The sequence below is a fragment of the Venturia canescens genome, chromosome 4 (assembly GCF_019457755.1).
Source record: "Venturia canescens isolate UGA chromosome 4, ASM1945775v1, whole genome shotgun sequence".
NCBI classification, from domain to species: Eukaryota; Metazoa; Arthropoda; class Insecta; order Hymenoptera; family Ichneumonidae; genus Venturia; species Venturia canescens.
This window is the reverse complement of record NC_057424.1, coordinates 4,479,346-4,767,703: the sequence shown is the minus strand read 5'-3', so window position 1 is coordinate 4,767,703 and position 288,358 is coordinate 4,479,346. Positions and strand designations below refer to the sequence as shown.

The 288,358-nt window shown below is 39.8% G+C and overlaps 14 protein-coding genes and 1 long non-coding RNA gene across 41 annotated transcripts in view; 7 read left to right on the top strand and 8 right to left on the bottom strand.

Moving 5' to 3' along the window:
- Rbfox1 (RNA-binding Fox protein 1) overlaps positions 1–60,850 on the bottom strand; it is a 130,017-nt gene extending 69,167 nt beyond the window's left edge. For 4 of the 7 annotated variants that reach the window (XM_043415521.1, XM_043415515.1, XM_043415516.1 and 1 more), the window contains exon 1: positions 12,568–13,655. In XM_043415521.1, the coding sequence (XP_043271456.1) occupies positions 12,568–12,579 (12 nt within the window). In that variant the 5' untranslated portion in view covers positions 12,580–13,655. Of the gene's footprint in view, positions 1–12,567; positions 13,657–40,267; positions 40,326–60,182 lie in introns of those variants that run through there. The other 3 variants (XM_043415517.1, XM_043415519.1, XM_043415518.1) reach the window with 2 other exon arrangements.
- A 5,711-nt stretch (positions 60,851–66,561) lies between these two features.
- Positions 66,562–67,768, top strand: LOC122408886 (uncharacterized). 2 transcript variants are annotated; one of them, XM_043415974.1, is made up of 4 exons: positions 66,562–66,713; positions 66,979–67,134; positions 67,220–67,229; positions 67,328–67,768. In XM_043415974.1, exons 1-4 carry the CDS (start codon positions 66,585–66,587, stop codon positions 67,570–67,572), a joined length of 540 nt encoding a protein of 179 aa, XP_043271909.1. In that variant the 5' UTR covers positions 66,562–66,584; the 3' UTR covers positions 67,573–67,768. The 2 variants fall into 2 exon arrangements, with proteins under 2 accessions (XP_043271909.1, XP_043271912.1); XM_043415977.1 differs by having other exon boundaries at positions 66,592–66,713; positions 66,993–67,134.
- Positions 67,769–89,486: 21,718 nt separating this feature from the next.
- On the bottom strand, positions 89,487–92,838 carry LOC122409613 (uncharacterized). Of its 9 annotated transcripts, none has more exons than XM_043417314.1 (7): positions 92,171–92,838; positions 91,748–91,978; positions 90,581–90,713; positions 90,338–90,505; positions 90,077–90,145; positions 89,867–90,007; positions 89,487–89,766 (listed from the first exon to the last, which is right to left on the bottom strand). In XM_043417314.1, the coding sequence occupies exons 4-7, from the start codon at positions 90,410–90,412 to the stop codon at positions 89,638–89,640; spliced, it is 414 nt and encodes a 137-aa protein (XP_043273249.1). In that variant the 5' UTR covers positions 90,413–90,505; positions 90,581–90,713; positions 91,748–91,978; positions 92,171–92,838; the 3' UTR covers positions 89,487–89,637. The 9 variants fall into 9 exon arrangements, with proteins under 9 accessions (XP_043273249.1, XP_043273254.1, XP_043273252.1 ...); XM_043417319.1 differs by having other exon boundaries at positions 90,338–90,498; XM_043417317.1 differs by having other exon boundaries at positions 91,758–91,978.
- Positions 92,839–96,702: 3,864 nt separating this feature from the next.
- On the bottom strand, positions 96,703–202,832 carry osp (outspread). Of its 5 annotated transcripts, none has more exons than XM_043418283.1 (16): positions 200,908–202,832; positions 166,672–166,752; positions 134,178–134,243; positions 111,347–111,535; positions 108,759–108,831; positions 107,439–108,062; positions 105,684–105,856; positions 105,199–105,501; positions 104,927–105,105; positions 103,501–104,438; positions 103,259–103,415; positions 100,248–103,166; positions 99,817–100,132; positions 98,804–99,194; positions 97,818–97,973; positions 96,703–97,726 (listed from the first exon to the last, which is right to left on the bottom strand). In XM_043418283.1, exons 1-16 carry the CDS (start codon positions 201,040–201,042, stop codon positions 97,578–97,580), a joined length of 6,849 nt encoding a protein of 2,282 aa, XP_043274218.1. In that variant the 5' UTR covers positions 201,043–202,832; the 3' UTR covers positions 96,703–97,577. The 5 variants fall into 5 exon arrangements, with proteins under 5 accessions (XP_043274218.1, XP_043274219.1, XP_043274221.1 ...); XM_043418284.1 differs by having other exon boundaries at positions 99,817–100,108; XM_043418288.1 differs by lacking the exon at positions 98,804–99,194 and having other exon boundaries at positions 97,586–97,726.
- On the top strand, positions 111,532–112,901 carry LOC122410192 (uncharacterized). Its single transcript, XR_006260873.1, has 2 exons — positions 111,532–112,436; positions 112,570–112,901. It is a non-coding gene; the product is annotated as an uncharacterized lncRNA (long non-coding RNA).
- On the bottom strand, positions 146,704–149,453 carry LOC122410189 (acetylcholine receptor subunit beta-like). Its single transcript, XM_043418289.1, has 7 exons — positions 148,997–149,453; positions 148,846–148,890; positions 148,585–148,694; positions 148,224–148,434; positions 147,710–147,887; positions 147,458–147,610; positions 146,704–147,352 (listed from the first exon to the last, which is right to left on the bottom strand). The coding sequence occupies exons 1-7, from the start codon at positions 149,201–149,203 to the stop codon at positions 146,964–146,966; spliced, it is 1,293 nt and encodes a 430-aa protein (XP_043274224.1). The 5' UTR covers positions 149,204–149,453; the 3' UTR covers positions 146,704–146,963.
- Positions 202,833–203,289: 457 nt separating the features above from the next.
- On the top strand, positions 203,290–205,952 carry Pmi (Transmembrane protein Pmi). Its single transcript, XM_043418291.1, has 3 exons — positions 203,290–203,400; positions 204,127–204,344; positions 204,588–205,952. Exons 1-3 carry the CDS (start codon positions 203,375–203,377, stop codon positions 204,872–204,874), a joined length of 531 nt encoding a protein of 176 aa, XP_043274226.1. The 5' UTR covers positions 203,290–203,374; the 3' UTR covers positions 204,875–205,952.
- On the bottom strand, positions 205,949–208,355 carry LOC122410190 (dehydrogenase/reductase SDR family protein 7-like). The gene is made up of 6 exons (XM_043418290.1): positions 207,917–208,355; positions 207,620–207,763; positions 207,272–207,491; positions 207,106–207,190; positions 206,566–206,726; positions 205,949–206,455 (listed from the first exon to the last, which is right to left on the bottom strand). Exons 1-6 carry the CDS (start codon positions 208,061–208,063, stop codon positions 206,262–206,264), a joined length of 951 nt encoding a protein of 316 aa, XP_043274225.1. The 5' UTR covers positions 208,064–208,355; the 3' UTR covers positions 205,949–206,261.
- Positions 208,356–218,424: 10,069 nt separating this feature from the next.
- LOC122408677 (zinc finger protein 595-like) lies at positions 218,425–223,029 on the top strand. 6 transcript variants are annotated; one of them, XM_043415623.1, is made up of 3 exons: positions 218,434–218,699; positions 219,372–219,599; positions 219,702–223,029. In XM_043415623.1, the coding sequence occupies exons 2-3, from the start codon at positions 219,459–219,461 to the stop codon at positions 222,117–222,119; spliced, it is 2,559 nt and encodes an 852-aa protein (XP_043271558.1). In that variant the 5' UTR covers positions 218,434–218,699; positions 219,372–219,458; the 3' UTR covers positions 222,120–223,029. The 6 variants fall into 6 exon arrangements, with proteins under 6 accessions (XP_043271555.1, XP_043271558.1, XP_043271559.1 ...); XM_043415624.1 differs by having other exon boundaries at positions 219,372–221,615; positions 221,864–222,024; XM_043415620.1 differs by having other exon boundaries at positions 218,425–218,475; positions 219,372–223,029.
- A 92-nt stretch (positions 223,030–223,121) lies between these two features.
- Rpp25 (ribonuclease P protein subunit Rpp25) lies at positions 223,122–242,039 on the top strand. Its single transcript, XM_043415630.1, has 5 exons — positions 223,122–223,315; positions 237,833–237,949; positions 238,081–238,259; positions 240,227–240,337; positions 241,778–242,039. Exons 2-5 carry the CDS (start codon positions 237,833–237,835, stop codon positions 241,998–242,000), a joined length of 630 nt encoding a protein of 209 aa, XP_043271565.1. The 5' UTR covers positions 223,122–223,315; the 3' UTR covers positions 242,001–242,039.
- Positions 223,581–224,490, top strand: LOC122408683 (peptidyl-prolyl cis-trans isomerase H). The gene has a single exon (XM_043415631.1). The coding sequence runs from the start codon at positions 223,816–223,818 to the stop codon at positions 224,368–224,370; it is 555 nt and encodes a 184-aa protein (XP_043271566.1). The 5' UTR covers positions 223,581–223,815; the 3' UTR covers positions 224,371–224,490.
- LOC122408679 (tyrosine decarboxylase-like) lies at positions 225,324–228,361 on the bottom strand. Its single transcript, XM_043415628.1, has 2 exons — positions 227,631–228,361; positions 225,324–227,545 (listed from the first exon to the last, which is right to left on the bottom strand). The coding sequence occupies exons 1-2, from the start codon at positions 227,829–227,831 to the stop codon at positions 226,091–226,093; spliced, it is 1,656 nt and encodes a 551-aa protein (XP_043271563.1). The 5' UTR covers positions 227,832–228,361; the 3' UTR covers positions 225,324–226,090.
- Tdc2 (Tyrosine decarboxylase 2) lies at positions 229,622–234,801 on the bottom strand. Of its 3 annotated transcripts, none has more exons than XM_043415625.1 (12): positions 234,694–234,800; positions 234,176–234,404; positions 233,895–234,008; positions 233,509–233,560; positions 233,345–233,415; positions 232,997–233,239; positions 232,747–232,872; positions 232,168–232,581; positions 231,880–232,045; positions 230,611–230,860; positions 230,397–230,474; positions 229,622–230,234 (listed from the first exon to the last, which is right to left on the bottom strand). In XM_043415625.1, the coding sequence occupies exons 1-12, from the start codon at positions 234,699–234,701 to the stop codon at positions 230,096–230,098; spliced, it is 1,890 nt and encodes a 629-aa protein (XP_043271560.1). In that variant the 5' UTR covers positions 234,702–234,800; the 3' UTR covers positions 229,622–230,095. The 3 variants fall into 3 exon arrangements, with proteins under 3 accessions (XP_043271560.1, XP_043271561.1, XP_043271562.1); XM_043415626.1 differs by having other exon boundaries at positions 230,397–230,471; XM_043415627.1 differs by having other exon boundaries at positions 230,102–230,234; positions 230,616–230,860; positions 234,694–234,801.
- Positions 242,040–242,864: 825 nt separating the features above from the next.
- Mob4 (MOB kinase activator 4) lies at positions 242,865–245,487 on the bottom strand. Its single transcript, XM_043415629.1, has 4 exons — positions 245,337–245,487; positions 244,479–244,852; positions 244,207–244,341; positions 242,865–243,934 (listed from the first exon to the last, which is right to left on the bottom strand). Exons 1-4 carry the CDS (start codon positions 245,394–245,396, stop codon positions 243,838–243,840), a joined length of 666 nt encoding a protein of 221 aa, XP_043271564.1. The 5' UTR covers positions 245,397–245,487; the 3' UTR covers positions 242,865–243,837.
- A 22,958-nt stretch (positions 245,488–268,445) lies between these two features.
- Positions 268,446–274,547, top strand: LOC122409713 (uncharacterized). The gene is made up of 7 exons (XM_043417465.1): positions 268,446–268,689; positions 268,893–268,987; positions 269,089–270,134; positions 270,862–271,061; positions 271,260–271,388; positions 271,524–271,706; positions 271,789–274,547. Exons 1-7 carry the CDS (start codon positions 268,536–268,538, stop codon positions 273,174–273,176), a joined length of 3,195 nt encoding a protein of 1,064 aa, XP_043273400.1. The 5' UTR covers positions 268,446–268,535; the 3' UTR covers positions 273,177–274,547.
- Positions 274,548–288,358: the final 13,811 nt, after the last annotated feature.

Genomic DNA, 288,358 nt, shown 5'->3' with positions numbered 1-288,358 from the left:
AACGGCCGATAAGCGCATGCTTCGCTTATCGATTCTCGCCAACTTGAAAGTATGTGCTCGGCGTACTATTTATACAAATATATGTATCCTCGGGTGATAATAGATGGTCGTAGTATACAGTAGCGTAAAAGGATGCGTAAGCTTCGAGAGCTATGGGAACTTCCGAGTTGAATGAGCTGAATGCGAATACCAACGAATTCGCATTCAACTGTTTTTTTCTTTTCTTCCTTCCACCAACATTTTCGTGACCTTGAAGTTCGCAACGTTCGAGTCCAACGAAATGGTCTAAAAAAGTCTCCAACAATTTCAGTAATTTGTCGAATTTTGTTTCTTACCGAATTTGCAATTATAGTGGTTTTTCAACATTCACCGATGATTCATGAAATAAAAAATTGGTGAATTGCAAATGTTTTTTTTTGTTCATTTCTCGTTGGACTTCCAACGTTGAAAAACTTCGACAATTCGCAAAAAATCTGATGAAACGGAAGGGAAATGGTCGAACGCGTTTTCTGATATTCGATCGTTGTTCCGGTATACGCGAGGAGCCCGCTTCGAGACGGAAGGCCTCTCGTACGCGTCCCCCCACCCATGAGTGGACTCGCGAGTCGTAAATTTCATTCGCGTTTTAATATCGGAAACGACGTAAATCCCATGCGCGCAACTCGAGCGGTGCTTCGACGACTCGGAACAAGGGATGAAGACAGCCAGCACTCGGGCATGAATGAACGACGAAAAAGAGTCTCTACACTTCAATGAAAAAGTGCTGAACGTAACAAAATATGCTCGATTTCTATTGCTATTGTCGTTGCCATAACTGCACTTGAAAGTCTTTCGAATACATTTTCACGCCACCGCGAGAATATTATGTAAAGACAAGCGGTGGGGAGCTTCGGAAGGGTTCTCAGTTTTTTTTCGCGAGCAAATCGCCAACTACTCGTAACAGTTATTCGTTGAAAACAGGCAAAGGCCATTGCGTTTAATGGATTGATAAAAAAAATCGCTTTTTTCGTTGCTCAATAATTTAAAAAAAAGGTAGGTTAACGACTTATTGTTTCGCTTTTCCTCACTAAATTTGCAAATGTATTTTCAATTTGTTGGCTGTCACTTTTCCACCCAACAATTTCTCAGCGTAAAACACGTTTGATAAGAGGTTATTATTTTAAACGGTTTTCTCAAAAAGGTCTTGAAATTTAAACAGAATTTATGAGCAGTCGACTGACACGCGTATCAATTTTTAATGGATTCGTCTTATTGGTTATTTAGATAAACGTATTTAAATATGAAGAAAAATACAAAGGGTTATAACAGGGACTATGCGCGAAAATCGTTTATCTTTCCATATTACGAATGAACGCTTCTTAGCAAGTTTATGAAAAACTTACACGCAATAACAATGAAGTATGTAATGAAAGTTTGGGAAAAAATTCAGGACGATTGTCTTACTAGTTAAAGATTGAACGAAATTGGTAATGAGCACTCGTATAACCTCACATTTGCTTATTTCGGCATTTTGTTGTTTCTTCTTGGCTCGGGACGTTCCTGTCACGAGCCTTCCGTCTTTTTATTAAAATACTTTTCTCGTGATCAATTTCCCTTTGTGTTTTCCCTTTGGGCCCTCCAATACGATTTTTACATAAAAAACTATAGTATTTTCGTCAGAGACGAACCAAATTTCGGGGTCAATCAGTGATGGATCCCCGATTATTTAAGGAAGTTGAAGCGATATATATAGGACATCATACGAAAAATACATTAGATTTTATTATTCCAAATTAATAAATTGAAAATTTACGTGAATCTTCTTGAATAGTGCTTAATTATGTTTGAAAAATTTGGAGAGGTTTCACCGCCTGGTAATCGAGATATTCATTGTTGAAAATGACAAGGTTAAACATTATGGCAGCTCTTATGGCAGCTTTCAAAAAATTGCAAACTTCAACAATAAATATCTCAACTTCACGACGGTGAATCATCGGCATATCCCCCGTCAGAAGTTTAATACTGTCTTATAAGCTTTCTGTTTAAAACACTTTAATGTGCAAAGTTGGAAAATAGTTTTAACATAAGATACGCTTCAATCTCCTTAATGGCTTGTAATTTCATTCGCCAAAAAATAAGTTGAAAAAATGTATTTACAATTTCGATCTAATAACTCTGAAATGAATTTAAAGTGATTATGTATTTAATCAGGAAGTTAAAATCAATCCAACTTAGACGCCCATAAAATACAATCCTTCTGGCATGATCTACCTTAAAATCGAAAGTCGAGCGCGGACAGAGGTTTCGTTGTATAGAATCGAGACAGAAAAATAAAAGCGCAGGATGCAACTAAAAAGACGAGGAAATAAGCGGGGGTCCGTCGAAAGGATAAAGAAATGAAAAAAATTGTGTCTTCGTTGGATAAAAGTAATGTGATTGGGAGGATAATATTAGTGGCAAATAACTCGTGAGTGAACAGACGAGCTCATTGTGCGGATGAGGCAATTTCATACGGAACGATGCGGAGAGCGATAGAGGGAGAGAGCCAAAGAAGTGGGTTCGGATTGTCCCATCTCAAGTTTATTGTGCGTTTACCGCTGTTCAACTGCTCTTCGCGTATGTGATTCGAGGAAAAAGTTGCGCGAGAACTCTCACCCTGGCGAATATTTAATTCAAAGATCTTGCAAAAAAAAAAAAACGACTCCAGTTAAACCGTCGTAAGTTTCATGTCGAATTTAAAGGAAACGCTTGAAATGCTGTTACGTGTTCATTTTTGCAATAAAATGTTGAAAATTCTGTTCCCGAGAACTAAATAGTTTGAAGAAAAAATGGCTTTGAAACGCTATCGGATCGATAGGATGCTCCTGTTCGGAGAATTTTCAATGGGACTGTACACAACATTTCTTCATAGTCCGATAGCCCTTGATGACCCCACTCACGTTATCGTTACACGCTCATTCCGCTCAATGGCCGACCCTCTTCTCTGTTCTCCTTCGGCCCCTCTCCCTCGGCTCTCGGTAACTAAACTTTTCATCTCGCGTAACGTTTTCATCCGCGAAAGAAACGGAGCGACGCGAGCAATCCCGGAGATCGAGGCTAGGAGGACGCGGGTGTTTTTTTTTCTCCCGGCATCGCTCAGCGATTCGTCAATTTGGGATCTTTTCGAGAAAGAAAAAAAGTTGGACTTGCCGAATGAACATTAGTCGGATGTACGTGGAAAACTATAAAGTACGAAATGAAATAACGCTTAGACGAACATCGAGCCGGAGCTGGATGGAGCGAGCGTGAGATCGTCGAGCAGGGGAAGGATGAAAGAAAAACGACAAATTCGACGACGCGAATAACGGAGGTCTGAGGTCGCTTGTCGATTGAATGAAAGCGAAGGGGTTTAAGAAGAGTGTAAAATAGAAAGGGGGCGCGAGAGGACGAGGACGGACGAATGACAGGATCAGGTTGGGCAGAGCGTTAGACGGAATGCGGGAAAACTCTCTCACCGTATAGCAGTCGTGAAAGAAAGAGAGTGAAAAGGATGAGAGCGAATAGACACGGAAACGGGCGTATGTCGGGGGGGCTGGGAGGTTGGACGCGGTGCCAGGAGTGCCTTCAGCAGGCAGTCCGAGGGAGACGCTGCAGCGAAACTGAAAGTTACTTTTTCAAGTCTTTTTATCTATTGGCTGTCGATAGTCTTAATTATCATGTTCCATGAGATTGCCCATTGCTCTTCAAATTTTCATGCCAAATTTGGACAAATACTTTTCATCCCCTGATATTCTTGAAAATGTTGAAATAAAAATCTACGATTAAAAGCCGCAGCGAAGACCGAAAATGGCCGCTGTAGCCAGCAGCCGAGTCGTATTCCCGGATGACTTAAAGAGAAGCTGCGACTCCGACTGCTCGATCGATAAACTCCGCAGACTCTCTCTCTCTCTCTCGCCATTTTGTATGGCAAGGCCCCGGAAAAGCTTCATATTTATTGACATTCGAGAATAATCGTCCGAATAATCGTCCCTTATTCAACCGAGATTCCCAACTCAAAAGCGTACCAACAACGAGGCTTCTCGACGATTTGTTCGACCCCGAAATCATTTTCCAGGAACAATCGAACGACGCTGAAGTTTGCAACGTTGGAGTGCAGCAAAATGAACGGAAAAAAAAAAAAACATTTTTGATTCGTCAATTTTTGAGTTCACGAAGCATCGGTGCAGGTTGAAAAACTACGAAATGCAAATTCGGCAGGAAAAGAAATTGGAGAATTACTGATATTATTGGAGAGTTTTTTTAGATCACTCGGTTCGACTCCAACGTTGCAAACTTCAGCGTCATAACAACCGAAGGGAAACGCAGAATTTTAAGGGCAACTGTGAAAAATAGGCGGCTGGAAAGTCTGGTGAAATAATGAGACAAGAATTTTTGCAAAAGTGTTGGAAAAAATAGAGCATTGGATTATTTCTCGGTTGGGAAGCGTTTTTATTTTGATTTTTTTAGTCCATTACATGCTCACGGTGAAAATGCACGAGGTGGAAAAACGAAATGAAAGGTTTGAGGAGGGCTGGGCTCTTAAAAGTCTTTTCGCGACTGGAAGGATGTCCAATAATGGGGCTACATAAGCCTGTATATATAGGTATAGAGGGAGGTGGGAAGTAAAAATGGATTCCTTGCAGCGGTGAGGCGAGAGTGGATTGAGAAAAATCGTTCAAGTCGTTTCGGGCATGTGCAGCGCTCTTCGCTCTCAGCGGAAGCTCTAAAAAAGATTTTTCGCGTGCGATAGGATGCTACGGGCTCTAACGAGTAAGCTCGTCAACGTTTTTCTCCCTGCTTTTGCGGCGGCGCACGCTCGATAAATTGAAAAACGTAAGCATATTAGAGGAGAGAAATATCGGCGACAACGAGCCCTCATTATTACTATATAAATTTATAATAAAACGTTGAAAAGTTCTGAGCTCCGCAGGCAGCAGGGACCCAATCCATCTCAGTGCTGGACGCGAGGCTCCGTCATCTCAACACAGACATGAAGCCGGGGGCACACGAAAGGAGATGAGATTACGGCGTACGATTTGAATACGCGAACCGGAAGTAATTTCACGCCCGACGTGACATTCGTATCTGGCAACCTCGTACATCGAGATCGATAAATTTAGCCTATCATTTTCGTATGCGTATAAATAAAAAATGTATTTCACACGATCCACTCAGAGTATATTGGAACGAATTCAGTCCAAATTCATTTTAGTCACGACGCTCAAGTTTGCAACGTTGGAGTCCAACGACGAAATGATGTAAAAAAAAACTCGAACAATTCCAGTAAATCTCCAATTTTGTTACTTGCCGAATTTGCAATTCGTTATTTTTCAACCCGCATCAATGATTTGTCAAATAAAAAAATTACGAATTACAAAACCTTTTTTCGTTCATTTTGTTGGACTCCAACGTTGCAAACTTCAACGTCGTTAATTATGACACTGAAATTTGCAACGTTGGTCCAACGAAATGATGTAAAAAAACCCTCCGATAATTCCAGTTTTTTTTTCCTTCATTTCTTTGGACCTCAACGTTGCAAACTTCAGCGTCGTCAATAATTCCAGTAATTCTTCAATTTCGTTCCTCGTCGAGTTTGCAATTCGTAGTTTTTCAACCTGCACCAATACTTCGTGAAATAAAAAATTGTTGAATTACAAATGTTTTTTTCGTTCATTTCGTCCGACTCCGATGTTGCAAACTTCAGCGTCGTTTTTAGTCAACCTTGTTCGAGGATCGATCATTCGGCGAAGCTCAAAAATGTTTCCAATATTGACAATGCGAAGTGGAAATTTCAATAAAAACCAAAATAAAGTTTGTTGAGCCATATAGATTGCAATTTCCTTTACACAAAGATTCACGCGATCTAGGCTATCAAAATTTATATGAGTAGAGTTCAATATGTCGAATAACTGAATTATAGAACAGTCGATATTTCGAAATTTAAAAAGTTGTGATATCAGTTTGGAGAAAAATTCGAAATCCTTATTCCCGATCGACTATTCAGCGAATTGCGTGTTTAATCAAAAATTCCTTCTTTCAATTCGTATTTACCCGAAAATATATATTTCAATAGTTTTCATTTTGAATGCAATTTTAACAGACCATCGGAATGTCAAAAGTTCATATTTTCGAATTCAAAACGGAGAGTAATTGTTTTACAGACAGACCAGAATAGAGAGTAGCAAAAAATGGAAAGTGAATTTTTCGAACTATAAAACATAGATATGCGGAATAGCGATAGCTCGAAAAGGCGAAAGTCAAAATGGCGATGTTTAAAATTGGAGATCACCGGTCTGAGTAAGTGAGTGAGTGAGACGCATATATTTGGAGATCCACTGCATTTCTTTATTTTGATCGATCGACTTTCTAACGTTTCGCTATTTTGACTGTTCGACTTTTCGGTGTTTCAGTATTTCAACCTCAGTAATATTTGGTCTTTCGTTATTATATTTTGAAAATTGTAAATTTTCACAGTATCGCTGACCGTAGTAATTTATGAATCGAAAGAGCGATAGTCGAATTTTCGAAAAATCGATATTTTAGTCATCGTCCTATGGGCGATTCTTACATTCTATTTTCGATGTAAACGTCCTTCGAACCTTGCAGTTTTTTCTTTATTTATTTTCGGCATTCCAAGCTCTAGTCGAATTTATCTGTCTCCATATTATCATTCGAAGTTTATAAACTCGAGATTTTAGCTGTTCGAAATTTTAGTCATTCCAACATTTGATCCCCACCCATTTATATCATTCGAGGTCGTCGCCGTTTCTTTTGTCGTAACTTTGGCACTTTCAACTTCTCGCCGGCCGCGCGAGTCTGGAATGGCAGCTCGAATTTTCAAAGCCCAAACTTTTCGATCCGGTTCGATCTAGATAACGGAGAAGAGCTGTAGCGAGCCGCGCGCACAGGGCACCGGTGAAAATGAGCCGAAACATGTTTTTTTTTTCGTCGCAATCGGTCAAAGCGCGTAGAAGCGATTTAGATTTGAGAATTGAGAAGAAAAAAAGATGGTTAGTTCTCAATGAAAATTGCGGAGAGACCGTCGAGGGGGCGGCAGCGTGCATGTGAGTTTGGAAAAATTCGAGGCACTTTGAGTGTCAAAGAAAATGGTCGGTTCTCGACCCCCTGGGCGAGAGAGGGGAGGTTAAAAAGTCGGAAAGTTTCACGTCGGTATTTGGCGGTGGGAGATGGATAAACGTTGTAGGTTACGATAATAATAAAAAGGAGGGCTCGTCCTTGAACGGAGGCAGCAAGAAAGGATCGTAAATTTGCGAACGGTTTCGTTTGGCGAAGCTCCGGCACCGGGTGCGCGCTTTATAACGAACACGTGAGAGTGTGCGCCTTGTGAGAGTGTCCAGTGAGCTGCGTGTACGAGAAGTTTGTGGTTCTCTCGTGTACGGCGCGGCTCGAGCCCCGGGGGCTAAACAGACCAACGTTTCAGGTCTAAAGAAGAGAAGAGGTCAAAAAAAAAAGAGGAAAAAGAGAAACGAGACTGCGGAGGGAAGAGAGAAAAAGTTTGGCGTTTCTTCTCCACCATCTTAGTTTTACGGCGCGAGAGGATCGCGTGAGAAGACAACGAGAGCGATTTCGTTCATTCCTTTCGTACACACTCGCTTCATTCCCTTTATCTCGAAGCGAGTCGTGCTCGTTTTACTCCGTGCATGGAAAAGCAAAGAATAAAAAAAGAAACGGTGAAAGGCTAAAAAAGAAGCAAATAAATCTATCGGGTGGTTGAACGAGTGACGAAAGCTTCGAGGAATCGAGGCCAAAGTTTCTTTTTTTAACACCATTCGAAGAAATTCTCTCACGCGATTATCCCTTTTGCTATCAATCCATCGATGTCTTCACAATTATTTTTTTTTTTCCCGAGCTCCGAGCAAGAAAGGTCGATCAGTTTCCTCCCCAGACCGATTTGGGACCGAAGAGACAAAACCGAATTTGGGACTGAAGTGACCGAGTCGAGATTAATTAACCCGAAACAGGAATTTGAGAGCAGAAAAAACGCGCGCGTTTACTTCTCTTCCCGAGACGGAGCGCAGCTGTTTACGGATATATGCGGAAGGCGCGCAACGTTGCTCGGTGACGCGCGAGTGTGTGCGCGCCCCGTGCGTACACCTAGGTCGAGAGCGTTGTGGCGTTTTATGCAGATATATTCGCCGGAAAAGAAAGGGAACGATCGAGGCGTGACCCAGCAGTAAAACTCTGTACGTACGTCGAGCCAAATCCAGCGTGATTCACGTGCTTCCATTTTTTTCACCTCGTTTTTTCGTAAATCAAAAGATATTTATCGAAAGCGAAGCAAACCGAAAAAACAATGTTCTGCGCTTGAAATCAATCGCGAAAGAATCGCTGTAACACTGTCTCATTTCTCACTAAAATTCCGTCGCTCGAACAAAGATTGAGAAGACGAAAAAATGCAGGAAAAAAGCGAAACATTCGTCGGAATACGCACACGGAGAAAACGAATTCGTTTTGTATAGTGAGGAACGCATGGTTTTTTAAGAATTTTAAAAATATTTAGACACCGATTACAAAGAGCATAGTATTTTTTGAATTTTCCAATTTTTCATCCCTTCAATTCTAAACAGCTTTATGTGGATAGCAAAAAGTGATGTACGTGCGATAACTATATTTAGTTTTGTTTTCAAGTGTTATTCATCGTGTCAGACTAGTACTTACTGATAAATCGAAATGTATTGTAAATACGGCGCTGAAGTTTGCAACGTTGGAGTTCAACGAAATGAACGAAAAAAACATTTGTAATTCACCAATTTTTTACGTAACGAAGTATCAGTGCAGATTGAGAAAAACTACGAATTGCGAATTCGACAAGAAATGAAATTGGACTGGAATTACTCGAATTATTGGAGGTTCTTTTTTTAAATCATTATACACCGAATACGTGTGACATTTTACTATACATATAGTTTTATTTTTCCGAGTTGCCCGAGCATACTTAAGGAAGTTGAGGCATTAGAATGAAAATGATGTCATCGCTTTTAAACCGATTGTATCTTATAAAGTGAAGTGTAAAAAAAATCAGTTAAATTTTCAGACAGTTTAGGAGCGTCGTTGCTGAGAAAAATCAATAACAATTTGGGCCAAATAACATGTAATCTTATGGAAGTCAAGACACATTCAGTGATATCTCCGTTAAAAATGATGCTAAAAATATGAAATTTTTTGGGCAACATGAGCAAGGCTTGCCGAATAATGTCAATTTTTTCAGATTTATTAGATTTGCTGAGATTATATTAATAATAATCTGTTTCCCGTGCAGTTTTTTGAGGCTAAGATCGTCACCGTTCGTGTTTTCGACTGAGCTTTCACCAGTTTTTCGTCTTTTTTTCCCCAACTTTTCTTTAAATTGTATGCAACATTGCCAAACTGTAAACTGACCTAACTTTTGAAAAGTACAGGTCATAACTTTTGGGTAAAAAAAATGACTGTACAGCCTCAACTTCCTTAACAAACATTTCAAGTGGCTGAAAACATTTTTTACTATACTTATAGAGAAAAACTCTCTCAAGTCTTTTGAATAAAAGGTATGAGTATTGGGCTTTTCACTATGATGGATAGAACAGTTCTTATTACTGCTCTTTGAATTAATGCTGCAATCCAGTTATATACTGTCCCCGAGATACTCCATTCTTAGTACTTTCCTCTAGAATTTTCGGCCTCGTTTTCTCCGTGCAGAAGAGAACTGAAGACGAAAAAAGCGGAGGGTTTCCCGCCTTTTTGTGTGCGTCGAAAACATCAGCTACGAAAGAGCGAGCGCGCCAGATAGCGCGTTCACCGCTACCGTTTACACATTCGTTTCCAATTCTTCTTTGTTCCTATCTGCGTAATATCTGCCTCGCTCAAGATTTCGTGGTGGCTCGCGAGACTCGCGTATACACATCGAGGACGCGGAGAGAATGGGGAGTGACGGTTGGACGGGGTGGGGCAGCGGCAGCGTCACCGGTCGAGAGTAGGGAGATGAAGAGCGCGAGGTGTATCGGGAAAGCACGTGGTCGCTGAGAATTCTTTTCCGATAATATAGCGTAAATAAATAAAAATAGAAAATTATAGGAATTTTCAGAGATAATAACGGCTCGATAGAAAACGTCAGACGAAAAGGAAAAACGACGACGCGCGGACGAGCACCACGCGGAGGAGAAAAACTGTGGGGATAAATAAGTAAAACGTATGTCGGTACGCGACGAATCGAAGCTCGGAGTGTCAGACTAACGAAAGGTCGAGCGGATGTTGCGGAGGCGATAGAATTCGCGTTTGCCTAATCGTATGAATACACGCATCGCCGCATCGGGAATGAAAAAAAAACGCTCAATTTACTCGTGTAACGTCGATGCTTGCGAACAAAAACATGCGAATTATCGGACTCGAACGGAGGAGCGAACGCAATGGAACGAGACGAGAAAATAATCGAGTCTGAAGTAACGGAGAAGAAGCGAGGGATTCGCTGCCACGAAACTGCGCATCGGAAGAGGCGTCGCAGTAAAATTAAACGAAAATCAGATCTCCGAATTTCCAGAAAAATTCGTCATCGAAGTAACGAAAAGGTGAAATTGAGCACCACGGGACTGGGGATAAAGGAAAAACGTTGGGTGAGCCCGCGTCGAACGCAGAGAACACTGCTGAAACGTTACCGCCGTGTGTCCCCTTCGTATGAAAGGAAAGGTCAGTCTTATATTGTGTGCGAAATTCAATCCAACCGAGAGACTCTCTTCTCTATACCTGGCCCGGGCCGGAGGGACTTTCCTTCCTTTTGATTTAATAGCAAGTATTATGTCCCACATGCGGAGCCTTCCAAACAATAAATAATAATAATAATAGCCCACTGAGCTTAGAACACTCGTCGTCTTCCTCTCTTTCTCTTGATCCAGAACTCAAACTTTATTTTCCGTACGGTCCGTCCAAATTCCTCGGACGATTATTTCGTACCTGCGCGCGCGGGGTCTCACGTGATCCGACCGATTCCCCGGTTGCCCCGAGAACTGTTTTCGGTTCCACGTTTTCGAATTTTTCGACAATTTCTTTATCCGTCGTCCCAACTTATTTGAGGCATTCGAACCCACCGGAAGGGACGAGGCCGAAGTTTGCAACGTTCGAGTCCAACGAAATGAAGGAAAAAAAGTTCATCATTTTTTTATTTCACGAATCGGTGATGTGGGTTGAAAAATGCTAAATTGCAAATTCGGCGGGGAACAAAATTGGAGGTTTACTCAAATTATTCGAGAGTTTTTTTACATCATTTCGTTGGACTCCAACGTTGCGAACTTCAGCGCCATCCGGAAGAGTACGGAGTGCTTGTTTTTGACGAAAATTTCTAATTTCACAATATCGTCAATAAAATATTCATCTCCGCCCTTTTTTCGTTGAAACACACACGTGCTAATGAGTGATTTGAATAACGTGCAATCGAAAACGAAAAACATTAGGAAATCTCGTTATTATGGCAGCAGCAGCAGCAGCAGCTCGTCTCAAAAAGTGTGTTGGCTAAAACAGTGGAAATGACGAATGAAAAGATAATTGAAATCGGTCGAACGCACACGTTGTCATTCCGACATTCACGACGGATCGTATACGGTACGTACGCGTATACGCTTCAAAGTGGGAAACGTTATAGACTGCGAGTATGCGAGGAACCGTGTACGAGAGCTGGCGAGGAAGGGGGTGGGGGGGGGGGGGAGCAGGCGGTCGCAATGACAATGGCGAATCAGTGTTTGAAAATATCGACGTCGACGTCGTCGTAGTCAGTGCGGGCAACCGACGTGCGCCTCGTTGCGGGTGTCGCGACGCCGCATCGAATACCACTTCGGCAAACATAACCTCCTCGTTTAATAACAAAAATTGGCGTATATGCTTTTCGCGCAATGGCTGTCAAACGGTTGATTTACGAAGAGTGTAAAATACTGATGCAGCTAATATTCGAACTAAAATATAAATATTTAACTAGAGTGTGAAAACATTTTACGGTTATGATAGTTTCGATGGAGAAAATCACTCACGAAAAGTTGTAATCCGTGATAGTAAGCAAAGAGATTTAAACTGAGATTTATTCGGATCTATGACGATCATTTTCTGTCTCATTCTTCTGCGATTTCTCGCTCTCACAATTCTTCGACAGACGTTCACGCGCGTTTTGATATTTAAATTGAAACACTGAGTACCCGCTGCGTTCGAATAAGAAGCGCGTTGTTTGTCATTTGAATTTTCAGAGTGAAAAAAAAAGAGGATCGTTACGTACGTCGAATATGAAGACGATCGATTTTTCCAAAGACATGTATGGAAATATTAATTGTCCTACTGAAATCGTCACGCAAATTCCGCGTACTGAGATCACAAGACAGAGAGAGAGAGAGAGAGAGAGAGGAAAGGCGAGTGTTCGACCGGGCTAAAATAGCCTCGTGTGGTCTTCGACCCGACGCCCGACGTCGAGAAAGCCGAGGACGCCACGAGTCTCTCTCCCTTTTCTCTTTTTCTCTCGGTTTGCAGATTTTACCGCCCATATTTTGGCGAAGAAAAGATGATTCGATTGGAATCGAATTGAAATGGTGGGGAACTTACAGGGTAGTACATCCCTTGCGGTGGAAGGAAGAACGCCCCAGAGCCCCACAGTTTGAGGCCGTTTTGCTCCACCGTTGTGCGAGATAAATTACGAATCCAAAGATCCGTGGTATTTTTTTGCCTCCCCCAACACACACGCGCACACAACAAAAAGCCTCTTTGTTTTTGATCCCTTCGTTGATAATTTTGAGGTTTCTCCGTTGAAAAATCTAAACCTCCAGATGAAAATTCACGATGCTAATAATAACAGTAAATATATTCTATATTCGCAGGCACGAGAGTCTCGTGAGAGAGTGATGCTGTCCGTGTATGTGTGCGGTACGAAAAATTGAGAGACACGGTCTCGAACTGTAGTGTTGTTTCTTTTTCTTCTTGATTTCCGAGTTTCGGCTTTCGGCGCGTTGATGGGATCGAGGACAAACGTTTTTGTCCGAGGGAACGAGACAGTGATTTTTATTTTTCCACCCGTTTAATATTATAAAAAATGTGCTTTTTTTTCTTTTCAGTCTGCAATCGCGAGATTGATCTCCCTCTGTTCGAGCCTCGAGGTCAAAATAACAACAGGGGCAAATGAAGAAACGAAAAACCCGTTTCAACACTTTTTTTCCAAATATTTTAAAGCACACGCGCGCACACACACGAGGAAACAAACGAACAAAAAGACGCAACGTTTACTCTTGCAGAATTAATTATTCTTTCACATTTGCGATCGATTAGAGACAATTCGTTCTCCGTTCTGTCTCGTGGTAGTTTATTTTACCGCGTTTCAATAAGTTTTTCATACGGTAAACACAAAGACTGAAAACCACGTTTTCGCGATTCTACCGATTATCCCCCCGGCACTACACGGTACACACTTTAGTCTTAATTCTCTTTTATTGCGTGATTTTACTTCCGTCACGTCACAATGTATCTTTGACATTCGAATAATCGTTCTTATTTTAAAGCGAGTTATCGGAGGACAGAAGAAAAAAAAACGCCGAGACGGAATAGTGCCAAAAAAAGCACTTTGTTGAGAATTATAAATATAAAGACATATAGACGAGAGAGACCGCCACAGTGCGTGGTCTCCTTGCGACTGAGGGACTAGGAACACGGAACGACTGGGAACGGACGACGCCACCGGTTTTCTTTCTCTCTTCGACACACAACACGCGCCCTCTCTTTCTTCTGCTTCTCGCTCGCTCTCTCGCGCTGGTAGTCTCCGCGCTGGCGCGCTTTGCTCTGCGCTTTCCAATGCGCACCTACGGTGCGCAGGCACAGCGCCGCTTCCCGAATAGCGGCCATCTTTGATATCAATGCGCGCCGGGAAGAGTAACACTCGCGACGGAAAACGACCGCTTTCTCTCTCCCACTCACGCTTCAAAGGTTACTACCGCCTCTACCTCTTGAGCGCTTGAGCCTCTCGTGTCAGAGCGCGCTTGTCAATTCTCATTGTTTGAATTTATCATTCGAACAATTCGTCTCCAATCTCGTACGAATACATTATGTTTTCATTCCCGTCCACTTTTTCTCTTCGTCATTCAATTCTAAATAATTTTACTTGAAAAGTCTTTAAACTTTAAAATTCGAACGCGATTCGAACGTAATCGTTGCACGGGAATCATTCGGCTCGTAAAACTTTTATACTTTAATGCCCTAAAATTTGGCGTTATTTTCAATTATCGTTCCTTTCGCCTACAGTCGGTAATTCAGAATCCAATGATGATTCGTAGTTTTATTTTTTTGCGCTGCGGTCGTGAACATTTTTCGTGATGAAGGTTCGAGAAGAAAAGTATTTTTTGATATTTTTATCATCACAAATTCTTCAACGGTTTTATTTCGAGAGGAAGTTTCATTGATGGAACAAAGTTAGTGCGTGTACGACGAAATTGACGTCGAGTGGATACACGAGTATGGGAGTGTGGGGGAGAAACGCATCACGGAACGAAACGACAAAATCTTTGGTTTCGTCCGGCCCAAGGAGTACGATTTCGGTAGAAAGCTCGCTCCGGGCTCCGGTCGAGGCGGAATAAGAGGGAGAAATAAAAAATGAATGAGACGACGAGACGAAACGGAAGATGAGCAGCGTCACATGGCTCTAATGGATAAACCAGCTGACACGAAGATCCTTTCATTTTTATTATTAAAAACGATCTAACCCTCATATGTTTGGGCCCTCATCCAATATCACTCTCAGCAGCTACGTTATTATGCATGTTACCATCAACACACGAATACGTGCGCATGGGAACGAAAAAACAAATGTCAAAAAAACGTATGAATTCTACGGAATAAAATTTTACTGATGAATGAAAAAACTTTGAAAATGACTATTCGCCGAGAAAATAATGATCCTCGCCAATTACCATGGCAGCTGCATAGTAAATTGGACTCTTTTCGTTCGAAGGTCCTCCCCGGCGATGAAAATTCTTTTCGTTACTCCTAAAACGGCTCAACTTGACCTTGTTTCGTGCTCAAGTCTTATAGCAGCAATCGAATTAGAATCGACGAAGAATCTTGATGGGAAAAAACATTTATTTGCCCTCTGACCTTTGTCCCTTTTGACTCGACTTATTATATATCACCAGCTTATTTATTATTCAAATGATCGATTCGACAATACAATAATACTTGAGGAAACATCGGAAGAGCGAGGGAAAAAATAGCATTTTCTTTCCTTTACCCGGATCAACCAGTTTTCTTTTTCGTTCGTCTATTTCACGAAGAATATCTCAATAAAAAACGGGGCACGTACGATCAGAGAAGGATGTCCGTTACGCGATACGTCGTTTAAAGTATAGAGAAATACGAGCGATGAGGAATTCAAGACACGCGCGTGCGTTTTGCTTTGCACAAAAAAGTAGACAATATTTATTATCATATATACGGAGGAGCGTAGAAAGTTTGGCACGTTGGGACGCGAGTTTTTAGAAATTTGTCAAAATTCTAGCAATTCCGTCGGATGTTCTGCCTCTCCGGGTGGATTTTTTTCTCCATATTCTTTGAGTGCGATTGACGATTTTTTTCTCTTCACGTGTCAGCCGATGCACCGGAGCTTGGAAGGGGCGAAAAAAGGGGATGATCTTATTTTTAGAAGCCCTCGAGAGCGAGAGGGGGAGAGACTGGCTCGCGCGGGGCGAAGAGTGCGAGCGAGAGAAGTCTCTCGAGGGGGCGATACAGCGTCACAGCTGCGTCGCACATGCGCTCAAAATTTTCGAGAGACGCCATTCAGCAGCATCCGCCGAGAACACACAACCGCGAGAGTCGAACCTTCGCAGGATCTATGACAACAACGAAAATGCAACTTTTGCCCACGGAGTGACGCCCTCGTCGATTTTCTCTTGTCTCCTTTTCTCACTATTGCACTTGGGGAAGGTGATTCTTGCCCTCCCGCAGCAGCACGACGCGGCATAAATGTTTGATTCACGACCTTACGTAAGGGACGAATATAGGAGAAAAGAGACCGCGGTAAATCGCGAGCGAGGAAACAGTCCTGGAATAAAGACAAATCCATAAAAGTAATACTGTTTGCCATTTCTCCTGAGGAATGATTCGTGTCGCACGGGAAAATGAATAACGGACGCTGCAAATTTCTGACTGAAACAGCAGAAGGAATAAACGTTTGCTCGTCCATGGAAATTATTCAATCAACGATCTTTGAACGTCAAAAAAGTGGACGATATTCTCGAAGCGAATGGTTTATTTACGCCCGAGTACACGCGGACGTTTCACGGTGAAGCTCGCAAGATCGAAGCAGCAGCAGGATGGAGGAAGGCGGGCGCGAGGGTAACACGGGACTCGGGATATTCTCGTAATCTTGTGAAATCGCGTGCTGTACAGGTTATACGGAGAATGGAACGAGAGCGAATAGGGGCTGTGCACACGGGCAAGACACGTACACACGAGTATGGGATATTTCGTGTTAAATAATCTCGACGCTCGCGCACTTCCCAAATGAAATATCCTTGAGAACGAGGTTCAACACTTTGCCGATAAGATTTTGAAAAATATTCCCCGACGAGAATCTCCATCGACGAGCATCGTCGACGATAATAATCCACTTTTTATTCTTCAAAATATTATTCGTTCGCACGATATTGCCCATATACGTCAAAGAAGGATGAAAATCCGAGGGAGGGGGCTGCTGCTGCACAGTCAGATAGGGTGAGATCACGTCAAGGCGTTACCATGGCGACGCATTGAGTAGTACACGAGTTGTACTTTGCTTCGGTCTTATGTCCAAGTGAGCCATTTCGCAATGAAACAAAAAAAACACTCTGGAACAAAGAAGCGTCCTCGGGTTCTTGGAAAAACGGTGTTTACGTTGTTTTTCGAAGAAAGCTTATCTCGTCGACGAAACAGCCGAGATTCGTTGACTTTTATCCGGAAAGGTCGAATGATCCAGGGCGAAATATAAAAATGATGAAAAATTATGCTGCGAGGAGAATCGAAGGGTGCAACGAGCGAAAGCTCCGCTCGTGGAAACGCCGGGGACGCGCGACGAACGTTGCCACTGACTCTCGACTCTCCAAAGTTTAATGCGCCGGAAGGGTTACACGCTTGTTCGCGCGCTACATCTCGTTACGTCATTAACGAGAGTGACGTTCCTCTCTCAGTATAATGACGAGAGAACGATAATTGGTGTGGGAGCAATTCGCATCTCCAAATTCACTCGCCGCATTTATCTCTTCGTTGAGAAGCTTGCACGCACCTTGCAACCTTCGATATTTCCTGTCATTTGTTGCTTCTAATTATCGCAATACCCGTTATTTAGCAACGGATTTATTGAAACGAAAAATCACGGATGTTTTCACAACAATTTTATTTTTCCATTATTTATGCATGTCCAAAAATATGAACCGAAATAATATTTGTATACGATTGAATCGCGATTACGTCAGAAACGTCGGTAAATTAATCAGGATTTAAAGAATTTTTTTACGAGAAATGAAATCTCGACGGGATTTCTTTATAACCCGTCACCGATGAGTTTTTCGTTCGATCCGTGTGTCTAAATTTGAAACATTGTTTACGTAATTCATTGTAAATATTTACGAGTTCGGAACTACCGGAGGTAGAAAAACGTATGTTTTACGCGGGGTGAAAACTCAGAGGAATGTAAATACACAAATAAATAGATGGTCAAAAAAATGAGAATATCTAGGCAGAGCTTGTTTGTGTATTTTGTTCACATAACGTGGCGAGATTCGCAGTCGAGAGCTTTTCTGGCAAACTCGAGAGAAGAGCATCGAGCGAAGAAATTGGAGAGACGAAGAGAGCGCGCACGTTCTCGTATCTGTATATTTTTTTTCTTATGAGAATTCTGGTTGCTACCGGCTGGCCGAGACTACGCAACGAACCACCGTACAATTCAGCCACCAGCCGAGCGTAAGAATATTTACGAGGATCGCCTCCTCGTCCAAAGCGTAACAGCAGCCCACGGAGTAGCCTCTTGTCCTTGTATACATTATCCATATGCTCTTACGTATATATGAAAGAAAATTTAGGAGACACGAAAAAAGCAGCGATGTAAATGCTGACCGAAGTGGAAAACTCGGAAGCGAATAATTCGGGGAAAAAAAATCAGAGCGAAAAGAGCTTCACGGAGAAGTAGCTGTTTGAATATTTTCGGCGAGAGCACACCGCGTCGAACGACGAAACGTCAACGAATTTCCAACTCGTATGGACATCGAATTTGCATTCTGGTTATATAGTACTATGAAAAAGTAAAATAATAAATACAGAGGAGGTAGAAGAAAAACGTGTCGGCAGGGCAGTCGTAACACTTTGTTTTATGGCGGAGCTCATCGACATATTTTTTTGAAAATATCGAAAAGGTTTGATGTGTTCCAAGTCCTTCGATTTCGGTTACTTACAAGACTGACAATGGGAAGCGAATGTGTGCTGAACGATGCCGCACCATCGTTGGTTGACAACGTTGAAAATGAGCTCAAGAGAAACACGAAGCACTGTTCAGATGGAAATTTGATAACAATTGGTAAAGGTTTGTTACTCTTGTATGAAATTATCGACGTTATGGAGCTCGGTAACGTTGAGTGCTCTCGACATTCTACCGAATGTTGCAAAACTCGAGCTTCCTCGACTGATTACAGGTGGCGCCCTGGTGCGGAGAATCGTCGAACAAAGTGTAACGCGCGGTTCGATCGTCGGACTCGGTCGGACTGTTCTCTAACGGTGCGCTGCTTGCGGGAAGAATTGGGCGAACTTATCGGGTGGCGCTCTCGGACGGCCAACTCGAGAACTACACCGTGGAAATAACCGTTGATGAAATTCGAATATTTTAACGATAAAAAGAAAACGATGAAATATTTTTCGCTGAAATCGCTTATGTTTTCACTCGTTCGAATAGCGCTCGTTATCTTTGTTGAATAGTCAAAAACCAACGCCAATCGCGAGAAGAATTCTCAACGATTTGCAATAATTATGAGACGATGCGTTCTAAATTGTTTTCGCAATAACTGCTCATGCAGTCTTGAAAACATGGTTGAACAAGATAGTTACGCAAATAATATTACTTGATTCGAAATATATCGAAGATATCGATTCTTCGATGATTCTGAAATTAGTGGGAACAAAATGCAGCGGAAAAGTTTGGAGAGGTGTTGCGATACGAAAGGAATATCGGTCATTCACTTTTGGATTTTTTTTCTTTATTTTAAGGAAATCATCGACACGTACCCAAATTTCACGGTTCAAATCCTCCCATTCGTCATCCAGTTCTTGATTTATCAAAGTATTACGCATTGGTGTGCTCCTCAACATCGTCATATTCGACAGTTTTTTATCCAAGCTCCGTTCGAAACGACGCGAGCCTCTTACCGTTCCAAAATCGGGGAGACTACTGCCCCTCCCCCCTCCCCCTCGCGTCCCGCGTTCTTTTCATGATTATTATTGGGTGCGTTCCACTTAGCGCCCGAACATCGGCCACTCTGGATAAAGGGTTTCGGGCGCTGCGAGCATTACGGCCGGCGATAAAAGTGGAACGCACCCATTGTTGCCGCGACCATAATTCCGAGACGTCTTTGCGCAAAGCTGTGCGCAGTACAGAAGAGTGAATCAAACAATAATACACATTTTGACTGTTCGTTGAAATGTTTACTTTACTCTGCGGCTTGTCGAAAGTAGTTTATTCGTTCTAATTAGTCAAACCAGTGACTGAATAATATATTTTCGAACGTACGCGAATAAAAGGCATTAACGAATAGCGGTTTGTGGTGAATATAATGGGAAAAAATTACGTTGTTGTGAAAAAAACGTGTTGAAAAATTTCCGAATATCGAAAGTTGCATGGCGAAAAACGTGCATTTCAAGTTCAGAATAACAAGGAGCGAATACCCAGCGTCTTTGAATCATCTCAAATGCGTTGTGTAACCTCGATTCTGTGATTTTTTTGCTCGGTGGTGTCTCATCGGTTCTTTTTATTCCAACGGTTCAATCCTTCCTCTCCGGGTTCCTCGTTACTTTTCGAAAAGTCGTATGGACATAATTGTTTCGTTCATGAGCATTTCCGTATCGGACCGTCGTTTCGTTGATTGGTTCAGTATTTTTTTTTTTTTTGACGTTTGTTGTCGTTAGGGAATTTGTTTTTTCGAGTTGATTGCAGTGACGTCCGATTTTTTTTTGTTATTTTTCTTTTTATGCTTCCTCAATTCAATTAAAACTGGAAAAAACACCGTGCAATTTTCATTCGCAGTGACTCGCCACACGTTTGTGCCTCTCGACCGAGGCAGGAATAAACAGAGAAAAAACACGAGAGATCGACAAACCTCAGGAGGAAACGAATGAGCGCGCGGAGACGGTTTCTCGACAAATATTGTCTCGAGAAAATCGAAACTGCTCCACTCTTTTTTCTTCGTTTCCTGCTGGTCCAGTATTTTTTTTCTTTTCCCTCTGCTCTTCGGACGAACCCGAACGAGGGGGAAAATGTCCTCTGACACCTTTCACCGTCGTGTACATTTTCGCACTTCTCAATATCAAGCTTTCCACCTTCGGCCGCACCACTTTCATTTCGAGCTTTACTTTTATGACAGCCTTAAACCTCAACACCTCTCGCCCCTCGGGTGCGCCGATCCTCGTTCCTGCCAATCCTGAGAGCCTTTCCGGCCTCTTCCAATCTCGATAAATCCCAAAGAATCGTGTTTCGGGCTCGAGTCTCGTACATCCAAAGCGTACAAACCACTAGAGTTCGGAAGGGGGAATCGTGGCGAGAAAACCGTCGAGAATCAAGCTCGTCGATCGTGGGTTGTGCAAAGCGAGGAAAAGGAAGCACAATTCGTCCAGGGGAATTGTCGCGTATTCTCAGCGGCTTTTTCAACCGGCTGTACACGTCCGGGAGAGTTTATTCAGGAAGTGAAAGCGAGGAGAGTGAAGAGGCGTCTGTACGGACCGGGAGGATTTCTCGCAGGATTTTCGCTCTCCTCCTTTTCGGCGCGTCATGAAATAAGAGACGGCAAAAATTTTAAGAGCTCGGGAGCGAACCTCGGGAGTGGGGCAGCGCGTTCGAGAGCGAAAGGAAATAAAAAGAGATAAAAAATGATGCACCACAGTCTTGAAATCTTAATCCCACTTCTATATATTTTTCTCCTCCTTTTTCTTCACTCTTATTCCCTTCCATCTCTTGCGTCGCTCCCGAGCATCACAAGCCTTCAAAGGGAGGCCACGAGGCCTCGAGTCCTTCATTCTCCTAATTTACCGTCCGCGTTTCCTCTTCCATTTCAATCTTCAATCCCGGAGCTGCTGCGATCTTTGTTACTGCACGTTCGCCACAACAATGACACATTTTTGGCGTCCCCCCACGCCGAATATTCCGCAACAACGATCCTCGTTTCTCGTTGCCAAAGAAACACGTTTCTGTTTTTTCCTCGAGGATATCGCCGAGACCTGACAAACTTACCGCGAGCGGAGGAGCGACGCGACTCCTCGCTTCTCTTCTCTTATTCTCTCGTCGTTAAAACTTTCGAAGGTTCCTCCTCCTTTCCAACTCGCCCTACGTTCGTGCAACGACGCAGCATCGATTATTGAGGTTCACGCGGCAGACCGTCGACGGGAAATTCGACGGAAGCTCCCTATTTTCTTTCCCATTTTTCGTCGTAAAAACCCGACCCTCTGGCCACACGAGTCTCCGCAATTCGCAAACAAACGCGCGATACGAAGCGCGATTGAGGCTTGAAACGAGCCGAAAGGATTTCGGATTCGACCTTCTTCACTCTCTTCCTCGGCTCTCGACGAGACATTGAACGATTTCCCTCGCGCGTTCCACTTTCTTTATTTGGGCTTTAAGGACTTTCGCGGCGTAAACGAGGCTCGCGCGAGCAAGTCGCGTTTCTCATTTTGTCTCGAGTATTGCGCGTATCTGCGCGTTCTCGATCGAGCTCGCGATTAGTCAATATTTACCAAATTTGTCGACGCGACAAAGGAGGAGGAATGATCTTGAAACTCACGCGGCCTCTTCGTTATTTTTAGATTTCAAGGTAACTCCTGTACCGCATGCTAGTCAAATGAGTGCTAAATTTTCAAAACGCTTTTAGACCAAGTTCAACGTACCGATTAAACTTTTCGTTAGTAGATACGTATTCAAGCATATTTTATTAACGTGATAAAATATTGAAAATGATAGTTTTGCAAAACTATCGACTGATGCGGATGCAAATTTCCACGATGACACATTTTCACAGCTATTTTTCAAATAATCATCTGTATTTTTTAACCGATTTTATTCCACCAAGTCTCATTTTGTTCCTCAACTGATTCTCTACGAATTCACCACGTAGATTTTCCTTTAAACTCATTTCTGAGAGAAATTATGAATGAAAAAGTTCTTTCACTTAATGAACATATAGCTGCAACGGTGAAACGATCGAGTTAAAAAAACAACTACGTGGTGGATTCACAGAGGACCGGTTGACGAACAAAATGAGACTCGTTGCAATAAAATCGATGAAAAAACGTAGATAATCCTTTGAAAAATACCAGTGAAAATGTGTCAGCGTGGAAATTTGCATTTATCAGTTGATGCTTTTGCAAAACTAGCATTTTTAACCCTACACCTCGTGTGCCCTTTTTCATACCCTCAACCTCATGACCGGGGTTTGAACGCACCCCACTCCTTTTCTGCTTATAAATCCGGTCCTACGATGCTAAACTGACTTAATCCTACACCATTTTCTTCGTTTTTTTATAACGAAAAGAATGATGTACGATAAAACTAATTTCAATTGAATTTATATATAAAAAAATCGGTCGATAATCAGTCGATAATGTCGCTTGTTAGGACGGGAGCGTAGTTTGAAGTTCGCGTGGGGTGTGCTCACACCCCAGTCATGCGTTCTAGGGTTAATATTTTTACATCTCAATAAGATATGCTGTAATACAAATCCACTAACAATAGATTTAATCGGTACGTTAAACTTGGTTTAAAAGCGTTTTGAAAATTTAGCACTAATTTGACTAGCATGCAGTACGCAGGAGTTAGCTTTTATAATGTCCCCTGCGTGCTTCCCGTCTTTGCGGGAGAAGAATCAACACCGAGCTCCGACCTCGACGATCCATTTTTTCGACGTTGCGCACGTGTTTCGTGAGAAACAAAGCGTAAATCAACCGCGTCAATTGGATTTAATCGAGTCTCAGTTTTTCGATTGTCAAGTCCGGTTTAGTCAAGGACCGCGAGAACGTTCCATAAATCGAGGACCATCCGTTATTCCTATTGATACACACACATATATAAATATATATGCGGATCTTCGTATTATGCTCCGAGGCTCGAGTCCGGGCCGGACGCTATTCGAGAATTTCATTTCCGAGTCGATGCCGGCTCCGGCAAGCTCAACTGCTTGCTCACCCCAGGACAGAGCTTGATTTCTCTCGCGTATTCTCCGGCTCTCGAGTCTCCGGGGAAGGAGTACGATTCTCAAACTTCTTAAATTAAATTTGTGAATTACAGCCAATCAGTGGGATAGCAGACCAATTCGTGGGAGCCGCTTAGCCGATCTTTACACATTTTCTTGTCTCCGCTTCTCTCCTCGACTCTTCCTTAAATAATGTCGGAAATGGAATATTTTATCGGGATATTTTTCCTCAAACTCGCGACGAATGTTGGTCCACCTTTTTCGCTGGACGATCACACCGAACTGGGAAAAGTCATCTTTCGGCCCGAGAGTCGATTCGTGCGAGAAAACTTTTGAAACGAAAATGATAAATAAGCTCAACGATTTGAGGAAAACAACTCGATTTCCAATAAGTGTCTTCCGTTATTTACGCTTGTTATCCTTCTCGCTCGATACACTCGAACGTTCATGCACTATTATCATATACTTGCAGGAGGCAGGAGCGGCTCTTCTCGAGGTTCGAAGATTGAGAGGATTCCTGGCTCTGAGAGAGACGTGACTGGACGATAAATCTCCGAGAGGGATCGAGGCTCGAACGAGGCCCGAGGAAAATAGATAAGATTAATCGCCGGAGGATGAAAACAGCAGGCCACGAGCCATGGACATTCGTTGGATCTTGGAGCTCGTCATCAACAAAATGGATCTCCTAACACAGCGGCAAATATGAGTCGGCGAGGAGGATAAAATTGTCCGAAACTGCGCACGGAGAGATTTTTATAGCAAAAATTACTATGTTTTTATAGTAACGTCGGACCACATCGATGTTATAATAATAATCGCTACAGAGCGTGTCAAATAATGCAAAAGTTTGGGGAACCATTGCCACAGTTCATAGTAAATAACGCGCTGTACTATATCAAAAATGAACACCGAGCGAATTTTTATTAAAAGCAATCGTTTCTCTGTGCTATACGAGAAATTGCATTGTTTCGTATTTTCCCTTTTAACGCAGTGAATTTTGCTCAATAACATAGCAAAATTCATGCGCCCACCAACTATATGAGGCGTTGTAAGTATAAACATGAAAATGAACCAGCGTAACCATAGTAAAATTTCAAGCAATTTGTCCAGTCCGATTCACCAATTTTTAACATTTCCCCAAAGACACGAGTGACATTCGGATATCGATACATCGTTCGATGTAAGAATGTCGCAGACCTGAATTTTGCCTGTTGTACATAGTAAAATTTGAGAGAACTGCTTGCGGCATCAAAATTACTACATATGCACTTTGGTGAAATGTAATAGAATGGTGATATAGAACAGCGTTGCTATAAAACATAGTAAATTTTTCTAGCAAATTCATCCGAAATATTCGTATAAAAGTCTCTCCGTGTGCGAAACGACGAGTATATTCGATCGAAAAGTCTCGATGGCAGTCAGAAATATTACGAGACTGTTTCGGTGCGTAAAAACGATTTCATCGAATGGGGGAATGGAATGATAATAAAAAACGATGAGTCGGCCCAATTGAGCTCGGGTAAATTGAGCAAATGGACAAGTTTATGATAAAATTCAAACGAGTTTAATGGAAGGGGAAGAGAGCGCGAGGAAGTTCTCGTCCGGGAGGAAGTTCGTGAAATATTTGGTATTATACAGGTTCGATAAATCGAAATGTGCAGCGGAGTGAATTTCGGCGATGCAGCGGAGACTCGGAGGGGCGTCGAACGCGAAATAAGCAGGAAATTCCGGTATAACGGTTCGACGGCTCGACGATGTGTATTAATTGAAATTTTCGTAATGGATTATCTCGTTCGGGCTTCTCTGCTTTCACTTCGACGAATGATTATGTCTATATACGTGTACGTATGTATGAAGAACGATCACGGTTAATCCACCAATTATTTCTCATTCAACGAGCCTCAACAAAGTTCCGGCATTCAATTCTCCGGGGGCAAACTTTTTCCGGAGATGCTCGTTAATCCTCCGGCGACGCGAGCGGTCGATTCGAAACCGCGCGGATTTCTTCGATTTTTATTGCGAGAGAAATGTGTAATTTATTAATCCGTATACGATCGAGAGAACTCAAGTACACTTTTTTTTTTCCAGGCGGCCACCGAGGAAAAGTCGAGTACGAAGAAACTCGAATGGTTGGAAGGAAAAATGCTGCGGAAAAAGTTGACGCAACGAACTCGTGCCTTCGATCCCAGTTACCATAATCGCCTTTCTTATCCTCCGCGGGGATAAAGATATCCCTTCGCCTCTCGGATCAAAGTGCTCGTGCGACGTTACACTCCAGTGCTGTATTGCAAGAGGGAAGAGAATGAGAGAGAAACGGAAAATTGGAGGGATCGGAGAAAGGAGAAAATTTATAAGGAATCGAACGTGGAGGGGAAAATCGAATTAGGCTTTTTCAGTTTTCCGGAAATTCTCCAGTCGCTGCCCTTCCTCCTTTCGTTTCGTTCTTACAGCCACCTTCGGACCTCTCTGATTCTCGAGTCGAGCCAAATGCAGGAAAGAGAAAAAACTGGGAATGTAATCCAGACTCCGGTGTCGATCTGGCCCTTGGTGCTTCCATTTTTCTTGAATTCTTCTTAAGGAAGAAGAGAACAAACGAGCAGACGCGGCAAAGAAGGTGAAAAAAAGTCGACGCGATTGCCATCCTCCGGTGCTCGAACAATCAATGCTTTTTTTTTTTTTTTTCTTATCGCTATGCTCAATCAGCTCAAGTTCGGATCCGTCGAGGGATTCGACGCATTTTTTTCTGACGCTTCTCTCAAGCAAATCGTCACAAGCTGCACTCTAATTTCGAGCTCCTCACAGCGCAAATACTCGAGTTGAAAAATGAACGACGAATTCAACGCTGCGCGCATCGTTTTGATATATTACCTCGTGCAGGTCACTTTTTGAAGATACTTCCGTTCGAATAATTTCATTCACTCACATCGCATGAATCTTCCGAGGAAAGTAAGTTCCGAAAGGATGAGTCGAAACGTACATTCGAAAGTAATTATTTCGAGAAAAAAACGATTCCGACTCGCCTCTTTCTCTTTTACCCTCGACGATAAAAAATGGATGAGGCCAGCCCGCGGAAAAACCGCGAAGCTGTGTAATTAGAACGAATAAATGCATGAATAATGAGGCCTTCCGGGGGACTCGAAGCTTATGGAAGCTCCCTGGCTCAACTCAAACTGAAACTAAATTCTAGCTTTTTTTCTCTTCCTCTCTGTGAAGGGCTTTCTCGGTACTCAATAATACGGAAGGCTGAAAGTATAACATTATCGGATCAAGAAAATGTTCTGTTTCGAAATTTCGATGTTCCAGATGACGACGAACAAATTCATGTTCCTCTTTGAAAAATATTATTAATACACTTTGAAACGTAGATAAATATTAATAACTTGACGAATTTGAAGTGCAAACGCACGTACATTCTCGTAATTACTGGTGCCTGCCTCATGTTTGAGGTTCCGTGTATGTTTTATATGAATTTGTTATTGAACAATTCGTGTATTAACTCGATTAATTGCATTAATTCATCGTAATTAGTAGAATTGATTGGCTCTTGATAATTTGAACTCGAGTGATAAACGATCGTCAGTAATTTCGTGAATATTATTCGCGAGAGCATTTTGCTGAACCCGTGTCAAGAGAGAGAGAGAGAGAGAGAGAGAGAAAACCGAACGCAACTACGGAAATGGCTACAATTTTTATAAAAACCATCCGAATGAAATGAAGGAATATTTTTAACGAGTTCCTCTGGATTACGCTCTATCAGAAACTATCCAAGCGGAGTAATAAAAAAGGATTTATTCTGCGACGTGTCAAACTTGCGAGCTTCACGTTTCTCCACTCTCTTTATTCCATTTTATTTTTTGATTTTTTTTTTTATCGTGACACCCCGGATATACCGATATAGCGAGGATAAAACGAATGGAAAGGAGTACGTGATTTGCACGTAGAAATCCGCGCGAATATTTTTACGTCGAATCGAGATTGTTGAGGAACGCGAACATTCGTTTCTCGCTTCTGTTCCATGGGGAATTTCAAATGAAATGAAAATGAGCCTAATTACAGAAAAACCAAAAAAAAAAAAAGTAAATTTATTTTAAAAAACTGCGAGCTAACGAGCCATGAGAGAGATTTTCTACGCTGAAAATTTGAATGAAAATGTAAGAAATTGTGTCTCGTGCATTGAATAAATGCGGCAATAAATTTGGGTACTGCTTCGCGATGTTCAAAATATTTGTCATAAATTACAAAATAATCCCACTCGAGGCTCCTAATTATTTATAATTGCGAACTCATCCATCCGTCCAATCTTCCATGCGAATATGATTTTCCATGGATGGGAAATTTAGTTTGCCTTGAAAATTGGAGGATTTTCAACGAAAAAGCGAACCTGGTAGATTACGCTACCCACAATTGGTCATTCGCCCTCTCTCTCTCTCCTTCTCTCGTTCCTGCCACGCTATGATTTCGATTCAATCATGCACCTCCACCGTTTATAATCCGATTTCCGATTTACATTCCTCCGTGCTCCGCCCCGTTTCACCCTCGATTCTCTCTCCAGGCATCCCAATCCTCAAACCCTTTTTCATACATACGCCGCACGTACACACGCACACGCACACCCTCATGCTGAATAGGACTCGCGTTAAATCTCCAGCACGTTCTTCCGCTCGATCAATGACGTCAATTAGCGAGCACTCGCGAATTTTCTGTCCTCGCGGTGGGGAGCGGTAAAATTTCTGGCATTATTCATTTTCAAGCGATTTCATACGCGCCCTCGTGCATTTTCAAAGGTACGATTTATCGGGAATTCGATTGAATGGAATGTAGCTCTATGGATCAATGTTTGGAATGAATTTTGGAAACTCGGCAATCTCCAAACGTTTTGTCACGAGCGAAGAGTTTTTCAGGAACAGGAAAAATAATCCATCGGCATTAATAGGAAAATATGCACGCAGGAAGGCCGAACGATCTCCGCTCGGATTCGTCATCCACACCGCGTTACTCCCGTCGTAAATATTTTCTCGTGTTTCTCGTTTCGCAACATAACTCCTCTATTGAAGAAAACGAGGATAAAGAGAAAGTGAACATATTTGTGTACATTATGCACTTGTGTGAAAGGCTTTCTGTCACACAGCATCCGCTCGGCGGACCACTCATCTCTTGCATTTGCGCGGAGATAACGACCGAATAAAAAGGAAGGAGTGCAAAAGAGTATGGGGAGAAACGTGAAAGAGATGCGTGAAGGGTGTGTAACATGAAAATGCTCGCTCTTCCGCAATCGTTGAATAGTGCCACTGTATCACGTTCACTGTCTCGCTGTTTCTCTCTCTCTCTCTCTCCCTGCTCCGCTCTTTTTCTCCCATTTTCACTGTTCTTTTTCCGTCCCTCGTCTTTATCCCTCTAAATCCTTTCTCCCCATTTTTTCCCTCCCTCGATCTTTACTGCTCGTACACACGTTTTTTTCTGATAAACAGACTGTGCGGAAAAAAAATGGAGTTTGGTTTTAGCGCGAACAGCGGTGGAGAGTAAAGGGACGCAAGGCTCGGAGGAACGGAGATGCGGCTCTAAAGGGCTTTTTCCCTTTTTTCACTCTTACAAACATTTCAGAACGAATCGACCGGAGCATTCTGCCCGTCTGAAGTTTCGTGTTTGTTCTCTTCTCGGTAGGGAGCCAACGAAAAACAGTGGAAACGAGTTTTTATTGAAGATTTATTTTTTCATTTGTCATGTGTCAGAAATCATTAGTTCGACTGACGTTTTCATCACACGGTCACGCGTTACTTGTCATTCAAAGATGTAACTTATATTTGATAATCAAAGAAACGAATAAAACTTATTTTCGCAATCATTAAAATTATGTATAACTTATTTGGTGAGATTGATTAATTTTTAATACAATGATAGCGGTTGAAATACTTTCGTAGTAAAATCGTCAAGTAAAATGTGACAACAGCTACTTTCGTGCGTATTCCACTTTTTATATCGTTATCTACGATAATATCTTTTTTTTTTTTACTTTATTTGTATTGGTCAAAATTCACAAAAGAGAAACAAATCAACCGTTACAAAAATATGAGATGATATCGTATAGAGAACGTTTTCACAATATGAGCCTCGAAACGGACGGTCGGAAGAATACTTATCTTGATTTTATTTGCCAGGCTTAGTTGACGAGTCTATTCTCCTCCCTATCTCGCTCCGAGGCGCATGCACGGTCGAAGAATAGAAAAACTTCTGTCGATACGATCGATGAGCTAGCCGGGCTTGATCGACGCTCAATCCTCTCAAAATCCCTTCTCCAAAATCCCCTCCACAACTAATATCATTTTGAATATTACACTACAAACATTCTATTTTCTTATTATTCTCGTTTCGGCTCTCTAAAGTCGGGAGAATTATATATATTTCATTAAATCCAAATCGTCGCACAGAAAGTGTGCCTGCCACAAGTTTCCAGGATATTTCTAAATTTCAACTCTTAAAGTTGGAATTTTCGATTTCCATTATATTCGCGTGAATTTCCTTAACAGAAGCGAGCTGGATTGCGAAAAAATTTCAAATGACGTCGCTGCGTAGATTGCGAGCCACTAAAATTCATTAATTTGAATTTAAGAGTCCTCAACAGTGCCACTCTGTCGGAGAAAATCCCTCAAAATCTCTTCCACTCGTATATATAGGTACGTCGCGGATGTGCGCATTGCACAGGGCCTCGCATATATTTCTGGGTATAATTCTGTGTCAAAGCGTCGGTCGACGAACGAGCTCGAATTCCCTTTAATCCGTTCTGTCAGAATGAAATGAACACGTGCGCGAGTTTTTTCTCTCTCTCTGCTGTCCGAGCTCTCTGAACAAAGGTTTTGCCTCCCTCGTCTTTCCTGTATCCATTGAAACGAAAGACAGGCCTTTGGACAGAACAATTACGGGCAGAAGAGAAATCAGCCCGGCTGACAGGCATTGACTTGTACTACTTGCTTACAAATTGAACGGCAAATTTACTAGAATGTCGTTCCAATTTCGATCGCTTTTTCTCCCCCCTCCATGCGGCCCCAATTGTTTTTGTCTCCGCGATCGATAAATAGTTTGACAAATTATTGAAGATTCGAAATAAAAGCGAGTAAAGATTCGATGAGCGTTTGAAATTCGTGCTGTGGTTCGAGGCCAAACACGATTCCGGTCTCTTGGTATATATATTCGCGTGGCCTGAGGGCAGAGCGAGCCGGGCTATACCAGAGGGTACTGAATTCCCTCAACGGAGGTTGAGATTCGTTTGCTCAATCATGTTCGACAGGACCAAAGGTTGTAAGGGTCACGAGAGCAGGGGCTGAAGGGAGTTGGCTCGGGGCTCGAAGGGCCATTAATCGAAGCAAGAGGAGGTTAATTCGATGAGCATCGATGCAAGGCATGCATCAGGCTCTTGTAGCCACACCTGTTTCATCCTCGTTATACACCAACTCAAACTATATAATTATCATGTTAAATATTTCAGTTACTCGGAGCTCGTACGGTCGAGCGATAAAGTATGGATGCCTCCTTCCTGCTCCGCATGTACCGACTGAAATCTGTCCAACGATTAATCTCGAGGTTCGCTATTTTAAATGAACCCCTCACTCGGAGTGCAAACTCCTCTCTTGTTTATTGTAAACAAATATTCAATATCCAGGTCTTCCGATACAGTGAACAAGTTTTTCGCCTTCGTCTTGAATTATTCAGGAATGCACGATGCAAACTTTGGGAATTCCTTAAGATGAGAGACTCCAGAAAATTTCCTACGGGAGCCATAAAGATGATCCGGCTGCTGGCTGCCATACAGTCCTGAACCGTTCCAACGCTTCTCTTCTCTCTCTTCTCCCACGCTTCGGCCAGCTTCCGTTGATGTGTTTTAGTCGCCGGGCAGGAAAGAGGGTAACATCGACTCGCGGAAAAGAGTTGACTGCGAGGAGGATTTATGAGCGTCGGAGCCACTAAATCAAACGTCGGAATCGTTATTGTCGCCACGTTGCGTGCTATCGGGCGCGATGACTGTCCTGTCTCCTCCGCGATCGTCCGTTTCGAAATTGTAGAAAGTGTTCGAGTAAGCATTCATTTTCTTTATTATAAAGATTTTTTCGTTTTTATCCCCGCTGATGATTACTCTCGGCGATGCAAACGCACGGTTGCAATCAATTCTTAATTACTCCGGAGTTTTTTTCCTTTAATTACTTTGATTCAGTGATAAGCCTCTCTCAGTTGTGTTAGAGCGCGCACGGAGGAGAGTACATTGTTACCGGCACCGGGTTTTCCTCCCTCTTATCGCTCCCGTCTCGCATGCGACAAAATAAATCGCGTATGCACGCTTTCCCGATCGATGATATTCCATACCACGCGACACAACGACACGAGACTCGAATCGCAACAACAAATTACGAGATTAATTAAGCGAATCAGTGAATCGCGCTGCTCCGTATCATATCGAATCCCGTTCTCGCCCTTTCCCCCTTCGCGCCTGCACGCTGATGCGACCTGACATCGCGCCTCGTTGATTCAATTACAGTCTGCTATATGAAGAAGCAGACTGTGCGCGCCTTCTTTTTATTTATATACCTGCTTACACGAAACAGCGGAATACGCGAAGAGCGAAGGAAAAATGAAGACGAGCTGACAATGAGATTGGCGGATAAAAGGGTGAAACCTTCCTCCTCGTGAATCGTAACAGAATCTCTGATACAAGAATTTAAGAAAGGAATAATTGTGTGGAACGCGGGCGATGAAATACCCTCGGAAATACCCGTATATTTTCATCGGGTAAGCTGCATTATCCTCATTTTGCTTTTAGGAGTTGCGCGAATAGTAAGTTGCGCCGAGATTCTAACGACGTTCTCAACTCCATCAAGACACTTCGGCGAAGAAACTACGCTCGGTGAGAGCTCCGGGGAACCGAGGCCAAGAAGACGGCTGGCTCCCTGTACACGGGGATGAAAACTCGTTGCACGGTTACTCCCCTGGATCCTGAATCCTCTTATACTCATACATATATCTGTATGACACTAATAATGGAATACGGATATCGGCTTTGTCTTCATCGACTAATTGGACGGCTCCCATCCACACCTGCATCCCCGCGCGTGCTACTTGCAGCAGTCGATATGCCTCTGGAACCCTCTAACTCGACTTGGTGTTGAAAACAACATTTCTCCAATTAGTCGACGGAGTGGTTGCAATTTTTCAGTTTTTTTTTCTCTCTGTTCTCCCAACTGTTACCGTTTTTTTTGCTTGAATTAAAAAACCCGGAAACCCGGTTGGATTTTTTTCACAACTTTAATGCCGCGATTGTGAGTCTGACACGTCTGACGTAAAAGCCTTCGATCGAAATTGAACGAAATCATGCGTTTTATAATAACTTCTTGAATGACAGTTCGTGTGCTTTCAAAGAACTGTGGCCAAATGATGAACAGAGCATTTGAAATCTTCTCACCGCCGAAAGAAAAATACAAATAAAGTTAACCAATTCCGTTTTTTAGTTACCAATCGAATCAATCCACGGCCAACCACAGAAAATTCGAAATTTTAGTCAAAGCTAAACAAATTCCCGACCTTCGCTATCTAATAAAGTGTCAATTAAATAAAATATTCATCGTATGAATATCAGATTTAACAAATAGAGAAAAAATCACAATAAACGAAGTGAAAGAAATAAATTACCTGATCTGTATTGGTTAATGTTAATTTTGGTTAAAAAAAAAAACTTGATATTTTCGGTATCCGAAGATAGTACAAAATTTTTGGCAATTTCGCTTTCTTTTTTTTCCAAATCCGTTCTCAAACGACTCGATGTGATGACTGACTGTTTTTTCTTCTTCTTTCTGTATTCGTGACAATGGAACCGGGTGAAAGAAAAAGCACGCGAGCTCGTTATGATTCAGTTTTGTTTAAAAGAAATAAAAAATTTTGAATTTATATATATATTTTATTGAATACAATGAAAGGCAACACAAAGGTGAGAACGATAAAGGTCTTTCATGAAAAACATAATTTATTTTTTAAACATGCGTCGATTAAAATATAAAAACATCGAAGAGGTTTTCTTGTATGCGGAAAGCATCGTTTAATAAATCTTTGCAGATATAAGCGACGAAGTGTTGAACTGTAAAAAGCTGTTGTCAATTCGTTTTTTTTTTTTTCCGTCGAAGATGCATGAGGCACATTTGCACGCCCATAAAACTCGTACGGCAGAAGGATGATCGATGTCGACGAAATTTGAAGCCTACCAACGAATATATATTGTCCTATTTCCGAGTTTGACGTTCGACGAATATTTACAGGCCGGCGAGCTCAAGGCCTGGGGCTTTGTCAATTTTTTACAATATTGATGGAAGGCAAACATTCGATCTTCTCTTTCGCGCGTTCATTTCATATTGAAATTCCAATAATTTTCTGCTGCGTGTATTTTATTTATAAGAGCATGCGGAATTGAATGTTCGCTCGAAAATATATTCAGGAATAAATATGTGGTGGGAGCGGGCAGGGAGAAAAAACGAGGGGAAAAATGTGGGAAACATTTGTTATTTTTGTCTTATTAGTGAGAAAAGAGGTTCGCCATGCCGAGTTAAGGCGTTCGCTTCGTTCGAAAGTGTGCGAAGGAAGGGTTGGTTGGAGGTACCGAGCGTCGGAGCAGTATACACGCTGTACCGAATCGGAGGGAGGTTTCCAAACTGAAGGCAGAGAGTTTGCATATCTCCGGTGGATTTAGTATCATCTATAGATATGAGATTGCCTTGGAGATATATGGGGGGGAAGAAAAAGAGAGAGAGGGGGGGGGGGTGAAGGGAGTAAGATAAAGCGAGAATAATGCGTGCGCAATGGAAAGAGGCGTCTACCGGAAGTTGAGCCCGAGAGCGGAAGTGAAGGAATCCGGATGAGCTAAACTTACCGAGAATTGGTGGTGTCTTCTTTCCATTACTGGAAAGATGCGGCGCGGATATATTGCCACGAAGAAAGCAGAGAAAAACAGCTGTGCCATTGCGATTGAAATAATAAAAGAGTCATGTTGGGAATGAGATATAAAACTGCAAGGACGAATGCGAAGGTTCATTGAAATACACTTTTGAGGCAATATAACGTGACGAAGTGGAATGATTCATTTAAGAAATACATAAAAGCTTTGTTAATTTGATCTTTTTCCTCCAAGGCGAAGAGTGATGGGCAGAAAGACTGCGGCGGCGAGCATGTTTTTTGTACGAAGGGTGGTCAAGGCGGCACGAGCGTCTATTTCTCTCGATATCTCAACCATATTTCTTAGACTGCCTGGTTTCTCTCACTCGCGTGGGCAATTCAAGCTTACGTTCGTCTGGCTGGACACCAAAGAGAAAAAGCTTTATCGGAGTCGCTCGTTTCTTTCCTTGGCCGACGATAGAAAGGTCAGGGCTTTTTTATTTTTCTACATCAGGTTTGCTGGGAAGTTGGTTTTCCTGAGAGTTTCGCTCTTGCTGAGGCAACACGTCTTCTCTTCTTTGGACCGTACCGTAGAACGGCAATGGGAATAAGTATAAGGCAAAGCAAACCTCTTAGCTTTCCATTACTCGATGCTTTCCTCCGGGAGGCTTATCATCTACTTCCCTCTCTCTCCCTCTCTTCCTCCTCTTTTCCTCTTTCCACCTTCTTTCTCTCCAATTCCATTCCTTTTTCACTCTTTTCATAGTTTTACTTCCTTCCTTCTTTCTTCCTTTGGTTCTCGCTTATTCTTACTCTCCTTAATTAACTCCATCTTTTAAGCCGCTGCCCAACGCGCGCATTCTCTCCGTTCTCCCAATTTCTCATTCTCATTCTTACGCTCCACCCTTTTCTTCGCCTCAGATTCACTCTCTTTTCCATTTCTTCCTCTCGTTCGCTTTATCCACCGCTTCCAGGACTTCGCTCACGACTCTCTTTTTATCCACTACCTTAATTCTATCTTTACGAAATGCTCACCCCACCCGTGTTCAAATACTTGCTTCGCCTCGCTATTACGTTTTACACCCCCTCGGCCGTCCCTGCGTCGCCGCCGTGTATAAAGCCACAGTGGCCGCGCTTGGTTACCGCGGCTTTCTACCGACCCACTTGTTATTCCGTTGACGTTGACGACCAGAAAGAGAGAGAGAGAGAGCTAAGAAATTTCCAACCAGTGAAATCAGCCTTCTCTCCCCCGTCCCCGTGCTTTAGACTTTTAAGGATGCCTGCTCAGTACAGTCAGACGAGAACGCAACCGATAAAAGACCCGAGCCAAAATGTCTTCATAATTCTCAGCTTTAGCTGAGATTCGGGGCTGCATGAGCGTTGCAATTTTAGGTTTCCAGTTAGTTCCAATTCCTTTGTGATTTATTCCATGAGAGTGGGCACAACCGGACCGCGTTTCATCGTTAAATTGGTCATGAAATTGTACCGCGACGCACAATTAACTATAACTACCGATGGTGATGAGAATAAGGGAAAAGTTTTCGTCGCGACTGTACGGAAACCATGACGTCACCCTCCTCCTATCCCCATTCTTCGACGATCCGGAATCTCTGGAATCTCCTCTCCTTTCGTTTGCCAACCATTCTTTGTAGACGAAATTTAATATTGACTCTTTTCCCCTCCTCGATAAATATTCGCGTGAAAAGATCTCGGATAAACGTCGATTGTTCCAATTAACGCTGATTTGATAAACTTTTCATCAGCTTTTCATGTTTTCGCCCGCGAATCCGATCATCCTCGATGAATTATTAACGGTGTAAATCAATCCTCGAGCTTATACACACGAAAGTATTTTATTCCGGATTACCTCGAGAAAAAAACTTGGGCCGCGCTCCTTCAGGTAGCTTTTTTACAATTTTTAAATTCTCCTTCCTTTCGTCGTACCAAAGGAAACACCTTGAAAACGACATTTTTAGTTTGGAAACGGTCCTCAAGACCGTTTCGGATCGGATGACTCATTTTGTCTGGTTACGCCCAAGCCCGAGATTTTCCATTACGTTCCAATGCCTCCCATAATACAAAAATGCCAAAATAACGCAAGATAAAGTTTTCTACGTGCTCTCTGATTCGCGAATAATCAGCTCGAATAATGTACAATCATTGATTCACGCGGATTTTCCATTGGTTCGAAAATTGTGATTACTTTGATCCTAATCCCTTTGCGTTCATTTGTATGTTCATTTATATGAGGGGAGCCTCGTTCGAATGCCACGAGCGAAGCCCTCGCGGCTATTAAACACTCGAGGTCGATAACTGATTCGCAATTAATTGCCACTTGGTCGCCTTCGCCAGGCGTTCATTCTCTATTGATTATTTGATCATTAGGCACGAGACGTACGCGTGCATTCGGTAATTCAATATTTTTTTATTCACATATATTACTAGCATACTTGTATATCGCCAAGATAACAGTGGAATGTTTTGAAAATGGAGTTAATCGTGTGAGGAAACTCATTAGTTTCGTTGAACCTCGACGACGACGCGACGCACGTTCGAATAAATCACAGCTCCTTTGATTAAATATATTAAACTTACGTTTCAAAGATTTCACTCGCTTTGCCAGCTAAATACACACATGCAGACATACGCGCGTATCCGGCGGTGTAATCGAGATGGATCAAAGTGAAACTCTCGAGTGGCAGCGCAGCTCGAGTTGGGCGAAATTAGCGATTTTCATAAAGACTCGCTCAAAGTCTAAGCGCGCATACGGAAAGCCCTTGCTTGAGGCATCGTAAATAAAGAGAAAGAAGAGCAGAGGAAGAGAAATAGCGGGAGAAAAAGAGAGCAGTGGGAGTAAGAAGTGAGGCGAGGTGACGGGAGAGGAAGAGCGAGAGTTATTCCCAAGTTGGAAAAACTTGATTAAATGTTTTCGCGCTCGCTTTGCCGCTGTGCTCGCTCGTGTCTCTCTATCTACAGATATAATGATCGTCCTTTGAAAATAAATTTATTCAGACGATCTTGCAACGCCCGGCCGTTGTTTTCATTTCTGGTTTATAATATATATGGTATATAGCGGAAGAATTCAAATTTTGCCAAAAATAGATTGATAAGAAAGAAAATAAAAGAAACGATACGATTGAAGCAATTGCTCAATTGGTTTCGCTTATTCTCCCCTCTGTTTAATATCCTGTTCGTTTTCGTCGACTCGTGAATCTGCAAAATAATTCATGAAAATAGTTGGCAGACTGCGAATCTCGCGTTCCCGCCGCATATTCCTGCATCTTTTTTGTCCCCGTCTTCGGTGCAAGCCTTCCGTCTCGTCTCTGCCTCGCCCGCACAAAGTTCAACTATGAAGAGCCTCTCGGGCTATTATTTTATAGCCGCGCACGACTCCGAGGAACTCGTAGGCGAAGGAATTCCCGTGGATCTTGTGAGTGTATTGCCGCGTATACACCGCGTATACGTGCAAGTCGCGCGCATGTGGGAGTGAGATGAATGGGGATGCGAGAACTCGAGTGAGAAAATTGCGAAAAAGAGGCAGACGTTGAAGATGATCCTTGGGGAGAACGGAAGAGAGGCGCCGAGAACGCGAACGAAGAGATCCAAAGTCAGGAGAAATTCAAGATCCTCGACATTCGGATAGCTGGGGTGACGGGGCTCAGCGTGTTTCTCGAGTCATCGAAAAACGCACCTTCGAGCGTTTGCTCAATTCCAAAAATCCGGCTACTTCCTCGTCAAGAACACGCCACTTGGCTCCTCTCGTCCGGAAGCTCCGTCTCCAACGAAAATATCATGATTCGAACTGAATCGACCCGCCCCCCGTCGGCCCAACAGACACGTCACGAAGTAAATGGATCTTGGGAAGAAGGTCGCGCGCAGAAACTTGGAGTATCTTCCCGTCGACGTTGCACACATATTCATTTGCACGCGTGTGCATGTGCATGGACAAATTACTATATACGTACACCGGCACCTAGACGCCCACAGATATATATATATATAATAATCAAGTCACGTACTGCAAGTCCTGAGGGATTCTGCGAGGCATACGTACAATTCTTGGCGTAGTAGACGACGCGAGTGTAAGGGCTATTTCGTACGGGGAGCAAGTGACGAGAGCAACTCCAGAAGGAAAACGTCCTCAAGAATTCAGGGGCCTTTGGGCGTGTGAGTATGTGTGTGCAAGCTCTGTATGAGGGTGTCATGAGCGCGGCGGTGGCTGTGGATTTTGGATGCGAAAACGAAAGATTATCAAAAACACCCCGCGGTGTCTCGTAATGTACTGTGACGTTGCGAATAAGCCAGGGTGAGTCAGCATTTTTTATTGTCGCACGTTGCTCTCGCAGCGGAGACTTTAGAAAGGGCTTCCGCGCACTCGCCCACTCGTCCGGATCTGAGAACATTCGGAATGTTTTTGTTTTTATCTAAACTCTCGGCGCGGTGTAAAGGCCGGGCGCTCGAGGGGCGAAAAGCTGCCGTAACAAGTTTCGACTGCAGCAGGACGGAGAACGATTATAGAGACTTCCTGGTTTGGGCACGTTCTCGATCCATGAAATTACCAAGTCCGCATCGCGTGGCTCGATCATGACGTCAGGAGATGTATATTACACCGGGAGCTAGCAATGAGCCTCGGGACTCCTGATTTTCTACCCTCAATAATGTGCCCTCCTCCACACCGACACACACCGACCAAATTTATTATATCTTGAAAGACCTTGTGCCAAAGCTTTTATGCACGCGTACATATATCCATCAGTCGAAGCAGGTATAGAAAAGAGAATATGTGGCGGGCAAATGTACGGGGATTTTAACGCTGAACAATAACAAACGTAATAAGTCGATTACCGAATGGCATGCAATCGCGTTTCGGTGTTGCATTCGAAGCTCATACAATCGCGGTTGATCAACCACAGCACCGTGAAATATAATGGTGTATCGGGGTGTATTGGAGAGCTGACTTTTCATTTTTATTCATCGAAAACAACATCTGAGAACAACGGCGCGAATCATTATATCATTTGAATCAATGCTTTCGTTTTTGTTCTTCATCCTGCAGCGAACCAACAAGTACACTAACGAACACAATTAAAGGGTCAAAAAATTTGTCCTAATTTTTAGTGATTTTTCAAAATGCCGTATCGCAGCGAAGATTGGTCGTATCGAGGTTCGAAAAAAAAGGCAAAAAATTACGTGGAGCTACTCGTTCTGCGCTATTTCGAGAAGCAGTGTGAGAAAGAAATTTGAAAATTTTTATGCTTTTTTTTCCAAATCCACGGGGTTGGAATTTTTTTTTTTTTTTTTTTTTCACACCCTATGAACTTCGATATCTACTCCGGACTTGGCTTGTTACTCATACGATCGTTTTTTCTCCTACATACTGAATTAGTAACGCACACTATTCGGTAAAGTGAGTATGCCAGCTGTGTATAGAAAGTAGAAACCCGTGAGAGAAACACGCGATAAGTTCGCGTGCTCGTCGATGTAAAAAGCTCTTAGTCAAATGTGTGTTGGTTATACTTATTCTTTGTATTTGCATATGCGCCAGGCGTGTATTTGCTTGTGCACAAATATACATGTGCTCACTATCTCTTGAACGAAAATTCAAAGAGGAAAGCTCGTTCGCATTTTCGTTTATTATTACAAAGAGAGACGGAGACTGAAAATAATTTGAGCAGACAAATCTGAGACGCGCGCGTTGCTTCTGCTATATGCGTTCCTCGCGTCCGGATAATTCGTTTTCTCTTTTCTTCAAATTTGGCAGCGAAATATTCCGTTACTTTTAATCGTAATAATTATTTTTCAGTTTTATCGCGCAACTCTTGCGGTTGGATCGAGCCGAATTGTGGAATAACGTTAAAAAACATTGGGGAAAGAGGAGTTTGTTGGAACGTTCGTTTCGTACTATAAAAAAGTGATTTTCCTATTGCGTTGGTAAAAACGTTGACACTCACCCTTTGTGCTGCGAATGGAATTCCGTACGATCGTTGAAACTCCACGCTTCGCAAAAATCTGAAAAGATAAGGAATTATGAGAGCGCAACCGAGGAATATCGTGTTGAAGCATTAAAAAGTACGAACTAGTTTATAATTGTGCTCCGAAATCCGAAACGATGAGAATTATACGCGCGTAACGAAGTAATCCAACTCCGCAGCAAAGTTCGGAGGGCAGCACAAGGCACCGCGATTAGTGGTGGATCTGTGCCAAAGCTCGGTCTAGAATATAGATAAATTTACCCGGGTGCGGATGTATAGAAGTTAATTGGAGAAAAAGCGGCTCCGGAATCGCAACTCCGAGGATACATCAATAACGATAAAAACGAGATGACGCGGAAACTTTGCAGGATTTCATTCTTCGTAGGATTCAATGAGATTGAAAAAAAACGTTGTCACATTCTTGACATTCACAACCCGGGCCCTTTACCGCATACACGAGTTTTGCATCGCGTCGAGAGAGATAAAAGGGTTGATAAAAAGCTTAAGGGTCATTTCGTAATCGAATAAAAAATTGGGCATAAAGAGTGGAAAAAACGCTATCAGCCCCGTCGCTATTATCATTTTCATTGCGCACCGGGCGACCAGAAAAATTCGTTCGCTGTCGCTGTCTTCGTTACTGCTTCGAGTTCAAGATAAATGTGAGCCAAAAAAATGAGTATGAATGGAAAAATGGAGGAATAAAAGGGAGGCAGCTCGACTTATTGGTCTTGCACGTTCGGCGGCTTCCCTCTGGTATTTTTTTATTAGAAGATCCGCGGAACGAAGGGTGACGAAGCGTTCCTGCATGGCTGACGGCGAGCCTGGAAAGCAGAAGATCCCCCGGTACGTGGTGCTGGCATCATTGATTTTTCTTATCCAGCACTGTGTCAATTCAGAAGTCATTAAAATATGGGGATAGCCACAGTAGTATATTGTGAAGAAGAGCAGTCCGAAAATGCGTTTTATTGGTAAGGATGAGGCTTTTAAATTTGACAAGTTTTCGCGACCGAAAAAACGCCGTTGGCACCAACTATCCGAATTGAAGTGCGAATTAAGTGAAATCTGGTTGGGTTTAATTGAATTTTTTCAGACTCGCTTGCCTCGGGCGCGGGGCGGTGTTAAAGGCGGATCAAGTCGAAATAAGTCAGCCATTGGCTTCTTGCATTTCCTCGCAATCCACCGTTTTAAATCGCTTCTATTTTCCACCCGTTGGAAGAAAAAATAAAATAGCTCGTTTTTTCCGGTGAAAAAGTCGTGGTACTGAGTGAATTTTCACTCAATTTCCCCGGGAGAGGAACAAACGAGATCGTGGATTTTCCAACGATCTTGCCCGACATCTGTACGACGGACAATTTTTTCCCCCTTTCAATTATCGGCTTTTGTCTTTTTTAATCAAGCCCGCAGGTTCTTCGCTCTGTTCCTTGCCCTCTCCATCGCTCCGGTAACGCGAATAATGGTGTCCGGATCGAGATCTCTCAGGTTAATTAGACGATCCGTATTTTGTGTACGAATTACGCTTGTTTTTCACGAGCGTCAGAAAAACGTACAAAGCGGATGCTGTGTTTTCATCCGCATGCGATTACACCAACCATTTTCACAAACTCGCGCATCATAATATTTTTCATTTCAATTCTTCGACCCTCGACGAGTTGAGCTCTCGCACGTTGAATGTTCGACTCCAAACGAGCGACAAGATATATTTCTCTCTTAGCAGCTTATTTCTCGGATCGGATCATTTTTTCTCGTTCCAGACTTCGAACACTCGAGCTATCTTCACTTCCTCGTTTCTCCTTGTTCCCTCCTTCCTCTTCTTTTCCCTCAAAACTGGGTACGCCGAGAGCCTCTTCACTAGTTCACTTGTGATCGAGGTGAAAAAGGGTGAAAAGTGGAAAACGAGTCTTCATCCGGTCTCTTCTACGTCTCGGATCACCGACGCCAAAGCACCTTGCCCAAAACAAGTCTGGCGTGATCAAGAGCTGTTTTCTTCAAAGGCTCTATTATGCGACATTCGGTTTTCACCCACTCTTCTTTTCTCTGTATACACATGTACGCGTGTACTTGTTTGAAACGTTTCATTCGTAGCGCATGGACGGTGGCTATGAAACATTCGGTGACTTTCCGATTAAATAAAAACGAATCGAAAAATAAGCATCCGCTAAATCAGCAACGATAAAATAATGTGGTGGTTGCTGAAGTTTTTGTCAATCGACTATAACAACGCGAGGGTAATTCTTAGGGATTGAAAAATATCTGTCTTGGGTTATCCACTACTTTGTCCATAGATTCCCTGGACGGGTCTGGGAAGATTTTTGTCTGATTCCAAGTGACACGGCCACTTCCGCAACGTGCTCGTACCGGAGCTCTCCGAGGGTTCGTTTCCCGTTCCAGGAAAAAGCGCTCGAGTCTTTATCGAAATGCAAAGCAGCCTGGAAGACCTTTGTCAACAGTATGTGTGCTCATCTGTACAAACGCAAATTTCTTTATCGAATTTTTTCCATCTTCATTCGTACTTCGTCATCGCCCCGGAGCTTGCTTTTTATGAGCTTGTACACCAAGGGACACATTGCTTTTTCTCCGCTTCTATTGCAACTTCGGATTTTGTACGCTTGAAACTTTGAGTTTGTTATTTTCCATGCCCTAAAGCAAGGGCATCGATGCGGGCTCTCGGTACTTCTGGCTTCAGCGATTTCCAAAGTTAAGCAGCCTCCGGCGGGGTCAATACTTGATTGGGTGACCGATTACACGTTCATGAGTTTTGAAGCATCATCGATCGTTGGAAACGGGAGTTTTCTTCAAGTTTCGATGCTGTTGGAAGTCTATATAAAAAGGGATTTTTTCATGATTTTCTTTGGAGTTTGTGCATGTACATTACGGGTGATGTAAAACCAATCGATATATTTTTTTTTTTTTCTCGGAACTCCAACGGAAGCCGTTAGTACATAAAAAAAAGTAATTTTCCCAAAATTTCAGATAAAAAAAATATATTTAGATATATAGCTCGAACCACTTTTCCATATTTTCCTGTTTTTTTTTTTCAAACATCGGAATGCAATCATTTTTTTTACCCTAATAGCAGAAAGTGCTGTATCTAGTGTTCTATGGAATCATGATGTTATAAAATTTTGTCACTCTCGAAAAAATTTAAAGGCTGCCTCGCATAATTTATTTCGTTTTTTTCTGTATATTTAGCTATAAATCATGAGATTAAAAAACGTGTGGCTGCAAATGGCAATTTTTGTCATCCTGCGAAAAGAAGGGGCGAATTTGCAAAAACATAGTTTTTCAAAATTATATGTTGTAACAAATATTTTTGCGTTTTCTCAAGCGATTCATTCCACGTTTTCCTTTATTTTTCATACAGATAGTATTTTCATGCATGAAAATTTGCTAGGGCATCGTACAAAAATGCCATCATGCCAAATAAAGCTGTCTTTCGTCAAATTCGAATTTTTTATTTCAACGTTTGATATTTCACCGCAGAAGACATAAAAATTCGGGAATTTTCTAGTTTCCTCATGCGTTATAAGAATTAGTCAAATATTTTGACCGAATTCTGTCGGAAAAAAATGGAGACTAATGAATGCAAAATCACAAATATTTTTCATCAAACTTCCAGAAATTGATCTTGTAATATCTGTGGGTACGAAAAAAAAATTAAATTAACAAGATCAAAATAGGCCTACATTTATTTTCCATTACAACTCGGTAAAAATATTTTACTCATTTTTATAACAAACGGTAAAACTAGAAAACTTCCAAATTATAACGTCTTCTGCGCTGAAATATCAGACTTTGAAATAAAAAATTTGAATTCGACAAAATTTTGAAAAACGGTTTTTGCAAAATACTTTTACCCCTCCTTTTGGAAGGACGACAAGAATAGTTATTTGTACCCACACGTTTTTTAATCTAATAATTTATAGCTGAATATACAGAAAAAAAGAAATAAATTGTGTGAAGTAGTCTTAAAATTGTTTTGTGAGTGACAAAATTTTATTAGATTTATGATTTATGATAAATCTTTTTTTTTTTTATTTGAAATTTTGGGAAAATTACTTTTTTTTTATGTACTTCCGTCGGAAGTGCGAGAAAAAAAAATATCCATTTTTTTTGCATCATCCTAGTGCACATGTGTGAGGTAGCGAGAAAAAAGTGGGCAACGGTCCTTGGAGGATCTTTTCGAAACACGGAAAACTAGGAAATTGGTGAAGTTTGAAAGAGCGGTATCGGAGCAATGGGCTGGGCTCGTAAAAACCTATCAAGTTATACGCAGGAAGAGCAGAGTTGATAACTCTTTATAATCATTATTTATTCCGATTATCATCATGAGAAGAATAAGCGGAAGAAAAAGGCGTGGGCGCAGTTCCTGTCGTCACCCGCGGCTCGGAGAAAAGGGTGGATGTATATTCAAGAGAAGAAAGCCTCCAGCTATAGCGCTCGGTGATCATGACAGGCGTATAATAAAGCGTCCCTCGGTTCCTCTTCCTCAAGGCGAACAGCGGGGCTCGAGCTGATGCAAATTTCACTCGATATTCCTAGCATTCGAGGAGCCTCGGAAAATATGCTCTGTTTTCCGATCGTCCAATCGTCCCTGTTCACGATTGAGAAAGAGGATGTTATATTCCGTGTTTTCGATAAGACGATTACGTCTTACTATACTCGGTTCGCATATTTGCCGAATCTTCGTCAGTCGTTCGAAAATTGAGATTCTTCCGGATTTGACATCTGACAAGCAAATTCACAGTCGAATGAGCAGACTGTTTTTCCTTGCTGGGTAAGAGGAGGTCGAATTTGCTAAAAAGTTATAATTAGCGTGATCCATTTGGTCGGAGGGTACACGAACAAAACAATGCTCATAACGCATATATGTATACGGAATAGTCTCATTCACGTTTCCGGGACATTCGGATTTACCTACGTTAACGTGCGTTTACTTGCTTTTCGCGAAAGCGAACAGGATCTCCGATGGGGATTGGTTGACCGATGTGTGCCATTTTCTCCACGGCACAGGAGAGTTGCACGTTGGCCGTGCGAAGGCAGAAGTGAGGACGTAGATGGGGTTGGTAAAGGGGGTTAGTTTTGGCGCCCCGAGTACGCAGGGAGGATCGGGCCGGGGCGGAGTAAGAGCGCGGTGACTGAAGAGAGAAGAGAGGGATGATGGCGTGTCGGGCTATCGATCCTAGCCACTCTGGGACGTTACCCCATCGTGGCCCAGCTCTTCCGCTACCCCATATATCGGAGAAGCAGCTTTTCTTTGCCTAAAACCCTCTTTCCACTCTCCGCTCATCTCTTTTTCAAACCCACCAGCCGTCGTCAGCGAGTTCTCCTATTTATTTCCTCGACATTCTTCATTATATAGAGTTTGTACCAATTTGTGTTTCGTTATGATTTCCTTAAGAGGATGGATCAGTTGGTATATCGCAACCGTTAGTGCGAGAGAGATAGCTGCAAATTTCGAAATCGAAATTCTTTGACAAAGTTTGACCGATTAAAAAAAGGCTCTGTCAGTCGATTTTTGCCATCGTTCTGCGTAGGCTGACAGAGCCTTTTTTTAATCGGTCAAACCGTGTCAGAGAATTTCAATTTCAAAAATTTCAAGCGAGGTTAGTCGACTGATCCATACTCTTAAGGACGTTGGCTATACATGTTTAGGATTGGAAGCGTCGTTACGAAGAGGCTCCAGAAATGACTGCTCTCAGGACTAGAGGAGCGGCGAGTTATTCATGGACGTAACATCATTATGTCCTCGGATTGGTCCATAAGATAAGTTTTCGACGTCTCATGTAACCCTAATGACACCCTAATTCGATTAGATTCCAATCAGGTTTTAGGGCGCCCGCTGATGGCTTCGACCGTGGCCCATTGTCCTCCTTCCCTCAGTTCTGGTAGCTACCTTCTTCCGGAGCTCTTGTTTTTTCTTATGTGGGTTACCAGGACTGCGAGTGACAAAGTTGTCGTAGTCCAGGGTTCACCGGAGTTGGCCTAGGGTTTGAGGGTGCTACTTCGCTCGCATGGCTTGTGAGTTAAACGTGCTCGGAATGGGGCTTTTTCTTTGTTCTACAGCAGGGGAAAGCTTCCATTTGAATGTTGATTAACGAGCACGAATTTTTTGTTGCGGACACCGTCTTTTAACAAACGGAAAATAATTCTCTTTGTGGTATCATTTCGCTTGGAGGAATCATCTCGGTCTAATAAATATCTTCTTCGGAACAGCTAGACCGGAAATTATTATTTAAACTACCATTTCCTTTTGGTAGTACGGGATAGCTCCCCATTTGGTATGATGCCAAATACTTGTCCAGCTGTTTAAAACGTGGCTGTTGTCACGATCAGTTGGCCGACAAGCTCGCCTGTCAATTTCAATTTAGCATTGCACCGGCAATTTATCCGGTTGACCTCGATCGAGAGATTCTCATCAACCGGTGCACGGAACAAGTGGCTCTCTTGACAGCAGCCACTGATTCGGGGGAGTTTCGGTTGAGCCACATATCGAGGAATGTGGTTTAACTTGGTTCTAACATGAATTTACGTGCTTTTCATCCCTTGAGAATGATCACGAGCCGAAATATTATAGTTCCAGGATATTGAGCATTCTGAAAACAACAGAAAGAATGTTGCCCGTATTGATACATGCCTTGTCACTGAAATATCAAACGGCGGAGAGGCTCAAGATCTTCCTGATAGGATCGTCAGTGTTATCATGGCCTTTAGCTACCACACAAACCCGCCCCTCTCTCGTCCACATGAGAATAATGTGCTATAGCAGTTACAAGAGAGCTTGGGATTGTTCGTGGTAACGAGCAATATCGCATTAACGAGAGAACTACTATACGACGAAAGGGGTTGAGGATTCATGTCGCGATATTATGATCCAAGAGTGATCTCCGCGGACTCTCCAGCATCTAGAGGATAGCCAGCCAGTGCATGTATCACTATATCCGCGGTAATGGTACCGAGACCCCTGGTACCCTCTTGCATCCCAAGCGAATTAATCAATATGCAATAATAGCGCTCCACAAATCCGCTCATCTGAGTTTGCAAAATAAGAAGATTCGCAATCTCGAAGGGAGTTCGAGGAATGTTTTTTTTTCGTACCAGGCCGAAGTTGAAGTTGTCTTTCGCGGCCTAACAAAGGATTCAAAGGTTCTTCATCAAATGTCGAGAATATCGTGCAAAAAACACGCTTTTCCGATAACCCTGACCTCGATTATCACAAAAATTAGACGTCCCGAATAGGTTCGGTGTCCCGACTCGTGTTGAGAAAAACGCGCCGTTTGTTCAAACATTTTCCAATATTCCAGTCGTCTTTAAAGAGCACTGACATCAAATGATCTCTCTCGTGCTATCGATATAAATTTTTGCATCAACGCATTTGTCTTCAAAACGTGTAATATTCAATGAAAATGAAGTCAGCTACTCAAGTTTCACAAGGCACTCTTAGTACGGTTTATTTAGATAGAGAATGAAGCAGCACTCGCTGTCTTCATTGTTTCAAAGTGGCAAGGTGCATTATTGATATCCTACTAGTATTGAATAGGATCGTAACGGCGTCTGGTTTTGGTAAAAATGAGGCGGGCGAAGCCGAGGCACAGTCATAACGTATCTCGCTGTATATGTAACCAGAGTGTTCTCGTTAAGAGCTTTTTGCAGGGGGGTGGGGGCAGTTTGCAGATAGTGGCAAAGAAGAGAAGAGGAGAAGACGAAGCGTGAAGGAGAGGGAGAAAGATAAAAGAGAAATATACAGGCAAGACGGGGAGCGAGGAAGTAAAGCTTAATCTCGTTTCACGTCTCTTCAGTTATCCTTATCCTTGATCTCTGCCTGCTTCCTTGACGCGATGGCGAGGCTTAAAGGAGATAAAATAGATACAAGATGGAAGAACAAAAGTAGAGCGAGGTGAACTCCAGGAGTAGAGTAGTACCGACGATTTTAGGGACCTTGGATCGTTGCTCTTGAATGGCGCTTCTAATCTTTCATGGCTGAATGACACGCATAGTTATTGTCAAATTTTTCTTTGGGCGTATAAATTTAAAAAACGTCGCGCCGCACGTTTTACTGTGAAATTGAATTATATTTTTCGTCGTCTCTCTCTCTAATTGGTCGACAAATAAATATTTTTTCAAGATAAATTGAAAAAAAGACAGAATCGCAATAGACTCGACAATTATACGGATTATTCAAATAAAGGATGGGAGGAGAAACGAGAGAGCGAGAACGGCGGAGGAGGGTGAAATGGACAGTGCAAACAAATATATTCCTGCGATAGTATATTCCATAAAGCATAATGTTTCCGCGCGGATCAACATTAGGTGGGGGTCGCATAATAAATAGGAATTGATGCCACGGGGACGATATAGAGGCGTGAAAACACGTGGGAAATGGACGAGAGGAGTGCGCGTGTACGACAACGCCATCTCGCCTCATTCAAATCGTTATCCGGCTTCACCAATCGCGCAGGATAATGGACGCGAGCTTGTAATGCTGCAGAAGCATTTATGCGTCTCCGAATACGGATGAAGAAATATCACGTTTCAAACTTATCATTTCGAAAATGATTGACGCGACGCCGAGAATATGGTTATTCCAAGGGAGCATCGATTTTTTTCCCTTTTCCCTTAGCAAGCGTGCGTATTACTTTTCGGTAATTTATGAGTTCGGTGACGTGATTTGCGAGTTGCAGAGAAAAGCGAAGAAATTTCCGAGACTCCCGTTACACCGACAATAAAGTTTTGGTTACGCTCGCGCCTGAGACGCCAGCGTCAACGTTCGCCTTCGCCGAGGCGCCTGACTTCTCTTAACGAGGCCAATCGAGGAGTTCGTTCAAGGGTCAAACTCGCCCGTTTGCAAACCGGGACCGGCGACAAACAGCGAGAGCTGCTCCTCTTCACCGAGATTCAATAATAATTTCCATTTTTTTTTGTTTTTTATTCATACACGCCGCGCGAAGATATCTTTCCGTTGCGCATGTTCAACCTCAGCTACACATTTTTACGCTCTACAGCAGTTAACAAAAAAAAAAAATCAATTCGATTCAACGAACTATTCACGAATTTTGCTGAATTCAAATTACATCTCGATATTCGAGAAAGTTCGTTGTTTGAATTCATCCAAGTTTCCCTTCGAAATTCCACAGGACCACATTTTTTCGTGCCTCCGCTTTCCCTCGATCTCTGCGATCCCGTTTTTTTTTTTTACTCTCAAAAGTATAGCGTGGGTCGTGCTGAAAAAGCTCAAACTTGGGTTTGCAGGGTCTGTTATATGCACTGCAAATGCATTCACGAAGGCATTTCTATCTCGGCGATGACTCCATCACGCACGAGAAGCTTTTATCACACACTCTTGACAGAGCAGCCAAGGTGAAAACGGAATTCAGAATTATTCTGCAGCGTCTCTCTCAAACATTATTGGATGATTGCAGTTTCATGAAGTCTGCGCATCGATAGAAATATTTTTTCTCTCTATTTATCGGATTTTCTGCGACGCACATGTGAGTTTCGGAGGGAAAAACGTTCGGCGCAAAAAAGTAATTTATCCTGCGACAGCAGCACATATTCGTTATCTCTCTTTTATATCACGAATTGAATAGGAGATCGTTAGTTGGACCCAACGAACCAACGTATCGGCTGAACGATCGATGCGAGTGTCTCCGCCAATTTTTTTCTGTTTACAAAAAAAATTGCATTACGAATTTGAGTTGAAAAATTGAAATATCGAGATCATTGTGGAACGTTTTTTATTTTCAATCGTCCAATCAACCGGAGCGTCGGTTGCGTGCTTTCTCTCAAGAAAAGGGTGTTATTTTTCGGAGTGTGTAACGCAGAGCAGGGCAGGCAATTCGATGATATTGATCCGTTGATATATCTCGTCGAGGGTCAGGGGATTGCGGAACACCCATTGTTGTACTATGGGGTGTGCAACTGGCGCACTGTCTCGCTCTCGCTGTTCGTTTGGCTGCTTTTTATGGGAATTCTCAAACCACCTTATTTCTCAGTTTGTGTATCGGCCATTTATTCGTTCGGCGATTCATGAGCTTCGTTTAATCGGTCTTTTTCGTTTGTTCTGTAAAAAAACTCGAAAGCTTAACAAATTTGGAAATATTTTGTTTCCCACATCGAATACTCCCGCGTGTGGTGTTCGCCATCAATTATTCAGTTGCATCGGAAACGAAGCCCGATTATTCGATACGAAGATTATTCGATTTTCAGAGAAAAATATTTTTTCGATTTTCACGACGCGAATCAATCGGAAGAGAATGGAGATTAAATGATTTTATGGTTTTTCATGATTTTAAAAATTCTGGATAAATTAATAAAATCTGCGCCTCCGCAGAGGACAGAAGGGTCCTATTTGATCCGAAATATTTGACGCCGGTGTGCAGAATATCGATGTATTGTATACTCTGGAGTTTCAGTACCTCCGTTTCGGCGTTGCAATCTAGTGCAACTGTTCGTTCTCTGGAATCGAACGTTCGAGCTCGTAAATCATCAAATTCATACAAAAGCTCACGGACCTTCGTATACTCTCGGTTCTTTTCGTCGTGACCAAATGACGCTTTTTTTTTTTATTTCAGCCATTAAATAAATAAAAACGGAACGACCAGCATTTTTCTATATGTCCTGGGCTGTGGGCCGGGCGGATATTTTCAGGGTGGAAAACTTTCGTCACGAGCTTGAAATTGACATTCGATTTTCGCCAAATTCAATAAATATTGTTTCAGGATTCAAATCTGTAAAGAGGAAAGACCCGTGATTCTTTTTCGTACGGCTGCCCATTTTTTCGATTATTCCGAATCGGTAGAATAACAACCGTCCTCTTTACGGCTCCACTCAAAAATCACACTGCTCCTAACAGCTCTACTCTCAAATTTAAAATCAATACATCGCAATATGTTTCCTCTCTTGTCATTAATAAATCTGTGTTATCCGCCTAGACATGTCCAAGAGTAGTGACGTTTTTCATGCATAAAATAAAAATCTTTAGAGTGGAAATGTTACCGAGTAGATTTTTAAGATTCGAGTTGTGTTGCAGCAAATCAACTATTCTACTCTCAGTAATGTATTCAACAACGGTTCTCCTCTAAATACATGCTTAAGGAGCGGAGTTGTTATCGTGTAGAGCTGTGACGAGTATAGTTATACGTAGCTGCTATAGTTAACAACTCTATCCGTAACCATTCTCGATGACAACTCCGCTGCTTAACAACTGCGGATCTACGTAGAGAACGTCCACCCTCGTTAACATATTTACTCCGGTGTGATAATTAATCTCCAATATCTCTACTCATGATGATTTTCGGAACGTATCTCCTCATGAGTAGAGTTGTTTTTGAACAAAGTCGTAAAGAGGACGGTTGTTATGCTGCCTTTCGAATGAAATCCCTGGACGAATGAGCGCTTGGCTTCCGGTTAGTTTCCGCCATGAAATCTGAGAAAAAGTGCTTGTAACGGGCGGCGATCGATGCGCAAGCTGCTGCGTGCATGGCTAAGCGGTTACCCATCCAAGTATTGTCCCGAGTCGAACTGCTCGGAGAACCACCAAAACCACATACATCGACCCGCTTATTGCGTCTATAGCTGGCGATTCAGGCTTCTTTTCTGTTCGTTTTTCAAAATATCGCATGGTGTCGTACATTTGGGACTGAGGCATGAATTTCGCGGTGATTCGTGGCCATATTCTCGTATTTTAAGTAGAAATGTGATGAATTTAAATGGACATTTTTCGTGACGGATTTTAAAAGATTTTAATAACGAATATAGTTCGAAATAATAGAATGCGACTAAAAAAAGTTGCTTTGGATCACTCACGATATATCGGTGCACTCGAAACGCATTATTTGAATTTCGCTTTCCTCGTGGAAGCTCTGTATGAGCTCCAGTTTGTTCGGTTCGCGCTCAGCCTCTAGCGATTTCCGGGCTCTTGTTTTGTAGGCAATTTTCCGTCGTTTGATTTGTTTATTTTGTTCCGATCGCATAGAGGCGAGCGACAGTTTTTTTCGTCGAATCAGGTAAAGTACACATTGGAGGATGAGAAAACGATTGGAACGTTAGAAGGAAATGAAGAAATCGAACGTGCAAATTGAAATTCGAGCATTTTTTCACCTTTCGATATTTCGCGTTGAAGGGTGCTGATTTTTCTTCCATAAAAATCAAAGTTTCAATCCATTTTTTAGTGAAATCTGAAAAGCTGGGAAAGAGATAGGACATCGTTTGGAGGAACGAGGGAATACGAATGAGTGAATACGTCGAGAACAAAGCGGATGGACATCGCTCTATTTGATCGGTTTTGTTCGATGCACTCAATGCTCATATTGGCCTCGAAGGATCGATACGAGCGAGACCTCTCTCGTTTCGTCCCTCGGATCCTTTTTTTGTTGCATTTATTTTTTTCTCTCTCTCTCTTCCTCCCTCCCCCTCTCTTTCTATGCGAGACAAAAATTCACGAAAGAGAGTATATTGGCGAAGGGAAATCGAGTACGTAGAGAAAAAAAAAACAAATAGGAAAAATGAACGGCTCGTTTACGGCGGCTATATATGGTATATCATTGGAACATCAATGGGAAGGAAAAAAATACGGAAACGACCAAATGTTTTCCAATTTTTTGCCAACAATGGCAGATTGCTTCTCAAGGCTTGCTGCGGGAAACATAATATTCCCTTTTTGTAACGAGCAGGCCCGTACACATAGTTTCGTTCGTTCGTTATGCGGAGGCTTTGGTAGGACAAAAAATCGCTCGTGATATTGAAATTTTTCCAAAAATTCATTCGCAATATCTCTTTTTTATAAAATTCTGGAAACAGACTTGAATAATCCGATAGGTTTCATCGAAAAATACGCTTTGTCCATTTTAAAATGATCGTTATTACTGTGCGAGCACAAAACCAATCGCGGTCCAAAATGAATATCGCATATCCAAAAAATTGTTTGAAAAATCATAAAGAATAAAAGCTCTATATGTCCCCATAGTGTTTCAGAGCTGACACGATTATTAAGGAGGTAATGACGAGCGCGTAGTAGAATAGCGACTTCATTTAAGCAGCAAAATTACAGTGGTCTTTAAATTTTTTTGACACGAAAAAACGTGAAAAACGTTCTGACCGTTCGAACAAAAAACTATAATTAATTTAATGATGCCATAAACCTCGGCTATTATTAGTGAACGAAAAACTTTCCAACTAAGGGAACAGTTTACTTGCAATTATTATGGATGAACTGTAGTTCTTCAAAAATGCTTTGCCAACTGGAAAAAATATTTTTTTCACATTCGACTTCCTGCTGCGACCTGGCCGAGGGGAAAGTATCCGTTCAAACGATCGATCTTTCGCATTTGCTTCTGCAGTCTCATTTCCATTATTTTTATTGCTCCACCGTCGTCGTTACCTTTTTTTCCCCTCATTTTTAATCGTTTTATTGGATTTTTTATGCTGTCTCCTCATTTCATCGTCCCGACAATATACGACTACTACTATTCTTCATGAGACGAGCGTTCTCATACTTTTTCTTTCAGACCCGATATCTTTCTACGAATATCATACGTTCGTTATAATTCGCTCTGTTTTCTATCTGACGAATTAGAACAACACTTGCTCGATATTCTCGTTTCTTTTCTACTTTTTTACGCTCCGTTAGATGTCGTTCCTATGAAAGATAATTGAAAATTTGTATCAAGCCATCCGGGCGAATCATTATTTTCTCTCCGTCCAGCCAAACTTTGGCTACGAATCTTTCGACTCGAACTTTTTCACCATTTCCGTTTGACGAGCGTTGCGAAATTTTGAAGTAAAAAGTAATCGAGGGAATAATAGGAATTATCTAGATGAGACGCGGGGTAGCTTCTTCTTAACGCCAAGTATTAAAAAGAAAAATATTGTAGGCAGAGCGAATCAAGACGGGCCGTGTATCTTTACTCGAGATTGGTCGATTTCTCTTTACTCGTGGAGTTGAAACGGCCGCTATTTGTTGCTGCGAATTTGTCGGATGAAAAAAATGACAGTGTCACATGATAATGTGATTCATGCGCTTCCTGTGATGAAAAATTTTGTTTGCTATGACATTGGGAAAAGGGTTAAAATGCAGTTGTAAACATTAGGGGGTGGGATTTCACGATCGAAAATTTTCTTCAACAATATATAACTTTCCGTTCCCCTTGCGAAAAACTCTCGGAATTGGAGCTCGAATCGCCTCGCGAAAAATTTAGTAATTACTCGAAATAGGAAGTGTGATGTTGGTCAGTTGAGAATAAGGTGTTTGACGCAGGTGCTTCCTCATTTCGATGTTCGCTGTGGGAAGTATAATGTACTAATGGGTCTGTAAGTGTCAGCTGACTTGCTCGATATTCTCCTGCTTACGGAGTGTGCGTCTGCTCACGCCCTCGAGTACACTACTGTTTCCAGCGAGTGCGACGAGCTCGATCAGTTATTAAACTCGGCTGGGTGGCGTAGTACTTGGACAAGTTTTGTCTATTAAGGTCTCGACGATCGAGTGCACTCATCGTGATTGATCGTTATTCTTCTTCCACATCGATTATTCATCTTTTTTCTTCTCCGTCGTGTATCTTGGCGAGGAAACTTTATCGACATTTTCCAAGTACCGTATATTTCGTGTTGAAAAAGATTATACTCGCGATTCTTCGCAGCAGTGTCTGAGGAACGATCCGCCTCAACTTTTCAATCCGGCATGTGAGCGAAGTGAGCTTCCTGGCTCCGGAAAATGAATTCAAGTTTAATCGAATGAACGAGCAACTCATCGGCGACTGAATACTTGATGCCCGATTGTTTCCATCTCCCCTGCTGCTCACTGTGTTTACTCCGCACGAATAATTCGGTTGACTCAACCTCGAATGACCCGTGTACCAGGCTGCACACTTTGGCTTTATGCATTTCCTCGAGTTGGCTGTGTTACATATTTACACGCGTTTAACACACTCGTACACGAGGGCACGAAGCCGGCTCTGTACAGAACGTGCGGTTCATACTTCCCCTCGGGGTTTTGAGAGAGTTCGAAGCTGCAGCTGAAACTGCTACCAAACGATATGAGAAACCGCAACAGTCCCGACATTCGCGTGCAGATCCACTTCGCACTCTCTTTCCCATGTGTATACATTAGGGTGGCGCAAAAAATCGACTATTTTTTTTTTTCAGGGTCTCCTATGAAAATATGTTAATTTATCGTGTTTCAAGAGGCCTCTTCCAAAATTAGCTCAAAAAAATTTTTCTCAAAGGTCGCTCAAGATTTTTAAAAATTCCAAAAATAGTCAAAATTTGACTTTTTTTATTTAAAAAATTTTTTTTGCTCAATACAGCGAAATTTTGTACCGAAAAAACCAATAAGTTTCTGAAATTTTCAACTCAAAATATTAATTTTTAAAAGGTCGCTCAAAATTCATTTTAATTTTTATATACTTAAATTTTATTGTTTCGAGCGATCTTTAAATATTAATATTGATTATCAATTTGAATTTTGAGTTCCAATTAGTAAGATAATCGATGAAAATGCACTACGAAACGGAGGAAAAATCGTATATAACAATATAGGTAATAGACCAGAAACACGGAAATTTTTTTACCGGCGTAGCAAACCGTGTTTGAGCCTGCGCTATTTTTGCTTTCATTCAATTATAAAGTACTTGTTCGCAAACAACAGTTCGAAGTATTTTTGTTGGTAAAATCTGGTTGATAATTATTAAAACAAATTGTTCAAAACATCACTCGGTATTGTACCAAATTCACTCATTATGAGAGTCAATAAATGTTTTGATTAAACAGGCATGCTCTATTCATAATTACGTTTTCTCTGCTAACTAGTTCTCGTAATTGTTTGAATTGTTTAAATAAAAATATCGACCTATTGTAAAATCATACCTTGTTACGTCAGATTTTTCCTTCATCTCATTGTGTATTTCTAACCATTATCTTACTTTTTGAAAGTGAAAATTTAAATGAATAATCAATATAAATATTTAAAGGTCTCTCGAAGCATCGAAAGCAAAGCATATAAAAAATGAAATTAATTATGAGCGACCTTTTAAAATGAATATTTTGAGTTAAAAATTTCAGAAATTCATTATTGGTTTTTTCTGGACAATATTTCGGTGTATCGAGGAAAAAAATTTTTTTAATAAAAAAATTCAAATTTCGACAATTTTTGGAATTTTTAAAAATCTTGAGCGACCTTCAAACATTTTTTTGTTGACTTGATTTTTGAAGGGGGCTCTTGAAACATGATCAATTACCATATTTTCATAGGAGACGCTGAAAAAAAAAATAGTCGATTTTTTGCGCCACCCATACATGCATACGCGATTTGTACACACATACACACACGAACACACACACACACACGGACACAATACCATTATTTGGGCACTGATATTTTTATAACTTCGAAGCACATCCGGAGACCGATGTGCTTCCAAGTTTATGCGACAAAAGGAAAGCACAATTTTTACCTTCATACTTTCCTCGCTTCTTCTCTCGATGGCCTATATACGTGTGTGTAATTTATGCGAAGAATGTGTGGGTGCGTATTAGTGGTAAGAGTTTCTGTTGCTATCGATTGGACAAATTGCCAGCACTCTCCGTTCTCCCTGGTTTGGTCTAGTACTTTTATTTCACTTCAATATTTCTCTCCGGAGAAAATCGAATGGAGCTTCGGAGCGATTAATTGTTGGCGTAAAACGACCAACATCGCGTGCTGCTGCGATGCACTTTTGAAAATACTTGCTTGGATCCGGGGATCGATAGTGTGTGCGGAACGTAATTAATTGTATTGACCAAAGTAAATGTTTAATATTATTTCATGTGTAGAGCAAAGAGAACAAAAAAATCACCAGCGCGAGATCAGTGCATGTTCTTATAGAGAAACGCGTGTGAGTTGTAATTTTTGTGAAAGCTGCTTAAAGATTTGCCTCCGAGGCTTTGGTCAGACACGTTATTTCGGTTTTTCCTGATCGAATCAATTTCACCTTGTTCAATATTTCCAACAGTCCTCATACGTGTGTATGCACGCAATGAGTCATGTGCGCTCTGTGAAGGCCTGCCTACTCCATTACTGTTTCTTTTCGAACGAAAAATATAGGGCCGAGCTACAAACTACAGAGTATAAAAAACCAAACGAAACAAAAGAAAAGAACAAGTTTATTCTTTCCTCCATTTATTCCAATGGTTGTCGCGCTTGCTGTTGGATCGAAATAATTGTACCGGGGACTTCACCGAGGCGAGGATCTAGCAGCAGCCCTTTTATTTTCATTCGTCGTGGTTCGCTGAGCGAGGCTTTTTCTGTAAGGCAACAAAAAAACAGATCTCTTTTACATTTTTCTCACTTGCGCTCGATTTTTCGCCTCGGGGAGTGTTTTGCCTCTTTTATTCCCCCATTTCTCCTTTCGTCGCGAGTATACACACTCTTTTATTTTGACCATTTTATTTCTTGCATCGCTGCTCTTTAATTCGATTTTTTCGCTTCGCTCTGCCCTTGGATCGTTGTTGCCCTAATTCCGATCAAATTTATCGTTGAATTTTTGTCCCTTCCGAGAAATCCATTCTCCACTGTGCATTGTACGAGGAAAAACGTAAATGTTTTATATTGAGTCGACCGGAAAGACATGAAAAACAAAAATTTTCCGTCGCTCGCACATTTATTCAGGATTTTTCAGCGTTACATTTAACAGAGACGACAAATTTGATGTTTCTTTATTTCACTCAATTCGATGGATGAAGGCGTTCAATAGAGAAATATTTTGTTGCAGGTTCACTTACGATGCTTGTATGCCATGAAGAATGAGTGAGCGTGAGTGAGTGAGTGTGTAAAAGAGAGAGAGAGAGAGAGAGAGAGAGAGAGAGAGAGAGAGAGAGGAAGAAGGAAATAGAAAAAAAAAGTCAGAAAGTTCATGAAAAATGCATGAATCAGGCGAACGTTACAAAGGCAAATGTTTCGTTTGATAGTGCGAATATAAAGAAGTCTCATTATAGGAACATTTTTTGCTTTTTTTCTGGAGCAAACGACTTCTCGGACCATGTCTCTGATCTCTCGTGGGGTTTCGCGTCTTTTGCCGAGACTGTTGAGATCAGGCTTCTAGCATCATTCGGAGCAATTTTTGTTGCCCTGTACGAAGTTCGCTGAAAGGAAAATTCTCAAGAAAATATTCCTCTTTGTCGCTATTCATGAGGATCGTAAGAAAATCAAAAGAGCTCAAGCAAATGATCGAGCGAAGAGGAAGATGTTGGTGATAACTCAAAGGGATTCGGTGTCGATATTTTTATCTGCCTGGTAACGCAACATCAATCTTTTTAAGGAGGTTGAAGAGTATCTTATGTTAAAACTATTTTCCAACTTTGCACATTAAAATTTTTTAAACAGAAAGCTTAAGACAGTATTAAATTTCTGGCGCGATATGCCGATGATTCACCGTCGTGAAATTGAGATATTTATTGTTGAAGTTTGCAATTTTTTGAAAGCTTCCACAAGAGCCCATGTTTAACCTTGTCATTTTCGACAATGAATATCTCGATTACCAGGCGGTGAAACCTCTTCAAATTTTTCACACATAATTAAGCGCTGTTCAAGAAGATTCACGTAAATTTTCAATTCATTATTTTGGAATAATAAAATCTAGTGTATTTTTCGTATGATGTATCGCTTCAACTTCCTTAATCAGAGGGATTTTGTAGATTCTTTTGTAGCCCTTTTCCAGGAATTTTTTTGTAACCCTTTGATTCTATACAATATTAAACCAAAAGATTTGTATGAAATTTTTGACTCGATTGAGTTACGTACAAAATAAGCAGCAGCGTCCATTCGTGGTCGGGGAAAAAATGTCGCGTTGTCTCATCTCGTTCGCGTTCAAGTCTCTCAGACGACGAGAGACTGGCAAGAGTTTTTCCACGTGCTGTACGGGGCTCGGGCCTCGCGAAATCCGGTCTAACGTGATCTGAAACGAGTATGGGTCTCGAGGGAATGCTTCGCTGAAGCAATATTGACGGACGACCGCGAAAAGCATGCAAAGTTCTTTTCTTCTGACGAGTTTTTGTCTCCGTTTCATCTATAACGCGGACAGTAGCGACAACCACCGAAGAGAGTTGTGTTTCAAAAAATGCCGAAGAGTTCGATAAGTTTTTATCTAAAAATGAATAAGACGATTCCTCGATGGATAGGCAATAGTTTCTATACACACACGCGGTTAATACGTAAATAAGTCTTGAATTACATACTCTGTTGACGTTGCACGCCTCTCGCTATTATCATGATTATTAGTAAGAATCGAGTTACTCGCGATGAGAGTTTAAAATATATAAATACTCGTTCAGTGATTAAAGTCACATGCATCTGAAGATATTCTTGCGAGAAGAAGAATTGATAAACGAATGACGTCTTCCGACAGTTTCGTTACGAGAATAATTATACATTTGCGGGTATAAAGGATTGAAAGCAACGCGTGACTTCGGAGTGTGGCTAGGAGCACGTAGAATGCAGCAATTTTTCAAAAGTTTTATGAAAAAATTGCGACTCCTGGGCTTATGTAAACACGAGTATCGCATTCTTGAGGAATAAATGTCGGTTCGATCCGATGAACGGTGAAAGTAGCTTGGCAAAACTGCGAATATTGCAACTCGATGATGTGCGAGGAATAGAAAAAATTTGCATATTAAATTAGCACGTTTGACTCGGCACCATATTTCTTTCCTGACAAAGATTTCCTTGTGTGTGCAAACACTCATTCGTGTCCTTCGAAATATTGCGTCTTCGATGGAGGAAGCTTTATAATAAAAACGGAGAAAAAAATGGAGGGCACTTTCAAACGAAGGGAGCACTCGCGTGAGACCTCAAATTTTAACTGCATGAATTTTTCAGGCATCCAAGAAATCGGTATTGCGACGATAATGAGGCAACAAAATTTTATCTTACCCACGAAAAATCCTGTTAGGGAGAATCGCGACTGCTGTATATTGAGAAGTGCGATGGAAAAATCTCTCCTCGTAGAGATAGCAAAAAAAAAAAAGAATTCACTTTTCGTAACCAACACTCACGTTTCGTATTTTTTTTTTTTTTTTTTTTTTTTTCAGATTTATTTGTACAAATAATCACTCACAGCTAACTCATGCACGAATGAGACAAGGGAATAAGAAGGGAGCGAAACAGAGACTAGCGCTGATAAAATGTATATTTGAGAAGGTAACACAATCTCAAGAGGAAAATAATCACAGTTGTGTCGTAGCATTCCTCGAAAGCTGAATACACGTGTGAAATGGCACTCTAGTCGATCGCGTATATGAACAGATGACGAGCCGATTTTCAGCACGCTTTCGCGCCTTTTTTCTCTGCTTTATCAAGCTACGATTGACATAATAATAAACGGTTAAATAATCGTAAAATCACAATATAAACACTTGTCACTGAATTTCAAATCGTCAACCGATTCGATCGAATTTCTTGTTATTGATGTGTACGCGTATGTGTGCGCGCGCGTGTGTAAGTGTGTGCGTGTGCGTGTTTCATAGCGCGAACGAAAAAATGAAGGATCAATGCCAATATTTGATATTGAATCTCCGAGTACAAGCAACGCGTTTGGTTGACAAACGTGAACTGAATAGCCCAAGCGCGGAGCTGTGTGGCGAGAAACCGAAGTAACCGAAGTAGTAACGGCCAGAGAGCTCGGCAGTGGTGGCAAGTTGCGCGCGACTCCCTTCAACTCGCTATTTACTCTCTCCTTTCCGCATCGCACCGTTTATCATCTTGCAAGGCGCGATGCACGGGTATTCTTTCTATTCCTTCCTCGCGTGCCCTTCGTCTCTATCGCGTCTCTTCGTTTTTCGGCCCATTTCGTTTTTATCTCTATTTAATTTTTTTTTCCGTTCGCTTCGTTCTTCGATTCGGTGATCACGCCTCGTCTCCTTCTCTCAAATGGTCTTGTTTGCTCTTTCATCTTGCAAAGAAAAACTTGAAGGAGGAGCGGAGTAACCGGGATAATTGACAGACGGACGTCTCTCAATAATGTTAATTTTGATAATAAAAAATGATAGAAAATGGTGGAAATGTTTTCGCACTTTCACCCCGCCTCTTAATGCAGCTCCCTTCGTTACATCACGCATGCATTTGCTACGCACTCGTCTCATGTTTTGTATCCGGATGCTGCACGAAGTCTATTATTTCGTCAGAGCTTTCATCGCGAAAGACAATCTTCTCTCCCGTCTGCTCGCGCAAGCTCCTCCACATCTCTCTTACTTTCCATCTTTTCTCTTCCTCCAGTCGCCGCCGCTCGTGCTCCTCTTGCCATCACAAAGATTCTCGATACGCACGTCACGGAGCGAAAAGGGGGTGGTTGGGGCTAAAAGAGAGAGGGAACTTTCGGGCAGGGGATGATAAAACTCCGGTGGCTAACTGCTGCACGAACGTGCACTTTGCCCAACTCCTTTTCGACAGACGACGCGATGCTTCATTTTTTCTTCTCGTTCTTACTTTTTTTCTATCCTTTCTATCGTTCTTCGTCGGCACACCGCAGTCTTGCGGGCGGGAAGTTGAAAAATGTTGATGGTGCTGGCCCAACGCCGGTCTAGTAGATCTCATCGAGCCTACGTGTAAAAAGGAGGATCGATTTTTTAGCTCGGTTCACATTTTCACATTTTCATATATTCAAATGGATAAACCGCATATCGCTGCGCTTCCGTTCGTTAAACTCTTAACAATTTGACTGTATTTTCGAGTCGATTTTATCTCGGTTAACTGTTACAAATCTCGTTATATACGTGCTCTCGGCTAGCTTTTTATTACTCCGCGCCATTCCAAGTATTGCGGGTACCTTGTGGCTTCCTCCACTAAATACGAGTGCGAGTGGAGCACAGAACTCTCGAGGTTTTGTTCACATGGCGCGAACTTTGAGGATTCTACATGATTTCACCTCCAGCCGGCTAACAGTCAAACTCAGACTCAGACAGTGCAAACGTCAAGTATTACAGAATCCCAAGCTCCCTCCGGCCCCGGCCGAACATCATCGCCCGCGTGTTTAACTTCGCAACCGTGCAACTTCACGGTTTCTGTTATACATTCACGTGACGTATTTGACCGTTAATTCTGGGAGAAAAAGTGCGAGGTAATCCGGAGGATTATTCGTTTCGATGCGCGCAAGAGAACGCGACGTACAAGCGTTTATGTGCCTGCGGGTACTAAAAATCCACAAGAACGATGCAAATGTAATTTCGTTCGAAACGAATCAAAGTGTGTTTCGAGGGGATGCATTTTTTTTTGTTTACTGTTCAAACTAAATTTACTCCGGCGAGATAACTGCGTGCTCCACGGACAGAACACGTTTCATTATTGAATCATTTTGTATCGCTTCGGAATGTTAATTTCCCATAAGGGTTTAGCGCGAGCCTTCGTTATAACTGAAAACCCTTCGTCTAAACCAGTCCGCCAAACCGTATACACACGACGACGGCATACATCTCTCTGATATTTGAGGAGACCTGGTGGATGCTCTTCGTGCAACGGTGGTTTGACCGAGCGACCTAATTACGAGATGCACTCACGTAATTACGCGAGTGAGAGAACGGGATACCGAGTCTCCTTTAGACCCCGTCCATATCTTCCCTCTCGACCATCCTCCCTTTTACTCTCGCATCCCTTTCTCCTTCGGTTCTATTGGAGCAATGGTTACCACGCAGTTATGCGATCGCTATAGCAGCCCTGAATCCTTCATTCAATCACTCTCAAACGTCCGTTTTTTCATACTCTCTCTCTCTCTCTCTCTCTCTCTTGCTCTCTTACGAATGAACTATTGTGCAAAAAATTCATTGGCAAATACGCGTCATACTTGATGGCATGCTTGTGTCTTCGAGCACTCGTAGCCGCAAGTGCGAGGAAACAATACCGAATATCTGAGCTCTCGCCATGTCGTTTTTTAATTATTTATTTTCCTCAAGTTGAAAATTCAATTTACAGAATATGAAAAATGTGTAATTGTTCCTATTTTTACCGTCGCTCCTCTCCCTCCGTTGTTTTTTCTTATATCAGTTGCTATTTCTCTTCCCATTAGTCAGGCCATAAAAACGCATCAATTTTTCTTGCATTCTACGTGTTTATGCGTATTCGAGAATTCAACAATGCGGACGAGTTTAATGGGCGAGAATGGAATTGTGAGCGAGGATTCGGTCTCTCGCGCTGTAAACGTGATATCGTGACCCGCGAATTCCCGGATCGTCGCTTCGGGAGGCGGGGGGGGGGGGGGGGGGGATCTGGAAGAGAAAATTACGTGCACGAAACGCGACATGAAACACGGAATTTATTCCAATCGTAATGTTCCGGGGTGCTTGTCCAATGGATAGCGTGCACTTCTGGCACACAAATATATTTATCCTTTTTTTTAAATACGCTTCCTCGTCTGCAGACTTTTTATTGGCTGTGCTCTGCCAAATACTAGCCGGATTTTCTTGTCCTTTCCATTTGATAGGGAATGCATTTGAATTGCGAACGCTTGAAATTTTGTTGATTCAATCGTCATTATCTCGGTCCTCGTAATCCCTGCAGGTCCGCATTCTCCGTTCGCTCTTTCCGCCTCCCGAGGCTGCTGGTCAATTTCGTTCCAAACTTCGGGCTTGAAGTTCTCGTCGCCTTTTCCCTTCATTTAACTTGTTGCGCGTTTCCTTTCGACCCCTTTCGTCGAGGGTTTCGTGTGGCTGTAATGCAAACAAATTACCGTGGCCAACTTCCTTGACTTTCTCCCGATTCTACCGGCCTCGTATCTGGCTCGATGCCAGCAGCTACGCGTGCGGCGAGATATGGTCAAGTTGGCATTTTAATACCAAAACTGCGGGGGGATTCGTCGTGCTGGTACGATGATTAAGAAGTGCTGGCGCGGCGACCAAAGGAATTTGGTGATTCGCGGTATTTCTTATAGAAAAACCGCCAACTGTTATCGGTGAAAAAATAGAAATATGAGCGAGGGAACACGGCCTTTTCAATGGGCCGCTTTTCCTCTTTGAACCGAATCTCGTGTCGGCACAGTTTTTTTTTCTTTTTTTTTTTTTTCAATCCTCCGAACGCGCATCCAGGGGCGTTGGTATGAAAAATCGTAGTCAAGAAAAATCTGAAGTGTGTTTCACCCCGGATCGATGCAAATTTCAATTCCTCCGGGACGCATAATACACAGAAAATGTAAACACATGAAGGAACGTAGATTGAACTATTGACGGAAGAGAAATTGAACAGGACTTGTAGCTGCGCGTACTCGGTGGAGACGTGTGTTTAAGGGTGCGGTGTGTCAATGATCCTCATTACGAGGCGACCTTATTTACGCATCGAACCCCTCAACCATTCGGGTACCCTTGCAACATGTAAACATGAGCTCCAAGAAGGTTATGAAATTACCTATATATGTTCGTTCGGAATACGCGTAATCCGCGGATACTTCATTTTTTTAGCCGATTCCATTATTTCCATTATTTTTTCTGTAATTTACAAACAATTGTTATTTTTATAATTGTCATTTTTTTTGTATCCTGGATTTTTCCGAAGCGCGATGAAATTGATCGGTTTTCGTATGTGCTGACAAAGAGTCAAGTGATTTTTTTAGGCCCATTTTTTGGGGTGACAATTACAGATATTTTTACAGACTCGGTAGAAAGCTGAAAACCTTGATTTTCATTAGCAGTTAACGATTAAGGTATTACTGGATGGATAGCCCAGCTGATAAATTTTACCTGATCGGAATTTCCGTACTTCGTGATGCAATAAAAATCTGTAAAAATTCAGCAACATTTCGAAAGTTATGCACTACAATTATCAATAATAATATTGCCCAAAAGTTATTAATAAATTGCTCAAATAAATAATTTTTTAACAATTTTACAGTAAACCTTTGTTTTTTTTTTACAAATCGAATGTGCGCATTTTTCTGAATACTCATGATTTTTTTCATAATTTTTGTGGATTTTTGAAATTCCCTTTTTTAAATTTTTTAAGTGGCTCCATTTTTACATTTTTGATCCAATAACCTTGAGACTTTTCAAAACTGATGGTAAATATGTCTTCTAAAACATATCCAAAATTCAAATTTTTTAAAATTTTTTTCAAAATTTTTTCAAGAATTTTCAAAAATCCACGAAATTGCTGAAAAAATTCATGAGTATTCGGAAAAATACACACATTTGATTCGTAAAAAAAAACAATAGGTCACCGCAAAATTATTGAAAAATTAATTGTTTAAACAATTTGTTATTAACTTCTGGGCAATATTATTATTGATAAATTGTTGTTCATAGCTTTCCAAATGTTGATGAAGTTTTTCAGATTTTTATTGCATCACAGAGTACGGAAATTCCAATCAGATATATTTTTGGTCGAGCTATCCATCCAGTTATGCCTTAATGTTATTTAGTAGTGAAATGGTAATTGAAAATGTCGATTTACCATAGCATCGCACAGCAATAAATTACTATCATTACAGCTTTCTTAACACAGAATTAATTCAATAAGAGCGCCTTAAAACGGAGCAAAAAATCTTGCCGCGATGAAAGAGAGCTGAGGATGTGAGCTCAACAATTTTTTTGTGTATCAACTTTCCGCGGTTTCACCGGGGGACAAAATAAACGAGAACACGTTGGAATCCTTTGTGACGAGATCACCAGTCTCATCGACGTCGTAGTCGTCCTCGCTACCGGAGTAGCCGTATCTTTTTTCTGCGACGCAGGAGCTTTTCCTCATCTCGTTCCGGTACGTCGAAAGATGGGAAGAGATGCTGCTTTGTGGCTTTTCACCGCAGGAGCACGCGGAAACGGAGCAGGGAAAAGGGAGACAGAAAGAATTTGAATGAGGTTCAAAAACCTCGTTAAGTCTCAAAAGTGCATGACTTTTCTGTCGGCGATCTTTTAGATTGCTTGCTCTTCTATCTGCTCCTTCATTATTTTTCTGTTTCATCATCTTTTCTGTGCATCATTTCACTAGAGCATTTTGTTCAAACACTTTCGGAGAGCATCGTTTTAAGCTTTTTTAAAATTTATTTAATCAATTTTTTAGTGTTTTATTGCATCAAGCGGTTTTGTGGTTTTACGATTTACGTTTTACTTTGTGTATTATGAAAACGTCCAAAGAGAGCTCATAAAGATCTATGGCTGACCGAAAAGTATTTTTTAAGATGGATTTTTAATTGATAAAAATCGAATGTTTCAACCAAGTGCAGCCGAATTGGAAAACTAATCGAAATTGGAGGTAAAGAAGCTCGTTGGATAAGAGCGCCAACAGTCCATGAGCGTAGGGAACTATATTTATTGATCGTTCGAAGCTTTCCTCGGTGGTCACGACTCGGGGTAGTCCAAGATGGCGACGTGGCTGGTGAACGCGTATACCCTTTGCCTTCTCGTCTCTCAAATCTGTTATATCCAGGGCTCCTCGGTTTCTAAAACCTTTACTTTTCCGGAATATCCGTACAAGGAGACAAGCAAAAATGTGAGTAGTAAAAAAGGAATTTGCAGTTGAAACTTCTGCTGCTGAATTGAGTTGTTTGGGTTTGTTTTTTCTTGTTCGTTCCCATGCTGCTTCTGTGATAGGATAGGAATTTCTAGGGCGCATGACACGACGCTCCCGAACGAAAGAGTTGTTTTTGTTTGAAAAAATCCTTCGAAATGATAGTTTTTTTATGCACGATCGATCCCGACCACGAATAATGTGAATCAGGATTCATTTTATCGAGGCAAATTCACTTACTCGGCAGGAACTGTTGTTCAGGGAGTACGAGCTAGCCTGCGAAACGAGCGGGGCGTGCAATATGCTGTCACAAAATCAGAGGGCCAGTTCGGTTGCGAAGACACGCTGTATAAGGGAGTGCGTGTCGCCTTCGTGTTATAAACAAATTTATTTATTCGATCAGGTGAGAATTCTTTTGGCCGAACGATACGCGAAATTTTCAAAAATTTTATCCTGGCGAATAAGCGCGATTAAACGTTTATTTTCAGTTGGAAGAAGGTGAGATAGACGTGAGACTAAATTCTTTCAAGGGTTGTTTCATGCAACGAAATGGTAGACCAAGAAAGTAGCGAGAAATCGATGACTCTCAATTACAGGAGCTATTATAGCTGGAACAATGAATCTTTATCTCCGTGGAATAAAAAAAAAGCCACACCTGTTCGACGGGAAAAACAGCCAAAACAGAAAACTATTGTTATTGCATCAAAGATGTTTCAGTCATTCGACAATGAATGATGAAAATGAAACGAAAATCAATTCTTCGAGGCCAAGCTACGAATTATATTGTGATATTTATATCAACACGCACAATTGCACGACACATCCGATATTACAATTATAAAAATGTATATTATATCGATCAAATGATTATGAAACTTTAGCACTCTCAATCTGCCGTAAAACGGTAAATTTTCTCTATTGCTGTAGACTATCATTGCCAATATCTCTATATATAATGTTAAGATTTTTCTTCAACTTCTTCTTCTTCTTCTTCTTCTTCTAGTACAAATATCAATAAATGAAGGAATTATTCTCGATATTTTATAACTAGAGTGTCGCTTTCTTTCCCTTTATGCATTGTTCATCGACGTCGAACTATTCGTTGCTCGTAGAGGTAAGTATCTCGACGACCAGTGTAAGACACGATTTTCATACGAAAACTTTTCTTTTTGATGCGGATGAACGAATTTTTCCATTGACGAGCATATGTGAGCATAGTAAAAAAAATGTATTATTTATACAGAGAGGAAATAAATACTTGCCGCATTAAATCGTACCATTCGAGAATCATAAGAAGCTCAATAAATTCTGGATGAAGACGCCACAGAAAAACTCCGACGATTGCGTTTTGGATCAATGGGGAACGATCGAGAATTCGTTTGTTGATAATTCAAATAAAAAAACGACATCGATCCCGAAGATGGTACCATTGAAATTATTGATTCATCCCCGCGGTTTATTCATATTGGATCTATAAAAACTGGACGAAAGTCCGATTACAAGAGGCGTGTATAACTCAATCTGGAACAAATGGCTATTTGATCTCGATACGTCGTCGTGCGACCGGTGACGACAATGACCTTGTTTTACAGCGATCTGTTACGTGTGGTAGCAGCTCGATGCCAAGTATCACGGAAAATGAATCTTTGCATAACTTTGTCAATAGGGAGTTTTATTCATGGACATGCGTACGAACTTAATTGCTCTGCCGTTGCTCATAAATTTTTTCAAACCGTGTGAAAATTCGATCATGGAAAAGCGGCCCTTTTTCCCTTTACCGTTTTCGTTTTTTCGTTGCGTTCTGAATGAATGAACAGAAACTCCATAATCATAATGTTAATTTATTTAAAAACTTTGATGACACTAAATCCTGTCACGCTGCTGAGCCTCCAAGGCGTTAGAAGAAGCAGCATTGGCATGAATTCCACATTTTTTTATCTTGAGAATCGAAAATCGTTCGTTGTTCGACAACTTACGAAGCGGATTCTGAAATTGAAAAGTTGTAGAATATTATAATTGCCATGTCGTTTGATCACGTTTTTAACGTCACATTCGCAAAATGCTAAAATATACTGACTTACGCATCTTCTTTCTGATCACAGTAGAACGTAGAGCAATAGTTTAGGATTTCGCGACTGAGAGCAATTGAAAAATAAAAATTACATCTGTTTATTGACATCGTAAAACACTTGGATATTACACCGTTTATAAACTGACACTACCTTTTTCGATATTATTATCTCGCTGACGATTCGAGGTACCCCCAAGCTAAAAATTCATAATAATGAACGTTATGTTATCGCGATCAGGTTTGTCAAAAATTTCGGAATGACGCGGGAGCATACGTACATAGTGATGGAATCCTTTTCCGTCAGGACACGAAACAACGAATCCATTAGGACGGCTCTGAACATTGCCCTGAAAACGACAAAACTTCTTAATAACAATTCAATTGGATTAAACTATTAAACTAGTTCTGGCTACTCACGTTTTTTCCTCTGTTAGGATCCATGTCAGAGCTCGAGAAAGGTCGCCAGCGATCGAGTTTCTGAAAATTATTGCACGATTTCGAGTGCATATTCATCCATTTCGATAGATTCACGGTGTTTCAATAATGATTTCGTAGTACTCACGTCACTGATTCTCAAGAAACCGTCGCTCATGGGGATACACTTGACTGTTTCGGATCGCGGCTAAAACGACGCTCGATTACAATTTAGCCGAATTTCCTCGGTTACTGGTTATTGTTATTTATTCATCTTACCCTCCAATTTCCATGAATGCTGTGCATGAGCAATGGCACCGAACACAAGACGACGAAGAGTGCCCTGGACACCATTTTTTCAAACGAGCGGATTCTCGTGTAGTAGTAACGAGCGAAACTCGCGATTATTTATTCAAACGGAATTGTGTGTGGCTCGAATTCATATGAGGTCTGACACTTTTCCTCTCGACCGATCGTACTGAGGAGTGCTCTTGAAATAGCGTGTTCCACAGATCATCGGCGTTCCGCTATCTTCGATTTTATAATTGAAAACTATTTCTACATACCTGTGCAGTATCTTTATTGCTTGGTCACCGAGTCACGATTCTCAAATCGATTAGAATACGGTTATAACGAAATTAAGATATGACTGAATAAACGAGAGTGAATTTCGAAAATATTTATTACTTTACAGACGTTGATACAATTCTGTGAACCATCGGTTGCAAAGTTCTCATATGTAGCATTTATTCATTCGCTCCACTAACTCCGTCTATTTATTTATCATTTTTTTCATATTTCGTTCTCCAATGTTGAACTTTTGGAAGGAACCGTTTGAATGATTACTATTTATTTTATTCTTTTGGCTCGACGTCATGCCCTGCTGCGGTGTGCAGGCATGGGTGGTTCGGATACCAGTTTGAGTTGGGATTTTGTGAGGAGCGATGTCGATGCACTTTCCTCTTCTACAGGCCTGCCATTTTTTTGGTTGATAATAATTGGCATTTATGAATATTAGGGTGGGTCAAATAAAAAGACTATGTTTATTTCACTCGATATAATAAAAAATAGAGTATCTTAAAAAAACTCTCTCCAAGTATTAGCCCTAAATATTCGAATTAAGGAGGGTGGCTACCGACGATACAATGTTGCCATGCTAAACCATGTTAAATACATTTAAAATTTCAAAATGATAAGAATTTAATAAAATTTGGTGAACATATTCTTTAGGGCCAAATTTGACAATACAATTTTTTTAAGATTTTTCTTCTGTACAGTTATCGAGTAATTGATCACTAAAGTTCAAGTGTATAAGCATAGCGTTTCCATATATATAGGTATACATTCCGGGCATAAGAAATCTGCTTTAATCCGTAATTACTCGATAACTAAGCAGAAGAAAATTTTGAAAAAAATTGTGTCTTCGCACTTGATGTTGAAGAACATTATCACCAAATTTGATAAATTTCTTATCAATTTGACGAACGTAGCCACCCTCCTTAGAAGGTCACTTATCCCTAATTCGTATTTCCCCTTTAAATAACATGGAACATTTTTTCTTCTAACTTCGGAATTTTATTAGGCCTTAACATTTGAGGTTGAGAGAATCTTTTTAGCACATTTTTATAGAATATTCGATGCTCTACAAAAAAGCCCTCTTGTTTCTAATCGATAAAAGTAACCGTACAGAAAATAATCAGTGATAATTAGTTCTGGATTCTATACTTACCTCGTTTTTTAGTACATAAATTTAACATTTTAAGAAACTTTAGTTATCAATAATAATAAATATATTGTAACGGTACGCTTTTGAGACGACACTCGCTACGCGTGAGTTCGAGCTACTAAAATTTTAGGAGCAGGCATGAAATGAACGAGAGAGTGAGAATTTGTGTTCGAAAATATAACATATTATTTACTGCAAGTGGTAAAACATCATCGATCAATGTTCCCAAATTGTAATAAAAAATACTGTAAGCTAAAGAAAAAACAACTTGGTACTCGTTTTTTAATACCAGTTTGACAATAAAATTCTTTTGTTGATAACAAAGATAATAAAGATAAATGACAATAAACATAGAAAAAAGATGTCTCAACTTTATTTAAAAACATATATTCATGAATTATATTATGAATAAACAACATATATTTATTCTTATTGATGACTAAAATTTCTTAAAATTTCAAATTTATGTACTAAAAAACGAAGTAAGTAGAATAGAACTAATTATCACCGATTATTTTCTATACAGTTACTTTTATCGATTAGAAACAAGAGGACTTTTTGTAGAGCATCGAATGTTCTATAAAAATGTGTTAAAGAAATTCTCTGAACCTCAAAGGTTAAGGCCTAATGAAATTCTGAAGTTGGAAGAAGAAATTTCCCATGACATTTGAAGGGGAAATACAAATTTGCGATGAGGGACCTCTTAATTCGAATATTAAGGGCTAATACTTGGAGGGAGTTTTTTAAAGATGCCGAAAACTTTATTTTTCATTATATCGAGTGAAAAAAAGAGTCATTTTATTTGACCCACCCTAATGAATATATTTCTATTCGTCGATGAATTATACTTATTACTAGTATTATCGCTGCTGAAAAACTCACTTTCAAAATGCCACAAAGTGTGCCATCCTCAGGTCTTCCCATCCTGAAAAGTGAATGGCCACCATCTGATCTGGGGCTAGCACATTTTAAACTGCTACATGGAGAGGTATTCCTATAGAATGCACTTCTCACTTCCGGCGCTATCTAAAAAATGGGAAAAATCTCATAATAATTTGACGATTTGTACCGACTTACTTACGGAGACACACTTACCGTACATTCTCCGTCGTAGCCTAAGTTCAAATCGATGCACTGCTGCGCTGGCCACGGTATCGTATCCGGCTATAAAAAATTCAAAAATCACACCACTTGTAATCCGAAAAACCTCAATACTGTAGTTTTTAATATTCAAAAACAAATGGAAACGCGAGAGCTCCTATTATGGGTCTCTGGGAGCGACTCCCTTGAACATGGATGTACTCGAGTCGCTACTGCAACTCTGGGTACCGAATTCGTCGTTCTCGTTTTTCTTACCAACCAATTGGATTCATCTCCCATCACGCTCAATGGCCCTAAGCACAAAAGTCCGAAGAAAACGGTGGCAATCATATCCGAAGGTGGATTATTCTGATGAAATTAATCTGCGATCAGTTGTCGATTTTGTTTTCGATTGACACAACGCGGGTTGTATTCTCCCGTAATCTGCAAACGTTTTTCACATGAACTCTACAATTAGATTGAAAATCGCTATAGTTTTTCGTTCTGCAAAATATATATGTCTACTTTATTTATATCAGACTCTGCTCGTTTTCTTCTGATGAACAAAAGAATCTTGTACGATGAAATTGGGTATCACGAGCTATAGGGTGATTCAAATTTTGAGAAAATAATGTTTTCGTGATATGCTAACACATCAACTTGCGAAATAAAGCGAATTATTTTTTAATCTCGTGACGTTTACGAAAAATCGAAAAAAAAAACTTTAGAATAACTATTGGCACGACCTCTAGATGTTTTTCCTCCAAGCTCAAATTTTGAGAGAATCAAGTTTAAAATCATATCTAAACATTTTTTTTGATGGCCTAAATTTTGAGAGCATTACTTTTGCATTATGGATTGATATAATCACATGCGACTTTGAAGGGGAAAAAAAATTTTTTTTAATCACTCTAATATACTAATTAAATTAAATTCGGACTGAACTTCGGTTTAATGACAATGTTGTACGTGCATTTACAAAAGAAAAAGATGTAAGTGTTGTAATTTCAAATTAATCAAGCATCGGATTGCCGATAAATCGAAGCATGCGAGCGCATCCACATTATGTAAACAAGTGCTTCGACTTACGATGATTTCAACTTTTCGTCGGTGAGAAAGACTCAGTCACTACAACGGTTCAGAGTACTTTGATATGTAGTTTCGAAATCGTCATATTTATATCCGCCGTTTACGCATAAAAATGGTCTATTTATCTAATATATGTGAGGAAAAAATGTGGCCGACAGATGAGCAAACACCTTCAATTCTGATAGCTTGATAAGAATCAATTGCTATAGAGATCTCCAAATGAACATACTTTCCGTATATTCAAGTTAGATTTGGTACAGAATTATTCTTTTTCTCTATATAGAAACAAAAAATTGATGAAGCATAACGAATAAATTCAGAGTGAATTGCTTCGTTACAAAAATTATTTTAGATCGAAGAATTTGAACAGCCTAAGTAAAATATCAAGCAATCATTAAACGTTTCGAAATACAAGAGATATTGTGTTCAATCATTTATTAAAAGGAGGGGGGGGGGGGGGGATAGACGTTTTGTTACAGGTAACAATCTTTTAAACATACCAAACGTGTCATATACATTTTCATACGAATACAATGATCGTGATAATGAAGATCATACCTTGTTTTGAATGTTAAATAATCTCTGGTAATTATTTTACAAGATAGAAAATATATTTTTCTTTACACGTCGGTCGAAAGTACGCAGTTTTTGCACCAATTTTAGTACCGAAAGTACAACATCTCTGCACTGTCAAAACTGCACGCGCGTCATTTGTCTTAGCGGGAGCAAACAATTTTGTCTGCATTCCGAAAGGTTTGACATAGTTTTATTGACGTGATTTTTTTGACGTTTGACGTTTAAATCGATATTGCCTACACAGTTTTTTAGAAAGACCGTGTCTAGTCGTCTGGAAACCGTATGAATAAGGTTATGTTACCAAAACAGCACTAAACTGCTACATATCCGGGCGAATAATATGCATTTATTCTTCCAGATGACATCGATGCGACGACAAAAAATAATGTAATCGAATCAAATATAGTAGCGGTTAATATTCATAGAGAAATTGTTAACTGCATGTAGCGAAAAATGAAAATGCGTGGAATAAATTTAACAAAAGCAGTGACACATTATGAAAGTACACACTTTTCTTTAAACGCATTGTTTGATCGTCCGGTTACCGTATATTTAGCATTAGCCTATTCGTCCGGATTATATATTGCTGCTGAGAACTTTTGTCGTGTGTACTTTCGTAATCCGTAGTCCGGACCATCCGGACTTGTAGCAGTTTAGCCTGAGTTCTTTGGTTTAGCGCTGTTTTCATAACATAACCTTATTCATACGATTTCCAGACGACTAGACATAGTACGTCTTCTTTAAACTATAATAATTGTATCGTTCGATTATTTATACTTGTTCCGTTATTTATAACCTAAAATATAAAAATGGCATAAGTTTGAACTTTTTATTTAATTATATTTGCTGTTTTTTGTATTGATGCCTGCCCCCGACCAGCTGGCACTCGCTTCGCTCGTGCCGCAAATGTCGGGGCAGGCATCAAAACATCTATCGATAGATGAACATTTCGGAAGAAACGTACTTTCGACCGGCTGTAAAGAAAAATAGTATACACCACCCGGGCAGACGTTTGAAAGCCCTGAACTGCGCCTCAAATGCCCTCGGCTTCGCCTCGGGCATTATGACGCGCAGTGCAGGAATTTCAAACTTTCTGCCCTTGTAGTGTAATATACTATTTTACCACCAGATAAAGTTCATTATTTCTTTAAGGAGAAAGGAAAATCGAACAGTCAGGGATAATGGAATTTTGTCACCTCTTTCTCTTTTTCTGAGGCTCATACTTCATGAAGATTTCACTAGTTCCCTAACTGATGAAAAACACGTAACATGAAAGTTAGTCAGCTTCAGGTAACGTAATTTCTTTATTAATTCACATGTACGATGAATTGCTGAATTTTATTTTGTTTTTTATTTGTGAAATTTTTGCCTGTCAAATATGAAAACAGCGTTTAAAAAATCTCGCCAGAAGTTATCAATGAAACCTTCCAAGTTGTTCACCGGGTTCGCGCCCGTCCGGCTATACAAAAGGTTAAGTTAATGACCTCTTGTTTTCTAGAATTCACAAAAGAAAACTTACGTCATTTGGTTTTTAACGATCCTTCGTCCACTTCGACACATACGTCATTGGATCGGATCGCGACTAATACGGCGCTGAATTACAATCTGGGCGAATTCCATGAGTTGTTATTAGAGGGAGTGCAGCATATATGAAATACCAGTTTGCTTTTAAAAAAGATCTGAAGCACTACAAGAGAAAACATGAGGAAAACTGCATGAAAACGTTAAAAAAACTGAAAAGTTTTGATCACCTTGAGTAAAAAATTTAAAACAGAACTTCAGAACTTCGTCGAATTTTGAAATGAACAGAAAATGTCTAAAAATGTCATTCGACTTAAGGTGCTGGTAATTTTCGCGGTATTCCTTCAAGTCCTGTAAGCATGCACTGATATTAAAAAAAAATCAAAACACCAAGTATTTGAAAAATAATTTATTGTTAGAAAGATACTTACACTCATGGATTCACTTGGTTTGCCGTTTTGAGAATCATTGTTTCCTCTTGCGTTCTTTGCGACACATTCCACTCCAAAATTTGTATCACCTAAACATGAAAGAATTGGATTTTCATCACGTTAAAAATATTTTTTATCGCTTTTGACGTAATGGAGCTCAAAATCTGAACAAAAATGTATCAATACTTACACAAATATGGTGAAATCGTCGAGAATTCAAGCCCATTGTTCATCGATAATAATACATCTTTCTCCACTCCAAGATCATTTTCGAATACAAAGTTCTGTAAAAGTATAAGCACACTAGCTCTCCAAATTAATGGTTGATCTCACGATTTTGCTCACCGTAACTCAAAATTCACAAACAAAGTCCAAAAATGTTGTTGCCTCGTTCATTGTTGCAATCCGTGAGACACTTTGTTCACATTAGAAGGTATTCGTCTGTCGACCGCACAGAACACAGCGTACTGAAGCACTGTCTTTTGTTTCTTCTCGTACTTTGTCGAAAAACTGCGTATACTCCCTTCTTCTCTCAGTTATACAGAACGGCAGCGCAACATTGGAAATATTCGTTATGAGAATCACTGCTTATACTTTCCATCGAGCAATTACGAATATCAGAAATCGAAAAATTGCTATGCCAAATAGTAATAACATATATCCGACAACAAAGTGATGTGATTACAAATATATGTTCGAATCTATGCTTAGAGTAACCAGAAAAAATGTTGTACCTTAAGTAAAATTAACGAGTCAGTTTACAAAAATTCTTCTATATGTTGCCGTATTTTACTATGCTCGCATACAAATTTCGTCGGTGCTTCGTAGCCGCCTCAGCGATGCTTACAACGATGCTTACAAAAAAAAATTGCTATAGGCATAGCAAATTTCATATCGCCTAATGTATGTTGAGTTTCATAGAAGTGCAATGCCACATCGTGACTTATATTTGAATACTGGCGTTGTTTACGTTCCATATAGTCTGGCCTTCAGACTACAATAAGGCGTAGAGCAATGTAAACAAATCGGAAACGAAAAATTCTTATGCAGCTGAAGTACAAAACAAAAGCCATGAAAATAAAACAATATGCGTGGTTAACTCTCGCATACTTTTGGTATACATTCATATATTGGTTGTTAAATTTTACTATGCTATTCTTCAGTATTCGAGATTTCCGAGACTTTGTTAATTATTAATAAGTTCTTGCCTAGCATGGTAATTTTTACAGGTAAGAGGAATGAAAAATCCTTTTCATGCGCATTACTATTTCTCATCCACATACAACTGTTTAAATACACGGGAAAAGAAAAATTATAAATTTCACAAATTGCTATGCTTTTTTGCAATTGGTGCTACGATTTTTTTGCTTTATATATTTCGTATAGGGCATTCTTCAAGAAGATTCGATTTCTTACTAAACAAAACGAATCTGTTTTCTCCGTGCAGAGGATAACAGTTATCAGCGTTCCTCTTTCGGTTGATGTCATAGCTCCAATTTATTTCTCTCCTTTACGGCCAACGCTTTTGAGAATCTTTCTTTGAACGATGAAGAGCCTACTTTATCTACATCAGGAGACGCGGTAACTGTTCGACGCCAAGTATTAAAAGAAAAAACTACCGCGTGAAAGAAAAGCCAGCGCAAGCCTTGTCGTACTGGCTTTACCGGTGCGAATATACCAGTTTTATGACTACAGAATTTTCAAACAGCTCTCACGTACAAATCATTTAATTAAAGAATCTGATAATTGGTGACGAATTTTTTTTCAATTTTTCTCTTTCCATTGGTCGTTGTTGCAAATAAATCCGTCCAGCCAATTGAATATACGCGCAGCCGAAAAGTGACTTTCGGATAAAATATTCTCAAGATTATCATAAATTTCTTTATTTTCTTTTTGGTAAAACTTCTGGCTCTTGCTTGTGAGCTTTCTATCGGTTGTCTTATAAACAAGATTTGTTTGATAGGTTTCGAAAATCCTTTCAACCAACCTGCCAGTGAATCAATTTAGCACGGAATTGTCAAAGGAAAATCAATTGGCAAGGAAAAGGTGAAAATATTTATTGTCCTACGTGCATTGTAAATACAGCTCTCTTAACTATCGATTGCAAAGATTCCATACGTGTTCATCTATATATCTATTACTCATAATAGGTTTCAAAGAAACAATTGTAGATCGTGTCTTCAGTTGCCGAGCATCTGTGCTCTTATCGCCTCTATCCCCTTCCATTGAATCCAATCGTAAAAGTTTTATCACTGAAATTTATTCAATTGGGAATCGATTTTACGCTTTTCTTCTTTCTGATTTCGCAGTTCGCATTTATTCAGATCCACCGATTATACAGTTTTTAACATGTTGCAATGTCAATCAACTACTCAATCAATAACAACCATTGAAAATCTTCAAATTTAGCCAATAATCACACCATCTGGGAAGAACCATTCGAATTCATTTGTTCGAATTACTTTTTCGTTCTGGCATCATGCTTCGAGGTCTGCAGTCATGGGTGGTTTGGATACCAGTTTGAGTTGGAATTTTGTGAGGAGCAATGTCGACGCACTTTCCTCCTCTACAGGCCTGCCATTTTTTGATTCATAATAATCAGCACTTATGAAGATATTGCTAATCGTCAATAAATTCTACTTATTACTGGTGTTATCACTGCTGAAAAACTCACTTTTAAAATACCACAAAGTGTACCATCCTTAGGTCTTCCTCTCCTCATCAGAATGTGTCCACCCCGTATGGGGAGAGCACATTTCAAACTGCTACATGGAGATGTATTAGTATAGAATGGAGCGTTAATAGTCACTTCCTGTGCGATCTGAAAAATGAATAAAAACTTGTAACATTTGTACCATACGTTTCGATATGTTCACGGAGTCACTAACCGTACACTCTCCGTCGAAACCAGCTTTCATATCAACGCACTGCTGCGCTGGCCACGGTATCGTGTCCGGCTATAAAAAATTTAATAATCAAATGGCTTATTTTTATCTGGAAAACCTCAAGACTGTACTTCTTATTCGGAATTTGTTGTGTTTGAATAAATAATACCTGGTTCCAGGAAATAGGTTCAGTTTATTCAGATGGAAAATCACATAGTTTGAGAGTTGGTTAAAGTTAATAAAATATCGTATATTTGTTAACATAAATAATAATCATAAAGACAAACGTTACCTTTTTTCTTGGTTTTCAAAAAAGGTTAGAACATATAGCGGTATAACTTCGATTGTAAAGCGGTATAACTCTGTTTGCGTAATCGTACAAGCGTACCACACTCATGCTCAGAAGAAAGATTGAGGAGAGGAACCTGAAGACACAGATTAAACGGACTGCGGTGGCGTCTGGTTCCGGTTAATCAGCGGGTGAACTTTGTGTCTTCAGACATTTGAATTCTTTTGATAATCTCAAATTAAAACTATCACTAGTAAGCACCATGCAAACCAAACCTAACGAGTAGTCAAACTAAACAATTAATTGAGATAAGTGCACTTCATGTCAAATGATGAATTGGAAAAGAAATTACAATGAACTAAAGTTTGATTCAATGGTATTTTTTCGACTGGTTTAGAAAAAACACACAACATCGAAGTCAGAAAAAAACACACGCCTTAGATTAAGTTGATTTCTTAGTTTCCTTGGAAACCAGAAAAGAAAAATTGATCGGAGTGTTACCAACAGTGAATATAAGATTATTTTACTGTGAAAAACGGCCACATATATTTCCATCACATAACTATTTTTAAACATGTTGATTTTCGTTTTTTATCTTACCAACCAATCAGATTCATCTCCCATTACGTTCAATGGTGCCGAGCACAAGAGTCCGAAAAATACGATGCGAATCATATTTGCAGGTGAATTTATCTGACGAATAAAATTGGAAGAGTATGCTATTTCTTGTCGATTCTTGATTACCATAAAGACAGTTGGAATCCGCTGAAACCTTTCAATCTTTTTTTCATATGAAATCCACAACCCGGCCTGAGTTGATCACAATTCTCTTTTTAGTATGAAATTATCCTCATTGAAAAACATGAAAGAAACTATAATTTTTAATTATTCATTAGAGTACATGCTTACGTTGAGTTCTTCACGTTGGTGCCGTCGAACTCTCTTTAGTGAATAAGAGATTTTGTAATTGCTGTGCACGGTTCGAAGTACTTTGATTCGTCTGGCTTCAGAATCGACGTATTTATATTCGGAGATTCTTGGGAATGTCATCGATATAAGGCGTGTCGATGGACTATTCTGAAGCGGTCTGAGATACGTGCGAAAAATCTGCCAGACATATGAGCAAACTTCATAAATTTTGACTATTCAATCTGAATTGATTAACGTGTACGAATTGAATGATTAACGTACGTTTCAAACGTATTCGAGCCTTACTAATGAAAAACCATTTTTTTCACATATAACATCGAAGAATTGAAATTGAAGTATAATAACTATTGAAAGCAATCGGAAGAATTGCCTGATTAGAAAATTCATTCGAAATTGGATAATACGAACTAAACGAGTATATTATCAAGTAACGTTCAAATATTGCCACTTTGAAAAACATTTATTCGAAAGTTAGTTGGTTGAAAGGGAACCTAATTCCGGCAATGACGTACCTACATTTGCGGGAAGCTGATGATCTTTTGGTTCCGAATCTCGATGTTGCTGTTTTCGGAAAAGGAAAAAACGCCATACAAAAGCTCCTATCCGGGAGGATCATGCGAAACTATCCATTTATCGAACTTATTTGCCATCAGTCAGGCTGTACAAAAGTTCGAGTCAATGACCTCCTAAAATGAAAAGTCCCATGGTTAATGGTGCATGCATAATTTCCAGAATGGCTGCTGTCACGCTCACGTTACGTTTTCGAAAAACCATTGCGCATGTCAATACACTTCGTTGCTCCGGGTTACGGCTAACAATACCCTCGATTATGATTTATTTGAATTTTATCAGTTAACGATTAATTGATCGTCGATCGTCTCATTCTTCAACTTCCATTTACGCTGTGCATGCTTTCACAGCGTTAGGTGCATCAATATGCATATAGGGTGATACAATAGAGTAAATTTTGTGAATGCATCAATTATTACAAATACATATTCTTTTGTACTATTTTTTCCACTTAATTACCAGTGACATCAATATGAATAGTATGTCCTGGTATACTGATTTTTGGGATAGGATGTAGTTCTATTTGTTGTTTTCCTGAAATTGGTTTTGATATTTTGCAAGTATAGCAATTATCGACAAATTTTCTTATATATTTGGACATGTGAGGAAACCAATAATATTGATATGCTTTTTCTAATGTTTTTTTCCATCCCTGGTGTAAGATTGCTTCATGTATATGATTTATTACTGACCAGCGAAATGCTGTAGGTACTATAGGAAGCCATATTTCTTTATTATTTCTTTGAATTTTTCGGTGAAGGATTTTTGATTTTAATTGATAAGTAGAATCGATTTCTAACGATGAATCATTATTTTTTAGTTTTTCTATAATATTTTTTAATTCTGCATCACCATTTTGTTCTACTTCAAGCCAATTCGGGGATATTTGCGTTAAATTAACATGTTTTTCTTTTTGTTCGTGTTTTCTAGGAGTTTTCACAACAGAAAGAGTTTCATCTTTTTCTGGTGGTAAAGAATTTCTTGAAAAAAAATCGGCATGAGCCATATTTTACCTTCTTTGTAAAGAATATCAAAATCAAAAGCTTGTAAGAAGGCCCACCATCTGTGTACTCGAGGTGTTAAATCAAGTTTTGTTTTAGAAGATTTCAATGAGTTACAGTTAGTAACAACAATGAATTTTCGTCCGTAAAGGTAATGCCGAAAATGTTTTATTGCATTGACAACAGCTAGTGTCTCTAACTCATATGAGTGATACTTTGATTCTACTTTCGTTGTTCGTTTACTGTAGTATTCTACTGGATGAAGTCTTTTGTGAACTTTTTGTATTAGAATAACCATAACCTTCTGAACTTGCGTCTGTATGTACTTTTATTGGGTAATTTGGATCAAAGATCATGAGGATCGGTGTATTTGTGAGTTGTGTAATAATATCTTGTCTTATATTTTCATGTTCTGGTTTCCAGTTTATTTTGCTTTTTTTTGAGAGTTGAGAAATGAGCTTATATAATGGTGCCAGCTTTTCGGAAAACTTGTGAATAAATTGTCGAAAATATGAAGCCAATCCAATGAATTGTCGTAATTGAGTTATTGTTTTGGGGGGAGATAAATTTTTTAATGCAATTATTTTACGAGGGTTTGGTTTTAATTCACCATTGGATATCTCGTATCCCAAAAACTCTACTTTATTTTTAACAAAGGAGCATTTTTTTACATTGAAAGAAAAACCTGCTTCACTCACAGTTTTCAAGATTATTTCGAGTCTGGATAGTCCTTCTTCTATGGTAGCTGAAGGTATAATTATATCATCCATGTATGCAATACCAAAAGAGAAGGCTAATTCTGCTAAAGCTGTATTCATGCAGCGTTGAAATACTGCAGGAGCATTTCGTAAACCGAAAGGTACAGCAAGGTATTCAAAATGCCCATCTGGTGTAATGAAAGCTGTTCGTTCTATAGACTCTGAGTGAATTGGTATTTGGTGAAATCCACAGGCCATGTCAAGACATGAAAAATATTTTGCACCTGTTAATCGTTGAATTTGATCACATATTAATGGTAAAGGATAATGATCCGGAACGGTATTTAAATTCAATTCGCGATAGTCTACACACATACGATCAGATCCATCTTGTTTTTTTACCAATAGAATGGGACTTGTGAATGGTGAAGTACTTGGTCGAATTATACCAGCTGATAATTCATTGCATTTTTTATGAACAATTTGTCTTTCTTCAAGGCTTAAGTGATATGGTCGTCGTTGAACGGTTTTATTTGGATATTTTAATTTTATTTCTAACGAATCATTTTTGACTCTGCTAGTTGGTGTTCCTTCAATAAAGAATGGATTAAATTTTTTTAATAATTCCATTAGATTTGTTTTCGTATTGCCTGTTATACCTGTATTAATATTCTCAAACGAACTTACAGTATGTCCTATTTCGCATAAATTTATGGGGTACATTTTTTTGATTATAAGGCCATCAGGAGTTAATTCGATTGAAAATCCTTGGGATATTAAATCACGGCCAATCAAAATATTATTACTCAATAATTTATCGGGTAAAACATAAAACAAAAGTTCGACTGAATGATTTGATAGAGATACTAGTGCTAGAATTTGCAATGTGCAAATTACTCTTGAATTACCAATACCCAACAGAGCAACCAAATCATCTTTTCGTTTTCCTTGAAATTTATTTGCTAAACTTTCTGCAATTAGAGAACATTCAGCCCCAGAATCAAAACAAAATGAATATTGCTCACCGGATTGTATTAGAGTTCCAGTGATAGGTCTCATACTACAAAAGTTGATTCGTTTTTTAGTCTGTTTTGGTGGCTCTTTTCCTGAACACTTCGAAAGCTATATGACCAATCATTCCACACTTGAAACAGGTGATTGATGATTTTGAGGTTATTGTGTTGGATACTTGATTCGTGTCTTCTTTGCTTGACGTGTTTTTATTAAAGTTGCTTGTGTTGTTCCAGCATTCAGCAGTGATATGGCCCATTTTTCCACAATTATAACATTTTTTTGACGTTTTTAAGCGCTTCCATGTTTTATTCGAATCATCATTTTCGATAAGTGGTCGTTTTCGATAAGAAAATGCCATCAATTCTTGTTGCATTTTATTTCTGGTAGAGATTTTTTCTGTGAAAACTACGCGCTGTAGTTTTGATTTGAATTTTGCAATGTGGGTAAGAACAGTAGCAACAGCTATATTTTCTACACTCAAATTTTGCCAATTTGTTAATAATGAGGATATAAGGTTGCTTGCATATGCCGCGAGGCATTCTCCTTCAGTTGGTTTTAGTATTTAAAATTCGCATTAAAGCCGCAGTATTTGTCTCTACAGTGGCATAGCGGGAAAGAAAAATTTCTTGAAATTGTGGCCAATCCATATTTGGAAAAGATATTTGTGATAGCCATATTGTAGCTGATCCTTTCAAAGCTTTACTTAACGCAATGAGTAATTTACTTCCACTTAAAGAACGTTCCACAAGACAAATGTTCACTGTCGATGACCAAGCTTTCGTGTCAGAGTCTTCAACGTCAGAGTTAAATTTCGGGAGAGAAATTATGTCTGGTTTTGAACTGACAGGAGTTCGCAATGTATTTATGAGTTAGGTTATATTTTGCGTATGTGAATCGAATATTTCTCGCCAAATTAAATCATTATTTACACTATCTGTATTATTTTCTATATCCTGGGCTTGAGCAGATCGCACTTCTGATGTCGAAGCTTGATTAATTGTTCTTATTAATTCCACATTTGTTACTTTACGACGAGACATTATTTAATGATTGTTTATAGTAATATTTAAATAAAAGAATAATATTATTTATTTAGAGTAAACAATTATTTAATTGATGATATCAAAGTTGTATTCCGTTCCGTTTTGTATTTTCTCTCCAATCTGATCTGTTATGTTTCCATGGTTACTCCACGATATTCATTTCCTCTACATATATATATATATTAGGGTGGTCCTTATTTGGGGTTGACATTTTTTTTCTCAAATTCCCCCCCTGGTTCGATTCTAAATTACTAAAAAAGACACCACAACAAAGCTGTGGTCAATGGGATAATGGGAAAGGGTGCCGGCAAGCCCGGTCGTTGTTTCTACTTCAGTCAAATTTGTGTTTGCTTTATTTTTAGCTGCTATTCTTTTTCTATGTATAAATCACGTCGAGCCATCCAAGTGTACTCGAAACTCCTGTCAATCGTCATTAAGAACAACCATTCAAGTATTTATTTAACATATAGTCGTTGAAAATTCGAACTACAATATTTTCCCATATGGCCAGGAATAAATCATCAGATGAATTTTTATTCTTTGCTCCTGAATTTCGATAATAGACAACTTTCCTATCGTTTTTCTATTCGTGAAGAGAATTATATTTTCTAAAATTTCTAGATCATTACTTCCTCTGATATTTTCTTCATGACCTGGTAAACGGTTCTATTTGCATGCTATTACTGAATCAAGAGACTCGGTAGAGTCTCGGGACAAGTACATTGACAGCCCTGTTGTCTGCTGGCCCGAGACTCTCGCCGAGACTATATTATCTCTGAATAAAACGTTTCGTCGTAGTGGGAGTAAAATCGACATGTTATTTTGTAGAATATTTATATATCTGTCGTTTTCGGGATCCATTGTTCAAGAACAACCAAGAACAGCCTTTTTTGAGGGCCGATGAATCGAAGTAATCTTGTTTCGTAGGCTTATGTCAGTTGGTCGGTGTTTTGATGTGAATTCTTACATCTGAGGAATTTTTTTATAACGTGATAGTCAGGCGCTATGTTAAGAGACACAGAATAAAAGAACTGTTTTGAGAATTTGTTTGTCAAAAGAAAGTCGAACGCAACGCCGAAAGAGTTTTTATGAATAATTCGCAATAAGATGCAATTCCTGAATCATCGGATGATCTATATCAGCATTTTATATGAAAGTTATTAAAGAATAATGATTATTTAAGAAGATTAATATTTGAGGATAGAATTTGTAGTTAAGGTGGCTTGGGCTATGCCGAGAAAACTTAAAAGATATCAGGAAGAATATCGTGTTAGCTGGACACTGTGCCACGAGACATAATATTCGGAACGGCGTCGGCTTTCCCAGGGAAGTTGTGATGGTTGGACTCTATGCCGCAGAGACTATAATAGGAAAACACGCAGAGATTACAAAAGGAAGAAAGATTCGAATAAAATGATAAATAACCGGCCCCAGCAGAAAAACATCACTTTTATATAAAATGCCTTTTTTTCAATCGATTCGGACTTGCCGGCACCATTCCCCATCATCCCACTGACTCCAGCTTTTTCGTGGTGACTTTTTTAATGATTTGGAATTGAACCAGGGGGGGAATTTGAAAAAAAATGTCAACCTTAAATAAGGACCACCCTAATATATATATATTGATTCTCACCTGACAGTTGACAGATACCTAGCCTCCAAACTCACCGGCTATCAAGAGACTCGGTAGAGTCTCGGGACAAGTACATTGACAGCCCTGTCGTCTGCTGGCCTGAGGCTCTCGCCGAGACTATATTTTCTCTGAATAAAACGATTTCAGTATACATTCGTGGACATTCGTGGTCGATCTACGCTCTCATGTGCGTATATATGCTTACACGTGAAGTTGCCAAGTATATCGAGCCACTTCATGGCGATAGATCTCCTGCCATTTTCTGAGTTTTCATCGAGATTATTTTAAAAATTCTCTTCGAATGAGTCGATGGCCCTATATTTTTATGTTCACATTGGAATCTTTATAATATAATCTATGAGGAGAAATTTTAACATATTTATATCTAATCGATAAGGAAATGAATTCTGCAATCATAGTATTGGCGGGATGGGTTTCTCATAAGATGCCGTGTTATATTTCTATTTTTGATCGTAAATTTCTTAAGGATGTTAAAGCGGGTCGTACTAGTCAATGGACAGTCTTTGACCATATTTTTTAAAAGAAATTACTACAGGCAATTATATGTAGCATAATATTATTAAGAAATGTTATAATGATTTTTGAACGGTAAATAATATTCAAGTTCATTTTATCATGGAAAAGATTTTGTGCAGAGTTGTTGATATGACTCGGTAGTGCATTGTGAAAAGTTTACGTCTAACAACGTCGGGCGTTGAGGTACCCATAACCTCAAGTTATTATGTCAACAAAATGATCCGGCATAACATTCACGCCACTCACGGTAGAGATAAAGGGAAATTTATTTCCAAACGATCGATCCCATACCTTTTGAGGCCTCTCAATAAAAAATCTTACACATATTACCAAGCATTTGATGAAATGAAATTTATTTTACAAAAATATACCATCCCAAATTTTTTTCCGTGCATCTTTTCATTTTCCGTTTATTAATGAAAAAAAGAGTCTATCTCAAAAGAATTTTTGTATACACAATGTGCAAACCGCCTTTCTGAGCCAATTGAAATATTTTCTAAACGCAAATTATATACATTTTTTTGCATTAACGTTTAGTTATTTTATGAGTGCAATCATTTCTTCATAATTTTTATATCGCTTGAAATGCTGTGTATTAAAATATCGTCAATTTTTTCATTTGGAGTGAGCCTCTGACAGTAAAGTTAGGTTATGTACAGATGTATACATATATAGGTTTTGCGACGTTGCCACAACTTCTCAGGGTTATAAAATCCTCAGAAGTTTATCATAAAATACGTTATTTTCTTTTTGGTAAAACATATTCTACAAGCTTACTCGCTCTTTTTTTGTTTGATAAAAACTTTCGACTAATCGCTTTATTCGTAAGCTTTGCAATAGATGCACCTTATTCCTCATTCGCTAATCGAAACAACGTCGACCTTGATACGCTAAATATCTTAGCCGCGTTTTTAAATAACCCATTTTTTTGCGGATAGCATCAATAGCAGCAGACCTATTTGTAGTAGTTAATTTTACAACGAAATCGAAAAAAATGCATATATTTCGGAATACTCCAAATTGTATTTATCATCGGTATTCCAAAAAAGTATGAAATCGCATCCTAACCTCAATTATAAAAAAGTCTTTTATTTTTTAACTGACTCTCAATGTACATAACAACAAATCGGCTCTTTTTAACCTTTATAAGACGGATCTGGTCGAAATATCGACCATTAGTTTGATCGGGCACTCCTGTCCTTAAGGAGTTTCGGTACAGAAGTCTAAATATTAAGAAATTGATCAAATTTGGTGATAATATTCTTCAACATCAAGTGCGAAAACACAAATTTTTTCCAAAATTTTCTTCTACTTAGTTATCGAGTAATTACGCATTAAGGAAGTTGAGGCATTAGAATGAAAATGATGTCATCGCTTTTAAACCGAGTGCATCTTATAAAGTGAAGTATAAAAAAAAATCAGTTAAATTTTCAGACAGCTTAGGAGCGTCGTTGCTGAGAAAAATCAATAACAATTTGAGCCAAATGACATGTAATCTTATGGAAGTCAAGACACATTCAGTGATATCTCCGTTAAAAATGATGCTAAAAATATGAAATTTTTTGGGCAACATGAACGAGGCTTGCTGAATAATGCCAATTTTTTTTCAGATTTATTAGGAGATTTGCTGAGATTATATTAATAATAATCTGTTTCCCATGCAGTTTTTTGAGGCTAGGATCGTCACCGTTCGTGTTTTCGACTGAGCTTTCACCAGTTTTTCGTCTTTTTTCCCCCAACTTTTCTTTAAAGTGTATGCAACATTGCCAAACTGTAAACTGGCCTAACTTTTGAAAGGTCCAGTCATAACTTTTGGATAAAAAAAATGACTGTACAGCCTCAACTTCCTCAAAGCAGATTTCTCATGCCCGGAATATATACCTATATATATATATATATATGGAAACGCTATGCTTATACGCGTGAACTTTAGTGATCAATTACTCGATAACTGTGTAGAAGAAAAATCTTTAAAAAATTGTATTGTCAGATTTGCTAAAGAATACGTTCACCAAATTTTATAAAATTCTGAATTTTTTGAAATTTTTTATGTTTTTAGCATGGTTTAGCATGACAACATTGTATCTCCTGTACCGAAACTCCTTAAAAGGTTAACATCTTTCACTGCTCAGTAGTCATACTAAGTTTAAGTTTGAGCCATTGAAACGGAGATGGCGTCAGTAGTCATTGAGAAGTTTCGGTATTCTATATTACCTGCAGTACTCCACATATGCTGCACTTCTTCTATTTGCGTCTTACCTTAAATTTATGCTTATTGGATTATGGAAGCAGGTTTTGAAATAAATGGCACAAAGTTTAAGCAGAGCAATTATATATTTTATTCAATGAACTTTACTCTAAGAGATCTATCGATTAACTGAGCGTTGCAGTGGTCGAAAAAGTGACTCTGACTCTAACGACAAAGGGCCTCGTGTCGACCTCTTTCTTGATCTGTATATTCGTTATATAAACAAACTTATAGGACTGCGAGCACGCTCTCATGTGTATTGTTTAATATCAAGTTTTAATACTATGCTGATGGATTATTTTTGCTCATATTCCAATAATGCTATCTATGAAAAATAAAACTGGACACAAAACAACAAAATGTGCCCTAAGCTACATTTTGATGAACAGATGCTGGATTCTCATGGATAAAGTGTCATGGATATATTTTGAGATGATTCATTTAAAAAGATCTTGCGTACAGCAGCGCGAGATCATATAAATTTTGTCACTTTTATTCTTGACGGATCGAATTGAGGCCTATTGAAATAGCGTGAAATGCAGATCATCGGCGTTTCGCTATCTTCGGTTTTATGAGAATAAAAACTAATCCTACATAATCTAGTATTTAACGGGTATCTGGAATTCTTGGTCTCCGAGTGATGATTCTCAAATAGATCAAAGTAGGATTCAAATGGAATTGAGATGATTAAATAATGACGAGAGTCCGAGGTGAAAATATCACAACCACACAAAAACAAAGTTGATTGTGTGGCTGTGTATTTATTGCCCTACGTGCATTGTAAACACAACTCTCTTAACTATTAATTGCAAAGATTCCATGCGTGTTCATCTATATATCTATTACTCATAATAAGTTTCAAAGAAACGATTGTAGATCGTGTCTTCAGTTGCCGAGCATCTGTGCTCTTATCGCCTCTATCCCCTTCCATTGAATCCAATCGTAAAAGTTTTATCACTGAAATTTATTCAATTGGGAATCGATTTTACGCTTTTCTCCTTTCTGATTTCGCAGTTCGCATTTATTCAGATCCACCGATTATGCAGTTTTTAACATGTTGCAATGTCAATCAACTACTCAATCAATAACAACCATTGAAAATCTTCAAATTTAGCCAATAATCACACCATCTGGGAAGAACCATTCGAATTCATTTGTTCGAATTACTTTTTCGTTCTGGCATCATGCTTCGAGGTCTGCAGTCATGGGTGGTTTGGATACCAGTTTGAGTTGGGATTTTGTGAGGAGCAATGTCGACGCACTTTCCTCCTCTACAGGCCTGCCATTTTTTGATTCATAATAATCAGCACTTATGAAGATATTTCTAATCGTCAATAAATTCTACTTATTACTGGTGTTATCACTGCTGAAAAACTCACTTTTAAAATACCACAAAGTGTACCATCCTTAGGTCTTCCGTTCCTTATCATAACGTGCCCACCCCGTACGGGTAAAGCGCATTTTAAACTGTTGCATGGAGAGGTATTCTTATAGAATGCACTTCTCACATCCGGCGCTATCTAAAAAATGGGAAAAATCTCATAATACTTTGATGATTTGTGCCGACTTACTTACGGAGACGCACTTACCGTACATTCTCCGTCGTAGCCTAAGTTCAAATCGATGCACTGCTGCGCTGGCCACGGTATCGTATCCGGCTATAAAAAGTTCAAAAATCAAACCGCTTGTTATCCGAAAAACCTCAATACTGTAGTTTTTAATATTCAAAAACAAATGGAAACGCGAGAGCTCCTATTATGGGTCTCTGGGAGCGACTCCCTTGAACATGGATGTACTCGAGTCGCTACTCCAACTTTGGGTATCGAATTCGTCGTTCTCGTTTTTCTTACCAACCAATCGGATTCACCTCCCATCACGTTCAATGGCCCCAAGCACAAAAGTCCGAAGAAAACGGTGGCAATCATATCCGAAGGTGGATTATTCTGACGAAATTAATGTGCGATCAGTTGTCGATTTTGTTTTCAATTGACACAACGCGGATTGTATTCTCCTGTAATCGGTAAACGTTTTTCACATGAACTTTACAATCAGCTTGAAAATCGCCATAGTTTTTCGTTCTGCAAAATATCTACTTTATTTATGTCAGACTGCTCATTTTCTTCCGATGAACAAAAGAATGTTGTACGATGAAATTGGGTATCACGAGCTATAGGGTGATTCAAATTTTGAGAAAATAATGTTTTCGTGATATGCTAACACATCAACCTGCGAAACAAAGCGAATTATTTTTTAATCTCGTGACGTTTACGAAAAATCGAAAAAAAAACTTTAGAATAACCATTGGCACGATCTTTAGGTGTGTTTCCTACAAGCTCAAATTTGGAGTGAATCAACTCTTGATTGAGTGCTAACTTTTGTCGTTGCAACACCGAACAATCAATCTTTTTTTATCGTAGTTTTTTACTGATTGTATGAAAGAAAAAAAATTGTAACGTCCTTGGCACCAACTTTAAAGATTTTTTTAGATGACCGAAGTTTTGAGAGAATGACTTTTGCATTATGGATTAATATAATCACTTGTGACTTTGACGGAAAAAATTTTTTAATTTTTTTTTAATCCCCCTAATATACTAATAATTCAATTCCATTCCGACTGAATTACGGTTTAATGACAATGTTGTACGTGCAATTACAGAGGATGGATCACTCGGTATATCTTAACCGGGAGTACAAGAGAGGTAGCTGCAAATTTCGAAATCGTAATTCTTTGATACAGTTTAACCGATTAAAAAAAGGCTGTGCCAGTCGATTTTTGCCATCGTTCTGCGTAGGCTGACAGAGCCTTTTTTTAATCGGTCAAACTATGTAAAAGAATTTCGATTTCGAAAATTCCAAGTGAGGTTAGTCGACTGATCCATGCTCTTAAAAAAAGGCTGTCATTCGATTTTTGCTATCGTCCTGCGTAAGCTGACAGAGCTTTTTTTTAATCGATTAAACTATGTCAAAGAATTGCGATTTCGAAAATTCCAAGTGAGGTTAGTCGACTGATCCATACTGTTAATGACCGTTTTCTCCAACGTTAATCTGAGTTTAAACTCGGTTTATCCTATCTCGAAACTATATGAAAAAAATTGAACTGAGTTTGAACCGCGTCAGAGAAAACGGCCATAAGCGTTGTAATTTCAAATTAATCAAGCATCAGAAAGTGGGTTAGAAACTGTGGATTATCACAAAATATCGTGTAAGAAATCGAAACATGCGTGCGCATCCACATTACGTAAACAATTGCTTGGACTTACGGCAACTTACGGTAATTTCAACTTTTCGTCGGTGAGAAACACTCAGTCATTCAACGGTTCAGAGTACTTTGATGTGTAATTTCGAAATCGTCATATTTATATTCGCCGTTTACGCATAAAAATGGTCTACTTATCTGATATGCGTGAGGAAAAAATGTGGCCGACAGATTAGCAAACAATGTCTAAGATATGGCTGCATGATCATTGACCTGTTATTTCATCGAAATACATCTATAATGATAAGTATAATGAGAGGTAATAAATAGGTGCAGGTGTGCCTAGCAAAATTTTTCCGCAAGTACTTTGAATTAGAGTCGTTTTAATTGATTCTTTTCAAACATCTTAAATCATTTGTTTGTGGAATAAATGGAGCGCTATTCGTTAGAAAATGATCCAAAAAAATTGAAAAAATAAGGTTGCCACCTTTTAGTCTGCCGCAACCTCCTGGCAACCAGATGTCCGAAGAAACCTCCCTTTGTTGATTATTAGCGCTCATCGTGTATTGATAAAAATTTTACATGAAATTGAAGCAAAATTTGTCCGCTACATGATGGAATGTGGTTGTTTGCGTGAAGGCTGCCGCAACTTGTGGTTGCCAGCATTTGAATGATCAGATTTCGCCTGTACGAGCGCAAACGTTACAGAACGATCCTCCTTGCAATTAAAAATGTACTCTTATTTAGAAGAGACAAATATTTCAAATGACTATATTTCCTATAACGACGTATAATATTTAGAATATTATAAATTTAATATTTTAATATTATAAATAGATATTGTAACGTCACGCCCTCCTGAATGACCCGAATCGACTTGAACCCGAACCTAACTTCGAAAAACATCGCGACGCGGCGCGATGTTTTGACCGAGCGCGTACAATGACCGGTGAGACGTGTCGCTGCTGGCCGGCGGCGGCCGTACTGGTGGGCAATACAAAGGCCCGATACAAGCGGCGGAGCGCGACACTAGCGGCGCCGCGTATTAAGAACTCGAACTATTATATTTTTTTGTTTTGTTAATTAAAATTCAACGCGATTTCGTAAAATATTGTAACTAGGCTCAAATGAAGCGGAAAATTATAATGAATCGAAGAAAAATGATCACAAGTCAAATCAATATAACAAAAAAAAATTAATAATGAAGAATGTAAAAAGCGACTACGACGCATGCGCGGAGAGAGCGTTAATGGGCTATAGGACGCGTACGTGACTTTTAGCGATTGAAATTATTCGAATCATGTTAAACAAACTAACAATGCCATATCAAAAAAGAAATTAAAAGTTAATTGATCAAATTGAAGTTTTTATTGTTAATAATCACACAAAGCTGAAAAACGTGAAAAGTGGTAGTCCGCGCATCGTATGTTAGCCCGCGCAACCAACGGGCGAGCGTGAATCATGGCAACGGGCCAATAGGAGAAGGCGTTAGAAATAGATGCGCAGAACCGATCCGGAAACCGAAAGTTCGGCATTTGATAATTTTATGGTGGGGACACGGGTATAAGAAGCGCTGCGCGACTCATTCGGGAGGCAGTCCTTCCTCAAAATTCTGACTCGGAACAAAAAGGCTGACCTCAAACATTCTTCCTGATTTTAGCAAGCAATCTAACCTATCCTAATTTTCCTGGATGCCTGTATTCTCGGAGCGATTCGGCGACGTTTCGATCCCATAATCCAGGGCCCACACCTAACTTCTAAATTTTCCAAGCTTTCCGTTGCACGGAGTTCTCGGAGCGATTCGGCGACGTCTCGATCCCATAACACGTGGACGGCAAGTTACCTTAACCTTCCAAATGCTCAGACTCTCGGAGGGATTCGGCGACGTTTCTATCCCATAGCCTGGGGTTTGTTCCTTAACTGAACTTATTTTTTTTTATTATTCTTTTGCTTGCTATAATCAGGGATGATTTTTCTTAATTCGTAAATTTGTAAATTCTGTAAATTCTCTTTTTAAATTCAAAGTTGAAATTAATCGAGTCCGAGTCAAACAAAACCGAGATTTCTGTAAATTTTGTAAATCTTGTAAATTTTAAATAATTCAAAAGGCCGCGGTACGAATTTGAGGTTATATTGCGTCAAATTAATAAATTTCTTTTATTGTATAAAATCGAAACACTTTTGAATTATCGAAACTACTATTTTTAAAAGTGAGCGAAAAACGCGTAAATTAAAAATTGTTCAAATCCGAAAGCGGCGAGCGCAATCGAATTTCCCCTAATTGGCGAATACAATCACAATAATAAATCAAAAAAACGAATTTATCCTGTAAAATCGATCAAAATTGAATAAATCGGAATTGTTAAATTCTTCAAATTCAAATTCCGCGTTCTCACGTTTCTTTCATACCTGCTCCTTTTAAAATTAAGGTAGCTCGAACCGACGCGTGGCGGCGTTCAGGCCAGGTCGGCAAGAGCGTTACGTTACAATATATAGATTAGGGTGTGCGGAAAAAATCGATATTTTTTTTCCTTTGCATCCAGCCGAAAAAAGTAATTCAAGGTGAAAAAAAAGAATTCCAAAAGGAGAGCTCACCAAAAATTTTTTTCGAATAGCGCTTTGCGTTTGAAGATTTTCTATAAGAGTAACCCAGGAAATGATTGAGACCTCTGATCATTGTATCATAACTCTTCAGGAAAAAATCGCACAAAAACGACAATGATATGTTTTTATAGAAAATTGATTCCTCTACAAAAAAAGTCCTTATGAGTATTCAGCTTTTGGAGCAACCATTCTGGTGCTATCACCCTTTGAAGTTGGATCGACAGAAAAAAAATTTTCATAATACTGTCGAAATCAAATTTTTCGTTTCACAAACAAACTTCTTGGAACTTTTTCGTAGAAAATTACTTGCTCTATCAGAAAATCGTTATTAATTCGAATTTTATAATTTGAATAATATTACACTTATTTTTATGATTTTCATTAAATTATTGTAAACATGGTTCGTGCTTGGTTTCCATAGAATAACAATAATTTCCACAAAAAAAAACTCTTAAATATAAACTTTCCATCTCGTTTTCATTACAATTGAGTATGAAAAGGAATAACAAAAGAAACGACATTTATTAATAATCGGGTTTGAAAAGTCTTTACTTTTTGCCATGAATTTTTTTTCACCCGGTATCATACAGAAAATTACAAACGAGGGTTATTAACCCTTTTGCTTACACGGAGTAAGATTTAATAATAGCCATTGCTATTTTTAAGTGTGCCTTTATTGCAATTGGGGTATTTTTGACGATAAGGTTGCATTATTTTCAATAAATCTTATAACTGCTCTTCGTTTTTGGTCAATGAGCCATTGTAGGCTTCTGTCAAAGTGATGCCACGTTCAGTCACGTCATTGACAACGTTCAAATTTTTGAAAAAATCTGAGCAGTTTAAATAACTGGCATTTTCAGGCCATAAGTCCATATTTACCCTCAGAAAGTTATGCGGTAAATTAAATTCATTGAAAAGGAATAAGGATTCTGGTATGACGAAATTGCTTATATCCTTTGAAAGCAACGGTTTGTAATCACTTTTTTCAATGATTACTCGCTCCGAAGGAATTTTAGATTTTGCTCGAGATTGCAACATTTTAGCCTTCACGCTCACCGGCACAGCATTGTCGAAGAGAGCATTGTTTGAATAATAATAACAATTTTCTGATAGAGTAAGTAATTTTCTACGAAAAAGTTTCGAGAAGTTTGTTTGTGAAACGAAAAATTTGATTTCGACAGTTTTATGAAAAATTTTTTTCTGTCGATCCAGCTTCGAAGAGTGACAGCACCAGAATGGTTGCTCCAAGCTGAATGTTCATAGAGACTTTTTTTTGTAGGGAAATCGATTTTCTATGAAAACATATCATTTTCGTTTTTGTGCGATTTTTTCCTGAAGAGTTATGATGCAATGATCAGAGGTCTCAATCATTTCCTGGGTTGTTCTTATGGAAAATCTTCAAACGCAAAGCGCCATTCGAAAAAATTTTTTGGTGAGCTCTCCTTCTGGGATTTTTTTTTTTCACTTTGAATTACCTTTTTCGGCTGGATGTAAAGTAAAAAAAAATATCGTTTTTTTTCCGCACACCCTAATATAGATAAATAGATAAATAGATTATTATAAATAGAAAATATAATATAATATTTTAATATTATAAATAGAAATTTTTGAAGATATATGTATGGTTGTTTATTATAACATATTTTAACATTGTGACGTAACCTAAAAAGTACCTTCTTAGAATCAAAGTTCATTTTTATATCCAATAAATCGACACTGTAATTCAACTTCCGATTTCGGAAAGTTGAACTTTCGGCACATGTGTGGTGAAATTGTTGTATTTTATGGTGTGTGTGTGTGCGCGCGCGCGCTCGTGCGTCGTTTTCCACATCATTTTCTTATTTTTTTACGTTGTTGATGGTAAAAGCGACCCTAAAAACCCTTGAAGATGACTTGTAATGCAAATCCCATCGAACAAGACAGTTGTATCCGGGTAAGTGAAAAATCCGAAAAAATTTCAGCTTCCAGCCGCCATATTGGACTCCGTCTTCTTGAATTTCATAATTATTAGTGATTGATTTTGAAGATTAGGATCCATGGACGCGAAATCTTGACCCCCCCAGAAAGATCCCCATCGAATTCCGATAAGAAAATGTCGATAGAAAAAATATTAGGACAGAAAAATGCGTTTTTTTTTTTTTAATAAACAAGTATAACTTTGTTAAATTACATTTTTTGTTTTGTTTTGAACGCGGATTTCGAAAGCTGAGGAAATTTCGCGTCAGATAGGATTAGCGATGAATTTTTTCCGAACGGATTTCATAGGAAGAATAGCCGCTGAAAGATGGGACAGAGATGTTCGTTTGGGAGGTAATGGGTAAGAGTATTTTTCGAGTTTCAAATTCACAATTCAAACAGGAAAGTGAAGAAAAAAAAATTCAATTTTACAGACGTCAAGAGGAGCTAACAAGGTCCTTGAAGATTACAATATTTTTTTTTATTTCAAACGTGTTATATAAATTATCATACAAATACAATAATTGTAATAATAATATATTATAAATGTTAAACAATCCTGAGCAATTACTCTACATAATAGATAATGAATGATCAATCACTAGAACGAATTCGTGATTACATATATTTATATATGTAGAATATATCGTTAATTATATGAATGTATAACTATATAAACAATCCATTTTCTATAGGAGGGTCGGAGGGGGGATTAAACAACCAGGGCAAACGAAAATTTGTCATCTTTCTCTTCCTCTTTCTTTTTTTCTTAGACTCAAACTTCATAAACTATACATTATTAACATTTAAATAATTTCGTAACTTTCTACATACATTAAAAAAAAAAAACAATTTTTTTTACACTGTTTCGAACGGAAAATTCGAAAGGAAACATTTGATCGAATATTGCATAAGCGGGCTCTTTTTTTCCTTGAACGTACCAGTAGATTTGAGTAAACTTTGAGCGCTTCTTTGAAAATGCAAGTTTTATGATGTACGTCATGAAAAATACGTATTTTACTGTTTGTCAGTTCAAAGAAATATATTTGTTTTAACGACGCATACTTACGAGATATTCACGAATCTTGTTTCTGAATTGAACTTTTCCGTGTCAGGAAATTTTCACGAGAATTTATTAGTCCCCAAAAAGGGGGATTTCAGAGCGATCCTTAATACACGACTTACTTTTTTTCGTTAAATTGTTACGAAAAAAGAATATTTCTGACGAAAAAAGAGGATTTTATCAGCAATTCTTGGCGCATTGTAGTTCTGGACGATTCACAGAACAATGCGTGCGTTTGATTTCGTCAACACCGGTCAAAACGAAATGTTGGTCACAGCTCGAATCTCTTTTTTCTCTCAGCGACCATGCCCACTGCGGGGAGTGGGGGGTAGAGAGAATTGTGGTATCCCGGTGTTGGAGTCGAGGGCAGGCTTCTGCAACCTCTGCCCGACCACCTCACAGATGGAGACCTCATCAGCTCTAAATCAACAACAGAAAGGAGAAACCAATCAATTCGAGTTCTTAGCGCGTAACGATGAAATTCGAATTTAATGATAACACGAATACGAACCTGCAACGGAGAGAGCTGAGGGTTCCGGGGTGAGACCGGATGTGTTACGAGGGTTGGTATCGATGGTGTGTGCCTTCTGCCGCTGCTGCTTTTCACTTTGCTCGTCCTCCTGCCACTGGATCCCAGGTTTCCTGACTCGCATCGATGTTGAGCAACCTTTTTGACGCACACGTTTTATTTCGCTTTTTTTTCATAAATACAATCTTCCAAATGAATACTCAATTTTTTTACTTTTTCTTATTTGCAAGAAAGGAAAGAGATTCATGTACATAAGAAGAATACGAGGATAAAAAGAGGATACAGAATTGCCCATAGACTATAGAGAATGACAAATAAGCGAAAACATTAAGTGCACCATTCCATATTCCATCAACACACATACAGACAGCAAACATCTTGCGTATAAGTTCGCTCATTTATGGGTTTTGATTTTAATTGTAGAAATTTTATGTCGATTACTTTTTTTTATAAAATTATCAAAACACCTTACAGTTTTTAACAAACTTATGTGTACGTGGAGAATGTTTCGGAGATTTTTCCAGGTCTTCATTTTTCATTGCCGACGAGTAAAGCAGTTATAGGCATGTGAAAATTATCTGGCTCTCTCTTTCTCTCTCCCTCTGACTGGTAACGGATACATATGCACACGTATTCATTCACCTAGGTGGTTAATGCGTGTTAGAATTTAGTTTGGAAACGTAGCAAGAAAAATTAAATTTGTTCCGATCATGAATTTGTTTTGCAATTTAGGAACAAATTGTTTTTTTCTTTTTTTTTTAGTCCGTCGAAGTTTAACTATACCGGTACAGAAGACGAGAAAATCAGTCGAAGGGATCGTTCGGAGGAACGATCGAGACGAAAAAAAGATGAGGAAAAGCCCAAAGAGAAAGTTTTTTTGTTTTTTTTTTTAGAAAGACTTTGACGTCGTCTCTATGTAAACAATGATGATTTTTTTTTGTTTTTAGTCTCTTATTTGTCCTCTGTACCTTGATACTGATGAGGAAGGCCTGTCCTCGGTCTCAGACTGTCCCACAATGGCGATCTCATGCCATTTTTATTGTCATTATCCTCATTCTTAACATTTAATTGTCTTGAATTGGTATAAGGTAATGAGATTGATCTCAGACGTTCGAGTTTGTAGGAAAAGTTGTTTTTTCGTGAGGTTTTTTCCTCGGATATGGTTTTTCGTAGATTGGAAGACGTGGGAGATGTTTTCGAAGAATCGACAGAAACATTTGTATCTTGCAATGTCGCCTTGGCTGTTTCGTTGTTGGATTTCGATGGATTTCGGTCCAACAATGATGTAGATAAGTGGCTCAGCGAGGACTGATTTTTCGTCAAATCGCACCAAGCTTTTTCACGAACTTTGTCCCCATGCTGGTTAGTCAAATAATATACGTAATATTACTACGATTTATGTAATATTATTATGTATATTGCAACGTTTAATGTTTGTGGTTTTTTTTTTTCATTTTTCATCATTGCATTGTTTTAAAAAATTGCCAATCAGTAATCTTTGCACGACCATTATTTTTCCATCAATTCACAAAGTTTCACACTTTATTTCGAGGAATTTCAGCCAAATGAAAAGATGGGCAATTTTGATTGTACGCAATCGCATGTTATGGCCAAGATTTCGTCGGACTGTTCCAAAATTGAAGAAAAAAAAATGCTACAAAAAACAAACTTCCAAAATATGCCAAAATGTACAATTGAAAATGTGGTGAAAAGCGCATAAAAGAGCAACAAAACAAATCACCTAGCGCACTCGAAACTACATGTTCGAGTAGAAAACGTGCAAAAACCCACGCACCATAATATGCGAATGCAACCCGGCCGAGAGTTTGACCAAAAAAATAGAAAACGCGCACTCCTGAGTCTATTTGGTCCAACTCGGTGCCAGAACAACGCTGAATAGGGTTAGATTTTGTTATACACAAGTAGCCAAGATAATGAAACTCGTGTCTAAACAATTGACTATGAGAGATTGAAAAGATACCTTAAGCTGTTGCTGAAGGCGATGTATTTCTTCCCGTTGTTCGGCAATCTCGTTGTCTCGTCCTCTCAAAAGTTGTATGGTATCATTGATGCCTGTATCGTTGGTCTCGAGGACAAGATGAGCTCGAAGCTGTTTATTGCGAGCATCTAATTGCATTATGTGCTGTTGAGCTTGTGTCATTTGTTTCGTCAACGAGCCAACTTTTTCCTCGAGGGCTGCCGACTCCACACACTTGGACGAATACTTGGACGATAGTGAGAGTATCTCCTGTTTTATCTCTTCCATCTCTTCCCTGCGGAACAACAGACAACTGCGCCTTAAAACAAAAAGAAACAGAGACCACGCACAGAAGCGTGATAGAATCGAGCCTTTTTACGTTCAAGAATGTGAAAAAAAATTTATTGGAAAAAAGGACAAAAACGTCAACGTACTCGTGTTCCTTGTGCAATGCCCCAATATCTTCGCGAGCTTGCATTTGTTTGATGAATTCGGCCTTGAATTTAGCTATTTCTTTTTGAACCTCGTGTTCGTGAGCTTTTCTCATGGCATCGAGAGCGGCCAGAGTGGCTTGTGTTTCTTCCGAAAGTGCTTGTTCCTTTTCGATGCGTAAATTTTCCAATTCTTGTCGATGTTTTTCTTCCATTTCGGCGATAATACGTCGATGAGAATTTTCCATAGCGAGAAGGCCTTTCTCGCACAAGCCTCGCAGTTGTTTGATCTCTTCTTTGTAACGCTTACGAGTTTCGGCGTCGGTGTCAAGCTCGGCGCTGATTGAGCGTTGGTAAGCAGCCCGAAGTTCGTTCACGTGTGCCGAATGCTCGGAATCCATGGCGTTCAAACGATGCTCCAATTTTCTAGCTCGGTCTCTCAAACTCGCAGCTTCTTTCTCGTACTGGCTGCTCAACGATTCGCGTTCGTTTTTCATTTCCGCTTTAATCTCTAGAATCTCTTTCTCCTGATTTTTTCGAGTTTTTTCAATTTCCTCCGCGTGTTGAATGCTCATTCGTTTGATGCTTTCTTGCATAACGGAGCACTGTTTGCATTGCATATTTTTCGCTGACTCAACGAGAAGTTTCAGGCGCTCGCGAATGTCAGAACATTTTTGTGAAACGTCTGACCAATCGGAGAGAGGGGACGAATTCGAGGGAAAGGATGAAGCGATGTCTTGAAGGTTATCGTCTCTTTGAAGCAAGCATTTTACCAAAATGGCAACGTCTTCATCGAGGCTGTGCAAGGACTGTACCACAGTTCGGAGCTCATCCTTGTTACGTTGCTTTCCTGTAATTATCTCATCGCAATCGTTCGCGAAACGTCGATAGAGATATGCGAATTCAGCATCCAACAGCGGATCGCTGGCCACGCTATCATTATCATTGCTAAAATCTGCTAAAACATCTTCGTATTTTATTAGACTAGACACGAAGCTTTTTTCCCCGTCACAATTGGTTTTTGCTGTTTTTCCTTCATCGTCCTCGGTGCTCGTGGAGCCTTCGCCATCGAGCAATGTTATTCTCGCGTCGATCAAAGCTTTTTGAGCTACGACGTCCGCGTAATCATTCAACAGCTGTCTCGAGTCATACTGCCTCGTCGTGGTCCTATTTTTCATCGATTTCATGCTGTTCAAAGAATCTTCGTAGGCCAAAGTTAACTCGCGTATTGTGGATTCCATCTGGTGACGTAATCGCGCGTGTGTCTCGTCGATGCGCGTTTCGAGGCTTGTACTTTCATGACAGTTGAGACACGTGTCCGTTATCGTGGTGATGTTTTGCTCGTACATTTGACCGCATTGAGTCAAAACGTGGGACACTTCGGCCTGGACGAGCTCCTTGTTAACCGTTTCTTGGGCCATCGCCCAAGCTTCTCGAATTCTTCGATCTTCGAGCAACTTGTTCGATGGTAATTGTTTCCCGAAATCCTCTTGCTCGGAAAGACTGAGAGTCTCGGTTGCCAAAACATCGGCCAACTCACGGAGTTTCGTTTCTTTGTAATGTTTCATTATTTCATTGACTTGACGCTGTTTCGAGGTAAGGTAATCACGATAATCATTTCTTCTTGCTGAAGCATCCTTTTTGTCGGCCGTTTCGACGTCCCTCGAGCTGCTGGCGTCATCGTTACTATCGCGCAAAACTCCACCTACCAAGACTAACTTATTGGCTAATATTTTCGTTAGATATTGTACGTAACTCGTGTTTTGGTACTTTTTCGGCTTAGTTCCGTAAACCTTAGACTTTAAGTTTGAAATAAGATGACTAGTTTCGAGCAATTCGCCGAGTAATATATTTTTCTCATATCCGCGCGACAAGGAGGCTTTCATACGTCGCAAAACAACGGTTTCGTAAGCGAGCCTCTCAGCGACAAGTTCGAGCTTAGTTCTCTCGTCGAGCTGGTTGTTAGCAGCTAGCCTCTGGCGTTTTTTCGTAAGCTCAGTTATTTTTTCGGTCAACAGAGCCTCTAATTTGGCGACTACGACACGTACCGATTCGATCGTCTGACTCGAGGGCTGCTGATTCCTTCTACAATCGACGCACGTCTCGAGGATATCGTTCACATCGCGCAAACATTTTTCTGCTTTTTCCTCTGCCTGCGTTGAACCGAGACACTTTTCCAAACGTCTTTTCGATTTGGCGAGTGCGCGTTCCAATTTTCTAAGCCTCGTTAGTATCTCCGTTGAAATTTGACAGTCAGAAGGACTCGATGGTTCGCTACACTCGCTCGAATCTTTTTCAACGTCGCTACCCAACGTTTCCGCGACTTGAGCGACCTTTGTTTCGAGGCTGCTTAGTCTTATCAACACTTTCATCGGCTCTGAACTCGTCGCGCTGTCCAACGATTTTCGTCGCAATCGGCTGCCACGATCGAGACTACGATTCTCACGTTTACGTTCGCGTCTCGGTGACGTACTCGTCTCGTTGCTCGTCTGCGACAAAGATATGTGCCCCGGCGTCACCGCGCATTTTCCACCACTTTCAATCATCGTGCATATTTTCGTTTCAAGCTCAGCCAACTTGTCCTCCAACTCTTGTGATATTTGAAACGATTCACGACCCTTTAACGACAACGATCTTCTCTTGTCTCTCGTTTCCACTTTCATCAACTTTTGCTTCAGCGTCCTCACTTGCTTCTCGCTCGTTCCCAATTTGCTGGTGAGATCTTGTATACGCGCCGCCATCAACTCAACCTGCGCACGATTTGACTTGTTCACGCGTGACTCGTCCTGCTTGTGAGCGAATATTTCCAACTCAAGAGCGTCTTGCGTAGCGTGAGCCTCCCGAAGCTCTTTCCTCATCGCTCGGATCTCTAGCACCGCCTTCTCGAATCGACCTCTTAACTCTTCGAATTCTTCCATCATACTGCAAACATTTTCGGAAATTCATATCGGTACAAGTAAATATTATCATTTGAAGATGGAAATGAAAAAAAAAAACTCGATCGTTAGACTCACCGCTCTTTGTCAAAGCCGCTGATGTCGAGTTCGAGATCGATGTTCGTGAGATCACTCAGCGAATCGAAGCTTCGACCTCGTTCCCTCGACGCGGATAAGCTACTTTTACCTTCGAGTTCTCTAACTCTATTGTACAAACGTTCGTTTTCTTCAATACCTAATACGTCAAATTATTTTAAAAAAAGTGTCAAAATGATTATTGTTACGTGGCAGAAAAAGCAGAGGAGAAAGTGCGAATGTACCTTGAGCCAATTTCTGACCGAGGGCTTCGATCTCAGCCCGCATAATATCGGTGTTGCGTTGACTAGAAGAGATCTCGTTGTTGAAGAATTCGCATCGTTCCCTGGTCTCCCGTAAAATATTTTCGTTATCGCGTAGTTTCGCTTCGAGACCGTCCCTTTCGAGGGTCAAGATTTTCTTCATCCTTTCATAATCGTCCTGATCGTTTTTACGATCTCTCGCGTTGCTCTCGTTCCGATGTTCCCTCAATCGTAATATTTCATTTTCCGTTTCCCTTGCTTCGTCGCGAGTGATTTGCAGCTGCGATTTGAGGGCCTCAATCTCGTTTTCTTGGCGCTCGATAATGACTAGTAGAGCGCTCGGATGATGGGAATGATCGAGTTTATCGCGCAGCATATTGCTCACTTGACTTTCGAGAAGCCCGACAATAATAGGATGCTCGTTTTCGTTCGTCGGACAATCGTTGCTCTCGTTGCTCGACACGACGCCGTCGTTTACCGATCCTTCGTGCGGCTCCGCAAGCTCGCAACATGCCATCATCAGATCCTCAGACCGTACGCTGTCGAGGGTGCTTCTCCGTGAGTTTGGAGGAGAACTTCGACTTCTTTTGTAAACTCGTGATCTTGAACTCGATCTTGAGCGCGCCTTCACCCTCGATAGCGCAGTGCGCGTCAACGGTGGAGATGGTGGCAGTTCCGACCACTCGTGATTCGTTACGTTCTCGGTCCATTCTGTCGGACTCTTCAATGACAGCGACCAATCACCGTTACGATTCGAAAGCGATGGCGGCGGTGGCGGTGATACCGGAATCTCCGACCAATCACCCGATTCCCGACGACCACCTTCCGATGCGGTACGATATTCCTCGTCGGATGAAAACAACACGGAACGCGGCGTCAGTGGCGTCGTTGGCGCTCCCGGATCTCGTTCTCGCTCGCATCTGTAATTATTATTATTTTTAATTATTTTACTTTTTTCCATGCATATACATATTTTCCATACAAAATCAAGACGACTACAAACTCAAATCTTTTTGCCTGATTTGTGATCATCTGGAAAGATTTCCAAATACTTGACGAGAGTTTGGAAAAAAAATTTTAAAAGTCGCAGAATAATTATTGTTTCGAAAGTAATATAACAAGAGCGTCCTTATTTGAAAAATATCGAAGCAACAAAATATCATTTCAAAATAATAACGATAGCATTCGATCGTAACTATGAAAAATATTAACGGATATATCATAAAAATGATAACGTTATAGAAAAATTGATTGCAAGCAAACAAATGCTTACTGAAAAGATTTGCCATTTGGCAAAAAGAATGGTTGGAACTACTATTTTTCATCTACCAAAATCGCATTCCGCTTATTGAACACTTCATATTTTCTTGGTCCACATGGTTCCCCATACCAAAAGATCGAAACTTACACAGTGGGTGACTGACGCTTCGGATCAGCCTGATTATTTTGACACGCAACGTGTCCACCATCAACAGGATTTTCGATAGGATCAGGAAGGTTGGCGGCTCTCCGTATCGCTGACATCCAACTCGATCTTATACCAGCCGTTACCGCTGACAATAACGTCGTTCCTCGATCGTCCCAGGTCTTGGAAAAATTCAAAATATTGTAAATTAATACACAAGGTTTTATTTATTCTTCGTTGCTTGCGTCGAAGTAAATGAGTCGAAATGTAATTACCACTGTTTGGAATCCGTAATTACGGGCAACTTGAACAGGAGTTACGGCTGTGACAGTATTCAAATCGATCACACCGTCCATTATTCCCTTGTCCTCGGTGCTCGGATCTCGGTAATACATGAGACCACATCCGCGTAACACGAACCAATGCTTGTTCCATTCTTTGTTCAGGCCTTGCTTCATTAACCATCCTTTTTTTATGTTCAAAAGATCCTCCGCCGGGAGGTCGACCCTTAATTCGGAGGTAGGGGAGTATCTCGTGCCGGATATGTCGAGACCACAACCGTCCGGATCGCCTCGAACCTGTATTTTCACAAAATCCATTTATTAATATCGTGAGAATCTTATACTGCGCTACAAAATTTTATTACGAGAATTAATGTTCTCGTTATTCGAGTGTGTGTGTGTTTTTTTTTTTTTTTTTTACATTCCATCAAAAATATTGGAACGATTGTAAAACTGATATTTTCTGGAAAAGGGCTCACGAGTTTATCTTGATGAGCAGCATTCGCAGCGTCAACGACATCTCTCGTAGGTTCGGAAGTCCTCGATTTGTTTCTGCGTATTCTCGGTTGTGTCAGAGATGCCGCGATATCACGTAACTTGCCTTCCCTCTCGCGTTCGTGCTCCAGAAGAATTCTTCGACAGGCATCGTCGTCTGAGAACGTACGTTCGAAATTTCTCGTTAAATAACAAAAGATTCAAGAGAGCACCGTTACAGTTGTGGCTCGATTATCATTTTCTCGATTGTTTTTCGCACGATGTTTTTCATTGGAAGTGACGCCCGGATAGCAATTTGTCGATAACGGGGATACTCGCTTGGCCCGATTTTTCGCGCCCACGTGACTTTTTTTTTTTTACGAGCATCAATTACGAACTCGTCAATTGGACGCCTTGAGAGAAATCAGCGTAGCGAATCACCTACTGATTACGAAAGAATTCAATATAAAAAATGTAAAAAATGACACACGCGAAATTGTTCATTTTCATCAATATTTTTTTACCCCTCCGGTCAGAATCTCGTTTAACGTGTATTTATCGATTGCAACGGAGTCGCGATACATCTAGCGGGAAGCATAATTATATCCAGATAAATTATAAGGTAAAAGAGATATTACTAGAAAAGCAAAGCTTCCTCCTTTACACCCTGATTATTCGACATTCCAAGGTGTGTTTGTACCTTGAGATATCTATCTCCACTGCATGCGGTTCTATGATATTATAACAGTACATTGAGGAAATTGCCGTTGGCTCTCCCGAGGCTTGCTTTTTTGCAATTGAAATATTAATAAAGGAGATACGAATATTAACGAGGGTTCCGCATCGTTCGCGCATTCGTGTGATGACACGTTAATTTCCGGTTCGTCGATATCTGTCCATCTTCATTGATCTAACTCTGCAGATTGAGCTGCTTAAGGGGGCTGAAAAGTGGATTCGAACGAGGTCAGAACTCGAGCAATAAGCAAGGAGGTGGACGATTATTGTTCAAAAAAAAAAAAAAAAAATAACCATTGACATTCGAAATTTTATGTCGAAGATTTTAGACGTAACTCGCAGATTTTCGCGACGAAGAGTTCAGATATTCCGGAATAAAAGAAAACGAACGATTCGGAACCTCTCGATCCCATACCAATAGAGCACGAAGTCGAAGAGCAGATTTTCCGAGGCGATTGCGTACACGCAATTACGCAACTTGGCACGAGAGGTAAGGCAGGAATCTTGGAGTATTGGTAAGACGACGTGTGGGAAAGGAACTCTCCTCGGGATGAAAACTTTCCACGAGAGACGAGCGTATACAGTAAATTCGTACGAGAGTGAAGAAGAAAGGAAGAAAAAGGCGTCGCATATCACGATCTTGCGCTTTTTTTTTCTCATTCTTTCTTAGTTTCTTATAACCAAATGGAATCGAACACGTTGAATTATCGTCGATTCTCTTGAACGTTACAGCGCGCGTCCAAGACAACGATCGAGGTTCCCAAGAGCGCGTCTGACCAATGGGGACCTTTACTACTAGCAATACCGTGCTTGCGAAATTCTTTGTGCGACATTTCATCGGATAGGATTCCTGAAGAGAATATTCTTACTCGTAGGCCCTTTGGATAAAATGTCAAAAATGAAAATACGTTCGAAACGACGTGCTGGAGCGTTGGAGAAGAAAAATGAGCAAGTTCAGAGTAGATTGTGCCATTTCCGACTTGACGCTTGAGAAGGAGAGAAAAATAACGATGACAAGCACAAACCTAATTTTTCGTTGCTCTCAACGATACCGATGGAGGAAGTTCTGTCGTCTCGTTGAGGATTTTGAGTAGTTTGATTCAATCTTCGTCGAGCTTTGTCCTCGGCTCTCAATTTGTCACGAGTGGGTGGCGAAGCGCTGCTGGCAGGTTGATCGCGATAGGGGCGTCCGTCGTTGGGCACCATCGGGGGTTTTTCGGAGCCGACGAGCAACGGTGACGATGAATTCCCAGAGACATTGTGGATCGTCGAGTTATTGGAGTTTTCAAGGTTCGTCGAATTCTGCGCGGTGCCGTTCAACGACAAGTGTCCATTGCCGTTTTCCAGGAGGACATTTCTCAGCGGTGATATTTGCAAATCTCTCGTCGTTCTCGCGTTCGCGTTGCCGTTCTCATTGACGCAATTAACACTCGATCCGTTTTCGTTGGTGATTTCACTCGTGAGGGGCCCATCGTTGTTCACCATTTTCGACGCGCTCGTATTATTTTGCGTCGTTACACTCGTGTTCGTTGTCACTCCGACGAAACTGGAGTTACACAATTCCTGACTATTTGCTTCCGGTTTCCAGCTTCCCCTCGGCTCCGACCGACAACTATTGAAACGTGGCCTCGGAGGATTCGGAGTCTTGCCTGTTGAAACATTATTTTTCGTTATTTCAGTTATTTTTAAAAGATATTTAAGTTGATTGATTTGTGGAGAAGAAAATGTTCAATCAAAGGAGCGTCACTTTAGCGTTTGTTTTTGTTATTTATTTTAGTGAAAGTTCTCCTCATTCTCCGTGCCTTTTTATTGCGATATCTGTAAGGCTGTGAAGTTCGTGTTGATTTTATTTTCGCTTTCATTCTTTTCATTACATTATTATCCGTGGAGTCTGTCAGCGAGTGGCGTAACGAGGCTAATCGTCCAATTAGAGTTCGAGTCGGAGGTCTTGACTCGGAGAGGGAGATTAGGATAACGAGGCGCGATTATTATCTCGCCATTTCGCTTATACTAAAAGCTATACTGTTCCAATGATAAATTTTGCCACACACAGGCGATAAGGAGAGCGAGAGAGAAGCAGAGCAAATCGTATTAGCCGCGTTGAAACTCCGAGCAAATTCAAATATCAACGAGCATTCAGTTCAGTAGTTACGCGAAGAATTTATGACTCCGCAGCGATAGATCCGATTTTTCGCCTATTTTTATTTTCTTCTCATAAAGACAGAAACGCGTGTATTATTCATGATTTTTTTTCCCCCCAATCGATTACAAATAATTGGTGATCAATACGGATCGCGTTTGTGGCGTTCGAAAGTAAAAGTTTCTACGAAAACGGCATTACTCACTTCTAATCGTTGGCGTAACTTGAAGTATCGTCGTCTGGCCACCAGGAAACGTGGCGTTTCGTTTGTGACGACCCTAAAACAAGTAAACCAGAACAGTTTCGTACATGAAAATATAATGTTAAAAGATACAAACAAAATGTTTGAAACGCGACAACGTTCGAAGAGATGACGGCTCTGCGCGAAGCTCCAAGTAGTAACGGAAAAGGGGACATATAATGTATTCGACACGGAGCGCAGGAGGGGTCTAAACAAAGTGAAATGATTTTTACAGTCTTCTTAGCATGCAGCTGCATCATCGATTCCATATGCCAATCCTGGCTCGTCTCTGGTGCCAATAGACCGTGAGCGCGAGCGTAGTAACACGCAAGAATATTAAATATCTATATTTGTATATACGTGTAGATGGGAGTAAAAAGAGAGCTGATAATTTAGCCCGAAGGGCCGGGCCGAGCTTCCTCGTGATTCGTGATGTGTTCGATGGGATCGAGAGATCCATGAGTACCAACTCGTGCAAGGAGTTGCATAATTCATGGGCTCTCGGAGCACGCATCGATGAACAAGACTCCAGCGCGAACAACAATACGAGTTTGCTCTTATTGTATGTTACATCTCTGCTAACACTATTTTACTGTCCTCCGTTGCTTAATATATTCCGCAACGTTGGCAATCGCAAATTATTGTTATATGCGATAATTCGGAAGTGAGTGAGCCGGAGCGATGAATGAAAAATTGAAGCTCATTTGTCGGTGCTCAAATTTCAGAATGCAAACGAATCGTTTCTGCAGCACATTTTGCCATCCTTTTGGATGCCTTTTTAATTCGGATATCAATTCGGTTGTTCGAATATCCGTAAATGTTTTCTTTTCTCGTTTGTGAAACTCAACTCGTCGACGGGCTGTAGGTGTCGCGGGATTAATCGCCGTGGTTAGTGCGCGAAAGAAAACATTCGTGACAAGTCACCGTTTCAATCTAGAAATACTTTACGGTTCATATTTTTTGTTCTCTTGTTCTCGATGAAAGAAGCGCCCGGTTGAGTGTGAGTATGTTTGTGTATTGATCTATCGTTTATCGGGACCATGACCCAGAATCGTTGGAATTGATCGAGGTTCGCTCGTTCTATTCAATATATTTTTATTGCCTGTGTACACAAATATATACGTGTATCGTTATTTCGAGCAAATATATTTCTCCTCATCGTGGGTTGACAACGTGCCAGCAGCACCAAGGTTTTCACCAGCACATAAAACGACCACTATATGCGAAAATCTTTTCAACAATATAATAATAATGATGAAATGTAAGAACAGAGAAGGAACGAGAGACGTGCTAAAAAAGGCAAAAGTAAGAGATCTAACGTTTCCTGCACGTTCACCCCGTTTATCTCGACTTTGTATGTGTGCGAGCGTGCAAAAAAACGAAGAAGAAGAAGAAGAAGAAGAAGTCTTGTGCATCGCCTTGGCCTCCTAACGCCTCGCGAATAAGTCACAGAGAAGCGAGAATCGTTTGCATATATATATCTATAGTTGCACATAGTTATCGTTATTTTTGCACAAGTTTCTCAATACGAAGAACCAAATGATGCAACACAAATAAATTTAATGATTCTGAAGAAATTCAGTACGGGAGGATTCGTTAAGAAGTAAGGTAATCTGCAGCGATTTATTATGTTATTTACAACTCTCAAATCCCTTCGCTAATTTCCCAAGATTTCACATTTTGGGTAAAGTCCACCATCTCGGGAAAGTCTCCGTTTAAAGGCACGAGTGATATATAAGATCGAGTTAACTTTCGACTTTCAGTATCTCCTATTTAAACATCAAACACGAGACGAGCTGCTCTCTTGACTCGGACAAGGAGACAAGAATTTATGGCTCTTTACGAAGAAACCAAACCGAATGGATACCAAACTCGACACATGTATTTCTCCTTTTTTCCTAACTGCACAAAGATTTAAAACTGAAAAAAGGAAAACAAAATGTTACGTAATAATTCGCATAGAAATAGAGTGCGCTTGCCAGAGATTTTTTAGTCTCGTTGACTTCAATTTAAAATTTCTCGATCGGTGGCTTCGTCCATGACGTGTACACTGGAAGGAGGAAAGAGAATGAGGATGATGAACCGATTGAATTTTCATTGGAAAACGACTGATTATTTCAATTTCAATCGGAATATTTTCGCTTCTAGTTTGTGGCAAGAAATGGAATATGGGGGGGGGGGGGGGGGGGGGGGGGGGGGGGAAACGATTGCGAAGAAGAAGTAAAGTAAGCCGAAGCCTCGAACGTAACTCTCACGCATTATTGAGATAACTCAGCGTCCCAGGAACGCGATAAATGCGTGACCAAAGAAAAAATGCACCGTCGCAAACTCGCGAAGGTGAGAAAAAATGAGAAAAAATAACTATACGAATGAGAATACTTACGCTGCATAAACAGAGAAGGATTATGCGTTATTAATGTGTCCGATCGCCAGCAGGTATGTTTATGCTTTGGAAATGATTTTTTTTTCTACAATTTTCGAGGTCGTTGGGCTCATTTTTGTCTCAGCTATTTTTATGTTCTCTTTTGTTCCATTTTTGTACGTCTATTTACCTTGTTTCTTGAGTAAACTTGAAGAACGTCGGCCCACCATCGAGTCTCCTCTCGGCACGTTCCTTTGACAAAGGTTACTCCTTCGGGCGACGTAATCGCCAGACTGTATGGATGACCCGTCACATCCTCGGCGGCTGCGACCTCCAAAACCCGGGTCATGTCGATCCTTGACTGCGGTACCGTTTCTGGCTGAAACATAAATATGAAAATCAAATTATAATTCAATTTTGTGAGCTTTTTCATTGCAATTTAATCGATCGAGATTTTTCACGATTTTGTTCCTTTAAAGCGAAGAAAGTTGAGCAGTTTTGGCGTCACGAATTTTGGTCTGGGTCCGCGATGCAAAAACAACAAAAATCGTTTTTATTTCTTCAATACTTTTGAAAAAAACGTGGATTGCTTTCGAATATTTATCACATCTTTTTCCTACGATATAAAATGTCGACGAATAACAGGCTGTTCGAGTTTTTCAATAGACGAAGACCCAGAGTTCGTACGGCAGAGCGAATAAAATACTCTTAAGTTTGAAAGAAAAAGTCGAAAAGGAAAAGCTGAGGAAAAGGAATGAGTAAAAATGATCTGTGACACTTGTCGAGCTGGGTGAAAGTGTAGCTATCTCTTGGAGATTGAAAAAATAAATAAATTGTCGAGAAAATGGTCGGTTGGGATAGTGAAGGCGATAAAACGAAGTGTATACGACGACGACGACGACAGAGACATTTTTCTCTTTGACATTGTCGACTTCATATGCATGCATTTATTTATATGAATATATTTCTTCAACGATTCCATAAAGCAGTAGGAAATAGAGTGCGGAAAAAGGTAAAGAAAGAGGATAAGGATGGCGGAGTGGTGGTTGATGGCGAAAAGTGAAAATATCGTCGGGCGCATACTCCGAGAGAGTTTTCTGTTCTCATCTCGTTTCCTCGGTCCGCTGATCTCGCTCGCGCGACTAATCGACCGGAATTATTCCCTTTTGTGTTCTTTCTCTCACAGACACACGCATGTACGGGAAGGCTCGAGAGTTTTTGCAGAAACTGGAAGTTCAAGAGGGAAAAAATGCTGCGAGATCGTGCGCGGAGGATATAAGGTAACGGAATGAAAAGAAATCAAATAGAATGAAAATGAATGCGCTTCAAAAACACTCGTCTTATTTTCACCGCGTGAGCTCGTGTGTATAGTATGTGAATTCTTGACTGTCGCAGCGATTTCTGTGGTTATAGGACATTGCGGTACGTGCCCGAGCCGAGGGGACATTTCTCGCTTTCCTTATTAGAACTTGTAGAAAGTTGAGAACGGCAACGAGTACCCGTTGCTGCGAGAAGTGACATTGGAAAGAAAGAGAATAAATAATATATAATCGAATGAAAATCAACGAAAAAGCATCGTCGTATATACGAGCGAATAATGAGATCTTCCGTTTGTATCGATTGAATTTATGTAAACATGCAGAGGAACGCGATCATTTCTTGTCGAAATTCTTTGAGGAACGAGGGAAAACAGAACCGTTAGATTTTCTCTGTACATGTTCCAATAAAGAGTAAGCCCCAGGAAATATTTGAGCGTTTTTTTTTCTTTTTTTGTCTCTCTTTTTTCGTAACGTTTTAAAAGAATTGAGTCAAGGATTTCGTCATGGTTGGACAAAGACGAGCGAGACGAAACGCAGTCGAGTGTCGTGTCTCCTAACCGTAATGCTAAGAAATATGTAACGTTTATATAAATATATAATATACGTAGACAACAGTAGTACTCTAATAACTCGAGAAAGAACCGCGGGACGACCTGCTTTCACAGTCTTTTCTCCACAAATATCTTTGTCTCCCTCTCTCTCTCTCTCTCTGGATCTCTTTCGAGATTTTATGAATGCGAGAAATTGCCTTTCCTAGTTTCAGCCAGAGCTAATTTCAACACCGAAACGCATTGTAGGACAAATTTACGATTTCTCGTCTCCCTTTATGATACTCCATCTCCGTAAATCGACGCGTTTTTTCATGGACCGAAAAATATTTGTTTCCTCTCGATATACCTACGCTGAGAAATGATTCACACTGCTCTGGAGCGAAGGAGCATTTGTGAAAACGCAAAGAAAATTAGTTCACCGGTACTAATCGATCATTAGTAAGGAACCTCAGCCATAATAGGAAATCGCCTGCGTATAAGTGAAATGCTGAAGAAAACAATTATTTAAACATAAAACCATACTGAAAGTCTAATGACCGTGTTAGAATTTTGTCAGTTTGACAGAGCAGTGATTTCTCACGATAAAATTTGCCTCGGAGGGTGAAACGACAGGTGTTTCGAGAGGCCACATGTAGCTTGATTCATAAAAATATGTGTGAATAAACATACTACGGGGAGGCGAGTAAAAGAGAGCTCGAGAGATAGACCCGGTTCCCCGTGACCCGGCTGCGGTCGGTGCACAGCTCGGAAGAACATGTACGAGATAGAAAAGAGAGAGAGAGAGGGCGAGAAGGAGAGGGGAAGGAAAAAGCAAACAGATAAAGAGTCGCTGCAAGAGAGAACTGGACGAGATAACATCCGCTTATGTTACATAAAACACGAGTTGTCGCACCTTTTTAAGCCCACAAGTCTATATACACAATGATTTATCTATTATTATTTTTGCTTAATAAATAAAATGATATGAAAGGTAGTAATGGCTTATCTGCGTGCCATTGAAATAAATGGAATAAACGAATTACTATTTCTGATGTTTATTTGGGATAGAAAATTCTCCAAATGCATAAATTTCGATTCCCATATATATGAACTTCCATATTCATAAATATACGATGCAGGCTAGACGCAAGCCGACAAGAATATTCAACTGTTCTCATGCTGGATGCACTGCTGTCCAGTCGGGATGGATTTACGAACTGCCCATAGGTTTTATAGTACAGCCACACATGTTGTACAAAATGAGGAAGGGAATAAGCGTTTAAGCACAATACACATATACATATACTTGCGAGCGATGATTTGCACGGTGCACGATAACTTATTTCCTCGGAGTATGCGGAAAAAGCATCATATTACATCCACGATGCGCGCGTGTGTATACGTGTGGAGGCTGCGGCTGTGTGAAACTGCAATACATGTGTGTACAAATAATGCATTTTTCAATGAGCTTTGCGGAAGTACGAGAAGCGCAAAAAATCCTGTTTTCTTTCGTTGCAGCAGCGATCGATATCGTAAAGACTATACATACAACAGGAGGAGAAAAGAGAGAAAAAGAGAGTGTGTTTCACTACATTTTGAATGATTTCACAAATGAAGAAAAAAATATTTCAGGCATCGCCGGCGTTCATTTCATAAGTCAACGTTCCCTCGCGCAGAGGTGAGACTTCACGAGACGTCTCAAGTCAATCTTTACGTGACTTCATCAACGCTGAGTACTTGAAGAATAAGAATAAACTGTTAAATATTGCACATACACGAATTCATTGGTGTATATAGGGATAAAGGAGTTTGAAGGACTCGTCGGAACGTCCATCATAGTCAATAATCGCCACGCGCGTGTTTTCAATGGTTTTTTTTTTTTTTTTTTTTTTCATTTATATTTTTTGACACTTTGTCACAACCTACGTCTAAAAACATGTACTAAATTCACTCCGAGTCGATCATACTGTCAGGCAACGTTGTATATGCGTTTGGAATATTCAGAAGAAACTGTGAAAGAATTATTGCGAAAAGGTATGAAAGAGAATGGACGGGTAAAAACGAAGGAGGAAGTGGAGAAGGAGGAGGGCTTGCCCGTCGATCAAGAGATCCACGATCGATCGATCTCTCGGCCACACACGTGTCCTTCTTCAATGATGTATCTTACACGGCCCCCTGCTTTGCTTTTTATATACGTACACAAATACACTTGCTGCTTCGTAATATTGCGGATTTTCTATTACTCTGACGTGTAAGACTATATTATATTTGCAGACGTATAAAAGTGGTAAACTTTCAAAATATAAAATGGACCGCTCGCGTGTCTCTTATCTTTCGGTTCGCAGTTTTGCTTAGTTTCATCGGAAATCGAATTTTGCTTTCTCAAACGATTTTGATTTTTTCATTCTTTCGATTATTTTCATAGCTGAATCATTATGGAGTTTGGTGACGAAATTTTTCACATTTCTCTCGGACGGACACGGAGAATCTGGAAACGAAAAATACCGCGGTCAGCCTCGCACTGTGGGTACGCCGCCGTTGTGGATATAAATTGGCACTCGAATAAAAGCGGTGGCGAAGATTGAATATTCGTTAATCTTGGACACAACATGCCATCACAGTGAATTACACAATTCTAACTGGTATTCCCATTTCATCTCCCGCGCGCGTACTTAAGCTTAAGCGCCTCGGTGTTAGCTCCTAAGAAACAGGCAAATCACCTGTCCCTTCTTAGTCGCGGTTTCGAGGTTTCTTTCGCTCGCATACCGCGCGACACACTCGCGCCGTGGCCGATGTTCCACGGGTGGTAAGGATCTTCGTATCTCCCGCGAGACACACCGAGAAAACAGCTTTAACGCGGCGCATGCCGTACACCATCTCCGTTGGTGTACGAGCAGGACTCCCGCTCTCGAGATCCCTCGAGATCATGGAATTCGATTGCGCAATCAACGAGGGAGAGAGCGAGAAACGAATCTGAATTTGTAGCTCGCTCGCAAGAAAAAAAATAAAGAAAATTCCCATGTTTTTCTACCAATTACATCGATAATATAATTTTTTTATTTCATCAACTCCAATCAGCGTGATTATTCAATTCATTTTATGATTAAGCACTTTTCTTACAGCACAGATCCTGATGCGAGTTCTTACAGCGTTTTGAAACGATGCCTCGTTATTGCGTGTTTCATTCGATTTTGTAAGACTCACTTCGTTCGTTCTGTCACATACTTGCTTTATCACTTTAATGTATTCTGTTATTATACCTTCGATATAATATCTCGAGCGCGTTTAATGAACAGCAGCATTAGTTGGATTACCGATCTCGCGCTCTTTGCCGAGCATCAGAGTCTATTCCGCACGGTTATTAAATATATACAAGAGGCCAGAAACATCATACACGTGTATGGATGCGAAGACTCGGGATCGCAAATACGAAGCGAGTCGTGAAACATCGTTAACCTTTCGAGATCATCCTCGCGAGATCGTCCCTTGACTCGGTACACCAAACAACAAAACTTACAATCTCCGAGAGATTTTCCACGCTAAGTTTTCTAATATCACGTCGTGTCTATATGCAGCATAAACGCCGCACCGAACGACGATAACATCGTTTGTATGAGCTTTTTTTTCCACCAGGAGCGATGACGACTTTCCTTTCCAGTTACGATAACGACAAAATCGACGTCTTCTTTGAAAAAAAAAAAATAAATAAATAAATAAATAAATGGAAGATTATATTACTCGAAGAGACTACCGATTCCGTTTGTGCAGCAGATTAATACACAATCAACGAGCTCGGAACATATACAGCGACCGCAATCGCTTTCACGAAATTTTTCACTTTTTCAACAATTCGTTTCATTTTTCTCATCGTATCAACTTTATCATTCTCTCATTTTTCAACGATCTTTCGCTCACGCAGCTGAAAAACGATTACAGGATCCATAGGATTCAATATTATTCCGTATGAAAAAATTATGTACTTGAAAATTATATTTTTATTACATTATTTGAGTATATCCTTCAATATACGAAAAAATCCGAATTTTTTTTGCGTTTTTGACCGGAAAATCATCGTGGGAAGTGCATTATCTAATGTACTTTTAATCGCAATTCGAAATACATCGTATCTTAGGTATACATCGGAAAATCTAAATTTTCTTATATATCGTTCAATATATAAATTTTCATCCATTAACATAATATATCGTTGTCTTATATTTAAAAAGTATACTGAAACATATACAACATTTCGACGCTATATGTAATCCCATATCTTTCGTATTCATCGATATATTTTTTCCAGCATATACTTTTTCCATACGGGATTATATTTTCGCGGTCAAGGATCAGACGGACCGAAGCAGGAGTGAAGAAAAAATAGCAGAGAATCGATTTGAGCGCATATCGCTGAGCCATTGATAATGAGATATTCGACGAAGAATAATAATTAACATCTCCGGTGGATTTTCTGTAATACACACAGGTGTAGGGTACACACAAGGTGGAGGCGACACACGCAATCCTTGAACGATCGTCTATACAAGTTTGGGTAAATACATGGCTGCGTATGTGTATAAACATACATTTATGAACTTCTACGTATGCTCCGCAAAAATATAAATGCATAAATATATAGTTATGCAGGAGGACTTGAAACGAGAATATATATAGACATAGAGGCTATATGTTCAAGCCATTGGGACACACACAGCAGTAATTTCGCAAGCGTTCCACTTTTCTTAATGCGTTCGTATGCAAATCGTGCGAAATGATACCTTCGCGCCTTCGTGAACAGTAGGTAGGCATCCCGTGTATTATATATGGACGATTCAACGTCGAATGATCCGTGTCCATCGAAATTTTCAATCATATCTTCTAACGGATTAATCCAGTTTTGTATAGCCTTTGATTTTAATGTGAAAATGAGGAGTGAAGGGGAGGAATAAAACGAAAGAGATTGGAGATAGCGAGAGCAGAGAACGAAGGTTCGGTATTGAAAGTGAGAGAAAGGTAGGAAAAAAAGCAAAACTTATTGATTAGAAGAATATAGGCGGAGCGTGATGGTAAATATGTCAGAAAAGGGAGTCGCAAAAATCGGTGAAAATTCGGAAAAATGTATGGCTGTTGAAATCCGCGTTGAACGGAGCCGGTAAGAATAACTGGCCACGTATGAGATATTATATAGAGTAAAGTACCAACGTCGTTCAGTTGTAAAAAAAATTATCGGAGAGAGGAAGAGAAAAAAGAAGAAGCAGAAGTTTTCTTTGCGCTATACTATATACTTATCGCCTCTGCGTGAGCACCATTTGTATACAATAAATATATACGTATACGTTCTCGCGTATCGCGAGTGTCCAAAGAGGGTTTACCGTGACGTAGGTTTTTTTCCCTCCCTCTCGCGCCGAGTTCTCGTCACAGGTGCGCTCATTACGTTACGAAACTCTTCGAGAGAGTTAATAACCCGTGTTGGTCCACCATTCGCGGATTCACTCTTTTTCTCTCCTTTTTCTCAATGGTGACAGGACTCTTTCGATCAATAAATCCTCAACGAAACAATGATTGCATTGCGGAGAAAATCAAAAGCGTGTTAAGGAATTTGAAAAATGTTGATTTTCCTCTCGCACTCAACTGTCATATTCTCGCGTAAATTGATCCGACATTGAATAAAAAATAGCACGAGATCGTATTTCGTATTAGAAGAACCCTCGCAAAGGTGACGAACGATAAGATCATCGATTGATAAGTCGTCCGTGTTTGTGTTTTAGTATCGCAGATATTCCAAGCGATATTATCGACGTATATGCAGTTATAAGTGCCAACGTATAAATACGAGTGCTCGAAGAGAGGGAGAGACGTATTACGTGCACAGACACACATCCATAAAAATGCGAGAATATAGTAGAGCGAAAATCTCGAAGGCCGACTACCGTCAAAGCCCGTGAACTCTTCGTGTCCGCGTATATATACACACTGAAAACCCCATAAATATGAGTGACAGACACGTACATACGTACATATACATCGTTCGATATATATGTTGATTCAATTGCGTAAGAAATGATCTAGGCAATCTCGCGTGGCTCCCTCGTCACCCCATCGATCACGATCTCCCTCCAAGATAAATAAATAATAAAGCAAAACTGGATGCATATACATGTACGTATAAAAGGTGGTATATGTGCACATCGATGAAGCTTCGTGCTTTCTTATTTCATATCAACTGCATTTCATTTACATAAAACTTAGATCGACTCGTCAATGAAAAACACTAAACCTATTATTATTATTCTCTTTATCATTAATCTTCCTCGTAATAAAAAAACTAATGAACCTCTAGTAACTTTATATTTTATATAAACGATAAGAATTTAATAAAATTTGGTGAAGATATTCTTTAGTGCCAAATTTGACAATACAAATTTTTTAAGATTTTTCTTCTGTACAGTTATCGAGTAATTGATCACTAAAGTTCACGTGTACAAGCATAGCGTTTCCATATATATAAGTATATACATTCCGGGCATAAGAAATCTGTTTTAATGCGTAATTACTCGATAACTAAGCAGAAGAAAATTTTGAAAAAAATTGTGTCTTCGCACTTGATGTTGAAGAACATTATCACCAAATTTGATCAATTTCTTATCATGCATTTTGACGAATGCAGCCACCTTCCTCCTTAAGTATGATCTTCGGATGGAAGTACAATCAGACTGAAGAATCAACAACAGTTTTGACTAATTTCCATTTACTGGACCGAAACATTGTTTCCCTCTATCTCCGTTTTTCTATTTCGAGCCCCTCATTCACTTCCTGCTATGGGAAATCCACTTATGTTAGAAGAGCGATCGTCGTCTGAACGTCTGTCTCTGTAAGCTAATTAGAGAAATCGCATTAGTACCAAGGGGGATGCAAAAGTTTTTACCTCTGCTTAACCAATGGGGTGCTGACACATCGGCGAGGTCGATGACATCGAACGGTACAATGATAGCGTTGACGTCGCCGTCTCTTGCAACTACTGGTAATGACATCGATGCGAGTATATTCGTCCAAAAATCTACATGAATTTCATAATATTGCGAAGATTCTCCGAATATTGATGAGCGAAATATCGAAAAATTTTGTTGCCCAAAGTGGTTGAGAATAAAAGACTCGATCAAAGTCCACTGATTTTTTTTTTTCATTTTCTCCACTTTTTTTTTATCGCTAACGTTTTCTTCCCGATAACAAAGACGGGGAGGCTCGGTTAGAAAAAAGTAAAAGAAAGGGGGAATGGGGAAGATAGACAAAATTGCCTCCTGCGTAGCTATATATTGAAGAAAAGTGAGGCTTGAATGTTGTTGGCAAGGGCAAACGTAATAAACGTGCCAAGCTTGGCTCGTTTCACGAAGCTGTGAGCTCTCTTAACTTTTCTTCCTTGCTTCATCTGCTTCTGCGGCAACAGCAGCAGCAACAGCAGCAGCAACAACAACAACAGCACCACTTTCGCTATTCCACGAGGCTTTATTCTTTGCACGGTCGCGCACAACGCTCCTTCGACTTTTCTCTTTTCTGTGGTGAGAAATATATTTTCTTTCTACCTCTATATAGATACACATACATATCCATGTATATGTCTGTATATATCGTTCCCTGTAGTTGGTCGACGAACCGACAGCGGGATAAGTAAGGGTAACTACGTCTCAATAGGGCCTCAGAAGCATCATCGCGGTTTCAAACTTCTTTCTTTCTTTCTTTCTTTCTTACGTGTAGTAATAATGATAATAATAATAATATATGTATATATGCGACTTTCTTTATGATCCGTATACGAACGATGAAACTAAAGACTGCAAGTTCTGCTCGTTGGAAGTATTTTTTCAGGTTGCCTCGAAGAATTTCATTTCTTTCGAATACGAACGAAAAATATTGGGTAGGTGTAGCCGTATATAGAGAAGAAAATGCGGAGAGCAATGCTTCCAAGATTTCTCAACAATGGAGGCGCGGAAGAAAAAAATGATAAAATTAGCATACCGCGGGGCTGGAAATTGCGAAAAGTGCGACAGAGATCGTTCAGGCAAGACTTTTAGGCGGATGGGAGCGTGGTCCTAAACGCATGTAATCTTTCCGACAAAGAGGGGAAAGAACGCGTTCACGCGAAGCTGTTTCCATTTTTTAAATGATTTCTTATCTCCCAACTCGATCGGACGGTGCATCTCGTCCTTTCTGGATTAGAAGCTCGGACCCTTGTTTTTTGTTTGTTTCGTTTATCCTCTTTCTCTCCCTCTGTTTCAAGTTTGTCTCGAGTCTGGGAGAGAAAAGGCCCGAGGCAGCTTCCAAACTCGCCGCTGTTGAGTCTCTCAGCGTAATTACAGGTCCGAACTCAGCATGCCTATCGTATCGTATATATACACCTTCGTGAGGGTGTCCCGAATGTTTTAGCTTTGTAGTAATTGAAATTTCGTTGCCTGGACGAAATCATATTGTTGAAAGCGTCCAACGGAATGGTTCAATGATCCAACAAACTTTCGTTTTCGGTCAGGCGAAATGCGCGGGGACGGGAAGAATTATCGATACAAAATGAAAAACATACAAAGACTTTGATTTTTGGAAATTGACGATTCGTTAGCCGTGTTAATTGTGGATTGTCATGATGCTGAAGTTTGAACGCGTCGGGGTCCAATGCGAAATGATCTAAAAAAACTCTCAAAAAATTCCAGTGAATCTCGAATTTTGTTCCCTGCCGAATTTGCAATTCTTAATTTTTCAACCCACATCAGTGATGCGTGAAATAAAAAAAAAAAAATGATGAATTACAAATCTTTTTTTCGTTGATTTCGTTGGACTCGAACGTTGCTTCAGCGTCGTGGTTTGTCTTCGGACACCCGATATAGGTAACGGGGTGCGTAAAATGTATGGTGCACGTGCATCGCTTAAATCGAAGAGTAGCTGCTGGTCCTGGTGCTCCGAGAGTGGTTGGCCCGGCCATTTTGGTCATCAATCAATAACACACGCGGGGGATTGCGCGATCGAGAAGAGAACGGTTTGCCTCTTTTTCTTATTCTCCATTTTTTCGTTCCCCACTTATTTCGGTCTTTCTCAGCTCATATTTTCTTCAAGTGCTGCTGGGAGCTTCGCTTTTTGGAGGTGTTGAGAAACGCTTCGTGGCTCATTTCACCTTCAGTTTATCCTGCTTTCATTCATTTGGGGTTGCCGAAGCGAAATATGAGTTTGACAGAAATAAGTTTCTGGTAAAACGTTACTGGACCACCGCATAAAGGTGTATAGTCATTAAAGCGAAATGTTAAAAACCCGAAGCGATTCTGTTTTCACGTTGATGTTTATTGCGATGGAAAAATATTCTTTGATCCATTCGGTGTGTTAAGTGGATGTGACGTTGATTCATATCGCCTGAGGATTTTCTTGGTTCCAATTAGCGTTTAGCGCGAGTGTGCGATTCTGCATGTGTGCGGTAACTGTGCAGCAGCAGCAGGGAAGGAAAATGAGGAAAGAACGAGCGCAAAGGGGGAGCGACGTTGGGGCATCAGAGGGCAAAGCAGAGGGGAGGAGCGGGGATGACGGATGAAAAATTCTATCGTTGGTCCCCGTGGCGTTTCCCGGGAATCTTGCGTGCGTTTCGCATTCTTGAGTCTCGTACATAGCGCATGATATACATGTACCAGCAACGTTGCCTCGAACCCCGAGCAGCGGGCTTCCAAGCGCAACGTTTTTTTGACAAGATGTAAATTTGTTTCCATTATGATTGATTTTGCGTTGACGTCGCTGATGTCGATTCTTCGGAACTCGTTCGGTAAAGGTCGCGAATCCGCGTGTTGGCTCGTGCGTCTGATCGAGTGGATTCATCGAGAAACGACCGCATATACGGTCGAAAGAAAAACGAAAAACCAACAAAATTACGGAAAAGCGAAGAAAAAAAGCCTCCCCCTGACGATAGAACTGCCGATTTGGACTCAACTCACGTACGTATATATTCAAATAAATATAAATGCAGGTGTAGATAATGTCGACACGTGGAATTGCATACCGGATGATTTGAGTATGTGTGGATGGCGTGTGTACCTAAGGGGCATCCGAAGCTATATGGCGGACGCATGTACACCGCGTTAAAGTATCGTTAAAGCGTCGTTAAACGTAGTGGCAGGCGATTAATGCCTTCAGGTGCCGCGAATCGAAACTCTCGCCTGGTCTCGAACTATTCGACGATTATATACGGGGCGTCCGTGCACCAGACTCTGGTTATGCTATTATATTCCTAAAAATACGGATGAGCGCAACGGATGCGATTTTTGATTATTGGAGCTTATGTTTCGTTCGGCAAGCGCGAGATTATTCGTTCGAGCGTGTTGAAAACTCGAATTTTTCGTCCATACCCACCGCTGGATCGATCACCGATGGATCAATGATGAACCGTTTGATTCGTCGAGTCAAACTAGGACACCCTATAAGTAGCTGCATCGAATAGCACTGATACGAGTTCTACAATCGTATATCTCGGGGGGTAAAAACGAATAAATAAATAAAAAAAATTTAAAAAAAAAAAACAGATAAATAAACGTATACATGCATGTTACCGAAAAATATGGTATACGCGTATAAGCATATATATATATATATAAATGCTTTTTGAAACATCCGCAGCGAGTTTAATGAGGCACTTATTTCTGGGACAATGTACATCGGGCTTGGGTCTGTTCTGCATTAAATTTTCACCGCGACTCATACATCGAGTATTCACTATTTATTTCATATTAGATTATCCCCATAATATGAACATAAAGTATATATTGGTTGGTTATCGTAAAGCAGCAGCGTAGGAATACTTTTGTCCTGCGTAAATATAAAGTCACGTCTATCCCTGTATCTCTCTCTCCCTCTCCTCTCGCTTTCCCGGTTCGGTTGTCCAAGATCTTGAGAAAGGGGCTGGCAAGGGGTGGTGGAGGGGGGGGGGGGAGAGGAAGAGAGACGGAGAGAGAAATCTCGTACAGACTCCGTTCCGCTCTATCGATTTCTAGGATCCCCGCGCGATCTCGCACACACAGCGTGGAGTATTTGCGTGGTCGGCTTTGCGGTTCCGTTCCGTTTGCCACGGCCCGAGAAGGCCGTGTAAGGACTATACTCGCACACGAAGAAAACACGAGGAGGCGCATGCACACACGAACGCACGTGTACGAAGTTTCACGCACCGCGGTACTGTACTGCGTGCACGAAGGAGTGTACCAGCACGGACTCGTTTTGTATTTCGGACGAAAGATCGATCATCAGTTTTCTCTCATTACTTGGCCTAAGATTTATTTCGCCTGCTGCACATTTATTTATCGTTCTCTCTCCCTCCCGTTTTTGCCGTTGCTCTCTTTCGGCGCGTTGCACTCTCGCCGTATTTGAATCGACACAAATTATTTTGAATTGGAATATATACGGATGAAAAGTTGGCTGGGCTCACGCGCGCGCATGACCAAGAAACGAAGTACGAGACACATGTATGATTATGCAAAGTGCTCGCGGGATACTTGAAATAATGAGAATATCGCTGCGTTCTCGGGGCGCTCGAAAGGGGGCGAAAGTCTTTGGGCGACGGGAAATTTCGCTTTTTCTTCATCGTCTCTCGTAGCACGTTCAGCAAACGAACGCGTATATATACGTATTCATAGTATACATTCGAATACGTGGACTCACGCATTTCAGTGAAAGTAGTCGATGAGAGTTGCGCGAACTGCATGAGAGGGAATGCGTGTCCGATTGAAGTATGCTGTATGAGAGAGTATAGGAGGTTATCCTGCCTATCTGTGGGCCCGCGCGCGCGCGAGCGAGCGAGCGAGCGAGCGCAGTGCTAGCACCGTTAAAAGAGCGAAGAACCTTCTGCAAGTTTGCTCTTCGTTTCTATATATCACATTCTTTCTTCATTTTTCACATTTGTTAAAGTAGTGTGTGGATGCGTGTGCGAGTGTGTCCGAGCGTTCGTGCATGTTGATACATTCTTTGATTCTTTCTCCGCACGCGATATACATAGAGTGTCCGGGAAGTTGCGCCGAAATATTACAGGTTTTATGGATCCCTCCGCGCGCCCCGAGGCCGGAGAGAAAAGGTCTAAGAAACGTTTTCCTTTTCGACGCGTTTGATCTGGGATACGAAACCGCTATCGAGTTCGATCGATTTTAGATACACCCCGTACACGGAGAGACATAACACGCACTTTACTCTCGTGAGGAGCAGTATAAAATGGAGAAAGAGGAGTCTCTATAAACATTAAGCTCTCCTTAACTTCACGAGTTCTGGAGTCGCAGGAGCCGTACGGACGAATGCAAGTGCATTGTCTCCGAGCGACCGTAAATAAACTTACCGAGAGTTTCGTTCTGGTAATAAGAGAAAAGACTGGCTTTCCGCGCTCACCCCTCCTTTCGATAAGAACAAAGAGCAGCAAAAAGCCCAGCATCGCGGACTTTCGTTCGCGTTTCACATGTTCGATGTCAGCGTCGAGTTTAATCGGAGTGCGCCGAAGGAAATTCATAAGAATTTGCGAAAAGATACCACCTCCCGCCGCCCCCCACTTTTGTTAATCCTTGCTGCTCATTCGGTGGCAGGAGAATACCGGGTCTCTGGAATTTTCTGCCTCTCGATGCGCGCAGTCGATCAAGGAAAAGGCACACCAATGTTCCGAACGGGGGTCTAGAATCGCGGTAGAATCTTGTTATTCCACTCCTGAAGGCTCCCTTGGAAAATGCATCGTACAAATGTTCTCTTGATGTCATCGATTATTGCGAAGGAATCGTAAGGCAGCTACAAGAATTGCAGCATCGATTAGAAACGCGTGGAACAATCTTCCATTCCGTCGCGTTCAGTTAGGAAGACAAGAAATTTCCAGCCTTCGGTATGAACCTGCCAAGCAGAGAGCTCTCCGTTCTCCGGAACCCCGTAATTATCTACACAGAGGAATAATAACAGCAACGTTGAATGATTCTAGAGGGCTACTCGAGGAGGCCATAGCTGCCCGCATAACCGTTGGAGTATCCCATAGTTTGAGCAAGCTAAATTTTTCTGAAAGTTCCTCGATCATCGATTTTGACTGATTCTTTGCTTTTGTTGGAGAAGACAAGGGCTGGAAGGGGGGAGAAGCGAAGAAGGAGGCATCTTCCAGAGCGAGGTTCTCCTCGATACGGCTCTTTATTTTTTTACCAACCGAGGCAAAAAACTTATTCTCCTTCCTCTTCTTTGTACGCCGGATGCGGGGGCTTCAGGAGGCTGTCTGAAAAGATTGCCAAGTGTTGGCTACCCCAAGGGGAAAGAGGATTGGGAGTGCACAACACCGCGATGCCCTCTTTCCGCGCAGGCTTCTTTGCCGAGGGGGGGCAGGGGGAGACGTTTCTTATTCCTGCTCCCATCATCAAGCCTACACTCCCGAATCATCCGTACAGTCGAGATCAGAAGTCATCCGCTCGTTCTAGGACCTCGAGGAGCCACTTAGCTCTCGCCGTTCCAATCCCTACCGATAGCCCGCGTCCAATAATTACCGGCAGGATCTCTTTGTTCGTTAGATTCCTTTTCAGCCAATATTCCCTAAGGATGAGTTGCAAGCGGAATCGACGAATTCTCGAATTAGCTCCGAAGTGGGCTCTTCACATCGAAACATCCGGAGCGATTAAGAAAACCTTTGTACCTCCATTAAATTCAACTTCTTCTGTCCACTTCGTGTTCTCGCGTTGAAGAAAAGGAGACAAAGTGGAAGAAGAAGAGAAGAAGAAGTCTTCTTGGAGAATGAGCAGATGGTTCAAGCCACGAAAAGTTACTGAAGGCACGCCCTACGAGACGACTGTCGAGAGTTAACCAAGAGCCGTCGGTTCGGTACCCGACGAAACGAGTTTTAAATTGGTCTTCCTTCGCGAAATAAGAAGGGCTAAGCTTTGGGGGAACGGGGAGGGGTGAGGAGGGGGGAAGGGGGGGGGGGGGGGAGGCTGGCGCGTTGTTCATTTGAATACATCGACGGACACGCGAGAGGGAGAGCAAGAGGATTCCATCAGGTTTGTGTATATGCTCCAGGTGCGGAAGATACTGAGCAGAGAATCCCCACCGCGTTTCAATCCCATTCTTGTGTTTTGTTGGGAATATTCATCCGAGTGGAGGAGTTTACGAGAATAGCCCCCAATTTGTGGCATTTTGTGGCTGGCACAGGCAAAGTGCTCAGAACAGAAATATTCTAGGACTTCATCAAGAGGCGAATTCATGGAATCTAAAATAACCTCTGAATCAATGGACGATTTTACTACCCTTTTCACGGATGAGTTGGATGATCATCCAGATCCTGAGAATCATTAACGGTCCGGAGGCTGCACTTTTGGAAGCGTAAAAATACGATTGTTACCGTAGTATTTTTCTTACAAATACCTTCAGGTTAGGAAACAGTTGATTGGGATTGAATCATTTTCGTGACTCCTTTGACAAAGACCGAGGATATGCATCTTTTCAGTTTTGCTCTGCGGGAGTATCAAACTCGAACGGTGGAGTATTCTGGATCACGCTAATACAGTGGGTCAGAAGTTATGTGAGGCAGGTGTTTGAAGAATTAGAAGAGAGTGCGTAACGCGAAGCCGGAAGATAAAGGTATAGAATAAAGAAGGTTGTAAAGTAAGGAAGGAGATCTCGATTAATTTCCCTTCTTGTTTGATCGCTTCACAAATTGGGATTCTGGATTCATTGGGAAAGTATTTCTGAATTACAACATCTTTGTGGAATGGGGATGAAGTAAAGCAGCCTGGAATTCATCTCGTACCAGCATATATAAACATTGGAGGCTGTCTTACGTATTATGTGTGGATGTAATGGACACCGTAACAGAGGATGAAGCCTGTTTCGGCCCATGTGAACCCAACGTCATGGATAACAGTACACGTACGGTTAACCGATGAGAGTGTGTATGAACGGATTTTATGAAACATCGTGAGTATAGGGAAGCCTTTAAATTATATGTGTATAACGATATAGGAATGCATCAAACGTTTGACTGTATATATGCCATTTATTTGTATGCACGTATACTATATGCTCGGTTAACTCGTCGTGCTTCACTCGCCACGTGCTCCCGTTAATTATTCAACGAACGGATACGGGATTAGCAGGTTCCAGCTCGCGCTCTAAGCTCGTTTCATATCGAGTCCGAGAGAGCGCCTTCTCCAATAACATTTCCTGATACACTGGATGGAGGACATCGCGAATTTCCTACTGGTCGCTCTCTCTCTCTCTCTCTCTTTCCTCCTCTTATCTCATCGCTTGTTTCGTGGTGCTGCATGATTTCACATGCCCAGGTTTGAGTGACTAATCCTATTAAAAAATGTAATGACAATCTCGAAAATAAAAAAAGATCCACTCAATCGAAAGCCAACGAAAACTGAAATTGATGGTACATTAGAAATATTTGAATGGCACTAAACTTGGATCAGGTGGGGAATCCATTTTTCTTCGGGGTAACATTGTCTCGATCATTATACGAGATAACACGTGAATCAGGTTTCTTAGGAACAGCCTCAATGTGCGTCCAGGAAAGATTGATCAAGACACCCACCTCTTTGAGAGGTTTTCTCGATTAGCATACGTCAATTGGTTCTACGTTAATGGCGTTATGCACGAGGGATTCTCGAGGTGAGTCTTGATAGGGAAAAATGCATGTATATGTTTAATAGCAGTGAGCGGTGGATCGAATCACATCGACGACAGAAATAAAATGATGGGAAATGGAGAGCGAAAAGTAGGAGAGAGGAAGAGTAAAGGGAGAGAAAAGGCAGTAGCAGTTTCGTTGCTCGACTCGTCCTTGATGATATCCGTGATGATCATGCTGCTCTGGAATGGAAGAATTGCCACTGCAACTAATGAGACCGTAAGCTTTCAATGTACGAGAATAAAAATTCAATGAAAAAGCTGGCGCACCCATCCGAATGAGGAACAAATACGTGCTGATTGTACGATTGGAAGAAGAGGCTCCTCGTATGAAATGGCACAAAAATCTCGTCCTGAATCAGATTGAAAAGAAGAAAAAGATGAAGACCCTTGAGAAGTTTCTAAAATATTCCGTAGGATAAATGGTCGAGGTGATAAAGGACCCTTCAAGAGAGCGCAGGAATAATAATGACGAATTGGTCGGGATTGGTGTTTGAAAGATTAGAATTTGCACCAAAGGGAGTCGCTTTCCTCTTAGATCGCTGGACGATGGACTTATTCAGTATCCTACTGACGCAGTGAACACTGTGTCTCTCTTGGACATTTGCAAAACCTCTGGCAAAGCATACGGCGGGTCTATTCGGATAGTGATTGGTGGGTTTTCAGGTCGATTCATCTTTCCCGCATCGTCGAATACTCAAGCATACTTTTTGGAGATGCGGATAGAGCCCGAAGACCGTTCCACGAAAAGACATCAAATCGCAGACAAACGAAAGAGTTGAGAAAAGAGAAAAGAAAACAATCGTGATGGGCCCGGCTCTATCATCCGGTTGTTCTCCTCACCTTGTGGAATGATAAAGGAAAAAAAAACCATACGAGACAGAAACAAAAGAAGGAGAAAAGAAGAAGAAGAGCCAGAAAAAAATAAACGAGTAAAGTTATACGTGCTTGGAAAAAATAAAATAAAAGCTTAGAGGCGCGAAGAGATGCGATAAAAGAAACAGTGAAAACATCGCCAAGGATTCGAGTCACGTCTCCGCGTGATATCCTGCATCCTGAGAAATCAGGCGTACTGCAATCCTAGAATAGATAGGGCCAAGCGCGAACATAAATAAAGGTATAAAAAAAAGAACTAAAGTGCAGACGTAAAAACTGTTGATAATTCGCACTCGTTTGTTTCACGAACCAGGTTTAGGTCGTTTTAGTCGAAGTTGTTCCGTCGTTCTTCCGATCCACCGTCCGAACTGGGCTCAAAAGACGTCCCAATAAGATGAAACTACATATGCATTAGGACGAAGGACGATCGAATAAAAAATTTACAATTATCAATCGTTCCTCTCGTATCAACCGCAAAGTCAATAACAAAAACAATCCAATGATTTTTTTGGTCCTGAAAAAAATATTTCTTCGACTTGCATCCAGCCCTTTCCTATCGCCTTTAGGACACCCTATGTACGCGTACATTTCACGAGTCCTCGTACCGTTCGTCGGAGCACGTCCGTCTTCCGAGGCACGAGGACGGCCCCGTGTGACATGTATCCGCAACAGCCAGCCTGAGCAAAGGGCCCCTGCCCACTGGACACCAGGAAGCGAAGGAATGAATGGTCGTAACCGTGGCTGCATACATATGTACACGTGGGTTTGAGCGTATGCGATAGAGCGAGCAAGAGCCGGTGCTGGCAACATTGCGCGACATCGAGAGAGGAAAAGAGCTAGAGAAGGAGAGAACGAGCCGAAGCTGAAGAAATCGAAGAAGCTTGAGAAGAAGAACGAGAGAAGAGGAAGAGACGAAGGGCTCCAAGGGAAGAGGATAAGGAAAAGGATAATGTGGTATTCGAACCTCGTGGAAACCACTCTTCCGGGTGTCATGTGTGGAGGTAATCGATCCTTCTGAATCTGGATACGTTTTTTCGATTTGCCCCTCTCTGTAGCTCCTCCAGGAACCAGCTAATCGATACCCCAGATTCCTACTTTTTGTCTTCCTTTCGAATTGAGTTATTATGATTCCTTATCCAAATTTTCATTACTTAGTGATGAATAAATGAAAACAGTTTATCGAACAGGATTCCTCGCAGATGCTTTTTTCTATGTAAAGACTCATTCAAAGGCTCATGAACATTTGCATTCGATCCGCCAACGCTCATGGAGGCAATCCTCTCGCATGTGCTGCATATTCGCTCTCCTCTAATTGTATCTAATTAGATCAGGGTCATTTGCATTCGCGTGTACGTTCCGACGGAGTATTGCTCCACATGGGATCTGCCACATTATACAAATGTGCACCACACGCTTTGGCAGTTACAAAGTGAGCCATATACGAATCTGCGATCCTCGTTAGTTATTCACTTCCTGTCCACCGTAAAACGACCTCGAAAGGCCGCTGAATAAACGGGCCGAAATACACCGCGGCTTTGACACGCTGTTCGTTCTACACACGGGCCGAGGCGGTATTGGCATTTACAAAGTTTTTCGTTTGTCAACATCAATTGCGGCCTACTTCGTGATGCAGTAACCGATTCTGTGATTCTCGACGAATAATACAAGCGTCTTTCCTCGTTGGTCGAACCACGCCTACAAACTCCACTCCGAACCTTTTTCCGACTTGCACACAATCTGAATGGTACCAATTTGGCTGTGTCCAGATAGCGGATACGAGGCATTTACCGCTAGGACATCATCGCGAAGATACGCCTGCGTGGTATAGAGAAATTGGAAAATACATGGCAAAGTAAAGTAGTCAGCCAGTGTCCGTTAAACGAAGTGAGCCCGTGGCTCAGCAGCTCTGAACCTGTTCAACTCTGCAATCAGAATCACGCGAGCCAGGTATACTTGCGGGCTACCTCTTACCGATGGCATTCTTTGACTACCTGTTTCGAGCTAGACTCGGTTCAAAACTAGTTCACCCTCTCTCGCTAGCCATATCGAGTTCAATGGTCCTTGTACTTTTGATCTGGTAGTCCGTTTAAAGGCTTTTCTTTAGTCCTTTGCCTTCTCATCTTTACTCTGATTAGTAACCGAGCTTTACGACATTCACGACAAAAGCAAATAGCCCCGCGGAGAACTCATTGACCCAGCTGGAGTAGGCGACAGTTAGCCAACCCGAAACACGGAAAGTCAGCGCGTGCAGCACGCTCCAGTGAATCGTCCATGAGACTCGAGTGCACGGCCTTCCAATTTTATCGCTTAACGGAGTCAGCAACGAGGTGAGCCTTGAAGAAATAGCGTCCAACGATCGAGAACGAAGAATTATGATTGGTCGCGGCTCAACTGGTCTCTTGCTCCTGAAGCTTTAGAATTCAAGAGGCAAACAAATATTTATAATGCTCGTTCTAAAAATAAAAGACTCGATTAATCCAGCCTCATTGTCAAAAATGAACGTTTGACGATCAACATTCCGGTGCACGGCTCGGCGTTGATGCTTGGAGCGCTTAACAGAGTTTAAAATATATAATATCCTCATAGGCAATATCCAACATGGGGGTTTCTCAGTCTACTATTTACGAGTTATCCAGGAGCCGGTAGGGAGAGCAAAGTAGCCGGGCCGATGAAGATAGCTCGGGATGGCAAGAGGGAAGGTCTTACCTCGAAGATCTTTCCCTCTGCAGTTTACCTCGCTCCTTCTTCAGGGCTCCAGCTCTGGCTACTGATGGCGAGTACATTCACGAGCACGGGCCCAGCGAATGATTCAAACAGCTGAGTTCCCTATAAGGCAACAGGAAATGCGATCCGGGAATTAGATGAGGCAGCATTTAACTTGGATTGCCAACCGATAAGTTTAGCAACCTTGATCCTTTTCTCGCTCGTGTACTTACGGATATTTGCCTGCATTGCTAGCGACTCGTATAATCTCTCGGTGCGAGAGAAGAGCTCATAAAATATTGAGAGTTTACCGGCTTAAGAGGTCCAAGACACCTGCCACGTGCGAGATCTCTCCAGGTGCGATCGCTCCTCGGAGAGGGAGGTAGGAATTAAAAAAAAACCTGTATCAAGTGGGAACACGTGGCTCGTGCAATACTACAGTTCCCTTGATACCACCTCCTGATATTCTTGCATAACCAGAGTATATACTTGAGTAATTTATCGCGCTAAAGGGAGAGAGAGATAGAGAGAGAACGGGAAGCATAAGAGACCTAGGATCACGTCTGAACGCAACTGATTACACAAGATCGTGTAAACGAGAAAACGGCACTTTGCATTTGCGAATTCGACTTCCGGTCAGATCCTTGATAACTGGCCGAGATTTGTCTGTACCAGCATAGCGGATCAACAAAATTTGGTTATCCTCGTATGTAGATTAATTTCGGGCTTGAAGAGTTTCAGCCGACGAGGATCACTCGGAAGGGCCACGATGAAATACAAACGCGGACAAAAAGGTTCGGATGATTTTTTTTTCCTGTCGCGCCACAGCTTCTCCGACCACAATATACATCCCCCTCGTACAGTCGAATTTTACGACACCGAAGATCTGCCCAAGGCTCACAGTCCGATATATCACAAGTTATTGTTTGCTTTTTATTTATATTTTGCTATTTCGAGATCGGCGAAGTTACGAAGTAGCTCCGGGGCAATTTTATGATATGGCACGTTATTGGTATTAGTCTTCGACTATTAGCGAAAGAGACTCGTCCGAGCAGAGGGTTAATATCGCGATCGTTTCTCAACGGTCTCGTCGATCCTTGCGCCATACGAATGCTCCCCCCCCTCGTTTCAACTCCTCCGTCTTCTAACCACTCTCCGCCGTTATTTTGCATCCTTATTTCATTCGCATTTTAATCTCTTTCTATCCTCGCTGCTGAGGATTTATGAGGTACGCAACTCCGTGCGGTTGCCCCGGAGAGAACTATCCCGAGGACAAGAGCCGCGAATGAGAGAAGTCAACGCAAGGCAAATCGTGTTAAATCGTTTATGCTAATTCATCTATCTACTCACATGTATATATATATATATCATCAGACATCGTTTCTTAAAATATCGTATTAATAATGAATAACTTTAATTCATACAATATGTAGCTACAAAATTGTATTCGTTTGAATCAATTTTGTGTTAATCATTGAAACCTATGTAATTGGAAAAATAAAATGATAATTAAAACATGTTACGTGTTCATGTTAACATAAAATTATTGCAAAACGTCGTTTAAGGTCGTTTTACTCTTTAGATCAAGCCAGACCCGCATATTCGTTGGTTCACTATTGGTAATTCTGTGCACAGAGGGCTGAACGTCGACTTAGTGGACTATCAACGTCGGCCGAGCCTATCTTTCTCTTATCGCGTAACACGACACGAAATCAATGAAGAAACCTCACGAGAGTGTCTATAAATGGATTTGTCGACTGTTCAACCGAGATTTCCGTGCCCAGTCCCTCTCGCTCTTCTTCGGCCTCCTACGGGATTTTCTCCGAAGAGAAAATCCAATTAATCGTTGTTTCTCATTCCAAGAACTTTTCAGAATCGTTACTTCTTATTTATATCTAACAGAATTAACAAATATTTATAATTCGTCAGTGAAATTGATTGGGAGAAAACTTACGTGCTCGTCGACCGAATATGTCAGCTCTCCATCGTCGTAAAGGACGAACCATCTTCGTTGCCATCTCTGTAAAATAAAAAAATAAAAAAATATAGTTATAGCTTGAGTATTCGCTTTTATAAACTCTTCACTTTGGTAGCTTTTTCGAGAATGAACGAAATTTTTTCGTGGTTCTCTCATTTATCAGGTTATGAATAATGATAATCAGGGCGAAATTTTTCATTTACGAATATTTCACGAGGAAAAAGATTTTTTTTGGATTAATTATTAAGGTGGATGGGTGACGGATATGCGATCATTGCACCAACAATATTTTTCGAAAATCTCAAAAGACGAAACTTACTTTAAAATAATAATATTATTATTTTCGAAATATAATCAGTACAGAATCAACATTTCCATACAATTTTATTATAACAAAATGTTTGAAGAGTTCATTTTGACTAGCGTGGTGCAACAGCTGCTGCTGTTGTTGATGTCACGCTGTCAGTTTGGTTTACAAATTTTATAGGTTATGAAGTGAGTTTACTGTCCAAAGTAATATTGCAGTGGAGGAAAATGAAAAAATGAGCGATAAACAAGTTTACCGGGATAAAAATGGTCGTTTTATAAAAACTGACAAAAAAAACGTGGCAAGCAAACGAACGACAATATATGACCAAAAAATCGAACCGACGTCACATGTGAACATAGTATATCGAATGCAGCTTTGCCAAACGTTATACCCATCCATTTGTCGTGTAATCTCAATGATTTCTCATCAGATAGTTTTCAATATTTCAGACGATTTTCAAACGTAAGGTTCAAAAACTAAAATACGTATGTATTCTTGAATATTCATGAAATACAACGATCGATTTTTTTTTTGCGAAATCTTGGGTATAACTAATGAAAAAATTCAATACCTTTTCATTTGTGAACGAATAAACGACATGGTAACTAGTGTCCAAATTTTGCAAATCTATCCCGTACATATTCATTTTTGCTTACAAAAATTATCATCGCGAAATCTCGGATAGCGAATATTCGCACATTAAAATCGCTCCTTTCGCTGAAAGTTCAAATGATTTTTCAAACAGAGTTATCGATAAAAAAATAATGGTTTTTAAAGCGCAACATGAAGGAAAGAAAATCTGCTTTCAAGGAGGCGCAGAGCACCCAAAATAATGTGAATCGATTAAATCGCAGTTTTAAAAGCGCAAAAATTGTCATTTATTAATGACACTAAAGTTGAAAGATAACTGAAATTTCGAGACGAATTTCGTGCGCGGTAATCAGGCGATGATACAAAAGAGGTGAGAAGACGCGCTATGGATGTCAAATCGGAAAACATAAACGAAGTGATCGGTCATATTAAGTCATGCGATTATAAATCGGCGATGATCAATATGCGCATAGCATCGATCCTCGGTGTACGCATCGGGGCGAAGAAATCTCTTTTCTCGTGCGCGGAACGAGATAGCGTGGACGACGAAAGGGGATGGGGGCGTGTGGGGGCGAGAACCGAGCGGGACTCTCGATCTGTTCATCCCACACGGTTATACTATTGAATATTTATTTCCAATAGCTCGTACATACATTGGTAATGCGTGTTGAAATAATGATAAATGACAGTTCTAAGTACTTCGTTCCATTTGCTTATTTTTCCTCGAGCGTATCGCCCTAACTGTCTTATTTTCACATAAATATTTCCTTCATATTTTCTCGAATCCACCAGATAATTGATATTTATTAATGATTTTGAAAATCCTCAGCAGCGTTTGAACGCACCGCGGAATAGTTTGAAACGGTTACTGGCAGACTTGGCTCTCCTTTCATTTTTATCTCGCTCTATACACATGTAAAGAGGATCTCGAGGGTTCCCTGCACTGGAAGCGGCGGGCACGCCCGATCGGAAATCCCGATAACCCCGAGGCGGCAGCGTGATTCCATCACGCTTCGGGCTCTTTCCTCATATTAAGCTCCCCCTTTTTCTCTTATCAACATTTTATACGATCCTTCAACCCTCTTTGCTTCACCGGGACCGGAATCTTGCTCGCTTCGATTGCAAAATACTCGGCGAGTTCTTCCGGAGTCACAAATCGTTTCGTTACTAAAACAATCTTTTAAAATTGTTTCCACTCTTTTCACGGCTCAGCGATACTCGAGTAGAGAAAAAGAGGGCTAAATAAATAATGAGACGAAAAAGTCGAGAGAGCTAGAAGAAACTTTTTGAAATCGAACCGAGAAATATGACCGAATTTTTATGTGTCTCGAAGAGGTTTTTTTATATATCGCTTAATATTTGGACAGCGCGCGTTAAAGTGACGCCATTGAAAGGAGACTCGGATCTTTGAGGACACTCTTGGAGGTGCGCAGCTGTGAGCCTTCTGCGTTTCACGGTTCATTGTATGCTAATCCTATTGATTCTCCGTGTGGGTACTCTCAAGAGTATTATGCCCGATGCGTGAATGCCGTGCGTGTGAGACTCGCTGTACATACGGGCGCAAGTTCATGGCTCCTCGCTATGAGCGAAGTGCGTCTCGTTGTCTTGCGAAAAAGTCTGTGCGTATTCGCGGCTGAGGCGAGCAACGAAAGGTCGTTACGTGTTTCAATACGGAGGTGAAATTTTCTTCTTCGTCCAGAATCATCGGAGTGTGTCGTTTGGGACTCTAGCGGTATTAAAACCTCTCTGCGAAAGGTGTTCGAGAATCGTACTAAAAAATCAATGAAATTCACGATCAATCAAAAAGAAAACATCGAAATTTATGCTCTCCAACGAATTTTCCTCCTCCTCGGAAGCAACGCCGCGAGTATCAACGAACCTTACTCAGCAGCAGCAAATAAAAGTCCACGCGGGACTGGATGTAATGTAATCATTGTTACTGCGCTATTCAATACACATATTGGCACTCACGGTAGAGATAGTCAACAGTAAGAAGTTGCTACTGCGTGAAAATGTGGCTTATCAGTGATAAGGCGACATTCGACTCTCGGTCGAGTTGCTTTCGCAAGCTCTATCTTTCGCTTGCCGGCCTCAGGAGTGTATCGACAGACTCTGTTGAGCGTAGTGCACCGGTTTTTCTTCGTTCTTATCGGCTAACCAGACTCCTTCGGATGGATAGAATAGGACGGAGCCGGCGGGGAGAGATTCACGTCGATGCTAAGTAGCAAAGTGTGTAAAGAGAGCTATCGCAGATACGCCTGGTTATTTTCACCTTGTACGCCCCATTTTCCAATACTTTTTACCCGTTTGAGTAACGCGATGCCCACTTCGAGGAAACGTTTTTTTTTTTGTTAAATACGCTTGTTCCGCACGTTGCTTGACCGCGGCACTTCGATAGAACGGAAATAAATCGATGAAAACCAATTTGAAAAAGCGCAACTATATTATTGTTTTTTCTGTTTTACAATGATGCGAGAAGCGATGCGAGGGGGACGAGGGAAGAAAAATGATCGTTGCCAACAACCTGTGCGAACGAATCTCATGAAATGTTTGTCAATGATGAACGAGCCATGAAATCGGCATGGCAGTACGTTTAAGTTATACGTGAATAGTTCGGATAAATACACGCGCATCTATTCATGACGAACCAATATGTGGATGATCACAATATAGGTATATGTTTACACGATATCTGTTGGTATAATGTAGTTTTGTACGAAGGAGGAGCAGAGCTAGTATGAGAAATTAGCATGAGGCGCGTACGGTCTTGTAGCATCCCGTCAACCTCGTATTTTCTACTCGTTTCTTTCGTGCTCTCTTCTTATTTTCAACTTTGTTCTTTACTCTTGTCTCATAACAGCCAAAGCACAGTCGCTTGTATAGGTGCTGTATTTTTTTCATTTTACTTTCGACAAACAAACGTTCGAAATGGTAGAAAAACGTAATCGTAGATGAACGGAGAAAAGCTGTTGATTAAGCGGAAACTCTGATGTATTTTGGTGGAAATTTTCTCCCTGAATATCCGTCTTCCGTTCATTGGCCTCTTCTGCTTCTATCGAATCGAACAATCTGCTAGTAAGTTAAGAGGCTCGCCATTAAAAGCTTGCAGGCCCAACGGTAGGGAGTGAGAGAGAAAGAGAGAGATCCCGGGAAACAAGTTGAACCGAAAAAAAACGATGGAATAAAACTGGGAATGAAAAAAAATTGGAAGAAAAAAGACGCGAAAAACGTACGCATGAGAGTGCAGCAGCACCAGCAGCAGCAGCAGCAGGTTGTCCTGCGCGATTCGGTGTGCTCAGTTTCTCGCGTGTTCAATAAATTAAACGAGGCCATAGCAGATAACGCACGCCCACGGTTCGTTCTATATTTTGTATAAATAAATGCGTACGCTACCACCTATACACGTATCCATTGAATTCTTTATATAGGTGTCGATTGACACATTAAAAAATCGACGTACCAATGTACATCGAGAGGGACACCTGTGATACTGGACCACGTCCAAGAGACCTATATATTATTCTTCACCTGCATCGCCGAGTTACGAAGGACGAAAAATGATAAAAAAAAAGGAGCCTCGAACACCACGATAAAAAACGGATCTCCGACGCTCTCACGAACACAGACAAATGCGTAGAGACACATAAAAATGTAATGCATATGCAGCAGACACTTGGAGATCGGATGAGAGATTCTCGCTCGTGGGAATATAACTCTTTCCGAGCAATTTGCATTGAAAAAAAAAACGATAATTAAAATATTTCGAATGTTCAAATTCGTTTTACGTGTATGATACGGATAGAGATGGATTACAAAGAGATAAGCCACTGCTGACACACTCTCGAAGCGAACGGCCTCCTCGGTCGTGCTGAGACAATTTGCTTTCATCTATACGTATATACATACCGTACTAAACGTTTTCGAGTATACATCGTTTGATACGTGTACATTAGTACACAGGTATTCAATATTTTCCGTCGTAAATTCGAGGCAAATTAAAGCTTTATAGACAAGATCAGCTTCCCCCTCTTTCACTTTCTTTCTCTCCCTTCTGTAAGGCTTACGTAAAATCGTTTTATGAAAATACCATTGAGAGAGCAGAGATTCGCTCCGCGGCGAGTTATTGCCGAAGAAGAGGTCAAAGGACCCTCGCTGTTCGCATTCTCCTTAAAGACTCTCCGATCTCTCGTCATCGTGTGTGCGCGCCTTTTTTCTCCTTCTCTTTTATATTTTATATTCCTACATCCTACAAGAGCGTAATCGTCGATTATGTAAAACGTTATTACAATATTAGAAATGCGAGAGAGAGAGAGAGAGAGAGAGAGAGAGAGAGAGAGAGAGAGAGGGAGAGAGAGAGAGAGAGAGAGAGAGAGAGAGAGAGAGAGAGAGAGAGAGAGAGAGAGAGCGAGAAAACACAACAGCAAGATTCGTTTCGTCACTGTTGGCGCTAGACGAAAAATTCGTGCGAAGAACTCATTTAGAAAAAGAATAAAAATATCGTTGTCGAATCATTTATCTCCCTGATATTGGCCAATCGTTAATACGAGGGGTCAGTAATGGGAATGCTCACCTTTGCACAATATCGTGTGAGCCTTTTTTCTTCCTATCATTCAACGATATCGGAAGATTGGACACGATCCCGCACACCACACGAATATGTCTGTAGCAGATTTGCTTTTTCTTTAATTTTTTATTCCCGCATGCGCATATATCACACGCTCCCCAACACAACACATCGCGCAGAAAAGTCCATTGCAAATTCACGATCCTGGGGCCAGTTACTCCTCCTCCATGATATATACGTGCAACGTGTACGAGAGGAATTAGAAAGTGAACTCATGCCGTTCTACCACAATATACTGTCCATCGCTTCATCCCTCTCTCTCTCTCTTTCTTATTCCCAACGTTGTTTCGACTCGCTGTCCAGGCATCGAACGTGACAAATTTCAGCCGCCACTCGATGCTTTTTATTCCGGAATCGTTCGATCAGTTTTTCACGCATAAATCAGTGTAAATCAACGAATTAGTTTAATACAACATAAAAATGGACGGTGCGATTTGAATGATCAGTCAAAAGTCGTAAGCCTGACAAGAAATGATGTAATTTTCATGAATTCCTCTATCCGTAAACAGAATTACATAACGTTCCAGTAAATCGTGTCAATCGTCATCAATCACAAAAAAAACGAATTGTGTAACGCTCGAATATGGGAGAAAATCAAATATATGTTGTATATGAAACCTCCCAATAGTTTCGAGAGAAGGGAAACATTAAAAACGAGTTGTCGAGAGACCAAACGGAGTTACGAAAATATACTTATCTGCCTACATAACACTAGCAATCTAATGTACAAAATATTCTACTCAACAGTGTCATATATATGCACTTATAGTTCTAATACATCGCACGAAAATTTTTTATAAATGTATACGCGAGTGTGATCGTGTTAAAGATTCACGAGACGTGGCTAAATCGCGCCGTGAGAAAGTACAAGGAGCCTTTGGGGGTCCATTAAACACCAAGATCAACTCGGTTTTGTTTATTCTTCTCAGTTGCTGCTGCTGCTGCTGCTGGTCGACTAGAAAAACTGTTTGCACACGTATATAACGCTTTAAAGTTTAGACGTCGTGGCTGCACTATTCGTTGCATTATAACCCGAGGGTAGGCACGACTAACGTAACATCACAACTATATATAAGTGAGAGAAACGTATATAAGTCCAATAAAAAAATCGAGCAATTTCGATAGACGAAATTCTCTCCGGAAACACTGACGTAGCCTATTTGTATTTAAAAAAAGTTGTGGAAATGGAAAAACGAAGCAATCTGAGATTCGAACGTAAAGATTCCTATATGAAACGTTGACATTTTTCAAGCTGCGTAGATTCGAATAAATTCACCATTTTTTCTTGCTCCCTATAGATCAAACGATACCTCCGTATATTTGTATATTTATATTCGTACTCGTACGTACGGGCGTGTATGTATGTCGTGTGGTTGGTTCTACTGGTGGTGGGTCGGTGGTTCGTCTCGGTTCGTCGACCGAGGATGGAATGCAAGGCATAACCTACCGTAACACACCGCGCGCCACGCCAACACCGAGAGTCCTACCAGCGCGGCAGCCCTGCCACCACCAGCATACACAACCATTGCAACCATCATGACGACAGGAGACCCGGACGGTCGCCTGCGCTCAGCTTTCGCGAGTCTCGCGATGAACCTGTGGAGAAAGAGAGGGAGAGAAAAGTGCGAAATTTTGGAAATACGGAAAGAGAAATTGTGGTGCGTTTCGGCCGCCGCGGGGGTGCGGTTCAAAATGAGGGGGTATTCGAACCCACGGAAAATTAAATGTTCCCTTGAATTTTGTACCTTACAGCAAAATTAATCGATTTTTTGCTCACACGGAATCTCTGATAGAATGCATCGACTTCGTGATTATCGAAGAAAAAGAGGACGAAGAGGAATGAGAAAGAAAATGAGCGAAATGCATAGAGATGCGAAAGGAAATGACGCGCTCCACATGCGCAAACCTCACACTTTCTCTCTCCCTCTCTCTCTCTCTTCCATCTTCTTTTGCCTTGCAATCGCAGTATTTGCCAACAGAAATGATCATTATGACGGAATTCATGCCTTTTTCCATCAATGAAGTCCTTTTTAGGTGCACGAACATAACGGTGCGTCAATTCAACAGCGAAACGCCTGTAGAGTAAGCATGTTATTTCGATATGCAGTTGCACGGCGAGTGCACATCGAGCACTACGTCACGTCAAGTGTCACGTCATCGTTGGCGATCGACACTGGTCTCTTCTCTCTTTTCCTACCACCATATGCACGAACGATTAATCAAACGCGCCTGGGCCTGGTTCGTTTCCTCATCGAGAGAAGAGCAGAGAGAGAGAGAGAGGACGCGATTCTCCGATGGCGAGCACACTCGACGTGATACTCGCGAATACCAAACCGGCGTTTGAGTTATATATATTCCAGGAAAATTAATGATCTCTCCTGTCTCTCACGAGAGATTAATACAGCCCCGCAGTGTTGTTATTATATTTATTTATTTCATTTTCTCTCAATCTATTTTGATTTATTCTATTTCGGATGAACGAATACTTTCGTACAGGATTTTTTGCAGAACTTTTGTTTCTCCGGACACTTATCGAGTCGCAGTAGAATAATGGATATTGCGAAGGAAAGTGATTCGTTTCTTTGGAATCGATTAAAAGTTCTAGCGAGCCCGGAGGACACTCGCGTCATTTCGCGAAAACGTTAGATGCCGTCGTAATTCACTTTGACACGATTGTTTTTTTTTGTCCTGACTCCCTACAGTTCCGATCAAGTCGACCTGAATTCGTTTTGTGAAGTTTCATACCGAGGGAAAACTCCTCCTCCTCCTTGCGACTTTCTATCGCTTTTTATCAATCGAAGCGTCAATTTCCGCGATTTTTTTCTGCAACAATGTTTTGCCCCGACAATTGTTTCCGCAACGATCGAGCTCGCCGGTTTTACCATTTGTCTCTCTGCCAAACGGAGAATCTCGAAGAGTAAAAGCAATTATAAAAACCACACGTAAGTATGAAAAACTGAAATGCGAGCACTCTATCTGTATAATTAAAAGATTCAGAAACACAATCGCATTATACAGCATCCGCAGAGATAGCTTCGTCTTTGTTGAGAAATAAAGAATGCGGAGACTGAGAAAAAGCGTGACACACATAGTACACGGGCATTACGAGAAAACTGCAATTTTTTTCAGGCTCCTTATTCCTTATTAATAATTTTTTCAGTACGGAATGCCAACATCGATTGACGGCAACGATCGATACCGAAAGACCATTTTCGATGGAGAAAATAAGCGAGCAATGAACCCAGAAAAATCAACGGACATCAAAGACGAGAAGTTTTGTAAAACGGGTGAAGAACCTCTTCCGAAATTACGCTTGACCGAGTGAGCACCTAATGTCCCATACGTGCGTGAGCAAAGAGGAAAGAACATTAAAAAAGAAGCTTATAACTAATGGAATAGAAAATTACTATGGAACTTGAAATGCAGTCTGAAAGTGTGCATCTTTCGAATGCACATATAACAGAGATATAAGAACGCGAACTAATACCAGCCTATAAGGTGCACTCTTGTTTCTCTTTGGCTTCGGGGGGACCCCGGAGTTTCCAGGAAATACCGCAACGTCGTTTCCGGGTCGATCGAGACTCACCGATGGTTAAGAAAATATTTCCTCGCGGGCACCTAAGCTCTCCTTCCTTCTTCGTTTATAGTTAACTCTCATATATATACGCATATCTATCTGCATATGGGGCCTACCATTGAGAAAATATCACGATGTTATTTTTTATTTTCTCAATCGGTTGACACAAAAAAGCATGTCAAACGTCGACATCCTTCCGTGATACAACTAAAAAGGCATCAAATTTAGGGATTTTTTCATCAACTTTCATTTTGGAACAAATAGCTGGACGGTAGATTATCGTTTCAAAAATCTCTCCGCGATCTTAAGGCTGAAATTTAAGGTATAAAAATAGCCTTCATGGATCGACAGTCAAAATTTCAAATCGATTAACTTTTTAGTTTTCCAGATATTTGCTATTAAAAATGGGTCATTTTGTACGGGATGCCTATTTCACGTTTTTTATTACATACGCTAAACGGATTTTACAAATTTAATAGAAAAACCAGTCACGTGCATGCAGTACTATTGTGGGGTTAATATTTAAAGAAATGAGAATTTTTGACCGTTCAGTTTCGGAGATATCGTCTGTTGAACTATCTTAATTTTACTTGACACAAAATAAGTTTTCGTGACAAAAAATAAGATTTTGGGAAACAGTGACACTTTGATGCTCTACGCTATAGTAATAATGTACTGAAGAATGGCGTTGTTGCCATGATTACAGCGCCACTCTCTTTACGTATAGAGGACCTCTATATTCATGCACGAGACGTGATTGTGGAGAACAGGCATAGAGTGTACGAGCTTTGACAAAATCGTGTATAGCCGCGGCAGCACCGTATAAGCATTGAATTTCATTGTACGCTGCGAACTTTTAGATCGTACGTGTAAATGCAGTGTTAATTTAACAAAATTGGGGGACGAGGATTGTGCGAAAAAAGAATAAAATCAATTATTTTATGACGCTGAAGTTTGCAACGTTCGAGTCGAACCGAGTGATCTAAAAAAACTCTCCAATAATTTCAGTAATTCTCCAATTTCGTTCCCTATCGAATTTGCATTTCATAGTTTTTCAACTTGCACCGATGCTTCGTGAACTAAAAAATTGATGAATTAAAAATGTTTTTTTTTTCGTTCATTTCGTTGCACTCCAACGTTGCAAAGTTCAGCGTCGTATTATTTTTGGTGCTAATGGATTTGCTTCTGTGCTTAAAGCGATCAATAATGAATTAACAAATTGTTATGATTGCGATGGCGAACGTGCGACGTGTCACCTAAAGAGGAGAAAACAATTAAATAAACTAAAAAATCTTCGAAACGTAGTTATTGCATGGAGATAAATTTCGAGTCAGGAACAGGTAAACCCTACATGAAAGGTTCCATAGCAGGTCGCTTCTTCGTTCCATTTCCTTTCCTTTGCGCGGCTTCCTCGTCTCTCGCCTCGCGATCCTTCGTTCCTGTAATCTTACCGCAGTAATCTTTGTCCGCGAGCGAGAGAGAGAGAGAGAGAGAGCGAGAGATGTAGAGATGGAAGGAGAGGGAGGGAGAAGATAAATAAAAAAAAGAGATGGAAAATATTCATCGTTCTACTGAAAATTTCACCTCTCTCTTGTTCCAAACGACACGCGCGCACACACACTTATAGAAGTAAATGTATATTAGGGAGTGCGTGCACCACGGATTATTACGAGAACGTTAGCTAATTCGGTCCTTCTCCAACTTTATAATGAGCGCCAAAGGGTGTGCATTTTCTAAACTCATGCCTCGTGATGTGGCATTATATTATACCAGCCACTTTTACGAGGCCTGCGAGAACAATGAAGAAACAACGGCGAAGAAAAGAAACATAAATAAAATTGAAAAAAACGTTTCTCGAAAAATAATTCTGCTCACGAATCGCGTCCGCGTTATTGCGCGACGACGACGTTGTAAAAATCGATTGGCGATTAATTGAGAAGAAGAAAAAGTCAATTAAAAAAAAAATAAACACATTATTTTTATTCACATTTGGAGTGATCGTTCGTTATGCTCATCGCCGATGCTTTTCTTCTTATGTACTTTTTCGAATTGCCACGTAAATATCATTATACCTGTACATTTTCCTTCACTTCTCTCTTTGCTCTGCGAACAACACGGAATGAGATGGCGAGCGAGAGATCGAGAGAGAGAAAAGGAAGGTAAAAAATAGAAAACGCGTTTCTTTTACTTCTCACTCCGTGCTCCGGTGTGTTCCTTCACGTATATTTATCGTAACGGTAGAATTGCTAATAGTACGGTATGCGCCGCTGGAGGACTGCTGAGCGCGCGCGGAGCACCGACGACGACGACGACGACGACGGCGACGGAGACGACGACGTCTTCGAGCTACGACGACGAATCTCTTCTTGCGAGAGAATGAGAAAGAAAACGATAAGCGGGTATGTGTCTGGTGTAGAACAGGACGAAGAAGAAAATGAAAGATAGAAAGAGAGAAAGAAGCGTGATTGTGGTTGTGGCTTCACGAGAAGAGAACGCGCGCAGGCTCGCGGACAGGTAGGTACAGTTATATACCGCCTCGCCGATAAGACCGCCGTGGTGCGGATCACGATTACGTTATTTTCACCGTCTATATACCCTCTGTGTGCGTCGACAAACTGCTATGCATTAATAAATCCATATAACCTCGTATTTACGTTCATAAGCTTCATTTTACGTTTTTTCTTAATTTATTCCTTATTTTTTTCCTCCATACAATGACAGCCGGACGATAAATATGAGAAAGATGATGATAGACATGAGAAACCAAAGTTGAAGATGACTTTGAGCTGAAACTCTCTTTCCCAGAGGAATTCATCGAGTGCGATGTATTTTGCAGACGCACGAGTAGAGCACTCGTAGCATATGCGAAATTTCGAGCGGTTCTTTTAGTAAATATGTATATTGTAATAATCCGCTATATTGCACCTCGCGCGACCACCAGGAATAAAAATTCATTTTTCATCATAATTAACCGCAGTTTGCAGAAAGCATTCTGCTTCTGACATTTTTCCAACTTGATCATCAATTTTTCTTTTTAACACGCGCGGACTGTTTTCCTCGTCAATGGAAAAATAGTCGAATATAAATGTGCTGGTGATCGAAGAATCTCTGTGAGCGGCTTTCATTAAAAAATTAACGAAATTAACGCTTTTTGAGGTTGAAATTCTCTGATCGATATTCAGTAACATGGCTTCGAGTTTCTTCCTCGTGCATTCTCACTCGATAGTGGGAAGAAAAATGAATAATTGGTCAAATGTTCGTATAAAGAGGGTTCTCGTGAAAGGAAAACCTCAAAATTTCCTGCGAGCGAATTTTATGTCTGTGGTTCCATGCACGAGAAGGCTCTGCAGGAATTGGGCTGTTCGTCAGTTCAACATGCAAATGAAATAATGAGCATCACTCCGGAAAGAACGAAATTTTATTGCGCACTCGATCGATTCAGATCCAACGAAACGAACGAAAAAAACATTTGTAATTCACCAATTTTTTATTTCACGAAGCAGGTTGAGAAACTACGAATTGCAAACTCGGCAAGGAACGAAATAGAAGAACAACTGAAAATATTGGAGGGTTTTTTAGATCATTTCGTTGAACTTCAACGTTGCAAACTTCAGCGTCATAATAATGGACCGATCGAGAGGAAAACTTGGGACAAGCGGACTAGAAGTAGAACATAAATTTGTGGGCCTCGGGAGGCGGTTCCATCGGTGCGTTAGGCATGAGAATAGCGTGCATAACAACGTAGACGAAGAAGAAAATGATGAATGTGAGCCAACCGATCAAAATGCTCAAATAACCCCAGGCCGGTTCCTTCCGTTCGGAGTTGACGAGATCGCTGGTATCATCGGCGTCGAATTCAATGCCAGCGGACGCCTTCGGATCGAGTATGGAAAGCAACAACAACTGGCCGATTTTACTGCGTAAAACGAGGGTCGCCGTCGACGAAATCCATCTCGGTGGTGATCGCTTGAGCTCTTGAATCGTCCGTAATACGAAGGTAGAGACAAGCGCGAAGAAGGCCAATAAGAAAGAGTTTATGTAATAAACCACTGGAACAAAACGAGGGCCGATTTCATTGTCGCATCTGCTTCGGATCGTTGACCTCCGTAATTTTTTAGTCAATCAACGATAAAAATGACTTGTTCGCTACTCACTGATGTTGGGAAGAGCTTCACCATTGTGAGGCAACCCCCAGTGGAGATTCGAGACGCACAAAGTGTGGAGGATCACATTCAAACAAGCCAACGTTATACGTTCGACGGATCTTGGATCAAGCCACAAAGTGACTAACGTCAGTAGCATCAATACTGCAAACAATTACAATAAGGCGGTATCATCGTTCCGGCTGCATGTGCGATGTCGTTCAAGTCAGATAATTTATAAATAAATAGCAACAATGGATATACTTGTTCCAGGTGTTATGTAAATGGCACTCGTGTGATCGTTGACACGATCCAATATGAAATCGATCGCCAGAACCGATGTCGTTTTGTTCTTCCAATAATGGCCTGGTTTCCTCTCGTAAGCAGCTCTCGACACGACGGTTCTCCACTCGTTCTTCATTAAAAAATAATCCATGTGCACCTGTGCAAAATTTCCAACGTAATTTTCCCGTTGTTCTTAAGCAAAACAATGAGTTGTTTAATCGAAGCTTGTTCCATTTGGTGGTGCGCAAGGAAAAAAGAAAATAGCTGATTCAACAACAATTTTAGTCGGATCGTTAATCGTGAAGTTGATCCAACCAAAGATTCCGTTCATCCAAATGCTCAGTTCGTTGGCTCAGATATTTCTAACCGCGGAGAAAACAACGTTGAATCGACAAAACTTTGTCGAAACAACAATTCCAATTTGTTCGCCACGATTCGTACATCGACCAAAAAGTGTCGTTGGATCAGTTCATTTGTTATCGTCAGTGTGTACCGGCGGTTCCATGCTTTCGTGAAAAACGATATCGTCGCCGGTGTAGCTCCATGATCCGATGACGAAAGTACAATTCTGACGGTCGTAAGGCCAAAGTGAGAAATCGGTGTTACATCTGGTCGTGTACGTCTCCATCGGGAGACAAGACACATCTCCGTCAGACTGTATGACGCATTGTGTTGTACTTGAACCGCCACCGTCGCCGCCCCCGCTGCGCGTTTAAAAGTCAATGCAATTTTTATATTTTTTGTTTTTTTTTTTTTTTTTTTGAAACATATTCCACCCGATCTGTTCGACTTGAAGCATTTTTTTGCGAGTTTGAGGAGTGCAAAGGGCTCTTACGGAATTCGGTCAAACTCACCGCCCCTGAACCTCGTAGTACGGGCTCCAGACCTTCCAGATCGGGACATAAAGCATCGTGGTGTTTTCGAACACCGCGGAATCCCAACTTAGACGTTCGTCCGACCACGCCTTGCCGTAGCCAACGATCGTTCATGGGCGGAGTTTATTGAAAAATTCATTAAAAATATGATAATAATCATCGAGCAACGATCAAACCGGTTTTTCGACGAATACGAAAGGATTTTAAAAATATATGAAAATTTGCAAATATCGTATTTACCATGTAAACGACTGCGTGAATTTCGAGATTATCGGTTTCTACGTCCTGTCGAATCATTGAAATAAATGATGGATTACGTGAAAAAAGATCTTGGCTCTTTTTTTGTGTTCTATCTCTTTGTTTGTTGATTATTTTTTACACGAATACGTACGAAATTGGCTATTCTCGGTATCATTCCGAATGTAACTCTGGTGGCATTACCGCCTTCTTTGGCGGGAGGATGGGACGCGTCGTAAGCACAGAAAAGATGTTTCTCGAGCCGCATCAGCACGGATCGCGACAGAATGTCCTTGCATTTCTCATCGGCGAGAACACAGCTTGAGAAAAGCACCAAAACTAAGGTCTTTAAGATTCTCATCGTGGCAACGAGAAGTCACGACTCGGTCGCGTTCGATAGCGCAACTGACTAGAGCTACTTTTACGCGGGTACATCGATTCACTAAACGCCCCGTGAAATTTGAAGCCACAAATTATCGCGAGACGCCCCTCTACGTGTTTCTCGTACTAGTTTTATCTTCTTAGCCGCAGCTTCACTATCAATTAACGAATTTTCATATTCGCTCACGCGTGACAAAATTTCGTTGGCAAAATATTGACTCCTAATAAATGCAACGTTTTGTCGCATCGATACGAGAATTTTTAACACGTAGCGAAAAGATCGAGCCAGAACGCAGAACCTCAAAAATTATGGGAATTTTGTTTTTTTTTTATCCTTCCAATTTTATTATAATTTTCCAAAAATCATAGGAAAAATAGAATTTTTTTCCTTTTCTTTTCTCAAAAGAAGTTTTTCTCAAAGTCCATTCGATTGAAATTTCAATGAAAAAAAGGAAATTTTCACAAATTTTTCAACCGAATCTTCTGCTTCAAAATATGTTTTGGTCGGATCTCCAATTTCTATTAAGGAGTTTCGGTACAGAAGTCAAAATATTAAGAAATTGATCAAATTTGGTGATAATGTTCTACAACATCAAGTGCGAAAACACAAATTTTTTCAAAATTTTCTTCTACTTAGTTATCGAGTAATTACGCATTAAAGCAGATTTCTCATGCCCGGAATGTATGCCTATATATATGGAAACGCTATGCTTATACACGTAAACTTTAGTGATCGATTACTCGATAACTGTGTAGAAGAAAAATCTTAAAAAATTTGTGTCGTCAAATTTGGCACTAAAGAATATGTTCACCAAATTTTATAAAATTCTGAACTTTTTGAATTTTTTAATTTTTTTAGCATGGATTAGCATGGCAACATTGTATCGCCTGTACCGAAACTCCTTAAGTTTACTAATTGAATGATAATTACAGTTTGGAACGTTCGCAGCTCGTCGCAACGTTTTGATGATAACAATTATGAACAATAATGAACGGTAGAAAATAGATCGACGGAAAATGAGGGCAATGGGGAGTAGAAGAAAAAAGAGTAGAGAATTGCGATAACGAAACGTGCGCACATAAAGCGGTTACGACACGCGCTCGTCATCGTCGGACCTCGTTCCATTGCCCCCTAACATTCAGCTCCATTATTTTCATAATTCTGCGGTCACCCTCTCCTCGCTCGTATGTATGAAAATGTGTAATTTGATATTACACATCAATTAAAATGGCTAGCGTTTCTCGTGTCCCTCTGTTCTCAGGATGCGGGAGAAAAAAAAGTAACAATGTTTTTCCTCGTCACCGTAATAACTCTCGTGCATCCGCGTACGCTTAGGTTATTACGAATAACAAAAGACTTGCGTAATATTCTCGAGGTTGACGAAGTAACAAAAAACTCGAGGAAACTGGCGTTTTTTTTCATGAATTTTCCACCTTTCGAACTTGGTTGCAACACCGTCGATCGCTTACTTGTGTTTAATATTGTACCGATTTTTCAGCGAGCGTATTTCATGCTTTGAAAATAATACCGAACGAGGTTGAAATAAAAACGAACGAGCCTGAAAGGGAACCGTTTGCATTTTTCTTATATCAATTCCTTTCTTCGTTGCTTTTTTCCTAGCTCTTATTGAGTTTTTTCTTTCCACTTTCCGATTACGTTCGAGAGTTTGAGTGTCACATTGACGAGATACGACCATGATGACGATAATGCGATGATCGAACCGCGCAAAGCTTCAAGGAACATTTTATCGATCTCATTGCATACGCAAGAACGATGTAAACAAAACACAAGATTTTTCATTTGCCGAGAGGGGATTCTTCATCCCATGCATTATGTACGATTCATTCGACAATGAAAATTTCTATTAATGATTCGAAGTCAAAATCAATTTTCATGTTTTTTCATCCGAAATACCGGAAAGCAAAGCTGCCCGTGAAAAACGGCACCATTGGCCCAAGCTTGGTGCAGTACCGCGCCAACTATACGCGATGGTTGGACGACCGTTGGCGATATAACTCGGCCAACCGTAGCACCACGGTTGGAGTGATAGCTACGGTCCTACGGTAGGCTAGCGCTTGGGACCAGTATCGGCCCAGCGTTAGTTTGGACAACGGCCCAACGCTGGGCCGGTGTTTGCCCAATGCTAGCCCCACATTCACCCAGCGTCATTCCCCAGCGAATGCCTGTTATCGATTATTTAATTAAATAATATTTATTTTCAATCATGCTTATTTTATCACCCTATACAATTATCCGTCATTGTGGAAATTTTAATTAGTTAAAAAAAAAACAGTTCTTTATATTTTCTTTAGAGTTGAAATTTTTCAGAGGGGATTTGAACTGCCTACCTACAACTTTCCTACCTAATGCCTACCTAGTTTGTCCGAGACGCTAACCACTACACTATCGACTACTTCCTATTTTTGTATCAACATTCTCAAAATAAAATATTGGGCCCATTCTGGTATTGTATCATATGTGTACATATTGAAATCACTTTTTTAATTCTCAACCAATTTAGACCAAATTTGGTACACAACTGTAAAATACCCGGAAACAAATTTTCATGTAATTCGATAACTTATTAGCTCGTACGAGTTTTGATAAGAAAATTGAAAAAAGTTTATGCTTCAGCCGATTAATAATATTAATAATATTGGAATATGAGCAAAAATAATCCATCAGCATAGTAATAAAACTTGATATTAAACAATACACATGAGAGCGTGCTCGCAGTCCTAGAAGTTTGTTTATATAACGAATATACAGATAAAGAAAGAGGTCGACACGAGGCCCTTTGTCGTTAGAGTCAGAGTCACTTTTTCGACCACTGCAACGCTCAGTTAATCGATAGATCTCTTAGAGTAAAGTTCATTGAATAAAATATATAATTGCTCTGCTTAAACTTTGTGCCATTTATTTCAAAACCTGCTTCCATAATCCAATAGGTTATGGGCCCAGGCACATAATAAGATACATTTAAAAGTTTTACTTGAAAATAATGAATATTGATTTACGATAAAATAATCTACATTTATTGATGGTGAAATATTGGTCGTGGTAATTGAAACTATAGTGAAGTTCAAAAGGTGATCATGAGTGACGATATTGATAAAAAGACAAAACGAAACATTACGCCGTTTAACGGTGAAAAATACAGTATATGGAAAATGCGAATGTTTGCTTTGATCGCGGAAGGAAATGCGTCATGTGTACTTAAAAGTGATCCACCAGAAAAAATGACAGAAGATTGGGAAAGTAAGGAAAGATTTGCGAAAGGTGCCATAATTGAACATTTGAGTGATTCCGCACTTGGACTCGCGAAAGACGATGATACCGCGCGTGAAATATTCAGAAAATTAGATTCTCTATATGCAAGACAGAGTTTGGCATCTCAGCTGACTATGGAGAAGAAATTGATTACTCTCAAATTTAAAGAAGATACTTCCTTGACAAAACATTTTATTCTATTTGATGAAACGATTGTCGAACTTGAAGCCGCCGGAGTAAAACTACAAGAAACAAGTAAAATTGCTAGACTCCTTCTAACTATGCCGACAAGCTACGATCCAGTGACAACAGCAATTCAAACGATGGCCGATGATAAAGTGAATCTTACGTTTGTAAAAACAAGACTCCTAGACTACGAGATAAAAATACAAAATGAGAGAAACGACACAAGTGGTAAAGTGTTGCAAACAGAAGTTCAACATCAAGATAAATCACAGAAACAAAACAGAAATGGAAAAAAATTCAACAACCGTCGACAGAATTTTAAACAAAAATCAATCAATAAATTTGCCCGGGGATCCAACTTTCAACAATATCAGCAAAACACGAGATACAAGAAAAATAATCACAACTTAAAAAATGATAATAATAAAAGGTGTGATTTCTGCGGACGAAGAAACCACGAGGAAAAAGATTGCTATTATAAGCAAAGAAAGCAAAACTCGGAGGACCGTCAACGAACAATCCAGACAGTGCAATTTCAAGATACTGAAGGTTTCGGTTTCATGACTGGAGTTCGAGTGTCATCTAATAAGCCGATTGACACAGAAGATAAGTTGACTTTTATTCTTGATTCTGGAGCAACTCATCATTTGACTAATCGAGATGATGCCTTTTCGAAGGTATGGGATTTGCCAGTACCAGTGGAGATAACAGTGGCGAAGAAGAACGAAGTTATCATGGCGACGAAGAAAGGAACCATAGAAGTGACGACAGATCAGGGAGTATCAGGAATCCTTGAGAACGTGCTATACGCTCCGGAAATTCCGTATAACTTATTATCAGTACGACAAATTCAAAACTCTGGTATGACAGTTATTTTTCATAAAAATGGCAAAACATCCATTGAAAGAGGTGACAAAATCATCGCAAATGGTAAGTCAGTTTACAATTTGATATGTGTTGACTTAATCATTCACAAGAAAATGTGTAATAATGCAAATGCAAATTCAATCACATATAAACTTTGGCATGAGCGTTTAGGTCATATGGGCAAGTCAAAATTCCTAGAAATGAAAAGGAATAATTTGCTTTTCGATCGCAAAGAATTAGAAGCTATAAATCCCACGAATGACATTTGTGAAGCTTGTGTTTACGGAAAACAAGCACGTCTCAGCTTTTCAAAAGAAAAGGACAGATCACATGTAACAAGACCATTATTTGTCATTCATTCAGATGTGTGTGGACCAATCACACCTCCTACAATTGACGAGAGAAGATACTTTGTAACTTTCATAGATGAATTTACTCATTACACTGTTGTTTATTTATTGAGTCATAAATCCGATGTTTTAAAACGGTTTCAAGACTATGTTGCTAAAAGTGAAGCACATTTCAATTTAAAAGTAGCTCACTTGTATTGTGATAATGGAAAAGAGTATCTCTCAAATGAATTTAAATCTTTCTGTACGGAGAAGGGAATACAATACCACTTAACAGTACCGTATACGCCTCAACAAAATTCCGTAGCAGAACGTATGAACAAGTCATTGACTGAGAAAGCACGTGCTATGATACACGGGGCAGAGTTGAGCAAAGAATTTTGGGGAGAAGCGATTTTAACCGCAGCTTATTTACTAAACTTATCCCCGACGAAAGCTCTTCCAGCAAACAAGATCCCGTACGAACTGTGGCACAATAAAAGGCCAAGCGTCAATCATTTAAAGATTTTCGGTAGTACCGTGTATGTTCATGATAAAAATCGAAAGAGTAAATTCGATAAACGTTCATTCAAAGGAATATTTATAGGCTATGAGACAAATGGCTATAAAGTACTGAACACAGAAACAAATAAATTTATCATTGCTCGCGATGTTATTTTTGATGAAATAGATTTCAAAAATTCGCGTCCTCTCGTACAAAGTAAAGGGATTGAAAAAGAAAATTCCAATATTGAAAAACAAGTCAAAGAATCCGATCTTAACGAAAATTCTAGTGCCATTAAAAGGCAAAAAAAACTAGAAATTGGCCAAAATTCTGAAACAAATGAAAGGGAAGAGAGTGAAATTAACAAATCTGATTATCAAACAGATAAAGTTAATAAAGCGTCATTCGAAGACGAAACTATCTCTCAAGAAAGTTCGAAAAGAAACGAACTACGACGAAGTGTACGTCTTAAAAACATGCCTACTATTTCTTATAATGAAGAGCATTGTTCCTATATAAGTGCACAGTCGACCGTCTCTGACATTCCCAAAACATTTGAAGAAATTAAAAATCGGGGTGATAGACTTGAGTGGGAGAAAGCAATGAAAGATGAAATTGCTTCCCTTATAAAAAATAAAACTTGGGATATAGTGACCCGTCCGACTAATAAAAATATTGTAGGTTGCAAATGGGTATTTGTAATAAAAAATGATATTTATGGAAACTTAACAAAATATAAAGCAAGACTTGTAGCCAAAGGTTTTAGTCAACAATATTTATCAGACTACAATGAGACGTTTGCACCTGTAGCTCGAATCACGACGTTTCGAGTTCTCTTAGCTTTTGCAAATCAAAACAATTTATTAATTCATCAGATGGATGTAAAAACAGCCTTTTTGAATGGTCTATTAAAAGAGGAAATATACATGCAAGTACCAGAAGGAATGAAAACCGATAAAAATCGTGTTTGTAAACTAAATAAAGCCATATATGGTTTGAAGCAATCAGCTCGGTGCTGGTTTCAACATTTCGATAAAATTCTCAAAGAACAAGGATTCAAGAATTCCTCAGTAGACTATTGTTTGTATTTTCTTGACAGAGGTCATATAAACAAAAACATTTATGTCATTTTGTACGTTGATGACATTTTGATAATTACATTCGAAGAAAACAGAATGAAAAATTTCAAACGATATTTAATGAATCAATTCTCAATGGTAGACATGAACGAAGCAAAGTTTTTCTTGGGAATAAATATTGAAAGAAAGAACAATATAATAACTCTAGATCAAAGTGCATATCTCGAAAGAGTTCTCAAAAAATTCAACATGAATGATTGCAATGCAGTTAGTACTCCTTTACCAGTAAAGTTAGATTACACTGCATTGAATTCAGAGGTGACTTACGAAGCACCATGTAAAAATCTCATAGGATGTTTGATGTATGCAATGTTGTGTACGCGACCTGATTTAAGCTTAGCTCTCAATTTGCTATCAAGATTCCAAAACAAAAATAATCAGGAATTATGGCAATGTTTGAAAAGAGTTTTAAGATATGTTAAAGGATCGCTGAAACTGAAATTGATTTATAAAAGAAATGATTACAAAGATATGCTGACTGGGTTTGTCGATTCCGATAGGGCAGGCAATGAACTTGATCGTAAAAGTACATCTGGATTTTTATTCAAATTATTTGATCAAAATACTATATCTTGGAATACGAGAAGACAAAATTCAGTTGCTACATCCTCTACAGAAGCCGAATACATGGCTCTCTATGAAGGAGTGAAAGAAGCGTGCTGGTTAAAATTTTTATTAAATAGTATTCATTTAGATATGCCCTCTCCAATTGTCATTTACGAAGACAATAATGGGTGTATTGCAATAGCCAACAACCCCACGGATCATAAACGATCAAAGCATATCGATGTAAAATATCACTTTTCAAGAGAAAAGGTTGAACAGAAGGTAATAACTCTGAAATATATTCCAACAGGTCAACAACTAGCGGATGTATTTACGAAACCACTACCAGCAGTGCAGTTCATGAAAATCCGGAAACAAATAGGCCTGGAAGAAATCTAATCTTAGCATACATGTTATACAATAATGTTAATCATTACTGGTCTGATTGGGTTTTTATTAACGAGGGGTTTTTCCCAATCCATGCAACAAATGTTGGACCATGTCTATATATTCCCCGAAGTAAAACAAAATTGAATAAGATTAAAAGCAAAAGAGCAAAATTTGATATATATCATGATGGACTATTTTTGAGTGGGAGTATTGGAATATGAGCAAAAATAATCCATCAGCATAGTAATAAAACTTGATATTAAACAATACACATGAGAGCGTGCTCGCAGTCCTAGAAGTTTGTTTATATAACGAATATACAGATAAAGAAAGAGGTCGACACGAGGCCCTTTGTCGTTAGAGTCAGAGTCACTTTTTCGACCACTGCAACGCTCAGTTAATCGATAGATCTCTTAGAGTAAAGTTCATTGAATAAAATATATAATTGCTCTGCTTAAACTTTGTGCCATTTATTTCAAAACCTGCTTCCATAATCCAATAAATAATTAATATGACTATATTAATAATTATAACTATATATTAATATAGTTAATTATATTAATATATATAGTCAATATATATTAATATGATTATATATTAATGACTATATTAATAATTAATAAAGTCGAAAAAATTAAATGACTAATCTGTATATTATTAAAAGATACACGGCCCGTCTTGAATCTTTCTGCCTACACTTTACCTCAATACTTAGCGTCAAGACGCTGCCGCGTCTCTAGATTATTATTGTTATTGTTATTGATATTATTGTCGTTATTATTATTGTTATACAAGAAATCTTAATTCATTTGCAATATCAAAAAAATGAAGATAACACAACATGTGTCCACTAAATATTATATATACTGAAAAAAAAAATTGCTTCAAAGAGTCGATTATTATTTGGTGAGTGCGAGCAACAAAATATTCTTGGATTAATAACAACAAATTGGTTGATGAACAACTAATGGATGACCAGAAGTTGATCATCAATTGCTGCCGTTGCAAGACAGTGCTGGCTGAGCCTAGGCTGATGAGCGGATACCGATTGTATATCTAACAATATAGCAGGTACAGATTTTAAAAAATAAGGCGAGCAGTATTAACCCGAGGTATGGGACAATGATGGCCTCCAACGGTTGGCTGCCAGTCATGAACCGACACCGGCCCAAGCGTGGGCGATTGTCGGGTCCCAATGCTCAAATTCTTCATTGGCTATAAGCGTGGGCAAATATGCTGGCCCATGCTCGGGCCCAACGTCGAGTCCCAACGGTTGGCTGCCAGTTATAAACCGACACTGGCCGAGGGTCGGCTGGTTGTCGGGTCCCAATGCCCAAGTTTAGCATTGACTAAACGTGGGCAAACATGCTGGCCCGTACTCGGGCCCAACGCTGAGTCCCAACGGTCGTTTACCCAGTATCGAGCCAAGCATCGGCCATATGGTAAGCATCGGCAATTTTTTCACGGGTGATTCGTTCCTATTTCAAATTACGCATGAGCAAGCTCCGTCAACAACTGTTTCACCACTTTGATCGAATCTGAAAAACCAATTTTTCGCAATAGTCCCTATATATGTAAAGGAGTATAATAAAAAGATAATCGCGGTCGTTCGATTCGATTTTCGGCTTTTAAGTAGGAACGACGATAACGAAACGGTATATCAAACTTGCGTTTACATAACTTGATTTACCGAAATCTGAGAAAAGTGAATTTTTTTTTCTGTCATTTCACAACTATGATCTGTTATTAATAATAACAATAAATAGTTCTGTATGTTTAGCGGTAGGAATCTTTGTAGTAAATGTCCCGGTTTGTATCGTCGGAGTCTCGTTCCTTCGAAGTTGTCTTCGACTATTTTGGCGACCAGCTGGTTCGAATGGTTTTCCAATCGGTCCTGGTAGTTCTTACTCCACTTAGAAAAGTGAATAAAAACAGAAAACTCGATCCGAACCGGGAATATTTCAAGTCTTTGACTAAATAAAGAAGAAAAAAACAAAACTTCAAAAAGTAAAAAAGGCACGCCAAATATTAAAAGGTTTTAAATGATTTTCTATATTTGCATTGTCAATAAAAATTGAAAAAAATTGAGATCTATTGTAACATATACAGTGAATGAATTACGTTTCCTGTAGGAATTGAAAATTTTGGAAATAAAAAAAAAATGAGATCATTTTCTAACGTAGCCAAGTACAGTGAATGAATTAAGGTTCCTGAGGAATTCATTCGTGTACACTTTTAGCCCTAATCACTAACTTCTTCAGGAAAATTTTCCAGCAAGCGTCACAGAGCAACAAAGGTTTCTAGCAGAATGATTCTGCAATTATTAAGAGATTATCATCTACTTTTATGCTAGCTAAGGTTATAAACTTAAAACATTTTACACAATACGATACAAGAGCCTTTTATAAAGAAAAGCGTAAATACGCGTACAAGTGCATGCATTTTGTATCTATACGATGTACTGCACAAATTCATTGTCAATATTCCACACATACTTGGCGTGCATGGTTTTCAAATGTTAGCTCGGAAAGAGACAATTGTTCAAATTAACTATGAAAACAATAATTAATTAGTATTGTATGAAGGATTGTGAAAAAAACTGATCCCCCAATAAAATAAGAGAGGCCCTGTTATATAATGATTTGGTAAGCAATATAGATATCGACGAATGGAAAAAGAAGATTTCAATTGAGAATTTTTTGGAATCGAACACCCTTTATTCGAGCGCTTGCAAGCATTGCAGTGTCGGACCTCCGATCGCAGCTCCGCGAGGTTTTCACAGGGATCGCATTGATTTCGGCGTCGTATGAGAGAACGTCGAAGATGAGAGGACGGTCGAGACGATGCGAAATTGTAGCGCTGATCCCGTGGCCTGCAGCAGCCTCGTGATTCTGTTGGCGGAGAGGTTGGCGCAGGTGAAAATCTAATTAGCATACAGCAGGTACGTCGTCGTCGACGCGGTCGACGTTTACCACGAGTTCTTGTCGCGTGATCGGGATTCGATATTGTTCGGAGGCTCGGCGAGGCGAGCGAGAGATTATTACACGTAAAAGTGTGTCCATGTGCGGAGACGCACACGAACTACAATGGCGGCGAACGGCGAGTCTGATTTTTCAACGAGGCGAAAGTACGCGCGGTGCATTACTTTTCGTACGATGAGTTTACACAAAACGCGGGCCAATTTAACGCCCGTTCCTCTCCGCAGAATCCATCAGAACATAGCTAGCCATCGTCAATAGCTGCATGCTCGTATGCGTACTGTACGCTTGGTAAGGATATTATTTATAGATTTTACTGGCCGCATCGACGAGCCCGTGTATACGAGTGCATGTGCAACAAAATGCCCGAAGAAAAGTGCTTCGTGGAAATCTTTCATTCGAGAAATAAAACGTGTACACGAGAGTTATGTGTATACCCGCCGAAGAAGTAAGTGTCGGTCCAGTGTGCGTGAGAAGTATTCCTTTTAAGTTTATTCGTCAGTTTCGTTTCACGCGAGTTGCCCCATCGAAGAGCAGAGAATCGATGCTGGAATTTTCATTGCTGGCAAGCGGGTTAACGTCCGGATAGAATAAACATGATGAAAGTATTGGCATGAGAAGAATTAAGGAGGTTCATCTGGCACCGAGTCAGTCAGAAGAAAAACCAGTGAGAGTTTGGCAACGCCGCGATCTCGTAATCTGTACTGTCAATACAGCTACTAGCGCGTTCATGTCATAATCAGTGTTTAAATAAATAACATAATTGAAGGATGGCAAAAATGTCTATAAAAAAAAAAAAAAAAAACAAGTTTTTATTAATTAGATCAATATTTTCTCACTGGTCCTTCATATTTTTTATTGAAAGTCCCTAGGCATGAGTTGCGTGGATCGGAAAACGTAATCTCCGGTTTCGAAAAGCGCGTGGTTCCAACGTTGCTACTATGAAAGTAACGTAATATGGGTTAATCTCTCAATAATCACAATTTTTCGAGAAAAAAATTCATTAATTGCGAACTTTATAAGTATTGAATGGATATTCAATATTTTCCGATATTTTTCTCTTATACTTAGGAAGTTGTTGCAGGAACTGTCAAACAATGCTTGCGAATTTCACATCTAAAGGCGAGAAAACCACTGAAACCCGTGAGAAATCGTGTTAATTTGGAGAATCCGTTTGAATTTTTTTCTCACGAACAAAGTATCCTCGGGCCTAAAAATTTTGACAGGACATTTCTTTATTATTCATTACTGTGTTCAAATCTTTAAATCGAAATCTCTTTGTTAATTCGATTACCAGGTGAACTTCCTTAACGGAAGAAAGAATAGTAAAGACGAGAAGAGTGCATCGACGGAGTCAAGTCCATGGGAAGAAACTTCACATTGGACTTCGGTGCGCGCTGCTCGACTTTGTTGCACGAACGCAGTGAGTACCCAGGGGATTTGAACTCATTTTTTTTTTTTTTCAAAAGGCAAAGAATATACGCCTCTCGTCGAGTCTTTTTACTGCTTCGCTGTTGAACCGCGCGAAACTTTTTCTCTTGCAGACTTTCTCACTCTTTTTTTTCGTTTTATGGTGAACCGGTGCGTTTTGCGCGAGAAGTTGAAAACTCCGCGAGCAAAAAGAGTCGAAGAATAAACGCTTTCCTCGCTTTTGTTTCCTTTTCTTGCCTTTTGCCTGGTTTTTATCTCTTAAATTTTCTTCGGGGCCTTCGTCACTTCCCTGGTAACTGGACGTTTGGCTCGCGCTCCACACAATATCGTTCGCCTGTGTGAGTGCAAATGTTACAATTTTTCAACCCAGGTCAAGAAATTGTTAGCCAACAATAGATCACGAAAACACATTGAATGATATTTATAAAAGAGAGAATCGACGGGACGACGAGGACGCTTGAATCGAGCATTTCGTTGAGAATTCTTCTCGCACCTTTCGCCATGTCGCTCGGAGATATCTCACGATCCGTGAGATCGAACGGTCTCCAAGAGAGCTTTCATCATCATCGTCATCGTCGTCATCATCATCATCATCATCTCTCTCTTTCTCTGTCCGTTCGTATCGGAGAGTATCGAGATACGACGACTCGTATCAATCTTTCTCTTCTGCTCCTTTTCTATCAATCCACCAGTGATCGAGAGTGTATTTCTCTCTGCTATTTTTCTATGCATTTCTCCTTGTTGTATCCAATATACACATTCAATTTTTATCCGCAGAATTATCGGCCGCAAGCGTTGTTGACATTTTAATATTATTGCGTACGCTATACACCAAATATATATCAAATTCTATGAATTTCAATTTCAATAAACGTTTAATTGAAAGAAAATCACATATGTAAAATATACAGAAAAATGAAATTAAATGATAAGAAGAAAAATCGTTTTTGTATAGCAAAAAGAAATTATCCATTGAAAACAGACAATTTTTCGATGCATCGGATGGATCAAAGGCGATTAAGTGTTTGCGGATATACATTTCTCATTACTCCCCTATAAAATATGTTTTATTATATTCGACTCTTTTATCATCTTTTAACGGTAATTTTGCACGATGAAATGAATAATTCGTCCTTTCGAAAGTCAAGTATACCAATTATCATAATTTCACGCTTTCTCCATCGCTATAAATTCATCAATATATCTTCTGTATTAATATAATGTGTATTAAAGGCATATCATACATTCACATTGTGATTATGATTTTTACGATTATAGAGCTTCGTCATTATACGAGCTCCGATAAAATTCCATCGAAAGGAACTCATTGTTGTTTTTCAGGGAGGAGACGTCGCGGAGAGTCATGCACATTGCATCGGGAATAAAAAGACAGAGGGAGAGAGGGAGAGAGAGAGAGAAACGTCACGACTCGTTTCTCTCGGTGCACCCAATTAACGGGTCGGGTAATACGGCATTGTAATTGCCATCACGCGCGAGAGTCACAGCACTTGCTGCACTCACTTTGACTCTCTCTCTCTCTCTCTTTCTCTTTCTTTCTTTCTTTCGTTCTTTCTCACTCACTCACTCTCTCTTTGCAATTCCTCAGGCCGAATTCCACTGGTTCGTTATATATGGGACATTTCAAGAGTCGACGACTTTCCGATTCGACAATTTTTCTTTTCGGTTCTCAGGATGCTGCAATGCTGTTCTAATCCAACCTCGTAAATGGAAAAGATGAATCGACCGCGTGATTGTAATCAACCACGCTAGCGATTTTATACATTGGAGCAACAGATATAAAATATACATACTTATTAAAACATGAAAAATAACCTGAAAACGTGCAGATTTCAAAAAGTTGCGATTCTCTCTTATGATCAATCGAAAGTTCGAAAGTTTAGTCTTGAGACTTTTTCGAAACAATTATTCTATCCAACGGTTCTCCGTTGGTTTGAGGAGACAAAGTGGGCGACCTGAAATTCCGGTCAGATACTAGAGAAATTTCAAAAGCTCGCAATATAAAAAATGTATAGAATAAAATTCCCAAGAAGAGTTGATTTAAGGAAGTTGAAGCGATATATATATAGGACATATCATACGAAAAATACATTAGATTTTATTATTCCAAATTAATGAATTGAAAATTTACGTGAATCTTCTTGAACAGCGCTTAATTATGTGAGAAAAATTTGGAGAGGTTTCACCGCCTGGTAATCGAGATATTCATTGTTGAAAATGACAAGGTTAAACATGGGCTCTTATGGAAGCTTTCAAAAAATTGCTAACTTCAACAATAAATATATCTCAATTCCACGACGGTGAATCATCGGCATATCCCGCCAGAAGTTTAATACTGTCTTTAGCTTTCTGTTTAAAACATTTTAATGTGCAAAGTTGAAAAATAGTTTTAACATAAGATACGCTTCAACCTCCTTAATGAACGTTGATTTTATTGAAATAAGAAGAAATATTGAAAAGCTCATGCACTGGAAATAGTTGGATGCACGTGCCGAGTTCAGCGTTTAAGGCCCCATATGAATTTCGTAAAAATATGTATACGTATATGTATATATATATATATAAAATGCGAAAGCCCTGCAGTGTCCCCGCCTCGGCCCACCGCCAATGCGGCCTTCTAATTATTCACTTTCACCATTGCCCGAGGCTTTGCCTCCCTCCCTTCTGCGGGCTGTGCTCTCGCAAGGCTTTCCTTCCTACCTTCTTCGTCTTCTCTCTTCTATTCCGACTTTTCCCTCCGCTGCTCATCCCGGTCATTCTCTTCGGCTCGCAGTAGATTTCATTCGCCCAAGTAAAAATACTCAAGTTTGATATTTTGGAGTACGCACGAGCGCAAATAGGGGAAAAGAAAAAATGAATGCGATGCTGAGAACTCAGATTCGCGCGCGCGATTCTTTCGAGGCGACGATCTTTCGTTAATTATTTTCTCTTATTTTTCAGCCGTTATTTGCCATGTAAGATAATTGGTCCTCAAAAAACCCGATAAAAAATACGACAGAAGGAGCGATCGATCGGGCATGAAATTCACCATACATGCGCATGCATATGTACTGCTCGCGCATGAACACACATCTCGATGTGTGGCGCGAACGCGAGGAACCGCTTTCTACTCTCTCGTTCGATCGAAACACTCCGAGAACAAGATCCATCGTCTTTGACTGTGCAAAAGCCCGATCCATAATCTTTTATCTCACTCTGCTCTTCTCGCTCGCTCGCGTTCGCTCTTTCCCTCTTCCGTTAAATATTCTGTGTGAGACTTACTCGGAGCAGCAGCATCGCAAGATACATCGCAAACACATTCACGAAACGTATTATTTATCCTCGCTCCGTGTCCTTCACGCGAGCAAATAATATCCGTTTTAAATCTCTCTCTAAAGCACACAAATGTGCGGTGCACGCCTCTGTATATATGTCTTTACTATCCTCCGAGAGCCGCTTATCAAAAAAACGCATCTATATATCTATATCGCGATGTGTATTTCACGCTATCGCCTTTTGGCCGACAATATATATAATTGCAGAATCGCGTTGCTTTCACACTTTTAATATATATTATACGCACAAATTTCTTATAGGGCAACTCTGACGCCGCCAGCGTTGTTTCATCGCTGAAATCCGCCTCCATCTCCGATTACTTCTCGTTAAATTAGCTTTTCTTTCATTCTGCAGTGCTTTTATCATGGTGGTACTTTTTAAATTCGCGTTTCCGAATCAATTTGCTTTTTCGCTCGAGCTCCGAACTCTATCTTGAGTGCAGATTTACACTATTCATTTAACTCGATTCCATTCCATTTCAAACGAATGGAATGGAATCGTATTATTTTTTACTCCAAATTACTCGAATTTTTCCACACCAGCTCGAGAACTCTCCAACAACAAAATTACTTTTTTTTCCGAATTTGTCTTTTGACGGGCCAATTTTTTATTTCATTTCTCCAAAATATATGTTGAAGCCTCGCACGACGGTTGATGAACCTTCGATTACGGACCTCGATTAAAATACGTAATTGGGCGAATTTTCGTTCAAACGCTGTTCATTCAGCTTTACCGCTGGTATTTCGTGAATTTTATGAGTTTTAATGTTTTTAACTAGGATTAGCATGCGAGCTAACGGAACAAAAACGAATCAAATCGTCCGTCAATTTCGGCAAATAAATTTTTCAAACGTCTTTATCCTCTCGAACTCTCTTCCTCTTCCCGCGAGCTCTCGAGAGAGCTCTGTCAGTTGTTCGTGATGATGGACGTACGGTAAACGATCGTAAATACATCGCGGGACCACGATAAATGCCGAGAGTTCTTCACTGCACTAGCAGCTGTTGGCCGCTGCTGCTGCTGCTGTTGTTGAAATTCGCGATTCAACTGTTGCTTTTTCCCGATCACTCCAAAAATTGCACCAACCCCTTGAAACTCGAAAGAGCGAAATGAAACGAAAAATTTCGAATGTTTTTTAGAGCAGAAAAGTGTTCGTTAGATTATTTATTGGACGGGAGCTCACAAATTCTTATATCGAATCACGTATGAGATTTAACGATTGCAGAAGAATTAAGAAAAAGTCGAATAAAAGAGTGCTTGCTAAAGTAATGATAGACGTCGAGCTCGGAAGCGTATAGTTGCGGGGAGGCGAAAAATTTCAAGGGAGGCGGACAAACGGTGACGAAGGAAAATCTTCGACTTTCACGTTAAGAAGAAAATTACTGAGAGTAATAATGCAAGCGACTGCAGTCCATCAATTTTCTCCTTATTCCGGTACGTTATACTCGGTCGATTTCTCGAATCACGTTTTACGAAAGTTTATAACAATTTTATTTCCTTGGAGCCGCGTAAATTCAGCTTGCTTTGGGTTCGCGACTGCATTATTGCTATTTCTCCGGTTCGGAAGAGCCGATTCTCATTCTGAATTGAAACCGAATCACTGTTGATCGCGATAACCTTTGCTATTTTTTCGCGTTTCGAGTAGAAATCGATGGGTTGAATTGAAAAAGAAAAAAAAAACAGATATCTCGGGGTCTCGAACCCGGAGGAAATCTCCAACAAGATGGATCTCTCGAATTCTAATAGTTTTTTTCTCCAGTAACAATGCACAGCCAGAGGCTAAATACTAAATACTTAAGTATCCATAACCCAATAAGGCTCCGGTGGGATTTCTCAATGGGGCCTCATCGCGCGGGGCCGGATGTACCAATCAAAATTTTTTCACCGAGTCGAGAGTGTTTCACGCGCGGTTCTTTCCCACGCGCATATTCTTTCTTTTGTTTCCGTTTTTTCCTTACGCAGTTTATCTCTATTTTTTCAAGACGTTGCGTTAGGAGAGTAAGCGTCGTGCCTATTTCCATGCGTGTGTCACTCGTTCGATTGTATTCGAGTACAAAGTGAAAGATATCAGCGACAATATCGCGGAGTGAGAGTCCACGCGAGTCAGGAGAATGCCACGCCTATACGCGTTTCTTGAACGAAAAAAAAATCGTAAGAAAAACTAATGCACCATCGACGCGTTTATCTGCATGCGCGTCAGAGTAAGGCAAACACGCGTCTATGTAATTATGCCTGGCTGAACGCTTTCCAACTTTTCCTCGTGTTGCAGTCCGCAAGCGTCAAAAAATAGCTGCGGATCCCCGCAACGCATGTGCCATCTTTATGCGCACCGAGACCAACACGCTTTTATTGTCTCTCTAATGATCGGTGAAATCGGGGCCTTCTCTCGCCACGATAAATAAAACAATCAATGACAATAACAGTAATGACTGTTGTAAATGAGGATGTAAGCGAAATGAGCGCAATAATTTCTTACCTTGGTGCGATTCAGAGGATTGGAAAAGTCCCAGCCAGGCGCAACGAACAGGTATCCACACTTCGAGATCTTTCTTGTGGCCTACAAACGGAATGAATTTCAAAGAATTAATATACCGAGCGTTCCAAGCGAGATTGAAGTACATTAAAAAATACTTTTCGTCATAAAAATTGGGGGTGGGGACGGGGGGACGGGGGGGGGGGATCCCAAAGAGTGGAAATGATGAGGGTTCTTCGTTGAGACGCGTGAGCAAGAACTTTATATACGCGAGAACCGAGGTGGTGGACACTCGCGCGTCATCATTAGCATCGTTATCCTGCTGCTCCCCTTAAATTTGTGTGTACTACCCAAAGTATCTCAATAAAAAACAATTTGAAAAGGAGGAGAATTAAGGAGTTTCGGTACAGAAGTCTAAATATTAAGAAATTGATCAGATTTGGTGATAATGTTCTACAACATCAAGTGCGAAAACACAAATTTTTTCAAAATTTTCTTCTACTTAGTTATCGAGTAATTACGCATTAAAGCAGATTTCTTATGTCCGTAATGTATACCTATATATATGTGAAAACGCTATGCTTATACACGTGAACTTTAGCGATCAATTACTCGATAACTGTGTAGAAGAAAAATCTTAAAAAATTTGTGTCGTCAAATTTGGCACTAAAGAATATGTTCACCAAATTTTATAAAATTCTGAACTTTTTGAATTTTTTAATTTTTTTTTATCATGGATTAGCATGGCAACATTGTATCGCCTGTACCGAAACTCCTTAAAGGAGTTAGGAAAAAACGTTTGAAGAAAAAAAAAACTAAATAAAAAATGAAAATGAACGAGCGTGACATCGATGCGGACAGCGACGGAACGCAGAAGTGCTAGTCGCGCCCTTTCATCGTTTGAAAGGTTCTCATTAGCTCTCGCGGAGCAGAATACGTCGTGCATATGTTCTATGGAAGATAGACTTACTCGAGGGAACTTCTGAATGGATCATTATTTTATAGACACACGCGGTAGATCTTACAAAAGCTACGAAGCACTCTGCGCTCGCGTATTTATAGCGTTTAACGCAACGCGAGACTTCTAACAATATACCCAGACGTGTGTGGGCTAACTTCGCAATAAACACTTATTTTCTAGCGGGTCTGTACAAAATGGAGGAAACAACTAGTTGTGGATGCACAAATTTCTGTATGTACATTAATTCTCGATCGTGAGCCTGTTTCTGGAAAAAAGTTTTTACAGATTCTTTGCAGGCCTGATGAAAATAAAGAAGCTTTGACCAAGATTTCGGCTGCTGGTTCAAGCGGTTTTTCCATGAGGAAACGTCCGTTTGGCATTCTCGTTGGTTTCGTGAGGAATACAATGTGTTCAGGGGTATTCGTGCGAGAGAGATAGGAAAACGGCTCGTAGTCGAAGAAGAAAAAGATACGAGAGTAGATAAAGAGCCGAGAGAGGCAATTATAGAGGCTAATTGTGTTATTAATATTATTATCGTGTGTAGCGTCGTGTGTAACGCGCGCGGGACCGATCGTGTGTGCTCGTCTATATGTAAGATTGTAAAACTTTGTATACGCAGGTGCTATGGTATTAAAACGATCCTCTTGGCTCATCCTCCTGCCGCGCTGCTCCGGCTCTCGTTGATTCATCGACTCGTGGGAAGGAAATAAAAAATATAATTACGTACAACTAAACACGCGAAAGACGGAGATGGAGAGAGACCACTTCGGGAACGAGAAGAAGGTCGAAGACACTCGCGAGAACCTCGAAAGTACGTTCACCAATATCAATTCGACGGAGGAATCATGCATTGGAATACGATTCGGTGCAACTTCCATTCCGATAAACATAACTTTAATCGTGTCAGCAACCTCCGAGTATCAATTAATTTATTCCTCCAATAAACTTTTTATTTTCAGTTTTTCTTTTCTTCACGAGTCAATTCAACGCGTCATGTGAGCTGGTTTGATTCTCGAAGACTTGAATATTCTCCAACACCGTCTCGTTGGCGGGGTATGATTTTGGGCGGAAATTGAAAAAGCAGCGTGTCGGAAAGAATAGAGAATGAAAAGAAAATTCCCTCACAATATCATATCTCGCGACTGTCTGTCATCGAATACGGCGCTTAACGGAGCTTCCGTCCGGTCCGAAACGATTTCCGGTGTGGCAGGGCTCGGGAGTATATGACTTTAAAAGTAGGTACAAACGGCATGTAGTATATGCGAACACAAAGCGATTCCATGCCTGGAGCAGCGCTCGAGCATAAGTGGTATGTGTCTGCATAGCGGACGATCGTTCCACCGTCACATAGTGAGCACATCGCACAATTCAATTTCCGGACTCGTAACTCGGCTATTTGAAATCGGATATTGGATTCCATTCGAGGATTGAATGAGAATAAAAATCAAAACAAAAGCAATGCCGTATGCTTTATTCGTCACTTTTTTTCCATTCCGAGGCACGTGTCACACACAGAAATGTCAACATACTTTTCCTTTGCATAAAAACCGATCAGCCGGGTTGAGAGTACAGACGCTCCGGTATGCGAACGCGTCGAAAGAAAAAAAAACAGTTGATTCGGCACGGTTAACGAAAATCAGCCTTGATATCTGTACTGAGAAAGTAAAAAAATCGCACGTGCGGGCAGAATTTTTTATGAGTATTTGAGCAACGCACTTTTGGAATAAATCGGCATCTCGACGTAATCTATCTTGACGCACCAAGTATATGCACTGAAAACGGAATTTTGTTGATCCAACAAAATTCATTCAGTCAAAATTCATTTTGTTGATTCAACCATTGATTATTTATAGTTCTTATGCCGCAGTTGAGGCGTACAGATCTTTGGATGTATCTTAGAAAAATGGCCCAAAAAAAGTTATATCGATATAATTTGGTTGATTTCTCAGGGTATTTAATCAGCTGACTAAGCTTTTGTACCTCCAAATATTCCGATTTATATTATTCGTGCTATTGAAACAACGAAAGGTTTTTCCTTACGAAAGCATATTTTGTCGTGTATACAGTGATTTTTCTTAAAAAGCGAAAAAACGTTTAGTCATTCGCATCCTCAGAGACAAACAGAATATTTTGTTATTGTACAATGCTTCGTTAAAATAATACAAATCTTTCATCCGAAAAAGAGAACGAAACTGTTAAAAAGTCCAGTACAGTTGGTTAACTGGCTTATTTTTAGTTAATTATTCAGCAGAACAGAAAAGTGAATTTCAAGCCGCATTTACTTCAATATTTTATCGTAGTCATATGCAATAACCAATTTGTTCATTTTATGATAAAACATGTTAGAACGCAAACGAAACTTTGTCGCACGAACGACATATCTTGCAATAATTTTGGCTGTTCACTGAAAACGGAATTTCGTTGACCCAACAAAATTCATTTGGTCAAGATTTGTTTTGTTGATTCACCCTCTGATTAGGTATTTGTTTTATTGAGGTGTACAGATCTTTGGTTGTATCTTACAAAAATAGCTCGAAAAAACATTTTGTTGTGTAAATTATCGATATTTGGTTGATTTCTCAGGATATTTAATCGAACAAACCCAAAAAAAACGATCGAGGCAAGCCTTGCTGCGATCGAAATTTAAAATTTTTCTTGGACTTTAGTAATAAGTGAGCCTCGTGGAATTGTGTTGTGTGTGGCATCGCCTAATAAATTAAATAATGTAACGATTTCTAAACTGCATGTGAGAAAAAAATGTTGTTCGTCAAACAAAATTCCATTGACTCGAATGAAAATGTAGTTTATATCGAAACGACGCATTTTTATCGAAATAGAAAATGATTTGGATCATTTAACAAAAGAATAGCTGACCTCGCCATATTTTCTTCCGTCTCGATGGAATTTTAATTGAAAAGCGACATTTTTCGGTCAGTATACTTTCCTCGAATTTCAACGGGGACAACGAATATAAGCGGAATTTTGCTGTCTGTCGCTTTAATTTTTCACTGCGTGCTCCTCCCGAAATGGTGCCATGTACGAATTTCACAGCTGCGACGATCCACAAATTTCTCTTGTGGCCTTTTGTCAGATTTCAGTTTAGTACATTTTTATTTATTATAGGCTCTTATTACAAGAAAAAAAGCCTGAAAGTTTAGAGCAGCATGTCGAGGAGCGAGGGGCGAGCGTTAGTGGGCCGAAAAGCAAGTGCGCAACGGTTTGCTAACGGATGCAATGGAGAAACGGGCACGAGAAGTACGAGACAAAAAAGTCATAACTGCGAGGAAAAAAGTGGCAGAATAATGGGCGAAATCCCTCGATATAGTGCGGAGTGATTAAAAGACTGGGGAACGGGAGCGCGGCGGTCGAGGCAGCTCGAATCTTCGCGGTCTCTCCGGCGTCTCTCGTAATAACGAAACGTTAACCGCAGCGGATCGATGGTGGAGCAATTAACGCAAAACTATGTATGTAATCTAGCGTCGAAGGCTAGAGCGACGGGAGGATCGGAGAGTCTCTGGTTGAAGAACAATCGGAGCGTGTCGATATGGGTGAGGCCCTCGCGGAAACGAACACACGGAGCTGAAAAATGCAACGCGTAGTGTCCTAGTCTTACAATGTATTGCGGGCTGAGAGTGCGCGCCGCAAGCTAATGCACACCGATTCAGAGACTTTCAGACACCACGTACACACACACACATATGCACAGCGCTATATACATTGCTTTATAGCCAATCGGAAATAGCTCCGTTACGTATTAAGCACTTAAGTAGATATACTTGCACACACGCATATGAGCGAAGCCGTTAGACCTGCATAGAAGCATCGCGTTCACCAGGCACCTCGCTATAATCAGCCAAACGTTTATAATTACGTCGGTGCACGTGTATATCGGTGTGTGCACGCGTGTAAGCCTGAGTTCTTTCAATAATAGTAAATGCGCGATCACTGAAACGTAGGAAAATGGAGTAAGCAGATCGAAGATAGTCCTAAATGGGCAATTAACGGTTATTTAACTAGAATTCTAACTCAGTTAAGAAGTACAAGAAGGAGATGAGAGTTCGATGAAACAGCGTTACCCGGGTGATTGTCATCCTGGATTATTGGCACGTTTATTCGCTCTTTGCCACGAAATTTGCAAAACCTGGATCGATATTACAGAAATATTTGGTCCTTGCAATTTTGACGTCGGATCAATCCCTCTCGCACTCGCTCACTTCTGCTGCGCTTGTCTCCCCTACCTCGAAGATAGCAAAGAAAAATCCAAGGGTCTGAGAACTAGAGAAAGAAATGATGAAACAGAGGCAGGAGCAAGAGACGCGTGAAGAGGGAAAGAGATGTCGAGTCGAGTGGGAGTCACCCTGCCGCTGCCTTTGGTTCTGGCCAACGAACCGATGTGTGCCAGGAGTCTTCCGTCTGCGAGAAATACCTGCTCGCGTACCGCAACACACAAAATATAAATATACGTAGATACGAAGGTGTATGAGTGTGTATTACGAATGCAATGGTAGAATTGGCCGCGTGGTGAGCATCGCGGACAGCGAGTCCCACGCGTCTCGTCGCCGACTATCGTGTGCACTGCTCTTTTGCTCCTGCTCCTGCTGCTGCAGTTTCTACCGGTGGTTTCCTCGCATGGGGTTTCCGTATACACAGCTCGACATCTACTCATATATGCGTGATCGTTTAATATACAGGCGTTTCGTTGATGTTTTGAAAAGCTGCTAATCTCGTATGTAGACGCGAGAATGCGTTATATATTTTCAGAAATCGCTTTTTTTTTTCTTATTCATGTTTCCAATGGATGAGACCGAGCGAGCAGAAGATACTGTGCGTGCGCGTACAAAACTGATTTCTGTATCACGAACACCGGTTTCACACAACGTTGGGCCCGGAGCAGGGAGGAAGCAAAGGAAGAACTCGAGAGAGACTCGGTGAGCACAGCATCCACAAACAGTATGCGTGTCCCCACTGTCGCAACTCGTCCTGCCAGAAACGACAGACGTGCTATATAGAGAGGTTGTACATCCTCTTCGGAGTAAGTTAGACGCGAGGACGAGAACTCCGTTGTGATCTCGGGGGACAGCAGCAGGCAGAACTTTTAGTTCTTTGCCTCGAGACGTAATGAAATTAAGGAGGGTGGCTACATTCGTCAAAATGATAAGAAATTGATCAAATTTTGTGATAATGTTCTTCAACATCAAGTGCGAAGACACAATTTTTTTTCAAAATTTTCTTCTGCTTAGTTATCGAGTTATTACGCATTAAAGCAGATTTCTTATGCCCGGAATGTATACCTATATATATATATATGGAAACGCTATGCTTAATTACTCGATAACTGTACAGAAGGAAAATCTTTAAAAAGTTGTATTGTCAAATTTGGCACTAAAGAATATGTTCACCAAATTTTATTAAATTCTTATAATTTTGGGATAAACTTCCGAATAGCGGAAACCGAATTTTGAGCTGAAATTTTGCATACTGCTTCTTTATAACAATATAAGACTTTTTGGCGACTAGCAATATTTATTGAGAAATTGAATTTTTAAGTTGCTATTTTAGCCCGAGCAAGTATATCTTATATCGCTTATCTCGCTCGGCCGGTATCCTCATTTCGCTATAGTGCCTAGGCTACATGGATGGCAAACGTTGCGCTCCTTGGCTGGGCTACTCCGGGGATTTTTTCCTTAAAATTCCGTCTCCCCGGCGCTTTTTGTTTTTTTTTTATTTTTTTAATTTGAACAAAGAAAAAAGAAAATTCTTGAAAAGTAAATGGGTGGGTCTCCCCGGCGCGAAGCGCTGGGCTACTCCTTGGCTGGGAGTAGCCCAGCCAAGGAGCGCAACGTTTGCCATCCATATGTAGCCTAGGCACTATAGCGAAGTGAGGATACCGGCCGAGCGAGATAAGCGATATAGATATACTTGCTCGGGCTAAAATAGCAACTTAAAAATTTAATTTCTCTATAAATATTGCCAGTCGCCAAAAATCCTTTTAGGGGAAGTCTTATATTGTTATAAAGAAGCAGTATGCAAAATTTCAGCTCAAAATTCGGTTTCCGCTTTTCGGAAGTACAGCTTAATCTTGAAATTTTTAATGTATTTAACATGGTTTAGCATGGTAACATTGTATCGTTGCCAGCCACCCTCCTTAATAACTCGAGAATTCTAGGATGCGTTTGCTGATGAAAAATTGCTGATGACGAGCGTTGAGTCAAGTCGTCGTGTACAAAACACAAAACAGTGGGAATGGGGCAAGAATTTTTTGGGCCTAGTCGTCAGTTCGATTCAATGAGATTTAATTGCTTGTTAGAGCACGCTAATTGAAATTTGGACGAGGCTCGAATAAGAACGCCGGATTTCATAAGTATTCTGGGAATATTTAATAACAACTCGCTAATATTCGCGACGGAGATATAGAGACGTGAGTGTTGCATATAAGTTGATTACGACGTGGAAGCGCGCTTCCTTTCTCGCGGAAACCCCCGTGGCGTGAGAACGCGAGTTTAACATCGACGCCCTTTTAACCATGCACGCATATACATACACTTAGACACTGAGTTACACGAGCTTTATGATCTCGCTGCATAATCTGAGATATACATGTATGTATAATAGCTATGAGATCCCGTGCACTATTTTAGATCGTGGTTAACGAGCTGCGAGTGAAAATTGGTTTGAGAATAAGGTTTCACAATGTCAGAGCTAGGCACATATAGGGAAGACCGGGGCAAAACGGGATACCTATAAGGAAATATTGAACTTTTTTAAGGAATTTGAAAAGCTCCGTCTATTTTTTACTCCCAAAACCAAAAAATGTATTATATTTAATGTAAATGTAAATAATTTTCATTTAATGCACCTTGGGTGCGTTTTTATTTTATAAAAGTTTGTATTTTTCATCCACTGAATTATGGATTGGCGGAGCGAGCACATGACTCGTGTTTAGGTGTGACCACAGATGATGGTCCGCAAAAAAAGGTTAAAGTTATCGCACTTGAGGCTAAGTGGATTTTTCTGAAATTTTGAATTTTGGGGCAAAGGGACTTTCTAAAATTGAAGATAAAATAAATTTTCAAACTTAGGACGTGTCTTTGAGGTTTAAATACTGAGATGTTTCTTTCATTCACATATTAATTCGATATTAATTGCATCGGTAACCAACATCATCACCATCGACACATGCGCATGAGATGACAGTTTGCTTTTGACATGACGTGCAGTGGAACCAATGTCCGATCGACTTCGAATTGAACTTTTCGCAAAAAATACAGGAAACGTCTGACAAAGAAAATTTAGCGACTTTCGTAGCTTTTTTCTTTTTGCCACCTAATTCGACCTCATACGACAGCCAGAATTGGAGACCGAAACATCTAGCTTAATTGCTTATGGTATCCACTTTGCTCCACGTTCCCCTCTATTTATCTGTGATTACTGTCGTAGATGGTAATGAAAACAAATATATTTTGGTGTAAATACTTTTTCATTTTGAAAATGCGATATAAAAAAGAGAACTTAAAAAAAATATTGGAAAAACGATTTTTTTTATTCCAAAATTTAAAAAAAAACGTGATGTTTTGGAAAAAATATTTTTTTCGTTCATTTTCGTACAAATATAAAAGTTGACAAAAGCCTACTACATATGTTTAACATTCACTATTAGAATTTAGAGTCTCCTAACAGCGATTTATTTCAAAAAATTTTGTACGTTTCCAAAAATGAAACGTGTTTTCCGATTTGATTATAAAGCGTAGGAATCTACGTTGGATAAAATTGGAAATTAGCATAATCGGAGTCGATCGATATTCATCCTCATCGAAAACAAGCATATAAATATATATTTTCGGAAGTATTTCGAGCTCGCGAGAAAATAGACTTTTTCTCTCAAACAATTTCTTCAAAAGGCCAAGAATAATTCGGTGCTTATTATTCGATATGAAACTTTTCCTACAACGAAGCAAAATCGAGGTTAACCATCGCACTACACGCCGTTGAGAGTGTAAAGATCGACGCAGTGCGAACTACAGAGCGAGAGAGTGCGATAGATTACAATCGGATAAGTAAGATGGGCGTGCATAAGGCCGAGTCAAGTATACCGGCGGCTCGAATATGGAATAATAAAAGGGAGCAGAGTTCGTGAGGGGCACTTGTCCGTAACAACGAGGTTAGGACTGCATGTTTGTAGAGCAGGGCTCGGGAGTAAGAAGGCGACTTCAGGGCTAGAAGTGACATATAATATAGGAAGGATCGTGACTTTGGCTCTTCACTTGAACAATATTTCTTGAATTTATGATGCCTTGGGCGAATCGCTTGTACCGTTCGACCAAATTCTTAACCCATAAGAACAACGTTTAATGAGGCGTGACGTGGCCTTGAATAGTGATTATTTCTGGAGGCTGCCTCGAGTTGGCGCCATCGGAGTCGAGGTATTTTCGCGCACTACATTTCATTCGGAAGAATCCCCCTCCCCCATTTTTCTTATTTCTCCAACTTCATTTTGTCTTCGAATAAAAGTCAGATAAAAATACTACGACTAAACGTATATTCCACGGAGAACGAGCGACTGCAACGATGTCAACTCAAACGCGTTGGTAAGTTCAAGGGAAAATCGTCGATTTCTTTTCATCGCGGTCACGAGGTACACGCGCCCAACGCAAGCTCTCACTTCCAAACGAAGAATTCGTTACGATGCTTGTATATGCGTATGAATATCATTATAAGTGTATATGCTACGAGACGCGATTCTTCCCTGTTATCACGGACTTAGCCATGTTTACGTGACTGCGATATATCGAAAACTCGCTTGACGCTTTCTTGGTCTCATAAAGTCGTTGTTGAGTCACGATTCTTTGCCGCGCGTAAGCCATATATAACCTGGCACGTACGGCACGTGTATTCATCACGTGAATTGAATTCCATTTCTATTCATAACTATTATTCGGTTCCCGAGAAGAAAATGCTCCCGCGAAGAAGCATCGAGAAATCAAGCGTTCGCATTCCTCGAACGACGAGGATGAAGAACCTACCGATTCGATGCATCGTTGCAAAGTTGCTATGAAATCGTTCATCTCCTATGGAAAAGCTGCGAAATATAAAAAGCAGAAAAACGGTTGTGACATATTCTTATGCGCATCTGGAACGAGATTGATATATCGTAAGAAAAAATAAAATAAAATAATGAAGAAAAGTGAGTCCGCGCAAGCAAGAATCGCAGCGACGGTCGCATCGGCCTTTCGTTCCGTATGCGCAAGGAACTTGGATGTGCGTATATGTAATTCTTGTCTTTTAGTGTCTCGTCTCGTCTCTGCACGTGCTGTTCGAGTAGTGTCACCTAACTGGCACTCTGTTTGCCACATCCATTATGCATAAAGAAGACCTTTGCGTAATGAGACATTCTTCCTCGTAGGCATACATAGAGGGAGACACACAGGTGAGCATAAGGGGCCACTTCCGTCGAGTCCATCTCGAAAGAATGGTCAGAGTCGGGGCGCTGTTTTAACGAACTCGCAACACACTCGCGCGGATGTACACGCACACAAAGCGTATAAATCACTATCGCGACGTATGAAAAATCAACTGTAAACCGCGCGTCGGCGATGTTCAAAGTTCAAAACAAATTGGTACGATCAATCAGTCGCGATTTACAGTTAAAACAAACAGCGGATATGACGAGAGAGGACAACTCCGGAGTCAAACTGTTTGGTGGATCGCGAGCGTGTCGCATTCTCCATAAAAATTTAAGAGATCAGTTTGGTATTGAGACGGAAATTTGATTTAAATTCTGGCAGCGTTTCGATCGAGTGTCGCGATAAGAAATGGAATTAGGGGGAATTGGGTTGATTCCGACTGCCTAAGGGAAATTAATTAATAACGAACCACATGATGAAATTACAAAACAAATTTATCATGTATTTTACTCTTTGATATCTTTTTCATACTATTTCCGATGTGCTAGCTAATAGATAAAAAAAATTGCTCGATATTTAGCAAAAAAACAACCCTCCGTAAATTCGGATTTAGCCCGAACCTCCGGGGTAATTTCGGACGGCTCTTGGGGTAAATCTAGATTGCATTAGAAATTGCTACACATATCGCGAACAAATTCTCGAATCTCGTACTTTCGCTTGTGCAACTTTGAGAGTCCACATTTCACACTCGACTCACTCAATCTAGTCTTCGGATGGTAGATCTTGGAAGGTAGGAGCAGAACGTCGGGAATTATCCCAAACTACGAAACTTCGCGAGTCAATTAATAGTTAAATAACGGTTGGAAAAGCCAAAGTTTGAAATGCGTTGATGATAGTCATATATAGAACTGGGATATATTAAATTAGTTTTCTCAATAACTTTGAAACCGTTTATCCGTTTATCCTGTTGTTTCATCAATTCTTTTATAGGCAAGAATTACATCGAATAATGTACGAAATTTTATAATCGATCTTGGCTCGAAGAAAATATATCAACTCACGCTTCGAACATCGCATGAGTATATTGAACATCGATAGGACTATCGCATGAGTTCAAGTGCGTGGAAGTGGGGGTTTCGGAATATAAATATATTGCTGTGTCCATATTTACCGCGTGTCCGGAATTACCCCACTCTCCCATATGTCGCGACGAGCGAGTTTTTCAGACTGAATAAAGTGGAAGAGATTCTCGTTCGCATGATGCTGCCGCTTCCAACTCGGGATTGGGCATTGCCGCGTCATCCGAAATCAGCTATTGATTGGACCGATATGCCGATGCATATGATCGTCGTCACGATTTAATTTCTCGGTAAAGTGATCGATCGAAGGCTTCGAGACTTGTTTGACCTCCGACTTCTCGGTCCTCAAGTCGAGGTCAATTGTGACTATGCGAATTGAATTTCTGCCTCGGCATCAATCGCATGATATTGGTACGAAGGTCAACCGTTAGGACCTCTTCAATTCGAGTCGGTGAAAGATCCTCGAGTCTAATGACACCTGACACGTCGAGCCTTACGAATCATGCAAATCGGTCTCGCTATCGCTGCGCGTGAATCTTCGGCGAAAACGCGCGGTGCACGCAATTCCCATAATAAAAGATGGCATTTTTGGGTGCCGTTAAATGGCCGTCTTCCAATGCCGTTCTCATTAAAAGTTCATTTCTCGACGGGCGCACTAAATGACGCGAACCAAAGTCAGGGAACCGCTTTTTTACTCGCCTGACAATTAACATTTGAAGCGGGAAGATTATCAGCTAACAAGAGGAGGGTGCCATGCCGGGAATATCCAAGTTAAGATCGCAATAAAGGCCCGAAAAAGCATCAAAACTGTGACTCGTTTCTTTATTGCAAGTACCATAAAGCCTGACACCAATCGCAGGATACTGCGCCTGGCAACTTGGCCGCTCTTTCTCGGACAGTTATCTCACCAAAAACCAGAAAAGTGGAGCTTGTCGAATAATTGACAAGAGGAAAATCCGATATCGATCGAATTTGAATGGTGCGAAAAAGCTATTTATGTGAATAATCCGCGGATGAAAATGATGCTTTCCCCCTGTTCCCATGTTGGGAACGTGTGTTAGTCCCTCCTCTTTCTCTCGCTCTCTCTTTTTCTATCAAACGTTTATCTCTTTCTCATCCAGCTTCCAGCAGCCAGGCACAAAAGAGACAAAAAGAGAGATGGAGCATGCTGGAAGGCTGGTGAGGTTGAAGGTCCCAACCTCGCTCGTTCACTGGCACGGCCTCGGCCCAGGCCCGGTGCTCTTTTACGGCAAGTACTGTTACTGACACAGTGGCACGCTTCTCTTCGCTCTCTGTGCCCCTCTCGTTCTCTCTCTCTCTCTCTCTCTTCCTCTTTCTTTAGACTCACCTCGAGTCTGGTTCGTCCTCGTAGTGTTTCCTGCGCAAACTGCTTGCTTGCGCTGTTCGCACTGGCCCGCAGAGTTTTTCTCACATCTACTTACTACGGTTAGTTAGGTTAACTGGTCTGTTAACCATTCGCGAGCAAGAGATTCGCCCAGTTAATTGCATCTTACACGTGCCAGTTGTAATCCGAGGCACGACGCCGAGATTGAGCTTCAGAATCCATTATTCCTTGTCAGAATAGAGATAATAGACTTCCTGATGAGGCCGGAGGACATTGAACGTAACATCAAGAGAAAGCACGTCGGAGCCCGAAGTAGTTGGAATCACAGCATGAGAGAAGGCGATGTATATCAATGTTTAGTATCTGTTGAAGCATCAAAGAGAGATGCCTCCGCCGCTAACTGGTCGCGTTTACCTCTCAGGCCGAACGTAAAATGTTCGTATAAGAGAGAAGAAAGAGGAAGAAAGCAGCAAAGATAGAGAAACCTTGTTGGCTCGTGTGGCAGTTGTCGTGATGGAGGCTTCGCGAGCGGGCAAAGAGATTATGAGGCGAGACTGGTCGTCGTCGTCGTCGTCGTCGTCGTCGTCGTCGTCGTCGTCGCTATTCCTGTAACGTCGGAAAAGAGAGGCACAGCGTGAAGATGATCATGCGGCGGGGCAATGACACTCACTCGGGACGATTCTCGCATCCCATGCAGTCGTTTGCTCGAAGCCGCTCTCCGAGATACAGCGAGCAGGCTAGCGATGCTCTGTTGCAGGTGCTCCTCGAGGCTGTGGTAGCCGCGCGCGCGACTCGCTTCTTATTCCGTCTCTCCCTGCTCTTCCTTCTTTCCATCCGCGTCCTCCTCCTCTTCTTCTTCTTTTCCTCTTCTTTTCTCAGAGGCTAAGAAGCCTTTCTGCGTGATCTTCGAGCTACGCACTCCGCAAAGCTAATTTAATCAAATCCTGCAATGAAGGGATGCTATAAGTGTGCACGTGCTGCTTCGGGGTCCGGACGGCACGGACATACGCGGATAGGAAATGGCCAGTGATTTCCGGAAATGATATGCTAATTCGGTTGAGCTTTGATGAAAATCTTGCCTTCCTCGCGGCTCTTAATCGACTGATCCAAAAGTCACTTCTGAAAAGTAGGTTAGCAAATTTTTCTTGATCGTTGGCCAGGAACCTGATCGAGGTCGCGGGTTTGCTTTGAGCCCTGGTCTAAAATTAATACGCGGAGACTCCTGAGCGGGCACGAGCTGCGGGGAATCTGGGAAAACCAACGTGTCACGAGCGCTACGTGCATTCATTCCGCGCCTCTTCTCCCTCCGATCGTTCTCTTCCTCATCTTCTTGTTCTTCGCATTTTCCGCTGACTCGAGCGACAGCTGCGCGGTTCACTTGCAACTTGTCTCCGGCGATATGCAGACTTGGTATATAACACAGTTTATACTTGGCACGCGTCATTCGGATCGGATCAAAGCGGGAGTCTTGCAAAAATGTTGGATCTCGTGCTGGTAAGGTTTGATACCCGGTGCCAGTTGTGCAAACGGGATTAGTCTGTTCGTATACGAAGGCCCGGGACTTTTCACTCGTCTTCCTCCGAGAGCTCTCGTCTCTCTTTCGGTCTCATCGTTATAAGTTTCATGTAACCCGATAAATTTGTAAAAAAATCTTCCCAGCAGTTGTATAATCGTTGGGCTCAAACGCGCAGCTTCGAAATCCGGGGTTGGCATTACAAAATGCAGATTCATACGGAATCGCACCCCGCTGTCACGAGTTTGAAGCTGATAGCACGCACCTGACAAGCGGAGGCTAATGACGTCCTCTGCCGGATGATAAAAATGAATGTTGCACACCCGGTTGTGCAGGGAGCTAACCTCCAATTTTCTCGAACTCGTCCTTTTTTTTTTCTTATCATTGCAATCGTGCAATCCTCGGGGAGATGAGGTTGAGGGAGGGTCGTCGGAGAGAAAGGGAGTCAGCTGCTACCAAGAAAAAGATAAACGTGGAACCTCAGGACAGGATGCATCTCGGAAATCACCTATGCCAACTTTGTTTTTGCGCAACTAATTTTTCTCTCTTATTTCGTTTTGTTTTTTCACTTCATCTCCTCGCTTTTTCGTTCGTCTTCCGCGGCAATAATATCTTCTCATCGACGGGACGACGAGAGCTAAGCATATAGGTACAAACACCACGGACAAGGGGGAGGAGGAAGAGGAGAAAAGGTAAAGAAAGGGACGGGGCCGTGGGGGGAGGAGGAGGGAGAGTAGATCCCGGGCAAAGATGGGATAACCATAGGCCTTGGCAGCTGCGAACAGCCAAGTGACATGCTTCTATATAACCTACTAGAAAGAGATAGGGACTCGAAGATTGCATAGAAAATATGCATCTTTTCTTTCTCTCCTCTCTTCCTTCCCCCTTTGCAAGGCGCCATATTAGCTAGAGTTTGCGCTCTCCGTAAGAGCATACGCAAGCTCGCTGGCTCTTTCCTGCTGATGCACTTTTGCCCACAAGACCCAAGGAGGCAAATATATATCCAGCAGCCAGCATCAAGTCGCCGTCCCTCGCGGGATTATAATCACGCGAAATGAGAGATGCGAGAGAGAGAGAGAGAGAGCGAGTCAGCTCGCTGATCGAAGGAAGCACGATCGTTTCCATGCACGCTAGCCGACGATCGATCACCCATCTTCGTTGGCATACCACACACAGACGCACACGAACACATACGAGAACACCTGGGTAGGAAAATCAAGGTAGAAAATATGCGAAAAAATCTTCACGCACGAGGCAAAACACATTTGAGGCCAGGAGAAAACTCCTTGGACGATCCTTCCGCCTCTCCGTCAACATCTATCCACAATCCTCCTCCTTTCTGCATGCCTTTTCTTCGGAAAATTCGCTCTTGGGACACTGTACGATCATTACTTTTCCAATATTTATAGAAAATCTACTTTTTCCACTACGGAGAAACGTCAAAGATCACCGAGGCATGATAAAAAAAATGACGAGTACAAAATGAGAAATAAAAAATGTGAAAAAGCTCGCCACCTCGCCCATCACGTTCTTCTCGTGGACCAGAGCTTTATTTTTGGTGCAAAGCAGGGCTGCTTATATTACGACCTCCATCCATACACACACATATACGTCCAAGTACGCAGGTAATTCTATGTCTAATCGATTAATTCAATTCGAGTCGACCTCTTCTGAATTGAATGACTTTTGTCAAAAGTTTCCTTTTATTATAAAACAAAATCCTGCCAAAGAGAAAAAACTGAAATTTTTTTTTAACGGTTATGCAAAATTCCAAACTTTACAATTTTACATAAATTTTTCAAGATTGTTTTTTAAATATCTCGAAAACTATTTTAATGACAAAAATGGGTATGGGTCTATTTTAAAAAGATTATTTGCGATTATGAAAAAAATATATTTTGCAAAAAAATTTTTTTAAATGATAAATTGACAAAATTTTAAAAATTGGAAAATCGTAAAAATCACAAAATTCCGTATTAAATTTATTGCTCACTTTCTTTTTGCTTCTTTTTATTGATTTGAAAATATCTTGAAATTTTCAAAAAGCTGTTCTTTATTTTTTTTAAATACACAATCGGTCAAAAGTCCAAAAAAGTTGCCGCGCTGTTTTTTGTGCCACGACGCCGGTAATCTAGATATTTGGATGCAACAAAGCGCATTTTGGATCGCGTTTTGTGATGAAATTTTGGGTCTCGACATCTACGAACAAGTTTTCAAAGGCACAAGTCTCAACTTCAATTTCACTTTTGAAAAAAATTAATACGTTTTTTTTTCACAGAAATATCGCGTTTTAAGCAAAAAAAAAGACAAATTTTAGAAATTGCTGTGTACCACGACAACTATTAGATTTCACAGGATGTTTTTAAAGTGAAAGTAGTTGCGTCTGCGATTGTTCCAGTTGGTGGATTTTTTTTTAATTTTTTTTGCACAATTTCTTTTAATAAATTTTTCAGTGGAACCTCAAGTACATTGATTGTCATAACTCGATAACGATGGGATTATTGATAAAACTTTAAGAGAGAAAAAGTTTCAGTGTTTTATTTTCATCTCATTGGATTTTTTCAGATTTTTTTTGCTATTTTTTTTTGTACAAAAATTTTTATTCTGAAAGTTGATAAATTGAACCGGGTTTTTCGCAAGAACTGTAGAGTCGTGTTAGGATATCCGGAGTGAAAAAAGTTTCATTATCATATTTGAATTTTTTATTGATGAATTTCTAATAAAAATTCTCGTCTTATATCTTGGAGACTCGACAAAAAAAGAAAAAAATAAGGCCAAAAAATGAATGTTTTCAAAATGACGTAGTACCCGTAAAAAAAGTCGTAGAGACTTTTTAAAAAAAACCAAAATGAAGCTGAATGTCTCTCCTTCAAAATGCGCTTTGTTGCATCCAAATATCTAGACCATCGGCAATGAACTAATCATGATTTCGAAAACCAAATTATTCTATCTCACATAAAAATTTTAATTTTTAAACGTAAAACGAAATGAGTTATTGAATCGCTTTTTTGACGAACCGTTTTTATCTCAACCGACCCCACGCTCGGTGCAAATTGGCACAAACATTGGGGCAAGTTGACTATGGTTCTATTTTCCTGATAATCAACTATGTAGTAGTGAAATTAATAAAAAAAAAGATAGTTATTATTATTCTACATTTGTTAATTCGAACAATAAATACGAAATGTTCACATAAGTATATAAATGTAAAGATAATTTTTGTTCATAAGTGTAAGAGAAACAATTATTTGATCCTCATCCCCGTAATCACAATGAGAATTGCAGTTTCTACACACATAGAATGTTATGTTTTTACTGGCACATTTTAAATGGGCCCATTTAGAAAATTCGCGTCAATACATAATTCAGCCAGCCTCATATCAATGTTGGCCTACTTACCCCACATTGTTTTTTAACAACAAAACGTTCTACCAGCAAATTGCAGCAATAATTGAGAAGAAATACTATGCACAAAGATAGTTCAACACATAAACCTTCGTGTAAAGGACTATTGCAATAATTGGAAAAATATTTGAGCCAGCAGGAGATGGATAATATTGACGTAAACATTCTTTTTCAGTATTTGGATTTACAAAAATTCTTTACTGTTCCTAAACGACGTGTCGCTTCGACGCGTTGAGACACATGAATGAGTGAGAGGTTACAATGAACAATTATATCAACCAGGCGTATGTTTACATTCCGTGGTTTGGATGTTATTGCTTATTAGTCAACTTGCCCCGGTGGCCAACTGGCCCTGGTCTCCCCTATTTAAAAAAAAAGAACAAACTCTTGAAAATTTCAAAATATTTTCAAATCAATAAATGGAAGCAAAAAGAAAATGAACAAAAGATTTAATACGGAATTTTGTGATTTTTACGATTTTCCAACTTTCAAAATTTTGCCAATTCAACATTTTTTTTTTAATTTTTTTTGCAAAATATATTTTTTTCTCTATATATTTTTCAAATATATTTAAAAATAGACCCAAACCCATTTTTGCCACTAAAATAATTTTCAAGATATTTAAAAAACAATCTTTAAAAAATCATAAAATTGTAAAGTTCGGAATTTTGCATAACCCTTAAAAAAAATTTCAGTTTTTTTCTTTTTGACAGGACTTTCTTTTATAATAAAAGGAAAGGAAACTTCTGACAAAAAATCACTCATTTCGGAAGGGATCGGTTCCAATCATTGGTCGATTTGACATGGAATTACCCATAGGTATTTCAGTGCAACGCCTTGCACCCGAACTGCATGTCCCTTCGTTCCAATTCATTCGATCTTGCATTTTCTATCTTGATCGTTTCAGGTTCGATCATTGTCGAGAGATGATCGATTTTTTTAAAATTATCCTAATTGCTTTGATCTTAAGAAGTGAAACTGAGAATAAGAAATCTTTAGAGATCATTAGCTCGCATCCATCGTTTTCAAGGTCACTTTGAGGGGAAAACGAAAAATGAGGTAAAAACCAGATTCTTTTTCGACGTTCCTTCGTAAATAAATATTTTCCTCGAACATTGGCGAGTGAAGGAATTCGGACTTTTATAGCGAGTGCCTCGGAGTTTTCTCGTTCGTTTGAATTTTCTGGTTTTTAATGAATTCATTCGTCGTTCAACGATAAGCGGTGTTCGTTGAGCGATATTGTTTTTTCGAAGCAAACAGCCCATAGACAAGAGTCTGTCGTTCTGCGTGCATTGAATTGCCACGCGAGAAGAGCACTGAAAGATATTCTATTTCCAGTGTGTGCCTCCTGAGTGAACCACGAGACTGTCTCGATCGTCTACATGCGTCGTCTTAACGCCTCGTCGAGTTTCGTATTTTTATTTTTATTATATGTTTGTTTTTTCTGTTCTCCGTCCCTCCCTCCTCGCTCTCTCTCTCTCTCTCTCTCTCGTTCTTTCTCTCTTTGTTTCGCACCGTACGAAATTCGATAGCGCGAAATTCTATTCCTTGGCAGTATCTCATTCTCTCTCCCCTCGTCGCTCCGATAATTCGAGAGATGTGTAATTATTACCAAGAATTGTTTGCATCGAGAGCGTATAGTAAGCAAAAAAGTATTAAACATTTATTTCACGATAAAACGAATGCGCATGATTGTAGAGGCTCTATTACTGTCAAATTTATGCTGGCTCTTTTCACGTCCCTATAGCAAACTTGAAATTCCTTTTGTAACTCTCATTCTTTTCAATTCATCATCGGTATCTGTTCGCGATCATATATACACGGAGAGACTTTTATAGAGAAAATTACTATGTTTTTATAGCAAGGTTCGGACCATATCGATATTATAATAATAATCGCTACAGAGTGTGTCAAATAATGCAAAAGTTTGGGGAATCATTACCACAGTTTATAGTAAATAACGCGCTGTACTAAATCAAAAATGAACACCGAGCGAATTTTGATTAAAAACATACTCGTAGTAAATAATGAAATGATTTGATGAAAATTTAGGAGATAACATAGCAATCTTTTCTCCGTGCTATACGAATAATTGCATAATTTCGTATATTTTACCGCACTGAATTTTGCTCAATAACATAGTAAAGTTCATGCGCCCACCAATTATATGAGGCTTTGCGAGTATAAACATGAAAATTAACTAGTGGCACATAGTAAAAGTTCATAAGCGGACTTTGTCGAGTAAATCTTTGTCGAAAAGAAAATTTACTTCTTTTCCGACGGTGCGACTCAACGATACAAAAATTTTCGACATTTCACCAATTTGTCCAGTCCAATTCATAAATTTTTAACATTTCACCAAAGACACAAGTGACATTCGGATATCGATAGATCGTTCGATGTAAGAATGTCACAGACCTAAACTTTGCCTGTATCGTACATAGTTAAATTTGAGAGAATTGTTTTCGACATAAAAATTACTACGCACTTTGGTGAAATGTAATAGAATGGCGATACACAACAGCGCTGTTACAAAACATAGCAAATTTTTCTACGTATTCATCCGAAATATTCGTACAAAAGTTTCCCCGTGTAACAGTCGATTCCAACGATTCTTGAATTGAATGCTCCCGCAGAATTTTCTCGTTGAACCAAAACCCGTCGCGGCGAGAAAAAAGTGGAAAGCGACGTAAACAAATATTTCTCGTCTGCTGCGATAAGTTTTTACTCTTTTTACCAAACACCCCAAAGATCGATATATATTGTATTATATATATATCGATCGTAATCTCAAGATATAAACGATTAGAACGGTGCGACGATTAACACGCGTTGAGCTATACGACGATAAGAAATCGATATGTATATTAATCTACTATATTATAATAAATGCAGGTACGACAGGTACACGATAACACATAGCCATATGCACGTATGAATGTATATCTGTATGGAAACTTCATATGATATTAAACGAATTTACCTCGGAGGCTCGAGGATATTGACGATTATCGCGATAATACCCGCACGATCCGAGTCGTGCCGAGGTACATATACGAAACAACTTCCCTCCAAGGTTTTGTAACACATCAATAGAGAGCACGAAAGTTACACGCACTTAAAAACGAACAACTTGCATTTTTTCGTTCGAGTCTCTGCCGAATAAGAGTTTCTTTGTACGTAGCGTTGGGTGTTCTGATTTAAAAGTGATTAATTCAGGGGAAAAACTCGATCGATTTTTGTGACAACGAAGGGGAGATCTGACCTCGCAAGGGTGCGCGCTGTTCACCGTGGATTTCGATCGCAATCGCCACGCTTTGGCAAAATAATACATCTCAATGAAGGCGGGAGCGAGGCTCGAATAAACAAAAAAAGAAGCTGAGAAAAAAAATGAAAGATTTATCGGCACTATTTTTCATCCGTGTAATTAAGGCAAAAAGATAAATCGCTGTTTTCGAATAGAATCAATAAGAGGGATATAATTCAATCGATCACGAATCGATGTTTCATTCGTAAGTTTTTCGTGTGTCATAATTGGAGAATTGACTCGATGCGAAGGAGCTTTACTCGCGGTTGAAAAGCCGAGTCGAAGGAGCAAATCTCCGCCACGGTTTCAGCGATCTTTATCGCGATCTAAATCAATCGAAAATTTATATGGCACACCAATTCATTTCATAATCGATATATGTATAGCAACCCCGATGGATTTCTCTTCGAAATGAGAAAAAATGGATTAGGAACGGAACGACTCCCACGCGCCGCTCGATCAAATCGTAATTTAATCGATCACGAAGCAATCGCTCGAGGTTTGGTATATCGACGAAAAAACGAATGAAAAAAAGGAGGGAAGAAAAAGAAAAGGCAGCCAGGAAAATAGCTGAATGCCGGCAATAAAAGGAACTGTCGAGGCTTCGCGTATCCGCGAGTACCACGTTTCTTGCGAAATAATCTTTTATTTATAACGGCCGAATGTTCTGGATCGATCGATAATAACGTTATTTATCTCAATAGTGTACAAACTTATGGGAACGAGGATCAATTGTCTATCGTATGTGTAAATCCCTCTCTGTCGCTGTCTCTCTCCGTTGTCCCTCTTTTCCCTGCTCTCGTGCCGATTGAATCGCGATCAAAGCCCTGCTCGAAATGATCCGATACCGTTGCTGTTTTATAGATAAAATTACCACAAAAGTACAAAAAAATTTGCTAAAAAAGGGAAATTCTTCTCAAAATTATCGGGACCGAAGAACGACGCGGAAGGTAGACAATTTTTTTGTTCGCACTCTCGCGATGTATCCTATCCTTGAAGTTGGAGGGTTTCGGGACGAGAAGATGATGAGTATATCGTAGAAGTGGGATATTACGTTACCTGCGTTGAATAAAGAATCTGATGAGACGGTTTGATTTTCTTTGGAATTTGACTAATTCGTTTGAAAAATTCGAATCGAAGCTGTGTCGATTCGAAAAATTTTACAATCGAAATACTTTTTTCAAAGTGCACTTCAAAATCTTGCACGATTGTTTCTGTCGATGGGACGCGTTTTTTGTCGGATATTCTGAAACAGCCATTCGAAAAAAGGTTCTTCAAATTCCATTGATAAAACGTCAAGTGCACAGCAATTGGAATTCTGCTGTAGCTATTACATGTCGAATTATTCGAGGGGAGTAAAAGGGATGAGAAGGAGGATGTGCTGGGCGTGAGAGGCAAAGACGGGGAGCAAACAAGGGGAGAGATTCATTGTGGTATCGTCATCGATATCGTATTACTGCTGGGTGCAAGTCTCCGTACTGCGTCCCTTCTTACTTTCCCCTGCAACGCGTATACGACGCTGAAGTTTGCAACGTTGGAGTTCAACGAAATGAACGAAAAAAAGATTTATAATTCATTATTTTATTATTTCATGAATTATTGATGCGGCTTAAAAAATTACGAATTGGAAATTCGGCAGGGAACAAAATTGGAGATTTACTGGAATTATTTGAGAGTTTTTTTAGATCATTTCGTTGGACTCCAACGTTGGAAACTTCAGCGTCATACGCGTATGAGCTGAAATAATATACGAAAAAGCATATGAAGCACAGGAAGGAGAGAAATGACGCGAATCAAAAAGTGAGAGGTGCAACGTGTACGCGGAACAACAGTGAATAGTGAATTAACTTTGGAGCGAATTAAATTCATAAGAGATAATGGAGACGTTTGATTTTGCATAAATACATCGATATATTTCGATCATTTGGATCGAGGAAGTAGACGGCGATGCTGATTAGTTTTGCAAATCGTCCGATGAATCCCTAAGTTTATCGTTCTCTCTCTCTCTCTCTCTCTTCTTACGTTAGATCACGATTGATACAACCAATACAACGTTTAAAGTACCTGCGAGATAGAACTATAGAATTCTAATGCTCCTGACCGAGATCACGATCGTGACGTAAATTCCGAACGGTATAATACGAGCAATCAGATAACAATATTGTCGCGAATAATTAGGGAGGCTAATAATGTGACTAAGCGATGAAGTAACCTGATAACGAGATCTTTAATTGCCTCGATGGAAATTAATAACGAAAGAAGAAATGAAAAACCATCATGTAACATAAATATGTTTTTGTGAAGACTTTCGACAGGAATTTGTTCTTGCACACAGGAATTCGATGCAATCGAAGTGTTAACGAGATCCCCGGAGCGTTTTTGTTTCACAATCAGAACTGTAAGATAAACCTATAATAATGCTGAATGAAAAATGATTGGAGCTGAAATTGGTCGACATTGGTGCACCGGGGAACTTTTTTGGAATTTTCCATTCTCAACAATCTTCAGAACGCTCCCTTGATCAAAACTTCATAACTTTTGACAAATTGCTTCGCAATCCATCTTTATTCTTAGACAATACAACAAAGTAAACATGTGAAGATTCTGAAAAAACCACCGAATAAATGAAAGCAAAATCTTAACACAGAGAAATCGGGAAAGAAGAGGAAAGACAGAGAGAAAGAGAGAGAGAGAGATGCGAAGAAGAAGAAATTTAAGAAATTCACGAGTCCGTCTACGTACAAATAAATCCACCTCGGATATCCCAGATATTTAAGAGATCTTGATTTTTTACTCGCTTTTTTCTTCTTTTCCTCCTTCTCGAAGAAGTATACATAGTTGGAGATGGTCGTAACGATCACAAATTATCCCTTGGGATATATCCCACCGATCTTTCGATCCTTCCTCACCGATATATCTCACGATCTCTCTCTCTCTCTCTCTCTCTTTCTCCGTCTCTCACTGCTGATCTCTTGCTGATTTTCTGCCCTTTTTTCCCTTTTGCTTCTGCCTTTGCTTTTTCGCTTATGCTTGAATTGGCAACCGTATGCATATATATATATATATATACACGTGTATGCACAGTTGATATATATATAGAAGTATCCTCGCGGTGTGGCGACCTGTGTTTAGCCGATCGCGAAGTGGATGTCCTTGTCCGGTGGCCGTGGGCCTCTAATTGCCCACTGCTTGGTGAACGTGGCGAACGCGAAGCTGTGCTCTTTCTCCTCTCTCTCTCTCTCACCCTCTCTCTCTCTTTCGTTCTCTTCTTCACACACCCACAGAAGCATATATACACATTCGCCGTACAGAAAATTCTCAAGTTCTTCTTTTCGCTCCACGGGGAAGGCGCGACGAGAACGAGAAGCACACACACACTGCCCTTGTATTATCAAGAAAACGGTTCGTAACGCTAAAGATCGCAGGTGATATTGTCTGATTTTTCTCAGATAAACACGTCCATGAGTTAGTTCGTGCGCATGCAAATTGGTCAAAAAAAAGTACGTTTTCTGGCGGAGGAGCCTAAACAGTCGGATGTTTTCTTCAAAAGTAATTTCCGAACGCCCTGAGCCAGACTATAATAGGAAATTTCGTTCGCCCCGGTGTACTCGTGGCTCATGGGGATTCGACAATGTGAAAATTCAGTGAAGACTATAATCGAGAAGAGAAAAAATACAAAAATGAGTAGAAGAATGATTGGACGAACAACGAATTTTGACGATTAACGAAATGAATGTTCAATCGAAACGAATTGAATTTGCGAAGGATCGTGGGATCGGCGGAATGGAAAAGAAATAAGAGGAACTGAGATTCGAAAAAAAGACATGAGTCACGTTGTTCGTCTGAGAGTCTGGCCAGTTGGCGGGCAAAGTGCAGAATGGTGAGAGTCCGTATAGTTGCAGTCGAGTTTTAAGCGGAAATCGCGTTACCGAGAATTCTCGAAGACGAGTTGTTCGCACAGGCACACAAGCACACGCGGAGACGCACACTCGCGCACGCACAATTCTGCGCGAGACATCCGATCGACGACGACTCGGACGCTGGATCTATAAAGGCTTTTCGATTAAGTTTTTTTCTCTTACATGCATTCGTGTCCAATCTCTCGCGCGTCATTCGCTTCGAGACGAAACACCGTAAATGTTTAACCTGGCAAACGAATATCTCGAGTCATTCATGGGTCACTCCTCGATGCGTTATTGCCTCAAAACACTTTTAATTCTGTGCTTTGCGTACGTTTCATTTTTTCACGATGAGACACGCGGTGCACACCGTTTTTTTTCCCATCAGAACGATAAAACCCGATTCCATCTTAAACTTCATTGGGTGCAATGCCCATTGTCTTATCCCGCATCATCATAAATTCGATAAAACTCCGAATTCAATAACAGATGTTTCCCGCAGCCCGAGGCAAGTGAAATTCAGACTTTTCTCAATCATTTTCTAATAGATGAGCCTTGACACGAGACTGGTCGCTGCAACGTCTCAAGTTTTTCTTCCTCCTTCTCCTTACCATTCTCAAGTCTTTCCTCGGCATCTTCTGTTCTGTACCTATATCCGGTAGCGTTGCCACCTCCGTTCAACCCCAGTAGGTAAGCCAGAAATACCGCGAACGAGGTTTCTCGGGCCTCGTCTTCGAGTTCCCTTAAATCTTAACAAAAAACGGACTCTTCGTAAAAATGCTTTGCCATGTACCATTTTCCTACGAAATTTCTTTGGTAACTTTTCGATTAATTAACCTGCTCCGATCAATTGTTTCGATGATAAAACTACGATCGAATTTCGGATCCACGACTTCGTTTCGGAACATTTCCACCTAAAATTTGAACTCGAAAACCTCAAGAGATCCATGAAAATGTCCTTAAAATAGCGAAAAAAAACGCGCACCGTTATCGTCGACACGAAAAAAAAAAACGATTAAGTCGAACGAAGCAAAGTTTCGACGACGTCAGATCGCAACGGACTCTTCGTATTACTTGCCAGGAATCGGCGAGTACATTTCATTCATCGCGAACGAATCTACGAGTTCAATGGAACTTTGCTCGATTACTGTAAATTACTCTATGGAATAAAGGTGAGTGTGTGATCGGTCCGGAGTGTCGCGCGAGCACTTTATCCTGTTTGCTTGAATGAACGGTGAGCAAGAAGGTGAGTTCGCTCTCTCCTCTTGGTTTGTCATGTCTCTTTCTATAATCAGTTGAATAAACGGGACCGTCGCGATACCTTTTCAGTTAAAGATGTATATTATCGACCCGAAAAGGTGAGGAAGAATCTCGATGGATCGAGGATAGTGCTCGAGGGATGAAGGAAAAAAATGAGCAGAAATGGCCAAGTGTATCATCTTATGGAGTTAAGCTCGAGTTGAGTTTTTTTTCATTCTGAGATCGCAAGGAAAGGGAGGGGGAGGGAAGCTCGTTCGTTTAATGTGGCACTAATCGTAACGGTGAATGAATCAATATGGCGATGAAGCAAGGAGAGGAGAAGAAAGAGAAGGAGGAGGACGGTTGTAGATCAGGAACGAAGATGAACGAAGTGAATGAAGAATCAGGTGAGCGATAGGAGGAGACTTTAGCCACCGCGATCGAGACTAATAAGGTCTATTCGAACGAATGGCGAATCTTGGTCATCTCATTGATTGTCTGGCCGATTAATTGCCGCGTGTATATATGTTGACACGTTCAATTAATTCTTATCGCATATCGATCTAAGATCTCTAATAATGGGCTCGAGCGAGGAAAAACAGTCAAGTTTTTCTTTTCAAAACTCGAAACACAAGGTGCATAATGGATTAAATGAACGAAAAGCGATGCGAGAGGATCGAGGGGGATGATGCTGTGGGGGATGATGCGCGTCGCGATCCAACCTGCATCGATTCGACGCATTTTTGTCGCGGCACGCCCAATATATGAATGGGAGTAAGCGAACAGTGATCATCAACCAAATTTCTGTCGACCCAGTTAAGGAGTCTCGATACCTGTTAACAAATGTTAAGAAATTGATAAAACTTGGCGATAATGTTCTTCAACATAACGCGTGCAAAAGCTCAATTTTTTTCGAAATTTTCTTCTACATAGTTATCGAGTAATAAAGCATTAATGCAAAGTTCTTATGCCCGGAATGTATACTTATATATATTGAAACGCCATGCTTATACACGTGATCTTTCGAGTTCAATTACTCGATAACTGTACAGAAGAAAAATCTTTAAAAAATATGTATTGTCGAATTTGGTACCTGAACTTTTTGAATTTTTTTATGTTCTTAAATGGCTTAGTATGACAGCATTGTATCGACTGTACCGAAACTCCTTAAGGTTGTTTAGAAGAAAATCACGTCTTATGAGAATGATTTGAAATTAACGCAGTGGGTGGTCGGATATTCAAGCAATATCTCTGCAAAATTTGAAGTTGATTTGGAGATTATTTACGGAGAAAAAAAATCGCAAAGTTGCGTACCTTTGAGCGCTTTAGTACAGCTTCTAATGAACAGAGCCACGCGCAATCTCACTAAACTCATGATATACTTGTACATGCCATTGAACTTTTATTGAAAAAATGACGGGGTAATTTCTGAAATATTCCGCGTCAATCAGTACCAAAATTTTTGGGCTTTGGAGAATTTCTTCGAAGATGTAGTGAGATAAAGATTGAAAAACGTGTCAAAATTCACTCCAAACGAGTGAGTGTCTGACAGGCGTGGCAACGCTGCAGTGTCGCGACAGAAGAAAGGGGACATTAGATTGAAAGAACGCGTCCAAGTCAATTATTCTGCGCCCAAATGTCATTTTCGACTTTTTTGGAGGAGCTATGGTTGCAGATGTCAAATCATCACACGTTGATGAGATGCGTTTCCGAATATTTTGTTTTTGTTTCAAGCGCTGATTATACACCGCTTCGTCACACACTTATTTTTCCACCGGCACTTTGCTCACGATTCATGATCCGGTAATTCAAACATCTTTTTGTGTCCAAAAATATAGATACAGAGCAAGGGACACCGTTTAAAATTTTTTTGAGGTTGTGTTGGCATCAGTCATCAGTCGGTAACGAGCTGAGCTCGAGCCTGCGTTATCGAGCACGGGCGACAAAAGGGCCCCAACGTTGCCGCGATTGTTCGTGATTTTATCATTTTCAATTAAATGAAGGTTAAACCATTGAAAAATGAGACAAGACGAGATATCATGTTAACTGTGATGAAGGATATACGGATAATGCAAATTTTGGGCATTTGCATCAAGTAAATAAAAAAAATACTGGTGGGAAGCTTATAGGGCTCCAAAAAAAATAGCTACGACGCCCAATGTATAAGCATAGGAAAGTTACCCCCACTCTGATTCATCCCCACTCTCCGTCTAAACAACCTTAAGGCGCTCTATCACTTGTTCAGTCGGTAAAAATCCTGTTGCACGGTTTATACCGAGTAGCTTGATATTTGAAATAAAATATGACGCTGAAGTTTGCAACGTCAGACGAAATGATTTAAAAAAAACCTTCAATAATTCAAGCAATTCGTAGTTTTTCAATCTGCACTGATACTTCGTTACGTAAAAAATTGGTGAATTACAAATGTTTTTTTCGTTCATTTCGTTGGACTCCAACGTTGCAAACTTCAGCGCTGTAAGAAAATGAGTTACACGCTATTCTCATTTTATCAGAGAACAAGGTGTAGCGTTTATTTTTCTCAAAAAATCAAGGGTGTCCGAGTAAACCGTGCAACCATTTTGCAGTTATCTCTCTCGCACTCGCGCACGTGACAGATCAGCTTAACGTCAATTATTTCGTTGGTGAGTTTCACTTTATTCAATATAGATCTATGCGTAGTGAAATTTAAAGTTTTCGGTGTGTGTCATTTCCTTTATTCACATCCCCGTAACTTCATACCTAATTCATTCACTCAGACGATAATTATTCGAATTCCTTCACAAATTTGGATTTTCTCGTCAATATCTTTCAATTTCATTTATAAATTTCGATTTATCTCTTCATTATCATTCCTCACGGACTCGTACGCCCTAATGCTCGTAAAATGTACAATAAAGAAAACTTAGCTCGTTTTTTTGTACGGTAAATCCCTCGGTGTCTCTTGCCCGAGGGCTGTGGATGGGGTCAATCGGCGATGAAATGGAGAAAAGATCGGATCTCGTACGGTATGAGGGGCCATAGTCAACTTTAGAAATAATCCTGAGACTCCTTGATAATGATGACGTCGCCGAGCGAAGAGAGGACGATTCCCCCTCTCCGCGGACACAAGTTTGGGAAAATCACGGCACCGCGCGACGTAGATACCCGCGAACTTTTGAGCGTAGGAAACGACGAGCTCCCGCACGATTCGAGGCTCCGTACCAAAAGCTTTTGTTGAATCAACAAACCCCTTTTTTTTCGAGTGCAGGCAAAAAGTTGGAATAAAAGAAATATAATATTGGAGCGCGGGAACAGCTGAATAATGTAACACGATTTGTCATCGTGATAATTAATGTATTTTTCTCTCTGAATTGATCCAAACCTCGGGATCCTTTCACATCAAATAAATGAGCAGCGTCGAATAACGGTATATGAGCAAAGTATATTATGCTCTCGAGTCCCCGTTTATGATCATTTTTATATCTATATCCCCGGCGGAACGAATACCTAAATACACGTGTACGAATGCCTCTATATATGGGAGCAAGAGAATCACAGATTCATCTACGAATTAATAATGCTTCGTGCCAAGTGTATTGTGTGCGCGCGCGCGGGCGGGCGGGCGCACGGTTACATATACTTGTACGTATAACAGATTATTCCCGTTGGCGCGATCGCGCATAAATTAGAGTCTTTTCATTGGGAAGCGCGCGCGCGCGCTGCTCATTTCCTTGCGAGCACGATTGCTGCTAATTATGATAATAGTGGAACTGCGCGTGAACGGAGAAAAATCTTATTAGCAAAACGTATCGATAACGGAATGATATTGTTGAAAAAATGGAGGGTTGATAAGTCCGATGCTGGTAATCTCTCTCGCCTCGAAGATTTACGGACGTGGAGCACCGCGTCGCATGCTGCTGCGGACACTTTTGCAGTGCTGGGATTACGAGCCCGCGATAATCTCGAAAAAAATGGGGAAAAGAGGAAACACGGAGGAGCGATAAGTGGCACGAGGAGGCTCATTTACTCGCTCGGAAAACATGACGACTATAGGACTAAACATCGTTTTTATGGGTGGGGATCAAATGTTGGAATGACTAAAATTTCGAACAGCTAAAATCTCGAGTTTATAAACTTCGAATGATAATATGTGGAGACAGATAGATTCGACTGGAGCTTTGAATGTCTAAAATAAATAAAGCAGAAACTGCAAGATTCGAAGCACGTTTACATCGAAAATAGAATGTAACAATCCGCCCATAGGACGATTACTAAAATATCGATTTTTTGAAAATTCGACTATCACTCTTTCGATTTATAAATTATTACAGTCGGCGATACTGTGAAAATTCACAATTTTGAAAATATAATAACCAAAGACCAAATATTACTGAGGTTGAGATACTGAAACACCAAAAAGTCGAACAGTCAAAATAGCGAAACGTTAGAAAGTCGATCGATCAAAATAAAGAAATGCAGCGGAGCTCCAAATACACGCGTCTCACTCACTCACTTATACTCAGATACCGGTGATCTCCAATTTTAAACATCGCCATTTTGACTTTCGCCTTTTCGAGCTATCGCTATTCCGCGTATCCAAGTTTTATAGGCTCGAAAAATTCACTTTCTATTTTTTGCTACTCTATATTCTGGTCTATCTGTAAAACAATTACTCTCCATTTTGAATTTGAAAATATGAACTTTTGACATTCGGATGGTCTGTTAAAATTGCATTCGAAATGAAAACTATTGAAATAGATATTTTCGGGTAAATACGAATTCAAAAAAGGAATTTTTGATTAAACACGCAATCTGCTGAATAGTCGATCTGGAATAAGAATTTCGAATTACTTATTTTTCTCCAAACTGATATCACAACTTTAAAAATTTCGAAATAACGACCGTTCTACAATTCAATTATTCGACATATTGAACCCCACCCTTTTTAACATAGCTGCATTCGTGTTTTTTGTATCGATAACCGCGGGTGCGGGAGAAGAACGCGGCTGCGCTGATTTCGAAACAAATCGATTTTCCGCCGGGTAACGCGTCGTGAAAATCGCTTCGCAAAAGTCCCAACTCTAATAAGGAGCTGCGCAATTATTTCGACACGCCGAATGAAGAGGAGCGGAAATGCGGTGTCCCCGATTCCTCATTATTTATATCTCGCCCGAGAGTTGATCTCGCGAAATCCTGAAATTGATACGAGAAGAAAAAAGTGGCTGGACGCGGATTGCCAGCTCGGTAATCCTCCGCAGTAACGTATGGAACAAATCGAGCCGATTTTTTCTCTTTCTTGTTGCCTTTATAATTCATTACGGCGTTAAATTTCAGTTTTTAACTTGGCGAACGTGTAACATCAGCCCTGGGGCAACGACCGAGAGCAACCGAGAAAAGTTCACACGAGCACAACCGAATCCCGAGGATCACTCTTTATTTTATTCTCATTTTCTCGCCGTGTTTTTTTCTTTCAGAGAAAAAAAACGACAGAAACAATGCAACGTTGCATATCACGCACATGCGTCGCTGAAACACTGCTGCACAGCAGGGGTTGAGAATTCAAAACGAAACAAAGCCACAATTGCCATGGAACATTCCGTGCGGGGACCGTAATAATGAAAAGGAGAAAAAAAGTAGCGAAAACGAGCCTCGAAAACAAGTTGACGTCACAAATTTGTTGTCACTTGAAAAAAAAGAGCCAAGAACCATATGAATTTCCAGGCCTTTAGAAAAATTCCCTCATCACATTACTCCCAATTTGATTTCCAATAAAAGCCAACTGAGTCGAATGAACGGAGTCATATTTGTGTTGCTGGAACATGCGTCTGTTAATGTTGGCTCATCACTTTGTTTTTACGAGGAACAATTATATTCGCGCGAAATTGTATTAAATGGTTGATTCGTCGGTGGTAACGCTCGCTGTTTTTGGGCAAAGCAATTCGCGCAATGGCCATAGTACATAAAAACAAATACATAATATATCCTATATAAATGTGAAAATATAGGAGCGTGTATGTATTACGAGGAAGCTCATTTTGCATTCGCGTATTATACGTACGATACGTTATACATATATATAGGTATATAAACAAATGAAGGAAATGCACATGCAGCGAAAAGATGGAGGAACTTTACGAGAGGCAAAGCAATGTACCGTAAGAATCACCGGCGCCTCGCTTCTTCCCATCCACGTACGTATAAACACGCTACGTATATACGCGAGCAGAGAGAAAAAGAGGACCAGCATTTTTTCCTCCGCCTTATTTCACTGCTTTATTTCGTTTTTTCATGCCGCCCGTAAATACCTACGAGAATCGGCGACTCCGCGGTGGAGCGATAAATAATCGAAAAACTATTACTGCCTCGGAGATAGCGATAAAATGACGAAGAGTCCGAGGACGTTAAATTGGAGAAGAAAAAAAAACTACTGACGCGCACATGACGCGTACGGAAAGTTTTGAGAAACGTGTTAAGAAGAGTGAATCGAATGGTCACGGTTAACGACACTTCGAAAACACACTCGCCCCGACTCGGGCCACCGCTTTCGTTTGTTTTCATTTTTCCTTCCGAGAGAATTCGGACGAGCGCACGTTTTTTATACGACCTCTAAAAAAATGCTCCTCATAGTTCTCTACGAATTGAGCATCCGTTCGAACGAGCCGAGTGTCCTTTGGACAAAATGGCATCTCGCGCGAGCGAAGACTCTTCAAAGAATAATGTTTACCAGCAATGAGCGAACTTAGCAGCAAAATACTTGTTGAAAGTTTTCTTTTTCACTTTGGGCTTGACGTTGATTTCTAATAGTAACGAAAAACCCGGAAAAACCTTTTTTTCTTCACGTTTCGATGCAAATTGCAAAATAAAATATTTGACAGCTAACTACATCGAGAGGAATTGTTGAACATAATTCAAGCGAATAACTAACCATCTTTTTAAAACCCGGAATAAAAACAGGAAAAAACAACCGATGGAGTGCGAGAGAATTTTATGTATTCATAATTTTACACAATAATATAAAACGAATTAAAGTCTCTCGAATTTATCTTCTCCGCCCGTGAGAACACATATATATATTCATGGGCTACATGGGGATCGCTGGAATGCACCGGGAACAGGTCGCAAGGCAGCCAGCATTCCGAAATTTGCAACCGTGTTCTTTCGGCGTAGCGTGACCATGGGAGAAAAAGAAATAGAACGAAAAAATATGGAATGTTTAAAAATTCTTGGTGTTCGAGCCCAGTTTGTATACGAAAAAAGCGTATCCCATCAATGAAAAAAAAAATACATTTATTTTCTTTTTTTTTAAATAATTTTATTATATTTCATGGCAATGCAGCTGAGTAATAGATCGTTCGAACGCCTCGGACCGAGGGAATTTTCAAAAAGAAAATCTCATCTCTGGATTCGACCTGAAAGAAAAAATTCTAAAGAGCCAAAGAAAAAAATACCCTTTCCGAGCTCTCGAGGCTTCCTCACAAACCCGATCCCAAAACTCAGATACGGGCTCGACAAAAAGAAATAAGGGGCAGAGAAAAAACAAGTGGGCGGATCGAAAGCCCCGATGGAAAGGTGCTCGAATTCTTTTGCTCCACTAGAAATAATTTTGTCGTTGAGAGCGGTTGGAATACGATGCTCGTCGAGAATTTGTTTATCGAAATTTGATGAATGACAATTTCATTGAGTGCCACATCATTATTTCGAATCGTATACGATGTTTAGATATTCAGAATCAAATTACCTTGCTGCCGCGGACTCAAGGAAAAAGAGATTTATAATTCGTACAAATTAATGCAATTATTTTATCGTCTCGCATCGAGGCAATGAAAATCCATGCATTTTCATTTCATTTGAGTGATATTCTTGCATGATTCTCAACTGAAACCGAAATACAACTTTGATCGAAGATCGATATTAGGATTAAAATTCAATGTAGGGTGGCTCCCCTAGCGGTGAACATTCACAACTCTCGGATTCAGTCAGTCGAGAATCTCTATCGCAGTCTCGCTTCGAAGGGAAAAAAGATAGAGAGAGAAAGGGAGAGAAGGAGGGGGGGGGGGGGAGAGAGATAAAAGAAGAAAAATGAAACGAAGAGTCTCATCAAATAAACTCACCCTGTTGCATTCCAATGCCTCGGCGCTGTGCTCCTCTTTCTGCTTGAAGCAGCTGCTGCACTTGCTCTTGTTGAATATGTTCGGTGCGAACTTCCTGCACTCGGCGCCACTGCCACGAGGTGTCGTTGTCGACATTTCTCATTCGTCCAATTTCAATTAAATAATTTATAATAAAAACACGACGAAGAATATATAAATATATGTATATTATTCGAAGCACAAACAAACAGGAAACACCGGGGCACGATTTACAAGCGGTGAATTAACCTCGGGGCTTCTTGATATTCGGCTATTTTTCGAAACAACGAGAACGTCATTTCGCCATTCATTTCCGTGTACAACTTCAAAAAATGTATATATTTTTATGTCTGGATGGGTATATTTACACAAACTGTATATTCCTTTCTCTCGTTCTTAGAACAAACTTCTTTAATTCTCTTCACATTTTTGTCGTCTCTCAAAATGTTTTTTCTCGGGAGAAAAATTTGACGGTAAACGGCGTCATTTCGTTTTTTTATCTCTCGAATGCTTCAAAGTGCTTTGGAATTTCACGAATTTTCCAATTCTCCTTCCCTTTTATTATTTGAAGGGTCTGACCAGATATTTGACTTGTTTTCCGACCTATAATTTCCGGTGATTTATTGTCTGTTTTCAAACGCAAATATCGATATTACAAATCCGCGCGAAAGAAAGAGAGAGAGAGAGAAAGACGGAGAGCACGATTGTTACGGTACTTCGACCTTGAGAGAGCCCCAAGGGAGAGGAACACGATCTTCTGAAAATTCCACTCTCGAAGAATTTTTTCTTTCGATTCCGTTGTCCGCAAGGAATTTCGTTTTATTCCGGATTAATTAGGAAATTTGCATCTCGAAGTCGTACCTTTTCCTTGAAATTTTTATAAACACGATTTTCTATCCTTGCTGCTTCGATGTATACAACCACACAATTCGGCTCGCTTCTCGGTTTGTTTGAGAAACGTACAATCTTCGAGTATTTTATAAAATTATTTATGTTTATGATGTATATCGTTATTCGTGCGCACGTGCTTTTATATTTTCATCGCGATACTGAACACAATCCACTGAAGCCACTGTTTTACACACCTCAAAATTATACACATAATAAATCCATATACATATATATTTGTAAACACTTGCACCTGATTGCACGTTTATAAATCCCAAGGGAGTAATTCACGTGCCCCGCGATGATAAAGTAAATGATCCGAAAGCACGTGTGTTTTTCAACTTTAATTTTATGCTTATTAAAAACAATGTAAAAGAATTATTTTCGATCGGGATTTATTTGAATAGGTATTTGGTGATTTTTCAGTTTTCAAATGTCAAATGTTAAATTCGGAGTTCAAGATCACTTATTGCGAGATCACTCCGAATTTACAAAAAGAAAAGTTCTCGAAAACGTGCGATATTCGGACTTTGATATTAATCAAGATTATTCAAAGTGGGTAAAATCATTTTGGGTTATTCGAAAGAATAAAAACCGATCGGAAATTTTTTTCGCAACTATGGATTTAAAGTTGTTTTTTTTTCACTGGGCAAACATCGAGTTCGACACTAATTTTGTTCTGTTAATTATCGAGTGCACCAGGTAAGTATAACTAACATGTTTAGGCCTGGATGTATATATTGATACTATATAAATGTGTGTATATAAAGGTATACATGTGTTTTATATATCGCGCACCAGGTGAGTCACTTTTACGAAGAGGTTAAAGCACCTTTAACGTTTTTTTTTGCCGTAGTACCCGGTTCACTGTTTCCTTCGTAATGAATCGTTATTATTTTACGTTTTATTATCCGTCGCCGTAAACCGTGTCGCGTTCTTTCACCCCGCACGCGCTACCAACAAACGACATATTTACGTCGCAATGCTCCATGACAGAACAACCGCCGAGGACTGCCATCCGCGTACTGCGCCAACTCTATCGCCTATAGCCTCTCTCGCCCTCACTCTCTCTCGCTCTTTTTCTCTTACTCATGACCCTACACATCTACTACTTCGGACGCAGCTTCCCCCTCTGCCGCGCCTACAATGCGCCGCAACCAACACTCGTGCGCTTCACGACCGCAGCGCTACACGCGGCGACGTTGCTTGTGCTTTGTGGTCCTAGTCCACTATGCGAGAAAATCACAAATTTTTGACCCGTAAACAGTTGTATAACAGCTCAAAGGTCAACGGAACACTCGTTAATTTACGCATCGAAATTTTATATCGACAAGTCTATTATTCTCAACTTTTTGTTAATTATTTGATCGAGAATCACGTTCGCTATTGAGTGGCACCACTGATTTTAAAATTCAAACCGAAGTCAAACGAATTTCTTACCCAACGATCAGCTGATTTTCGCATCCGTTTCGGTTCGGTCAGATGATTACTTCCGGTTTATATTTCGCAGCATTCCAGCGGGTTTCGGCGAATAACCGCTACCGCAGTCGACACGGAAAAGATGGTGGTTGATGAAGCAGGTGACAGGTTCGTAGAATTTCAACTGATATACGCATGGAATTGTCCCTGTAACCGTATTATTTCTCTAAATAATATAACAAAGAAAGATTATTCTTTTCAGTTACAAATTCCAACATCGAAAAATCGACTCTAACCTCTAAATCTTATGATCCTAGAATATCTCCACTCAACCACATCGTTATCTACAAACAACTTTTTTTTTTAATACAAAATAACAAAAAATGAACATCTCGAGTCTTCAAAACGGAGAGGAAAAAAATTTCCATCGTTTTTCTCCAGAACTCCAAAACGGATTCAAAACAACACTTGCTCCAATTATCTACACTTCAAAAGGCATTACAAAACAAAAAAAAGTTATTGATTTTTTTTATTGCCTCGTGCGAATTTTCCAAAAAAAAACCTGACAATATTCACTAATGAAGGTTTTGTTTGGTCACGAAAACGTGTCATTTCTAATAATAGATGAGAGTCGTTTGTATTCAAACAAATCGTGGATTGGAATCAAGTAATGTTAATCGTGTACTTATGTAATATCATAAACTAGTCTGGACTCTGCTCTTTTGCACGAGTTCGATATTCTTTTTTTTATTTCACTAAAAGTTAAAAATTTTTGTACTCAAAATAATCATTTTTGACATATTCGAAAATTTTTTGTTAAATCACTGGAGAAAATGGAAATTTTTCAAATTTTTTACATTTTTCACTGTGAAAAACAATATTTTTGAAATGCAGAGACGAATCTGCCAATGTCGCCATCATCAGAGAGGTGTACGACACAGAAAATGCGCATGAAACCTTTGAATACGAGCTAGAGAGAGCGCTTGAAGCCGAATGTACTCTAATTGTTATTGAGCCCTCGAAACTCGGTGATGAAACCTCTCGATGGATAGCAGTGGGAAATTGCTTGCACAAAACTGCTGCTTTATCCGGATTAGCAGCAATTTTCACAGGTATGTGAACTATTTGATACAGGAGATGAAGCAAACAAGCTTGAGGGTTTATTCAACTTGACTTTCAATACCAAAATTTATTTTCAAAGCTATGAAATTTGTTTGACCAAAAAAGAACAATATAACAAAGTGAATTGTAAGAAATATTTCTGATTAATAAGTTCATAAAATGACTTTCGGTTTTTGTTTTGCCATTTTGTAAATCCTTTTTGGGTAATCGATGAAATTCTTTTGAATTTGCAGGACTTACATGGGGCGAGCATCCGTACATTTATGGATTATTTTGCACAACCTCCGTAATAACTTGCGGGCTTTACACTGTATCTTGGCAGCTTGATCCCTGTTGTCAGTATCAAGTGGAAACAGACACGAGTAAACTGCCACACGTTGAACTGTTGGCCGTTTTAGGTCCATCCTCGCCAACTTTTCTTGTGCGTAAGGATGATTCTCGAAGGCGCATTCTCCACACAACGATTACCCTCACGGCACTCAGTATCAGTGTCTGGAGACTTTATCAAGCCTTCAAGTGAACATTATTAAAAAACAATGGGAAAAGGCAAGAAAAAAAGGCGAAACTGAAAAGAGGAAGGAAAAGTAATTGATTATTTAAGAATTGATTGTATATTCGTGCCACGAACCTATGAACGAAACGTGATGCAAATGACAAACAACACAATAATTCCCTTATCATTTCTCCTGTCATCAGGAATCGATTGAAAATTCCGAGACAAAAAATGTTCCCCTCCACTCGTTTCGAATTTTGAAAAATACAATTTCTCGTTTTCTTTTCGTTTTTTTTCCTTTTCAAGCCCTCGGACGATGATCCTTCGGCTAAATTCGGCGTCAAAATTTCGCATACATCGTAACGGGAGGGAAGGCTCAGATTTTTTATTTACATGGTTAGCGCTTATAGGATTTTTTAAAAATACTTCTTGAACCTATGTTTCGAATTAACAAGATCAATTGCATTTCGAAAGAAGAATAAGCAATGTAACTAGTGAACAATTGACCGGTTCTTAGCAGTATGTATTTTCTAGGCTGTAAATAAAATAAATAGAATAGACAGATAGAAAAGATGATGGAAAGAAATTGCGCTACGAGCTGTGAACAATTTGTCTCTCCCCAACTCTACGCATAATCAGAGCTTAAACAAGCATCAGAGAAAAGAGGAAAAAATGCTTGGTCCATAGTGACGTGATCTCAGGCGCAGAAAACAAATTTTTAAAACACGCTTACACACAAACTTATGGAAACAAATGTACACTATCGAGATTAAACGTGAAACAATACAATAACGTTGGTGAGAGTTTTCTTGAAATTAACAGAAACAACTGAAAAAGAACATAAGAGATGAAGAGAAGGGAAAGAGGTGATTAAATTTTATCAGAAATTGTATTTTTCCTAATTCTTAATAATATACAGAATTAGATAAAAAAATAAAAAACATGTTAATGAGGTGAACGAGGAAATGAAATTGTGCAAATTGAGAAAGGAGAGAATTCATTGTGAACGATTAGTCACTATGTTTTTTAACATTATAGAAAGACATGTCTTTTTTTCTTATTCATTCTCGCGGATCAGAGACCAAATAAACTCCCGTTAAATGTTGTTTTGTTTATTTATTTTTTCCACATAATTTCATTTTTTTTCAAGGGGATAACGTTGGTAACACCAATAAATAATTTAATTCCTCTACATGCATACAAACAATTCAGTTTTTCGTTTCTTTTATAATAAATACTTTTTTCATGATTATTATTTATTTACATTGAAAAAAATTTGAATTCTGCGCTAATTCAACTCGAATCACATTGACATGATAATTTAAAATACAAAAAACGATTGTACTCACGTAACAAATACAAACAGAACACAGTGACCAAAAAAATTATCATATTATTTGTCTTCGCATGCTCATTATTCAACTTTCTTCTTAGCCCGTCTCTCCATTATTTTAAAATAGAGGGATGGCCAAATATAGCGAAGGAACGTTGCAGCTTTTGGAGTAATTGGAGATATCATTATTTCCTTTTCTTCTTTCAATACTGCTGTTAATATTCTTCTGGCAACATATTCTGGAGTATAACCTTCCTGCAGAGTTTTGTCCATCACTGCAAAATGATTTGTCATTATCATCCTGATTTCTTTATGTCATTTTTACACAATTTTAGTCACAATGGATTATTTTTTCAAACTAACAATTGCAAAAAATTATACTCACCTCCATAATTTTGACCATCCCCTGTCAGGGCATTGAGTGATAACGACGTTCTTATGTACCCTGGATTAACGACTGTAATCTTAACATTCTTATCAGCCAGTTCTGCTCGTGTGGAATCACTCCACGCCTGCAAAGCGTGCTTCGATGCAGCATAAGCTGACCTATGTGGGTGGATTTCAATTGAATTATTAAAAATCATGTATCAATAAACATTGAGAACCTGTTTTCTTTGTTAGCACCGATTATATAGCCTTGCAACTGGACTGAATGAAAAATTCCTCAGAAACAAATTCTCAATGAATACTTTTGTTTTTACAAAAATTTCATCATCCCAAAGTTATGTAAAAAAACTCATATAAGCATTAAATAAAAATTCAAAAAACTCTTTGAGCTAAATAAAATCGTTTCTGAGATATTTTAGAATATAAGTCTACAAAGTTTCTAATGATTCTCAGTCAATGATTTCGATAGTTTTGAAAATTTTATTTGGATTCTCTATTATTATGGAGTATCATTTGTTAAAATTTGTATACTGATTACCGATAGGGTATGGCAATTTTCCCCTGTACACTGCTGACGCAGACTATGTGACCAGTTTGACGGCTTATCATTGAGGGAAGTACAGCTGATCCCAAGAAACAAATAGAGATGGTATAAATTTTTATCTATAACATTTATGCCTGACCGTTGTAAGTAAAATTGTTACCTTTCGAAAGTGCAATCTGTGCAAAATAATTAACTAGCATGACTTTGATGTCTACATTGACATTCGTACTAACAACTTCTCCACGGTACGAAATTCCAGCATTGTTTATCAGAAGATCAATCTGGCCATGAATAGTAAGAACTTTATCGATTTCTGCAGGAAGAGAATTGATGTCGGTGAGATCCAGCGGAAGAACAATTGGCGGGTGTGTCGGAGCAGTCTAAAATAATTTCCATGCATTGTAAACTGTCATAAATCAGAAAATTTGAGTATCATGTCATTTCCATAATCAACTCAGTTTGATTTATCGATATATATATATATCTTGATATGAGAAAGATAAATTACATGGTGAGTTTCCATCAACGAATTTTTCACTCTTTCCAATTCCTCCTTGCGCCGGGCTACTAGAATTATTCGACAACCGCAACTATAAAATGTATGGGCCAAAGCTTCACCCAAACCTGAACTCGCACCAGTGATCAGTACTACCTGAATATTATCAAAACATAGAAAATCGAAATTCATTCCAAAAGTTTGAAGATGCACTCAATGTATCAACAAGATGTAAAATAATTGCATAGAAAATTTTATACATCACATGGTCAATTGGTTTTTAATCCTCGGACAATAATGATTACGTACCTTGCTATGAAGCGCAGCTTTTCGACGTTTATTCCTTAAAAAGTCAACCAAGTGATACAATAACCATGGAAACGTCACAGGGATACCGAACAAGGTGAAAAGCCACCAAACAAGAGGCCAACCCTTCAAATTTTCGTGTTGTTTCATTTTGATTCTCCAATACAAGTACTTTTCACGAAAAATTGAAAAATGTTTTAATCTGTTTTGAGGTTATTTTTCGTATAATACATAACCTCAATAGCGGAACAAAAACATTACAATTCGTAAACACGACTTAAAACGGAGTAATAATTATTATTGAAAGACAAATAAGTCGTCATTTGTGTGAATTGTTTGACTTTTCAGAGACACATAATCTTTATCAGCAAGATCATGCAAAATGCAAATTCCTGCAAAGTCGAACAAAGTTCTTGTCCTTTATTGGTTATCTCCTCAGAGAAGGGGAATGTGTCAGATCACGATTTACATGGAACAACGGCCATTCGCATCTATTAATTAAATCCTAGAGATGGCAGCACTTCGAGCTGCCAGTTTAGTTGATTGGCTTTTCGGGCTTTTCGGGCAACCTTTTGGCATTTGTCTATAATAATTTGGTATCAGCTCGATCTTTATCTTTTAATTTTGGTGAGATCGACGAAACGAGATGGGTTTACAGAGGACTTCCACAAGGGAGTATTCTTAGCCCACTTTTATATGCAATAGACGTCACGGAAATGGAGTCTAAAATCAATGTAGAGTGTAAAATGATTCAATATGCAGATTTATTTATATTACTACTCCTCTCATGCTCGTCTCGGCATTAACGATATTAAAAGTTCTCTCCTCAATGTGGCCGATCATTTTGGGCGGGTTGTTCCAACTTCTAGGTAGCTTATCTGGCGGGTAAAAGCATTGACTTGTAGACCTTTAACTGTCAGACAGGCTTACCTAGAAGTTGGAACAACCCGCCCTTAGACCAGTTAGCTCTAGCTCCCGAAAAAATTAAACTCATCGTTAAAAAGGGAAAAAACCAACAAAGTACTTATAGCTTTAATTTCAGGGATTCCAACATAAAGGAAAGTAAAGTTGTCCGATTTCTCGGGCTACAACTTCAACCAACACTTGCATGGAACGCTCAAATAACGAAAATCATTGGCGATCCACACTACCGATGGCGGCGCTCGTGTCCCTCGGAAAAATGGCGCTGCTATTGGAGTGCAATTTTGACAGTTGTGCATGATTTAGCATTGGAAACATGGACCAGTCGTATTTAAAACTCCGACAAATTTATGAATACGTACATTTTTGCTGATAACTGCTCCAAAAACCACTTAACCATATTAATATTACGTGACAGGTCGTCTGTTTTGCACTCCAACAGCAGCAGTTCAAGAAAAATCCGCGAGGCGTCGCATGCTTAGTGTGGATCGCCAATAGAGAGTTGTCAAAGCCCCTTAAACTTCTTAGTTGTCTGAGGAGTACGTGGTGGGGAGCGGATCCGGTCCTTCTTTTAAGACTTTACTCCGCACTTATTCGAGCTAGAATTGAATATGGAGCCTTTCTCTTTCATTCTCTAACATCAAAACAATCAATTCAATTAGAAAGACTACAATATAAGGCTTTACGCACGGCATTAGGTTTTAGGACATCTACTCCAACAAATGTTATACTCGCCGAGGCGAAATTTCCTCCTCTTTTTATACGCTTTAAATATTTGGGCGAAAACTTCTTATCTAAAACTTTTGCTAATAATCGCGAGCATAGACTACTCTCCGCTTTGGAATAGACAGTTCAAATTGAAGATAACCCAGTAATGATCAACCGTGATGGGAACATCCCACTGGTTGAATGCTTCCGAGAATTCGAGTAATATGCTCATCTTTTGAAAACTTCAAATAAACCTCTCTGCTACAAGTATTCATATGATCTAATATTTTTTCTGTCCTCCGGGCCGAAGTTGCCGCATTCCGCCTGCGTCGGACAGAAAAATCGTATACACACCTCGGGCAGGAAAATAAGGAAAGTCTCAGATCACATGTAATTGTCGGCCGAAGCGAAGCCAAGGCTAGGTGTGTAAGGAGGCTATTTCAAGCAGTGGTTTCATTTGAGGAAGGACAGGATATTCAAGCTTCTAAAAACCCTAATAATACGTTTAATAGCATATTTAAAGATAGGTTGCACAAGTCGATATGCTTTTATACAGATGGATCGAAAACACCTGGTAGCGAGTTCGTCGGCTTTTAATTAGTGAAACCGTTTGAAGGGATAACTCGAGGTTTCAAAGCTGCTGGTTTTGCGTCGATTTTCACCGCGGAGGCTATGGCTATTGCCTAGACTCTGAGGTGGATCTCGCGACTGGAGGGCTTAAAGCTTTACCATTTTCTCAGACTCGAAAAGTGTTTTGCAAGCAATTTCCTCTTCACCGAATCTAGGATGCAAGTTCTATTTAGTCATGCATTTGAAGAATCTTTTAAAAGGACGGTAAATCAGTCGAACTTTTCTAGATTCCCGCTCATGTGGGGATTACGGGTAATGAACTAGCAGACACGGCAGCCAAAGAGGCCTGCAAAAGGGGACATGATACTCAACTCGGACAGTCGATAGCAGATTTTACAAGTTTATGGAAATCCAAAGTGGAAATCAGATTTCACGAATGGTGCTTAGAAAGTACTAGCGAGAAAGGAGGTTTCTACTTTAATAACTTTTATTATCGTGGTCGCCGCCCCTGGTTTCATAGTAGTAACCTTAGTAGAAAAGTCATTGTTTCAGTGAACCGCTTGAGATCTAATCATACGTCTTTGAGATCCAGTCTTAATCGTTTCAATATTGTTCCTTCAGCAAGGTGTGACTGCGGCGAAGCTAATGAAACTCCGAATCACAATTTTTGGGAATGCCCTCTCTACAATCAAGAAAGATCAGAAATGCTAGAAAAATGGTAGAAAAAATCTGGTTTTTTGCCGTGTAACGTCGAATCCCTTCTACACACTTTGGAGCCAAATTTATTGCAATGTATTGGAAAGTTCCTGTCGAAAATTAACATTTCAGTATAACTTAAAGACATACTATATAAGTTTATCATCACGTTGTTTTTATCAACCTCGCTAACTTCTTTCACATCAGTGAAAGAACTGTTACTTTGTCTTATGTTTTATTATAAAGTTTAATACAATATATAGCTTAGTTTTTAGTTTTAGTAGTGTCATAGTTTAAGGACTGACATCCATGAAATGTGGAAACATCTATACGAGAGCCCGCGCAAACCAAAGTTACGTACTCTCAGCTAGATGGGACAGACGTCCTAAAGCTGTTCTACTTTTCTTTTTCTACCTCTATGTACATTCTCTCTATTGTACATTCTCAATAAAAAAAAAAAATTTTTTTTTAAATGGAAAGGCGGAAGCATTGGCTATTTTTAAGGCTCTAGAAACGGCCAGTAGGCTCGATGTCAGTGATTACACGATCTTTTCCGATTCTAGGAGTGTGCTTCAAGCTTTGAAGGGCACTGCTAAGCTATCGGAGTCGTACCTAATAATAATGATTAAAGAAAAATTACGTAAACTAGAAGCCAGGGAGGAAAAAGTACAATTTAAATGGATCCCAGCACATAAGGGCATAAAGTATAACGAAGTAGTAGATTTAGCGGCTAAGACTGCGATCCGACACGGTTGCGACATACAGGTTCTAATCCCCGGCTCTGACCTGAAAGCCACTTGGCGCACTATGATGGGTGATGAGTTTCATGAATGGTGTATTAATGCCAGTCGAGAAAAAGGGAAAGAATATTTTGATAAATTTTATCAAAGGAAATCTTACCCATGGTACAAGAAATTTAAATTACAACGCCGAGCAATAGTTTCAATAAATAGGTTGAGAAGCGGTCATTCCTCACTGAAGGTAAATTTATTTAGACATAATATAATCAACTTAAATATCTGTGATTGTGGAGAGGCAGCAGAGACAGATAATCATATATTTTGGCAATGCCTCATGTGGGAGGCAGAGCGAAAGGTGTTAGTAAAAGAGTTGCAAAAGATAAAGGAAACTTCTCCATACTGTTTAAAGTCTCTGCTACACGGTATGAGATATCAAGCTGTAACAGCTTTAGCGAAATTCATCAGTTCCATCAAATTGTTTATCTAACCTAAAAAGAGAGAAAAAACGTGTTAAATTTTGTTACTAGTTATACAGGGTGTCCCATTTTAATCTTACACCTGACTTTTCTCGGAAAATATTGCTCGGATCAAATATTGTGTGGAACAAAACTTTTAGGGGTTGAAGGGGGACGTTTGATAAAAATTGGTTTGTGGATCCAAAATTCAAAATGGCGGCGTTAGAATGGCCGACATGTTTTTTTCGAATGGAAACATAACTTTTTTATATCATCAAAAAATTTTTCAGCGCAAAACCAACAACTTTTGTTGGAAAAATTTTTTGATTAAGTTCATATTTTTTAAGCGAGTACATCATTTTCAACTATTTTAGAGGTATCCAGGATGCACCGCGAAGAGATCTTTAACGTACCAAGTGCAAGTGCGTTTGCGTGTGCGTCTGCATATGCGTGCATACGTGGAGGTGCATGTGTGTGTTTTTTATTTTCATTTTATTTTTCAACTTTTTTTAAAAAGAGGGGCATGCAATGCCTTTATGCCCATAGGTACGAGCTCACAAGGATTAGGTCTCTGCGGTTCGTCATTACCGCAGTATTTTCGGACTCCAAACCCTCCTTGTGAGTGTACTCTGATCCCTCCCTAAAGATGTTCAAAGATCCCTCCATTCATGTTTAAACATGCCTGAACTCTTCTCTCAAAACCATCAACTGTGCGTAGGAGAACATCTCTCGGGATCGCACGGCAGGCAGCTCTTATCCGCTCCTTCATGTTCTCTCGTGTTGTTGGAGCTTGACGGTAGACAGCGTCATTTAAGTACCCCCACAAAAAGAAATCAGGAGACGTAAGATCTGGTGACCTTGGAGGCCAATTTACAGGACCGTCTCGACCAATCCACCGTTGACCAAATGTTGTATCCAGATGATTTCGAACAACATGAGCCCAGTGAGCGGGTGCATCGTCTTGCTGAAACCACATCTGTTGACGTGTTTCCAAATCCAGATCTTCTAGCAAAAGAGGCAGTTCATTTTGTAGAAAATCAAGGTAACGGACAGAGTTCACATTTCCCTCGAAAAAATGGGGACCTATTAATTGCCCGTTCACAATACCACACCATACGTTTAAACTCCATCGATGCTGGTGATCGATTTGTCTCAACCAATGTGGATTCTGATCAGACCAATACCGAAAGTTCCATCGGTTCACTTGACCACGGTTGTTGAAAGTGGATTCATCACTGAACATAACGTATCGAAAAAAGTCCCTGGATCGCTCGATTTGTCTCAACGCCCACCGACAAAACACCACCCTTTGCAACGGATCTGGATTAGGAGTGTCTTGGTGGAATTCTAGTCGGTACGGGTGAAGTTTCGCACCTCTCAATACACGGTGCACTGTCGATTTGGGAAACCCCAGTCGTTCCGAGATCACTTTGGCACTCAAATGAGGATCAATTGCTATCATGGCTAAAATAGCCATGTTTCGGGCTTCATGCAATCCACCAAAATTATTGACGTTTGGGAAATGTCGACGGTGGCGGATCATCCGACCTGCCCTCGTTCGCTGCTCAAGGGTTCGGATTATCTGCCGTGATGGGTGACGACGATCAGGATATTCACGTGATACAAATTTTCAGCTCGGAAGTAATTGCCCCGACACCTCCCTAAAATAAGGAGCATATCAACGATTTCGTTGGGACTGAAATCAGCCATTGTTGCTAATTTTCAAAATTTTCCTCTAATTTAAGAATTTTTTAAAATTTCGAGAATCAAGAATTTTTCTCTGATTTCAGAACCTTTACAAATTTTCGATTTCGTCTCTTGCTAATGGCTGCGGAGTCCGTGGGCGATCACAATGACTTCTAAAATAAAAAATTTTTTGGTGATGAAAAAAAGTTATGTTTCCATTCGAAAAAAACATGTCGGCCATTCTTACGCCGCCATTTTGAATTTTGGATCCACAAACCAATTTTTATCAAACGTCCCCCTTCAACCCCTAAAAATTTTGTTCCACACAATATTTGATCCGAGCAATATTTTCCGAGAAAAGTCAGGTGTAAGATTAAAATGGGACACCCTGTATATTGTTGGTAGATAATTATGAAGTTAAATACCAAGATCGATAAAAATGTAATACCAGTCTATGAACCTGTATTCTACGTGATATTACCGAGTACAAACATGTAAGATTGTAATCATCTGAAACTAGATGGCGATGCCGTAACCTTATTTATTATATTCACAATTAAAAAAACAATTAAAAAAATGGAAAGGCCATAAACTCTTCCGTTTAGCCCATACCTCCGATTGATTTCAAATTTGGTATACCTTTGTATTTTGACGTGCTGAAAACGAATATGACCTTCGAAATACCCGGAAAATTTTATTTTCAAGGTCAAATCAATGAAAAATCGATTTTTTAAGTGTTTTTCGCGTTTATTGCAATAAATATTGACATTAAAGAAAAATATTTCGGATAAAAGTTGTAGGCCGTTAAGCAATGCACATTATTTGTTCAATACATATTTCGTGTAGAACCAGTGGTTCTACTGCGAGATGACTGCGAAAGATGTTGAAAATTTGTATATCTTGTCAAGTCTCCATTAGTTTCTATATGAGAATCTACTCACGCACTCACCACGGGAAGGTTGGAGTTTGGTCTTGAAAGTGCATTTTTTTCATTTTTTTTTTGGTTATTTTTTTATTTTTTTTTGTATTTTTCCTAGTTTTTGATTTTTTTGTATTTTTCTGTTTTCTTTTGTACAACCACACACATACACAGCCACACTCAATAATTAAATTCAATTATTTTTGCTGGGATAGCAGATCTTGATATCGGCAATGAATTGCGTGAAAGGGTCAACGTTGAGTTTACTAACACGACGACGCCACAGGAATTCGCAAAGGTGGTCTGCTAAGTTATCAATACGAACGCCCCCTCGAGCAAGAGACCGACGCATCCAACGCCACGAAGACTCAATATTTTGAGTGTGTGCCCCAGTGCCTGAATCAACGAATTCCACGGAATGGTTGACCGTTTTATGAGGATAGCCGTGACTCTCCAAACTGTCATACCCTTTCCAGCAATCCGTATGGATCTCCGTCCCAACTACTACATGTTTCCGAATCAACGAGAGCAAAGTCGCAGCATTTCTTTTGTTATCGGGACATATTTCGAGCCGGTGATTTTCCGAATGACCTCTGTGGATCATGCCCGAAATCCACGAGCCTTCAACAACTCGCCGTCTTTCGTACTTGCGACGGCCGATCTTGCATTCGTCGATTTCGATTATTTCGCCGACACCTCCTATTTTGCCTTCGGTCTATATAAGTAATCAGCATGACACAAGCAGCCGAAAGGTGACATCTCTCAAACCACGTGTCTTCAGCCACGGTTGCGGAATGATTAAATTTACCCTTTTTTTGGCAAATGAATTCACATTCGCATGTGAAATGTGATTCGTGCAGAGTCATTTTTTTTATGCGTCCTGCAAAATGTTCTTGTGGAATGAATTCGATATCACGCAACGAAACCACTCGAGAGTGGTTTCGCGATTCCGTAAAATAGTGCTCAAGCTAAAAATATTGTACGCGCGATCCATCGTTATGTTGAAAATACAATCTTAAAAATTGTACAACCCTTAAAGAAGTGGGTTCGAATATAGCGCCTGAACTTTTCTAGAACACTTTTGGATGTGTGTGGAATCGTTGGGCGGTTGGACCTGGAACATCTTTGACTGTAGGGTCGTTTTCCCAACAGAGACGAAGTTCCAACAATTTTCGCATTTATCTCCGAAACCACTGGCACTACACGAAAAATGTATTGAACAAAAAATGTCCATTGCTTACTGGCCTATAACTTTTATCCGAAATATTTTTCTCTAACGTCAATATTTATTACAATAAATGCGAAAAACACACTAAAATAATCAATTTTTCATCGATTTGACCTTGAAAATAAAATTTGCGGGTATTTTGAAGGTCATATTCGTTTTCAGCGCGTCAAAATACATAGGTATACCAAATTTGAAATCAATCGGAGGTATGGGCTAAACCGAAGTACACCCTAAATTAATATTAATTTTAGTATCGTTACATCAAATTATTTTACAAAGTAAATATGAAAGCTGAAAAAAAACATAAGGACTAGCTGAGGGTCGAACATGACACGTCGGTTCTACCAACATGACACGCTACTTTTTTTTTTTGAAAGATATTTATTTCGAATTGAAGTACAGTATTTGAACATGAAGTAGTTGAAATAAATATAAAAAATACCAGCAGAATGTATACGAAGTGTTGGTGACGCATGTCCTAGTGCTAAAGAAAGAACTCTTTGTCGAAACACTTGATATTATTAACAATATTCGACGTCGATTGGATCGATACAAATTATGTTTAAATATGAGTCAATGTGTAGCAATTGAGCCTTTGAAGGAGTATATAAATGCACGCTTAAGCTATTGTTCTGTCAATGAGAAATGAATTAATAATCCTTCTGCGAGTGCGAACTATTTATTTCTATTTCTATAAAATGGAGATTCCGTGAAGATATGTAGCGTATCGACGTTACTTATTCCTAGAGTTGTTTTTCAGTTTTATTAAATTATTTATCAACTTATTATTAAATATATTTTGACATTAATTTCTTCATTGCTAGAGAAAGAAAGAAAAAAACTCACCTCACGATCTAAATCTTATCGGAATGAATTGAAATGGAACGTTCTATTTAAAATTTGTCATACATTCTTAATAAAAAAAATTGTTTGAACATTGACAAATTTGTCCTTGAAATAAATTAATATTAATTTTAGTATCTTTACATCAAATTATTTTACAAAGAAAATATGAAAAAAAAAGCATAAGGACTAGCCGAGGATCGAACATGGCACGTCGGTTCTACCAACATGACACGCTACTACCCCGACTAACCCATCTATCTGATAGCAATAAAGCCTTTGAAAGAGTATATAAATGCACACTTGGGCTATTGTTCTACAATTTTTATGAGTGGTAATAAGGTTTCGATTTTTTTCTACGTACAAATGAAATTAAAAGACGTGAGATAATTGAATATATTTTAAGCCGCATCTCTTGATTACTCGCATTCGGTGATATTGATTGAATACTGCGTGTACGTGCTTTGGTATTATCACGGACTACGTTTACACACACACTACGAACTCCACACAGCCCACTAGTTTGTAACGCTCCGAGTCGAATGATTTAGTTTTGGGTGGGTTCGATTGATAAGGAGTTGAAACTCGCCTTGCGAATTTCTCTCCAATAACTCAAGACAAAGATTTAAATGTTTGATGAATATATTGACGAAAATATGGATCTTGACTCTTTGGCTGACAACAATGTTCTCTCTAATTCTATTCCGTTCGACTTTTAGTCTCACAAATCCTTTGATTCTCACGCGCAGACTCCGCACGCTCCGCTCATACGCTGACCAATCACGCTGGTTTTCATCCTCCCACTCATTCAATTCTAGGGTCTTTCGACCCACGCTTCGGTTTCACACGCTCGCTTCGCAACCACACAATGCCCTTATTATTCTAGGTCCTTAGCATAAGAGTGACGAAGTATATGTCCTAGCCTAATATTTATAAGATGAAAGTGGGTAAAAGTATCGTACTGGGATATTAAAACTATTTATATAAGAAATCAAAGAAAGCCTTATTTCGATACATTTCAACGTATGGAGATTATTATAATGTAAACTATAAGAATGAGTTAGTCAATACGTTCATATTTCTTATCGACTAGTGGTTATTGTTTATGCTATACTTATATATTAGTCACCCAAGTCCGTCACGTTCCTCTCATTTATTAATATTTCAATGATCAATTATCAAATCCGTATGAAACCCTAAAGTACGAAATTCGCAAATTCGCGGTTCTTAGCGCAGAAATCAGCGCACTCTGGTGACGATCACAAGTTCATGGAGGTGGCGCCATCTCGTGATTGCGATTTTCGAAAATTCATGATATCCTAAAGTTGGAAAATAAGAACGGCCGTCTTTATACAGATTTCCGTATTTGATTCTTCTATTAGACAAAATTTTTAACGAAATGATCTAATAATCGCCGACAAAACCCCGACAAATAATTTACACTGAAAAAAAAGTCAGAAATGTAAAATCAATCGGCTAAGCTCTTGGAGATATTTGGGAGAGGTTTGAATTTGCCCTACATCGTCTGACAATTTTTCCGTAAGAGTATACATTCAAAAATCGTACTCTGTACACGATATTGAAAATTTTGAAGATGAAACGATAGTTCTGAAATTATACAAATTTTAAAATATCCCGCCATTGGGTGTTTTATTTTTGTTCCTAAGAATCCTAGGGATTTTTCACTCGAAGACTTTTCTTGCTTACATTGGCTTTCTGACAAAGAACCAGACGGTATTCGAAGTTGTAAACTTCAAGAGTAACCAGAGTCCACCGATTTCTACTTGGATAACCTTGTTGGTACATTTTTTTTTTATACGTAATAATATTTCGCTTCCATGTATTTGCGTTGAATTTTAATTTCAATGCATGTTTTTTTGAATATTACGTATCATCGAGTGATTGAGTTTGGTTCGAATATTACTACGGAGTAATTTATGGCTGTTCTTCGTTGTTGATGTTTTTTATCTTGGTGGGAGGTGATGTTTTTCCGTGAAAATATCCAATTGTCATTTATTAGGTAATTAACTGATATTGGTATTGAAAAAGAATTACAGCTTCAGTTCGACCCATGAATCAATGGGTACTGCATGAAATTTTACATTTTCCGCATGTTTGTCATTGCTGATACCTAGCTTTACTTAATGAGTTCCAGTCAGATCAAAATGTTGAGTTGACTTCGAGTTATCATATTATTACGGTAATGAAAATATTTTTTATAACAAAAAGGCTGAGAATGACAAAAGTATATTTTTAGGCAACAATTTTACTGATTCAAAACTCTATGATTATAAAAGTGAAAAAAATTTTCCTTGGTCATGTTACAAATATAGATTTTTGATAATTATCAATCTGGAAGGTCATTTGAAATTCGTTCAATATAATATACTTTAGCAACATAAAAGTAAAAACACGTTCCATAGTTTCCTCATAACTTTTCTGCAATCATTAGTTTAAATAATTTTTACAACTCTGTATGTAATAATATAGTATCTCACAAATACATGGAATTTGAGAAGTTTAATCATGTGTTTGAATTCTAAATGATTAAAGCTCCTTTTTACTGATGCATTTACCAAGTAATTTTAAATAATTATACCAATAGTGTTACGAATATAATAATAATAATAATAATAATAATAATAATAATAATAATACTTTGGATTGCAAGTAATGAATTTATTAATTCCAGATGAAACAGCTATAGGCAGAATTTACTTTTTCTCTATTGTTGGGCTACAAGAACGATGTTCTAACTTGAAAAGTTGAGAATCAGAAAATGGAAGCTCACGAGAATGACTATGTTTCATTTCCAATACACGATGAGATCCAAGAGAGCGTAGTGTCCCATGAGGAAGTATGCGAGCCATCGGAAGATTGCATACTGCCAGACAATTTGTCAGGAGTGGCAGTAGAAGAGGTAAATTCAGTAATAACAGAGGGGCAGGTAGCTGTTGAAATATTAACGGAACATTCGGATGAAGAGGAGGAAAAATCGATATATCCGATTTATATAAAACAGGAGGAGCAACATCAATATACATCTGGAGATGACGAATCAATGGCTGTAGAGGCATTGCGCCAATTGGGTGGCATGTATCCTTGCTTTGAGGACAAAAAGATAAATTGTCCTAAGTGTTCGAGACAATTCAATCAAGCGGAATTTCAAAGTCACAGCGAAAGTTGTACTTCTGGAAAATTGTGTTGCTCAACTTGTAACGAGCGTTTTGAAAGGAAGCAAGATTTGAACAATCACATGGTTTGCCATCAAGTAGACAGGCCGCACGCATGTCGCACTTGCGGCAGTTTATTTCGTTCGAAATCTCATCTCCAGACTCACATGACGCAAGTACACAAAGCAGAAAAACCACACAAGTGTACCATTTGTGGCTCTGATTTTCATCGTCCTTCGAGTCTCTCGAATCACATGAAAATTCACACTTACGTCGCTGGGAGGGCTCTGGTACAAACAGAAACCAGCAGCCAATCCGAAAATGAGACAAGCCGAAAATGGGGTGAAGACAATCGGAACACCGGGACTACGGGTGGATACGAGGTACATTGGTCGGTGCCATATAATTTTGATCCTGGAGTTGAGAGCATTTCTGGAAACCCTGAAAAAATGGATACTCTTCAGGAGTTCACGGTGATGCCTAACGGCGAAGTAACTCATTTTGAGTATACCAGCCAAGAGTCTATCACACCTCCTGTCAATCGGTATAACCTTGCTATAAACAACTTTACCAACTCGGAGTCCTGCGTGAAAATAGAGAACCTTCCGTTTGCTACGATCGATTCCAAGACTTATCCAGAGTATGAAACAAGTGACGGCGGCGTAAAGAGCTATTCTTGTACCCAATGCGGAGCAAACTTTTCGAAGCCTACCGCTTTAGCTTCTCACGCAAAAACCCACATGGTGAAAACTTGGTCAATGCCCATTGAATGCCAATACTGCGACAAACAGTTTCAAGACTCCACTCATTTGTCCAGTCACCAAACAACCTGTGCTAAAAAATTGATGCAAGCAAACTTGGAGAACGGGGTGACCAACGGAAAATGGGGCAAACACGCTTGCACTGAATGTGGCAAAAAGTTTACCACCAAACAAAAAATGTTTCGCCACCAATGGATTCATCGAAAAAAAACTCACGCTTGTGAGATTTGTGGATCTCAATTCGAGAAACAAAATCAGTTAGACGAGCATCGATTGTCTGCTCACCCAGGGGATTCGCCCTTCACCTGTACCGAGTGCGGCAAGAGTTTTGTCTCGAGACAGGGACTCTGGGAACATGGACGAACCCACGCCGGAAGCCCAGCGCATTTTCACTGTGACACTTGCTCCAAAACTTTTTCATCGAGGCAAGGCTATCTTATTCACCATCGTACTCACACAGGAGAGCGACCGTACGGCTGTAAATTTTGTTGGAAGGCTTTCCGCGATGGTGGCACACTGAGGAAGCACGAACGTATACACACCGGCGAACGGCCTCACGTTTGTCCTTTGTGTTCCCGAGCATTCAATCAGAAAGTTGTTTTACGAGAGCACGTTAGATGGGTGCATGCGGCTGGCAAAAACGAAACGGAGGTCAGCGGGCCACCTTACCCTTGTCCATTGTGTGGCTCTCTCAACCAAGATCGTGATGAGCTGTGTGCCCACATCGTCAAACATTCGGACCAAATGATCGCCGAGGCTAAAGCAAAAACTAACAACAACGCGACAAAAACAAAAGCGGCGAAGAAGAGAACGAAACCGATGACTACTGACAAATCAGCAAAAGCCGGACACGTCGAAAGGTCTATTTCTAGGAACGAAGAAGAGGCCGAAGCTCTTCTCTCCATCCCGACTGACAGTGCAGAAGACGAGGTAGCCCCAATGATTCTCAAGGACCAGGAAATCGAGGAACAACTTCTCCTCGTCACAGGGGACAAAAACCTCGTAAGTATCTCCTCCAAACAGGAGAAGCGAAACGATCAGCCCCTTCTCGTACCTGGACAGACCGCCATCATCACGAAAATACGTCAAACGGACGTTCTTCAACTCATACAAAATGCCAAACGGAACGAAACTCTTCGCCTTATTTCCTCTGGCAAACCAAACAACACGCTTCATCTCATCACCAAACAAAATCAATCATTGCCCGTCCTTGCTATCAGAAATCCTCAGAGTCACGATAACTTCTCTAGCCAAATGCCCGATCCAGTTGATCCACGAATCGCCATCGATAACGAACACATCCCCGATAATAATCTACAAGAAGGATGCCTCATGGACGACGAAACTTCTCATGTCAGCGCTGAACAAGTTGCACAATTGTTTCACCAACATGAACGACAGGAAAGTGATAACGACGACGGCGACGAGGAAATGGTTTGTGGCATATGCGGCGATGATTTCGATGATAAAAATGTTCTCATGGAACACGTCAAAATTCACATTTAAACATTTTCTTTCCACCCTCTCATTCTGTGGTTCTACAATTTTTTAATGTTCTTAAGAGTGGATCACGAGTGTTTTTATGCTCGTCATTTTATTCCATCAATATTCTTGAATATTAAAATTCGAAAGACTTTGGAGTAATTGAACAATTTCGAAATATGGCGAATATTTTGCAATAATCAAATTACCAAACAGTTATTAGAAAAAACAAATTTTTAATCGAACGATTGCTTGATAAGTAGTGGAATAATTTTTATTTCCTCGTATGAAATTTATTTACACACTTTTTCCAATCTCTTATAATATTCCGCTTCTTCTGGATATCTCTTCACCACCTTTTTCTGGGTGGCATTAAAAGCCATTGCAAATCGATGTTTGGAATGTTCCTGAGGTTACTAGATATTTTCGGATTTTTTACCAATCGCGAATTTTCGGAATCTTTATTATGGACTGAATTGCGTTAATGGAACATTACCGGATGATATTTTTGAATTTTTTTTTCTTATCGAAGTAATACGAACATTGTTGAATCGTATTTTTTCAGTTTTTGAACGAATAGAAACCTTTACGAAGGTAAATATTTTCATGAAAGTCATGTTGATTGTTTTCGTAAAAATAATCAAAATCTTTTTAAAATACGTGCACCCTCAATGTGATGAAATATTTATATACAAATATATGTGAATATAAATTGATGTATATAAAAGAGATTCTACCGAGTCTCTCGGTAAAACTTGTACTCTTAATTGATTTTAAAATAATGCAACAGCGTACGCTTTCTTGCACACACTTGAGCGTTTTTTTCGATATAGATGTGTGCGGGTCTAATATGTATGTAAAAAAACGGTTTACAAAAAATTATTATACGTGTTTAAGTATATAATAAAGCAAGATTTATATGTTGTACCGAAAATTCAATTATTTCTTCATCTAAAATTCATATATCAAATATTGTTGAATGCTATTCTTCGATTCAAAGTGTCAACAATATTTTCAATCGGAATAATCCGAATTCTGCCGATTTGAAACGATTCGTGAGACAACACGTAAACATATAAATATAAACACGTGCGACGGTGGTGGTCAGGAATGGTAATCTCGTAAATAATTAACGAATATTCATACAAATCATTGACAACTGGTGGCATCAAATCTTCAAATAAAGTTGAACAAAAGTCCTGTCGTAACTGATTGTAACGGTGAGTTGGTGAATTTTTTTCTCATTTTGTTATATTTGATTAATTTTTCAGGTTAGGTTTTTGTGTCATTGCAACTGACTTGTTATAATAAGTGTTCGATATTTTGAGACTGACTTTAGTTTACAGAAATATTGACCGTAAAATGGAATCTTTATTGCATGATTAGTTTGTTTTTCTAATCCAAAAATATTTTTCATTATATTTTATAATTACGTTGAAAAATATCCATTCCAACGATCGATAATTTGTGAAGGAGCTTTCTCTGTTTTCCGTAAGGCGCTCGTACGCGTTGTTTTGCCGCCTGCTCAATATTTTTGAGGTTAAACACGTTTCCATTTGTCTGTATACACCGGTCAAAACGTCAAAATATTATTGGCAGAAAAATAAAAAAAAAAACATCGAGCACGTGTGTTAGATTTATAAAGTTCGAAGAGATTAACAAAAGAAGAAGAGTGCTGTGCACGAAGAACGAAGATTGATAAATAAATATAAATAACAAAATGCCCACGTGGACCCAGATACAAACTCAGCTTCGAAATCCAAACAATCCAGTTGTGTTTTTCGATGTGTCGGTGGGTACGACGGAAATTGGTCGTATGATATTCGAACTTTTCGAGGATGTGTGTCCAAAGACGTCGGAAAATTTTCGTCAATTCTGCACAGGTGAATACAGGAAAGACGGTGTTTCTCTGGGTTTCAAGGGGGCAATATTTCATCGTGTTATCAAGGACTTTATGATCCAAGGAGGTGATTTTGTGAACGGCGATGGTACAGGAGTTTTGAGTATTTACGGCGGTGGAACATTCGCGGATGAGAATTTCATTCTCAAACACGATTCGCCAGGACTCTTGTCCATGGCAAACAGTGGCAAAGATACCAACGGATGTCAATTCTTCATAACTTGCGCCAAGTGCAATTTCTTAGATGGCAAGCATGTTGTCTTCGGAAGAGTCATCGATGGTCTTTTGGTTATGAGAAAAGTCGAAAATGTACCTACTGGTCCTAACAACAAGCCTAAAATACCTGTTACCATTTCTCAATGCGGACAAATGTAGAATTATTATTTTTCAATCACTCTGTAATATAATTTTATGCAGAAAATAAAAATATTTTGTATTTTGCAGCTTAGGCTCGTTGATCGATTGAAACAAATAAATTCCTTTTTCATTTTGTAACTTCGACAAGTAGAAATTTTCCCACAAACTTTTAACTTTTGACCTATTCGATAGACCCGCATTAACCTGTGACCCTGACTAGAAGACGGGAAGTGCCCTCAATTTTTCAACGCCTTTCTCAAACAAGGACGTTTTCATTGCAATTAAGACATTTTTTTTTTTAATAGGATTTCCATTGTCATCCATCTACCAAATACAATTTTGTGAAATTTGATCATCTTTTTTTATCAAAAAGGAGAAAATGAATTTATTTTTTGCATAGAAAAAAAATTCTGTTTTTGAGCCTTTTGTGAGGCAACTCTTGAAAATTATTTCATCTTCATTCGGCTGTGCTAATTTTTCCTAAATCTTGTACATTCATGCTCTTCCTGAACAAGGCCCAAATGAAGAGTCTCTCGTTTTAAATTCGAATCAACCGCCAATGAAAATGAAATAATTCGATTAGTAAGTACACATTATTCAACTAAAATTTTTATTTTATTAATTTCCAACAAAATTTTAAGGAATGTTTACGCAATGTTTGAAAACCTGAAAAATGAGAAGCTCAACTTGGATCTTATTGAAAAAAAGTTTTCTCTCAATAACAATGCAAATTCAGTTCAGTTTCACTAAATTAAAAAATATTCAGCCGGTTTCACAAGAATTTAATTCTATAGTCCATTCATGAGTATATTTTAAATAACTCTATACTTTCCCAATTTGCCGATTATTCATTGACGCATAAATATTGAACTGGAAATAGACTGCGAGTTTTGAATGAGGAATGCACAAAATTTCCTCCATCGAAAATGATGCATCCGGTGGGAGAAAAATGATCCTCAAATATGTCCAAGTTACTGGCACGAAATGATTTATTTATTTGTACATCGATCGGGATACAATTTTTTGAGAAACTTTGAAACAAAAGCTGACGGTGATGGTGATAATTTAACATTCTAATCTAGGCTTCGATTTTCCGTTTCACATTTTCCCATTACAGTTAACATGCTTTTTTATAATCACTATAAATTTATCTAAAGTTGGACGATCAACGGATAAGTGTTTTTCCCAATAAATTTATATTTTCACACTTTTTATACGATATTTATTATAATCATATGACGGAGCATTTGAGACAATTATAATGTTTTTTTTTTTTCTCGAAAAAGCATTACGAATTCACTATTTTTATTATTTCTATTTCACTAACGGTTCGAGTATATCGAAGCTCTGACACGATCGTCACGATTCAACGGAAGCGGAGATTCTGCGTGGTTCTCTGACGATTAAAAAGTGTTCATTTATTAATCATTATATGAATTATCAAAGTCCCGACGACGATTTGACTGCCATGGTTAATCCCAAATGCCAAGTATACGGCGACATCGTCGTTTTTCGTTTAATGGAGTCGTTTTCACCCGCCACGACGCGCAACCGAGAAAGTATCGCGCACTCCTAACGACGAAATTTAGTACGAATCAAGATGGTCGCTCTCGTAATCTTTGCACTAAATGAGTGTTTCATGGCATACGGGAATTCCCTCGTCATCGGGTATTCTCGCTCAGGTCAACGAGGAAGAATTTCTTCTCGATCTCGGTGGGACCTCGAGCATGAGCGCGGTCTACCGATCGTTACAGACCGAATCGTCGTCGATCTGTGGAATATTGTCTTCGACGACCATGATCGGCGTGGCGCCATCGTGGAGGCCCTGCTTAGATTTGGCCTTTTTGTACGCGTCCCTCGTGACGCTCCTGGTGAAGCTGAACTTGCGGACGAGTTTCTTGTCCAGTGAGATAGGACTTTTGGGACTTTTGGCCATGATTTCGGCTTCGGGACCCTCGTAATGGGCCATGAGGACTTCGTTGGCGTGTTCCTCGATCACGCTTACCGCGTACTCGACATCTTCGATCGTCGCGTTCTCACGGACGAGGCAAAATCTGATGATGTACATTCCCTTCATTCTAGAGGGGATCATGTGAAGCTTGCCCGAGGCGTTGATATTGGCGAGCAGTTCCTGATTTATTTCGTCGCTCTCTTTGAGCCGGAAGCTGACGAGGCCCATTCTCACGTCGTTCATGACTTCGAAGCGCTTGTTCTTCCGGATCATTCCGGCGAACCGAGCCGCCAGTCTGATGTGATTGCGGATGTAATTCTGGAGGCCGGTTATACCGTAGCTTCGCATGACGAACCAGAGTTTGAGGGCACGGAACCGGCGGCTCAGAGGGATGCCCCAGTGCCGGTAATCGATCGACTCGTTCGAGTTGGCGTGCTGCAGGTAAAGCGGATCCACCACGAGAGCCGAGGTAAGTTTGACCCGGTCCCTCACCCACAAGCAAGAACAATCGTAAGCGACGAGGAGCCACTTGTTCGGGTTTGTGTTGAACGAGTCCGCGTGTTCGAGCCCGGCCATCAGCGGTCGCAGCTCCGGGCAAATGAAGCAATTGCCCGCGTAAGCTCCGTCCACGTGGAGCCAGACGGCCCGAAACTTTTTGCAGATCGGGCCAATCTCGACGAGGTTGTCGAACGAGCAGCAGCCCGTCGAGCCCAATGTCGTCGAGACGAAAAACGGCACGAGACCGTTCGAAAGATCCTCCTTTATCGCTGCCTCCAGGGTCTTACCGCGAAGAGAGCACTTCTCATCCGGTTCCAGGATTCGCAGCTTCACCAAACAGATCATCGCAGCTTTTTCGACGCACGAGTGAGACTCCGTCGAGCAATAAGCGACCAGCCTCGGCAGGAAGCTCGAATCCTCCATCGTCGGTTTCTGCTTCTTTAGAATTCTTATCGCGTGTGTCCGAGCCGCCAACATCGTCACCAGGATGCACTCCGAGGCCGAGCCCTGAATCACACCTCCGCCCTTCGACGTTGACGATTCCGTCAGAAATTCACGCGGTAGACTCATCGCTTTTGCAAACCAGTCCAAAACTATCGCCTCCAATTCCGTGCAGGCCGGACTCGCTGCCCAGGAAAAACCGATGCACCCGATCGTATCGGACAGCATGTCGCCCAAGATCGACGGGAATGAATTCCCCGATGGGAAGTAAGCGTGAAACTTTGGATGCTGCCAGTGGGTTATCTGCGAAAGGAGCAAAAGACATTTTTTATTTTCGAGCAGGTTCGAAAAAAAAGAGTATCGCGCACGCACGCCGAGCGATACTCACCCCCGGCATAATCTTATTCTCAACGTCCCGCATTATGGTTTCCCAAGTTTCCGGTTTGTTGGGTGCTTCGCTGGGCAGCAAAGGCCTCAGGTAGCCCGGATCAACGTTCGCTGTGACTCTCCGACCCTCGAGGGTTCGCATGTAATCGCACATGTAGTCGATCATTTCTTTACCGTGCACCCGAAATTCCTCGATATTCATTTTACTTTTCCTTATTTAAACGAGCCGAAAAAATCGAGACCGGCGAAAAATCAATGGAGCCTTTTTTTTATTTGCACTCCAAAATCGATAATATTTATAGTCATTTGTCTCGCGCGACACTCGGCAGATCTTCGCGGTCGTTTATTCTTACGATTTTTTACTGACAGCCGCAGAGAAAAACTCTGCTGCACGCTTATTAGCGCGCGGTATAAAAAAGATGGTCGGTTCAGCAGCCACTTTGATTTATTAGCAATACGGAAGCGCCTCTCGAGATGCTTCAAACGTCTCTTATACGGCAGTCGATTGTGACATTGAAAAACGAGGAATATAACTATGAAATCCCCCGACCCCGGACTCTCGATTCACCCTTGTATAATAACATTCCTTTCAATTAATCTACTCGAATAAAAATGCAGTGCGAAACAACATCAAAGTTATTATATACCCGACGAAGGATCTTCGCATCGATGGTAACACCCTCGATTAGCAAACTCTCGACTATTCCGGTACGAGCTGCCACGACAGACTGCAACACCAGCCTCTTCGCGACTCCACTTTATAAACCCCGAGCACACTCCGAGCATCCCAGCTCTTCTATTTTAATGGACGAAAAAAAAAATACATATTCCAGCCAAACCCTGTAGCGTTAATTACTCAATCAGGCCTCAAATTAGTTAATCAATGATTTTATAACGGGGAATATGAAATTCTATTAGCATCGTCACTTTCAACTTCGAAATGAACGATAAATCTTTTTCCATTAAAAAATTCAACATCGATCGTTGGATTAATAGAATAAAAACGTCTCGATTGATTGATCAATTGTAAAATTAAACAACAATTATTCAACAAGTGACAGATACTTTTTATTATTTTCAACGGTCACGTGCAGATAAATAAACAACCCACAATCTATATGTATATAAGCATTTTACGAGATCGCTCCTCGTACGGGGAGCGTCGTTGGGTTCGAGGCTCAAGAACGACGATTGGCCAACGTCAAATACGTACAGGGGTAAAATACTCCCTTAACGTTTATAAATAGCCACTTACTCTTCACCTACATTGACATGACTCCGTTGAAGCGACGAGCGACAGGTCACCGCTCAATCTATGTAATAAACTCCCATAGCCATTCCATCCTAACAATGTATGCACGGTCTTTTTCACGTAGAATCACTCCAAAATCTAACTCGTACTTACGCTCATTCAAATTTTACATTCAAGACGATTTTCTCTATTTTTTCAAAGCTACTCTATTCCTTTAAGAATTTCGAACTCAGTTTAAGAATTTCAAACTCAAAACTGCATGAACGAAAAACGTCCTCTCGATCGACCTCATCAAGTTGAGAAATTTCATCATTTTATAAATCATTGAAAAAATTGAAATTCATCAACTTTCGTTCGATATTTTCGAGCTTCGATTAAACGAGTCTTTTATTCCACGCTCGAAATATTTATTCATAAATTGTTGATTTCTTAACGATTAGCAAAAAAATAACGAAATCAATAATTCTGAACGAAAAAGTGTTCTTCTTTCAGGGGGTTTATTCGGTAATTGTAGAAACGATTAGTTTCGTGCGGAATGACCTGTACATGAGGAATATATTTTATGATGGATGGAAAGGATTTTTTGCGCATCGTTTCCTACGTTAAATGTTTTTCTCGAGCCCTTTCCGAATCGATTCTCATTCATTCACAGGACTAATTGAATCATCGATTTTGTAAGCGACTCGAGACTCGAGGAATGGAAAAATGGTGGCGGAAGAGACGTCGTTGACACTGCGGAATGAATGTGCACCCAAATTTACGACTCTTTTTATTTCGTCCAATTTTGTTTTTCTTCATCGCACATTGTTTATAATTTTTCATATAGATTAATCGAGATGTAACGAGTTAACAATCCAAACAAAAATACAAAGCCATAAAACAATTCTGCTAATCAATTGTCAGATAGAATTTATTTTTCAATCTTGAGTCGTCTTTTATTTAATCATGTCAGAACACGCGGAGACTGATAGAACCGTCGAATCATTCGTTTGCTCATGATGCTACTCGAAATTTCCATTTCTTTTTTAGTTATTCTTATTTCGGTCACAATTATGCTAGAGATTTGACTTTTTTAGCGATATTGCTCGTCCATCTTGACACTCCTTAATTCGCCATCGTAGATATGCAAGGTTCGTCGAAAGCCCGAGACTTTGTGATCTTTTTTTTTCATCGTTTTTGTTTCTGTTTAACGTGATCTTTCATCTTGTTTCCCATTATGTTCGACCGTTCGGTGATCTGCCGCGTAACGGTGAAGCTGCGGGCGATAATTCGGGGCTGCAACCGTTGCTGCTGCCGCGTCGACTCCCCGCACCGCCCGTCTTCAAACGCACCATCGTGTCCAAATGACGAAATCTATAGAAATATTTGGAAAGAAATGGCCTAAAAATGTGCTAAGTTTCAATAAGCGGAAGCTCGGAAGGCGGATAATTTGGTTTTGAAATAAAACATAAATTACTAGTATATTTTCATGGCTCGGCTCGCCAAGCTTATTTGATCGTTTCATTTCAAAGTTACCTCAGAGAAAGTTCGCTCGTTTCACCGTCCTCACGCGACTGCATGAAATACGCGAGTGGCCAAGAGATCCAGGAACTTCTAAAAAGTAGAAAATCACGCGATAAATAAATCAAAATTTTTACCAATATCTTATTTTTATTACTTTTCATCAACTTTCTCATCTCCGATATCATATATTTTTGGTAATTCAATCATAATAATCGAAAGCATTTACGCTACACGATGAGAGTTCGATCCAATTCCACCAATGGTCGCTTGAGTTTCCAATTTCGCTTCTGGTCTGTTGGGTGTTTTGGTGAATCCCGGCTGAATCGCGGGATCCGATACCATGCGAACGAAAAACGATCTTCGTTGTTCCAGAGTCGCCTTTCTTTTCTTCTCGCGAATATCCGCGAGCTCGTCCATCACGTCCTTTGACTCGAGGATTTCTGACAGGAAATCCGTTATCACGTTCCATGCTACTTCTGAAAAAACACCACAAATAATCATTTTGCTTCCTCATCGAGGAAGCTTTGTGACGATGAAAATTTTTTTTTTCCAGTTTTCAATGCCAATGTGCTCAAAATGTTCCAAAACATCGAAAAATCATATCTAGAAAAAATGTCCGGATGTGTGTGTGTGTGTGTGTGTCATGGCACTGCAAAATTCAAATGCTTATAACTCGGAAACGGTTTGAGATACAGGGCTACCGTTTTGCACAGATGTTAATCTATACAAGCTCTCTCAAAATTACGAATCTGATGACGTTTTGAATTTTTCATAAAAAGGGTTTCGACGCTCTAACTTTCGAAAATTTTAAGATTTATTAATAATTTTTTTTTATAAATAGACTATGATAATAGGAAGGTTGGTATTGAATTTGGGGAATATCGGTTGAGCGGTTTAAATTTTATGACATTTTGAATTTTACGAAAATATGAGTTTTTCAAAAAATCGTCTAACCGCTTCAATTTTTGGAAATTTTCTAAGATATTGTGTATAAGTCTGTACTTTCTCTATACTTTCCAGCAAAGTTGTCTGAATTATTTAATTTCAATGTAAATAGAAAAACGATGAAAATTGAACGTTGTAAACTGTTTTTTTCTGATGGCTCGTCATTTAGTTTTTTTTTTTTATGAATTTACACAAAGAGATAAATTAAGGTTCGTAAAAGAAGGTAGAGAAAAATCACTCAAGATGGTCAAGATGCACGATGCTCGAAGCTTCCTCTATGAGGAAGCCAAAATGAAAAATATAGCACTTCATAGAGTAAGCTTTGAGCATCGTGCACCTTGACCATCTCGAGGAAGCAAATTTTAATTTGCAGCATTTTTTCCCCCTCATTTAATCCTCAGGCCCTATTATATAGTGCTTTCCGGAACGGACGATCAGAATTTTCATTGCAATTGGGATTATGAAGGAGATTTTCAGTGCAATTGCTTTGAAAATCAGTATTTTTCGAAGCTATTAAAAAAATCACTTTTTCGGTAATACATATACGCACCGACATCTTCGGACGATGCTTGTGGAGAAGCAAGAGCAAAACGGATCGTGTATCGTTGGTTGACTTTCGCTGGGACCATGTGAATTTTGCCCGAATCGTTGATGGCACTCAGCAGCTTTTGATTCAATTTGTCGGAGCCTTTCGCTCGAAAGCAGACCAGACCGAGCTGTTGGAAAATAAATGTTGAGTGTAGAGGAAAATATTTTTAAACAATTCGTCAATGTCCCTACGGGCAGACATTTTCCATCGTGAAACTCGATAAATCACCGAAAAATTGACCCAACTGACCACCACTTCGTTGCACAGTTCGAATCTCGAGTCCTTCTTGACGAGAGCCTCGAATTCTTTGGCGAGTTTGAGATGATTGCGAATGTAGGACTGCAAACCGGAAATTCCGTAGCTCCGAATGACGAACCAGAGTTTGAGCGATCTGAAGCGTCTGCTGAGGGGGATGCTCCAGTGTCGGTAATCGATCGCTGTATCCGCATGAGTATGTTGGAGGTACAGCGGATCGACGACGAGAGCACTCGTCAGTTTGAAACGATCTCGGACCCACAAACAGGAACAGTCGAAATTCGTGAGCAAAAACTTATTGGTATTCGTGTTGAAAGAATCGGCGTACTCGATTCCTGCCATCAGGTACTTGAGCTCCGGGCAGATGAACGAGTTCCCGGCGTAGGCGGCATCCACGTGGAGCCAGATCTTGAAAAAAGCGTTTCTCCTCATTTGAAAACGAGCGGAAAATTTGTCCGGTAATTTCCGAATTCAACGACTATTATAAAAACTTTTCTGTTTCTTATAATAATTTAAAAAAACTCTATCAGAATCCGAAAAATGAACTTTTCATTGAAAATAACATTTTTTTACCCCCGGATATTTTTTGCAAACTGGACCAATTTCCTTGAGATTATCGAAGGAGCAACAGGCCGTGGTCCCAAGGGTAGTTGAGACGAAGAAGGGCACGTAGCCCTCGGCGATGTCGGCTTCGATTGCCTAGACAAAAAAACGTCCGCGGGGCGATCAACTAATATTAATTTTTCTTCATTAAGGAAAACTATTTCTGCTCTGTGCCATAAATGATCCCGCGCGCTTTTCACTTTTGTTTTTCTTTACCAACCTGATGAAAAGTTTCTCCGCGCATAACGCTCTTCTCATCGGGCTCGAGAATTCGCAGCTTGACGAAACATATCATCGCGTCTTTTTCGACGCAACTGTGGCTCTCGCGGCCGCAATAAGCCATCAACTTTCCGAGCAGAGCTGTCTCGTCGAGGTGCGAATAATTCGGGGACTCTTTGAGCCTCGCGATCGCTTGAGCTCTCGCGGCTAACATGCACACGAGAACGCACTCCGAAGCCGAACCCTTTTCGTATAAAAAGAGACAATAATGAGCGAATAATTTATTCGTCTCCTTGGAAAGCAATCGTTGAAATTCGTTTACTCTTGTCTTTAATAAAAATAAACTTGCTTGTATGACTCCGCCTCCTCTGCTGTTTGGGCTGAAGTATAAAAAGTCGTTGGGTAGTCCAATGGCTTTGCCTGAAAAACGAATGATTTCCAACGAGGAATAAAAATAAAAAATAATGAAAATCGTTCGGTTCTAATTTGCAATGAGCACCGCCGATAATTTACCGAACCAGTCACAGACGATTGTCTCGAGTTCCGTGCACGCTGGGCTGGCGGCCTGCAATAAGGATCAATCATATTTACGGACACGAATACAAAATGATCGTTCTTGGTCTTGGTCAAACAGCGATAATAACTGAGAGAAAACGAACTCGGAAATGGTGCAAACAGAATAAAGTGATTTGTCAAAAAAAAAAAAAAAAAAAAAAAGAAAAAAAAAATGGATATACGCCGAGATCGAGATTGGAGCGGATAGTCAATATTTGAGGGTCAGCTGCGTATCGGGGATTAAATCAAAAAGCGTCGGAGAAATTGGTAGCTTCGATAGCCTCGATATCGATCCGCAATTTTCCTCCCTCTCGCCGTCTTTTTTTTTCTGTGTATATACTAACCCATGAGAATCCGATGCATCCAATAGCGTCGCTGAGCATGTCACCGAGAATCGAAGGATATGAGTTACCTGCTGGGAAATAAGCGTGAAATCGTGGGTGTTGCCAATGAGTTATCTGGAATGAGAAATTAACGACTATAGTAACGAGGTCTCGAGCGATTGACATTCCGGGGAAATGGACAAATATTGCGTCAGGATGTGCGGAGAAACGGATAAGATTTTTGTGATTGAATTTTTGAAAAATCGAGTTTCCGTGTTAAGGTACAACGGAGGGGAACTCACTCCTGGCATGATCTTCGATTCGACGTCGTTCATTATTTTATCCCAAGACTCGGGTTCGTGGGGCGGCTCGGATGGAAGCAACGGTCGAAGGTATCCGGGACCAACGTCCGGTGTGACACGACGATTGTGAATGTTACTCATGAAATCGCATATGTACTCGACCATCTCCTTCCCCCTCACGCGAAACTCTTTGACGTCCATTTGTGTGCCTTCCCTTAAAGAATTAGTCCTTCAAGGATAGACAGAAACTTCGAAATGAATCGAAAGGTCGACACTTTTATCGGCGCGGAATAAATTTGCACGTGATCAAGAAGCAGCGAACTTTCTTCTCATCGATAATCAATCATTTTTCGTTACGGTTATCAAAATAATTTACAATTCATCGGTTTTCTCAGTGTTTCTGCAGACGATTTTTTGCGAATTTGGAAAAAAAACTGTCCGTCACTTATCGATGCGAAATTTGAAGCTTCTCTCGCGGGTCGCGGAATTAAACTGATTTTGAAAAAAATAAATACTACCGTGTCATAAACGAGAATGGAAACTCGGTTCGAAACTTGGGCGGACGCGATCCGCTGCGATCGGGAGCTTGAACAAGAGTCAACCGGATACAGGAAACGTGGAAATTTCATTGAGACGAAGAAGAGAAAGAGATGGAGTAGAAGAAGGAGAGGGAGAGGGTGGGGGGTAGGGGAGAACAAGGATCTTTGATAGGGTGCATGAATATATACGCACGTGGCTATATATTGGTTGAAATTCTTCAAGATTACGTGCGCAAGCGTCTCCGTTCGTGGGAACTCCCCCCAAGAAGAAGAAGAAGAAGAAGATGAAGAATAAGAGGGGAAAATTGTTCATCCCAGTCGCCTCTGACCCCGAAACAAAAATGTTCCCTCATTGTCCCATTTAATCTCGCGATATTCATGCTCAAATAGATTCATTGAAAATTTTGTCATTCCTCTGTACACATCGAGCAGAGCTTGGGAAACAAATAAATAAGTTCTCTTCTGATCTATCGTCTTGATCTGAAAACAGTGGGAGACAAGTGAGGTTTCTCAAACAACGAATATACCGGAGCTCATTAGATTCTGAGGATCACATTCATTTTTTAACATCTCTCTTTACACGCAGTTCTCATCTTATCTGCTCTTTTTATGTTTCGATGAAATTCGCTCAGGAATATTTGTACTATTAAGACTGGAATATTCCTGGTTCGGTACTCGAGTAAATTGAATGCTGAGCGGCGGCTCATAGTCGCGGTGGAACAGAAGGAGATGCATTATTAAGAAGTTGTCAGGAGCAGCGACAGAGTCGAAGATTCATCTCGACTGTGGATCCTCGAGAAAACCATATCCTCAGAGTGAATATCGTATTCTCAAGAACGTTTTGAATGCTAAATTGTTCCTTTATATACGATCGACATCCAATTACCGTTTCGCACTCTGTTAAACCTGCGATGACACAACCGCGTAATTGGTCAGCCCACGAAAATGTCAAATTTTTTTTCAATTGAATATTCCTATACTCTTTGATGAACTTTTCGGCATAGAATATCGACGGACTGCTCCGACTTGATCGTGACCCTTTCGGTTCGTTATCGAAACACGAAGAGAAATGAGACACGATTTAATGTCATTATTGCACGTGAGTTGGGGGCTTGCTCTGAAAAAATATACTCGTGCGTGAGGTTCATTGTTTCCTGTGAATGATCTTTATATAAAATGAAACAGAGCAAAAAATCGTCGTGTCTGTCATTTAGTTAAGTCACTTAGATCCAGTGATATTCCCACAAATCCATGGATTCACGTGCCATCCAAGTATGCTGCAGCCGTTTAATATTAGTCGTGGGAAAGTGTCAGGACGAAAAATTAGGACACTTTCTTCCCTTCGCTACGCAGCCCCAACTTTATTTACTCGCCCCCTTTTCGAAGGAGTCACTGACGTTCCTAGACTCGGCGAGGGTCCATTTCCACGGTTGTCCATAAGTTACGAGTCAGCATGATCTCCGTTTTTTTTTATTTTGATAGCCCTCCAAGCTGGCAGACCAAAATTAGATGAAAATTATTACACGATTCCGAGTGCAATAATCCCTTTTACCCCTTTTTTTCTCCCCCTTTTCACGATATATTAAATATTCGTCGAAGTCGTCGATCGTCTACGGGATAAAAATTCAATAGAATTATGAAAAATTGTCTCGTCAAGCTGTCGAAAAAGAAAAATAAAGTTCTGTTTCTTCGATGTTTATATATACTTTTATAACTGCGTGCGGGAACAAAACCGCCATTCTCTATGGAGAAAATTCTATGAGGGTATAAAAAACTTTCATAATGTTGGAATGCAAGGGTGCCCCAAGGAACGATCGGGGGGAAGACGGAGGCAGGATCCTTAATAATGCAATATGGCGCCTCGTAGTCGCGGCGCTATGCTCGCTATGCCGCATACCACCACCATATACGCCCACGCCTCCCCCTTCCCCCTTCCAACCCCATTCGCACTCCACAAACCTTTACACTAATATATATATGGGTTTTTCTGTACACCGCGATGTAATTTCTTATTTTTTCGGCATTTCTTCCTCTCAAGGTGCTTAAGCCTCGTCACATAGTCGCACCTTCAGATGTCGACTTTCCTGCTGTTGGCCTCCAACAACTTGGTTAGCGTAGAGGTTCATCGCAATATCGGAATTTCGAAATATTAATTTCCGATAAAAATAGGAAAAATCAAGTTCAGAGGTTCTAAAATGACCAGGTTCTCCTATTCGGTACTCAAAATGGTCGTTCCTTTGCGTAAAATGAGAATTGAAAATAAACAAATCTGCACAAAATTGACAGACTTATGAAGACACATGTATAACATTGTGCAATCATCTATTTTAAACGCACTCCGAATAAGGGATGGTGCAGAGCTGTTTGGAATTTCATTATTAATAACATAAATGTGCCCTGAAAATGTTGTGAAAATTGTCTTGGAATAAGTGAAAATTCATTTTCTATGTGTATATATGAAAAAAAAAGTTTTGGTCGATATTACTTTTAGTCGATAAATTCATTTGGTTACGTCAATATAATGACTGAAGTTTCCTTATTTTTCGTTTTTCAGTATCCCACCATGGAAATCATTATTGAGACCCGTTTAGTTTGAAATTAAAGTGAATTTTGAATAGTTGATTTTTTTGATGGGTGGCCGATTTTATATGGAGTTGCCCATATATATGTGGCAATTGAATGCTGATTGCAAAATATTGATGGTTTCCTCAGGCGTTCAACCCCATTTCTCTTTAATTCTCCACTCCCATCAAACTCTCAACGAATTTACTTGCCGGAGGTAGAAGCCATATCCTCGGATTAATTATTCTTTCGTGCTTCTCGGTCGATCACTCGGGCATAATTTTTTTTTTCAGGCGGATGAAAAATGTTTTTAAATTTTTTCTCTATTTCACGTCGTTCGATATATTTGTCAAATTCTCGAGCGACCCATAAAGGCCAATGAAAGGAGTCGAAGGCACGCAAAACTGAACTCGTGACCTACATCCTCCCAACGACTTTCAACTCTACACACTGATAGAGATGATTGTACGAAGCGAAGTGCTTGATCAAAATGTTTTTCAATTGTTGTTCTACCAAATTGTTGTTTCATTCGCAAATCGTCATTTTCATTTTTCAGATGGCTAGATCGAAGCTGAAAAAAAAGAAGCAGATCCCGAGACCGATGGACGAGGATCGAGTGGACCAGACCAAAATTCCAATACCAAATTTACCTGAAAAATTTCTTTTGATGAAGGTGAGCGAATCTCTTCATTTCCATTTTCAATGAAAAACAAATTATCCTACCTTTTTTCCATTCGATATAATCAATCATCCGATAGAAATGAAATTCTATCCCAAAGTACGCTTTTTCCATAATCGTTTTAGGTCAAAAGTGGAACAAAGATAAAAAATGTTCTTGAGTACTCGCTGAAAGAGTTTGCCAGTGAAGGCAGTGTCGTTTGGAGCGGCATTGGTCAGGGCATTGGTAAAGTCATCTCGTGCGCAGAAATCTTCAAGAGAAAAATTTCAGGCTTACATCAGATCACCAAGCTTCGATACGTACAGTGGGTTTCGAACTGAACGTCAAGTTTTTTCGTCCTGCAATACTACACTAGTCACAACAATTAAAGGATATTAAAAAAATTTCAAATTTTTAGGTGATTTTTAACTGGTTGTAATCCGGAGGAAAATGATCGCACAGAAAATTAAAAAAAAAAAACAGTAAATTGTAGCTTTAAGTATCATGTTTCCGGAGGTGTGCTCGAAATTTTTTTAGCTCGAGCAGATCATGAGTAATTCCAAGATTACCATCGGAAAAAAAATTTGTCAATTTTTTTTCAAATTTTTCCAAGTGATCCATAATGATCCTTTAAAAAATTTAATTTGACCTACTTGCAAACTCTGTACAATCATTTCTCGCAGAGTTATCGTCGATCAAAGCAAAAAAGTCATTTTTGACTTTGGTGATCGATTACTCAAGGAATAATGGTCGTACAGAAAATGAAAGGAGGGTTCTGTAAACTGCAAATTATTCTCTATAAAACTGTGTGAAACATTATCCATGAAAGAAAATGTTCCGAAGTGATAATGTTGACCGAAAAAAAAGTAAAAAATGGAAAATTCGTCGGTAATTTTTCAACCTCAAAGTGTCCTGAAAAAACCCTGAAAATTTCAAGGCGCTACGATTTTTTTTTCTTAGTGCCCCAAATGTTCAAATCTCTCGTTTCCGTCGAAAGTCACCATAACGAGCAATTTTTCAATTTTTATTCGTTCTTTCAACTTGAAAACGTTTCTTTTTACGTCAATCCATATTTCTTGAATGAATAGCACTATAGCTCTCTCGAAGAAGGGTAACAATGCAAGCCACATTTGTGGCATGCAAGTGTCGGCGTGGCATGTCGTATGAATGATTTCGAAACAAACTGTATGTCCTTGTTCAGAAACTCAAGTACAAGATTTAGACTTGAAAGTGAGGAGAATCAATGAATAACGTTGTAATTTCTCTTACGTCCGACCATGCAACTGCCACGTGGTACGCTTTGGGTTAAGCTAATGCCGGCGGTAAATGACAGCGTGAAGAAGAATCAAAATTTTTTTTTCACAATAGTAAAGCATTGTGAAGAAGTTGAGGAAATAAAAATTTTTGAAAACATTTTTTGTTCAGATTTTTATCAGAATTCGATGCTATTCTTTCAAGAAATATGGATTGACGTAAAAAGAAACGTTTTCAAGTTGAAAGAACGAATAAAAATTGAAAAATTGCTCGTTATGGTGACTTTCGACGGAAACGAGAGATTTGAACATTTGGGGCAGTAAGAAAAAAAATCGTAGCGCCTTGAAATTTTCAGGGTTTTTTCAGGACACTTTGAGGTTGAAAAATTACCGACGAAATCCTTCGTTTACCCATTATATCCAACATTATATAAAATTATCCAAATATCCTTTAATTTTTCATTTTTTACTTTTTTTTCGGTCAACATTATCACTTCGGAACATTTTCTTTCATGGATAATGTTTGACACAGTTTTATAGAGAATCATTTGCAGTTTACAGAACCCTCCTTTCATTTTCTGTACGACCATTATTCCTTGAGTAATCGATCACCAAAGTCAAAAATGACTTTTTTGCTTTGATCGACGATAACTCTGCGAGAAATTATCGTACAGAGTTCGCAAGTAAGTCAAATTAAAGGGAATTAAATTTTTTAAAAGATCATTATGATTGAATCACTTGGAAAAATCTTTTGAAGCCCGTGCACCGTTTTGAAAGACGAAAAAAATTTGACAAATTTTTTTTCCGATGGTAATCTTGGAATTACTCATGATCTGCTCGAGCTAAAAAAATTTCGAGCACACCGCCGGAAACATGATACTTAAAGCTACAATTTGCTTTTTTTTTAATTTTCTGTGCGATCATTTTCCTCCGAATTACAGCCAGTTGAAAATCACTTAAAAATTTGAAATTTTTTTAATATCCTTTAATCGTTGTGCCTAGTGTATTTTTTTTCACGTCGCAATCAATGACTTTCCAGATCTAATAATTCGAAGGATGGAAAAAAGAACGAGAACGCCACGATAGATCGCATGGTGCCAGAAATTCACATACTGCTGTCCAATAATGTCCTGGATTCAAAAGAGCCAGGGTGAGTAAAAAAGATATAGAGACTTCCGTTTCCGGTGCGAATGTGGTGAGTGCGGGTGCTAGCAGAGAGGGCCGGGGAAAGGAAATAAAAACGTTAAGGTGATAAAAGTGAAGAGAGAGCGAGTAAAAAGATATAATAATTCAGGTACCTGACGTACCGAGTGTACAAGCTCCAAGTGCTGAATTCCCATTCATTCGAGAGTCAAACCATTATTTTGACAAAAGTAACGCGAATTTGTTTAACAGTGATTTTCTAATCAAACCATGAAATGGACCTGTAAAAAGAAAAATGGAGAAAAAATGGGTTTAGATGAAAAATATGGCAAACAATTAAAAAAAAAAATTGCTTCAATAGCAAAGATGAAGTTGGCTACGAGGATCAATTGTTTTTTCAATACTTTTCCTTAAAAGTATGGATCAGTCGACTAACCTCACTTGAAATTTTCGAAATCGAAATTCTTTGAGACAGTTTGATCGATTAAAAAAAGGCTCTATCAGCCTATGCAGAACGATGGTAAAAATCGACTGACAGAGCCTTTTTTTAATCGGTGAAACTGTGTCAAAGAATTTCGATTTCGAAATTTGCAACTATCTCTCTCGCACTCACGCTTGCGATATACCGACTGATCCATCCTCTTAAGAGCATGGATCAGTCGACTAACCTCACCTCGAATTTTCGAAATGAAAATTCTCCGCTGTCGTTTGACTAATCAAAAAAAGGCTCTGTCAGCGGACGCGGAAAGATGGCAAAAATACGCTGACAGGGGCTTTTTTTTATTGATCGAACCGTATCGAACATATTCAATTTCGAAAATTGCAGCTATCTCTCTCGCACTCACGGTGGCGAGATAGCGATTGCTCCATCACCTTAAAGTATATGATTTCAGGAGGTTGAAGCGTATCTTATATTAAAACTATTTTCCAACTTTGCGCATTAAAATTTTTTAAACAGAAAGCTTAAGACAGTATTAAGCTTCTGGCGGGATATGCTGATGATTCACCGTCGTGAAATTGAGATATTTATTGTTGAAGTTTGCAATTTTTTGAAAGTTTCCATAAGAGCCTATGTTTAACCTTGTCATTTTCAACAATGAATTACCAGGCGGTGAAACCTCTCCAAATTTTTCACACATAATTAAGCGCTGTTCAAGAAGATTCACGTAAATTTTCAATTCATTAATTTGGAATAATAAAATCTAATGTATTTTTCGTATGATGTCGTATATGGCTTCAACTTCCTTAAAACTTACGTTTGACTCAAATTTCCTGAAATGTACATTTTTTGAAAAAAAAATTTTCTCTGAAGAACCTGAGATAAAAATGTAAAAGTTGTTATCGCGATTTTTTTAAATGATGTAGAAGGCTATTTACAGTGAACGCCAATTACTCAGTGAATTATCAAAGCGAAGAAACATATTGACTAAAAAGATTGAAATTGCAGCTATCAGGCCCCGGGTACATGTTCCATGTTTCAAAATTCAAGCGTAGAGGGAGTATCGCTAGAGGAAGAATGTGGAGGATTGAAGAACGCTCGAATGTCGGACGTAACTGCGGAAGAATTTGCTTCAATGGGCTTGAGGACAGGTCAGAAGAGACCTCGAGCTTCCAGCCAGGGTCATCCGACATCAAAAAAATGCAAGAAAAAATTCAACGATGAAACCTAGTAATAATAAAAATGAATAAAGCAGATTTTTTAATAGAAATTTTACTGTTGAATCGATACATACACATGGATAATTGTCAAAATTGATTATATTCGCAGCTCATTATTATTCTCGCTCAATCGGCGCAGCGATGGATGAAATACTTGAAAATTCTATTCGTTTTTTTCCTCAATATTCCTCGAGTCAATCGTGTATGCGCGCGCGCGTATGTGTGTATCTGCGTTTTAAAGTTATTTACAAAACTTATTATGTACAGTATAGTTTTCGTAGCTGATAAGAGAATCTAACCAGCATTATTTTTCCATGCGTTTTTCAAATTCCCCATAGACCAGTTAAAATTCGAGTAAAAAAAAAAAAAAAAAAAACCAACAAGATGGTCATAAAACATGGAGATGCGTGTATCAAAAGGCAGTGATATGACATTGGGCACTGATATTGCTTCAAGAGGTATAATAACGGGTTCGAATAAAGCTTTTCTTCCTCTCAAAATACGAAGTACCCAAATTTGTGAACATGGCATCGTCCGAAAAAAAAATTCCGCGGTATTTTCATTTTTGCCGATTTTTCTGTCTTCCTGATAGAATTTTACTATTCTTTCGGTATTTTGTTTTGTCGAATAGCACGAGATATCGCTGCTTAGTTTATTACCTTTCCACGCAATTATTGATCGTTTGGAAAAATGTGGCAAGAATTACGAGGAATTTAAATGCTTCGTAAACCTAAACTCGTGGTTTTGCTAGTTTTCCACAGAAAAAATCGTGGAAAAGCAATACAATCGAATCGATTTTGATCTCATTGCCAATAGCAAAGGGCCGAATAAATTATGAAAATTCTCGTTTATAGGATTTAGATATACGTCATTAATAACGGAGCTACAACATTTATTTACTATCACTGAGGTTATTCTGAAGGTTTACAACATTTTTCCTCTTCCGTTCACTCTCTTTTTTCCATTTTCTCATTTTTTTCATCCACGCGACAATTCTATTTCTCTCTACGAGATAATTACAATTATTATTATTATCTTCAATTTTTCCGGCTACAAAATTTCACTAAAGGATTGTCGAAAACAAAAAAACGAGCCTTTTTCCGTTGAATCTTCGGTAAATCTGACTCAACGTTCCTTCACGATGGAAAAACAAAATTGATTTTTTTCAATACAGATTCGTTTTGCTCGAAAATAAAAAGTATAGAAAATTCGTTCTTTGATCTACTAATTCAGCGAACTAAAGTGAAATATTATTGTTGCCGAAGATCTGTTTTCTCGTCGAAAAACGTCAAAATAAATGCAAAGGCAAAGTATATTTATAGTATCTCATACGAATCTACGAACTAAATTATTTATAAATTAATATATATTTATATATATTTATAATAATAATACGCATAGAACGTGCTCGGAAATCGTGATTTTTTTTTTTACAAATGAATCGATATCTAATCTTTTGTTTATTTCTAACTTTTTTTTCGGCATTTTACGAATACAGTTGGTAATTTACGTAAAGCGAGACGTTTTCGTTCTCATTTTTCCCTTTTGCGATTCGTCATTCTTAAGTATACAAAAGTGAATATTTGTCTGTTGTTTTCTTCCTTCGTATGTTTTTTTTTTTGTAAAAAATTCACTCGACCATTAAGTTTTACAGAAAATTTGGATTTAAAAAAAATTTTCTATCCTCATCGTTATATTTTCACACTTTCGCGCATGAATTCGCATTCGTAATTCTCTCGTTTCACAGTTCTACGCCCGAGACAACGTCCGATATTTGATTTTTTTCTTTCACAGCAACGCTCTCTCATAGAAACATTCTCTTGGGAGATTCAAACTTTAAATATATTTTTATGCGTCGCTCTCAGTTGCTGCTGTCTCCTCTAATATCGGTACTATGAGATTGTCCGTAGACATCAGGTTATACTTTGTTACGAATGTTGTAAATCTGCAGAGAAAAATATTGGAATAAGAACAATGAGGACCACGATCTTTTCAATTGTTGCAGAGACAAAGTGTCATTTTTAACAATGCTTTATTTTTATTATTATTTTCAAGATGATTTTTGTTTTATACCACAAATTTATCAAGACAATATAGGATGTTACGCATCATTGTTTTTTTTTCATTCAATTTCTTTATTTTTTTGAATAATCAATTTGATGGTTTCTATTGAAGACAATAATCAGGCTGGAAGTTTAATAATCAAATGAACCTCACCTGCGACAGAGAAAAGTCTCACTCTCAAACTCGTCGAATATCGTTCGGTGATGGAAATAAGCGTGAGAAAAAATTCTGTAAACTCTGCGACATACCGACCCCAGTTTAGCAACTGAGGATTCTTTGATGCTGACTCTATAACCACAGCATCAAAGACAAAATGTAAAAGACTTTGAAGTAATCTTAAAGTATTATGAAATATTGATTTTCGAAGTATACGACAGAGAAGGTTCAGTAAAATGTAATTATTGAATGAATACATTTTTGCTAACCTGCTAGGGAAGTACTTGTTGCTGTTTAACAAACAAGCTGCTCCATCAAGGGTGTGTCTTGTGTAATCAATAGCAGGACATTCTTTTGGTGTTTTGTGAGCAGCACAAAGAAATATCCACTGTTCGGTCGCTGTCATTTGGGTGCAAGTATCAGGATGACATTCCTCCTGCAGTCTTACCGCCAAACCATTCAATTCCATACAGAATTGACGCAAGTGCTCGTATTTCCAGACTCCTTCATCCTGGGCATCTGGCATGCTTAATATCCAGTCTATATTCTCTGGGTCCCGTCTTATCATTTGTTGTATATATTGCTGGACAGCTAGAGTGCTGTCCATCTCTTCGAACGGCTCGTCCGGCCATCGGCTGAAATCCTTAATTGGAAAAACAAAAACACTCATGTTCCATTGTTGACGAATTCTTCTGATGCTTTCTATTGTTTTAAAATATTTTTGAATTTTCTTTCATCTCTTCTTTTTCATTTCAATATTCTGTTGGATAATTTGGAAAGAGTTCCGTTCGAATTCACGTTTTTTACTTGATTTTCTGAAATTTCCCCAGTTGTAGAGAAAAATACCTTCTAATGCAGGAACGTTAAAATCTTACTCAAATGTAACTTCGAGATGCTTTGAGTAATAATGATTTAGGTGAAAAGAATACATTTTTTACAAATATTTACTATGGCATAAAAATCGATGTTTTTCGAAACGTACTCATTGATTTTCTGACGAATGTCACGAATCTATAGAGGTATGAGAATCGATGAAAATACATGATAAAATGGGATAAAAATTATATCGATCGAATTGGTAAAATTTGTAGAGTATTTTTATTATCAAACTTATAATTTTTATTAACCTTTGCCTTTGTTCCTGGCCTATTTCTTCTTAAGATTGTTGAGCCGTCTGCCATCTTCATTTTGTCAGTTGTTGCCGTGGTTGTTGCACCTCACGAGCGACCAAATGTTGAGCAACAAACTCCCTAAGGCTGAGATCACCAGAGAATCTTGTCCATTTCGGAGATGTAACTTTGAAACTAAAAGAAACCAGATTTTATTCGTTCTTCGATCGTTTTAAATTTTGAGTAACCGACAGAAATAGTCTCGAGCACTAAACTACTCTAAAGAAACCAGATTTTATTCGTTCTTCAATCGTTTTAAATTTTGAGTAACCGACAGAAATAGTCTCGAGCACTAAACTACTCTACTTACACTGGCTAAGACTGAGCGCTCCGAGAGAGACAGTCGACAGTCTGCGTCTTTGTCGGTACAGTCTACCAATAAAATTAGCTGCCGGCGACAACCGTGTGGTGACGACAACTAACCTTGAATATATGGAAGTGTTACACGCCAGAATTCCAGAAAACGATTTTCTCTTTAGACTGTACAAAAAAATATGTGCATGCGCACAAATAAAATAGAAAAGGAAATGTCACAGATTTACCTTTTCCCTCGGAATGGTTGGACTCGTTAGGACCTTATGGGAGTCAGTGTTCCAGTATTAGAGTTCTTTCTTCCTTTCTTTCGTTTGGTGGAGCCTCGGTGAAGTATGGTAGCGATCCTACCTGGCTTCTGGGATCCCGTATCGGCCAATGGGTCAGTATTTAGAGTTGAGTGGTCCTTAATAGAGTTCGGGAAACATGAAAAGAACACGGAGAAATACCAGCGGTAATATAACCATTGAGTCGATCGATGCCAGCGCCATTAATCCATGAATATGAATCTCACAAAACCAATTCAATTGAACATGCCAATTTTACCCCCATCACCGCGAATCGTTTTATTCAGAGAAAGTATAAAATAATGATGAACATCTCGACGAGCTTCGGATCACTATACGACAGGGCTGTCAATGTACTTGTCCCGAGACTCTACCGAGTCTCTTGATAACAACTTTAATATTTCTGATTTTGAAATCATACTGGCGGGAATATCCTTCGACAGATGTTTACAAAAAAAAAATCAGAAGTCAGAATAATGCCGATTCGTTCGATCTTGAAGTATAATATACGGAATGCTTACATATATCGGTTTTTCGTGTTCTACCCAGTTCAATATAGGGACGTTTAAAAAAAGCGTTATGCTTGCGTTCCGTTCATTTACAGGGTGTCAGCTTGACCCAGTGCTACTCTCTACTGTGTCAACTGTGCCGCGCAACTCGCTATTGTTTAACTCTTGCAAGCGTAGCAACTGTACCCTGTGCAAAGTGCCCAGCCGTGTCAACAGCACCTAGCTGTATCTGGATGTTAGTAAAATGGGAAACAAGTCTTGGTGATACACTCGCAGCGTTTCAGCAGTTATTAGCCACCAGAGATTCGAATTTTATTGATACATGAACTCACGCGTCTAAGAAAAATGTTACAACAAAGTTTGCTTATGCTGCGATACTCGTTGAGCTGTTTCATTTCTTCCTCTTTTCCATCGTCATCTTCGTCATCCGATAATCGAGTTCGGCGTTCTTTGTTTCTTGTGCGCTTGTTCGTGGTCGTTCCATTGTTACTAGAGATATCCTTCACAAGTTTTGTTTCGATGGTTCTGATGGAGATGGTTTTCTTGGATTTTCCGATCGTTTAGTTACACCTTTAAAGCCTCTGTAGTACATGTTCATAACTTTTGATCGGTCAGGAGCATTTGGAATTTTATCCTTTGGTTTCCTGTGCTCAGCGAGTATCGCAGCATCAGCAAACTTTATTGTAACATTTTTCTTAGACGAGTGAGTTCTTGTATCAATACAATTCGAATCGCCGATGGCTAATAACTGCTGAGACGCTGCGACTGTATCACTAGGACTTGTTTCGAATTTTACTGACATCTTTGTATCAGGAATATCGTCGATAGTCCAGATACAAAGCTCCAGATACAGCTAGGTGCTGTTGACACGGTTGGGCAACTTTGCACAGGGTACAGTTGCTACGCTTGGAGAGTTAAACAATAGCGAGTTGCGCGGTACAGTTGACACAGTAGAGAGTAGCACTGGGTCGAACTGACATCCTGCCGGAAATTGTCTGAGATAATTAGTGCGCTCGTTAATTTTGAGCGGTTTCAGCTAATTTTCAGCCATATTTTTAAACCTCAAGATTGATATTCTGATTGTCGCATGTCGAAACTTAATAAAGTTGAAGTTCTGTTCGGGATTTTTCATTAACTCGAATGAAAATCGTTAACCCAAATGACATGACGAATGCTCGTATATTTATAAATCGAACCATTCGCGTATATAAGAGTGCGGCAGGGCTCGCGCTGACTTTTCTTTTTTACACTCTCGTTTTTTCTTTTAATACTTGGCATCGAGCCGCTACCGCGTCTCATGATTAACGCCCCCCGTTGGTGTTAATTCGAATGATGAAACCAAGCCTCAAAGAGCGTCAATGAACTTGAAATTGTAGTTCGAAGACTACAAAAGTGGGTCTGTAGAAAGTTTGAACTTGAGTTCAAACAAACTTTATCCGAGCTGCGCCATGTAAATGAATGCGTATTTGAACTCGTTCGAAAATTAAAAAGATTAACATGTTTTCTAACCTTTCAGTTTTTCTTCGATTGTTTGAACGTTTTATCGTCAATGCCCGGAACGCCGCGCGTCACGTGCAATGAAGACGTAGGAAGAGAGGTAAAAAGGTGCTAAATTTGAGGATGTCGAAAAGGTAAAAAAATCCATATGTTTGAGGATGGAGGAGTGAAGGCGTGTGATATAGAATCGTATAGGTTTCCGGTCGACGTTCCGAGAGGGTAATACCTGCTGGTCTGGTACGTGAGATCGCATACTACTCGCGTTATGTGACTGGCACAAAGAAAAAAGGGCGAGCGTGCATGGAAAGGGGGAAGAACACTGTCGTCCCAACCAACAAGTGAGGAAACATCCATATGACGACGTCAAGAGAAAAAGAGATAAGAGAGAACAAATGGGAGGGAAAGAGAAAAAAAGAAGATGGCAGGAGTAGCTCTTGCGTTCGGAGTTTGAGATAAAAATTTACCGTGGTCTCTCTGCCGGGTAGACTTTACAACGGCCGTAAATAGGATCGGCGGTTCGTGCCGTTAGAGCCGCCTAGTGTTATAGTATAGTACTAAACCTTACTGTCGCGCGGAAAGCGCTAGCGTCGCTTGACTCGAGCAAGAGAGCACGAGAATAATAGTGCAAGCTGAAGGAGAAGGTGAAGGAGGGAAAAAAGAGAAGGGGCGCGTCTGGTCGTAGCTTCTGTGCGATAAAATCAAGCTAGAGGGCTTACCAGCTCGCAGATCTAAACGAGCAGACTACAGCGTACCGAGAGAACATGAGAATAGGGTTTGGATGCTGTGCGCGCGCTCTCTCTGTGAACTCGTAAGACAGTGCGAGAAGAGAATGACCGTCTTGCCTAGAACATAATATGATAAAAAGAGAAAAAGGAGGAGGGCGAAAAGCAGAGGGAAATATTAGCCGGAGGGATATATATATATATAGGGGAAACACGAGAGATCGCGAGCCAGACAGGAATGAATATAAACGAATATAGTGTTTCCGTTGGTGCGAAAGAACATTACGACTATCGTTCATACTATTCGTTCTTCTTTTATTTTACGAGTCACCGTCACTGCAGCTCGATTCTCTGTGTGGAATAAACGTTTCGTCTTGAACTCAACGAAATGGCGTTTGAAATACGCGCGCTTCATCCAGCACTTCGAGATTTCGATATATTTAAATTTTTCCCGCGCTTTTTCTCGGTCCGTACTGCGTGCCTCCTGATTACACTTGCCAACCGGATCATCGAGCGCTTCGACTTCCTCCTTTTTTGTTCCTTCTATTTCGAGATCCCTCGAATTAAATTGCCTCTTTTTTTTATTCCACCATTAGGGTTACCTAAAAAGTTTCGAGATTTGCTTTTCGCTTAACCGATCTTGCCAGCAACCGAACATGTTTACAGTCTGATAAACGTCGGAAGGCAGAATGAGATGGACTGAGAGATCCTGCATCCCGGTAGGTTGGCTGAGTGCCACACGAGTAAATACAGCAACGCGTCAAAGGGTATCATCACGAAAGAGGGACAGAGAGAGAGAGAGAGAGAGAGAGTCGACGAGTCCAATGGTAGAATATCTGATGGAAATGTAGATAGGAAAATCGATTTAAAAAATGTGAGGGACGCCAGCAGTAAAGAGAATTAATGCGATGTCCAATCGAGAGTTGTACCGTCACATCCTTTGCTCAATGTCCCTAAACTCGTGTACTTTAAGGCTCATGACTCGGTCCACGGAATATCTATCTTTATATATTTATAGGAACTAGTAAAATTCTATTTAAGCAAACGTGAAATCTCTCTCTCTCTCGTTTTTCTTTCTGTGCGCTAAATATCGTTCAGCAAGCCAGCAGAGTAAACATTTCTTCGACTGTACATTTAAAAGTTCGTTAGAAAACACTAGAAAAAATATTGAAAACTGTTGGCATCAGAACAGTTTGAAAAAAACATCACCACACGATAGAACCACTTTAAATTAATGTTAACGTTATTAATTCGAAATTGTAAATACATTTTTTTAACTAATTTTTTGGCTAATTAATCGGGGATCCATCACTGACTGAACCCGAAATTTCATTCGTCCCTGGTGGAAATACTATAGTTTTTAATGTCAAAAATCGCATTAGAGAGCGCAGAGAGGGAATACATAAAGGGAAATGGATCGAGAAAAAAGTATTAATAAAAAAACAGAAGGCTATGACAGGAATGGGCCAAGCCAAGAAGGAACAAAATGCCGACATAAGCAAATGTGAGGTTATGCAAGTGCTCATTACCAATTTCGTTCAATTTTTAACGTAATATATCTTTATTACTGGTAAGTCAATCGTCTCGAATTTTTTCCCAAATCTTCATTATATACTTTATTGTTATTGTGTACTTTTTCATAGACTTCGTAAGAAGCGTTCATTCGTTATATGAAAAAATAAACGATTTTTTTACGCATAGTCTCGATAACCCTGTGTATTTTTCTTTATATTTAAATTCGTTTATCCCAATAACCAATAAGACGAACCGTTTTAAATTTGATTTGCGTGTTAGTCAATTATCCATTTAAACTCTGTGTAAATTTCAAGACTTTCTTAGGAAAATCCTTTCGTGCATAAACTACCTTAAAATGGAATAACTTGTGCATAAATATGTCAATGGTTTTAAGACAAAAGGGCATCTCGCGAGCAAACATAAACATAACTTCTGGGGATTTTCTGGGGTATGCATACGTAACATCTCTATCTATAAAAGATTCGAAAGTTTTTTTGCTTATCGAGATACCGGAGCGGTCGATAAACACTTGAAGGTAAAATATCGTCTCGAAAAATCGTAAAGGTATTTTTGTCCCAGGAGGTAATCATTGACATTAAGTGCCCCAAATGGTATCGTGCATTTGGAACTTCTTAAAAAAATAAAGTATTTTTGTCGACAGTACATATTGTGAGACATTGAATAAATGATTAACACGATAAGAGTTCGAATTTTCATCTGAACTAAATCATTTTTAATCAACCCACTTGCTCACAATTTAGAGACTTTACAAACTTAAGAATAAACGCCATGTGATTTGTGCATTTGCTATTACTCAGCTACACGATCTCATGAAAGACTCATGAAAGATTGAACGTTTCTTGATGAGCTCGCGCGAAAAAAAATTCACTCGTCGTTTTCTTCGTTTCTCTCTCTCTCTCTCTCTCTTTTTCTCTTCCTCACTCTATTTCTCGTCTCGTGCAATCGGTGTATCACGAGATCGAGATTGTATTTTACACGTGATGATTTCCCGTGCACACACCCTGAAGCGAAAGGGTTCCATCTCGTCGCGAGAGAATTCACCATTAGCAAGAAATCTTTCCCGGCGTGTGGTTGAATTCAAGGAAATTAGCTTGCTGTATATGCCGTGTCTCATCGATAAACGATGAGTTTGCGATCGTTACTGCCTATGGGTTGTTCTATGCGAGCAGATCCACCATTGAATCCTCATTCCCAGTTCAATTTAGACTCCGAATCACTATAAACGTGACGTACAAACCCACTTCGAAATGATTGAAAGATCAAACTAGATTAATCGTTACTAGAACAATACAAACATTTGAGATCTTTTATGATAATAATTCTGGCCAAAAGCATTCTGGCAAACATGATTTGCGTGGATAAATTTTAACCGACATGGTCCAGAATGCCGGCTAAAAATTGAGTGCGCCCACGAACATGTAAAATTATGTAGAAAATCACCAAAATCGTTAGTGGTCCCCAGGATTTTTTTTTCTCTTTTTGATTTTTCCCCCGGCCCTATGAGGGACGCTGTTAAAGAGCGGGAAAGTCAGAGGCAGGGAAAGAGCAGAGTTGATTTGTTCCAACGTCGATAAGTAGTCGATTATAGATTCGCATATTATATTAAATTTCTCGGAAGCTGTATGGACTCGTTCCCCATGGTTGTTTGTTGCTCTTTAGTCGTTTCTCAAGCCCTCGTCGCCGTTGTCGTCGGCTTCGTCGGGGGTCTTGGTAAGCGGACTTCCGAGATTATGAGCCAGGAGAGTTTATTCTGGATACTCACGGGAGGTCCATCTCTCTCTTTCTTCTTTTCTGCTTTCCACTTTGCTCGAAACGGCTCTATCTCATGGAAAATCCTGAAGAACCAGATGATGGCGGGACTACCATAAATTGATCGTCTCGTGTTGTTCTCCATCGTTAAAATCCGTTTTTTCTTTACTTCTCACGTTTCATCGTACAATGTAAAGATCTGATGTACCATGGCAAAACATGACAATTAGCAGTTCACTATATCTGACCATTTCAAATGGGCAAAGTATTTTTCAAATGAATTGATTTTTTTTCTCTTTTATTCGAAAAAGTGAATAATTAAAATAATTAATGTAATGAGCTTGTCTCGTGTTTTTCGTGTAATCAGAAATCATCGGAATAAATGTCGATTGTGAAAAAGGCCATTTGAGTCGACTTAGGTTTGGATGCTTTAAAAATTTCTCGAGGCATGCAGATATGTCCATAAAATCGGGGATACGAATTTTCTTCGATTGATCATTGCAAAAGGATCTTCTCTCGTTCTCTACTCGCGTGAGATTATCCCTGGATTCATTTGGAAGTTAGACTCCTAAGACGAAATGACCGAGACCCTTATAATTAAGCCGATTAATTAAAGTTCGAGTCCACAGGAGGCCAAAACGGATGACTGTCTTGCTTAGACTATATAGTTTCGATGTACCGTAAAGTTTATCGGAAATATATACTCTCTCTCCCTCTCTCTCTCTCTCTCTCTCCGAGAAGCACACTTTAGAGTTAGTGAATATTGGATACAGTAGTTATGACCGGAACCCTCTTTTGGAGAGAAGAGCGGTTGCGATAGAAAAATAAATGTAATTCCACGACACGGAGAAGAAGATGTTTCCGGATTTCCATTTTGTCTGCTGATTGAAAATTCAGAATTACGGATTAACGTTAGCTCATGGATGAGAAAAAGGCGATCTGTTTCGATCGTTCAATGAGAAAATGCAAAAAATACAACAATCAAAAAATAACTGAAGATCAAAGGTAAAAAAGTGTATGGGAAGAGGGAATAGGGTCTCGGAAGGCCAGAGACGGAAGAAGAAGGAGAAGAAGAAGCACAAGAAGTTAAGCAAGAGAAATAAGAATAGACGGATCAAGATAAAAAGGTCCCAGAGCCGGTCAGGTTAGTCCGCCTTGATCGCACGAGGTGTTTTGTCTTTTTTCTTCCCCTTCTCTTTTCTTTTTCTTTCCCTCTTAATCGCTCTCTCTTCCTGTCTCTCTTTCACTCCCCCCTCTCCCCGTTCTCCCTCCCTCTCTCTCTACCTCTCAATCTTCGTCTCTTTCGCTCATACTCTTTTGGACTCACTCACGTGGAAATGAGACACTAAAAAGAGAGATAAAGAGAGAAAGATAGGTTCAACCACACTCATTGATACACCGGGACCTTTCCTTCACTCTTCCTGGCGTGGCTTACGCGGGCCCCGCATCACCGATGTTTCCCCAGGTCGTCGTCGTCGTCGTCGTCGTCTCCGCTCCTCCTCTTCCTTCTCCGCCGCTTCTTTCTCCCTCTTTCTCCTGATAGCGCACGTATGCTCGTACACCGAGACCATTTCTTCCGCAGTATAGGCAGAGTAGTAGCTCGCGCTTCGGGCCTCAACATATATCCATAAATATGCATATACATCGGGACTTTCAGACCGAATGGACGAAGTTTGGCCTGAGACGACATTTTCTATCATGCTTCGGTCTCGAGGAAAAATCTTTCTCCTGCAGCTTTATTCCACCGAAAACTCGTCCACAAATGTTCTATAAGTAAGAAACATTTGAAACCAATTTTCGTCGCTAGATGGCGTTGCGTCGATCCTTCTCGCGTAAGCGACTTCTTGTTTCCACGCGTACAAAACATTTGTGTTCACATCTGAAAAAGTTTTCTTCCCTCCTGACAACTATTTGGACAAACTCGACACATAAATATCCAACGTAGTACGACGTTTCGAGTTTCATTACGCCTTTGTTTTCGCGTACATTCATTGGAAAGTGTGCACATTATTGCAGACCTCTTTCTACCTGTTTGTGAGCATTGAACAGCAACGATACAAATGATATTTGAATACTATAGGGGCTGGAGGGAGACCTGTCGACTCGACCTCAAATAACCTCTATATATATTACATTATGCGTCCATACGCCACACCAGCCAGTTCCCAACGTTATATGTACATATGGATATATATATATATATGTGTGTATCCATGCTTGTGCATATATGCTTCTTCTCCACCAGTACAAATTCACGATTCACATAGTCTCATCGTCGACTCGTTTAAGCTCTCTTTGCCGGGGAAGGAAACTCTTTCGATTCACTATATCACGCACTCACGTGCGCCTCTATCCAGTCTCGTGACGACCAACTCGGTGAAAGCCCGCCACGCGCCGAACAGTGTAAAACTAACCCTCGGAAGTTACCGAAGAGATTTTTCAAAAATCTACCCCTTCTATCGGCCTTTAGAACACTTTTTCAACCCAAAGAATGGATTATCCGTTCATTTAACGAAGCAGAGTGGTGCTCGACTGTGCGGATCGAGGGTGAATGGAGACAAAGTTATAGAAAGCCGTGTTAACTTCCTCATAACTCCCAACTAAATGAACCTCAAGATGGGAAGTTTCGTATTATCTACGATTTGCATAACGATTTTTTGCTTTTTGGCAATCGATGGGAGGCCGCAGCAAACAAAGCCGGGCAAGTATTACGATATTTTATTTATTATTTGAAAGGATAAGAATTTCGTAATGTGGGAAAATTGCTCCAATACTTTGGGATAACGGTCTCTTCGTAATTTCGTTTCAAAATATTTTGCACTGCGTACGTATTTCGGAGCAGCCTGGCAGGTGTTGATGCGCCCATCGATATATACATATACATTTCGAGTGCTATACATCTATACATCTGCGGCCGGAAGTAACTCAGTGAGAAGTCTCCCAGTAAAGAAATGGTAAAAGCCCAATTGAATTACATTTTGTGGCGCAGGCGGCAGTCCCGAACACTTTTATCTTTCCCTTATTCTTTCCTCGCTGTCTCCCTTCGAGACGAAATGACGAGGAAAAAAAACAGAAGCAGAAGAAAGAGAGAGTGCTCCGTCTGTTTGTATGTAAGGGAGTTGAACGTGGAGAAATGTGAAAAGGCCAATTCTCGGTTACATCTAATTTAGCACTTCTTTTAACACTTTTGCATAACCCAGACACTCCGCAAACTTTATTTTTCACTTACAGCTCCCCCATTTGCCTCGTTCGACCAAGTCCCGGTTCGTCTTATTTTAACCAATTTACACATTTTTTTACGCTTCACGAAAACTCGTCAAGAAAACAATTGATAAACATAATTGAACAAGTAAGTACTTTGTGATTCGGCTCTCATTGAAGAAAGAGAGGAATTATTTCAAAAACATGAATAAAATGTGTTCATGATTTGTTATATTATAATAAATCAATGTCGTTGAAGCGCTAACGGGAACGAGCCAATCACAAAAAGCGCAAATTCTCAATAGACTTCGCGATATCGACTGCACGCTTTAATTTTCGAGAGTACGTAATTCTGTGGGGCATTCGAGTGAGTCTTGAAAGTTCGACATTGTGTGTGATCAATGGCTTCAACCTGGATAAGTCGTTCGGAATTTTCGCGGGAGTAAATTTTTTCCTCACGGTGCTCTTTTCCTTTTACAATCATTGGTGGTTCGAAATGCAATTACATTATCGAAAGTTCGAGAGTCAACCGGTGCGCGAAGAAACTAAGAAACCGTCGACGAGGATCGCGAGGGAATTAAAAACTCTCATAATCCTATCTACACATATCTATAGGGGAGACCAGGGCAAAACGGGGTACTTCAAAAATTGCGAAAATTATATTTATTTTTCTTGCCATATTGCTTATTTTTTTTTCTGAAAACAAAAAAGGATTACTTATAGAATTTTCAAAAAAAAAATTCAAAAGAAGAAAAAGTAGAAATTTTGAAAACAAAAACGATTTTTGGTAAAAAGGAAAAGCTTTGTTGAAATATTACTTATAGAATTTTCGAATTTTAGGATTACTTATAGAATTTTCAAAAAAAAAATCCAAAAGAAGAAAAAGTAGAAATTTTGAAAACAGAAACGATTTTTGGTAAAAAGGAAAAGCTTTGTTGAAATACTTTGCTTTTTTTCTACTGCTTTTTAAAAGAAGTAACTAAGATGCATTGAATTAAAATTGTAGTGAAAAAAGGAAAATTCACCAACTGGTGCCTCCCCATTGTGTTTCGAGAATTTTTTTTTTTCGAAAATTTCAAAAAAATGACAATGCGTTTCTTATTGTTTGAGGGTTAGCGATTCACGAAGCTTCTCAAACTCCTAGAAATGAGCAGGTTATTTCGTGAGACACCTCGTTTTACCCCGGCCTCTTCTGCGTGTATAAAATAATTGTACGTTAAACGGGCTCTCGTTTTGCTCCTTCATTCCGTTTCTAATTATTCGTATACCAAGAAGATGTATAGTAATCCGGATTTCCGGCGTAGCCCTACGTTGCACTTTCTCCTTTTTTTTTGAAAAAACTAATGCGACCGAAGCGCGATCACGACCGCGAGGGTTCATTCACGATGTCAAGTTCCGCTGTTCTCTTGCACCGCTTTCGCTATAATTAATTGCTGCAATAGGTGCAATTATCTTCCATATAGCCGTTGACGATCACCCTGGTATCGACTTTGGCTGCAGCTCGAATCTGTCCAACAATCCTATTAGCTAACTGATTCTCGACCTTCATTTTCGGTAGTTTAATTATTCACCTAAGATTCCACCGTCTTTTGTTTCTTAAGGAAGTTGAAGCGATATATATAGGACATCATACGAAAAATACATTAGATTTTATTATTCCAGAATAATGAATTGAAAATTTACGTGAATCTTCTTGAATAGCGTTTAATTATGGGTGGAAAATTTGAAGAGGTTTCACCGCCTGGTAATCGAGATATTCATTGTTGAAAATGACAAGGTTAAACATGGGCTCTTATTGAAGCTTTCAAAAAATTGCTAACTTCAACAATCAATATCTCAATTTCACGACGGTGAACCAGCATCGGCATATCCCGCCAGAAGTTTAATACTGTCTTAAGCTTTCTGTTTAAAAAATTTTAATGTGCAAAGTTGGAAAATAGTTTTAACATAAGATACGCTTCAACCTCCTTAAACGATAGTGAGATTGATATGCTCGATCCGAAAGATATTTGATCTCGTTTTTCTTATTATGTTCGTCACTGACCTCGTTTCGTTGAGAATATATAGTAAATAAGATAGAATGCATACGGCACTATATAGATTTGGCCTGTCTATGTGCACTCTGTTCGAATTTACGAATGAATGAGTTGAGTGATGAGGAGCCACTCCACCTCTCGTTCGCTTATTTTCATGCTTTTGTCGAAGCGATGAATAGATCTTGCCGCATAATTCAATTCCGCTCTTCTCTGCATCTATTTTCTGGTTTTCAAAATAGAAAAAACGCGGCCGGATCCGCTTTTTATTCGTCGTTATTGGCCCTGAATACGTCCGGCATTCCATACGAGCCATTCGAGAAGTAATTTCTCATATTCATTCCGATGATCAAGTTGAACATTTCATTTGTCGTGGAAATGAGAAAAAATATTCTTCCTAGCGATGTTGCATTTTGCTTCCTTTGCTTCCAGTATTTTCCGCTCTCATCATCTGCCGCTTCGTCGCGCCAACTTCTCCTGTTATTTATTTCATCTCTCTCCAACGGCAATAGAATATGACAGTCGATCGATGTTATTAATTTCGTCTAAAACGTTTTCTGAACAGTCGCTCGATCTTTTAGCCTTTTACGCTTCTTCCCACGTCGCTCGATAATTACTCCTTTTTAAACGGTCTCCGTTTCTCGTTCGGTAAATTTCTGGCACAGCTGAGAGAGAACGCAGAGACGGGAAAAAGTGCATCGAGGAAAAATGCAATACGCGTACGACACGTACGAGCAGTTACGCGTTCTCGCGTTTCGACTATCGATCACCGCACTCGTGTGCCGCACAGATAAAAGTCCTTCACTCAACTCGGAACTGGTTTTCTTGCCTGCCCTTTTTTATTCTCGTTTTTCACCCTTCTTTTTCTGTAATTTTCGATCTCGTTTACGTCTCGATGGACAATTGGTGAAACAATAAAACGGATTTCGTTGACAGAGCTCCGGGGAAAGGATGATTCAAAACCGTGGAATATGATGTGAATTCGCATGAGCATTTCATCAATTTTCTCGCTTCACCCTATGAAAATAATTAATCGTGCTTGCTACTAAATTTATCCAGTTTTTCGTAATTCGAGTACGCGGATATGTGCATCGTAGAACGAAATTATGCCAAAACGTTCATTACGCAAAATGATCCGAAAGAAAGTGAATTATAAACGAAGGAAAGAGATGATAAGGAAATAAATGAAAATCGCTGAAAACTAAAACGCAAAATGAATAGCGGCAAGTATTGTTAACGAAGCTGAATAAGCCGGACGATATGGGATCGGGAGCCGACGACGGGGTTCAGGAACTTGAGAGAAAGAAGAGAAAAGAGTGGGAGTGAGAAGCGCACGCGCGTTCGCGCGCACACACGACTCGTTTATTATTGCATAAGATTCAGAACCTGTTCCGGTACTCCATTCATCGAGTGGAGAACAGACTTCTCGCGAGTATTCTCCATAATCGAGAGCCTGATACGGTACACATATTTTTCTCTCTTTCTCTTCCGCACCTCGTTTCATCGAAAAACTCGTGTGTTTCTACGGTCATGGCTGTACGGTCATTCTCCTTTTTTTCGCCAGTCAAGCCACCTTCTTTTTTTCTCGTCCCCGTTCACCCGCAACGGGGGAGGCATTAATCTTTTTTGTCTCGTAGTAATTAGTACGCAAATACGATCGAAAAAGGAACTAAGCGATCCGTTGCTTTTTGCTCAATATTTTTAGTCCTGTAGATTGTGGATTTTTTAAAGAAAAAGACCCCCATTAATCTGTTTACACATCTTTTCGCGCGTTCCTTTCACAATCAGTTTTACCCTTCATATTTTTATTATCCGTATATTTATTTCGTCGATAAATTCGGAGCAATTCTTCGAATTTTCTTCGACTCTCAAAATAGACGCAACAGCTACAAAAAGTTTGCCGGCTCGGTCAATCTTCTTTTTATTCTTGGGCTGCCGCATGTGTGCTATATATAGTATACAAGTATATTCGAGACCCCCCTCGCGGGAACTCATCCGAGTCTCGGATCTCCCGCAGTTGTATTCACCAGGTGTGTTCCTTTCGGGTCCAGCAAACACCGATTGTACTCGCGCGGTTCACGCTTCTTTCGTCTCGAATAAGAGACTCGACAAATATAACGTTAAAACTATGCTTTGTCCAGCCTATACGTAGATTTCATTCGTTATGAACATTCATTGATATGCAAGGATTGAACTGCAGGAGTTTGGAACGGTTGGAGCTTCGTGAGAAATCGAGTTACGATAAATTTAGATCCAATTGAAAGATTTGGTGATGCGATAAAAAAAGATTTTGGGAGCTAATAAATCGGGACTTGGATTCTGCGAGAGGATTTTTTCCTCTAATTCTTGTTTTACTTTTACTCGGAGTCTTCCGCACTCACGGCCGAGTCTTCCGGTTAGATTTTCATCCTTGCTTCGGCCCCCCCCCCCCACCTCTCTCTCTCCCCCCGTGATTTATTATTATTCCAGGGAAGAGAGGCTGCGCTGTAAAATAAGAGCATGAGAATCGAGTCTCGCGCCACTGTTGAATAAGACGAATGGATTTGCTGAAATAAGTACAGAATTCAAGAAAAGTGCAAGGAAGGAAAAAACGATGGTGAGAAAGAAAGCGAGCGCGAGCGGGAGAGAGAGCCGGCAGAATCCACGGGAATAAAAAAACGTCTCGGATGAGCTGTGCTAATTGAAAGGTGGAAGAACGAGAAGGCTTCCCTGACTCCTCCCACTAAACTTAATGGTTATTACTGTGCGGAGTGAAATCCAATTTCCACTCGCCATTTCACAGCCGGGCTCATTTCTCATTTTTCTTTTTTTCATATCCTCCAAAAATCAGCAGAGCTTAATGTTACGGAACACTGGCCTAATACAAATTTTTTTACTATATCTACTGTGAGAGCACGCTTTTCGCAGTTTCTAAAAATCAATCACGCTGCTGCGCTCATTTTATTTTCGAACTACGACTTTAATTACTTGAACCAAGGAACTCATCGCTCAATCGCAATGTTCGCCCATTGTTTCATAACAGAATGAAAAAATTGTGCTCAAATCTCGTTGCCAAAGTAAAAAGTAATCGTCCTCGTAATAATCAATAAAACGTTCGAATAGAAAATATTTTGATCGATTGCGAAAGAATGAAATAAATTATGCAAAATTTCACTTGCACTTTGGCGACTGAGAGTCGCTATAATCGGACGTTGAACCTTTTCGCTACGTGTGTCGTACTCGTTTTGATCATGAGCAGGAGGAACCACGATGAGAACCACGAGATGAGGAAGAAGAGAAGAGGAAATGCTCGTATGTAGATCCGATAGCTATAGGTATATAAAATGGGGTGAAGAGTGTTCGATGGGTCAGATGGGACGGATCGATTATCCCCAGCGGCAAGCCTCAAATGCGTAGTACGTTCGTCAGAAAAGTCGCAACATCATAAATTTAGCAAATCATTTCTTTCAGAAAACATGGGAAAAAAATATAATTTAATTAAGCGAAACGTGAGTAAAGCCAATGCTAAAACCAAAGCTAATTAGAGCTGGAGCGAGCAAGCAGATTTGATCGTTAAATAATATAAATCTCGAGCGATTATGTCTTCGCCATGGCCTCGCTCCGATTCTCATTTCCATCGATTTCTCAGAATTGAAACCTCCGAGATTGTCGATTCACAGAAAATGAGGACGAAATAAAAAATCAGACGTTTTTTGCCGGCTCATTTTTTCGCCACTCGTCTTCCCTCAACGATAATATCTCCACAGATTCTCGGTAATTAAAACACGTAAAACGAGCGATTCAGAGAAACTGTGGGCGAAGCTGATAAACCGCAACTTTTAACTACCAGTTATTTAATTTCATTAATCGTTCACGATCACGCGATCTTATCGAGACTTTGTATGGGGCGTTCTTGATTGTACCGCAGTATCAATCAGGCAACCCTTCGATCGAGGTCATTCGCGCGAGTGAAATCTCATTTCGAAATTCAAATAATCTTAGAAACTTACACGAATAATTAGCAAATTTTCTTACTCTTTTCCAATCAATCGAGTAATCAACAAAAATGTTTGATCTACCCCAAAAATGCCGTGGAAAATTGTAGAAAAAAAAACAATATATAGAATCCCAAAGGGTCATGAAACGTCCCAAAAATAGAAACGTAACGAACGCTTATGCACAAAAAAACGTGCTAATCGGAATCGACCCTCCGCCCACGACGCTAGACTCCGCATGGCATACACAAACGACTTAAACGAACTTGAAAACGTTTGAAAAAGAGATTCCGTTCGGAAAGCCCAATACATGCGAGCATTATATATCGATTTTCATAAAATACTGATAATCCCCAAGACGAGACAGTCATTTGAGATCTGTGTGTGGCCACAGACGTCGTCAATTTATCGTACGGTTACGTGTAAGCTGATTTATATCGGAGGGAATCCCCACGTGATCGTGCTCGAAACTCGACACGAATAAGACGATGCGACGAGGAGGATGAGAAGGAGGCTATTGATACATACCTCCGCGTCTATGATGTATAGATAACCGTGCAACAGCCCCTGTTCCGCATTTAATATCGCCGATTATCTCTCTTCCTCTTCCCTTCTAGAAGTCAAAATTACGTATGTACATATTGGTCGTTTAATGCTGAGGAGCTCAATCAGCACTCGATCCTCGACGAATGCACTCAGCAAATAAATTCGTTTATTCAACGGAGTTTATGTTGGATCGACAAAATAAAATTGACACAATACGAAATTCGTTGACTGAACGAAAAATTGGCTGATTCAAAAATTTCATTCGCTACAAATACAATCGCTCGCATTCCTCGAAAAACATCCTCCTCCGCAATAAAAGACTATCATGACACTGGATTTACGAGTTTTTGTCATCATTTATTTTGATGTTCCTTCGTATTCCCTCGCAGGGTTCTAAGAGTCGACCAATGCACCGTTCAACCTATATTTGCCTCCACTCCGTGAACTTTCCTATTCCAATGAAACCTCTGGAGAGTGTCGCCCTCAGCTACGGATTTCTGGTTGACAAGTAAATTAAATTTGCCCAAGGGCTAAGAGAATTTGCGGGAAACCCGGTCAACGTGGATTGTTAGAATTTTATCGAGCTCCACTTGACTGAATCGAGAAGCGGTCAGCCAACCGAATATTAAGCTCACCCGAGACTGCTAAATTTGAGAATTTATATTTACCAAGTAAACGATGGAGAAAAATCCTTGTTTCATTATCCGCAATTATTATCGTTATTCTACTGAGACTACCCTATGCGATTGACAGAGGATCGATTGACACGCGCTCGCGCATCGACAATTCGCATAATCTTGCGAAAATCACGTCACCTCGTTCGATAGTTCAGCGACTGATTTTTCCCATTGGTGTATATGGATGTGTAAATTTTATACAGATTGCTCATTTGATAACGCGTAAATATTAGAACACCATGGCCAAATACTCTTTCATTTCCATCCTAAATATTTATTGGATTTTTTAAACAAGAAAAAATTCGTGGCGGATACTCAATTTTTAATTTCCAAGCGATGATCACCGCGTACGTTGAGTAATAACGATAATTTTCTGTTTCCCACGCTGGCGCTTTGAATGCATTAAGATTATTCTTGGTTGGATGGAAAACACGTTGTACATACTGCACTCACTCAGCTGCGTCCGGAACATCAGAAATTATCCGTAAAGCAAAGGAGTTGAGGAGAAAGAGAGGGAAAGAGGGCTGGGGGGAGGAGCAAAATAGGAGTGAGAGAGAGAGAGAGAGAAAGGTCTCTGCAATCACTTGAACGTCGTTTGTCTTATATGTGTATGCACCAGAAGTGGATCTCGAGGAGGCACATGGAACGATTCGAGTCAAATAGTATCCCAATTAACGATTCGAGGAACTATTCCACCATTACGGAAGTTTAATCGTGTAAACCTTACTCAAAATTGACGAAACTTTGCTGGTTTTTTTTTGTTTTGACTCGTTTGTAATATTTTCGTTTTACTCGTGGTATCATTTGAGTAACATCACTTTTGATAAACTTGACGAATTAGTTCGTTGTTTCATGTGAAACCGTCGACAGAGTTGAGTGTTTTCGATTGAGAAGTTATTTTAGTTTATGTTTCTGCATCCATGAATTACTCTGTGAGCTCACCTAATTTCTAGAGAATTCGGTGAAGAGATATTCATCCTTGTGAGGATTCCTTCCTCTTTTGCTTTAGAGCCCTCAGCACTGCCATGACTTCTTCTTCTCTCTTTCTCTTTTATCCTCTCTGTCCTTGGAATTTGGAATTATATATACAGGATGTCTCACATTAAACTACTGATAATGTGGACTCGAGTTGAAGAATGTATTCGACGTTGAAAAGTTTATTACCGTTTTTCAATTTGATCAATCCAAAGTACTTTTTAAAGCCATGCAAACAAGAAAACGAACTCAGTCGAACGCAGCTAGAAATAACACAAATTTTGATAAGACCAATTTTGTAATGGATAAAATTTTGTACAAAAAAAGTCACCGGAAGTGTGAGGCTCGGTGCAACACTTCAGTTCTGAAAGCAAGTAGATAAATGTCTCCGAGCTCGGGGGCTCGATGCTAGGCGAACTTTTTTATCAAGAGCTATTCTCGATCTACTTTCACGAGTAAATTACTGCAGGGTGTCTAATTTTGACCAGAACAGAAATTTCATAACTTTTAAGGCTTTTTAAGTCAAGGAACAGGAATTTTTCATGACTTTTCTTATATGGTTCTGATACTTTTTATTCATCTTTTAATTATAAAAAAATTCAATAAAGATAACAAAGAAATGATATTTTATTTTGAAATAAAGAATCTTTTTTTTCTTACAAACTATTCATTCGATATTCATTTTTATATCGATGATGAGTATTGACGAACCAGACATTGTCGCCACCCCGCGAATTTTGAAATCATGTTGAAGAAAACCAAAAAATCGACAATGACAATGAGCGTTGCAGAGATCTTAAAAAATCAGGTTGTTTGGTAATTTTTCATGACATTTAATGATTTTTTCAGGTCCGAGTGTAATTTCATGACATTTAAGAATTTTCATGACTTTTCAGGTCGTTAGACACCCTGTTACTGGAGATAGCAAAATGTCATTTAGAACTTTTTGCTAGATTTGACCTCTGTAAATTTGCCTCATTTTTAAGCATTCCGACGTAGTAGCCATAAAATGGTACATATTTGTTAACTTCAATTATTAAAAATTCGTCAAAAGAGAAATTTCGACGAAAAATAAAGGAATTATTGCTCGAAATTTTGTTGAGAACTCGCGTTTACATTCATGACCATCCAGTTTGAGACAGCCTGTATTTGTATTTGTAGACATGCATATTGTATATTTGCTCTACACTCGGTAGCTCTCGTTCATTTTTCTGGTCCCTCTAGTAAAGACACTGAAGTTTACCACGAAAACCGGATTTATAGTCAAATAGAAAACCACATGAATCGACATCATTTGCTCAGCAAAGTATGGGCTTAAAGTAGAAGAAAATGGGAAAGCAATTTCATTCATGTGAAATATCAATGAAGTACGAATAATGATTACTTTTTTGCCATCATATTTTTTCCGGTTATTGTTTTTCTTTTGATTCGAACGAGTTCAGGTCTTTATTATGCGAATGTCATTTTAACATCGATCCGATACTTTTCTCGTGGCCTTTACTTTTGTACGCGTGTTGAAAACTTTAAACGATATGCTCTGAAAAGTGTTATAGTGCAGCCACTAAAATACTTTTGTTCTGCACAGAATGCAGAATTGCAATTTACCTGGGAGGGAGATAAAATAATTCAGTTTCATCTGGGGGATTATTTTTAAGAGACCTAATTAAGTTTCTTCCATTTTGAGCAAGGGTGCGAAGACCAGATAACATTTAAACAATTATCACGAGACTTCGTATAGCCGCGCTGTCTCGAGTGTTGAAAATAAATCCACTTATGTATCGTTGGCAAACGTATACATATGTATATACCATTTGAAATCTCGAGAAAACATTGTCGACGTCCATCCCTATCACAGACGTCGTAATTAATCGTTAATTGCATAGCGTTAATTGCATTGCTGCTCCAGCAAACTTCCTTTCTCTCGTTTCGTCGTTTGCTTTTTGCACGCGCGCGCGCGCGTGTGTGTGTATGTGTGTGTATTTTTTTTTATTGCCTTCAACTATTCTTTCTTTCTGCACGATGCTTTTACTCGAGCTATTAAATTGCAGGGTGCAAAGTTTGCGTATATAGGACATTCCGCTCTGAATCAAGAAGCACTTGACGTTCTAAAAGTTTTCACATTTTTCTCGTGCAAGTTCTTTGCTATTAAATCATGATAGTCAGGGGATTATTTTTATAATTGACATTCGGTTTTACAGACAATGTTCTTTGTGATGGGCTCTCATTTTGATTGTATTAACGAGGTAAGCAATTTTACCTCTCGATGAATTCATATATCGATGGTTTTCACTGGACTTTCGTGTGTGTTTCAATCAAAATATGATCATGAAAAGGAGGATTAATTTGCATTCACTAGTTTATGTTTTTCGGGTCGTAAAAAGTGATTCAACAAGTGTAATTAGCGACACGCATGGCTACCGGATGCGACGTTTTTTCGTTGACCATTTTATTCTATATCGTCATATTAGCAGAGTCTCGTTCGTATAATATACATGCAAATCGTTGCTGGGACGACGACAAACGAGATTCAAATCTGGTGGTTTCCGCTGTATTTTCATCCAGAATGGAAAAGAAGAGAATGGGACAAAGGGAGAGAAAAAAGGACTGCGAAATTTATTGAAGGTTAATGTTTCCAATAGTCCTGACTGACAGAATTAAACCAAACGCTCCGAAGTTGTCGGGTTTTCGATATGAAATAACAAATTCGATATGAATTTTGTTCTTCAAGAGTTTGCTGCTATCCAAAGGTGATTCTTTGATTTCTCGCTGTTCAGGCTGCTGGTACGAAGGCAAACGTTATCAGGAAGGTCAGACGGTAAACACTACCAAACCCTGTCTTCGGTGTCGATGCAACGAGGGCTCGTTGCGTTGTGGCCTACGGATATGCCCGAGACTGCCGAGTTCAGTGCCTCCAGGTTGCACCACCAGGACGCCCCGGAATAACGCGTGCTGTGCTGAACTTGTTTGCGGTGATTTACGTGAGTAGAGGTCCCATGTATTTCGCAGCTTATTTACGCTTCGAAATTTTTCGATGAAAACGCACATTTTCGAGCCTCGGAAATGCAGAAATTGTCAGTTCGATTGTTTTCAAAATCTTCGTTCCTTAATTTCACGGAAGGTTCCCCAATGAACACGGAATAATAAACAAAACGAATGGAATTTTATTCAATTGGGAAAACGAATAAAATGACGTAAAATTTTCGATGTATTCCAATTTCGGTATCCCGTTTGAAAGAGAATTTAATATTCTTTGGGTTTTTCGTACATGAAAATCATTTTAACGTCTTCTGATAGGATTTATTATCTTGAGCTAAAACTATGTATATTAAATTATTGTAGATGAGAGAAACGTGACCGCGAAACGTGATCCTGCCAAGGATATGAGACGCGAGGATGAAGGTAAAAATTTAGTCTCTATTTTACCTCACATTTTTCATCCCTTTTGCATTATTCAAAAATCTAAATTTGCACCCGAAAACAGTTAAAATAGTGTTTTTGACAGGTCGATGCTAATTTTACTAACGATTCTCGGTAAGTATAATATTTAAAAATATAGTGACATTGAGTATGATTCTACGCATAAATCGTTATATTTTTAATTCGATAAAACAAGATATTCGATGACCAGAAGCTCTTTTGCGTGAGGTAATTATAGGCTACTATTCTGCTGGCTTGGCACGCAGCTAATTTTACAGCTTCCAGCCCCCTTGTTTTCCCCTCTCTCATTCTCCCTCTCACCCTCTCCCTTTCGCTAACGGTCTCATGTATCTTTTGTAATTAGTCCCTCGCTCACTTCGTATATCCGATGAATCTCAGGCTATAGAGAAACAAAAACGGAGCAAACCAACACCATGAAACAAAAAACCTCCCTTTCCACGTCTGTGCCTGCGCCCTCCTTTTCGGAGACATATAATGCCACCTCGTTCTCCCCACATGTTCGAAGCTGAATCTTCACTCACACCTATATACGCGCTCGCACAAACACGCGCTCGCGTGTTCACGGGTTCATGCATAGGAAAGCCACAAATGATAGTGCCCCTGGTAAAAAACAGATTCAGATTCCAATTTCAAAAGCTTCATGGTTTACGCTCACTCGCATTGCAAAATTACATTCGCGAATGGCGACGATCATCCGAGTCTAATAATATATCGTCGTTTAATTATTCATTTGCTTTCACTCTCATTTTTATTTATTCATCTACTTCTTTGTTTAGTCGAAGGATGCCTTCACGAAGGCGTACGATACGGTCCAGGCTCTGCGATGATGGGTTCGCGAAGATGCGAATACTGTTTCTGCATTTCCGGTACTAGAAGATGCCTCCGACCGCGATGCCTACTTCCGCTGGCTGGATGCGTTCCTCTCTATGCTCCGTATTCTTGTTGTCCGGTCGCTTACAACTGCACGAGTCAGTACTCTTTTCTTTGGGGTTCAACTTCCATATTTTTCCATTTCCGATTTGGAATTTCGATTTTTCACTACTTTCGACTTTGACGTTGAACTTATATTTACAATTTTCAACATTTTTCCGAACTTTTCATATCAATCATTTATCGTTTCTCTACATCGATAGCAGTGCCGAGAATAAAGTTTGCTTTTTCTCATTCAACTGTACTATAAGTTCAATCAAAATTTATTTCAAGAATTCTCAGCTCAACTTTTAATAAGGAAAGTTGCCCCGAGGCTGCCAAGGGTCTCATTTGTCGCTTCATTTTTTCTCTCACTTCGATCTTACAGTGATTTCATTTTTGTTTTTTTTTTTTATTTCATCCTTTGAAGAGTCTCCTCACCACTCGCTTTCAAGCGTTGGAAACGCAGGGGCGGTATCGAGCAACGGTTGGTCATTTTTTATTTTTTCACAATCAAAATGCGATCACTTTTATTGAAAATTGATTCAAATTGGCGTGTAGAAAATATGGTGTTTCCAATTTCAACTGATTTCATTTTGACTAAATTCATCATAGAAGTCATTCAACTTTTTTTTTTTTTTAAATAAAAAAATAAAAATAGAAAAAAAAAACTGACGCATTCATCTGATTACTCCAACGTTGAATATTAAAAAATTTGAAATCTTTATATTGATCGGACAACGATATGTGAAAGGCTGTCGCGTCGGGAATCGGAGCTATAAGGAGGGCGAAATGGTCAGGGACATAGAATGGAAGGGAACATGCGACAATTGTTTTTGCGCCATGGGCGGCATTCGGTGCGTTCCGCTGTCATGCGCTCCTCCACTTCAGGGTTGCACGCCGATCGTACGCGAAGGACATTGCTGTCCCTCGACCTACAACTGCAGTGAGTCGTTAAACTTTCGGTGCAAATTATATGCCAGCCTTCCTCCGATTTTTTTCCAGCACAACTTTTCTCTTGTCTCTCTTTACACGTACGTACGTTACGTTTTGTTTCGCTTCCGGTAACCCTGATTTATTTGTCGCCACTGCAATTTATTAAATCGTTGTCCCGAAATGAGTGATGAAATTTAACGCGACTGTTCCCAGGTGGAAACATCGAGGTCAAAGCTGCTCAGAACTACGCATCTTATGCCTTCATCAGCAAAGATTATGCCAAATTTCGAAAAGAAACGAATTTTTACGTAGGTTTTTTGAACTTTTATTTGACTGAGTTATTTTTTTTTTTGGGCCATGATTCACGATCGATTTTTCATTCCACTGAATTGACATGATTCTCATGCAGTCCCTGAACGAGCAAGAGGCCGAAGAAATGGTTGGTAATTCGACGGTGGAGGGCCGAGGTCATAAAGATGCTGTGGAGCAATCGCAGTCGAATTCCACAATTTTGAAAACGCCACTCGGTTCCGTGGACACAACGAAAACTTTGAATTTATCCTCGCCCACTGATCTCGAAGCCTCAGACTCGATGGGAAATTTGACGACTTTAAAGACGAACAACGTGACGACGACGTTTGAAAATACAACGGAAATAATAACGACTTTTTCGAGACAAGATCACGAGACGATGGACAACGAAATACCAACGGAGACTCAAAAACTAGATAAATATTCGAATCAACAAGAAACGACCTTTTCCATGGATTGGATGAGCAATGAAACCACAGAAATCCCAACAACCCTGGAGACGATGACGAGCTTCGATTCGACCAACGTTCCAACGACCCTGATGAACGATGAAACGATCAGCTCGACAAACTCCATTGGGACCAAAGAAGATTTGTTGGAATCATCGGTAATCCCGATGGAACTGTCGACCACCCAGACCAGTGACATAACAACATTGGATTATTCAGGCATCGATTACGCTACGGTAATTTACGAGGAGAAAAAAATGAGTTCACTTCCGGAAAGCTCGGAAAATATGAAGAATCTGGAAAAGAAAAATACCGAGAAAAAAGCGACGACTCGAAGAGTCGTTGAGAGTACAACGAAATTCTTGAAGGTCAATGACATCAAAGGAGATATCAGCGAAGTAGAAAAAGATTCTCCACCGACTTTCGGAATCGGCGAGTCTTCAGTTATTTCGGTCAAAGGACCTGCCACTGGCAAGCCTACGACGGTGCTCATGCCTGACAACATGTTAGTCATTAACGTGACTCTGAAGACGAATGTTTCCGTTGGACACGTTCAAGGCGTCACCATGAATCCTGTCAGATCGATTTCACCGGATATTGAAGCGATACTCAACATAACCAATCGTAAGAAGGGGGAAGATTACGATTATGACTACAGCCAACCCACGTTGCCACCTTCGCTGCCCAACGTAAGGTGAGCACAAATTCCATTCTGTAAATCCTCAAGTGAGTGTCGGTGGTAATCGGTAAAAAAATGATGCGTTTCTCATCCAACTTGAATATGAATAAAAATTTGCGATGACAATTGGGCCATCGATAAGTCTGCTTCGGAATAAGTTGTGGAAGATACAAAAAAGAGAGAACTCGACAAAACATGCTATAGTAACGGGGATAATTTTGCCTTGTGCTTCCTCCCAACCGACGAACGACCTTAATTCGAATTAATCCGTTGGCCCGCGTGGTTAGGTCCCAGCTGTTGGCAGAAGGCAAGAAGCAGTACTAATTCCCGAAGCTGACTTCTCGTGCTTGAGCAGAGATTATATAATAGCATGGTGAATACTGGTCGAGAGATAGAGCAGGAGAATGAGACGAAGGAATATCAAACTCTCTCCCTCCTCCGCGTACGATTTCTCATATAATCCTCGAGCTTCAGCGTGTACTATATAAACGCGGAAATAGCTTTAAACTCGGCTCCAACCGGAAACGAAGAGTTCGTCCGGGTGTTTCAACTATAGGTTACAACTTTGCGTGTTCCACGTAACTACATATCTAGAGAAAGAAAATGCTATATCCTAAAATAGTTCTGTTATACCGTTATTTTTTATTAATTTTTATTTTCACAAAACTCTGCGAATAATTCTGTTCTTTATTGTTATACGTTTTTTTTTTATGTTAACACATAATTTTCAATATGAATGTAGAATAATTCCGTTCGTCGCTGCGGACGCTCTGGTGAAACAAGACGAAGAAGCTTCGTCGATGGTTACAAATTATCCTTTTGGACCTCCAATTGGTTTGGCACCCCAGGAACTTGGTCCAACTGTCACTTCCGGTACCGGAGAAAACTTTTATGACATCGTTACACAGAAAAACCGTTTCAGTCCACCCATCGAAACCGAAGGTTATTTTTATTTAATGCTCGCTGATTGAATGTTGGTATAATTCGAATATATCATTTCACGTTGGTTATTAATTTTCGTGAGGAACGAATAATACGCTGACCTTTTTGATAGAAATGGAGGGCTCAATAATATGACTCTGAATGAATGATATATTATTTGAATGAACCGAGATTGAAGTAAATTCTTTGAATTGATAGGCGGCTTTGTGCCTCGAGAGCCTTTGTATTTTGATGCCCCATTCCGATCGACCGATCACAACGTTGAAATTCACAGTGGCGTTACCGTAATACCGGCGGATATAACGAACCCTCACCGGAAAAACGATGGTAACGAGTAAAATTGGTATAAATTTGAATGAACAAATTAAAAGTTGGTTCGGCGGGGTTTAATATTTGAAAGACTCGTTTTCATATACGTTCGTTTGTCTGATTATTTTTCGTTACGTTTTCGAGAGCTGGCAGGTATTTGCGTATTTGAGAATCGCAATTATCGTCACGGTGATCTTCTGCCGAGCAGCGGACGTTGCATAATATGCATTTGCTATTACGGCGAAGTAGCATGCTCCGATGAGAAATGTCCGCTTCTCAAAATTGGCTGCAGTCGCTTGAAAAATGACAAGATCTGTTGTGGCAAAGTCATCTGTGGTAAGACGTCGTACAAGACTCGATGATCTTATTAGCCGGGTCCACGTCGAGGTTGTCTGATGTTCATTTTTTCTTTTGGCAGTCGACGCCGAGGAGTCACCAACCCTGGTCCTGGATCGTGCAGATGCAATTGCGCCCGCACCGAGAGAGCCATTACCCTCATTGGATGGAATGGTATCTCCCGATCCATTCAGAGATGTCATAAAGACAAAACCCGCTCCTGATTTGCCCTCTCTGATCGAGGACATGATTCCTTACTTGGTTGAGCATCGAATAACCAAAGCACCAATGTCCCCGACGACACCAGTCACGACTACCAATCTGGAGCCAAGCGTAGTCGGTAGTTTTGAGAGACCGCCAGCTCACAGAGTCGATCCAGAAAGAATTGAACTCCAGGAAATTCCGTTCATCAACGCGCATGCTCTCAAACCCTCGAACACCAATAACGAAACTTCTGCTTTTGATGTCACAAATCGGACAGACAGTAATGACCAACTACACAAAGAGGCTCTTTCTAATCCAGAACCAATTAAACCCGCGCTCATTAGCCCGAGTCAACTACTCCCTGTCCCGGAAAACGACGAGGAATCTTCGATCTTCTCGTTCGGTAGTGTCCTCGATCTTTTGTTCTCTGAAAATTCGGGACTTGAAGGCACCACTGAAACTTCCAGCTATTTGCATAAATCTACATCCAATCCCACAGCCAACATGTCTTCTAATCCATTGCCCGATGCGCCTGCCACTTACTCAGCTCATCAACCTGTACATTTGTTGGGGAATAAACCCAACTTGGGCTTTGGTTCCAGCGTTCCCACGTCTAATCCAGAAAGTAGTCAGTCCAAGTTCAGCCTCCAGGATGCTTCCGAGTCCAGGCCCAATATGACATTAGAAGCTTCGAGAAAATCAGCTGCAGGACAACTGTCATCATCTGTGGAGTCTCAACAGAATAGACCGTCTAAAGAGCCCTCGATTAATTTGTCCAATGCTAAGGTTCCTGGGACCATCTCGTCCAGCAGCCCTTCCAAGTTCGCGTTAGAGAGCATGCCTAAAGTCAGAATCAATTCAACGTCAGGGTTTGTGGAGAAACTCGATGAAAACCAATCTGTGACGTCAACAAGCTCAGGAAACCAGCAACTCAACAATTCGTCGTTGTCGACTACGATCACTGCTGGCATGTCCAGTGATGCTGAAACTATCACGTCAATTAAGATCAAAGAGGCCGAAGACACAAGTCCAAAAGTTCAGGAAAATGCTGATACTTGGATCAAGAGTGATTCACATGAGACGACTGCAAATGGATCGGGTGACTATGAAGTCGTGACGTCAGCCAGTGGTCTCCTTAAGCTCGCTGGCTGCAATATTTACGGTCGAATGTATCGGGTCGGTAGAATAATTACAGAACTTTCCAGCCCTTGTCTTGAATGCAGATGTACGGAGGTTGGGGTCCAATGTAAACAACTTCAGTGTTGATACATCTCTTTGTCGCTCTCTCTCTTTCTCTCCCTCCCTTCTCCATTCATTCCTCAGCTTCTACTTGTCCCCTTTTCTCAGCTTTCTTTCCGCGTTGTACTTATGCATCTGCCTCTGTTGTGTTTTCCAAGGCAGTAAGAAAAAAAATCAAACAACTCATCGATTCCTATTCATCTTCTCACTTTCTTTCCATTGGCGATCCACACTAAGCATGCGACGTCTCGCGGATTTTTCTTGAACTGCTGTTGGAGTGCAAAGCAGGTGACCTGTCACGTAATATTAATGTCGTTAAGTGGTTTTAGGAACGGTTATCAACAAAAATGTACGTATCCATAAATTTGTCGAAGTTTTGAGTACGACTGGTCCATGTTTCCAATGCTAAATCATGCACAACTGTCAAAATTGCACTCCAATAGGGCCATTTTTCCGTGGGATACGAGCGCCGGCATCGGTAGTGTTGATCGCCAACTGTTCATTCATCCTCCTCTCCCTAAATAACGTTGCTATTGAAAATACCGTAGAAAAGACTGTTCAATTTTTTTAATCATTGATAAACGAAGATAATGGAAACTTAAATTCCATGGAGATGCAATTTAAAAGAGAGGCAAAATCCTCATAGCCGACGACACAGATAAGTTATTTTACGGGAACGAATCTTTTTAAACGTGGAACATAAATTTACAGAGTAAAAATCTGCGAATTCATATATTCGTAACAGTATTTAATTCGGATAACGTTCACTATTTTCATTAATTAACAGATAGCGGTTCCTGCCTTCGGGAATGGTGTTTAATCTCGGTATAAAATAATTACAAGACGCTTATTCGTACAACAAATCCAAATTTAAAGTACATTTTATTTGCTGGATTTGATCAGCAGTCTTTCCAGAGGGCCCGCATATCCAAGAGTATACGGGAATTTTTGATAATCAGAGATAAAGAACTCCGCCGAAATAACTGCACTTCTATTAATGATCAAAATTTTTTCACAGCGTACTTGCTCTCGTGGGTAGAAAATTTGTAAATAGAAGAAAAAGTGAACAAGCGACGCACAAGATTTATTTTTCACCTATTTTCAAGTTTACTTCTCTTTTTTCATGACATCAAATTATGATTTTCGCTTGCCTCGTATTCCCGAGACAAGTTTTACTGCGTGTGTGAGCGTGTGCGTGAGTGTGTCTGATTCATTTGTATTTTTTTCCATCCTAGAATACGTTTTCTCTTATGTGAATCATTCTTATTACACCGATCATTCGTTCCTTAAGCAACAGCAAATCTGGAATGTTGCCAATGAACTCTCACTACTTCCGTTTATATGTAAACAGCTGGTTATTCCAGTTAAGAATATAATAAATAAAAGCATGAAGCTACATATGACATCGATTCTCCTACAAAACATCCTCGTCGACGATGCATGGGTGCGTCATCGAATTTTCAATTGATCGTTAACGCCGATCGGAGAAGACGGATTAGACTTTTGAAAGGACGTATACTTAAACGTATAAAATTTCCCGAGTTATGTTGAAGGAAAAAAGAAAGACGGAAAGGAGTTATCCACTAAGAATCTGGCTTGTATGCCTTCCCAAGGCCCACTACTCGAAGGACCTTCCTCAAGATAGTTATCAGGTCTCAGAATAGATGTCGATGTCTCCTCTTTGACCGCAGGCAAAATCCGCTGTTTCACGAATTCGTCCCTCGCCTTATAACTATATCCATGATTCTCCCACACTTTTCTTTCCGTTTGCTTAGCTCGCGCGTACCTTCAGGACAAACTGTCCAAGATAACGAGCTTAGTTACACCCGGACGTTTCTCGTGTCTCTTCGAAAGATACCTGCGAAGAATTTCTAGAATATAAGTCTTCATATATACGAGTCTGTAAGAAAAAGTGTTTCTCTATATTTGTCCGTAGTACGTCTGCGTGTTTGCCTATTTATATCTCGAAAACTACAAAAATAATTCCAATTAATCACTCACAGGCGGAGAGCTGACAATCGACAATACCACTTTTGCTGCCGTAGAATATTAATGTTTTTTGGCAGCAGCCAAAGAGATATGCGAGTAATCAATTTCAATAGTCAAAAAAACATTTCACAAATCAAATAGCGGGATTAAAATGATGATGCATGCGTCATTTCCAAGAACCCGGACTCGGCCAAGCGTCGTGCCGAGAAGCATTTAATACAAAGAGTTTATCGATGTTGAATAAGGCAAGTTATTGAATTTTTATTCTTTGTCGCGTGGCCAAAAAAATGAGTAACGTTTTTCTTCTTAAGCAGCTCGTTTTCGCGTATATTCGTTAGAAAGCAGCGATCATTTTCAGCAAGTTGTAGGCACACTTCAGTATAAAAGTTTATTTCGGACGCTGCGTGAATCTCTTGTTACGACTGTATTTGCACAACTATCAGATCTGTACACCGAGTACGTTTTATGATTACCCAGCATGCGACGAACCAACGTTCATGTCACTGTCAGCCGTTACGTTGAGAACAAAATAGAAAAAAATCTAGATTTCAAACGTAATAAACAAAGTGATTACAGTTTTTTCAGGACTTCTTCCGGAAATTGTCACATTTTCAGTTTTACGCGATTGAGACTTGAATTCCTCCTTTCAACTTCGGGTATTCAAAGTATTCGACTTGAATCTCTCGGAACCTCGAAAAAAAAATTGATTACAGAGTCATTCTATCAGTCATTTTTCTCGGCTTCATTTTCGCCAGCAAACTTCATAAAAAATGATCTTTTTGGGTGTCGTTTTGAGAGCATCACAACACTCTGTTAACAAATGAATATGTCTTTTGCATTTTTAAAGATTTTGAAACAACAAAATTTCAAATGTTGATAACACAGCGAAAAATTATGTCTCGGAATTTGACGGAGGATTTCGAAGAGTGTTTTGGTAGACTCTTACACAAAATCACGATTAGAAGCTAGTAAGTTTTTACAAAGATTGAAATTTATTTTGCCATGGTTCGAATTGTTTCCGGAATTAATCGTGATCGAGGCTGAGAGAACAGCTAGTACGTAGAAAAAAGAGTTTTCCTTCATCCGAAGTACGCTTTCAATCTTGAGATTGAACTTTTTTTCAATACTTGGCGTTAAAACTTTACGGAGTCCCTGGATACGACATCCCGTTAATGCTTAAAGGTGTACACTTTATATTTTAAAAGATTTTTTGCGCTCACTGAAAACCATGAAAGAGATTTTTAATAACGCTTAAATCTTCGACATCGATTTTTCAATCCGCCTCAATATGCACCGTTTCATGTTTCTGTGATGTTTTATTTTGAACCAATCCACTCAGGGAACTATAATTCTGGCATTCACAGGATTGAATTAAGTGAAAATGTACAAGGGCCATGGAAAAAAGGTCAAAAAACAGGAGAGTCAGCCTCGGTCCGGCTTACCAATCAACATTAAGCGATCAATACAAAACAACATGTGATCGTGAAGCAGGATGGAAAATTATGGCAGCCATTTACACGGAAATACACGCTTGTACTTCGTTTCATGTTTTACCCTTACACATCAATCGAATCGTTGATTAATTATCAACCGCGTTGAAGGCCAGTGATTGTTCCTTGATTAATTGCCATGGGCTATTCGAGCGACCGTAATCACTTTGAGTACAAAATAATGACTTGGAGCCTTCGAAAAATATATTGATCTTTTCTGTATTTTTGAAGCAACTCAATACAATGACAATACGAATAATTTATTTTTCGTCGATTCAGAAGTGGAATAAACTGGAAATTATCCATGTTCGAGGGGATCATCATGATTATTCATAGATTTATCAGACTAAGAAAAATAATTTGTTCGCCCAGGGAAATTTGTTTCGTTGGACGAAAATCTAGTGGATTCAACTGCACACTTTTTAAGTGAAATGTTTGGTTAGCAAAATTTTTTTTTCCCTATAGTTTTCTACAGGAAATTCGCCAGATATCTGATAAATTTGGTTACACAAGTACTACAGTTCAAGCATTTGCTCATTTCATTAAAAACTCAACAAACAGGACAGGCATTTGAGCTGAAAATTCTCGAGATGAAAAAAGGTGCCATAAAACAAAATATATAAATATATATTGGGGTGATGCAAAAAACATCGATATTTTTTTTTCTTGGAGCTCCAACGGAAATCGTTAGTACATAAAAAGAAAGTAATTTTCCCAAAATTTCAGATTTTTAGAAAAATTTTAGATAGTGCTCAAGCCACTTTTCGATATTTTCCTGTTTTTTTTTTCACAAAAATCGCGAAGCAAATTTTTTTTTCTGCTCTCATATCACAAAGTGTTGGTCCTTCATGGACTCATAAATCTAATGAAATGTTGGTATTCTCAAAAAAATTTTAAGGCTACCTCGAATAATTTGGGAATTTTGAAGTTCTCTCGTGCGTTTTATAAAAATTAGTCAAATTATTTAGTAATTTAGTAATTAATTAAGTTGATTAATCAGTAAAATAGGACCGAATTCTGTTAGAAAAAAATAGAGACCAGTGGATGCAAATCCGGAAATATTTTTCATCAAACTTCCAAAATCAATCTCGTACTTTTGCAGATTTAAAAAAAAAATTAAATTAACACGATCGAAATGGGTCTATTGTACAAAGTCGCCTTCCTGTATAAACTCAAATAGTTTTTGATTAAACAAAAAGTTGAGAACTAAAAATTTTTGCGATTTTGCATTCATAAGCCTACATTGATTTTTCGTTAAAATTAAATCAAAATATTTTACTAATTTTTATAACGCAAGAGGAAACTAGAATATTCCCAAATTTTAATATCTTCTGCGGTGAAATATCAGACTTTGAAATAAAGAATTTGAATTCGGCAAAGCACAGCTTTATTGGACGATGCTCTAACAAGTTTTCGTGTATAAAAGTATTGTAATGGTACGCCTCTGGCGTTTCCCCATTGCGCTTGAATTCGAGCAACTAAGAGTTTAGGAGCAGGTAAGAAAGAGAAAAAAGCGTGAAATTTTATAAAAAAAATAATAATGTTTATTCATATAAAACGTTTGGAATACAATTAGAAAATCCAAATCGTTGTTTTTGATGTCAAAACTGTCTTGTTTTAATGTTCTTTCGTTCATGGATTTGTTGATATCTATTGTTTGTTTATTGACCTTTATCACACAAATTTGTTTGACTTGATCAGTCAAATTGAAATTCTGGCTCGATACAATCCATTGAAGATTGATCTTTTGTCAACAGATCCCGTAAAGTAAAAAAAAAAAAATTTCGTATAATTCGTTTAAATGATCAAAACAGCAGTAATTATCAGAAGCAAAACCCAAGACCGCAACAGAACAATGCAGGATATTGGCCGCTAAATAACCCGAATGATCATCAGCAGAATAATACTCTGGAACAACCAATTCAAGCAATCAAAGTACATCAAAAACCACAACCCTCAACTTCAGCGGCAGAAAACGAATAAACGTTGTACCCGTGCTCGAGAAAAATGCTGATCAAATAAAAGAAAAAGGAAACGAACGAGGTACAACGGCAGAAGAAGACAGGAAAGAAAATTCGCAGGTCGGCAAAAGCATTTCGTTACAACTGGCCTGAACGCCGCTACGCATCGGTTCGAGCTACCTTAATAATAAAGAGCAGGTATGAAGGAAACGCGGACACCGTGAATTCTAGTGAAAAATAAAAATAATCAATTTTATTCAAATAATTAACCGAATTTTAACAAATCAAGGAAATTCTGCGCTTTGGTTTGCTAACAGTTTTGTGTTTTTTTTTGTTTTAATTTGTCTTGCTTTGTTTAATCAGATCTGGCAAGAAAAAGACCCGAAAGACCCGAAAACGTTGCAAATTCTCTGTCTGAGAAAATTTGTGTTTCTCAATTTTTGGATTTTAAATTGTACAATAATATTAATTGAAGAAGAATGTGTTTAAAAGTCTAATTGTCGCTTTTGTTTCATTTTAGCGACACGCCTCAAACTGAAAAACCCTAGATTCAATGTCTCGTACGCTATAATTTGAAAACTCTACTATTCGACGTCCTGTTTCGCTCGCTTTTAAAAAGAAATAAATCCAGGAGTATTTCTGTTTCTTCTTTACAAATTAGTACTTTCGTTTTGATTCGATATAACTCAAATTCTCCAGTCTTGCATCTCGGTCTTGCATCTCCGCGCAAGACCAATTTAGACAAAATTTACACCAAATTTGAATTTAAAATTTTAATTAATCAAAAAGATTTATTACAACTCTGCTCTTTACAATCATAAAAATGAAAAGATACAAATTTACATGAAATAGGCAAGGATGGCGTAGACCACAGGCTCTGGAATTGAAACGTCACCGGTTTGCTCCGAGATCCTGTGCATCCACTAGGTTAGGTAATTTACCGTTCACGGGCTCTGGGATTGAAACGTCACCGAATCGCTCCGAGACTGCGTGCAACGGAAATTTGGATAAAGCTAAGAGTGGACCCTGGGCTCTGGGATTGGAACGTCACCGAATCACTCCAATATCCCAGACATCTAGGATAATTTAGGAAGAAGGAATTTATGATTATTCGAGCAGAGTTTAGAGTCTAGACTGTTCAAGAGGTCTGAGCTGGTCTTGTAGGCAGGGAGAACTGACTGCCGAATGAGGCGCGCAGCGCTTCTTATACCCGGTTCCCCACCACAGAATTCTCGAGAGCCGAGAATCTCAGTTTTTGATCGGTTCTGCGCACCTTTCTGTAACGCCTTCTCGGATTGGCCCGTTGCCATGATTCGCGCTCGCTCGTTGGTCGAGCGGGCTCTCATACGATGCGCGGACTACCGCTTTTAATGTTTTCCAGCCTGACGTGACTTTCAATAGTAAAAGCTTTAATTTGATTGGATATTATTTCATTCTTACATTTTTCCTTATTGATTTGGTTTTAAATCATTGATTTGACTTGTGATAATTTTTTTTGAGTTCGTGTTATTTTTCCGATCATTTTGATTGTAATCATGCGCTTGGGCGATTTGAAATTATATAAAATAAAAAGAAATAATTTTCGCGAAAATGTAGTGGGGCTTAGTTCAGAGCGGTGCTTGAGCATCACTCGGACGAATGCACGGCGACCCAAGATGGCCGCTACCTGTCACCGGCGACGTGCGTGGTCGAGTCGTCGTGCGATGTTTTGATCACAGTGTTTTTCGTTAGTTCGTTAGTGATATAATTCAATGAGTACGAAAATATTCTAGGCAGTCATAAAGGTTTTCGTTAATAGTGAAATAACTCTCGCTTCTTTTATGAAAAATATTACTTATTTCCTTCAAATAACTTGCCTCTCAAAACAAAGAAAAAATTGTTTTTTGTTTCTACCTTGGGATGAGAATAAGGTTCTGTGCCAAGAATCTTCAGATCGCACGGAATCGAACGATCCCCTTCTTTGTTAGCATAGGAGTGTAAGGATTCAAAGTTGAGAATCTTCAGGCTGAACGAAATCGCTCAGTCCCCTCCCTCAGTGTGAAACTTGGAAATTATAAAGGTTTCTTTTTTTAAAGTCTCTACCTCTGTTTGTTGAAGCGAAATCTGATTCAAGAATGAACTGCTGTTGCTGCTCCGCACGGCCTTAGACTCCGCACGCGTTTAGACAAAGAAATAATGATGATGATTCACTCTAAAATTAACTCGGATTTGGATTAGCTCAAAAAAATAATCTCGAACCAGAGTTTCGTCTCTAAATTCACGGATTGGCCAGCCGACCTGTCGCCATGACGCGATTGGGCGGGCTTAATGCTGATTTTCATTGCTCATGTAATAAATAATAATTCCATTACAAAAATTAATATTTTTAAAGAACAAAATTCATTTCTTTTCTTGTTTAATGAAAATAAATCAAAATTTGGTTTTGGAAGTATTAAATTAACAAATTGGAAGGCATTCAGACCTTTATTTCTCTTGGATCCAAACTCTGACTCGTGATTGACCGTTTCTGTTGGATCTAGCTAGTAATTGGACTTTGACCTGACATTATCACCTGGATCCTCCCAAATTATGTTTTATGTTCAATTTTGACTTTTCTTTGTCGTGTTATGTTATGTCTCATATAAAAATTGAATGAACTAGAGTGTCCGACTATGAAATGTATGGGTTTTTCAGAAAGGAAAGAAATTGCTCATATTTACAGTACAAAAGAGGATATTAGCTATATAAAAAAGGGAGTGCGTTTCAGTATACGTCGCAGTATTCATAATTGTATTTTGCCGTCTCTTCCTCGAGATCAACTGGTACTGCCCCTCGGAGGGTAGCAAGTCGACACTGTTTAACAACCGTTTGTTTCAACTGTCCCGTGTAATTTGCCTTTGTGCAACTTCCTAACACTCCTAACTTCCCCTCATGCCAAATACCGAAACTTTATAAATTCCCAGTTGAATAACTCACCGGTGTAGCAGCCAGACACCAGGCTACAGCCCAGTTTTTCAACTTCCCAGCGTCACTCCGCTGTACGATTATTCCCCAACATTCCCAACTTCCCCTCGTATCAACTTAGCAGCCATCAAAGAGACGCCGGGCCCAGTATGTCAACTGCCCGTGCTACTCGCCTTCGTAGCAAATCCCCAATACTCCCAACTGCCTACCGTGCATACTCAACAGCTGTTAATTTCTCCACACTCCATTACGTTCGCAGTGGGTAAACTTTTAAATCTACCTACTGCGTCAGTACTTTGCTATACCAATTGATACTTCTTAAACAGGATTTTTTCTATTCAAACCTTTCAAACATTTTTTACTCTTCATTTGATATTACCAGCATGCAATAAATTCCAACGTTAAAACTAAACCGCTTAATACCATGACAAATCGATATTTGGATGATAACCTTAATCAATTTTTATTATTTCCGTTAATTTATTTTTATTCACTTTATTATGTATACCTTCTATTCACATTTCTCTCTTATCTTATAATACGGAACAGTATTTTTTTTTTTAAATATAAGACAGTCTTTATCAATAACATACTCGTATTCCATGTACTGTAAACATTTCGCACAGAAGGCGAGGTGTCCGCATGAGATGGATACAATTATCAGTGCGGCTTCCATGCACTCGCGACACAACGATGTAGGAAACATGCTGCTCTCATTGCTCAAAGATTCAGCCAACGAACTGGTCAATAGTACAGGACCATTTTCAATTTCTCGGTAAACTGGGGGTTCCTCGTAAGTAGGGCCCTGTTCACCGGTGGCTTGTTACAGGTGGACTACCATATCAACGCACAACTCGATGGGAGGCTCACGCGCAACCTGTACCACATCTTGTTCTATGGCAAGCTCATGCGCGATCTCTACCTCATCTTGTTCGGCGGAGGGCTCATGCGCGATCTCTACCTTATCTTGTCCTATGGGGGGCTCATGCTCAGTCTTTACCTCATCTTGTTCGGCGGGGCCAAACCATGCCTGCCCGGCGCATTACACAAGACAGATTCGAGATTATCTGGCTAAACGTATCTTAGTAGATGGATTGGCCGTCTTGGTCCCATTACATGGCCTCCACGCTCTCCCGATTTAAACCCACTTGATTTTTTTTATTGGAGCTGCCTTAAAGAAAAAGTCTTTTCCAAACTCATAAACAACGAAGTCGAACTGAAGCAAAGGATTACTGATGCAGCGCGAGAAATCACCACCTTAGGACATGCAAATCACATTGAAAAGCGCTTATAAGAAGATGCCGTGCTTGTATTGAAACTGAAGGAAACATTTCGAACATTTGTTGTAAATCAAATCGCATAATGATCATTAAATTTCGATTTCAATTCGCTTTTTCTAATAATTTCAATCGATTTAAGGAATAATATCAAAATGATCTATGAGACGTGTCGTGGATACAGCATCGTACAACTTTTATACTAGTATCAATCAAATTGAGTAATAAATATTTAAAGAATCTAAAAGTAAGAAACAGAAAGATTTTTTCGTAAAAATTGTCACAACTTTTGGAATATTCATGGTTTTCATAAATAGCACGATTTCAAGTAATATTAAAAAACCGAACGAATCGAAAATACCCGTATTGGCAGCGGTGATGCGTAAAATATTTCTCAATGTTAGGGATTTTCAAGAATTTCGGAAAAGTGCGAATATCTCGGAAACTATGAAATTTTTACTAAGGCCATATTTGGTTTTTCTGCATCTTCATAACCTGTCCTGTTACCACCAGCAATATTATCATTGGTTTTTAGGACATCCTATCAACAAGTACTCGCGGATCGATTGACATGAGAGTGTAAACTCATCCGCAATGTTTTCAAAAAACTTACATAACAAATTTTATAGTTATATGAGAACTTCAAATCGAATTCACACATCATATAATTATATTCTATGAATATACTCTGAAAGTTCTTATTTCTTTCAATTTCAAGGGTTGAATATAGTTTAGGGGTTCGTTTTTTCGTTGTGCACGGGATTGCTACCGAAAACATAAAAAAGACTCTGTAACAATAAATTTTCACCAAAAAAACTGAGCACAAATTTTTCGTATTTCTGTTGTTTTTTTTTTTTTTTTTTTAATATTATTCTTGCTCAAGCGGTGGCACTGCCGTGAAGTTGACACAACTGTGTTCGGTCTGTCGATAACCTTATTCGGCAACCTTAACTGTTACTAACAATACGAGTATGGTATCGATGAAAATTGTCTTAAAGTAGAACCTCTAACCTCTATCTTTTACCACCTCGATTTTTTACCATTTCCCTGACTCTTTGCCCCCACCCGATATCGGCTAGGGGAATAGTATTAGCGGGCGGTGTTTATCCCCACCAGCTTCGTTCAATATGCCGGTCACGCCGCAGTCGGTATGTGCGGTTTTGAGTATGTACAGTGCATGTGGGGTATTCCATATCAAGTGGGCTACCCCAATTTTTTACAATCTCTAAATGACTTCATAAATTTTTGGTGTGTCGTTTGAAGTGTCAGAAATATCTACAAATAATTTCAAATTTTTAGCTGCTCAATTTTACTCACAGTTTTTGCTTTTCCGTTTTTTTTTTTCAATTCTCTGTGTATTGAAAACTAATGGTCACACAAAAAAAATGTCAAAAGATAAAGTTTCGGTTTTTGCACATACTTTCTAATAAAACAACTTTCTTAATGGTCCACGTTAATTTTCGCGTAATTTTCAACAAAATTAAAAAAATTTATTTTTTTTCATTGAGAAGGACACTTTTTAAAAAGCTGGAAATTTGAGAAGTATTTGTTTTCGTTGTCTACAAACCACGAAAAAATTGGCACGATGGCAAATCAATATGTTCACACCGTTTTGTGTGTTTTCGCAGAAAAAAGTTTCTGATGTAATTATGATTTTAACCCATTCCTTGATCTTATCAGGTTTTTATTCTTAAAATGATGTTCCGGTCATTTGTAATTTTTTTCTACTGTTTTTGAAAAATCTGTCGCCGGATCAATTTTGAATTGAAGAAATCTAATGTCGGATTCGTAATAAGTGAACGAAAAATCCCCTACAAACAGGATTGAAGAAAAATTGTTGAGTTTTTAGAATTTTATGTCCAACACATTGGATCCACCATTTTGAATTTTGAAAATCCAATGCCGGTTACGTAATCCGTGATCGCGAAAACCTCTGGATACTGAGTTTCCTGGAAATTGATGTATTTTTAGCATTTGACGATCGCTTTATTGGATCCGCCATTTTGAAATTTGAAAACCCATTGCTGGATTCGTAATCAGCGATCTCAAAAGTCTCGGATACCAATTCTCACCAGAATCGGCGCAGAGAAAAAATAGATGACAAAATAATAAAAAGAAAATCCAAAAAGAAAAAATGCATAAGGGTCTTGCGGGTGTAGATGATATCTTTGTGACAAACTCAACCGTGCAAAACAGAGAGTTATTTTTTTTTATCTATCGTGGCTGGATCGAAACATTTTTTTCATTCAACCCAATAAAATATGAAATATATGATAAAAAAAAATTTGTATAAAAGAGAAAAAATATGGAGAAGAATTTTGCCGCGATAAAACAAGTCTCAAAAATATTCAAATTAGTCAAAGATTCTGGGAGGATTTTTTTTTTTAATTGAACAAGTCCCTCCTATTGGAATTGACATTTTTTTGCTTCACGCTGATGAACAATAAAGAAAGTGGATATCAGCTATTTTTTCAAGCTGTTTTCGAAAAGTGCAATAAAAATCCAAGATTTCAAAAAAAATATATATATATATTTCAATCCATTATTCCCAAAGTTACAATGGTTTAAAAAAAATTAGAAGCTTTTTTCCGCAAAAACACACAAAACAGTGTGAACATATTGATTTCCCATAGCGCCAATTTTTTCGTGGTTTGTAGACAACGAAAACAAATACTTCTCAAATTTCTAGCTTTCTAAAAAGTGTCCTTCTCAATGAAAAAAAATACATTTTTTTTCATTTTGTTGAAAATTGCGCCAAAATTAACGTGGACCGTTAAGAAAGTTGTTTTATTGGAAAGTATGTGCAAAAACCGAAACTTTATCTTTTGACAGTTTTTTTGTGTAACCATTAGTTTTCAATACAAAGAGAATTGAAAAAAAAAATGGAAAATCAAAAACTGTGAGTAAAATTGAGCAGTTAAAAATTTGAAATTATTTGTAGCTATTTCTGACACTTCAAACGATACACCAAAAATGTATGAAGTCATTTTGAGATTGTGAAAAATTGGGGTGGCCCACTTGATATGGAATACCCCATGTAACCTCAAAACGCACCAGAATATCTAGGTTAGTTCCTATTTTTTTAGTCATGCAGCGTTACGCACATGCTCCTAATGTTTCGACCTTCCCAATGACATCTCAAGCCACACCTCCCAACTGAACCTCTTGCTTTTATCAGTCCTCTTCTCAGGTGGTAAAAAATAGATGTTTTACTGTCTATTGAAAAAAAATACTGTTCCGTAATATAAGATAAGAGAAATGTGAACAACAAAAATTAATTAAGATTATTAATCAAGAAGATTGGAATTCATTGCATGCTAGTAACGTTGAATGAAGAGTAAAAAATGTTTGAAAGGTTTGAATAGAAAAAATCCTCGGTATAGCAAAGTACTGACACAGGTGTATAGGTGGATTTAACAAGTTTACCCGCTGCGAACGTAATGCAGTGTGGAAAAATTAACAGCTGTTGAGTTTGCACGGTAGGCAGTTGGGAGTATTGGGGACTTGCTACAAAGGCGAGTAGTACGGGCAGTTGACACACTAAAAAACAGTCATTTTTTCAGGCATTTCCATGATTTTTTCATGCAAACTCTATGAGGTTTGAAGACTTGTATGAAGCGACATTTTTCTTCTTGAACCTTTTACTTTTGAGAAAAAAATATTTTTTCACTCCAAACCAAAATCCGATTGAATTAGCACCCTTGTCTTAAATTACACTATGTTCACGAAATTAGAGTAAATTCATTATGTGCAATTTAAAAAATAAATAATGCTATAAACGTGAAAAAAATATGGGAAACTGGAACATTTCAAAAATTCACGCCTCACTAACCAGCTAAAACGCATTCTAAAAATTTCCAGTGTTGTTTGGGTATAGAATGAGGTACATTCCCTGAACATTTCAAGCCATTCCATTCAGGTAGAAAAAATTCCCAGCTGTTTGAAAACAGCGATTTTTGAGAAATCAAGTAGATTTGAGAAGCTATGTATTGAAAGGTAATGTATAAATATTCGTGTATGCAGTTATTAAGAGACGCGGTAGCGGCTCGACGCCAAAATTATCTCAAATTTTTCAATAGTTTAAAATGTTTTTTTTGATAATGCAAATAGATTAGAAAATGATTTCATATTTTTCCATACTTTACAATTTTTTCCATATTTTTTTTTTTGACAATTCCTATAGGAACATTAATTCATTCACTGTACTTGGCTACGTTAGAAAATGATATCATATTTTTTAATAGTTTAAAATTTTGGAATGGACAAACAATACAAATATAGAAAATCATTTCAAACTATGGTCACGATCTTTTAATACTTGGCGTTCCTTTTTTACTTTTTGAAATTATTTTATACTGATCTCACTTCTTTTTGAGAGACATGACAATTATGCAGGAACAGTGAATTATTCATTCACTGTACTTGACTACGTTAGAAAATGATATTATTTTTTGTTCTTATTTTACATTTCATTTAAAAGTAAGGTCGCGACCTTTTAATACTTTTTAAACTATTTGTAAAACTATTTTTATCTCAAAAGTAGAAGGTTCAAAAAGAAAAATGCCGGTTCATACAAATTTTTGAACCTTATAGAGTTCGCATGAAAAAATTATGGAAATGGTTAAAATAATGACTTTTCATGAATTTCAAAAAATTCTACAGTGATCAAAATTTTATGAATGAACTTCAAAGTTGGAGGATCGTCTTGTTTTATAACCTTCTTTTTAGGAAAAAATCGGCAGTCAAATCGTTGACCCAAGCGCGCAGGCTGCAGTCGAAAAGTAATGGATTTGCTCACATATATATGTTGATTCTGAAACCTACCAAGGCACTGTTTGAATGTGATTGGGTAAACTCTGGTATTTATTCATTTCTAGACGAACCTAATAAAAGGCGATTGTACATTTTTTCGACTTCACTCTCTTTGGCTTAATATTGGATGGAGGTTTTTTTTTATTCCCTTAACTCGTTCTCCGAATGCCCGAAAAAGCTATGAAACGTTCATCAATTTCGCCAATATCGAGTTTTCCTTTATGTAGTTTTTGCTTTAATATGAGATTGCTGTAGAAACGAGACTAGAGACGAGACGAGGTGGAGAGCGGGTGGGGGGGGGGGGGGGGGGGGGGAGAGAAAGAGAAAGAGAAAGAGAGAGAGAGAGAGGGCAGGAGAATGGAAAAAACGGTTTATCGAAATATTCGGCACAAACGAGCGGAGAATTGGTTATTCCACAGGACTCTTGTGTTTCTCCATTTATTTTTCCAAATTTGAGCTCGTTAAATTTCTACTCGCGTATCAACGTAGCAGATAAATAACATACGGTTCAATCATATATATTTTTGTTTGGGAAGGATTTTTCCGGATTTTCGTGTTTCTATAGGCGAAAACTTTAGTTCTGGATTCGGAACTTTCTTTTTTCATTCGGCTGATGAGAGTGTATGAAATGAGGTCCTGTGAGAGGATGTCTAAACATTTTTCTGTCGAGAAAAAAGTGGTGAAAAAAGGTTTTGTTTACACATGAAATTTCACGATTACATTAACTTCAACAGAAC

Bases quoted from the DNA above. Each gene is read 5' to 3' on its own strand.
- LOC122408886 (XM_043415974.1), top strand. From the start codon at position 66,585: ATGGCGACGTGGCTGGTGAACGCGTATACCCTTTGCCTTCTCGTCTCT. The intron at 66,714-66,978 runs GTGAGTAGTAAA...CTTACTCGGCAG, and splicing joins ACAAGGAGACAAGCAAAAAT to GAACTGTTGTTCAGGGAGTA.
- LOC122409613 (XM_043417314.1), bottom strand. From the start codon at position 90,412: ATGATTGCCACCGTTTTCTTCGGACTTTTGTGCTTGGGGCCATTGAAC. The intron at 90,146-90,337 runs GTAAGAAAAACG...AACTTTTTATAG, and splicing joins GAGGTGAATCCGATTGGTTG to CCGGATACGATACCGTGGCC. The intron at 90,008-90,076 runs GTAAGTGCGTCT...CCCATTTTTTAG, and splicing joins GCTACGACGGAGAATGTACG to ATAGCGCCGGATGTGAGAAG.
- LOC122410189 (XM_043418289.1), bottom strand. From the start codon at position 149,203: ATGAGAATCTTAAAGACCTTAGTTTTGGTGCTTTTCTCAAGCTGTGTT. The intron at 148,435-148,584 runs GTGAGTTTGACC...TTAAACGCGCAG, and splicing joins TACTACGAGGTTCAGGGGCG to CGGGGGCGGCGACGGTGGCG. The intron at 147,888-148,223 runs GTACACACTGAC...AATTTTGCACAG, and splicing joins ACGAAAGCATGGAACCGCCG to GTGCACATGGATTATTTTTT.
- osp (XM_043418283.1), bottom strand. From the start codon at position 201,042: ATGTCGACAACGACACCTCGTGGCAGTGGCGCCGAGTGCAGGAAGTTC. The intron at 108,063-108,758 runs GTGAGTAATGCC...ATGTTTCAACAG, and splicing joins AGTTACGCCAACGATTAGAA to GCAAGACTCCGAATCCTCCG. The intron at 105,106-105,198 runs GTAATTACATTT...AATTTTTCCAAG, and splicing joins ATTACGGATTCCAAACAGTG to ACCTGGGACGATCGAGGAAC.
- Pmi (XM_043418291.1), top strand. From the start codon at position 203,375: ATGGTGGTTGATGAAGCAGGTGACAG. The intron at 203,401-204,126 runs GTTCGTAGAATT...TTTGAAATGCAG, and splicing joins GTTGATGAAGCAGGTGACAG to AGACGAATCTGCCAATGTCG. The intron at 204,345-204,587 runs GTATGTGAACTA...TTGAATTTGCAG, and splicing joins ATTAGCAGCAATTTTCACAG to GACTTACATGGGGCGAGCAT.
- LOC122410190 (XM_043418290.1), bottom strand. From the start codon at position 208,063: ATGAAACAACACGAAAATTTGAAGGGTTGGCCTCTTGTTTGGTGGCTT. The intron at 207,492-207,619 runs GTAATTTATCTT...AAATTATTTTAG, and splicing joins CGTTGATGGAAACTCACCAT to ACTGCTCCGACACACCCGCC. The intron at 207,191-207,271 runs GTAACAATTTTA...TCTTGGGATCAG, and splicing joins ACAGATTGCACTTTCGAAAG to CTGTACTTCCCTCAATGATA.
- LOC122408677 (XM_043415620.1), top strand. From the start codon at position 219,459: ATGGAAGCTCACGAGAATGACTATGTTTCATTTCCAATACACGATGAG.
- LOC122408683 (XM_043415631.1), top strand. From the start codon at position 223,816: ATGCCCACGTGGACCCAGATACAAACTCAGCTTCGAAATCCAAACAAT.
- LOC122408679 (XM_043415628.1), bottom strand. From the start codon at position 227,831: ATGAATATCGAGGAATTTCGGGTGCACGGTAAAGAAATGATCGACTAC. The intron at 227,546-227,630 runs GTGAGTATCGCT...CTCCTTTCGCAG, and splicing joins AGAATAAGATTATGCCGGGG to ATAACCCACTGGCAGCATCC.
- Tdc2 (XM_043415625.1), bottom strand. The intron at 234,009-234,175 runs GTGAGTTCCCCT...TTCTCATTCCAG, and splicing joins AATCGAAGATCATGCCAGGA to ATAACTCATTGGCAACACCC. The intron at 230,235-230,396 runs GTAACTTTGAAA...ATATTTCTATAG, and splicing joins ACGAGCGAACTTTCTCTGAG to ATTTCGTCATTTGGACACGA.
- Rpp25 (XM_043415630.1), top strand. From the start codon at position 237,833: ATGGCTAGATCGAAGCTGAAAAAAAAGAAGCAGATCCCGAGACCGATG. The intron at 237,950-238,080 runs GTGAGCGAATCT...TAATCGTTTTAG, and splicing joins AAAAATTTCTTTTGATGAAG to GTCAAAAGTGGAACAAAGAT. The intron at 238,260-240,226 runs GTGGGTTTCGAA...ATGACTTTCCAG, and splicing joins ACCAAGCTTCGATACGTACA to ATCTAATAATTCGAAGGATG.
- Mob4 (XM_043415629.1), bottom strand. From the start codon at position 245,396: ATGAAGATGGCAGACGGCTCAACAATCTTAAGAAGAAATAGGCCAGGA. The intron at 244,853-245,336 runs GTTAATAAAAAT...TTTCCAATTAAG, and splicing joins GGCCAGGAACAAAGGCAAAG to GATTTCAGCCGATGGCCGGA. The intron at 244,342-244,478 runs GTTAGCAAAAAT...CTGTGGTTATAG, and splicing joins AACAAGTACTTCCCTAGCAG to AGTCAGCATCAAAGAATCCT.
- LOC122409713 (XM_043417465.1), top strand. From the start codon at position 268,536: ATGGTCAGGGACATAGAATGGAAGGGAACATGCGACAATTGTTTTTGC. The intron at 271,062-271,259 runs GTTATTTTTATT...TTGAATTGATAG, and splicing joins TCCACCCATCGAAACCGAAG to GCGGCTTTGTGCCTCGAGAG. The intron at 271,389-271,523 runs GTAACGAGTAAA...GAGAGCTGGCAG, and splicing joins CCCTCACCGGAAAAACGATG to GTATTTGCGTATTTGAGAAT.